The following is a 288358-nucleotide window of genomic DNA, read 5'->3' as shown; positions in this document are numbered from 1 at the left end:
AGACAGGCAACGGAAGTATTATATCTACTTTACTGTTGAGGAACTGAGGCACAAAGAGATAAAGTGGCTTCCCAAGGTCAAACAGAAAATCTCTGGCAGAGCTAGGAACTGAAATGAAATCTGCTGTGTCCCCCCAGTCCAGTATCTTAACAACCATACTGGAAAAATACAACATTATCTGGCTGTTTTAGTGTCGCAGTTGTTAACGGTTAACATGGCAGCCAACAAATGACACTGGCAGCTGCTGCATTTGCACAATCATAGAATCATAGAATATCAGAGCTGGAAGGGACCTCAGGATGTCATCTAGTCCAACCCCCTGCTCAAAGCAGGACCAATTCCCAACTAAATCATCCCAGCCAGAGCTTTGTCAAGCCTGACCTTAAAAACCTCTAAGGAAGGAGATGCCACCACCTCCCTAGGTAACCCATTCCAGTGCTTCACCACCCTCCTAGTGAAAAAGTTTTTTCCTAAAATCCAACCTAAACCTCCCCCACTGCAACTTGAGACCATTATTCCTTGTTCTCGCATCTGGTACCACTGAGAACAGTCTAGATCCATCCTCTTTGGAACCCCCTTTCAGGTAGTTGAAAGCAGCTATCAAATCCCCCCTCATTCTTCTCTTCTGCAGACTAAACAAGCCCAGTTCCCTCAGCCTCTCCTCGTAAGTCATGTGCTCCAGCCCCCTAATAATTTTTGTTTTCCTTCGCTGGACTCTTTCCAATTTTTCCACATCTTTCTTGTAGTGGACACAGTACTCCAGATGAGGCCTCACCAATGTCGAATAAAGGGGAACGATCACGTTCCTCGATCTGCTGGAAATGCCCCTACTTATACAGCCCAAAATGCCGTTAGTCTTCTTGGCAACAAGAGCACACTGTTGACTCATATCCAGCTTCTCATCCACTGTGACCCCTAGGTCCTTTTCTACAGAACTGCTACCTAGCCATTCGGTCCCTAGTCTGTAGCAGTGCATAGGATTCTTCTGTCCTAAGTGCAGGACTCTGCACTTGTCCTTGTTGAACCTCATCAGGTTTTTTTTGGCCCAATATTCTAATTTGTCTAGGTCCCTCTGTATCCTATCCCTACCCTCCAGCATATCTACCACTCCTCCCAGTTTAGTGTCATCTGCAAACTTGCTGAGAGTGCAGTCCACGCCATCCTCCAGATCATTAATGAAGATATTGAACAAAACCGGCCAAGGACCGACCCTTGGGGCATTCCGCTTGAAACCGGCTGCCAACTAGATATGGAGCCGTTGATCACTACCCGTTGAGCCCGACGATCTAGCCAGCTTTCTATCCACTTTATAGTCCATTCATCCAGCCCATATTTCTTTAACTTGCTGGCAAGAATACTGTGGGAGACCGTATCAAAAGCTTTGCTAAAGTGAAGGGATAACACGTCCACTGCTTTCCCCTCATCCACAGACCCAGTTATCTCCTCATAGAAGGCAATTAGGTTAGTCGGGCATGACTTGCCCTTGGTGAATCCATGCTGACTATTCCTGATCACTTTCCTCTCCTCTAAGTGCTTCAGAATTGATTCCTTGTGGACCTGCTCCATGATTTTTCCAGGGACTGAGGTGAGGCTGACTGGCCTGTAGTTCCCCGGATCCTCCTTCTTCCCTTTTTTAAAGATGGGCACTACATTAGCCTTTTTCCAGTTATCCGGGACCTCCCCAGATCGTCATGAATTTTCAAAGATAATGGCCAATGGCTCTGCAATCACATCCTCCAACTCCTTTAGCACCCTCGGATGCAGTGCATCCGGCCCCATGGACTTGTGCTCGTCCAGCTTTTCTAAATAGTCCTGAACCACTTCTTTCTCCACAGAGGGCTGGTCACCTCCTCCCCATACTGTGCTGCCCAGTGCAGCAGTCTGGGAGCTGACCTTGTTCGTGAAGACAGAGGCAAAAAAAGCATTGAGTACATTAGCTTTTTCCACATCCTCTGTCACTAGGTTGCCTCCCTCATTCAGTAAGGGGCCCACACTTTCCTTGACTTTCTTTTTGTTGCTAACATACCTGAATAAACCCTTCTTGTTACTCTTAACATCTCGTGCTAGCTGCAACTCCAAGTGTGATTTGGCCTTCCTGATTTCACTCCTGCATGCCTGAGCAATATTTGTATACTCCTCCCTGGTCATTTGTCCAATCTTCCACTTCTTGTAAGCTTCTTTTTTGCGTTTAAGATCAGCAAGGATTTCACTGTTAAGCCAAGCTGGTCGCCTGCCATATTTACTATTCTTTCTACACATTGGGATGGTTTGTTCCTGCAACCTCAATAAGGATTCTTTAAAATACAGCCAGTAGGAGAAAACAAATGTGTACTTTAGAGGGTTTAGCTTTGGTGACTATGCTACACCCCTTTGAGTGGCAGGATGGCAGAGTTTGAGGGGAAGCATATATACAAGATCTGCTGTAAACATCAGTTTGCTACACCCTTAACTTGTTGGCAGAACATGTTCATTCAGTTGGATCCCAGAAATCTGCTCCCATAAATGATTTCTCTTTAGATTACAAATACTTTGTTTTGTTGTGCTGTTTATTCAAGACCTTTAGTACCATCCTCCAGATTTATCAGTAGTATAACCCATGAGGGGACTCTAGAGATACTAACAGTTTACATTGTCTGCCCCTAAAAATAAAAGCTAGGTGGGCTATACATGAAAATAAAAAAAAAAATCATATCAATCCTCAGTTAAGAATGAAAAAAATAGGCCCCAATTTAAGAACTGTCATCTCCCCACAGCATGAAGCAAGCAAAACAGGCCTTGCAGGCAGGCCAAATAATCAATGCTTTCCACTACCTGACTCAAAGCCTTCCCTATGCTGAGAAAAGCTGAAAAACAGCTAGCAGCAAGCTTTCCTTCCAGCTGAGTTCTTAACCTCAGCTCCTTAACTCTCCTTCAACCCCTGTCCAGGCTCCTCCCTCCAGCTGCCAAATTCCACCCAGCACCCATGTTCCAGACAAACAGTTCAGTTCACTCCTGTCAAACCCTTCAACAGTCTTCCTGCTCGTACAACTGCCCTGCCTCAACACTGTTTTCCTTGTTACCCTCCAAAACAAGGGTGGGCAAACTTTTTGGTCCGAGGGCCACATCTGGGTATAGAAATTGTATGGCGGGCCATGAATGCTCACGAAATTGGGGTTGGGTTGCGGGAGGGGGTGAGGGCTCTGGCTGGGGGTGCGGGCTCCAGGGTGGGGCCAGAAATGAGGAGTTCAGGGTGAGGGAGGGGCCTCTAGGCTGGGGCAGGAGAATGCGGGGGGGTGAGGTCTCCGGCTGGGGGGTGCGGGCTATGGGGGCTGGGGATGAGTGGTTTAGGATGCAGAAGGGTGCTCCGGGCTAGGACCGAGGGGTTCGGAGGGCGGGAGGGGGATCAGGGCTGTGGTAGGGGGTTGGGGCATGGGGGTGAGGGCTCTGGGGTGCAGACTCCGGGTGGCGCTTACCTCAAGCAGCTCTCGAAAGCAGTGGCATGTCCCCAGGCGGCTCTGCTGCGTGCTGCCCTGTCTGCAGGCGTTGCCCCTGCAGCTCCCATTGGCCGTGGTTCCTGGCCAATGGGAGCTGCAGGGGTGGCACTTGCAGTGGGGGCAGCATGCAGAGCCCCCTGGCTGCCCCTATGCATAGGAGCTGGAGAGGGGACATGCCGCTGCTTCCGAGAGCCGCACGGAGCAGCCCCCAACACTGCTCCCCAGCTGTAGCACCAGAGCGGGGCAAGCCCCAGACCCTGCTCTCCAGCGGGAGCTCGAGGGCCGGATTAAAATGGCTGGTAGGCTGAATCCACATCCTGTGGGCCATAGTTTGCCCACCCCGCTCCAAAAGGATGCTTGTTACATGGGCTGGGAAACCCAGATCCAAAGTCGAAGGGCTCACGAACTTGTTCTTTCAAGAGGTAAATTGCTTTACTGGATTTTACTTTTTGGGGCACTACAAGTTTACTCTTTCACTAGGTTTAGTTCCTTATTATGTACACTGGTCTGTCTTTGGCATCCAGCCAAGGGACCAACAACAGTCAGTTGCTTAGTACAGATGCCAGTCAAGGGACCAATAACAGTCATTTGCTTAGTACAGATGGCTTAACTAAAGGTCAAACAAAAGAGCACCAGAAAACATGAGACTATTTTAAAGTGGTTGTTTAAGACTGGGTTTGCCTGCTGGAGTTGCTCTTTCGTGCAGGCTTCAATGCCCTTGAAATGTCTTTGCAATATTTCTGTATGTAATTTGATTTGTTACAAGAGGTGGATTTTTGTGTGTGTGTGTTTTTTTTTCTAAGTGAGCTTCCTGGTATCTCTCATTATTTAACAGGATTATTTGCATTACTGTGGAAGAGTTGTGAAACAATGAATGCTGAATTCCCTAACATTAAGGGAACCTCACATCTCTGTTTATATTACAGATGTTTAACTACTACATTCAAAAGCAAAAGAAAGTATACTGCAGACTATGGGGAGCTTTTCTTACTGTATATATGACCTGAACCATATTGACAGTTGGGCAGATGAAAAATCTATACTAGACGTTATCATTTCCAGTAAAAAAAAACGTCAAGTAAATATTTTCAGGTGTAAAGTTTCTTTATGGCTTCCCAACTGATTCCTAAGCAAAATATAGTGTGCAAGGAATTTGCCATTTCTTGGACATTATTGCTTGCATTTTAATCTCTAACTGTGGCTTAATAGTTACTGCACTCTGTACAGTTTACCTTCCTAGAGATTCATGAATACCAAGACTATCAGAATCTTAATCGAGGTCCCTGGTATTATTGATGATACCAACCGTTGAATGTTTACCAGGTTCGTAAACTTGTTGATGCCACACAAGTGAGGGAATTGTTGGATGAGAAATGGAGAGAGACCTTTTGGGCATAGCATTTCCTGATCTGGATGTTCAGCTACATCCTCTACCCTGCAATATTTACTGTGAGTTGTCAGCACTGACCACTAAAATTAATTCCATCAAGAGATTCAGACAACATTACCCTCAGGAGGCAAAAATCCCTGGAGGTAGGTATTTGAAACTGGCTAGATATGCAGGTAAAGGGGACTTCTCTGATCACCTATGGGAGGTAGACACAAATATCCAAGGAAGAAATGGGATGTTCTATTGAGGTCAGTCACTAATGAAAGTTGCACAGACAGCGGCTCTCCCCAGGGACTCCATCCACCTGCCTCTGGACAAAGGAACTGTCTTTCATGCAGCAGTCCCAAGGGCTTTAAGTAACGAGACATAGGTTTGCTGGAATCTTGTGAGGGCTCTCCACGAAGATAAATCCAGTACTAGAGGTTAGCATAGGTAGTGTCTCATGCTACATGTAGGCTTTAATCCCCATGGAAAATTGACATACAGACCAGGACTCAGTCTGAAGGAACCCACACGCACAAAGTAAGGAGTGAATACACAGAAGGTGGACAGTCCACTCTCTATGGCTTTATCTAAGCTGACAAGAGTGCCGGAAAGCTGAAAGCCAAAAATTGTAGGGAAAGGCTGGTGAAACAAATGCAATAGAATAGACAAAATGCCTGATTTCCAGTGGCACCGAGTACCCACAGCCACCATTGACTTTACTGGAATTTTTTAGATCTACAAAGAGCTGAGCACCCTCAATTCCCACCAATTTCAGTGAGAGCTGCAGCTGGATTTGGTCGGCAAGTCCTAGGGAAAAAAAGCTTTACAGTTAAAAGTTAAGGTAATTTTGAAAACCCACACTAATGTGGTCATTTTATTTTTTAAGGAATCATATGCTGTAAAGGAGGATTTCTTAAGACTTGCAGGAGAGTTAATTACAAATCTCAGAGCCACCATAATACTTTTCAGTGAGGTACACTTTGTGCAATAGAAAAAAATCACTGTAAAGAAGAGAAAGATCTCCTTAAACCAGTTGACTGTTACCGAAAGTTCTAGGTAGAACTCTGAGGCATGCTCCATGCTGCAGATTACAGCAGGTATGGACTGACTTTCCACATATTTCACTGCAAAATCAATAGAATGCACAGGCACAGTAAGTGGAGTAGAGGGGCATTAGCCAAGGGACTAACGAGTGGTTGTCATTTAATGTTTCATTTATATTCTAGATTCCTTTTCTCATGAAAATAGGACCAAAACGCAACACTGGAAATGCATCTACGGGAGGATTTTCCCCTTTACTAACATGCAGGGATGCTGGAACAATTTTTGTAGTTGGGATGCTGATGATGGAAACCAGGTATTTGGTGCTTGTTATTACTACTCCAAGCCAGGGGGTGCGGCAGCATCCCCAGCACCCCTAGGTCCAGCAACACTGCTAATGTGAGTTCTTTCCAATAGTAATTATGGGGGTAGGAATAGCTCAGTGGTTTGAGCATTAGCTTGCTAAACCCAGGGTTGTGAGTTCAATCCTTGAGGGGGCCACTTAGGGATCTGGGGCAAAATCAGAACTTGGTCCTGCTAGTGAAGGCAGGGGGCTGGACTTGATGACCCTTAAGGGTCCCTTCCAGTTCTAGGAGATAGGTATATCTCAATTTTTTTTTGTATGATCTACTGAGAGATAGCAGGTCCTAATGGACCAAACACAAAACTAGGAACACCTGAGTTCTAGTTTTTGTTCTGCTAGTAACTCAAAGCTATGTGGTCTTGGACAAGTCATTTGGGCTAAAATTTTCAAAAGTCACTTATCTGCTTTTAAAAGTTTAGCCTTGATCTCTTTGTAAAAAACAAAAGGGATTTAGTTAATATTTGTACTGTGCATTTGTGCTTAAAAAACAAATTAAAGCATAACTGTTTAAAAGATTAAAATATAGAATAGGCTGGTCAAGTCAGAAGAAAATTGAGTGGAGAATTTTCCTGCTTTGACCTCCTGGGGAAGGACTAGATGATACTGATGTGACTAAATGCTATTCTTTGGCATCTCTAATATCGGTATTTTTTTGAGAAATGCATTTCTATAGCTAAGATAACTAGGCAAATTCATTCCTGGTGAAACTGGATGGGATGAAAGGAAGCTAACAGAGGTGAATGTAGCCAATTAAGCCCCCAACAAGTCCATCTGAAATGTTTCCAAATGACTGTGGCTTTTATTATGAGATGACATTTTAAAAAGTTAAACAATAAAAAGCCAGACAAGGACAATATTTTCAAGATAAGAGATTTGTACGGTCTTGGCATTTGAAATAAAGGCATTTATGTTATGGAAAAAAACCCTTCAAGTAAGTAAAAACCAGCAAACAGTCAAAGGTAAAACAAAAAAACAAAAACAAGTTGCAGATCACAGCCAGGTTTTTTTTATGTAGTTTAGTTCAGTGTTTTTCTGTGAAGTCTGTATTATTATTGCAAAGCCCCACATACATGACATTCAACAGTATATTTATTTTTCTAGGATGATCTATTCCATTTTAATTTTTGTGGTAGTTAAACTGCAGATCATTGGCCATGATTTGGAAGCTGGTCCTCTCTCTGATTATTGGGTGGTGCAATTCAATCTATTTTGCCAGAAGATTTAAAATGCTGTGGCAGTTTTCAATTATGATACAGAAGGTAAAGATCATACACTGGACATGCCATTAACATTGTCTAAAAGGGATGTTCTTAATAGCCTTTAATCCTTCTGTTATAGACACTGACAAACAAGAAGATATTCTGCAATGATTGTAGCTAGCATAAAAAATTAAAGGATTTATTAATACTCATACTTCAGGAATAAATTGTAATCAAGCTGGGGGGTCAGACAGACTTTCCTTTCCCCTGCCCTTAGGGTAGAGTATTGCACAGCCTGTGCACACATAAATTATGGATTTTAGTATTTTTTTTTTCAAAAGAAGATCTAGTTCTGCTGTAAAGAATATGATACTGGGCTAGGTAGATGTTGTGTTTGAAGTTAAAATATTTATCACAAGGTAAATGAGAAAAACTTTCTTTCAGCATGAGATTAATTTATAACATTTAAAACTGCACAAGAAGTTGGACAAAGAAGAATTAGTTTAGACCAGTTAGAACTTCATTCCCCCCAGAGCTTTGAAGCAGGACATCAGTCTACATCATCCGACCAAATACTCATTGGCTGGGCATTCCCAGAAGACATTGGGAACAGCTGGCTCTACAAATTAACCTCTTCGTGGCTATCATCTGCTGTGGTTCCCAAACACAAAGAGCAACCATGTAATTTCAGTCCACAATGACTTGTTTTTTAGATTAAGGAAAACAGGAACAACACACACAGAACCACTAGAAGTAAAGGCTGCATGAGAGAGCACAGGGTGTATGCATTTCTACAGGCTGCAGCAACTCTGAGATTACAGTGGCTGCTTGCTTCTGTAAAGGTCAGAATCCTTAGAGATTTAAAAGGTACAATATGCAGAAGACAAAAGACATACTAGTTACATAGTTGAAAATGCACCCCAATGGCCAAATGATGTGTTCCAGCATGGCAATCTATATTCCTAAGTACTTCAGCTGACCAGTATTTTAGATACTACAAGCAGGCAAAATGTTATGAAATATTTTTACCAAAAGCCTATTTAAAGTGATATTTCATTTGACTTTACTATTTTGCTAATTACTAGTAAACAGTTATTTTAAGAAAAAGGACTTATTTTTCTGTGAGTTTTCTTCAGGAAGGTCACATTTAGTGACTATTTACTCCACAAATTCAGTAACAGATTAAACAGTTTGTAGATTTACCTTGTCTGGCATCTGGTCATCTGTGCATTAATTTCCCCTTGCAGGTCACCGGTCTCCCTCTGACTTGTAGGGTGAGTTGAAGCTTCAACAATTGTGATTTACCACTCCAGGCTAACAATAAGCCTTTGTCTTCTGGGTAATCAAAGGAGTCCAAACCCAAACTTGGCCCTCCCCAGTTTCAATTGTCCTTCATCCACTATCCCCACAGGCACAATATTCCTTTCTACTTAGTGTGGGGTTTTCACACCACCTCTCTAAGTAGTGTCATAGAGGGGGCCAGGCCCACCCCATTCCTACAGGTGTCTCTGGAGCCCTGTGTAGTTAGTAGTGGTCAGCTCTCAACAAACACTGCCTTGGTTCATTCTTTCCCATGGCCAGTTCCCCTACTACCTGTTGCTGGTCAGGCCTGCCTTTTTTCTCTTTTCTGACTTCATCCATAGTCCTTCCTGGGCTCCGTGGTCAACCCCCTCTCATAAGGGAGCCACTACTAATCCTTCCATTGACCCCAGTTCTTAGAATGTCTGTTAACAGCTCTTCCTACAATGGATAGACTGCCTCATATTTCCCAGCAGGCCTAGTTCTAATTCACCTCTCATGAAATACTGGGGGAAGGAAAAGCCAAACATAAGTCAGAACTGGAAACTAAGCCCCTTAAAAACCCACCTCACCCAATGACAGACAGGGGTATTAGCACAAATATTGAAACATACCATTCCAAAAGAACCAGGCACAAGGGGAAGATGTCATCATAAAGGCTCAAACGCCTGTTTACACACTAATATGTTGGTAATTAGAAGTAAGATTTTTATGGTCAACTTTTTTATATTATAATTTTGATTGCAGTTATTTTTGTTAAAGCACCCACCATTCTTAGTGCATGGCTGTCTGTACATTTACTAGTTACTTTATTAAAAATTAAAGTTATTTGATGTGTTTTTCCATTGTTTTGCTTTATTAGTTGCACTAAGCTTTGTGTTTGTAGAAACTGCACCAAAAATAATTATAACATTATGTTTTTTGTGCTACATATTATACTTTTTTGAAAATGTAGATAATTTTTTGAGATCTTGTGCAGTGGTACTCTTTACTGTTCATCTGCATCATTGGCTTTACCTCTGGCAAATACAATGGAGAAATGCCTTTTATATAGTATTTACAATCTGAATCGTCAACATCACTAGCATTTTTGTACAACATCTCCACATGCTCAGACTGAATATAACAACATGTGGGTGGATTTTTTGTTTAAAATAGCCATTGATTTTGAATGCTCAAATTGAGACACCTTTCCCTGCCTTCCTCCAGCATTCCTCCTCCAACCCCTTGCCAGGCACCATCTCCCTCCTCTCAAGGACCCATTGCTAGTCTCATCAAGGCACTGATCTCTTGAAATCCCCCACCAGCAAGCTGTCAATACCACAACTTCCAGGGCTTCCTCTGCAGACAGTCCCCACACCCCATCCTATCCCCATCATTGGCCTGTTCCCTATTAAAAGGCTGTTTGCTTCTTTATAGTCCTGCTCCCTTGTCCCAGCAGTCCCTGCTCTCTTCCTGCAGTCACATGACATCTCTGGGGACTACAACTCCCAGAATGCCTGGTCTTCAAGCTGCTGAGACACCATAACAGGGATGCAGGGTTGGGCTGAGCCCTTAAAGGGCAAGTATGGTCTGTTATGATAGATTTAAGGTGGACTTAATTGTGGCCTTTTCAATAGGTGATGGACCATATTCATTTGTGTTGTAATTCCACTGGACTCAATAGAGTTACACCAGGCAATCAGTTTGACCCAGTGACTTGCTAAACACTTCTAGGTTGACTTATCATAGCTTGAGTGCATCACTGGCATAGCAAAAGACATAGAGAACTTTTCTCTACTGCTAAGTGACCTAGGAGCCAGTCTCTTGTCTGACTTACAATCACTGCTGGAGAGATGATTCTTAGGTAGCATCTGTTATAACATCCGAAAGAAGATCGTAAAGACAACAGGACAAAAAGCAGAAAGAAAAGAGCACCAATAATTTTGGTGAGAACTATAGGCAAAATCTAAACTGTGGGAACAAATGCATTAACACACCCAGCTGGTTCCCAGTCCTTTGGCTTGAAGGCTCCTTATATTTTGTCTTTTATTCAGTATATGTTTTAAATATCCACCAATTTGGAAGAATACACTTTTTTCATTTCTGGATAGCATTTTATATACTGTTTCAGGTACTAGACCTGAAAAAGTACTTGCCTTTTATAAGCTAAATGTACACCATAGTGGAATTCATGATGGGTTTGATTGATTTACATATACCCGCAAACTCATCTGCTCCACCAATGATTTATGTTGTCTACATGATATTCAGTGTTGAATATGCTGATTGCTTAAGAAAAAAGCTTTATGCATACATGCTGTCCCTAAATACCTGTGCTACCCACAGCTCCTCTGTTTCCTCTGCTACTCCAGTATGTATCATCCATCACTGCAATATAGATGCATATTTTTGGACTATTCAAAACATTAAAAGGAATGGGCCCTATCTCTATGGCCCCTATCTCCTTCAATGGGAAAAAGCCACAAAGGGGGAGAGTAAACACTAGGAGTTCCAGCTTGTAGAGATTCCTAGTAATAATTTGGGGGGCAGGGAGGGGCTGTCTGACAGAAGTTTTGAGTTCAGTTCCCAGAATCTGTGGATTGCTCTTAGATCCCAGGGGAGCCACAGAAAGCAAGGTCTGTTGACGCAGATGCTCCTTGCCTCTGCTGTCTGCCTAGCCCAATTTATTTCCACTGGCTCCCATGATTCATTGGTCCTGAAAAAACATGTTTCATGGGGCTCCCCTGACAACAATGTTCCCTAAACCTCCACTAAAAGTGTTCATGCTGTGGAGGAGGGGAGGGAAGGGTTCTGCACCACAGTAGGATAAGTAGTGCATATTAATGCAGCTTGAGATTGTAATAGCATGCATTTACTGCCCCTGTGGGTTGGTAGAATTTTAGAGGAGCCCAGCTGGTTCCTTTATCCCATCCCCTAACTATACACTTTTCCCTGGCCACACCCCAAGGAACCAGGAGGGGATGCTGTAGGAGTCACTCTGTTAATTCTGCAGGAGAAATCCTTAAGGGGGTAGTTCTATCAGGATTCAATATATCTTAGGCTAAGTAACTTACCCAAGGTTCACACAAGAAGTCTTTGGTGGAACTGCAACTCGAACCTTGGCTTGCCAAGTTTTAGGTTAGTGCCCTAACCACAGGACCATCCTTCCTCTTATTGGGACAGTTTGTGTTGGTGGAGCAGCACACAGAGGTTGTGCTATGGCCAAATATTTGGCCTTATATGTTTACATCATATGGCAATTATTTCTGCATACAAATTCTGTTATTTTCCGCAAAATGTGACACACAAAATTGTAATCCATCATGTGAAAAACAGTGCAAAAACTCACTTCTCCACTCTACTGTGCACTTAGAACACGTGCAAGCCTAAAGCTAACATAGAAAATGTCATATCTGTGTAACATGCTATATTTAAAATAATGAATGGGAAATATTTTATTACATAATATAAACACAATACACTGTGTGGAATTAAAAACATCCCTTTTATTCCACTCCCTTGGACTGACAGCATCCTTCCTGTGGTGTGACTAATCATGAACTATATGGTCATTGCTAATTTATCACTGTCTCAACCTGCAGCATTCTCGCTACAGTAATTACATTTATTTATATAGCTCTTTTGATCCCAAGCACCTGTTGTCTCTGGCTTCTATTCCTTATCTTCAGTGCTTTCAATTATGTAACGTAGCAAAGGGCACCGCTTCAAAAACAAATATACCCTGGATGATAAATCGCAAATGAAAAATGATTGTTCTGAAACAATTTAATAGCTTATTTCCACCTATGCTTCCTGCAACTGTGCCTCTGTGTTCTTTATACATATATCCAAACGGATCCAAACATCAATCAATATATGTACTAAATTCATTTTTTTCTTTAGTGCTGATAGCAAGGAAATCACCACAAATGTGGCAGGTACTTTATTTTGTTGACTGGCACATCTAAATGGCAGAGTGCTGGAAAGCTGCATTATATGGAATAAAAGGGATTTGATTTCATTCAGTTGAGAAGGACATGGTAAAACAAGTGGCTATATCCTGCCTTCTAGTGCCATGGGTGGGGTAGAATGTTTGGATTTTAAAGGGTTAACCGTGCTATTAATACCTTCTTGTAGCTTGATCCCTGGCTTAAATTCAGGCTTCCTCCCTACCACAATTAGGCTGTGATTGCAGCATTGAAGCCACTGGGTGTTTGGCTGCTGACTTCAGTATTGCCAACTTCAAGAGATCAAAAATCATGAGTCGGACCCCCAAAATCATGAGATTTTTAGAAAAGCTTATTTTGTTTTTTTAGGTCAGTCTCTTGATTTCTGAACTCCCCCTGCCCATCCCCAGAGTGTGTGCATGTGACAATTAGCATTGCCCACTCTCCCACATGTACTGGATACCGTGATTTTGGCCCCTGCTGCTAGAGCTTCCCCCCCAGGGGTGCCAGAACAGGGAGGGCCAGGGAGCCATGGCCCCATCACTTTTAAAGCCTTCCCACTTTTTACCGTCCGCAAAGGGAGTGACGGGGTGGAGAAGGCAGAGAGGAGTGAGCAGGGGGTGGAGTCTTGTGAGGAAGAGGCAGTGTGGGGGTGGGGCTTCAGGGAAAGAGGTGGTGCAAGAACAGGGGTTTGGGGAGAAGGGGCAACGTGAGGGCAGAGTCTCGGGAGGGAGAATGGGTAGCATGTGAGTGGGGGCCTTGGGGAGAAGGGGCAGTGTGGGGGGTGGGGGCATGTTTCAGGCACTGGTGCCCCCCTACTTTTAGAGAGCTTCTGCCACTCCTGTTCCCCCCCCCCCCCCACACACACACACATCTTCCCGTCCCCTGCCCATCACTTAATCCTGTCTTCCAGTCCCCACTCAATTCTGGACCCACCCAACCCCCCTCAATTCAGCTTCCCCTCAGTTCAGGCCTCCAGCTCCATTATCACCACTTCATCAGTTCAGCCCTCTCGCCCCATTGACCCCCACTGGCGTAAGTTCACCCTGCCAGCACTCACCCCTGACTCATGATCTGGGCCTGGGCTTGAACTCTGAAATGTCAGGATCAGCTGCAGCTGAAAAAAAAAAAATCCTGACCTTTGAGAGGCCTATTGCAAGATCATGAGTCAGGATTAATTTTACTTAGAAATCATGTCTCTCGCGATTAATTCATGAGAGTTGGTGTGTCTGTGACTTTAACGTGAGCAGGATCAGGGCACTAGCCTGGATTATGAGAGTAGACGCTGATAGCAAGTATTTTTGTATGTCTTTGTTCAGTCAGTCCTACGAATGAACTATGAACACTACCAATGGGGGCCAGAGAGAAAGTCTGAGCCCTCTGCTTGGCTACAGGGGCATGTGTGCAGTAACCAGAGAACAGTCGCCAGATTCTCTCTCCCCACAAGAGCTAGATCTAGCTCGTGAGGCCAGCAACCAGCTGGAATATCCCTCCAGTTGATGTCAGGGAGCAGGCAGATTCTCCCACCCAATCCCAGCGCAGGATGGGCAGCAGCAAACACCAGGGTCTAGCTATTCAACCAGAGCCCTGCACTCAGTATACCCAAAGTGAAACAGGGGAAGGGCCTCCAGGAGCCCCCAGAGTTAGCTGGTACCAGACGAGGGAGATGTCAGAGCCAAGCAGGACCAGAGCACTTTTGCAGCCCCTAAACTTATTCCATGATCTAGCCTTGTCAGGCTGAAATTCTGATAATCTGAACATTTGTTGTATGCAGTATTGTTGTCATTGAAGTATGCGATTAAACGTATTCATACACTATGCAAATTGGGGTGTTGAGTCATCAACCTCCAGATTTCTGCACCTTCTGCCTTAAGCGATATGCCTTGCTCATGGCTGTAGCACCCTCCCTCAATCTTGGGAAGCCCAAAGCCGTGGACTTCGGGTAGAAGGTTTTCACAAAGTCAGAGTGTAGAGTTGCTGCTTCCTCCCACACACTTCTGCCCACTTCCGATAGCTTCAGCTCACATTACTGGAGAGGAGCATCAGGCCCAAAGTCATTTGTTCCTGAAACCTTTAAGTAGGTTTGACTGTTATGAACACAACACCTATGCTTAGTGCTCTGCAATCTGATGCACGTAGAGAATATGAGCATGGAGCTGTCGTTGCAATGTTCGTTAGCCTCTGAAATTTCTGAGTAGTATCATTGCTTTAGGTTACTTCCACAATTCTTTTGCTGAAGTGCCAAGCTCCCAGCTGCTTTAAAACTCGCTCTGGAGTTCCAGAAAGCTCCCTGGGGTTGGATCATGACAAGAAAAATAAAAGTCCTACTTCTCTTTTCCTCTTCACAACCTCTCTTTAATTTTATGTTGTTAGATTCATAAATGTGCCTTAGTAATGGTTATGGAACTTTTACCTGGACTTTCCGCCTGTTTATTATAAGGAGAAGATTGGAGCCCCGTTGGGCTAGGTGCTGTACAGACATGTAGTAAGTGAGAGCCACTGCCCTAAAGAGCTTGCCATCTAAGTACACAAGTCAGACAAAGGTGGAAGAGATGAGAATATTTCCTCTTGTAGATGGGGAAATGACGGCTGAGAGAGATGTGAGTGACTTGCCTGCCCATGGAAGTCACACGCAGCTGGCTGTTGAACCCAGATCTCCTCAGCCCTACTCCAGTGCCTTTATCACAAGGGGCTTTGTATTCTTCTCGGCTCTCTAAGCCAGTAAATGACTGACACATATAGGATCCCTCTTATAGGTGTTTATTGCGACATTTTGTGATATTTACAAAAATTCTATCCCAAGTCATGTTTCAATAATATGTATGTGGTCAGTGATGGACTGTGTTCACTACAGCCATTTTTCCATTTTGGTGTGTCTCCCTTTCCTGTTTCCATATTATCTAATTGCTAGAAACATAAACATAGAGCAGATCTGAGCTTCTAAATGTAATGTAGTCCTCTTAGCTAAGAACACCCCTTCTTAGGGTACAAGTGGGCCACATAACCCACTTTCCCATTAAAAAATTGTTGGGAGGAAAATTACCCCCCAATTTATCAAACAAGGCAACATAATATGCAACTTCACAAATATATATATATATTTATAGCCATAAATATGCCCCTATGTCAGAGTGGAGCAGAGCCTTATAGTAGAGAAGCAGGTCCCCCTCCCTGTGATAATAACAGTTGCATGTTGTGTTTTGATTTGTTTGTTTAGCTTTTAGTGCATTTGTCTATGCATCTTCATATTTAGCTTCATGTTCAGTTACTCCCACCAATATGTTTCATTTCTAATATGACCAAGACAGGTGGAAACATTCAGAGTCTTTTCAGAATATTATCAATCAAGAAAGCTCAGGACTTTATTTTTGAGAAGATGGTTTTGTAAAGAAGCCACAATGTTCTGAGTCTCACAACACTGCTTCTACATGATTCAGTGAGCCATAAAGGAAAGTCCAGGTGCATTCTAGTAAGATTATAGTCAAAGGGGTATTACAAAGATAGGGACCACATTATAGGCGGAATTTATCTGACAATCTCCTTTTACTGATAATGGAGATCTTCAGCACTCCTCCTTCACCTTCATACACAACATAAAGCCTTACATGACTTCTGATCTTTCTTTTAATAAACCAGGCAACTAGTCATCTTCCCAGATGAAGTTTGCATCTTACAGAACCATCCTGATAATTCCTCAGACATAGGCAAGAAGAGTGGATAAACCTCATGGAGTTCATCAGTTTGCAGATACCTCATCTTATAAACTCATGCCACATTTAGATAATAGTTATTTCTATTAGAAAGATTTTTTTTTAAATGGAAACCAATGACATACACTCACCACCAGAGCACCCCCAGTGTCAGCGTGCAATGTTGCAGGGGTTTTCATCTCTGGTGCCCCCTGCAGGCCATCTGTCTTTGTGACAGTCAGTCCTATGACTGAGAAACTGCTAGTACAACCTCCTTCAGAGGTTGGAAAATGTCGAGGTGTAGTCCAACCCCCCCCCCCCGCACCCCCAATCAACCTAACCTCTGAGCCAACTGCTCAACCTATTCCTGGGGTTCCACTGCCTTTCCTGGCTTTGGTATCAAGCACTGCCCTGCCCCATCTAAGTCCTCCTGAAATCTCTAGCCTCCAACTGTCTCCAGTGCATCAGCCCTTCACAGTCTAACTCCACACAAAACAGCCAGGGGGTATGGAGGAGTGCACTAAATACTGGGCTATGGGATATTCTGATGAGGGGCATGATCTCGCTTATGGACATTCAGGGCCGGCTCCAGGCACCAGCGAAGGAAGCAGGTGCTTGGGGCGGCCAATGGAAAGGGGCGGCAGGTACGGGTCTTCGGCAGCAATTCAGCGGCGGGTCACTCAGTCCCTCTCTTCCTCTTTGAGCTGCCGCTGAAGTGCTGCCGAAAAGGAAGGGAGGGAGCGAAGGACCCGCCGCCACATTGCCGCAGAAGACTGAAGTGGCACGGTAGAGCTTCCGCCAAACTGTTGCCAATCGGCTTGATTTTATTTTTTTTTCGCTACGCCGCTTGGGGCGGCAAAAAAACTGGAGCCGGCTCTGTTGACATTGTTCCGCTTTAATTAAATAATTAAATATTAATTGAGCCAGAAAAAGAGAGAACAATTCTATAGCCCAGTGCTTAATGGACTCACTTGACAGGTGGCAGATCTCTGTTCAAATCCCTTCTCCTCATCATACAGAGATGAGAATTGAAACAGTGGTCTCCCACATCCTTGCTGATTACCCTAATGACTGGGCTATAGGTTATAAAGGAGGGCCTCCTCATTCCCCCGCCCCAGGCTGTTTATTGGGGATTAGGTGCTGAAGTACTTTTGTGGATCTGGGCCTACACATCTAAGCCCTTTTGAAAATCCCACTAAACACCTACCTGCATCTTTAGGCACTTAAACGCCTTTAAAGATATGGCCCCAAACATCTTTCTTTAAGTGCAAAAAGCACTTCTTGTATTTTTCTCCCTTAGTAACTCACAAGCAGCAGACAGGATTTCACTCTGACTTGCAAAATTAGTTGGTCTCCTTATGGTTGAAAAGAGGCATTTAAGGTTTCAGGCCAAAAGGAGGAAGTTATGTTCCTGTGAAAACTGGGAGTGCCTAATGAAAATCCTGATGCAAATTAACGGGACAGCTTTTGGCACTAGTTTAATGTGAAGACACATCTTCCTCTGACTATTAGGCGATTTATAGGGTTTCATAAGGTGTATGAAGGAACAGAACTTGGTTTCCTGACTTCTGTGTGTTTATATTTGGATTCTTAATGTTGTATTCATGTAGCTTTTGCATTAATAAAATGTATACCCTTAATTTAAATTTTAGATTCACATTTTCTACAAAGCACGCACAGCATCAAATCAAAGGTGATACCATTTAAGAAGCGTACAAAGATTAACATTACTTTCCCCCCTACATCAGTTATGGTGCATTCAAGCTCTGCCTGAGTGTAACGGGGTTGGCACCCGCCTCTCACAAGTGCTCGCTCTGGCTGAGTGTGTGCTTGCAATCTCTCAGTTTGGAATAGGGTGGCACCCACCTCTCACGAGCGCCCCCTTCTGGTGAGGTGTGAGCCTACTGTTTCTTAGTTTGGGGAACAGGGTGGCACCCACCTCTCGCAAGCACCCCCTTCCTCCTGCTGCCAGCTGATGGTTTTTTCAGTGGGTCTTCAGTGTCTCAGCCCTGCGGCCGAGTCACACACACTGTCTGTAGATGGAACAGAACAAACAAACCCCTTCCGGGGTATACAGTCTTTACCTTCCGCCAAGGCTTGATCCCTGGAGACACTGCTCTCTACAACAGTACAACTAGGCCCATCATGGTACCCTCACTTGGTCTGGCTGGGTTCTGGGCTTAGCCCTTGCTCAATCCCCACAGCCAGCCATGAGCTCCTTCTTAGCAAACAATTATAAATGTATCTTTTAATGTAATTTTTGTAATGTAATCAGCCACCTTCTCCAACAACAGAAAAAAATATACTGGAAAAATAATAACAAAATAGATATAAATTGAAAGAGCCAAAACAATCTTCATCAGTCTGTTCAAAAGTTTGCTACCAAACCAAGGCCATGATGATTGCATGTTATTATTTAAATAGATATGTCTACAGTTCTGTTATTAACTATATCAATGTTAAAGTCCTGTTCTACACTGAAAAGTGATTAGATTCAACTGGTAGCTTCTCATTCATCAGATCTGCTCCCTGTGTGTATGCAGAGTCAGGTCTGTTGGTGTTAGTGAGCAAAAGAAGTTCTGGCTGCTTTTTCACTCCTGCTAACCACGCAGCACCACACAGAAGGAGAGTCCCAAATTCCATTCTCTTCTTGTATGTTTTTAACAGAATTCCTGAAAAGTCTCACTGACCATAAGGAACTTTAAGTTAGTATGAGGAGTCTATATTATATCTGAATTTGACCCATCTGTTCCATCTAGTCTGGCAACTATCAGTGCATTCAAAAGTGCTGAGTTCCCAGCAGCTCCCAAATATGAATTTAGGAGCCTAACTTTAAGCTCCTATGTTTGAAAATCTTGGCCCAGGACTCTACTGAAGTCAATGGCGTTATGCTGGTGTCAGTAAGAAAGAGAAGACAAGGCTCAATAAGCCCAATTTCTCTCTAATTTAAATGTAAATCAGTGAAATGAGAACTAGGAACATGATATATTTCTAGCATTCAGGACCAGATTTTCAAACTTAGAAGTTTACAATATCGTACGTATATTTGCATGCACTAGCTTAATTACATGTACGCAGATGTATGTATACTTATGTGTGCCTAACTTTTAAAATCTGTTCCTCAGTTTTCTCTCTCTTGCACATTCAACTGGATCAAATTTCCAGAAGGACTCTACAGCTGTTTGATCAGAAAAAAAGTGTATGTACTGGATTTATTAGTTCTGTTAAGTATGGCAATTCCATTAGCTCCATTATGATACAAAATACAGTGCTACAGTATGGTGCACATTTTTGAAAGAAAACTGATCTCTGGAGGTGGACAATCCTCTGGCAGCTTTGGGACCCCATCCAGCATTCTCAAGTTTGGCAAATTGGAGAACACTCTACAGGAGAAATCAGAGAAAAAATAGTATTTTGAGGTATTTACTTGGATAATTTTTAAGATTAAAAGTAGAGATGGGCCAGAAGCAAACATTGTATCTGAACAAACTAGAAATCTGGATTCAGACCCCAAACTGGGTTTGCCACTTGAGACCAGCTCTGACAAAGGATCTGAATGTTTACTGAGTTATACTGGTTTTAAGCCATCGAAGTCAGTGGAGTTATACAAGCGCAAAACACCTGTAGCAGAATAGAGAATCAGGCCCATTGTATAACATATCACAAAGGGGAGGGCTTTGTAGCTTAGTGTAAGCATTAGGTTTGAAATTCCCAGGCACCTAGAAACTAAGAGTTCAAATTGCAAAGTGTTTGACTCAACTTTCATCCTGCTGTGATAGATAAACTCAGTTTTATGCATTTTATGATTGTGAGCTTCTTTTATTATAAGACAGTAAACACTTGTGTCCTGTCTGCTCTATGGACCTGATCTCAAACCTTCTGATATCAATGCATCAGGCCTTCTGTGGACATTAAAGCTCCCGGTATACTATTTCATACAAATAGTGTTTCTTCCAAGTATCTTTAATTTCTGCCATTAATGTCTGCTGCCCTCTGTGCCAGAGGTGACTGTATTCCAGTGGGAGGAGAAGGAATCCTGGCATGTATCTATTTTGGAATGTGCTTTTAAACCCTTTGGCATGAGAAGCTCTAGTCTATATCAATGTAATAAGGCAGCATTAGTAATTAAAGTTAAGTATTGACTTTCCCCCTCTTTTGGCCCTTTTGGATAAATCTTGTGAAAATGAAATAAAGTTTCATGAGATTCCCACTGTCTCACTGTTAGATCTCAGATTTCAGGGTACAATAGAATATAATTTTTTTTAATATATTTTTGAAAAAATTAGCTTTAAAAAACACAATCAACATCATCTCCCAAAGAAGAACTCAAAGGGAAAAAGCCTACTTGAAATTCATCCAGGTTCATATCAAGGAGTCTCCTTTCCTTTCTCCCCTCGAGGGAGAGGGATTTTTGTACTCATGCTGGAGGGATTGGGTGCAGGCGGACAGGAAACCTCATGGAGGCTTAGGTTCCAGAGAACAAGCTAATAGATCCTGTGTCTGTAATGGGGATAACTGTCCCGCATTAGTTGTTCCCTAGGAACCTTCTGGCAGCACAGGTCTCTGAGAAGCTCAGTAAGGAGCATATTGCAGAGACTGACTCAAAACCCCCTCCCAACCCACCTGCCATTTATTCCTGTGGAAGGGCTATCAGAATCCTTGGGGAGTGGGGAGAATGGATCACAGAGATGAATCTCCAGGGAGTGTAACTTACACCTTCTGACTCTCCCCATCAGCATTTTACACCAACTCAGATTCCCCCAGATTTACTCCTTTAGACTCACTCCCACTTTCTATCGTGTAACTTTAATCACCTGCTGAATTTGGCCCACTGAGTGTAGGGAGCCTAAGTCAGTGTAACTCACATAGTGTTGGGATGCAGAAGACAGGAGAGCATCAAGAAAAGCCACTAACAGGGAGGTGCAAGAACTTGTGCCACCTTTCAATTTAGCTTACATCTTCCAACATCTTCATCCAGCTTCTTGCCATGTAATTCAATTTAGACTTCTAGTACAGTAGCAACATAGTGAGAATTGGCTAAGGCGGCTTGAGTGAAAGGGTGTCTAGCTTACACCTACAGATTGCCTCTGAACTTGGCCCATGGACTTCAGTTTAGCTCATGAGCTTGCATTCAAGAATTCATTCTCACTTAGCTGCTGGATTACAATGTTGTCCAAGCACTTTCTGAAAATTCCACATAGAGTACAAATCCATAGGAAACTATTCCTCAGGTGGACAATAGTGACACATGTCATCTTGCCAACTGGCTCAAGTTTGCAAAACTTGTTGAACTATCCTGTGATGACAGGAGAATACAGCAAGAACAAAGCCAGTTTCCTTTACAATCCATGAAAGCTATCGCATGTCAATAGTGTATTACATTTATGCTTTCATAGGAACAGATATTTTCCCACTGTACATGTTTTTACTGACAATAATGTAGGACTTACAGCTGCCGGTAGTTTTCTTTAAACTCACAGGGGTTCCTCTTGAGTATAAGAGATTCTAGTGGAGTAGATCTCAAGTCTGATATCCTACTTAGTGTCTCAATGTTGTTATCAGCCAGTGACAAGTGACGAATCTGAGGTATCTTTGGCAGCTGTTTGAAGGATGTAAAATGATTTTTACTGACATTTAATTCTTTGCATCTGTAAAGTACAAAAATGTATGCCATCATTTATCACATAGACAGAAGAATATACATCCTTAATTATTGTGAAAAAATATACAGTGTACACACATAGGGCCAGATCCTCAGCTGGTGTAAATCAGCCTAGCTTTATCGATTTAAAGAGAAATAGGCCATTTTACGCATGCTGAAGATCTAGTATATTCTTGTTAACTCATTACAATTAATTTTAGGGGGATCTGAACAGATTGTAGTAGGGTGGTGATAATGCCCCTTTCAATGTTACGTCTGACGAAGTGGGTATTCACCCACGAAAGCTTATGCTCCAATACTTCTGTTAGTCTATAAGGTGCCACAGGACACTTCGTCGCTTTTTACAGATCCAGACTAACACGGCTACCCCTCTGAGTTTAAATCCAGTCTAGGTCAGCGACCAAAAGGTATTACCATCCGATGGAGGGTCAGTGGCCAATATGAACTCACTTTGGTGATCTCAAATCAGTTTCCAGAGGACAACTGTTGACGTTATAAAAACCACAGCAGCTACAGCTGGCACTTGCTGGCTCATATTCAGTAGAGGTGTGTAAGGGGGTGTGATTTGGACCTCAGTATGCTAATTTAGACTCCCTTACAGTCAGAAAGGAAAAGCAGAATGTGGGCTACTTTAACATATACCTTTTGATACCTTCTTCTGACAATTCAGTGTGTAAATCACACCAGCTTAGACTACCTTACAAGTAGGTAGAGTGGTTGTAAGTAGGACTAACTAAGGGAATATGACAGAGTTAGCATAAGGTCTAATTTACACCACTGTACACATCCTCTCTGAATGCAGCTTCAGATCCTACTTCGTTAGTAAAGAGATAGATATGCAGATTGAGCTAACTTCTCACCCCTTGACTGTGCCCTTCTCAGTTAGGGCTGAGGAACATCAAGCAAAGTGTGGGAAAGTTTACAGCCTCTGCTTTTACCTGTTCTGTGGATAAAGGAGTTCATCTTTCAGAGGCCTGATTCTGATCTCACGCAATTTTACACTGATATAACTCTATTGGGCAATGCTATTTTTTGCCTCAACAAAGGCTGCAAATCGGGGCTGAAAATTTAGCTTTACAGCTTTCTTTTACATTTTAGGATGGCTGGACCATTATTTCCCACTCCAACTATTAACACAACCACAGCTTTCCCTATATCTGACCATTAGGAAATAACTGCAATGGAAACTCCTGGCTTCCCTCCTTGAGTCAGGTACCATCATCTCTATGTACATTTCCTCCTACTGACCCGATACAACAACTTTTCCTCCTAGCAGAAGATATCATTGACTTCGGTGAAACTTCTCATGGAACTATGGTCTTCTCAGTATGAACAAGGTGGCAGAATCTGACCCAAAATAGCTTTTACTTCTCTTGGATATCATGAACTTAGATTAACTGGATTTTTCAATAGAATTACATGCACATATTATGCTCTGTTAATCACTAAAGGCCTGATTCTGCTCCCATTGAAGTCAATGGCAAAACTCCCTTTGACTTCTATGATACTGGATAGGACCTGGCAACAGGATTTTTCTTCTACCTTGGCAACCTTATGGCACTTAGGTCTGTCAAAGAGTTGTCCACCAACCAAAGCCTTTCCACTCGAATTAATCTCCGGAGAATCCTGTTAAAGTTTTCTAGCTGGTAAAGGTCTCCCAAGTCCTGAAATGAAAGGTTCAAATTCTGGGGATGGGAAAAATGCAAAGAAAATTCTTTAGCTTATTTTTTTCTTTTTAAGTTTAGTTATAAAAATCCTTTGCAACAATAGGGTCTGTTACAATGTGAGTCTATTTTAGTATGCTAGAGTTATACCTAATTTAAAACAAACTATGATGCCAAATTTGTAGAAATATGTTGCTAAATTTGTTCGGTTCACCTACCATGCAAGAGGTGGACAGAACTGATGTTTTGTTATATGAATAACAAATTACTGGAGGGTAGCTGTAGCCAGAAGAGTTACTCTGCATACATCTGTACCCTCTTCTCTTCTGACAACCCCCTCCTTTCCCTATGCTCTCCACCAAAGAGTTTCTCCTGAGTCCTTTTGTTCTCTTCAGGGCCGGCTCCAGGCACCAGCTGAGCAAGCTGGTGCTTGGGGCGGCAGATTGTTCAAGGCGGCATTCAGCCCAATCCTAGGGCGGCACGGCCGCTTTTTTTTTGTTGTTGTTCCGCTCCGGTCGCCCTGTAGGGGGCGGTGGCGCGGAGAACCAGAGCACCCTGCAGGGAAGTCCTCTTCCTTCCCTCCCCGCCGACCAGAGCGGAGCCCTCGCGGCAGGCGGCAGGAGGCGGCGCAGTGGGAGGGGCCGCGTGGCAGCGCCCCTGCTGTAGCCCTGGCCGCGCCCTTCTCTCTCTCTCCCACCCGCTCCCTCCCCCTTTCCCCCCGCCCCAGACGGTCCCCCTGCATCCACGCTCCGGCCGCGCCGCAGGTTTTTTTTTTTTTTTGCTTTGCCGTCCTGGCCGCCCCGGTTTTTTTTTTTTTTTTTTGCTTGGGGCGGCCAAAAAGCCAGAGCTGGCCCTGGTTCTCTTTCATCCGCTTTCACATTTGTATCTACTTCCTCACTCCCTGGTATGCCTGAAACAATTTCCCAATTATTATATGTAAAGTTCCCTCCCCAAATCCATCTATTCTCTGGACTTTCCGTTTATAAAGGCCTATCTTTTCAATGGGCTAGACTGTGCCTTTAGGCAGAAAGAGGTACCTAAGCTGTACCACCGCAAAAGCAGCCCTATGAGGCACTGTGAGTCAGTGTCACAATTCCTGCTCTGCTACCTCATCGCTATTAGAGAGGTAACAATTGACTGTTGATCCAGACCAGCAGTAAATTAGTACCCTGAGCCCCCCATCTGTGCCGGCTCAACTATTCTGCCCAGCATGCATGGAGGGGTGGGGGGGAATTTGGATCCACTTTTCACCCATCTGTTCCAAAAAGTGACTAAGCAGGCAAGAAGCGACAAAGAGTCCTGTGGCACCTTATAGACTAACAGACGTATTGGAGCAAAGCTTTCGTGGGTGAATACCCACTTCGTCAGACACATGCATCTGATGAAGTGGGTATTCACCCACGAAAGCTTATGCTCCAATACGTCTGTTAGTCTATAAGGTGCCACAGGACTCTTTGTCGCTTTTTACAGATCCAAACTAACACGGCTACCCCTCTGATACTAAGCAGGCAAATAGCTTCATTTATTTCAATGTGCCCAAATCCAAAGTACCTGGGTAGCCCATGTAGGCCCATAAGGTGGTGTGGGCATTTACTTCCTTTCCCTACTTACACAGGGGCCTAGTCCAAGCCCCAATCTATCTCAGTATAGTACAGTACGAACTATGCACTATAATGTAATGTACTATACTGTCCCAGTCAGAGCCCTTAAATTGTTGGCCCAGTTATTTGTTTGGCTCATTGATTATACAGTGCAACATACGCTTATGGAGCTATATCAATAACAATAATTAATAGTAAGATCTTACTGCACAGTTTTCCCAGTTTTCTTGCAGCCTCTGTTGCCATTTCTCTTTTTCTGTTACTTGTTTTCTTGCTTGCAAGGCATCTTCTTCTCCTCTGAAAAATAGCTCTTCTTCTGAAGGCCCTGTTCAGAAAAACATATATTTTCAATAGCTGATGTGATATGGTGTCTGCAGTTAGTTACTTTTTAAGAGAATATATGTAGTCGGGAAAATATTTGAGTTGAAATAATATACACGGTATTATACCACAGTAGGTTCCCAGACAGTAAATTAGTTTGGAGATTTTCACTATATTGTGGGTGCTAATTCAACTCTTTACATTCAATTTACAGTCACTGTGAGTTGGTGGCTTGTTATTAAATGAGATTTCCTGTTCATCTCAATGCTGAATAAAAGGTTTTATTTAGGTGCCTCACTTTAGACCCCCCAGATTTGAAAATGCTGGCATATGTGTAAGTGTGTGTGTGTATATTCATATAATATAAATATAAGTAAGATAATGCACTACTGAATTGTTTTTCCATTTAGGCCCCAATCCTGTAAACACTTACCTAATTTTAAACAAATGCCTAATTTCATACTCTGGAGTAGTCCCATTTATTTCAGCGAGGCCACTCATGCTTAAAATTAAGCATGTGTGTTACCATTTTCAGGATTGGGGTTTTACTCTGTCATCGGTTATCTCCAAGCATTAATTTAAAAATAAAGAATCTACAGTTTTGACATTCATTCCTGCTTTTTAACTCTAAATCTGACACAGCTATTGTCTGAATGATTTAAAAAAATGAAACTTCTGCAATGTAGAGGTGAAGTCAATGGCAAAATTCCCATTAACTTAAAAATGGCCAGGATTTCATCCTGGTATTTAATTCTGTACAGGACAAAATACTTAGGATTTAAAATGAATATGTCTTTTTTTTTCAAAGGAACAAATTTTCATCTTTACCTTCTCTCACCCGGGGGCAACGAATCTGATTTCCGCGAACATCATGTTCTTTTAACTCATGCCAAGTGAGATACTTGAAGCAATCTGAGGGAAGCTTAATGGAAGGATGTAAAATAAAAGAAACAAAGAATTAATTAATGGTCTTAAACATTGGGCAATATCTTCACATTTATACAAAAACCTGTGGCATTATTCCAGGAGAAAAAATATACACACAATCTTACGTAAGAACAGCCATTCTGGGTCAGACCAATGGTTCATCTAGTCCAGTAATCTGTCTTCTGACAGTGGCCACTGCCAGATGTTTCAGAGTGAATGAACAGAACAGGACACTTTCTAGTGATCCATCCCTTGTGGTCCAGTCCCAGCTCCTGCCACTTGGAGGTTTAGGGAAACCTGGAGCCTGGGGTTGCATCTCTGATGGTCTTGGCTAACAGTCATTGATGGACCTATTCTCGATGGACTTATCTAATTATTTTTTTATAGATTTAGCCTTCACAACATCCCATGGCAATGAGTACCACAGGTTGATTGTGCACGGTGTGAAAAAGCATGTCCTTTTGTTTGTTTTAAACCTGCTGCCTATTAATTTCTTCAGGGGGTCTCTAGTTCTTGTGTTATGTGAAGGGGTAAATAACACTTCCTTATTCATGTTCTTCATACCATTCCTGATTTTATAGACCTCTATCATACGCCTCCTTAGTTGTCTCTTTTCTAAACTGAACAGTCCCAGTCTTTTTAATCTCTCCTCCATACCCATAATCATTTTGGTTGCCCTCTCTGTACTTTTTGCAGTTCTAATATATCTTTCTAATATATTCTAGGTGAATGTTTACAGGTGAGTTGTGTTACCTTAACAATGACTTGTTAAATACTTCATGAAAGTCAGTTATGAAATAGCACATGAATGAGAAGAGAGTATACATATATATATATATATATATATATATATATATATTAAAAAAAAAACAAAATCCGGTTTAGGACACTAGATGGAAGCACAGAAAACCTGCAGCCAGAGTCAGAAATGGAGTCTGGAGCAGAAGCTGTCTGCCACATTTTCTCTTCCCACCAAAAACTGTTCTGTGGGCACTCCCGACCAGCAGTCGCAGAGAGGAATTTCAGGGCAAGCCTCAAAGTCAAAATCTGGTCTTCATAGCTATGCCAGTCCATTCCTGGCCCAGCAATTGCACCTATGCACAGCTCCACACATGGATGATGCCTGTATGCTGGCTAGACACAGAACTACCTGTAATAAGATCTTTTGTAGCATATGGAGTATGCTTTTTTAGTGTGTATGTGTACCCATTTGCAGGTTGCTTATAGTACTTTCCCTAGATTAGCCAAAATTTGGCCCATCAAATCCTATCTGGAGGCTAAATGTGGGCAGAACACATCCATAGCGTGTTGTAGAAAGAGAGTCCATTCATAAAGTTACTTTCCATCTGTGTTTTTTTTCTATAAACTCATAACCAGACTGATAAAACACTTACTGGTGAAGATATCCCTGAGTCAGCGCTCTGCTGGAGTATTCCTCTGTGTCTTGATAAAACTGGCAAAGTGGTATCTGTATCACTTAGAGCAGAACAGTGAGAGGAATAGGATTTACAGAATCTATGGCTGCTTGTATTCAGACCTGAGGAGCTAAAGAGATAACACTTTAAACCATTAATATGCTCCTGATCTGGTGAATGTGATGCAGGCTGTTTCATGGTCAAGGAAAACAAAGAAGCAAGATTCCTCTTTAATGCATGTTAACTAAGTCACAAAATGTAAATAAAACCTCATATGTGACAAGATTGTGCCAACATGATCCTCTGGGATATGCAGGGTGTGACTTCAATAGGACTGCTCACCTGAATACAGTTACTCATGCATAGATGTTTGCAGGATGGGGCCCTAACATTGTAAGGACAGGCCTTGTCATATCAGCACTTTGAAAGCCAAACTCACAATTGAAATCAACAGGATCTTGCCTTGTAATCAATGGTATGATATGGCCTGCAGAGATTAGCTGTATCTGGGGATACACTATACAGTTTGTATGAAAAACACCCTACTGTTGTGTTCTGAATCTTCTCCTTTTTTCTCCTAGCAGTAATTTTTAACAATCCCTTAAGGTTCCAGGGAAGAATTTAACTTTGTGTGTAACTTCAAGCACATGTATAGTCCAAATGAATTCCCATACTTATGTGCTTTGCTAGACCAGGGCCCAAGAGAATTTTGAAAGGTACATTTTATTTAACAAAAGTGGCATAATTACTCCAATTGTGCTTCAAAGAAAGTGAACATCTCTCAAGCCTGGGGCTGCAATTTAGAAATCTACCATGGAACTCTTTAGAAAAATCACTTTAACTTAGTAACTGGATACAGCATAATAATTTGCCTGTTACTCTACAAGCTCTTCGAACGGTCAAGAAATATCATTAAAACAATTACACAAGGGATCAGAAGTGGAAAATAAAAAGCAGCTTTAAAAGACTCTCGTTGGGATGGTAATGAAAGTTTCATGGTGAGCAAGAGTGTAAAAGACAAATTAAGTAAAACAGGGAATAAAATCAAGGTTACATACCTATTTGAAAATAATCATGAATAGATTTACTACTTGCCTAAGATTCTGTTTTGCCTTTTTGAAGTATCATCAAAAACACACACAACATCTTGTCTGATTTTTATCTGGAAGCTCATAATGTTAACTCGTAAATGACAAAGTAGAAATATCATTTGTAACAATCTTATCTTTCTCGTTTTGTCTTATTTTGGGGATTGAAAGAACAACAATAAAAAATATCCAGTTGCGGGTGACTTGATTGGGAGCTGTGTGGTGTGCTGCATTTCTGAAAACAAGCCTATTTTTTTTAGATGCTTTAATACGCTCTCTGTCTTTAGGCAAGCAGATATGAAAATGTTGGCCTATTTTTATACAGGTATAGTGTTAAAAATCAGCAGATGAACCATGTAGTAGCACTCTGGGGCTGGGGCTGCACCGCCGGCACTCTGGGTCTAGAGGCCAGGGCCGTAGCAACACAGAACGTGGCCCCCTCTGAACGGTGGCCCCCTCCGAACATATGTCCGGGCAGGGCCCCTTACAATGCAGAAACTGGAATGCGGTATTTATTTTGCCACTTTTAGGGGCCCCCTTCCTTGCGGGGCCCCCTCCGGTCAGAGGGTACGGAGGGCGCTCGCTACGCCTCTGCTAGAGGCACTAGCCTGGGGTGGGGGCTGCTGGCTGCGATGAGGTGGGGGGGAGGCTCTGGGCTCCAGTGGGGGTGGTGTGGAAGTGGCAGGGCCTTGGGCAGAAGTTGTGGGGCTGGGGGCTAACCTCCCCCAGCCTGCGGTTCACGCACTGCCCATGCTGAAGATCCACCTCTAACTTTGGACTTTCTGCAGTCAGCATGATTGCTGCAGCAGAATCCTCTCCAATTTACTATAAAAGTCTTCTCCTACTGCATAAATGGGTATTGAATTAGCACTCAGAATTCTAGAAACGATAGCTGAAAGGAGAAATTCAGAATGTCAGGTGGGCTGCAACAGGAGCGACAGACAGAGGGTTATTGTAACACAGATTTTGCTCAGGAAATAGAATCACAGAATCATAGGATTAGAAGGGACCACCAGGGTCACCTAGTCTAAACCCCTGTCAAGGTGCAGGATTTGTTGTGTCTAAACCATCCAAGACAGGTGGCTGTTCAGCCTCCTTTTGAAAACCTCCAGTGAAGGAGCTTCCACAACCTCCCTAGGCGTCTGTTCCATTGTCTGCCTGTTCTTACAGTTAGGAAGTTTTTTCCTGAGATTTAATCTAAATCTGATGTGCTGTAGTTTGAACCCATTGCCTCTTGTCATGCCCAGTTTTTTCTCTCTCTCTCGTTTTTAACTACTGCCTTTTAAAGTTGATCTAAAGGAAATTACAATGACTGAGGCAGGATGCAATTCAAAACAATTACCGCTTACAATGTATGAAACTACCAAAACTCTCTGCCTTGATTGCGAGGCCCTTTGGCTGGCTATGAATCTCCAGTGACACCTCTGGGAGCAGCACTCTAGATTATGTCAACTATTAAGGGGGAAAAATGAGATTTATGCTGTCTGTCCAGGCTGAGTCATTTCCCCTCACTTTGCCAGCAGTGAAAAACTGGTTACCATAAATCACAGATCTAAATCCTTATGAGAGGGGAATTAATTTCACTAATGCTCTAATGGAAACCCACTGTGGCTATAACCCCACTGCATTCTCTCTCTTCTCAGTGATGATCTCTAATGTCTTTTTAGCAAGCAGTGTTGCCTGTATTTTAGAAATCATATGAAAGAAGGTCGAGGGAGAAACGCAAAATTGTCAAGTGAAAAACATATATTGCACATATCTTTTGCACGTGTAGGCTACGATTCTTTTAGCTGGGCATCAATTGAGTCTCTAATAGCATGAGTGTAGTTGTGCACCTGATATTAAATCCATGAACACAATTTCAGAATCTGATCCAATAAGCAAAAGTGGCTTAGATGTTGATTTAAAAGGGTTAAATATGGTTTGAATCAGTTAGAGCTTTGGTGCTATGGGTGGTTTCCCTATGTTTTGTTTTTCTTATGCTATACATATAAAATAGCTGCTTAATTTAAATAAAAAACATGCTGACAAATCCTGCTCTTTGTTATACCATTGTAAATCCAGAGTGACTCCATGGTTTGACTGGTGTTGTCTACCTGATATAAGTGAGAGCAGTATGATCCTAAGATTTAGCTTGTGTAGCCTTGAAGATTGAAGAATTGTGGATTTTATTTTTTAGTGGTGGTCGTAGGGAATAAAACTGAAATATTTGACGTTGCAAACTGGAAGCTGTGCACATACCACAGCTACTGCACCTTTCATAAGAACATAAGAACATAAGAACGGCCGTACCGGGTCAGACCAAAGGTCCATCCAGCCCAGTATCCTGTCTACTGACAGTGACCAATGCCAGGTGCCTCAGAGGGAGTGAACCTAACAGGCAATGATCAAGTGATCTCTCTCCTGCCATCTATCTCCACCTTCTGACAAACAGAGGCCAGGGACACCATTCGTTACCCATCCCGGCTAATAGCCATTAATGGACTTAACCACCATGAATTTATCCAGTTCTCTTTTAAACGCTGTTATAGTCCTAGCCTTCACAACCTCCTCAGGTAAGGAGTTCCACAAGTTGACTGTGCGCTGTATGAAGAAGAACTTCCTTTTATTTGTTTTAAACCTGCTGCCTATTAATTTCATTTGGTGACCCCTAGTTCTTGTATTATGGGAATAAGTAAATAACTTTTCCTTATCCGCTTTCTCCATAACACCCATGATTTTATATACCTCTATCATATCCCCCCTATGCTCCAAACAATGGGTATGATTTAATGAGGTACTGAGTCATGCCAGTGAACAGATGATGTAGTCCCATGGACTTCACTGATAGAACCTCACAGAATCAGAACCTTGCCCAATGTCAACGGCATATCGGTGAAATGGATCTGCTCCCGTTCTCATTGAAATCAATGGCAAAATTTCCATAGACAATGGGAACAGAATGGCGTACGTTTTCCAAGTGCAGTGCAGGGCTTTATATGTCTGACTCCAACTGACTTTAAAGATAGAAAACATTAAAACCTAATGCAATGCTTTGAAAAGCTATCCCTGTGTTATCTCTGAAGATGGCAGTGAAGATGTTTGGGATGGAAACTTTTCCTATGCAGTATTTGCAATGTTTGACAATGTCAAAAGCAGTGTTTCAAAACACTTCCCCTGACACTGCTGCAAGTCTTCTAATGAAAATGGAAACATTCCAGGCTTTGCACCGGATTCCGAGTTCTGCTTCATGAGAGACACAGCACAGAACATGCATCACAAAAGGAGTGGGAGCAAAAGTGCCTTTATGCCATTCCTTGCCTTGCCTTGATCCTGGGCTGCTTTGGGGGCTGGAATGTCTCTGACTATAAGTTACAGTAGCTGTGGGGTCTGGTCTAATTTATAGCAGCCTTACTCCAGCTACCTGTGGACTGCTCTGCAGATCAGAATAGTCATAGTGCTTTGAACTACAGTTATTCCCCCCGCCACTCCAAAATGCTCCCTCATGCCCCAAGTCCTGTCCCCAGCACACCCTTACATTGGGCGGTGGGTGAACCAAGGGCTCAGGGAGGCTAGCCCCGGGCCCGGCCCACTCCTTCTGCCTGAGTTCCCACCCCTCCTGCCCCCTTCCTCCCTGAAGCCCAGAGCACCTCCCCCACCCTGTGGCCACCAGCCCCACCCCTAGCCCCAGGTCATCCAAGTGCCTCCAGCCCCAGAGTGCCTGGCTGGTGGCACATGGCCCACCCTTTCCCCCAGCCCTGCAGCGCTGGGCAGGGCGGCCCCAGCGCCGGGGGCCCACCCAGCACTGGGCGGTCCCAGCCGCCCTAGCCCTAGTAGGCTTCCCGGAAGAGGAGCAGCTTGCCTGGGCTGGGGCCAACTAGCGGCAGGAGGGTGCCTCGGGGTGAAGCATGGGTAGGGCCATGTGGGGCTGTTCGGGGGGGCACAGCCTTCCCCAGCCTATTAGATGTGCTGCCCATGGTGGGAAGGGGGTGTTTATATTGCCCCTATGCAACTCCTATATTAAGAGAATTTCCCTGGGGCCACCGGGGCCCCTTTACAGCCCTTGCACACTGCTGGAACAGCATTAAGGAGCACCAAGAGCCCTCCGCATTTCCATCCTGCTCCTGTTGGCTTCACTGGGAACATGATCTGGCCCATATTTAACATCTCAGTGCTCCAGAGTTATTGTAATGGTGGTACAAGGCCACTCCGAAAATACTGATGAATTTCAACAGAAATACTCATTTTAACTGAGTTTTTAGCATCATCATTAAGAGAAAAATAAACAAAATATGGATGTTAAACCCCAAAAGAAAAACAGCATATGTCAAATTTTTAACCAGTTTCTAGTTGCCATTTTTTGCAAGTGAATATCAGATATCTGGTCATTTCCCTCCCCAAACTGCTCCCACAAATAGCAGTTCGTATGCACAAAATGGGGACCCAGTCACTTTGCTGGATCAGTCAGTTGCACATGGCAAAGCAGATATGCAAAAATGAATGTAACGTGAACCTACAAATCTAACGTAAACATGTCGTGTAAAAGCCAGGAAATTCAGAATTGAGACTAACCCTCCTTGCTCAGTTCACTGCACTGTGCCTAGGTATTGCAACAGGTGAGTGCAATACAGGTAAGATCAAGCATTATTCTGAGAGCTGTCTAAACCCTAGGTACAGTGGGTGACTGACTGATACTTCCTGTTTATTTTCTTGAAAGGGTTTCATGAGACCCTCAGCAATATTTTGATGTAATGCTTTTGAAAATAATTTGGTAACATACACACCTGTACTTCATTGTTACAATGCATCTCTACCCTTAACTGTGCCATAAATTATCTTGCTTTCTGTAAAATAAAACTACCCTGCAAAAGAAATGTAATTAACATAATTAGCCATAACAGACATAACGAGCCGTTACTGGTATATTTATTACTCAAATTCCATGCAGCTTTCCATGTATTTAACTGCAAACTTAGCATCTTAATCAATGTGACTTTTGTACTTATCATAAATAATCCATTTATATTAAGACACTGTGTGTCTTGCAGTAATTAAATAACAACAAGAAAGAGACATATTTCTTGATTGCTTCTATTGCATAACAGACGCTATCAGCAATTCAGGCACAGTAACTGTATGTTTTAAAAAGATATTCAATCTTGTAACACTATCTTGTTTATTCAAAGTGTGTCAAGACAACAGTACAAAGACTAAAGTTACTTTTCCTCTTTCATTCCTCCTACCTTTTGGACATGTCTTGCTGTTGCATAAACTTCTCACGACTTGCATAAAGCTATTCGTCTACAGTAAAATATTTTCTTCCCATCTTCTCCCCAATGGGGCTGTGTTCTGCATCCTTTGAAAAGTTGTAGCCCCGTTCAGAGTCTTGGATGGAACTCCATAATCACCGTTGCCAAGGAAACAAGCTGTCACCTCGCAACGCACAGTCATGTCAGGAGCTATTGTTACCAATCTCTTATGCGCATCAATCGAATTCCTGTGCTGCTCTAGCCGGTAACAATTAACGCTTTTTCCAAGAGTTGTCTGGAGAGTGAGCTGACTGAAGATAGGTTGGTGATACACATATCAAGATATGTGATCATCCTGATGGATCTCTGAAGTGCTCACTTGTCTTCACTTCTAGAATTTCTTGAATTGCATTCATATTTTGCCAATTTGAATTTTCGTTTAGCCTTGCTTAGTGTGTCACCTATGCAAAAATTCATTGTGTGTGGTGTCCAGTTATTGAAAAACTCTAACTATAATAATTAAAAATAATACTTTGAATAGAAAGTTATGTTGCTGTTCAAAGAATTTTTATTTTGTTTGGTGTCGGCACCTCTCTTCAATGCTATTTATCATCCTGACCTCACATAAAACTGTCAACCATCATATACTCAAATCTTCCAGGCCCCTCTTGTTTCTGAGTATGAATGCAAATGGACATTCTTTGATGGAAAATGACAGCAGCTAGTGTTGTGTCTGTTTATGTATGGTATTTCCCTTATAGAAAATTCAACAGCCAGTCCAATAAACCCATCCTTATACAGACCCAAAGAAGCACTCAAATTGATGGGATTGTAATGAGCTATCAAGGGCCATGTCCTATGGACTTGATCCAATGTCCATTGAAGTCAATGGAAGATTTTCCATTGATGACAGTTGGTGTGGGATCAGGCTCTGTCTCTAAATGGGGTGTTTGATTAAACAGACGATGACAGCTGTCACAGAGTGGCTGTCCCCCTATGGTTGAAATCGGTTCGGCTCCCCTGTGCTAGAGAAATGCTCCCAGTTGAGCCAGTTAAGGGGGCCAGACTGCACGTGGGTCAGAGGGAATTCAGTGAGGACAGAGCTAGAAGGGGAACTGCAGAGTGAAACTGCAGGGAGAGAGGGGCTCCTACAGTGGTCCCTGAAAAAGGGAATTGGGGCTGGAAAAGAATACCGAGCTGAAAGTTTTATTGTCCATTGGGAGAAGGCAAAGAAGGCAGGCCAGGCTTTGCACCTTCTCTAGCTGCCCAGACAGCAGGAAGGGACAGTACCTAAGGGAGGAGGAGTTGTGCCCAGCAAGGTTGGGTGGAAGATTTTGTTGTTGTTGTTGGTTACTTTTGGGGATTTTGTGTCAGTAAAGAAACCAGACCCCAAGCCCTGAAGAGGGGGGAAACAGGGGCAGGGCACTGCAGAGGCATCCCTGATGTGAGGGGGCACTATGGTGTTATAGTAACACACGGGCAGATCATGCCCTTTTGATCTATGTGTGGATTGCCTCCTCTGACACATGGAAAGGAGACATCAGCCACCTCTGCAGCAGCCGCATCCCTCTTCCCTTGGACTCTCCATGGGTCCTGGGATTCATGCTGAGGAGAAAGAAATGGGAGGTTCAAGCTCAGTATTGGGGGAAACACATTTATAATCCTCTGTATCCAGGGGAAAATCCACTGGAAATGCGATACAGCCACTGACTACTACATTTTAGCCTCCTCATGCAGCCTCCCTCACAGGAGAAATCCTTCCCTTGCACTTTGGATCCTATCTTTCCCTACTCATCCTAGTCATTCTAAAGACCTTGGAACCCTGGTGGTATGCCTCACAGTGTCTGATAAGAAGATAGTTTTTCCATACATAGATTTCTGCATCTGTGCAGAAACTCATTGAACTCCAAATAAGTGCTGGGGTCTGCACCAGTGCAGGATCGGAGCCTAAAGCCGGCCTTAAAATTTCAGCAGCTGTGGATGAATTTACAAATATTCATGAATTCTTCACTCAGTTCTAAAAGCGGAATGGGAAATAATAATAATTGTCAATTCTCTTTTTCTTATAAAATTGTGCAATTAATCACATATGTGAATTCATGAATATTATGTGATGAATTCTACTAATGAGCACTCAGGTCAGAAGAAAACTGAGTTTGCCGCAGGGCAGACAGTGCAGGGGTTATTATTATTATGCTGCAGTACACAGAATTTTTCTATACCTTGATCACATCCTGGGAAGTGACCTTTACTATACCTGCCCCCCCCCCCAAAACATGTTTCTAAATGAAAGAAGTCAGTAGGTGGTTGCTTTTTCTCTTTATGTTTTTCCTCCAAATAAAATGAAAGGCATTAGTCTACATCATGGGCTAATGGGCTGCAGACTTTTATGGAAAAAGTATTTCTCACAAAGGGTATGAAAAATTATCAAAGTGCCATTTCAATGCAATGACATATTTCAGGTGGTGTCAGCATTTCCATGATAAACACTAATATTCAGAGGGTTATAACCTGGCCATAAAAATTTGCTCCTGCTTGAAGTTCAGCAACATACAACATGTCTGCCAGATAGAAAGAGCTTCTGTCATTTTGTTAAATATTGAACACGACTTTTATTTCTGAGATATACAAGTGAAGCAAATATAAAGCATGTACCCTTCTCAGGTGCTTCTTAGATGTGCATTTGACTTATCATGTTACCTGGCATGTAATGCAAACTCAGCTGGTGCACCACTGAACATGCCTTAACTGTACAGAAAACCTCTGATTCTGAATTCTGATTAGGGATGGAAAAACTTCAAATTTCTGTTATTAGCATCATTACAGTAGTACGAGAGGCTGCAATCAAGATCAGGACCCATTGTGCTAGGCACTGGACAAACAGTTCCTGCCCTGAAGAGCTTTAAGTCTAAATATACAAGACAGACAAAGGACGGAAGGAAGGAAATATTACCCAAATGTTACAGGTGGATAACGTCCATTGACTTTAATAGGGCCAGGATTTCATGCAGAGAGTTTAAGTGACTTTCCCAAGGTCAGATCAGATGAGCATTCTAGGTTTAAAGTCTATGAATTTACACCAACTGCTGAGCTTTTCTGATATTTATATGATTGGTTAAGAATGTTCACCAAATACTTAAATGGCACCACTTAGCACTTCTCTACTGAAGCAAAATAAACGTCAAGTTTTCGGTTAATATTCTGATGTCAGCACAACACAGAAGCTAGTAAAAACCAGTTTGCTGCCGCTAGCTCACGCTTTTATCTGACTTTCCTCGTGGAAAGCCGTTAGTTTGATATCAACAGTAAAAGTCAGCTCTGAGCACTTACTGGCTATGAATAGCAGAGTCCATTCCTGGGGAGTGATGGTGAGGTTACCTGGTTTGAGTGCATTCTGGAACACTTGGCAAGCTCTGATGCTGGCACCACAAATTACACAGTTAGAGAGATTTTCTGTGAATTCGAATTTGGGTAATTTGCATAGATGCTGGCAGCTTGCAGGAAAGCACTTGGAAAAGGAACACAATGTCACTGCCTTGCTCCCCCTCCAGCCCCCAACTCACACTCATGCACTCTCTCTCTCACACACACATGCAAAATGAAGAGGCTACACTTTGAGCCCAGGCAGTGAATTTTTTCTTCAGCACATTTAGGATCTCATTACGCGATTCAAATCCCAATGGCAGAGCTTTGAGAACATCTGCAGTGAATGGCCAAATAAAGGATAATAAAAATGCAGGGTTAAGTGCATTTCATAATGATTAAGAAAAGTTAAGCAGTCACCAATCACATAAATAATTAAACTGAAAATTATTTACAGCCTAATGTGCAAAGGTGCTAAGCCCGCAAAACACCCAAGCACGTGCTTGAGGTTATATGCATGCTGCACCACTCAAGAATAGGGCCGTAGTAATTTTGCTGGAAAAACACTTTGCCTGCATCTTGTAATGCCAAAATCTACTATAGGGACCTGATCCAAAGCCTATCGAAGTCAGTCTTTCCGTTGACTTTAATGAGCTTTGGATTAGGCCCTGAAGAGGGATGTTTGTGCTTGTGGAAAGATGAATGGCATCTTCATAGCATTCAGAAGAGGTTTAGTTCACTTTCCGATTTAACTACGCTAATAAAATTTGTGTCAGCACTTGATGGGTGAAACAGACATTTGCTGACACTCTGAAGCGAGACTATGTGCAAATGCTGCTTAGGGAATTGTTCTAGGAAGTTTTTCTGTTTGATTAACATTGTGTATTTGCTGAAAGAAAGTGTAATGTATGTAAATTGCCTGAAGGTTAGTTTGACTGTCTGCGTGTGTATGAAAAATAGAATGTGAAATCCTGTTCCCAATGAATCAATGGCAAAACTCCCATTGACTTCAGTAGAGTCAGGATTACACCCAGAGTATTTCTTATTGATATGGGTGAAAGGAAGACATTTGGTATTTAAAGTTCAACACATTTTTTGTCTTTGATCAAAAATATTGGGCAGTATGGGCCTGATCCAGCAAAACACTTAAGCTTATACATAACTTTATGCATATAGGAGCAGTGCCATTGACTCAATAGGAGCAGGATCAAACCCTACATGTGTACAGTTAAAAACAAAAGACAGTTGGATTCTATGAGGGTTTTCTAGATTTTCACATCAGAGTGAACCAAATACACTTATGTGTAGGGCCTGATCTAAAGTCCATTGCAATCAATGGAGAGGCTTCCATTAACACCTCAGCTAAGCATTTATACATGTGCAGAGTAACGGAAAATTCTGATTGTGTAACATTTCCACAGATGTAAATAGCTACGTGAGGGACAAGGCAGTGGAGAATCAGGCCCATTGAGGCGTTCCTGATTTGCACCTGTGTAAAAGAGAGGAAGGCCTCCCGACACCACGGTTTGTGCAGTGCATCTTTCCCCTGCCCTAGCCCAACTCTGCCTCCAGGCTGATAGTTTTGGTATGCTAGATAATATCCTACTGTTATTCATTTGAATCCTTATCTCTCCCCAGAAGACCTCTCCTGTTAGTCCCGGAGCATGTGTTCATAATCACGGATGAGGTGATTGCACCATTAGCATACACTGTTTATAGGCCAGCTGATTCATTTTGAATAGGGTCCAATATAGGCCTGAATTGCAATAATTTTAATTCAGCATTTTTCATGGCTTTGGCTGCTTTCATCCAAACTCCGCTCCACAAATAAATCTGTTCTCTGACTAGAGCTTAACTTCCTTCTCATTGCATTCAACTGTAATAAAACTGAGGTAATACAAAAGGTGTTATGAAAGTGTTTCAAGAACGGGAAAGTGAATTAGAGCCAAGCAAGCTCTTAGCATTCAGACCCAGATCCTGGGCTGCATCTGAGCTGGCCTCAGCTCAGCCCTAAAGCAGCAGATAGGACAAGAAGAGATAAGATGCCCATAAGCCACTTTTTATATCATCACAGTTCCCAGTCATGGGGCCACCTATCCACTGAGGCGGTCTCAAACATAAATTAGAGCCACCTTACATTGCTCTACTTGGCACTGACTGCCAACATCTTCTAAGGGGTATTCCAGCAGCTAGGAATTGCCAAGACACAGAGATGTCCTGGCCATACTTCCTCTTCTCCATGTCCTCCATGGGGACCAACCACGTTGGTTTTATTAGGAAATACTTCCTCCCGCATACTGGGGCTGCATCCCAACAAAACAATGAACTGCTTAGAAGGAGATGGTTAGTGTAAGTCCATTGAATTGCACCTGTTTTGCTTCTGAGCTGATGCTTACACCTCTCTGACCTATTAGTTTTGCAGTGGAATTGTCAAAAACCAGAAGATAAGCTAAAGTAATGTTTCCTCTTCATTTTACATGCTGCCTCTACTGTTTTGTGCAGCTACAGGAAATGGAGTGAAGCAGATACTGTGAGTTTGCTGCGCAGCTAGTTTGAATCATGAGGTACCACTTTCTACAGTTGGAGAACACATTTAGAATATTCATAACTATATTATCTTGCAGAATGTCAGTCAAAACAGTTCATGTTGTTGTTTGATATCGCATGATTAATGCTCCAGGCAAAAGATAAGTATTCAAAATATGAACTATTTCCTGAATAGACAAAGATAAACATATGTCTGACTGTAAATGTCAATTCTTGACTCTCTGTGAGACCTCAGCTACTGCTCCCGAATGCTGCATAATATTTATCAATTTGTTCTTAAATGCTTTGATTGTTTGCAGGAAGGTCACATAACATCAGTTTTTTGCCCATCTTTTGCTCCCCAAAAGGTTCAGTGGTTAGGGCCCTAGTCTGGGACTCAGTAGACATTCGCTCAGTCTCTGCTCTGCCACATGCTTCCTGTGTGAGCTTAGTATTTGTGCCTCATTTTCCTATCTGTGAAATGGGGATAATACAACTTCCCTACCTCACAGGGCTGTTGTAAGTGTAAATACACTAAAGTTTGTGAGGGGCTAGATAGACTGGGGGGGGGATACATTTACTTTATACTCTTCTGCTGACAATGTTAGAAGAAATTAAACCTGAATCAGCCTTGGTTGAGCTGGAGGGGGGTAAGGTGGATTGCCTTGTATCCAGGGTGCTATTTTCTCATTTTTGACTGGTTCAGGCTTTGGCCTGTAGTTTGTAATGTGATTTCAGATTCTTCTACAGGAAAGTTGATGCTACAGAAGTGTAAGTTGGTGTCATTAAAGAAAAACAAAGTTTTATGGGATGATACCCAAAATCATGACACTGTCAGAGACAGAATGGAAATTAGGAAATTCTATCTTCCACAAGCTGGTGCTGCACATCCCATACAACCAATGGTCTGTAAAGTTTATGATTTCTTAATTTCCCTTATTCCAAAAGAGAAAGTTCCCTTTCTGGAAAATCTGAAGAATAAGCAGGGCTTCGCCCCATTGAAAATAGCTAGCTGCACACGAAGGAGACATAAAGTTAAAACATATTTCTGTGAGTTTTCCCATTTGACTTCCTTGTCTTGTGATACAGACTTTTATTTACAATCATCAGGATATATTTTCAGTGAAAACAATGGAGACATTGATCTGTCTTTTACTTGACTATTGTTCAGGCTCTTAAGCTTACAGAGAAGACGGATGGACTGCCATATGGCTAATGCCCCCCACCCCCATTTTCCTGAAAAATAACTCTCTCTGTTATTTTTGTGAGTGGATCTGATGGCTATTGCTTGTCCTGGCACTTTCATAATCTAGGCCTGTAGCAGAGTGAGACTCCCCACCACAGTGCCTCCTGCTGGCCATTCTGGAATTAGCTCAAGTCCTTCCAGCAGGTGTCTCACTCGCCGTTACTCCTGTTTTGCTGTCTCTACCACTTTGGGACTCACGTCGCTCCCCGGACCATGGTGTCCTCTTCTGGGTACAGCCCTCTGGCTGTGCCCTGCTCTGCTGTCTCCCCCGCCTTCAGGTGAACCGTCAGTCTATAGTACAGCCACTTGCCTCAAGGGCCTGCTGCAGTCCCTTGCTCCAGGGGCAAACTGCAGTCTGTGTTGGCCACTTCCCTCAGGACAAGTGGGGGCAGCCCTACCACCTTGTCTGCCCTTCCTTCAGGGCCTCAGTCTAGCAGCAGTCAGAAGCTCATTCTGGTCTGCTACCCTGACCAGCACTGCTTTAGCCATGGTGCTCCTAGGCAGCAAGTCCTTCTCCGTAGCAAGTCGGGGAAAGACTCCCCCTGCTTTGTTGAGCAGTCCTTTATATATGGCCGCTCCTGACCCTGATTGGCTGCTGCAACAAGCCACCTCCCGATTTGCTTGCTTAGTGAGCTCTTCTCTAATTGGAGGGTTCTGCACAGGCTCCCCCTGGCCAGCTTTAACCCTTTCTCCTCCTGGCGTGGGGTGACGGCCCCGCTACAAGGCCATATACTCATGTAATTCAGGTAAGTGATCATATTTTTAAATAGGCATTGTTGAGGTTGAGAGGCCCCCAAATATCTCACTCTAATGTTATTTTTCAATGTGTTCCAGATGTATCTACTAACAAGTTGCAATATAATGTGTTCTAGAAAATGCATTTTGTGTAATGCATGGTAACATACTAGATAATGAGTTCTGCCAGCTTCCCTAAACAAGGTTAGTGACTCCCATCTAGGCACTCCAACTTGACAAAAATTAGGCCACTAGTGAGCTCTGACCACTGCCTATCATGCTGACCATCACTGTCTCACTGCTTCCTTGTTCTCTCTATCTCTCTAGCTGTACCAGTTGTCTCTTTTCTTTTTTTACTTTGATTGTAACCTGTTTGGGGCAGGAATTTTCTTTTTGTTCTGTGTTTGTACAGCACCTAGCACAGTTGGGTCCTGATCCACGATTGGGACTCCCAAGCACCACCAATAAAAAATAATAATCAGAGTAATAACTTCACTGACAACCAGCCCCAGCTGCTGAGATAGGGCAGATGTGTTGCACGGTTTCATCTCTCCTGATGCTCAGGGACCAATCAAAGCAAAATCTTTGGGATTTGTGACCCAGAGTGAGAGATAGCCCAACTAAAGCAGCAAATCAGAAGCAGAAGAATTGCTGACAGCCAGATGCCTGCTGGGTTGGGCTAGGATGCCTTGCTTAGAAGGCTTAATCCACCCCTGTTCTTACAACAAGTAGGTAGGGGACTCATGTCTATATTTAAGATTAATTAAAATTAGGATAAAAAGCCACACCTGAGATCTAGAATTCTGCCTGGATTCTGATTTTTCTGGGTTTTTGTGACTTTTTGTGGCCCCTGTGCACAACAATTTCTTGATCTGCAGTAAACAGAGACTGTTCCATTGGGAATCCTGGAGAACACAAAATTAGGAACTTAGATTTACCCATTACAGATGTTTAAGTACTTAATGGAGAAAAATAAATGAGTTCACTGGGCACTTAAACCTGTGACATCCGCCTTATATGATCTAATAGGGGTCGACACCTGGGATGATAAACAATCTATTTTAGATGTCCTATGCACCCACAGGAATAAAGCAGCAAGTAATTTCTATGGTGTATTTTATGACTGACTGTGTAACACTGGTGAGCTTGTTGAGTGGCTAACAATAATTTTTTCGATGACAGGACCATTTATAACTGAAATCCTAATACTGGTGCTCCTTGAACAGCGGTATCAAAAAAGCAAAGCAGCCTCGCACTAACAATAGTGAAAACAAGTCCTCTGAAATAAGGATCAACTGCTTCATAAACAAAAAAGGAGAACTAAATTCTGCCACAAATGCAGTCCTGTTCTATGAATTAGACAATGGTCTGGCTCCTGAGATTCAGCCTCACAAGCAGGTTAGCAAACATATGTAGCTACAAGCAAAGCTTGTGGGCTAAATCCAGAGCCCAGTTTATGCCACATTTGCCCTCCCCGGATCCTGTGGCTGACTGAGCACTGGACTGTTTTCCAGAGTAATAAAGAGCAGCTTCAGACCTATTTTAAATTGTGTCAGCTACCAACATCCCCAAGGGGCTGTTCTGGCAGCCAGGGATCACCAGAACATCCCAGTCAAACCTGCTTTTCGTTGGCCACACTCCCTTGCTGGCCACAGCATAGAAGCATGTAATATAGGGGCTATATGGCAGCTCTTTGCCACTCAAGCTTGCCCCATGTAGAGGATCTTCCTGGGGTCAGTTGAGCTTGCTTTAGCGCAGCTTTTCACAGGCCAGGTGATACAAAGCTGCACAAATGCAGAGGAGAACCTGGCCTGCTGCCTTACAACAGAAATGGAATTACTTGTGATTTGTACCAGCACAAGTGAGCACAGAATCAGACTTGTATTCTGCCTGCTGCAGCCACCAGACACACCTGTACAACCCTTCAAGAAGGTAGGTATAATTACAAGACAATGGTGTTGCACAGAGATAGCTGAAAGCAGAACTTAGCTTGCAGAATCTTTATTACTTGTAATTATATATAGTTGGGAAAGAACCCAGCTTGATTCTCAGATCCCAGGGGAAGTTTGTAGGACTCATATGGAACCCCAGCATGCCATTTTTAAAGCCATTATTCATCCTTAAATCCTATTTTAAGAATGATTCTCTAGGAACAAAGGGTGGCAATTTAAACATGTAATTTTACTTTGGAAACATTAATGCATTTAACAAAAAGTATCTCCACCATTTATGTCTTCTCTATTGTTGAAGATGCGAGAACTTTTGGAATTGATGCCACTGAAGGAACAGTTGCGTTACAAGTGGGCAATGTTTGGTCCCAAATACTTTCTCTTCTGGACAGTGCTCAATACTGTATACACTCTTGTATTCACAGTATATTGTGTGCGTCATTCCCTAAAGCCAGATGTTCTTAGAGGTCAAAACTTAACCATCATGATGACAAAAATGCTGAGTATAAGACATTTTGATTTCTATTGTTTTTGAAGTGCGTGAATGTTTGAAATAATGTTGACATTAATTCTCTTGTCTAAATATTAACTAATGTAAGAGCTCAATCTGATCCACTATAGGTGAGGACATTTGCTGGGATTGCATAGCAGCCCACACCAAACTGACTGATACAGGGCCATCCGTGCTTTGGTTCTAGGCCAGAGAAAGGGCTTCTCACCAGCAAGGTCATGCTCTGTCTGACTAGGAGGATTAGGCCTGTGGGCTCTAAACAAAACAGTTTGCCTTGGGAGCAGGAGGCCAACCTCAAGATAAACCCTAAGAGAGCAGCTGCTGCTCACCTAGAGAAAGAGAGGGTAGGGCAGAGAGAAACAAGTTTGGAGTGTGTGGGGGAAGGGAAGAGATTGAAAGAAAAAGAGGAAGGGCAGAAAAACAAATCAAGCCTTGGGAATTTAAACACATCTTAATGGAAGATATGTATGTAAATCCCCTAGACTTCTATCAAGATCTCAGCCTAAAGTAGGAAAGAAAGCTTTAGTTAGAAAGAAAGAAAGAATAGATCCTAGCTTCTTTCTTTCTTTCTTTCTTTCCATAAAGGTTATAGCTTATATATAATTCATATCACTGTGAAAAATTATGCACAGTAACAAACATGCTGATATCGGGAATTTTCCTGATATTTAGGAAGCATATTTGACCCCTGAAGACCTAGTGAGAGTGGCTGGTGAAATAATACTTCTGGGAGCAGCCTTTCTCCATTTTATGGAGGTAAGTGTTCAGTTGTGTTTGTGATTTATACATTTTTTTCACTTTATGGAAGATGAATTTCTTTTAAAAAGACTGTTTAACAATGCCAGAAGCTATGTTGCTAAATGATATAATGAATGTACTAAAAGCTTTTCCATCTCTCACGATATTGGCTCATGGTTTCATGCTAGCATGGGACTTTCAGGCTTTGCTCACTTATTAATACATATTAACAATAATAATGGCACTTTTGATTTTGACAGCAACTCTACATTTAGTAATATATATGTGCCTTTTTTATTTTAATTTAGTTTTCTAGATTCCACAGCTTGGCTCATACATGTAGGGACTAAAAAGTTCTTTGGAAACACTGTAGCTGGAGATCCATTTTATATTAGCATGTAAGTGAGTTGTTTGAAGCCAATTTTGTACTAACTGAATGAAAGGAAAGATCTCATTAATAAACTGAAACTACAGCTGTGACATCCACTTGGTTTCCATCCTCATTTTTATAGTTCTCATGCTTCAAGGCACAAGCCAAGCTCTACCTGATGCAAGCTATAAAGAAATTTCCATATAGATTATACCATAATTGCTCACTCTGCCATTTCTTGTACTCTGTCTAAACCATGTGGTGCTGACCACTCTCAGAAACAGGATACTGAACTAGATAACCTAGTGGTCCGAGCTAGTATGGCATTTCCTATGATCCTATGTGATGGCAGTAACCAGGATGTAAAATCACAGTTATTCATAGTCATACAGAACTTGGAACTTCTGGCGGTATTTCAAATATTGTTAATCTAGAAGTTTAATGATACAGTCTCTTTTTAAAAATATATACATAATTTTGGGCAAAATTTTTAATTGGGCTTGAACCTTGCCTCTACATTTGTGCATGGAGCTTTGTGTGGACAACTATTTGCATGTGCAAATGAGGTTGTTACGCATTTTGGCCATAAAGACATCACACGCACACTATTCCTTTTGCCCACTTGAGCTAGTAATAATGCATGTTTATTTTTGGATACTTGACCGAATTTTAACCAGTGGAATTTGAGGGGTGGGAAATCCCAAAGGTTGTGTGTCTGTGTGTCTTGAGTTGTGGGGTGGGAAATCCCAAATGTTTTGTGTGTGTGTCTCTTGAGTATGTATTTCTATTTGATCTGTTTAATAGCGCTGCAGTCACTATGGGTGAAATTCTCACCCATCTAGAAGACCAAAACAGGTCCTATGTACCGCTTCAGTCCCACGTTATCCCCTCTGCACATGGATTAATTTCACCTAGTCAGAATCTACTAACCGAATTCTTTCTCTAGTGTTATCATTTGCAAAGGAAATGCATTGCTCCAGGATATAGCATTTCTTTCAGAAAGAGAGGCAGAGCAGAAGGAGCTTCCAAAGTTCATTGAAGTCAATGGGAATGATTGCATTGACTCCAATGAGCTTTGGACCAGGCCTTAAATGAAAAAACTCAGGCTGAACAGTGACATTGTTATTGTGATATTTATTTTTATTTGTACGTTGTGTGATCATTTGCTTAATCTAAACATTTAATATTTGGAAGGCGACATTCCTAAATTGTGTCCATCTGTAATTGCACTTTCTCCCTTAGGATGATTTATGCCTGCCTTGTTGTACTCATCATGGTACTGAGATGTCTAGCCAGGGAAGGAGGAGCAATGGTAATATCCTTGGCCCTTGTAAGTGCTTGGTGAATTGTAATCTATTTTGCTCATAGATTCAAGCCTCTGAGTCCTTTGTGTCTCATGACTACAAAGGTCAGTAATCAATAGATCATTTCCTCAGTACAGTTTGCTCAGTAGATAAATATACATTAGAATTGGAGGCGAACTGGAAAATAAATGGATAAAAAGGAGATTCAAGATTAGGCAGCCCCATTCCCACCCTATTAAATAGTGGCTACATGACTAATGTTGATATGCTGTAGATACTTGCAAAGGCTTTCTTTAAAAATAAGCTGAAATGATTAAGATGTACAATATCACACTGGCCCTGATTCTCTTCTCCTTTCGATGGCTAATTGGGGGTAGTGCTATTAGTCAGTGGAAGTACATTGCTGTAAAACTGGTCTAGCTTGGATTTGAATTGGATGCACTGGCCCATTTGCGGGCTCCATTGAGGACCTTTAATGGCTGTTCAAAGATGGCTTAACTGAATCCCAGGAGCGACCCCTGGGAGACTGGATTCCCTTGGTAGCACAGGGCGGATGGGATGATGAACCTGTATGGCTGTGCCATTGGAGAGGGAGGCAGAATGACCCAGAGCGAGCTGTTGATAGAACATGAGATAAATAATTTTAGGATCAAATTGTTATTCCAGACTGGTGTAAACCTGTAGTAACACCATTGGATGTTACTCCCGGTTTGCACCAGAGCAAAGGCAGAATTATTGAAACTAAAATGTAAGTTACTATTTGAAAGATAACACTTCCATTGGGTGTACAACAGTGGAAAATGCATCAAGTAAATAGGCTTTTCTTTTTGCAGATAATCCTTGTTGACCTGATATTATTTTTGCACTACCTTGATCATTTTCCTAATAGGATCCGGGAAAGGTAGGCTTTTCTGATCACTTCTGTTTATTGGCATGTTTGACAGATATTTAGTTGAATAGGCAACAGACATCACATCCTACCTGAAGTACTGTACACTTATCCATCTTTGTATTCATTATATCACTTTAAGTATCTTGATTTTAAAACATGTATCTTGAAGAGTGTTAGATATAAAAATGGAGCAGAGGCACACTATTCAGATCTGAGTTGGATCTGAATTTCCCCTGAATTTTGGATCCAAGACTTTGGATCGAGGTCCTCTCTAATTAGAAGTAAGTAGCATTACATCCAGTCTCAAATATGTAGGATTAAAAAAAGAAGGAATTTTGGGGTGGAGGGGGGGAGGGTGTAGCAAGCTTTATCCTTGGCCAGTTTGTACACCTCTACCCCGATATAACGCTGTCCTCGGGAGCCAAAAAAATCTTACCGCCTTATAGGTGAAACCGCGTTATATCGAACTTGCTTTGATCCGCCGGAGTGCGCAGCCCCGCCCTCCCCGAAGCACTGCTTTACCACGTTATATCTGAATTCGTGTTATATCAGGTCGCGTTATATCGGGGTAGAGGTGTATAATCATAATCTACTATTCCCTTGCAGGCACCATTAGAAAATGTGGTTTAGAAACAATCCTGTTACAGTCTATCACATTCTTTTTCCATATCTTTCCCCCTTTTTTTTAAATTCAAAAAGACATCTGTATGAACACAGACTGTTGGCCTGTAAGAGCTCTTCACCTACAATCTTTCTGACAGTACAGGAGACATCTTTCCCCTAGGCAAAAGCAGATGTCTGTTTATCCTTGGAGTTAGAAGGTGGAATATTTGTCACTTGAGAGCATAGGATATGTCTGAATTTCCTATTTGTGTTATGACTGCACCTAGGGTGACCAGATCACAACACTAAAATATCGGGACACATTGGGGTGCTGTCAGCCCCGCTCACAATCCACCCCCGCTCCTCCCAGGCTCTGCCCCCACTCTGCCCCATGTCCCACCCCCTCCCCATTCACCCTCCCCCCACTGCACCCTTCCTCATCCCCTGGCCCCCTGCTGGCTTGCTGCATCCCTCCTCAGTCTCCCACCCACTGCTCGCCTCCTCACCCCGCCCGGCCGCCGCTTGCTCGGCTCTTCACCCCCTGCCCGGCACTCACCCTACGGCACCAACTTCCCCTCTGCCGGGTGGGTGCTTACCCACCCCCCGCCTCTTCCTGCCCAAGCATCTGCCCTCACCCTACCCCCATTCCACCCCCTTCCCCCAAGTCCCCGCCCCTGGCCTGCCTCTTCTCCACCTCCTCCCCTGAGTGCGCCGCGTCCCCGCTCCTCCCCCTCCCTCCTGGAAAGCACTAAGCGCCGCCAAACAGCTGTTAGGCGGCCGGAAGAGCTGGAGGGGGGGAGGAGTGGAGATGCAGCACGCTGGGGGGAGGGGGAGGAGGAGGCGGCGAGGAGGGGGGAGCATGGCTGCCATTTTTCACCATAGGTGCTCCAGCTCCGGAGCACCCATGGGGTCAGCGCCTCCCTCCCGCTCGCCTCCTTCCCTGAATATCGGGACAAATGGCATCTCGGTCGTGCATTGATCAGGACACAAGACAAAGGGTTTAATATCGGGACATCTGGTCACCCTAAAGTCTGCACCTGGCAGTAAATGATGAAAAAGTGGATAACTTTAAGAAGGGAAGGTGTAGCTTTAGCTCTTGGGCTAAATTCCCCTGAGTTTCATGTAGGAATGAATTTGATCCCTTGTTTTTAAAATGGCTACTATTAGACAACCTGGAATTTTAATACCACTATTGGTGGTTTGATTTTCATAAGGGAGTGGAGCTTATTTTGATTCAGTTTCAGGTTGAGATCGTGAGTAAAAATTATGTCATTACAATAATATTGGATTAAAAATTCAGCTCAGCTCACCTCATTTTAAGTCAGACTATCTGGAGGAAACTCTTGTACATGGTATGCTTTTGCAGATTGCTAACAATAGTTTGAGCTGAGCTACCTATTAGCAGGCCTGGGCTCCTACCGACTTGAGCATGACTATCTATTTCACATCTTTTGAGTTCTTAGTGTAGTCATTTGAAGCCTTGAACAGATTTTGAGGACTTTATTTGTATGTCACTTTGACAAAATTCTCAATAGTTCTAAAATTGCATCTGAGGGCTGAGATTCATCTGTTATTTAGAGATGTATTTATCCACTCATAAAATGAGGGTATCTACCTTCACTACTATCACCCATTTGTCTGGTGTGCTCTCCAGGACTGCTCATGGATGGCCCTCAAACAACATATTAGTCCTAAGGTCTGGACAATACCATTATCTTTGGAGAGAGCAATCTCCATCCAGTGGGTAATGGATATTGTTACACTATCATCTGGAACTACACTTTTTGAATTCATGATGAAGTTATCTTTTTGTTCTACAGTTGTACAGTGTCTAGCACAATCTGGTCCACAACTGGGGCTCCACAGCACTAGTGCAATATAAATAATAATGTTACTAGGGATATTGTTACAGGAGCATGCCTGTAAAAAAGGTTTGTAAATAGTTAATAAATAAAATGCCAGTAGATGGTGCTCAAGAATATGTAGCATTGATCCTAGGTTTTGCAGGATCAATAATACTTTTTGTAGTAGTGAACCGCAAATGGATTCTTGGGTGTAGTTTTTTACTTTGCAGCTCTTAACAGATGCCAACTGGTGGCCAGAAACTAGAGAATAGTGAACCAATTAGCAGAGCTCCTCAGGTACTGGTTAGACGCTCTTTATTTGTGTCCTGGCCGTTATTGCTGCTGCAGGTTGGACAGGGATGCTGACGGACAGCACACAACAGTTTTACAAAGCAAATTACACAACAGCCTCCTTTTGGCTGAGCCTAGCTGATTATCAGTTACTGAGGTTGCAGTTTTGTTCTTTGTATGGCTTTATAATGGTAGACTGTCCGTTGCCTTGCTCTGGCTGGGACGTGCTGTGTTCTTTGGGAAAGCCGCACTGAGCACACCTTCATATACTCTTCAATTCTGGATGTGTCTGTTTTTCCCAATCCCTCACTCTCTTGCCATGTTAAGAGAAGAGACAAAGAAGCCCCTTCAAACCCGACAGAAAATGCAGATCCAGAACAAGCTAGGAAGGACTGCTTTGGGAATAATTGTTGACTCTCCTGCATTGCAAATCATTAAGGGATAAATTCTATTCTTCTCTCCAGGAACAGAGGGCACTACACTGGCTCCATAGAGGAGTATGACTCCCCCACCCCACATGAGGAAAGCAATGGGCTGCGACCCCACTCATGCAGGGATACTGCAAGCATGGATGTTGGTGGAGGAAGGGGAAGAAAGAGGTATTACCACATGGGTCAGTGACCTCATTCACCATGGATTCACCAGCCATTTCTCCCCTGTAACTAAGAGAGAGCATATATGTCCTGTACAGGCTACTGCAACCCTGGGCTCCAGCAATAGTTACAGAACAGCTCTGTTGTTGAGAAGAAAATTCCTTTCACCCCACCTCACCAAGCATATAACCTGGTTACTCAGGCTGTGATTGGAGAAAAGAAGTCCCCTCTGACCACAGAAGCCACGATGAGCTTAGCATAGCAATCTGTGGTTAGGAATCAAAGGAAGAGGGTCTATACCACACAGCAGCACTAACAGAGTGAGCTAGCCCAACTGCTAATTTCAGAAACATGAGCCCAGTTAGGCTCTCTACTACACCTCAGCAACTCCCACTGGGAGCTGTACTTGCTTATGAGCCAGAAACCCACCCCGGGTAATCAATTATCTGGATACACCTTAGACTTATTGCCCGTAAGAGAGTGACCTTTCTCAGCTTCTTAGGATAGAGTGACATCTTGTGATGTAGTCCTCTTTTTTTCTCTGAAAGTTATAAATTAGTTACAAGCTTTGTCTAACACTACTGTTTTCAAAACCTAATCTGATTTTAAGACCTCTGAAGTCTGGTTTTAATACCATAGGCTTGATTCATCCCTGCACTATTCCAGTTTTACACCCCTGTATCTTCTGTAAAACTAGAGTAAATCCAGCAGTGAATCAGGTCCAAGAAGCTCATAGGATTAAAATTCAAAATGATCTGGACAAACTGGAGAAATGGTCTGAAGTAAATATGATGAAATTCAGTAAGGACAAATGCAAAATACCCCACTTAGGAAGAAACAATCAGTTGCACACATACAAAATAGGAAATGACTGCCTAGGCAGGAGTACTGCGGAAAGGGATCTGGGGTTCATAGTGGACCACAAGCTAAATATGAGTCAACAGTGTAACGCTGTTGCAAAAAAAGCAAACATCATTCTGAACTGTATTAGCAAGAGTGTTGTAAGCAAGACACAAGAAGTAATTCTTCCATTCTACTCTGCGCTGATTAGGCCTCAACTGGAATATTGTGTCCAGTTTTGGGCGCCACATGACAGGAAAGATGTGGACAAACTGGAGAAAGTCCAGAGAAGAGCAACAAAAATGATTAAAGATCTAGAAACCATGACCCATGAGGGAAGATTGAAAAAATGGGTTTGTTAGTCTGAAGAGAAGGCTGAGAGAGGACATAATTTTCAAGTACATAAAAGATTGTTTTATGGAGGAGTAAGAAAAATTGTTCTCCTTAACCTCTGAGGGTAGGACAAGAAGCAATGAGCTTCAATTGCAGCAAAGATGGTTTAGGTTGGACATAAGGAAGAAACTTCCCAATTGTCAGGGTAGTTAAGCACTGGAATAAATTTCCTAGGGAGATTGTGGAATCTCCATCATTGGAGATTGTAAAGAGCAGGTTAGACATACCTATGAGGGATGGTCTAGATAATACTTAGTCCTGCCATGGGTGCAGGGGACTGGACTAGATGACCTCTCAAGCTCCCTTCCAGTCCTATGATTGTAGTCCTGTTTGGCCAACTGTCAGTGCATAAATTTAAGCACCAGCATAAGACTGTACAGGATTGGTGCCTCCATATCTACATCAATTTAAAGGTGCTTCATGACCAATAGAAACGTTAGGTCAGTTTTTAAAATGGTAGCTAGGTGCCTCAGGATGCAGATAGGCACCTAGTGAGATTTTCAAAAACACCTAGGGGCCTAATTTACATTGATTTCAATGCAAGTTAAGAGACTGGTTTCAGTGGGAGCTAGGCACCTAAATATATTTGAGGATCTGGACCCTAGGCACTTTTGAAAATCCCATTAGGTGCTTATCTCCATCTCTATCTCGATGATTAAATTCCTTTTAAAAACTGTCTCTTTAATAACAAAATGAAATATTTGAACAGGACACACAGTCTTCTTAAAGAAATACACATGTAATTGTCCCTAATGCTAGTTGTTAATATCACTAACGTTTTAGAATAAGTGTTGTTTGCTAGAATAAAACTTGTCTTCTACTGCTGGTGTATTGTAAGGGTAGGATATTCAAAAGCATTCAGTGTTAGCCCATCCCCATTGAAGTCACAAGGAAAAACTGATGGCTTTTAAACAGCCCATATTTCTAATTTCCGCATTTTCTTCTTAAATATTAATCAGGCATTTTTCTAATTCAGTCCTTCTGTAGGAGATTAACATTTAAGTAGTGCTCAGAATTTCAACGGTCTGTGTATGACATTACAGCTCATTGATTTGATACAAATGTGAAAAATATGTTTAGTTATAGTTGTTGGCTGTTATAGCTGATACAGTCCTGGGATGGAACAGATTATTTTATCTTGTAGTCCATCTTCCTGCAGATGCAGAATGTAAACTACAGCCTTCTACCAGAGGAAATCTATTGGCAGCAGTTTGATTTACCGCAGCTCTTCTATGACTCAATAAGCCTGTCTTGAAAAATATTTTCTGGAAAAAAAATCTGATAAAACTGTAGCAAAACGTATATGAACTAGATTTTCTCTAATTAATCTTGAATACTGTCAGTCTCTAGGCTAGCCACCTTCTGTAAGCATTAGCCTTACCAACATAAATAAAAGCCATATTCAGATTTACTAATATATTTCTGTTGCCTTTTGCAGTTTTTCATGTTCATTTTCAAGCCAGGGCTAGAGAAAATATTTCCTGGTTCAGAGGTTTTTCCAGTGACCATGCTGGGCCTCTCAGATCTCCCAGGACATCACTATGCCATCCACGATCATTGTCCTTTACATAGTTTTCAGCAGTAAAGAGAAGACAAAAAACATGTACTTTCTGCTTGCTCTGATGGAAGACAGTTGTTATTGAATGCCCCAAGGGTGCCACACCTTATGGAGAGCACAGATCACAACGTTACACATCATAGTAGTTGTAAAACTACTCCAGTTGATTTTAATGGCTTACCTACAGTAAAGCTTATGCTCTAATAAATTTGTTAGTCTCTAAGGTGCCACAAGTACTCCTGTTATTTTTGCGGATACAGACTAACACGGCTGCTACTCTGAAACCAGTAAAACCAGAGTGCCACTACACCAAGTGGAAATATTGGGATAGATCTCACTCCATTAAAATCAATGGCAGAGTTCCTATTGGCTGCCATAAGACCACGATTTGTCCTTTGTAAGTAAATTCATTAGGTGAAATCCTGGCTCCACTGAAGCCAACAGGAGTTTTGCGTGTTGACTTCAGTGGAATCAGGATTTCACCCATTCTATTGGGCTTTTATTATAACTCACAGAACTTCTTCAATACAAATACGTCTTCATTTAGGTGTTTCACAGAAATCCCAGACTCATTAAAGCAAATTAAATATACTATATTGCAGTAAAATCAAAAGAGACAGAGGATCCATTTCCTGGAAGTTAATGGTACCTAGCACTTGCATAGAATTTGTATCTTTAACTTACATTCCACTGAGTATTATTATCACTATTTTACATATAGGGTGACAAAATCAGCTCTCTTAAACATGAACTCAGTATCAAAGCCAGGATTAGGATTCAGATGTTAAAGGCTCCCCAGTGCTCTGCTCTGACTATGCCTCTCTCTACAGTTCATACAGAAAAATGGAATGAATGTGCTACCTCTAATCGTTCTATATACTCTCTGTATATTGGTGCATCTTTACTCTTTAATCAGAGTTACTTTGTTCACTCAAGGGGGAGACTTTTCCTGAATGAGGTAAATAGGCTGTTATTTTTCTATTATAGTTGATTATCTCCTACAGCCTGCTGAAAGCTGCTGAAGGAGCTGTAAACCTTTGAGAGAGAAGCACAGAAAAAAAAAAAAAAAAGCCAACCACATGTCCAGCCTAGAAAACGGAAGCAAAGAGATACATCTCTTGTTAAATTCCACTTCTTCCAGGAATTCTTCCTTCTCCTCAGTAATAGTGCACACACTGTTCCTTTCCTCAACCACTGTCACCTAGTGTTGAGTTTGATTGATCTGTCATAGGTGCTGATCCTGTGATGTTATTCTGCAGACACACCCTGGCCTCCCCTTGGAGTTGACCATAGGTATTAGACTGCAAACTTTCTGGTGCAGAGAATACATGTTACTCTGTGGACCAGATGCAATTCTATTACACCAGTATAAATCCAGAATAACTCCACCGAGCTTGTTAGAGTTGTTCTTCATTTACACGGTTGTAAATAAAGAGCAATAAAACGTTGCCCTCTTTTTATAAAGTGATTAGCACATTTAAGTGATGGAAGTAAGTGGAAATGGCTGATTGACATAATGCACAATGGCTTAGAATTCAGGTTGAGTGGCTGTTTTGGGTTTCTGATGCAAATATTAACAACCACGATCACTTCTAAGATTGCTGTAACAACTTTACTGTTGGAAAGGAACATTCATAGGTGGTTCGAGCCAAGGACTGGAATCCCAGGGGGAATTCTTGGCCTTGCTGAGGACAAGTGGTTCTTCAGTTAATGCAGTACCATTATAAAAATTCATAGTCTGTTACTTTTTGAAGACCATAGATTTGACTGAATGGGGGCAGAGGGTTAGCTTAAAGTTTACTCTCTTTCAAATTGTTTATTCCCATTTAAATTTAAAAAAATGCTGGAGTCCTCTAAAACTTGTCAGCTGTTTTTCCCCCCCAGAGGATGTTTTCCACACACAATAGATGCTTTCACGCACTGTGAGCTCTGGGAATGCGTAAATGAGCTGATCACCCAAAGAGTGAATGCAGTCAGGCAGAACCTGACCATTGGTTTTTTGAGTCATTATCGTATAGGCTACTTTCCTTATTTGCTAGGGTGAAAGTTATGAAATAAATGCTCCAGGCTGTGCTTTCAGCCACATTTGGGGGGTGGGGAGGGGGAGGAGGCCTGGGAAACTGAAGCCTCTTCCTGAACTTGCAGCAGTTTCATGTGCTAAACACACTGTAAGGTGCAACAGCAGTTGTGGCTATGGGCTAGTGTGTCCTCACATATGCATGTATGAGGGTCAGCAAGTCTCCCCCAGGTGAGTCTCACTGTAGACTCCATCCATTTGTTAGCATGCCCCCACAGCGGAATCATAGTAACTACACTACACCATATAATGGCCCAGTACTGTCCCCAACACTTCAGCATAAACTAGAAAGTGTGCTTCCACAGGATGATAGATCTACTATATTCACAGGCAATATTCAATCCCCGAGTTACTAGCTATTTCCTCAACTCACTGGGGTTGAAGAAAAATGATACTTTCTTGAAAGGAAAGGAATAAGAAGAAAATGCTGAAAGTGTGCCAAAAGCAGATAGCATTGGATTCAGTCTCATATATATATCCCAACATCTTGGCAATAATACCAAGCATGTTTTCACTATCTAAAAAATATATGTTATGCAAGAGATGCTCTTGCTGAGCTATAGCTTGTGTTCTATAGCCTAACACTTGTGGATAACAACTTTATTGATTTGGTTTTCAGCAACACAATTAGGAATAAACTCTTGTATTTTCGAGAAACATGGAACAACGGTTTCATTTCTGCCACAGCAGCCTGTGTCCTGAAGCACCCACCTCCTATTCTTGGTGTCCATAAGCCTCTGACTGCCAGAAGTTGGGACTGGACAACAGGGGATTGATCACTCGATAATTTCCGTTGTGGCCATTCCCTCTGAAGCATCTGGCACTAGCCACTGTCAGAAGATGGGATACTGGGCTAGATGGACCATTGGTCTGACTCAGTATAGCCGTTCTTATGTTCTTATGACTAGGATGTTTGCTCTTCTTTGCTGTGTACTGCTGTTCATATCAGGAATAAGCTTCCACATTCTGCTATTCAGGCTATTCTCATATAATGGCTAGGAAAATTAATTTTTGCCTCATTCCCTCACTAGGGGCAAGAATCAGGTCCCTCAGACCTGCAGATAACCTAAGGTTGACCTAGATTTCAGAGCTTTACCATAAGTGCAAGACACCTTGAGTGCTGTACCCAGCAGCCTTGTCTCCATGGCTGTGATAAAGGGCTACTTCTGGTGCCCTTCCTTCATGGGAGTGATTCATATTACAGAGGAGGACCCTAGGCAAGTTAAGGCTGAAACAGTCAGCATTAACATGCACTGGCTTGTTTCCCAAAATGAAGTGGGGATAATATCATGGAGAGCAGGCATTCTCCCAGCCCTACTCCTTGCTGCATCATCTTTTAGATCTGGAACCTAAGCCCTGGAGAGCAGCTTTGGTGGGGCTTTTGCTAGGACATTTGGTCCATTATTAACACTATAACAACATAAGTAGCATATTAACATAATGCAAACAAGTTCAGAATATTAAGCTCTCATCAATATCCCTGAACCAGGCTGCAGACTTTATGGTGATGTCAACAAGATTGAATATAACATACAAAAATGCAGTGTGAAAGAGCCAGCAATATTACAATCTAAAAGCAATATTACTAAGACCATCTAATAAATTATTAGTATTTGTAAAGTGCTTTGAGAATGTAAAATGCTAAGTTTTTTTTCTTATTAGCTCATAATCCAAACATTTAGATTGATATTTGATCGTTAGTTTTTCCTAGATCTTTGCACTGGATGTATGTACTGAATAAATAAATAAAAAAAAAAAAGTATTTCAGACTTTTTGATAGCATGTTTGGCACTTGAAGATATTTTTAACCACTGCCTTGGATATATAAACTATTAGCCATTTTCTTGTCTCCCACAGGTTTAATGACAAAAAGATCATAATTACTTAGCACATCTGTACCGTATTTAAACATGCATTACAATAATTTTAAAAACAATGAAAAGTACTTTCCTGCAAATGGTAGAGGCTGTACATCTCCGGTAAACTCAGACATTGGCCAACTCCACTGATGTCACTGGAGTTGCTTCTACTTACACCAGAACTGGATTTGGCCATTAACCTGGAAAGTTTTGTTTTTAAAGAAGTCTCCTCATATTCACCAACAAAAGTACAATTATCTTATTTTTTGATATATGAAAAAAGCATAACAAGCATAAAATGAAGAAAATTATCTTGAATGCTAATGAATCAATGTCCTAACAGATAAAGCACAAGATGGGATATTAGCAGATGTTGCTACAGACCACCAAATCACACTAGGGAAAAAGGAGGATTGGCTCCTTATGCACTTATCTATCGTGTGTAGGAAAAAAAGCTGCATGATCACGGGGGACTTCAATTTGAGTGACATATCCTGGAGGTCTCATGGAGCCAATACTAAAATATCCTTGGAATTTCTAAATATTATAGATGAAAAATTCCTAACAAAAAAAGTATTGCATCCAACATGGGGAAATTCTATATTGGAACTCATCTTGACAGATAAAGAAGAACTGATCATAGAACTAAAAATTAATGGTAACTTAGGTACAAGTGACTTGATCACATTTATAATGTGCGAACAGAATGACGTCCAGACCAATAATATATATACTTGGTTCTTTAAAAGGGCCAATTTCACAAAGCTGAAAACAATTATGAGCCAAATTATCTGGAAGGAAGAAATTAATCAGAAAAATGTGAATGATTGTAAGTTGTTTAAGAACACTTTATTAGATAGTGAAAAAGCCACAATAGCACAGCTCATGGAAGAAAGCCATAGTGGTTAAAAAACAACCTGGTTTAGAAGGAAAATGAAGGCAGTGAAGGCAATAATATATAACAAATGGAAGAAACAGAACCTGATAGTAATGAATATAAATCAGAAGCTATGAATAGTAGAAAATTGATAAGGGACGCAAAGGGATATGAGAAGAAATCTATGACCAGCAGAATGAAGGACAATAAGGACAATTTTAACTATATTAGAAACAGAAAGAATCCTAGTAATGGTATTGGTCTAGTACAGTGGTTCTCAAACTTTTGTACTGGTGACCCCTTTCACACAGCAGGCCTCGGAATGTGCCCCCCCCTCTTATAAATTAACACTTTTTAATATATTTAACACCATTATAAATGCTGGAGGCAAAGCGGAGTTTGGGGATGGAGGCTGACAGCTTGCGACCCCCCATGTAATAACCTAGCGACCCCCTGAAGGGTCCTAACCTGCAGTTTGAGAACACCTGGTCTAGTACTAGATGGAAATGGTAGAATTATCAATAGTAATGCATAAAATGCACAAGTGTTCAATAAATATTTCCGTTATGTATTAGGGAAAAAATGATGACGTCATGTTATATGAGCATACATTCCATTTCACTAGTATGTCAGGAGGATGTTAACAGTAGCTAGTAAATTTAAACATTTTAAAATCAGCAGGTCCAGATAACTTGCATGGAGGGAAATATAATCAGAGCCCATCAACATAGGTTCATGGAAAATAGATCCTGCCAAAACTAACGACATCTTTTTTTGATGCGATTACAAGTTTGGTTGATAAAGGTAACAGCACTGATGTAATATACCTGCACTTCTGTAAAGCATTTGACTTGGTACCGTATGATATTTTGATTAAAAAACTAGAATGGTATAAAGTTAACAGGGTGCACATTAAATGAATTAAAAGCTCACTAACTGATAGGTCTCAAAATGTAACTGTGAATGGGGAATCATGATCAAGCAGGTATGTTTCCCATGGGGTTCTGCAGGGACCAGTTCTTGGCTCCATCTTATTTATATCATTTTTATCAATGACCTGGAAGAAAACAAAATCACTGATAAAGTTTGCCCATGACAAGAATTGGGGGAGTGGTAAATAATAGGGAGGACAGGTCTCTGATACAAAGGGTTCTGGATCATTTGTTAAGATAGGTGCAAGCAAACAATATACAGTTTAGTATGGCTAAATTTAAATGTATACAGTGAGGAACAAAGAATGTAGGCCATGCTTACAGGATAGGGGACTCTATCCTGGGAAGCAGTTACTCTGAAAAGGATTTGGGGGTTATGGTGGATCATCAGCTGAACATAAGTTTCCAGTGCAATGCTGTGGCCAAAGAGGCTAATGCAATCCTTGGATGCATAAATGGGAATATTGAGTAGGAGGTCATTTTCACCTCTGTATTTGACACTGGTGTGATCACTGCTTGAACAATGTGTCCAGTTCTGATGTCCCCAATTCAAGAAGGATGTTGATAAATTGGAGAGTTCAGAGAACAGGCACAAGAATGATTACAAGATTAGAAAAGCATGCCTTATAGTGATTGAGCTCTTTGAGTATCTATTTAGCTTAACAAAGAGAAGGTTAAGGGGTGACTGCAGCACAGTTTACGAGTACCTACATGGGGAAACATATATGTGACAATGGGCTCATCAATCTAGTGAAGAAAGGTTTAACACAATACAACGGCTGGAAGTCAGGTTGGAAACAAGGCAGACATTTTTAACCGTGAGGTTAATTAACCATTGGAACAATTTACCAATGGTCAGGATGGATTCTCCATCACTGGCAATTTTAAAATCAAGCTTTGATGTTTTTCCAAAGGGAAAATTCTAAAAATTATTTCGGGAAGTTCTATGGCCTGTGTTATCATAGACTCACGGAAATATTAGGTGGAGGGGACCATGAGAAGTCAACAAGTCCAGCCCCCTGTGCTAAGGCAGGACCAAGTAAACAAAGTATACAGGAAGTCAGACTCAATGATCACCATGGTCTCTTCTGGCCTTGGAATCTATGAAAATATAAATTCCAATTTCTGAATTAATTTGGGGGCTCATTAGGAAATAGGATTCTCTGTGGAGGTGATATTGGGGTTGTAAATTCTTACTAAGAGTCCAGAACACAAAACAAAGAAATTTTGTGAGGCCAATTTGTAGCAGTACTGGGGCAGTTCCACTGCAGAAGGTGTTGCTAGATAGTTGCTCAAATGGCTCGGCCAGCCTGAGGCGGGGAGTGTATCAGCCACTCCATGGATCCTCCTGCCCAGTTTCCATGAGGCATTTGTAACTAGCCTCCATGGAGAGCATCATTCTGCAGTCTGGCCTGGGAGGCGCGTGCTCAGTTAAGTTTCCTTTCGTTGCTCTCAACCCTTCTTCCCAGCACTCAGCAAGTTCTTTGGCCTGAGCACTAGACTCAAGCTTTGAGCCTGGGAGCATATAAGAGAGTCCCACGAACAACAGTGTCAAGTTTTGGACGTTCTTTCCCTTGTACAGCATGTAAGCAGTGCCTGCGAGGGCTTGGTTTAAACTGAAAACGTACCAGGAAATCCTATGAATGATTCCACCTAAAGCTCAGCCAATAACTTTTTCAGAAATTAGGCCTCATCTTGCTCCCACTGAATTCAATGGCAAAATTCCTATTGACTGGAAGAAGGAACCATATTGCCTCTTATCCACAGACTGTATTTTTTGCCATAGATTGGATTCCAGCCCTAGGGCCGTAGCAACAAAGAACGTGGCCCCCTCCGAACGGTGGCCCCCTCCGAACATATGTCCGGGCGGGGCCCCTTACAATGCAGAAACTGGAATGCGGTATTTATTTTGCCACTTTTAGGGGCCCCCTTCCTTGCGGGGCCCCCTCCGGTTGGAGGGTACGGAGGGCGCTCGCTACGCCTCTGTCCAGCCCTACCACCTTCTTTCCTTTTCCCTTTCACCTTTGGTAGTAATTACAGTTCATTTTATATTTTACACAAAGTGGGAAGTGATAATTATATGTCAGTGTCTGGCACTGACGGGTACTTTCTCTTCCTTCCTGTGAGTGAGGGTGGCATTTATTATCCCACCTAATATTTAGATTGTTGCATGTATCTTTCTGTTCCATCTGGCACTTTGTTCTCAATAAGAAGTTTAGGAAGAAAGAGGATTAGATTTCATTAGACATTTATTTCACAAACTGAACATCATTTTCACACATTTTCGGATTATCTGAAAGAGCCTTTTTTTGTAGAAATGCCCTTGTTGCTCACTACTGTGAGAGAGCTGTGGATAGAATTACTTAGTAGAGCCAGGCAAACATTGGGGTGGGGGAGGAGCGAGGCGGAAAAATAGCCACAAATATTTATGTGACTATGTAAATGATTTCAATTCAGTCATGCTCACACCTGTTCTGTGCTCACTATTCACAAACATTCATGCGATTGAGTTTTACTGGCATCAGCATTCACGGAAAGTGAATTTCAAAGTCACATGCAGGAGTATTCACAAAAACAGCATTTTAGATTGACATGTGGGAGTCTTCACAGAAGAAGGGCTACCACAGTTATCCAGCAGATTAAATGTCACCATGCATGAACTCCTGGCCCCATTAAAGTCAGTGGGTGTCTTACACTGACATCGAGGAGGTCAGGATTTCACCCCACAAGTCTTATCTGAACAATCACAACGAACCAGCACAGTGAATACCAAATACTTACTTTCAGAACAGATCACAATCAATCCAGAGAGTTAAAAAGATTTGCATAAGAGCATTCAAATAATGAATGAATTACAAGATATTACAATCTGCTTGCAAATATTTCAAGAGAGACTACATTTTTCAAATAATTAATAGAACTGGGTGAATAATTTATCAAGTTTTGCCACTGGTAATATTTAAAACTGTAGACATTCTAGTCCGGTCTTACTGATCAGGTTAGCTTTGAGGTGTAACAAATACAGTACTTACGAATTAACAAACTTTTGCATTACAATTCACTAAAATAAGAAACACAGCTGTTGACATGTATACAATTTTATTTTAAGGACTGACACAGCAATCACAATGACAGCAACAGAACCATTATTTTAATACTGAAAGCTTTCCTCCATAAACTTGGCTTGTAACTTAAACCGCGTTAAATATGGAAGTATTTAAACAGTGTCTTAAGGTACATTGTAAAACACGGCAAACCTTAAATATATCAATTATAAACTCAGTGTGCTTATTTCCTTCCTTTTTAGTGTGTGGCGTTATCAGTTAAAGTTCTTCAAAGTCATGGCCACTTGCATTCATTGCTTCTGGGTGCATGACTCTTCCCATGAACAAGATAGTACCTGAACCAAATGAGAGAACACATAAATCAGAACCACACAGAAGGACACACTTCTAAACCACTCTCCATTGTTTGAAGTTATTGGTGATTTATTCATCATCCGATAAAGATACAGATTTTATAGGGCACAACATTTATAAATGTTGTGTATGTGCACGCGCATGTACATACACGCGCATCTGAGTTTAGTATCCGTGAGAGGTGATGGATTGATAGCCTTGGAGAATGAGTTCCTCTGTTTGTACTCAGAACAGGTACAGCACAGACAGAAGCAATGAAAACTTCTCCACTGCCCTGACAATGCACCTCAACACACTCCAGAGGCTTGCTCCAAAGCCCCTGAAATCAATAGAAAGATACATATGGACTTCATTGGGCTTTAGAGGGAACATCACTGATGTCAATGGGTAGTTCAGTCTCCACATCCATTCAGTCCTTGGCTTCTAGGTGGAGGATCTCAAGAAGGGTGCCAGCTAGTATCAACTGAAATGTGGACATCTACCCACAGGCAACTTTCATGATAATTTCATGTTCCTGCTACCATTGAATTCCCTGGCAAGGCTCCCAATGACTTCAAAAAGAATGAAAATTTGGTCTTTTACTGGACTTGTTTCTCATTTGAATGGCTACCAAGAGGCAAGTTCTATATACCAGTATTACTGTCCTCAGTCATTCAGTTCCCATACATAGCACATCTTCAGTGTATAAATTGCTCACTAGACACTATCAGATTGGGGGTTTTGTAGTCTTCTGTGATGCCCATCAGATTCCCCTTCCCCATCTCTCTGGAAGGGTCCCTAAGGGGACACTCAGTAAATGGACATAAGTTATCGTGTATTAAACCCTGTGTGGATGCCCTCATTCAGAAGTAATGAGTCTAGTTCACTATAGCTTAATCCTCTTGGACAGTACATTGGTAGGGTGTCTCTGACACACCTAGCTCACCAGGTGCAAGGTTTGAGACAAAGGCTGTTAATGTTTGTACAGCACCTAGCACAACGGGGCCCCAACGCAAGGCAGTACTGCAATATGAATATTTAATAATAAGAAAGCATATCTTGCACATACTAGGCCAGACTGATCTCAGATGCACTAAAACCCTTGTGAACTGAAGCTACTGAATTTTGCTCCAGACTAGGCGAGATGTCATAACAGACAGCTCCAGCTCCTGTGTGGTCACATAGTAACATGCTATTTGTTATCCAGTCACCTCCACGACATTACCAAGAACAAATTACAAATATCAAACCAATACATTGCTTCATCAGAGGCCATATTGCCAGTGAGTACTGTTCTCATCCTTGCCTGCCACAGAATACACATCAGTGGCACCAGAGAATTATTCATAACTGCAATATCTGTCTGTGACGTTGTGCAGTCTATATGGTTTTATAAAAACATGATAATAAGTGAATATAATGTAACTGGGATAGTTTTATAAAGATTTGATAGACTCATAGACTCACAGACTTTAAGGTCAGAAGGGACCAATATGGTCATCTAGTCTGACCTCCCGCATGATGCAGGCCACAAAAGCTGACCCACCCACTTTCCCTTGAAGTCTTTAAATTAAGTCGCAGAGAATCCTCCAGCCTGCGACCCCTGCCCTATGCTGCGGAGGAAGGCGAAAAACCTCCAGGGCCTCTGCCAATCTACCCTGGAGGAAAATTCCTTCCCGACCCCAAATATGGCGATCAGTAGAACCCCGAGCATACAGGCAAGATTATACAGCCGGACCCTCATTTTACCAGCGCTGGCACGTTGATGCTTAATTGACTAAAATCACGTTATCCCATCAAACCATTCCCTCCATAAACTTATCTAGCCTAATCTTGAAGCCAGAGAGGTCTTTCGCCCCCACCGTTTCCCTCGGAAGGCTGTTCCAAAATTTCACCCCTCTGACGGTTAGAAACCTTCGTCTAATTTCAAGCCTAAACTTCCCCACGGCCAGTTTATATCCATTTGATAATAAGTGAATATAATGCAACTGGGATATGCTTCGTGCAAAAGGTCTCTTGTAAGGTATCATTACAAAGCTCATAATCTACTGAGTGTGATCATCCTATTTGTAGAAATGTACCACTCTTGTATCTAAAACTAGAAATATAAAACATAACTCTGAGGGCCTATTGTAATTATGTAAAGTGTGGGCCAATAATGATGGTTTGGAATCTTGATGACTCCCATTAACCAGGACCATTGTCTGCAGATGGCTGTGTTTACCTGTTAGTCTTCCTGTATATGTGTGTGCTGGCAGGTGGGCAATGAAGTCTTGCAGTGACATGTGATCATGTCACCTGAACTGGAATCCATCTTTAACCTGGTGCTTTTCCAGTGTGGGGGGGTGGAAACCCAGAGGGACAAAGGGTTCCCGCCTTATGCAAAAGATATATAAAGGGGTGGAAGAGTACAAAGGGGGAGAGGAGCCATCATGAAGAATCCCCTAGCTATCACCTGAGCTGGAACAAGAGCTGTACCAGGGGAAAGAATTGTGCCCAGGCCTGGAAGGTGTCCAGTCTGAGAAAAAAACTTACTGAAGCATCTCTGAGGATGAGATTATCTGTATTCAGTTTGATTAGACATAGATTTGCGCATTTTATTTTATTTTGCTTGGTGACTTACTTTGTTCTGTCTGTTACTACTTGGAACCACTTAAATCCTATTTTCTGTATTTAATAAAATCACTTTTTATTTAGTAATTTACTCAGAGTATGTATTAATACCTGGGGGAGCAAACAACTGTGCATATCTCTATCAGTGTTATAGAGGGCGAACAATTTAAGAGTTTGCCCTGCATAAGCTTTATGCAGGGTAAAACGGATTTATCTGGGTTTAGACCCCATTGGGAGTTGAGCATCTGAGTGCTAGAGACAAGCACACTTCTGTGAGCTGTTTTCAGGTAAACTTGCAGCTTTGGGGCAAGTGATTCAGACCCTGGGTCTGTGTTGGAGCAGACGGGAGTGTCTGGCTCAGCAAGACAGGGTGCTGGAGTCCTGAGCTGGCAGGGAAAACAGGAGCAGAGGTAGTCTTTGCACATCAGGTGGCAGCTCCCACGGGGGTTTCTGTGATCCAACCCATCACACTGTCCTTTCTGGAAATCACTTGGTATTGGGGCAAATTCTGCTGGACTTTCTAAAGCAAAGCTCTTACTGAAGTCAGAGGGTGTGTTCCAAGAATGCTGACTGCACAAGGGGAGTCACGACGGTGTCCCCTGATGAAGTCAAACGTAGAGCTATGGTTTAAGATTACAATGACAATTGTGCCTCAGCCCTCAGGAAGTTCATTGGTGAATTTTTCCTACAATCACTTACCAAAAAAGGAGCAATAATATTTTCCCCAGGCTATTCCTGTGTGAGGTTGGGGTTGGGAGGAGTGTTAAAGGAATGTGTGTTATGAGAGATTAGTTAAAATCCCTCAACACAAAGCATTGCAGAGCAGAAAGTAGAGAAAAAATTACATTATGAGACCAGTTTATTGATCCAAAACAGCCTCTGCTGCATGGGTCTGATGGGGATTCACTGTAAACAATGAGAAAGCAGCTCAGAAACCGCATACACTTACCTGTTCTCCTGTTTCTGACCAGAAAGAAAAATGGATGATCGACTATAACCTGGGGGTACAGCACAGCCATTCTACTAATGGCAATCATTCCTAAAGGGGAGAAAACACACACAAGCAGCATGTCAGGTATTACTTTATCTTCCCCATACTCTCCCTCTATACAGCATGTTAACCTCTTCACACGTGATACTTGTAAAGCCCATGAATAGGAATTAAAGCCTACATGATTGCACTGTCACCAACAAATAGCATGAACAATCTAATCTAAAAGGAAGCAGACTTCCAAAGTAATTACATGTCTATGTATGCTCCGAGAATGATTAACAATGGGCAATGGCACAATTTATTTCCAGTGATGATGGAACAGCTTATAACTTACAAAAAGGCAGAACCTCTGGGTAATGAAGGCCATTCCCTTTCAAAGGAAAATGTATTACAGTAGACAGTATCACTAACCACTCTTATTGTGCTAGACAGATCTAAGCCTGACCCTAGTACTCACATTAACTCCTTATTAGATAGAAGAAGTGATAAGGGTGTGGGGTGACCTTGAAATTTTTAATTTAGCTCTTTGTTGTTTACTGTATTTTAAAGAATAAAATTAAAGGCAAAATATATGAGGAGACAGGCAGATTTTGGCCCTTTGGTATTTTCTTATATTTGGAAATCTTCTAAGGTTTTCACTAGGGCTTTATTATTTACAAGCATTTTATTAACTTTTTCATTTTGACTGCATTGGCAATAAAAAAAGCTATGCATGCCAATAATCTCTGCCCACATGACTGTTAAATGCCAAGCTCAAAAGAATCACCAGGATTGACTACAAAGGGTGCTGCTTTTCTCTTGCTCGAAGAATGGTACAAGTACTTACGGAGAGAAATCACATCATAATGCAAGCAAGTTAGCAAATGAAGTAACTCATTTGGAAGAGGGAGAGTCAAGATTTGCCTGTGACAACCAAGCATTTTCACCATCTGGCCCCTGAAGCATCACTGCTGGCAAGCTAGCCTTTTCTAGCTATTGCATTCCTGCTCACATCCCTGTTTAAGTGCTTATTAAAAACACAACAATCTCTCTGAGGTACTTCTAACCGTTTTGGAGAAAACACACAGACCGTCTCAATTAGCAAATCACACATGATGAGGAAAAATAAAATAACCACAACCATTGCAAATTGCCAAGATTCAAGTTCCAGAAAGAAAATCTATCTTCAAAAATGCAGCATGTACCTTCCCACCTCTCATTAGAAAGGAAATGGGAGAAAGGAGCAATATTTTCCACTGAGCACTTGAGACACTTTATGACACACTCATATTAAGAAAATGTTGGCATTTTCAATTCCCAGCATCCTCTCTAGGAAGGAGGGACACTTGCCAGACTGTGTCCTCATGCTGTTTGTGCTCCGCTTTTTGGCTCTGCACTAAGGCATTTTTAAAATACTAATTAATACAGGGCAGCCAGACCTATAATTTAGTTCAGGTTTTCAGAGTCAGATACCTGAGGCAGCAGCAGCTTCGGCACCTTCCTCATTGACTTCTAGGAACGACTTGTGAATTGCTTTAGCAAGGTAAAGCTCTTCGTTATCTGGGGGGAGGGAAAGAAAAAAAAAAGGAGACATTTTAAAGTGGGTTAGTAAAAAGTGAAGCTTTTAAGAGGCTTTATTATTAAAAAAAATACCTCCAATACCTGAAGGGGAAGAACAATCACAGATTCAACTGTGATGGCTTCCTCCCCCATCTTGGTTTTAAACAGCCTTTTCCTTGTTTATATTTTTATTTAACTATTATTTGTATCACAGTAGCACCTAGAAAAAACAACTGAGACGGAGCCCTCATTGCTAGGTGCCATATAAGCACAGAATAAAAGACAATGCATACCCTGAAGAGCTTAAACTCTAAATGACAAGGCAGACCAAGAGCTGGAAAGGAAAGGATGTAACATTACAAGCAGAGAGTAGTTATTTGTTTCTCCATTTGGGACTAGTGCTGAAAGATGCTTTATAACTTCTGGGAGGAGCTTGCACAATCAGGCCCAAATGTTTCATGCATATTTTCTTTCCATCCTGACTTTAAAAATTAAATGTCACATGGTATTGCAATAGAATCACCACCAGTGGTCACCAAGCATTCATCTTCATACTTAGTGAGGTCAATGGAAATTTTGTCATTGACTCTGAATTCACTGGGAGAGGGACTAGGCCTTTGCTTTCTCCCTCGTGTGCTCTCTCTCCCATCCCAGCAATTCAATATGGATCTGATCCTGCTTCTACTGAAGTCAATGGGAGGTTTGCTATCGACTTCAATGGCAGTAGGATCAGACCCTATAAGGGCCTAGCAATAGGCCCTTACACTGTTAGTTAGTACTATCATTAATTTTCCACCCCATCCCAGCAACACAATATATTACAGAAGTAATAGATACACACTGGATTAAAGCTACACTGTATATATACTCACACACGTGCATGCACTATGAAATATCTCATATCCACATAGACAAGAAAGAATAAAATTGACAGCTGGGAAAGAAATAGAACGTTCATAACAGGGAAATAAATCAACATGCAAAATCTAAACAAAGAAGCCAATCGATTCAATAACCTTCTCTATTTCTGAAGCCTTCCATGACATAACCCTTAGTACACAATACCTGCTATCAAATCATTAACTGAACACACTGAATCATCACCATAAGAAAAGCCTGTGGGAATATTCTTGTAGTTGATCTACATTTATGTCAACTCTCTCTCATAACAAAAGATAATGGTTCCGGTGCTAATGTAAACAACTGAGAGGAAAGACAGCCCTGCCTATCACATGACTCCAGTAGGTCTCATTAACTCAAGATAAGCTACGTTGTCTCTGAACTGAACTAGCTCTCACAGTTCAGCTGCTCAGCATCTCTTCAACAAAAGCCCCAACTGATTTCCTATGGGACCATATGTGGTAAAACGTACAGGAGACTGCTAAGTACTGTACAAGCTTTAGGCTTCAGTTCTAAGCTTTCAGAAATGCTGCTGTTGTCTTGAAAGCAGGGAGAAAGAGCCTCCACTGTATTATTTTTAGCACATCTGTCACAAAGCATCTGTTTATGGACTAAGCACAAATCTCACTCATTTAGGTATTGACATAACAGCCATTAATAGAAAGATCTCAAAAATATAATATGTGAAGTGTTCACGTGTGATCATTACTTTTTACACTTTACTGTTTGTCTAAATGGTTTATTTGCACCGCTAATCCAGAGGCCAAGTGGTTAAATCTAGTCTTCCTGTAAAGCTACCACTCATAGGAAAGTATTCAGATTTAAATAAAATGAACTTTCTGAAGAATGAACTGCAGCGTTTTGGCACGTCACAGGATGTGCTCCCTCACTCTGAATTTCTCTTTGTAAGCAGTCTCCACACACCCTTAAATAAAGTTCACCACAGTGCATTTTATTTACAATATCTCAGCAGCTTCATGTCCTATCACCATATGGCTTTTCCAAAGTTTCAGCATATCCCTTAAATGGGAGGTGAGGGGGTAGGGAGAGAAAAGTTTCATCTCTCTGAGATTCTTTACCTTTCCATCCAGCTCTTTTCCCCCCTACTTTCCCGTTGCCCATTTAACGGTCCATAGCAGACTAACTGAATCACCTTATTGACCTTATCTCCCTATTCAGCAGATGTGGAGACCCTTAGGAAGTTCAGAGTGCTGAGCCAGCTCTAGGCTACACCCACTTTGTCACATGGCACAAGTAAATTCTCAGCAGTAAGTGCTATATGCAAAAACAGTCAATTATAATGGAAATATTCTGATGAACACTTCTAATTATCTACATAGCTAGAAGTTTCTCTTTTACATATCACTCCTATAATAGTCCCCCTTCTATCCATTGGCTGGCCTAACCTGTAATTTTCCATTCCATCTAGTGTAATTTCAGTTATCCTAGTTGAGAATCTTTCCACAATTTGATTAAATATTTGAGCTGACCAATGTATTTATCAAGAGGAAACCCTTTGGAGTAAGAAAAATGCCATCTACAAGCTCATGGTAGTCTTAAACCCTAAGGAATGCTTATGCTTGATGGCTGTATGTAGTGCTGTTGTAGCCATGTTGGTCCCAGGATATTACAGAGACAAGGTGAGTGAGGTACTACCTTTTATTGGACCAACTTCTGTTGGTGAGAGAGACAAGCTTCTGAGCTTACAGAAAGCTCTCAAAAGTTTGTCTCTCTCACCAACAGAAGTTGGTCCAGTAAAAAGTAGTACCTCACTCACCTTGTCATGCTTAATGGCTGACAAACCACTCAATCTTGCCTTAGTGAAGATGCTAATTGAAATATCAGGTGTTTGAGCCTTCTCCACTGAAACCCAGTGGCAAAGCTCTTGATTGTGCTTGGTTTTGAGCACATTTAGTTTCCAATGAAGTGTGTGGCTACTGAGTGTGCTCAGCACCTGGCAGGACTGTTCCCCTATCATGGTTATCCTTAGTGGGTGTTGTGCAGGTAGGGCCTGATCTTGCGAACACTTAATAGTAGTAATAATAACAACACTTATTCAGGGTGTAGTCCAATAATAATGTGGTTGGTTGCAAATGATGGCAGGATCTGGACCTTAAAAGCACTATACAGTGAATAGAGACTATAGGGCACAGGAACTCACACAGGGAGTTCATCTCATCTAGCGCATGCTGTTTCTAACATAGCCAGGATTGGTTCAGATGCTTCAGAGGAAGGTGCACGAAATCTCATAGCTATGGCCTAACTTGCTCACAGGAGAAGTTCCTGTCAGTTAGCGCTAGGTTTATGCCTATCTAGTGTAACTGTGGATACTTTTCATTGTCCACATAAACCTTTAATCCATTTTTGAATCCTAGGCTCTTGACCTCAAATGATATCCAGTGGCAATGAGCACTGGGGGTGAATTTTACATTAAAACAAAAGTATTCTTTTTATCAGTTTTAAATCGGTTGCCTTTCAGCTCCACTGGCTGTCCCTTTGTTCTTATACTGAGAGAAGAGTAATACCTCATTCCAGTTTTCCAGCCCTATACCATTCATCATTTTATATGCCTCTATCACATCCTGTCCTATTCATCCCCTCTCTAAATAAAACAATCCCTGTCTTTTCAGTCTCTCCATATCGAAGCATAATCATTTTTGTCACCCTGTCTCTGGACCCGTTCTCTTTCTGCTATAGCTCCGAGATTGCGAGAATTGACCATAATATTACAGCTTAAGATGCATAATTTGTATAATGGCATGAATATATCATCAGTATTTTCTCTCCCCTTTGTACACCCTACTTGGTTTGTTTTTTTTAACTCTGCATAATGAATGGGGTTTTTAATTGAACTGTCCACTAAAATGCTCTGGCCATTTTCCCCAGTGGCTACTGTCAATTTAGGTTGGGATTTTCAAAAGGAGCCTAAGGCGGTTAGAAGCCCAAATCCCACAGAAACTCAGTGGAATTTGGGTATCAAGCTTCTATAGGCTCCTTTGAAAATCCCAGCCTAGGAGCCCAAGAATGTGTAAGAGTTATTCAAATTATTCCTTCTAGCAAGCATGACCTTGATAGCAAATTTAATCTGCCTTTGCACTTCACATCCTTGTGAACACAGTGGTAGTCAGTCAAGCCATTCTGAAGTGCCTCAAAATCTCCTCAGGTTTTCAGTAACTGGAAAAGTGTGTAGTAGGGACTTCCCTGGCCTATTCTCCTCCAGAGAAAGGATAGCTACCTCAACCACAATGCCTCCAAGAACCCCTACTGGGGTGATGTACCTCCACCCACTCCATCCTGTAAGATTCTGCCTTAAAATCACTTCACTCCTCATTGAAATGCAGGTCCCTTCTGGGGATAAAGGCAGCTGCCATTTTAGCAGTGCACACAAAGCACAATACAGCACCTCAGGACAGAATGCAAGAATTACCATATTCAGCTGAAAATACAGGGAGCATTCTAGTAAGGCAGAATTTAACTGCTCCAAGACAGTTCTCAAACCATGCTGAACAGTTCAGACCTCAAATTTAGGGTCTGTGTAAACAAAACAAAAAAAAATGTATAAAACCCAATATCAACAGAAGCAATTTCATGTTTTTTTTTCATTTCATGGCAAATACAGAATGTTCAGTCTTGGGCACCTGTGGAGTTCCTTAGTTATATGCACATTACTCCTGCCAGGAAGTTCAGAGAACCTCAGTTTTCCCCTTTTACACAGAGGGGATCCAAAGAGCAGAGTATGTGAATTAGACCAGCAGCAGATAATGACACTTCCTCAGTTTTCCACTTCAGCTTTAGAGGGTGCCAAAGAGCTTTTGTCCCCACAAGCATGCTACCTCTAGGGCTAACATTCGGATTCAAATATTCCCCTTTATTGTTCATGATCCAGACAGCGCAGTAAAGCTGACTAGTCTGTTTCCATTTTCTGAGATGAATGAAGTACAAAAGTGAACAACCAGATAGTAAGCTCTTTGGGGCAGGGAACGTCTTTTGTTCTGGATTTGTACAGAAATGGGGCTCTGAGGTGTTACTGCCATACAAATAACAATAAGAATAAATGGTGAAAATTAAGGCTGTGATCCTGGGCTTCCAGCATCCCTGCTACAGAAACCTGGGAAGTCTGGCTCAAGCGGGGGCTCTCAGGGTATGTCAACACTAATATGTAAGCCCAGGGCTTGAACTCATGCTCAAGCCTAAACCCTTCCGTATACACAAAATTGCACTAACCCAGGGCTTGGACCCTGGGTCCCAGGCAGTGATGCTGCCACACCGCCTGGCTTGAAGTAGTATTAACAAACACCAAATACATGGTTTCCATCATCAGCACCCCCACTATAAAAAATGTTCCAGCACCTCTGGTCCCAGGATCTCACAGGAATGGAGGTTCCAAGCCTAAATCAAACCAGGAGCCAGAGTTCAAGCTCTACTGCTCTGCAGTTTACGTGCAGCCCCACAGTACTCATGCTCTAGGAGTCCATCAAAGGTATCCCACAATCCTACAGGCCAACTTTCTTCATCCTCCAGACTGTCAAGTTTGGTGGACAGTCAAGTTTTCCTATGTTGCATCATGAACAAAGGACTAGACCCCCCAGGAGCAGCCCAGGCAGTCCTTAAGAGTCAACTGGTGGCTCCATTTTTTTGAGAGTTTAGATTATTCTGAAACTTTTTTCAGAATTTCCTTTCTGCAAGAGCTTTTAAAGTTTCTAGTTTATGTTCATATTTGGAATGAAAACTTTTTTCAAATTTCAGAAATTTCCATGAAACGGAAATCCTGAAGTTTCAACCAGATTTCCTTGGGCCTTAGAAATTCAAGAGGCTTTACATGGCAATAATTCAAAAAGGGAGTAGCAGAAAAAAGTGATTAAAAAAAGTAACAGTGTTCATTTAAAGCCTTTCTGTATTTTCTTTGATTTAATCTACCTACATTTTAACAACGTCCAAATAGGTGTACTTCACTGAATAAAAAAAGCTTCCAATTGTTTGTATTTAACTTTCATGAAGTGCTACATTTTCCAAAAAGTGTATGCACTGATCTGTGTGTGAATTTTTGGACATTCAAACCACTGTTAACCAAGCATGTTGTGGAACCAAGCATGTTGTAGATCAATTTAAAATGCAAGCTTTTAAATTTTTTGCCCAGAAGTTCTTTTCCTTGTCTGACATTGGAGTAAACAAAAAACAGAACAAAAACAACCAAAAAGAAACCTGTTGTAAGAAAGGAAAGTAACCACAGCACTGGTGTTGGAACTTTGTCTTGACAAAGTTCCAAAGTAATTTAAAAATATTACTTTATTAAATTAAGAAATAGGCAAACTATGAATGTCCTTAGACATCTCCTCAGACATTCAGTGGGAAAAATTAGAGTGCAGCAACATTAATCATAGCTGTACTTAGTGCTTTACATTCCACTATAAAAAACTTAATCTTTAAATAGATGAGGTGGGTAAGGTAATAGCTTTTATTGGACCAACTTCTATAATGAAAGAGACAAGGCTATGTCTACACTTAAAATGCTACACTGGCAGAGTTGCATCACTGCAACTTAGCTGCTGTAGCGCTTCAGTGTAGACACTACCTATGCTTACAGGAGGGTTTCTCCCATAGGCATAGGTGATCCAGCTCTCTGAGAGGCAATAGCTAGGCCAATAGAAGAATTCTTGTGTCAACCAAGTGCTGTCTACACTGGCAGGTAGGTCGGTTTAGTTGCATCTCAGAGGTGCTGATTTTTTACACTCAGAGAGATGTATCTATGCCAATATAAGTTCCCAGTGCAGACCAACCCTTACTTTCGAGCTACACAGAGCTCTTAAGGTCTGGGAAGGATTCTCACACCTGGTCTACACTAGAAAATAGGTCGTTTTAACTACGTTGGTGAGGGTTGTGAAAAATCCCACTATGAGCAGCATAGTTAAGCCAACCAGTCCTAAGAACATAAGAATGACCATACTGGGTCAGGCCAATGGTCCATCTAGCCCAGTATCTTGTCTTTCGACAGTGGCCAATGCCAGGTTCTTCAGAGGGAATGAACAGAGCAGGCAATCAAGTGAGTCATCCATTCCCAGCTTCTGGCAAACAGTGGCTAAGGACCCTCAGAAGGACCCTTGTGCATCCCTGACAATCCTGGCTAATAGCCATTGATGGTGCTAGGTGGATGGAAGAATTCTTCTGTCTTCTGTCAACCTACCTTTTGCCTCTCCGGGAGGTGGATTATCTAGCCATTGGGAGAACCCCTCCCATTGGTGTAGCTAGTGTCTAAGCCATAGCATTTTAAGCATGGGCAAGCCCTCAGAGCCTCAGAACTAAATACAAGGTGGAACAGATTGTTTATCATAAGCAGTTAACAATATGCTAAGAGACCAGTTAAGGTGAAGTTGCCCATTAACACTTCTCTAGTCACAGGATACAAAAGGGGGGTTATTGTGGATTACAGATTGTTGTAATAAACCATAAATCCAGTGCCTCTGTGTCTTTAAATAGCAAAGTTAAATTGTCCAAGCAAGATATATATGTGGTCTTAAACTCTCTCTTGCTTTTGTAAAACATAATTGTACAAAATATACATCTTTGAACAAATCATTAATCTTATGGATTAAACACTAACAAATTCAATCCATCTGTTGCACTCCTGTGCGCATGGCTGCTCACTGATGTTTATGCCTCTCTTTGGGTTGTATATGGAGTGAAATAAAGGGACATACTCCATTGCGCTATTGGATACTACATCACAGACAGATTGGGAGGGAGAGACTGTCCCACCACCACCCAACGTGTTAAATGAACTTCCAAAATTATCTTCGATACATTCATTTAAAGATTTTTCTTGGGTTAGAGCTACAGATTACTGTAGGATCAGCATTTCCACTACAGGTCGTCAAAACAATGGAAGACATTCTTCATGAAAAATGTGGAAAATTCATTCCACAGGTTTTAAAAGGGCACAATTTTTTGTATATTAATTGTTTTCATTTTTATTTTCCCTGCCCTCTCCCTTTTCCATTTTATGTAATGGAAAAAGAGAGAGAGAGAGAGAGAGAGAGAGAGATGGGGTGGATGGGGGGGGGGGGGAGAAAGAATGGTGGTGAAGGAAAAATGAACCACATTTAAAAAAAAATAAAAATAAAAAAAACTCTAACTTTGCAAAAAGGGAACATTTGGAAAACAAAACCTTAACATTTCTGGTGAAAGTTTCAGATTTAAACTTTTTGCTGTTTGAAAACCTTCACTCGGCTCCGATTTTCAGTAGGAGGTGATAGACAAAGGAGACTTCTCATGACTCAGGTATCCATTTGGGTGATTAAGCAGCAACCCAAAAGGGCTACAGAAGTGGTACTCAAACTTTTGTATTGGTGACCCCCTTTCACACAGCAAGCCTCTGAGTGTGACCCCCTTTATAAATTAATGAAAAATAAAAATATTTAACACTATTATAAATGCTAGAGGCGAAGTGGGCTTTGGGGGTAGAGGCTGACAGCTCGTAACCCCCACGTAATAACTGTGCAACCCCCAGTTTGAGAACCCCTGGTCTACAGCTTCCTGGGTGGAAGGACAGTGGCTACAATGTAGGAGTTTGAGAATGAAAGAAAGACTGTGGGATCCCCTGAGGACAACCCAGGTATAAAATAAAATAAAAATCCCACAACTGCAGAGCTAATGCAGAATAAGCATTGCAAGCAGAAGGCCATGGCATGAACAACTCAACCAGTATTTCTGCGGGCACTGGGTGACTCTGGAGTTTGGGTGCTGGATATGGCTTAACAGCTCAAATCCAGCCCAGCATGGCAGTGACAAAGTAATTATGGCTGTTTTCTTGCCACACTCCAACTTCTAATGTCCACAGCACACTGAAGTTTGATATAGATTGTGTATCAGTTTGTTAAGACTAGTGAAGTGTTCTGGGACAAGGGAGACAGAGCTATATAAATGTAAATTACAACAACGAGCTCGCTGGATCATTAATGTTGATTTTCAATAAGTCTTGGAGCACTGGGGAAGTTCAAAAAAACTGGAAGAAAGCTAATGTCGTGCCAATTTTTAAAAAAAGGGTAAACAAGATGACCTGGGTAATTATAGGCCTGTCAGTCGGACATCAATCCCGGGGAAAATAATGAAGCAGCTGCTATAGGACTTAACGAATAAAGAACTAAAGGAAGGTGATGTAATTAGTGCAAGTCAACATGGATTTCTGGAAAACAGATTCTGTCAAACCAACTTGATATCTTTTTCTGATGAGATTACAAGTTTGCTTGATAAAGATAATAGGTTGATGTAATATACTTAGACTTCTGAAAGGTGTTTGATTTGGTACTGCATGACATTTTGATTAAAAACTAGAATGATATAAAACTAACATGGCACACATTAAATGGATTAAAAACTGGCTAACTGATAGGTCTCAAAATATAACTGTAAATGGAGAATCATCAAGTGGGTCTATTTCCAGTGAGGTCCTGCAGATATTGGGTCTTGGCCCTATGCTATTTAACATTTTTTTTAAAAATCAATGACCTGGAAGAAACCAAAGTTTCAGTGATTTGTATGCAGATGGCACAAAAAGTGGGGCAGTTGTAAATAACAAAGAAGAAAAGTTGCTGATTCAGAGAGATCTGGATTGCTTAGTAAACTGGGCACAATTAAACAATATGCATTTTAATAAGGCTAAACATAAATGTATATACATCTAGGAACAAAGAACGTAGTGAGTGTCTCACTATAAGGCATCTTTTCTAATCCTTTGTTCATTCCTGGGGCTCTTCTCTGAACCCTCTCCAACTTTTCCACATCCTTCTTGAATTGTGGGCACCAGAATTGGACACAGTATTCCAGCAGCAGTCGCAGCAGTGCTAAATACGGAGGTAAAAATAACCTCTGTACTCCTACTCGAGGATCCCCTGATTATGCATCCAAGGATTAGCCCTTTTGGCCACAGCATCACACTAGGAGCTCATGTTTAGCAGATTACCCACTGTGATCCCCAAATCTTTTTCAGAGTCACTAGTTCCCAGGATATAGCCCCCCACATCCTGCAGCTATAGCCTCAATTAAGCTTAACAAAGAGAAGGGGTGACTTGATTAGTCTTTAAATACCTACATGGAACAAATATTTAATAATGAGTGTTCCAATCTAGCAGAGAATGGTATGACATGAACGAGTGGCTGAAGTTGAAGCTAGACAAATTTAGACTGGAAAGAAGGCATACATATTTAATGGGGAGAATAACTGGTGAATTGTTCCAATGGTTTCTCCATCAATGCAATTTTAAAAATCAAGATTGGACATTGTGCCAAGAAATCTGCTCTAGAAGTTATTTTGGGGGAAGTTCTATGGCTTGTGTTATACAGGAGGTCAGACTAGATCAGGGGTTGGCAACCTTTCAGAAGTGGTGTGCCGAGTCTTCATTTATTCACTCTAATTTAAGGTTTCGCGTGCCAGTAATACATTTGAATGTTTTTAGAAGGTCTCTTTCTATAAGTCTATAATATATAACTAAACTATTGTTTTATGTAAAGTAAATAAGGTTTTTAAAATGTTTAAGAAGCTTCATTTAAACTTAAATTAAAATGCAGAGCCCCCCGGACCGGTGGCCAGGACCCGGGCAGTTTGAGTGCCACTGAAAATCAGCTTGCGTGCCACCTTCGGCACGTGCGCCATAAGTTGCCTACCCCTGGACTAGATGATCATAATGGTCCCTTCTGGCCTTAGAATCTATTAAATTACCATAGTGAGCTAATTGGTAATAGAATCATAGAATATCACGGTTGGAAGGGACCTCAGGAGGTCATCTAGTCCAACCCCCTTCTCAAAGCAGGACCAATTCCCAGACAGATTTTTACCCCAGTTCCCTAAATGGCCCCCTCAAGGATTGAACTCACAACCCTGGGTTTAGTAGGCCAATGCTCAAACCACAATAGCTGACAGCTAGAAAGTAAGGACCAAATGAGCCTGGAGACAAAACCAGTTTCTCATTCTTCAGGTCAGGACTGAGTACGGGGGAGCTTGTGCTACAGAAGTGCCTGCTGTTATTGCGGATAAGGGAGTAATTTCTTCAGAGAAGGACGGCACTCTGTCACTTCCTGTGACTGTCTGCTCAACACCTTTCCTGGACTTAACATTCATTTAAAAAAAAAAAAAACAAAAAAAAAAACAACCCAGCTCTTTTTGCTGATTCTATTTTAAATGAATTTTTAAATATAAAGGATTTTGGTAGGTATGAAAGTGAATTGTTGACAACTGGCTTGAACAGCCATGCAGCGGATGTAGTTATTTGTGCTCATGTGCCTTAATCTTACAAACTTTTCCTTTCCAGTGCTTCTTCTACACAGAAGCTGATTAACCGCACGATAGCTTAATGCTGTGGACAAATTGCCCCTCAGGTAAGAGATGACAAGTCACTTGCTGTTTGAATTCAGGCTACAAGATAAAAAACAAATCCATTGAACCACTAAGGCCATGTGTATTGTTTTATAAGAGGCCTCAATATTGTTCATCATGCCAGAGGGATCCACCTTTTGCATAATGTTCCTTTTTCTCTTTACTCATGCAACAGAAGCATTGCTAGTTATAAAACACTAAGAGGAAGGGGTTCTTAAGCAAAGGTAAAACCCACAGATTGGTAAAGCCTGTAAAATAATCTTTCTTAAAAACTGTTCTTGGAAAGTTCACAATCCTGTGATAAATGCGCGCTGTCAGATATTGAAAGAATTCTGCAGGGTCACAAAAACCTACTATATTATTGGCAAAAACTAATTTTGCAGTCCTTTTTGGTTCTCTCTCAATAATGTTGAAAGACTGGAAACAAGAGCCTCTTACCAGACATTGCAGTGAGATCAGCATTTCTGCTGAATACTTCTGTGATTCCAAGACCCTTCAAAACATCTTTCAGATCAACTTCCTGTTCTGCTGTGAACCTGGGGAGCATAACAGAGAATTGCAAAATCCAAGGATATATTAGTAGTATTTATTTTTATTAGCATGTTTGTAAATTGTAGTTAATGGAGGTTGAAACACCAAGTTAATTAAAAAAGTAGCAGATTTAGTACTCAGATACTATAGTATGGTGATGCATGCTATAGAAATGCCTATAAATACATTATAAATACATATATTTATTGATAACGGACATTTGTGGCTAGAATATTCTATAACTACTATTTGTATTGCAGTAGCTCCCCAAATACGCTAACAATATTACGTACATGAGGTATATACAAAATCCCTGCCCGTAAAAACTTAGTAATGTAGTTAGATTAAATAGATAGGAGAAAAAAAGCTAGCGAATATCAAACCAAATCTAATGGAGTTTAATCTAGATAATAGGAACAATGAGTGATACAAAAGAGTGCAGAAACTTTACAGACAGCTGTTGGCAAAAAAGAAAGATTAGGAAAATAAGGATGCTCAGCTTTTATTTAAAAAAAAATAAAATAAAAAACACAGAATACCAAGAAGGCTATAGTAATTCATTCTGGTCCTGCTTCCAATGAAGTCAGTGGCAAAACTCTCATTGGTTTCAATGGTGCAGCATTGGGTCCTAGACTAGGAAGTCCTGTAGTGAAGGAGTTTATCAAAGTAATAACGAGAAAGGGCTACCCTTAGCTAGATTAGAAATGTCACAGAGGTCTATTGATAGATGAGAAGGCATAATAGGAAATGTGTCAGAGGGGTAGCCGTGTTAGTCTGAATCTGTAAAAAGCAACAGAGGGTCCTGTGGCACCTTTAAGACTAACAGAAGTATTGGGAGCATAAGCTTTCGTGGGTAAGAACCTCACTTCTTCAGATGCAAGTGCACTTCTTCACTTGCATCTGAAGAAGTGAGGTTCTTACCCACGAAAGCTTATGCTCCCAATACTTCTGTTAGTCTTAAAGGTGCCACAGGACCCTCTGTTGCTTTTTATAATAGGAAATGTTCATGTAATAAAGGCTCTCTGTAAAATGACCAGAACATTAATTAAAAAGAATTTCAATTATGCGGCCAACAACTGTAGGGTCACAAAGAGAAAGCACAGAGTATAGATGGGTTTCATTACACAATTTCTTCAGCAAGCCATATGGCTAGAGACTATGTTGCATTCACAGGGCCGGATTAATTTTTTGTGGGCCCAGCGCCAAACATTTGTGGGCCCCCCTGGGGAATGATTGTAAAAGGGGCCAGGGGCAAAAGCACAGTGGGGCAGGAGCTAGGGTTGGTCCGTGTAGCAAGGGAGGGGCCAGGGGTAAACTGCAAGCGCAGCAGGGCTGGGGAGGGGGTAAACAGAATCCCCCCCCCCACACCCCCATAGAGTGGGTACCTACCTGGTTCTAGCCCAGGGGCGGGCAAACTTTTTGGCCTGAGGGCCGCATCGGGTTTCGTAAATTGTATGGAGGGCCGGTTAGGGAAAGGGGGTCGTGGGCCGGCCCCCACCTCCTATCTGCCCCCCCCCGACTCCTGTCCCATGCAACCCCCCCTGTTCCCTGACCCCCCCCCCCCCCCGGGACCCCTGCCCCATCCACACACCCCCGCCCTCTGTCCCCTGACTGCCCCCGGACCCCTGTCGCCCCATCCAACCCCTCCTCTCATTCCTGACGGCCCACCCCGGGACCCCTGCCCCATCCAACCACCCCTTCTCCCTGTCCCCTGACTGCCCCCGGAACCCCTGCCCCTGATTTCCCTCTGCCGCTCCATCCAACCCCCACTCCTTCCTGACTGCCCCCCCGGAACCCCTGCCCCCATTCAACCCCATTCCCCCCGACCCCTATCTACCACCCCAAACTCCCCTGCCCTCTATCCAACCCCCCCCCCCCACTTCCCCCTTACTGTGCTGCCTGGAGCACCGGTGGCTGGTGGCGCTACAGCCGTGCCGCTCAGCTGGAGCCGGGCCACGCAGCACAGAGCCCCGGGTCAGGTCGGGCTCTGCAGCTGCGCTGCCCCAGGAGCTCACGGCCCCGCTGCCCAGAGCATTGCACCGGCAGCAAAGCGAGCAAGCTGAGGCTGCAGGGCAGGGGGGATAGCAGGGGAGGGGCCGGGGACTAGCCCCCCGGGCCAGGAGCTTGGGGGCCCGGCAGGACGGTCCTGCAGGCTGCCGTAGTTTGCCCACCTCTGTTCTAGCCCATTCTCTTCATCTCTCTCTGCACTGAGCTGCCCCTCCTCCTGCAGCAGCAGGACAGGTTCTCTTCCAGCCCTCTGGGGTGGGTGTTGGGAGTGGGAGGAGCGGAGGCTAATGTGGTTACTCCTATAACCGGACATTTAGTTTCCAGTCAGCACTGCTAACCGGACACTCAGGTCCCGTTTTCTACTGGAGTTTCCAGTCTAAAACTGGATAGCTGGCAACAGGGCTGCCAGAAAACCCTGGGGGGATGGGGGCAAGCGATCATTTTTAAGCGGGGCGGGGGGGGAGGGCTAGGGAGTGGAGAGGAGCTAGTGGGCAGGGCCATGTCTGCTGTACTGCCCAGGTAGGTTGGAGACTGGGGATCAGTCGACACAGTATCCCCAGCCTAGGTGACGGGACAGCCAGTGGTGGATTTAGAGTTAGTGGGGGCCCCCCCGGCCCTGTGCTCAGTTTCATTTTTCGGGCCCCTCCTTGGGACCCAGCCAAGAAAAAGAACATTCTCTCTTATCTCCCCTCGCCCCTGTTTTATTTTCATTCTTTTTTTCTTCATCCTTCTCCTATAAGTAATAGCGAGTAAATGAAAATAAAGTGAGGTACCTTGATTGTTCTTGAATCTAACTAATTTTTCCGCAGACCACTTGAAAATTGCAGAGGGTCTTGACGGACCACTTAATGATCTTTCCAAATATTGTTTGTACCGTTAAACTATTGTAAAGCGCTTTGGATAAGAGCGCTTTATTAAAAAAAATGTAAAAAAAAAAATGTTGGGATGCGGGGTCTGGCCAGGAGCTAGAGTGAGGAACGCTTACCTGGGGCAGCTCCTGTTTGGTGCGAAGGGTGCAGGTGGGGATGTGTGTGTGTGGGGGTGCAAGAGTCAGGGCACGGGTTGTGTGTGGGGGGCTGGGTATGTGTGGGAGTGCAGGGGTAAGGGCAGGGGCTGAGTGTGTGTGTAGGGGGTGCAGGGGTCAGGGCAGGGGACTGGGAAAATGTGAGGGGGTGCTCACGGCAGGGAGCTGGGGAGGTGTGAGGGGGTGCAGGGGGCTGGGGAGGTGGGCTGGGGTCGTGGGGGTGCTCATGGCAGGGAGCTGGAGAGGGTATGCCCCGATTCCAGCCCCTTCCCCTTCTCCTCCTCCTCCCCAGAGCGACGAGTGTGCTGAGGCTTCGCTCTTCCCCCTCCCTCCTGCCGGCAAACAGTTGATCAGCGGCAGGGAGAGGGAGAGGGGGAGGGAACGTAGCACCCTCCAGGGAAGAGGCAGGGAAGGAGCTTGGCTGCCGGTAGAGCCTGCCCTGCTGCAGCAGGAGCCGGTGGCATCAAGCTTTTGCCCCCACAGGAGAGAGCGGGGGGGGGGGGGGGGAGCAGAGAATAGTGGGCCGGGGCCCTTTTGGACTGTGGTCCCGGCGCCATGGCTGTGTATTCAGACTGCAGTTCTTAGTAAAATCTTTCTCGTATACTCTTGACCCAGTGGAAAAACTATTGTGCCAGTGTGCCATTTCTTGTAATAAAAATAATTAACAGTCAGTCTTATTTCATATTAACAAACCATGTATAATACAACATATGTCAACCATCCAACAGCATTGTGAGAAATGAGAGGGGCTGCACAGAATCCTGACCCAGCATAAAGCAATTGATGAAGTGTGGAGATGATCTCATGGAATGTCAGGGCATATGCAAAAACTGGAAGCTTAACCAAAAAAAAAATAAAAAAATCCAGAGATAATGAAGAATGAAATGAAAAAGGTCAGCTGGATTTTCCCATTGTCAAGAAAAATCTAACAGAAGAAAATGGAAAACATGATTCATATTCATGCAACAATAACGTAGGAGGTAAAAAGTGACAACATAAGCCAAAGAGAATCAACAAAACTTCAGCTAAACAGACATTAATGTTCTTTACTAAGGCAGAATTTGTCTAAATGAAAAGATGATTTATGGGGGAAAAGTACAGGAGCAGCTACAATTTATTGGTGACAGCAAAAGAATTAAAGCACCATGCCCAAACAACCTACAGGAGGTTCATGGTGCTTGGGAGGAAAACAGGAGAAGCATTCCCCCTTAAGAGTTCATTGCTTTGGCAGAATACCAGAGGACCAGCAAGTGACTAATACAATGTCATTAGTTGGGAAAGTCCCCTCTAGTGCTCTAGCAAATTTCACCGCAGTAAGCTTGACATCTTTTGTCAGAACTCTGCACACTCTTAATGAATAAAATGTAAAGGCATAATGTACAGATGAACCAAAGGCAGCCAACATGACTTCAGGAAGAGGAAAGTGTCCTTAACTAGTTTTGTTCTTTGAAAGGATGCAGCACCCACTTTGCCCACGGCAATGAACTGGGAGTTCACACAGAGTGGAATAAAGCCCCATGCAGTCAGCCAATGCAACGCCCTTCGAACAACTTTAGCCCTGCATTATGGGCCAAATCCTCAAGTCTTTATTCATTCAAAGCCCCCACTGACTTCAAGGCTCTGAAATGGTGGGCCAGATTCTGCTCTCAGTTATGCCAGTGTAAATCTAGAGTTATTCCACTGACTTCAATGCAAACTTTTAGAAAGAACTCAATAGTGCTTGGCCCTCGATGCAGGGATTCACTGGGGTTTAGATGGAGTTGCATGGGCACCTTATATAGAGGTGAATGTGCTGAGGAATATTTATTGCCACATTACAATTCAGATAAATTTCAAAATTTAGAGCCCAAGCATGCCCCCTAATCTACATGCACAGGGGATGACATTATTTGGTATTAGGTTAGTTGGTTATATATGCATTATATAAAGCAACTGGCAATTTTTAAAAAAATGAGTAAGCATTACAATAAAGGTGACAACTAATATATCTCATACTGCCAGTGTCAAATCAGCTAGTTGGTTCCCACCAGCAATAGGCTCCGACAGAGAATAAACATAATTATACACATCTGATGAACATCAATACTGTTGGTTAACCTTTAAGTGAGGCGGTAAGATGGTAGTGAATGGGTTTGAAAAACAACCTAGAGGTTGCAAACAAAAAACAAAACCCCCAACAACTGCAAAGGGAAACTTCCAACTGTAGAAAGATTACTAGGAGATATAAATGGGATTTAAGTGGATTTAAGTCTCTGGACTACTAGACCACAAATAACATGCTTAGCAGATAAATGACAAATAATAAACTAGAAAAAAAAATAGAGAATGCAAACAGATACATGAAAAAAATACTTTTGCATACTAAGCTTGGAAGAGATTTGGGAGTTATTTTTGAAAAATCCCTAAACCCGAAAACTGAATATGCTGCAGAAGCGGGGGCTGGGAGGATGGGAAGGAGGGGGGGGAAAAGCAAGGTTTATCTGTCATATTACTAAAGAACTATATAAAATATGATATTGACAGTATATACGACATAGGCTGTATTCTCATTCAGATCTTGGACAGGCCAAATGTTGGGTGGGTGAAGTTCACCAGAAGGCCTGCAACAGGGATCTCATCAGATGATCAGATTTGATCAGAGAAATGTACACTCCTAGATATGGACTGAGAAACATTACAAGTATTTCTTGAACTTCTGAAAACCAAGCTGGCCTTTTAAGAAAAGTGACACTAATCACACCCCGTTCAACTTTGCCATGTGTTGTTAAAAACTTATTCAGAATCAGCTGACTCAATCTAGATTCTGTAGATCTTTCTAAAATGATATCTTCTTTCCCTTTTTACATGCTTTGTTAAGTGGTGAATTTACAATTAAAATATCACAATTGGCATCTGAATGAGCTCCCCTTGAAATTAATGGGTCTGTTCACACCTCAAGGTCTTGGCAAACTCAGGGAGACATCACAGTATCAGTTACAATCAGGTCACATCTTCAAGGATTTCTTTGCAGCTGTAACAGCTAGAAATTTAAATCAATTATGACAGTGATTATGACTGTATTATTATTATTATTATTATTAAAATTAAAGCGGACAGTCCAGAGAACGACTGAGCTGTCTGTTCAGCCCCAGCCCCCAAGCTAGTCCTTTGGGGCACCCCAGACTTTGGGAATGCTGCATTACATGATATTCAACCATAAAGAAGTAGTTTCCTCCATAATGTGCAGGCAGTATGTGGGTGCATCATGCAGAGCAGAAGAACTGCATATTTCCATGAGATCTAAAAGTATCTATCTTCCAATCTTATACTGGCAACTGGACAAAAGGAGATTTACTTTGGAGCTTCAAATGCTATAAATAGGGCAAATCAAATTTTCATACCCATCAGACAGAAGTCATAGTCACTGAAGAACTGCAGTTATTTGACAGCACTTGAAACTTAAGTGGAATCTGACAAAAAGAAAACCTACATGTTAAACCTAAATCTATTCTATTAACATCCTGAGACACCATAGGGAGAGTAATGCAAACAGCAAGTGAAAAACTGGACTCTTCTGCATTGACCAAAAACAAACAAACCCAAATACAAAAAAAAACAAAAAAACCAGACAAGAGATAGAAGAGAGACAGGAATAGCTGAGCTTGAATAAAAGCTTGTTTGTATATAATACATTGGAAAAACTGTTACATGACCTCATGCTTCCATGAGGGTGAAAAATGTCAATTATCTGTTCCTTGAGAGAGCACTAATGTGTGAACCTGATCCACTTTCAAAGAATCCAATAAATGTTTATTGCCATAACACCATAGGTTAAGAGGCAAGATGACTGGTCTGACTGTATAGTACATTCATCCAAAGGGGAACGTTTACATCTGCTACACACTTGGGGATTATTTCCTCCATTATAGTAGCTTTGATATATATGTATTCCCATGTTAATATCTCTTTGGAGACTTTTATAAAGACAGCAGATGTTGGCAAGAGGCAAAGAAGCAGCACAACAAGGCTGAGAAAAGTCGGGGTGAACATTAGGGCATGGCTACACTTGCAGATGTAGAGCGCTGAGAGTTAAACCTGCCTTCGTAGAACGCCGTAGGGAAAGCGCTGCAGTCTGTCCACACTGACAGCTTCAAGCGCACTGGCGTGGCCACATTTGCGGCACTTGCAGCAGCATTGGGAGTGGTGGTTTTTGGGTGCTGAGAGTGTGTCAGCATGCTGTCTTGTAAGTTCAGACCGCCCTCTCTCCCCCCCCCCCGCCTCTCTCTCACTCACTCAAAGCAAACAGTAAATGTTTGCTTTTCTCGGCGCTGATAAGCAGCCGGCTTCTCCGAAACGGAGCTTTGAAAGGGCATTTCCGCATTCCGGCAGCCAATTTCACAACAATGACAAGAGTGGCCACTTGACTTAAGGGGATTATGGGACATTTCCGGAGGCTCATCACAGCACAGTAACGCAACACCTCGTTCACACTGGCTCCGCGGTGCTCCAGCGGGGGCGCAGCAAACGTTATTCCACTCGCCGAGGTGAAGTACCAGCAGCACTGTAGCTACGGAGTCAGAGCGCTCTACATGCCTTGCCAGTGTGGACGGGGAGTGAGCTAGGGCGCCCGGGGCTGCTTTATTGTGCTGTAACTCGCAAGTGTAGCAGTCATATTTTTACTAGGTTTACCTGGTCTGTCTCTTCACTTCCTACCTAGAACTGTGGGCCTGATCCAGAGATCACTAAAGCAGATGACCACGTTTCTCTTTAGAGCAGGCACCATATCATCTAGCAATAGCAAAACACAATATCTAAACTTCTCTGATATGATCCAGCTTTCCAGTAAATGCCAGTTTTCAAAGAGTTATGGAAGATGAGCCCTGCGTCAAGGATTAAAGTTATACAACAGTGAGATTTAGAGGAGGCATTTATGCCCTTGGCAGAACAGAGTCCTTAGTTTAGAATTTATGTAGAGAATTAATTAATACAATTCAACCAAAACCTTCTATGGTTCAGAAAGGACAGAAGAGAAAGGAGAGAGGGCCCAGTCCCACAAGATGCTGAGAGCCTCCTATGAGGTGCTGAATTCCCACTGAACCAAATGGGATTTGAGAGTACTTAGAATCAAACAGGACTGGGTCTACTTTTTGCTCATACAGCAAAAGGAGTTGGAGCAAAAATTTAATTCAGCCAGAGGTTATCATTTCAAAGTTACTTAGTTTGTGAGAGGAAGTTGAAAATCTAGGTTCTCAAACTGGTCCATAGCACATTGCTTTTTGCTCTGCATAAAAGTAAAGCAAATGCAAAAAAAGAGGAACAAGTGCATTAGTTCAGATCACAGGTAAAATTCACACCTGCCTAGATGGCCGGTATAAGCCCTCAGCATCTGAAGCAGTGTTTTAGTCTCCTGGGGAGCCTAGCCTTTTATATGGTCAGTTAATATGGCTTCAGACATATTAGCCTGCATCTTAACAGGGCTTTTCAACGGTGTCAAAGCTAACTCATCTGAGCAAACATGACTAAAACAGCCTCCTTCCTCCCCATCTTTGTCCATCAAGACCAGGCCATAAGCATCCTCTACCACAGCCCCCATTCACAGCGGTAAGAGCTGCTATACCCAGAGTTCTGGACATCTCTATGATCATGTCACAAGAAGAACCAGAGCTGACAAATGCCAGAAATAGCAGAAGGGCCAAGGAAAGAATGAGCAGGTAAGAAAAGCTCCCCCTCCCCTCCACTCCCGTTTTTAAGGCAAACAAACTGTGGCATGTGAAACTCTTTGACCAGTTTGAGGCATATTTTAAAAAGGATGGCAAGTAAATAAAAATAAATGAAGGACAGTAATTTTAAAGTCCGGACATAGGCAGACACTCCATAAGAAGAGCTGCTCAGACTGCGCTCCTGACTGGCTATTAGCCAGTAGTTCTCCCTTTGGTTCTCTTCAAATAAATTATGTTTGGGAGACATTTTTGTAAATTAGTTTCATGGTCTGTTTCATTTCTACGCAGAAGTGGATTAAAATGTTGATCACTTTAGCTCTGGTTAAGCTGGAAACAATGATTTGAAAATGAAAAATGAGAAAGTATAATTTAACAATCCTGTACAATTCTCCCCTTTGCTATTAAGAGAAGTAATACAGAGTTTCATTTGCACACAGATAGCACAGACAGAAATTGGAAAAGTTGTGATTAACTCTGCTGTGGCTAGTCATTCAGACCTGATTACAAATGTATAAGTTTAAAAAATGTTCACTTTATAATTGGATACCATCTTTCGGGGGTATGAAAATTTAATTTTATTCCACTGCTGCTTTCAATTTCTCAGTGGACAGAGTCTGCAGGCCACATTTCATAACATGCCTTTTCAGTCAGAGGATAAAATATTTATGAAGTGTTTATTTAGTGCACTGATAAAATCCTGCAGATCACCTCTGAATCCTAACGGAAATATAGCATGCTGGGAGTGCACAGTTAATCTCTGCAATTTAATAAGGGAATTACTATATCTCTATGTTGAATTTCAAGCCCACATTAGTTTTTTTAATAATCTGAAAATACAGAAGGAGATTAATGGCACCCAATTTTATCCAGTTTGATTATCGTTAATTCATTAACATGTACAAAATGCTTTAAGGTGCTGGATGAAAGGTGCAAACTGAGGTTACATTGGAAGTAGTAGATCTGTATTTCCCAGCTGGTTGGGACGGGCTCTTCCATGCGAAGGGGCATGAATACTAGCAGAGGAGGAGCTGTTGGTTAGAGGAGGAGGAACAATAGAAGTGGGAAATACACATAACCCAGCAGGACTGGATTAAAGCCTATGCACTATAGGCGCATGCCTAGGATCCTGACTCCTGGAATCATGTGACATTATAGAGTCCCGTGTTCCCTGTAAGCTGCACGCTTGAGCGGCCGCGGCGGAGAGATTTAAGTGCCGCGCATCTGTTCAGGTGCCCTTCCCCCCACGTTGCTCTGTCCTGCAGCTGCCCCTGGGATCCTCCTGCTGGCTGTGCAGGACTTTCTTAAAGAGACAGTGCATTATTTCTGAGATTTCCCCGTCAGTCTCACACACACTTTCTCCCCCTGCCCATGCACCCCATCTCCGCAGAGCGGGGGAGGGGAGACAACAGGGCTCAGAGCAGGAGAGCTTTCAGTGAGTGCCTTAAAGAGACAGCACAGGGTGTGTCTCAGAAACTTCCCCAGCAGCCAGCACACACACACACACACACACACACACACTTGTATTATTGTTGTTGTTACTTCTTGGTACTTCCTGCAATGCACACATATATTCTCTGTAATTTTATTCTTTCAAAGTGTGTTATTTTAGTGTTTTGACTGGTCTATGGATTTCATAATTTTTATTTCTCTTACACTTAAAATTTAATTCTTTGAGTAGTGAGTTCTAAAATGCCTAACCTGTCCTGGCTGGAGTAATTATCCCTATTTAGCTTTTTAAAAATATATAATTATATCTAAGTTTTGTGTTTCTACTGGTGGCACACATACCTCAGTGTACATAACAAAATTTATTCCGCACATGGATGGAAAAAGTTAGAGGGAACATTGATAGTCTATGCTTAATTATTATTTTAAGTTTCTAGCACTTATGGTTTCTAGCACTTATGGTTGCAAAGAAAAGCTTGAAAAAAATGTGATGGGACTAACAGATGTAATGATACCTGCCTGAGTCTGCAGACAGCCTGGAACAGTAGTTCTGAAAGAGATGAACTGCCCCACGCATCTCAATGGGGGCATTGCTCTGGAGGGCCCTGCCAACACCACCCCAGCTGAAGAACAGTGTAATGGGCCCAGCCCAAGTAGATACACCCTGGCTGCTGTGCAAGCCCCCCGGTGCCTCTCCAGAGTGCAGGGGACAAGGGTGGTGGTGGAAGAAGTGGTTACTTGTGCTGCTCTCGGGTGGAGGGAGGAGGTACCCTCCTGTCTGGGGGCTGGGGGAGATGGAGACCCCAAGATAATGCCCTTGCCTTTCTGAGAGGTATTTCCCAGCCTCTGCCACTCCAAGTGATGGTGGGATGGGGCATGGCTTGAGACAGGACCAGAATGGGGTGGTGTGATGTGCCCAGGGCCCTGGCTTGCCTTCATCTAGCCCTATAACTCTGGATTTGCTCCACAATCCATAGCATGCTCCCATGGCTGCAGGTATCTTCTTGAAAAGGACCTTCACATGGGTACAAGGGTTAGGTTAAGAGAGTTTTATTTGTTTAAAATAAAACAGTTATAAATTATCCCTTCTCAGCACAAAGTGGCCCTCGGGTCATATGTACACCATTTCAATTAAATGTTACTGAAATAAAGAGCAGTAACTACCATTTTATGTCTTTATTCAGCAACAACAGAATGGTGGCAAAGATAACAGTTCCTTAAAACCACTGGACCATAATGCATTTCAGATGTCCTCTGCCACCATCTGTTCCCTGTTTTCAAACCATTCCTTTGCCACTTTTTTTTTCCCCTTTCAGTTGTTCAGTTTGTAGAGTGGCCTAAAGAAGCCTTACATAAAACAATAAATGAGAAGCACAATTATATTCTTAGATATACAGATATAATGAACGTTCAGCTAGTCTAAATTGAGAAATTAAGATGATTAAAGAGCATCTTTTCAAAAACTGCATACATCACTGAGGGAAGTTCTTGCTGTACACTGAAAAGCTGTCCATGTCACCTAAGGATAATAGAAGCAATGGCTTGATATAAAGTCCTCTGAAGTCAATAGAAGTCTTGCCATTGACATCAGTGGACTTTGCATCAGGCCCAAAGGGAATACAAATGTGGAGGGATTCCTGTATGTTCCTGTGCTTATTACAGAATAACCTTGCATATGACACACACTAAGGATATGTAACTGCAAATACTTCCTTATCCAAAAGATAACTGGCAAGTTTGTAAGGGTCACCACTGCAACAGATGGCTACAGAAAAGCCTGACAAGAGGTTTGTATCTGATGGAATGGATCTATCATTGCTCCAAGTAACCAGTGATTTTAAGGTTGAAAGATTGATTTACAGTGCTGACAGTAAGAAAGTTTTCAATTTGGATCAACTTACATCAAAATAAAATGGCCTCTTGGAGGTAATTTTAAATGGGAAATCTCCAAGGATTCCCTCCCTGTTCTCTCACTGCCTAGAAATTTCACATCTGTATTCTAAAACCCACCCCCCTGCAAAGCACATGACAAATCTCAAGCTATCCTGAAAACAGAAAACACGGTTGTGATGAGTAAAAGCATTTGCTACTGCGCCAATCCTTCTCTACTACCCTGTACAGTCATATAATGACATAGCACATACAAATGCACCCCCGTTAAAATGTGTACTTGGATATATATCCTCACCTTGGTAGATATACTTCCACTTTTTGTTTTTTCACAGAGTTAGCCCATTCCTCAATCAACTGGGCTTTGACCAATGGCTCCAGTGTGACTAGTGGAACTTCCTGTCTGGAAAGAACTATCATCATACTTATCTCATCGCCTTCGTATGGTATTTCCAGAACTTGATAGATACCTCCTGCTTCATTGGAGCCATCGCTGAACTCCCCTACAAAAAAGGAATATAATTCCATAATAAGCATTTCCTTTAAACTTTGTCTTTAATAAATGAACTGGGGGAAGATGCACGCTATACAACACTAGTAATCTATCAGATGTAAATTAAACATAACAGATATGTACACTGTATTCAGAAGAAGGCAAAACAAGAAACCTTAAATTACTAACCTCATCTTAAGCTTGGGTAAAAATTTCCAAAGAGCCTAAGTAAACTGGCTCACTGACTCTCAATGAAACTTAGGCTCCCAAATGCCTAAATTATATTTTAAAATAAGGCTTAAGCCAGGCCTACACTACAGATTTGTGCTGGCAGTTATCTGGGTCAGGGCGTGAAGTGGTGGGATCCCTAACTAACATAATTATACTGGCAGACATCTGTAGTGTAGATGAAACTTAAAGGTGCTTTTGAAAATTTTAATCTTTGTCTCAATTACTAAGTCTTTTTTAATACTTGATTCCTTGTGATGTTCAATTAAAGTTTGTAAAGTGTTTCTAAGATAATATATAGTATTTAAAAAAGTAGATCCCTCAAGTATGTTAGAATACGATTCAGAAAAAAAACATGCCAGTTAGACTGAACATAGATCTCAGCTTTTGATACCACTTATCACTTGACCAATCCTCCTCTTATTACCTTAGTGTCATCATCAAAACAATTCAGCTATACACTGCTTACATTTACTTGTCTAGCATTTTCTCTCTCCAAGTGTAGTTACATCCTCATGTGGAGAAAAAAGACTTAACTTACTCCCTGCTTGGTCTGCCAGAACCCAGATTTGTTATCCTTCTGGGCACCCCTTTTTTCCTCACAGTCTGAGGTAGATATGTTTCTAAGCAATCCTTTACTCATTATAATTTATGAAATAGGTATACAGAGCACAAGACAGGCACTTACAGTTATATTTTAGAAATCTGAAGCAATAAATAAGTAGAACAAAGAATTCAATTTCCCTAAAGCCTAGTAACTTTCAGAGCTGCTTTTGAATAGGATAAGAGATGACACCTTACACATCAGAACATGATGAAATCAAACTTCAAAATCAAACATTTAATAATTTTTAAAGTTTGATTTAAGGATCTTTACTTTGTATATTTGACACGTGACATTGACAATTTGTGTTTTAACCATTATAAAGCTTAAACTTATTGACACTCAATGTCTACCGTCATTAATTATTATTTACTCCCCCATCATAATTTCCTGCAACTGAAAATTTAAATCGATAAAAAAGAAAAAATGCTTAAAAATAAGCTTCAATATTACCTGTTGAAATTATAAAACAAAATAAACGATGAATTCTGTCAAGGCAACATGTAACTGACCATGTGTGTGAAGAAATACCCAACAAGGGAATGCCAATCAGGTAACTGCATATAGTTGGGCAACCATATACAAACGTGTGCAGAATTGTGCATGGCTGAATACGTAGTGTCATATTATTGCTACAATGAGTTAGAATTATCTGCACTAATTAAGTCAGCTGTCCAGGTCCCAGCTTACCATAATAAAATTCTCCCTGTTGGTACATCATTGGAATCTGCACTTCACTTTCATCATCTTTAGTGAAAGAGAAAGTCCTTGTGTTTTCAGGTCTGAATTGCGACTTCCAGTTTCCCTTGAAGTAGACTGCATTGACGAGGGCCAAATGAGTTAGAGCACTGAAATCCCTTGATGAGGCAAAATCTTTGATCATGTCTGTCAGATAGAAAGGAAAAGAAGGAGTGCTTCAAACTGCACGTAAAATTGAATATTCAATCAAAACTCATCCAGCTCGCAAAAGGCAAGAAAATAAAAAATAGCACTAACATAAAATTTACATTTCAGATTTTCTCAGTAAATCCCAAATTAAATTTCCAGCATTTTCAAAACCTAAATCACAGTGTTGGTATGTAAATCCTTCCTTCAAGTGGCTATCAATCACTTGTTTCTAAGCATCACTTTTAAAATATAACCCACACTGAAACCTTGAGAAAATGTGGGTCAAATAAAGAAAGTTTCTCCTGGTGTTATGGTACCGTTCACTATTTCCCTCCCAGGGGATCAACTTTTATGGACTTGGGCTGTAATCTGAAGAAACACCTAAAGATGTGCTTAACTTTAAGAACATAAAGAGTCCCATTGATTGGGGCCTTTAATGTTCCTGCCCCTTTTGCCCCCCTTCAGCTGCCGATGGGCAGGAAGGGGGCAAAGGGAGCAGCTGCCCCAGGGCTGGCCCTTTAAATCGTCACTGGAGCCCCAGGCAGCACGGGCCAGGCGGCCTGGAAGGGCTGGCTGGGGGATGCTGACCTCCCAGCCCTGCCCCTTCCGCCCCAGGCCCCGCCCCTTCTGGGGGCCAGCCCTGGTCCCATACCGATAAGTGTCTATAGTTACTTTCACCCTTGCCCCCATCATTTTTCTGCCCCCACCACTTTGCATCCTGGGCGGTTGCCCTGCCTTGCTTACGGCCCTGAGAGTGGGTCAGGTACTCGGTTTTCACACAGGCAAAATCCCACTGTTTCCAACATAAGGACTGTTAAAGAGAGGAAGCCCTCAACATTTGATCTACAGACATTTGCTCATGGAAAGGAAAGGAGAAAAGACATCTTACATCTACTGTAGTCATGAGAGGCTTGTTAGCTGAGCATAGCAGCTACTATGCTTACACTCCTAAATAAATTATTCCAATCAGAGTGCATTGTCCGTTACCTGATATAGCTGACTGGATACAGCTTGTTTTCAGTAAAATAATTTGAGTTTATAACTCTGTAAGAATAGTGACAAATCTAGTCACTGAATTTAATAATTGATCCCAGATGGATTCCTTACTCCCATTTATGACCAACATACTATATAATGGGTTAAAAAAAAAAAAAGGCACTATCTGGTTATTACTTCTCAATTTATAATTTGTGCGTGAGTGTGTTTAGAGTCAAATTCTGCCTCTGGATGCATTTGCAGAGCTCCACAGAGCAGCCAGTTGGTATCACATTTGTGCATCTGAGGGCAGAATCTGGGTTCACGCTGTCCTGGGAGTGACTGTTTTTGTTTATACTTCAGTTTATTCAGAGCAATGTCCCTTGAGGCAGAAAGTTTACCAGAGTCAAGAGAACACACACACTCACTCAGTTCCAACATAAAAGCTTGTTTGAATACCGGGGGGAGGGGGGGGGAAGGAAGGAAGATATCTGAAAATCTGAAGTCTTTCCTTTCCTTGTTCGAAATTTCATTTTCAGTGACATTTTCCAAATAGTTCTTGGTAACACGCATTACTGTATATTAGGTTTCTATATGATTTGGAATATTTTCTTAAGACAGTTATGTCTCATTTATTTTGCACCTTGTTGAGCACATATTACTCAAAGCTTTGAGAGGAGTGTGTTTAACAAGCCATGGATGAAATCCCGACCACCCCCCGTGGCATGTTGTGCTAATGAGGGACAGGGTCTCCTCTACCCTTGATAGCAGCCAGGCAAGAATGAGCTCTGGTGCTACAGAGACATTAAGCTGAGGGACCACGACTGCCTGTCAGTGCATCATGGCCCCAGTGGATTGTGGACTGCCAGCTTGGTCAGCACGAAGGATGCTTGTGCAGCAGGCATTAGACAGGTGCTTATACTGTGCCTTCTAAAAACACAAAGGTGCACCCAACTGTACATTCACCTATGCCAGCATGATGTGACCTATTGTATGGCTAGTGCTACTTTGTCCCCTCCATTTCTGTGTCTCCAAACAGCAAGGCAGGATTTCCCTCCGAGATGCAACACATTCCCGGATACCTTGGCAAAACAAGATGAATTCAAACTGGAGCAAGAGCCTTCACATTGAGTACATTTCCCATTTATGCCACAAATTGACGTATTAAATAAAGCATTTCTTCCCATTACAGCTCTACAGTTAGATTCTCAGGTGCTCAGCTATCATGGGGATGCGTGTGTGGTAGAAATTCCTAGAAAGATTCTGACCTTACCTTTAGGCTTACAGTGTTGCAACTAAGGACAGAATCTGGCCACTATTGTTAAAATATTAACATCACAAACTAATTTAAGAGACGTGGTGGAAAAAGAATTAGAACAAAATTATTCTTTCTGATCCACAAGTTGGAACACGCTCTGCTTCTATTTGTTCTCCAAGTATGTATAGAACCAAACAATCAATGGGAGCACCACACAGGCAGTGATCAGAATTCAACAGCAAATCTGAGCAAATATATTTGCTTTTTTAGTTTTGCATTTATTGTTTTCTCCTACTAGCAGAGGTGAAAGTAAGCCGGGCTCGGGCGGGGATTTAAAGGGCCCGGAGCTCCACGGTGGCCGGAGCCCCGGGCCCTTTAATTCACCCCTGAACCCCAGGGCTCCCAGCCGCCTTTGCAGCTGGTAGCTCCAGGGTGATTTAAAGGCCCTGGAGCTCCCAGCCACAGCCAGAGCCGCAGGGCCTTTAAATCTTGAAAGGCTCCGCCTCTTCCAGTTGAGGCCACACCCCTGATCAGGACTCCGGCGTAGGTAAGTCCTTTAAGTTACTTTCACCCCTGCCTACTAGAGATCTCTGTTCACCTTAGCAGTGATAGTCTTATCAATGGTCAAATTCTGTCTTTGGCAACAGTGATATGGCTTCCACTGAAGTCAACAGGGGCTGCATGTGTCCAGATTTGGTCAGTGGATCTGCACATGTCTACCAAAACTGACTTTATATTCCTTAATATATTTGGGCCCGACCCTGAGAGGTAACGAACACCCACAATTCTCATTTTAGGTCATTACTAAGCTCAGGCCAGTAACGCCTTTAAACACATTTTTTATTTAGTAACCAACAGTTTTAGAAAGAAAGCATGAAAAAAAAATATTTTTCCATTAATAAATACATTTATATTAAATAGAAAATAGAGACTCAAATCACAGAGTGATTGCTAGTAAAGTGTCATTATTTAGCAATACATACTGCAGTTATTTTCTTATATGTAGAAGAGGAAATGAGAGTCTCTTAGATACCACGGTGTGGTTAGTGATGGCAAAAGCTGATTTTTGAAAGGACTATCGTAGTACAGAAAAAAAATATAATAATTGTATTAAGAACTGATGCTAGAATTCTCTGAGAGACAAGATGACAGACAAGACAAAGGTCAACCAGTACTGACCTACTTCAGCACGACACAACCAAATATTTACAGTAAGAGAGAAATAAAAGAACCACAGGGACTTACTATTTGTATGATTCTCAACCCACTTATTGATGTGGTTAGCTACAGCTGCACTTTGACTAAAGTCTACATTTTCTACTTCAGCTTTAAAGTATTTTTTCACCAATTGCAAAAATTTGTCACTGATGTGAAATCCATTCTGAACATAGAGGGAGTTGGCAATTGTCATCACGTACTGGCTTTCCTCAGTAGTTGCCATATCAGAAAGGTCCTTCAAGAATGACAATTCTTCACCTGAAAAGAAAAGAAAAAGAAAAACATTAAAAGTAGTTTGTTTTCCTTAGTGAGGCAAACATACTATGGAAATATTACATATTCTCCCCACTACCAATTCATAATGATATTTTAGCCTCAAGTACAGAAAATCCATTAACATTCTAGAGTTATTTATTTTTTAAAAAGACTCAGACATAGAAAATGTAAACAAATCAGAGGTCCAAAAAAAACAAAAAACAAAAAAACAACCCCCCCCCCCAAAACCACACAGTGACCAAGATAATATACTACATTACACTGACTTGAATGTTCACATTGTAGACTGTTCCATTTCAGATACTGAAGATGTGAATTAATCTGCATGGCAGGCCACTGTGCAATGACTAGTTTGGGTTTCTACTGTCCACATTAAGCAGCATTAGCAATCCATTCCCTCAACCCCACACACAACCCTGCCAATTGTAGTGCTTTCATTTGTCCCAACATCAAAATGAATCATTCTGATCTATCTCGAGAAAAAAAATATTTATTCTCACACGTTTCCCTCCCAAATGCTCAATGGGTCTTGTACTGTGTCTAAATGTTAACAGTTTTGGGCCCTGGAAAAAAAAACCAATGAGTTTCAATGCTAAAGCCCTCCACTGAGAACTCTTCATCAGCAGAACTCAGGTCTAGGGACTCTGAAATTACTTCAGTTAATTTCAGTTGTCAGGACACTGCCCAGGGAAGGAGAAAAGCAGTCTCTTAGGTAACCAGGAACTCTGACAGTAACAGGTTTCACAGATTAAAAATCCCAGCAACCAGAATTGCTCCTGGAGTCAAATCAGAAGCCAATAAAGCATATGGAGAACAAGCGTAGTGAGTTTAATGTGTACTGAACAAAGATTCAAGCAACCTGCTGCTTTCTACAATAGCTGAAGCTTCTGGTTGGTCTTTGGAGATAGCTTCATGTAGAGTGCACTGCAATAGCTGAAATAGGAGTTGATAGCTGTGTACACAAAGTAGGTGTCTGAGATCCGAGCATGGCCTGGTTTGCATTAACTGGACTATACTTTCAAATATCAGAGTGTAATTGTCTGTTTTTTAATCCCTTAGAGGCAAAATTGTAGAACTAGGCAGCAAATATAATCTGCAGGCATCATCTATGTAGGAGACTATGCAAAAGGGCTATTTCAGGGCCAGTGGAATTACATGCACACATCTCCAGAGCACCACCTTATTTCCTAGGCTGCCCTCAAAATGCTGCTCCTCATAGGCCCCCAGGTCCAATGGGTTTTAATAAAGGGCAGAAATTTCACTCACGGGTTTCCAAGCAAACACCTACGTACAGTACCTCTCAGAATCATTATGATCCTTTGACGTGGTGGTCTCTAGCTATAGTCACGTTATGGGGTGAGTTACATTTACTCAGAGACATGCGGTAAAGTGGAAATGCCCAGCAGATTCACTACAAACAACCACCACTACTACCTGTGAACAAAATTTGCCCCCAAGTATGTCCACACAACAATATTGAAGGTACGTAGATGTAACAGGGGGTAGAATTTGATCCTATATTATTAAAAACAACAGGTATTTACACACAAAAGGATAACGTATAATATAGGAAATTTTTCTAAGTTTATATTTTCTTCTCTCTATATTTCAACTCACAACAACTAGTTCATACAATAGGCATTATCTGCCCATCTGTTACCGATTTTAAATGGGAGTTTCTTATCTAATGATGCTAAATATTTACCCCAGTACACCAGCTGTTAAGATTTCTTCTATTATTCTAAATTTGATCACCTAGTCCCATCAAGGAATCACAAAATAGTTATACTAAAAATATTTACATTAGACATAACACAAATTGCATAAAATTACAGTTTCAAGAAATTCTACTACTTTTCAAGAGCAACTAACAGGTGTTCATACTTTCTCCTTAAGAAATCCATGAGCAAAACCTTGACCTTTCCATGGTTGTTCAATAGGCTCCATCTCTTCCTTTACAACAAAAATACATAGAGAAACACAATTAGAAGACCTTACCATTTTTCAAGCTGTCATATCCCAGGGAATGTCGAATTTCTTTCAAAGTGGATCCATGAGCTCCAAGCTCCACCATCCCTAGGGCAATTGCAATGCTCAGAGGAGAGAATAGAATATTCTCATCTTCCCCGGTGGCCCGCAGCTGATTATAAATGTTCACTGAAAACTCTGCAATAGCTTCATTAGGAAAATTTGTGCTGAAGGCCTTACTTTGCAAAACCAGCAAAGACAACAGTCCAAGGAAGTACATGTCTTGCGAGTTTCAGGTCTGCAAGATAAAATTTTAGAGAGGATGAGTAAACTGTATTTAAGAAATAACAAGCTCCATTCAAGAGGTTGGACAGAGCCAGGACACACCACCGTAAAGCTAATTACATTGTTTTGTACCATGGTTGAAAAAAATATAAATTAGAGAATTTTAACATGCAACTTATTTATTGGGAAAGGGGTAAAGCTAGTACATGTGTGTTCCAAAGAGATTTCTGTAGCAGATTATTAAGATAGAGAATTACAACATTTATCTATTCTATTTTGTGCCCTTTTACTTTCAAAAGTCACCTGCAGTTCAAAAACTATTTTGATTGTCCATCTCTGTTCCTTTTTGGAAAAAAAAAGGTCTAGCAACAGCTTTCCTTCCAAACGGATTTTGCCAATAGTATGTGTATTAAAAATGAAGTTACATGCAGGGCTTTGCCTAGTCAAGGTCCCATTTACTTAGCTAAAATTGTGGCACGTCAGGCAGTGGCTGTTGTGTTAATGAGCTTCTGCAGTTCTGCAACAAAGAAACTTGTTCTTTAGTTGGGAGATCAAAAAAGGCAGAGCATCCATGTGCATTGCTGAGCTTTCTCTCTGCCCTCCAGTTACACTGAAATCAATGTCCAAATCAGATGAAGATATGTCGTCTCCTACTGAACCTGCTTTGAGTAAGCCCACTGATACCCAGACCAATGGAAACGTACTAGGGAGCAGGGCCGGCTCCAGCTTTTTTGCCGCCCCAAACAGTGGGGGGGAAAAAAAAAAAAAAAAAAAAAAAGCCGCGATCGGCGGCACTTTGGCGGCTGCTCTACCGCGCCGCTTCATTCTTTGGCGGCAATTCGGCGGCTGGTCCTCCCCTCGGAGAGGGACTGGGGGACCCGCCGCCGAATTGCCGCCGAAGACCCGGACATGCCGCCCCCTTCCATGGGCTGCCCCAAGCACCAGCTTGCTGCGCTGGTGCCTGGAGCCGGCTCTGCTAGGGAGGCTGTTTGGTCACAAAGCATGTGCCAACGTCCTAGAGCGAGACTTTGAAAGGAAAATAATTCAAAAGGTTAGTGGGGGAAAAAAGGGTATCAACGGAGTGAAATAAGACCCTTGTTGGTAGCAAACCAACTAAGAAGGGGTTACTTTTTCCAGCCAGAGTAAACATCCACCTGGGGATCTTTAGGAGTGGGGTCAGTTAATACAGTGTTTGGCTGGAGTATCCTTTGTTGAGAGTGTCACAAAAGGAGGGAAGAAGAACTCAATAGAACAAGCTCTGGTACTCAGCTCTCTCCGTCAATGCACTGCAGGCCCAGCTGAAAATGCTTCAGCAAAGAACAGTGCTGCCAGCTTTCACAATTTTATCATGAGTCTCATGATGTTTTTCTTAAATCCTCAGCTCTTAATCACATAACTCTATGTGAGAATTTATTTTTTAAATAAAAAACTGACAAAGTTTAAGTTTCTAATCCTCATGATTGCAGAGAAAAGCTTGGAAACATGACTCAAAAAGGCTCCAAAGCCAGAAGGCAAATAAAAACACTTTTTCGGGGGGGTTAAATCTCATGATTCTTGTGGGGCCTGACTCATGATTTCTGAATGCGTGGGGCTGGCAATGCTGATTAGTTGTTTGCTTAACTATTTCAGGACACTAGGGCTCTTGAAGTCAGTGACCTTAACATAATATTACTTAATATTTATATAGTGCATTTTATCTTCAAAGCACTAAACAAGTGTTATCCAATTAAAACTCACAACACCCCAGAGTGGTAAGCAATTAAGCATTACCACCCCCTTTTCATAGATGAGGAAACACAAGAATTAATCAGACGTGCATGTGTTTTGGCTACAACTCTGATGTAGCCATTATTTAGTAATCTCCCTCACCCTTAGCCACATGTGTCACAGATAAGATTTTTGCTTTGCTTTTTCAGTGAGAAACCAAAACACTTTAACTTGTTAACTGCTGTGGCGTCCACACAACATTCACAAAAATGAGGCCTTACTGATGCACTAAAGGAGCTCATGCATATTAGCCAGGCATTGTTTTATGGATCCATATTCTTTTTTGCTTACGTATTTGTATGGACCTTGTCCCATCCCATAGCTTCCAATAAAGTCTCCCAAAACGGAATTTAACTGTATGTCTCTTATCCCTTCTTGTAGATCAATCATCTTCCCACTTCTTAGCAAGATATCAAGAAAGCCTGCAGTGGAGATTTTTATTTCATTAGTTTTTGCTATATGTAAAACAAATCATCTGGGTCTGGAGCCCTGTTAGCTTTGACTGTTGCTTATGGCTTGACTACCTACTTTAGCATAATCATAAGACCATCTAACATTTCTTGGTCTCCCTTAGGAAAACGTCTCCCAGTCTTTGAGGCATGACCTTCACTATTTCTTTCAAGAACATTGACGCAATGAATTCATTCTGTTCCAAACTAACAACAACTTTATCTGTCACTAGCTTCCCACTTACCTTCCTTAATGACACTAAGGATTTCTTACCTGCCTGCTGGCTACCCAGCAATTTTAGGAATTTAATCTTTTTCATACTTAACGTATAAATCATAATAGGTTGAACATGACTGTCTTTGCTAGTTGGGACATTTAAGGCTTCCTTCTCAACGAACGGGTGTGTAGGCTATTTTATATTATTACAAGACCACCTAGAAACTCCAAACAACAGCAGGGCCCCATTTTGCAAGGCGTTGTACAAACATTTAGTAAGAGAAACACATCCAGCCTTTATCAAAAAAAAATTTACACCAACAGTTCCACAGCTAAGTACTGAAATACAATCCCAGTTCAAAACTTCAGCATAATATACATACTGGGTTGAAAAGAAAAAAGGATATTGCCCATCTAGGAGTACCATAAATATATAACTGAAAGCAATTTTATAGTCTTACCTACTTTAGGAAAAAAAATCATTTTGTACTGCATAGTACTACCTTTTTGTGAAAGAATATCTATAAGAGACACTCCTCTACCGTGAAGAATTTATAAGCTAAACAGCCAGGACAGACAAAGAATGGGAGGAAGGCAGTATGATCTTCATTTTACAGATGGGGAACTGATGCACAAGGAGATTAAGTGACTTGTCCAAAGTCACACAGGAAGTCTGCAGAGACAGGAATTTAACCCAGATCTCCTGAATCCCAGTCCAAAGCCTTAAAACAGACGTCCATCGCTCTTCTCTAAAGATGGGTCCAAAGCAACACCCTGCCTTTCTGAGCTTGCCCCCAAATTTTTGAAAAGATCATATAATGATTTAAATAAAAACTTCATATGCTCTGCTGTATAGGGGTGGACTTAAGCACATATTTAAGTGCTTTGCCACATCAAGGCTGTAGTTTTAACTCATGCCAGCTTACTTTGAAAACTGAAAGGGGTAATTAGTTTGATGCACATTGCATCATCTTATCTGTCATTTCAAAAGAGCTTTCCAATTACTTCTGGTTGTGAAGATAGCTATTCAGCACTCGGATCAACAGTCTGCCATATGTGCTACAGCCAGATAGGCTATAACAATAGCAGAAAGGGAGATGCACACATCTTATAGAGAGAAAACTTCAATGGCTAAATATTTTTAATCAGGTTTATGCAACACACATTCCCAACACCACCTCTTTTCCTTGCACAAAAATCCCACACACCTCAGATCTTAAACTTTTAAAATATATATTAGTTGTTTTGCTAATCAGAGCGTAACTTTTTTTTTTTTTTTTTTGGTAAATGAAGAACAGCAGATTCACGGCCATTAAGTTACCTGAAAAGAGAATAGTGCAGCTTCATTTAGTTCTCTGGTAGGTAAAATGCTTCCTTATTTGTATATTTAGAGTCAAGCGGTATCAATATATAAAAGCAAAAACTGGATGACTATATTTAATGTAATAAGTGAAAAGGATATCATAAGAACAGCCATACTGGATCAGACCAAAAGTCCATCTAGCCCAGTATCCGGTCTTCTGACAGTGGCCAATGCCAGATGCTTCAGAGGGAATGAACAGAACAGGTAATCGTCAAGTGATCCATCCTGTCGGCCATTCCCAGGTTCTGGCAAACAGAGGCTAGGGACACCATCCTTGTATATGGCTAATAACCATTGATGGACCTATCCTCTATGAACTTCTCTAGTTCTAGTCAGTTTTATGCGTGTTCAATGCTACCTTTCCTTTTAGTGGTCAGACAGGGATCTTTTAACTGATAGTTAGTTTTTTTCCCCTTCACAATTTGGATATGGAGATTTGCTTTTTTAACCACATCCTGGTACATGAAGTTTAAAATTGAAGATAGATAACAGATTGCAAACTGATTCAGGCCTCAAATCAGGTACGCATCCCTATTCAGCGAAACACTTATGTACATGCTTAACTTTAAGCTTGTGCTTATGGCCCATTGACATCAATGCTTAAAATTAAGCATGTGCTTAACTGCTTTGCTGAATTGAGGTTTCACATGTGAGCGGGCCAGAACTATATCACAAAGTAATATTTCGCACAGATATGCCTTTAAAAACAATGGTGAACAACAAGAGCACTGTCTAAACTACTGAACGTTAATTTCATGTTTCACAGATCAGTCGATAAAGCTTTGCAGAACCAGCCAGACTGGTCTGAAAATTTCTGCTGGCATCGCTTGTCAGGAACTATGACATAAATTTACCATTTTTGAAGTTCTCTTATCTGTTCAACCTGAAATTTGTGGCCATATCATCAGGCAGTGTAAATCTGCATAATTACATTGATTTACACACCACCTGAGGATCTGACTCTTATTATTCCAACCTTTTGCGAACAGGGGCTGCTAACAGGGAGTTTCGCAAGGGAGTTCTCCAGGTGAAGGAGGAGCAATACAGCACCCTTTTGGGGTAAGTGACTGTCTGTAGTGTGTGTTTGTTTGTGTTTGGGGGTTACTTGCTGTGTGCTGAGCTTGTGTTTGTCAGTCTGTTTGTTTGTTTGAAGGACCGTGTGCTGTGGCTGGCAGTTGGAAGCTGTGAGCTTCAAAGGAAGGTTTGAAACCTAGAAGCCTCTGGTAATTGGCTGAGCCTTAATCAGTGGGCGGGGCATTCATACAGGCCAGGGCTTTATAAAGCAGCACACAAGCGACCAGGGAGCTTTTGCGAACAGGGGCTGCTAACAGGGAGTTTCGCAAGGGAGTTCTCCAGGTGAAGGAGGAGCAATACAGCACCCTTTTGGGCGGACAGGGGGCTGCAGACGGGAGTTTGACAGAGGGAGGCTTACGATGGTTAGGAAGACCCGCAACACCTGTGCCAGCACTGCTTCTGTCTCCTCCACCTGCGCCTGTAGCCAGACAGAGCGCCTGAGCATGGATGCTTCTACCCAGATCCTGGTGTGGTTTTGCAGAGACTGTAACTTGCAATTTCCACTTACTGATATCCAGGCTGGGGGGACCATCCAATGTGAAAGGTGCCTGCTGGTGGAAACTCTCAGGCAGCAGGTGGGAGAGCTACAGGAGGAGGTGGCTAGGTTGAGAAGCATCCGAATCCACGAGCAATTCCTGGACAGTGTCCATGTGGAGACAGCTGAGGTAGCTGTCCCAGTACACAGGACTGCTGATACACCACTGGTGGAGGAGGAGATGGCTCAGGGTGGACACTGGCAGCTGGTTACTTCTGGCAGCAGGCAGTGCTCCACCCCTGCTCCGAACCCTCCCGCTGTGGTAATAGGTAACCGTTATGCTCTTCTTGATACAGGAAAGAAGGCATCACCCCCTACAGTAAAGGAGGAGAAGCCTCGTACCCCTAAGGCTGGGAGGTCTGCTGCCACCACTGCGAATAGGAAACGTAGGGTAGTGGTGGTCGGAGACTCTCTGCTGAGGGGGACGGAGGCGCCCATCTGTCGCCTTGACATTTCATCTCGGGAGGTATGCTGCCTGCCGGGAGCCCGTATCCGAGACGTTACGGAGGCATTGTCGAGGATTATCCAGCCCTCTGACTACTACCCCATGCTACTCATCCATGTGGGCACAAATGACACTGCGCGGTGTGACACTGAGCGGATCAAGAGTGACTACAGGGCTCTGGGAGTACGGGTGAAGGAGTTTGGAGCGCAGGTGGTATTCTCTTCGATTCTTCCTGTCAAAGGTAGGGGCCCGGGCAGAGACAGATGCATCATGGAGGTGAATGCCTGGCTGCGAAGATGGTGTCGCCAGGAGGGCTTTGGCTTCCTAGACCACGGGATGCTATTTGAGGAAGGACTGCTAGGCAGAGATGGCGTTCACCTTTCGAGGAGGGGAAAGACCCTATTTGGACACAGACTGGCTAACCTAGTGAGGAGGGCTTTAAACTAGGTTCGACGGGGACAGGTGAGCAAAGCCCGCAGGTAAGTGGGGAACATGGAGACCTGGGAGATGGGTCGGAAACGAGAGGGAGTGTGGGCTATATTGGCAGAGAGAAAGGAGGGCAGGACAAAACTGGGAGGAAAGATCAAACCAGTATCTTAGATGCCTATATACAAATGCGAGAAGTATGGGTAATAAGCAGGAAGAACTGGAAGTGCTAATAAATAAATACAACTATGACATTGTTGGCATCACTGAAACTTGGTGGGATAATACACATGATTGGAATGTTGGTGTGGATGGATACAGCTTGCTCAGGAAGGATAGACAGGGGAAAAAGGGAGGAGGTGTTGCCTTATATATTAAAAATGTACACACTTGGACTGAGGTAGAGATGGACATAGGAGATGGAAGTGTTGAGAGTTTCTGGGTTAGGCTAAAAGGGGTAAAAAACAAGGGTGATGTCATGCTAGGAGTCTACTACAGGCCACCTAACCAGGTGGAAGAGGTGGATGAGGCTTTTTTTAAACAACTAACAAAATCATCCAAAGCCCAAGATTTGGTGGTGATGGGGGACTTCAACTATCCAGATATATGTTGGGAAAATAACACAGCGGGGCACAGACTATCCAACAAATTCTTGGACTGCATTGCAGACAACTTTTTATTTCAGAAGGTTGAAAAAGCTACTAGGGGGGAAGCTGTTCTAGACTTGATTTTAACAAATAGGGCGGAACTCTTTGAGAATTTGAAAGTAGAAGGCAGCTTGGGTGAAAGTGATCATGAAATCATACAGTTTGCAATTCTAAGGAAAGGTAGAAGGGAGAACAGCAAAATAGTGACAATGGATTTCAGGAAGGCGGATTTTGGTAAGCTCAGAGAGCTGATAGGTAAGGTCCCATGGGAATCAAGACTGAGGGGAAAAACAACTGAGGAGAGTTGGCAGTTTTTCAAAGGGACACTATTAAGGGCCCAAAAGCAAGCTATTCCGCTGGTTAGGAAAGATAGAAAATGTGGCAAAAGACCACCTTGGCTTAACCACGAGATCTTGCATGATCTAAAAAATAAAAAGGAGTCATATAAAAAATGGAAACTAGGACAGATTACAAAGGATGAATATAGGCAAACAACACAGGAATGCAGGGGCAAGATTAGAAAGGCAAAGGCACAAAATGAGCTCAAACTACCTATGGGAATAAAGGGAAACAAGAAGACTTTTTATCAATACATTAGAAGCAAGAGGAAGACCAAAGACAGGGTAGGCCCACTGCTTAGTGAAGAGGGAAAAACAGTAACAGGAAACTTGGAAATGGCAGAGATGCTTAATGACTTCTTTGTTTCGGTCTTCACCGAGAAGTCTGAAGGAATGCCTAACATAGTGAATGCTAATGGGAAGGGGGTAGGTTTAGCAGATAAAATAAAAAAAGAACAAGTTAAAAATCACTTAGAAAAGTTAGATGCCTGCAAGTCACCAGGGCCTGATGAAATGCATCCTAGAATACTCAAGGAGCTAATAGAGGAGGTATCTGAGCCTCTAGCTATTATCTTTGGAAAATCATGGGAGACGGGAGAGATTCCAGAAGACTGGAAAAGGGCAAATATAGTGCCCATCTATAAAAAGGGAAATAAAAACAACCCAGGAAACTACAGACCAGTTAGTTTAACTTCTGTGCCAGGGAAGATAATGGAGCAAGTAATTAAGGAAATCATCTGCAAACACTTGGAAGGTGGTAAGGTGATAGGGAACAGCCAGCATGGATTTGTAAAGAACAAATCATGTCAAACCAATCTGATAGCTTTCTTCGATCGGATAACGAGTCTTGTGGATAAGGGAGAAGCTGTGGATGTGGTATACCTAGACTTTAGTAAGGCATTTGACACGGTCTCGCATGATATTCTTATTGATAAACTAGGCAAATACAATTTAGATGGGGCTACTATAAGGTGGGTGCATAACTGGCTGGATAACCGTACTCAGAGAGTTGTTATTAATGGTTCCCAATCCTGCTGGAAAGGCATAACGAGTGGGGTTCCGCAGGGGTCTGTCCCTACGGAGGAGGGAGAAAACTTGTTCACCTTAGCCTCTAAGGATAGAGCAAGAAGCAATGGGCTTAAACTGCAGCAAGGGAGGTCTAGGTTGGACATTAGGAGAAAGTTCCTAACTGTCAGGGTGGTTAAACACTGGAATAAATTGCCTAGGGAGGTTGTGGAATCTCCATCTCTGGAGATATTTAAGAGTAGGTTAGATAAATGTCTATCAGGGATGGTCTAGACAGTATTTGGTCCTGCCATGCGGGCAGGGGACTGGACTCGATGACCTCTCGAGGTCCCTTCCAGTCCTAGAATCTATGAATCTATATAGCTGGGATTGCTTTTATACCATCAGCTCTCTTATTCTTTGCTTCAGGCTATATTCCTCTCTGTTATTATGCTATCCCAGTCCTTTTTTGCAAAGGGTCTGATCCACTGGACTGATGAGTACTTCCTACATGGAGTAATACATTCTCAGCACTCACTGATTTCAACAGGAGCGGAGGACACTCAACACCTTGCTGGATTGGAATTACATTGAATTACAAGGCAGTCCGGAATTAACTGTACTGTATACATAAATATAATTTTAGCTTCATTTCCTTCACTTAAAATCTAATCTATGCCTGGAAAATTAGACAATTCCCATGAACATCACTGGCCTTTTTAGATACACCTTTTCCTTTGAGCCATCAGCATTAGGGGACACTAGAACCTATCAGCCTCAAATCCCCAGTTAAGTGGTACTGTATTAGCTGCAAAGAAGATTAAAAGGAAAAGAAAAGGTTAAATAGAATAGACTAAAGAATGTTTAAAAACCAAGAATAATTCAGTTTCTGAAGTTACTGTGTATACTTATGTGAAATTAAAGTTCTTTTTCCACCAAGTTGATTGCAGAGCTAAAACTTTCAAACAAAAGAAAGAACCCCTACCCCAGAAAAGCCAATAGCCTAGTGATTAGGGCACTAACCTGTGATGTGTCTGATTTGAAGCTGGATCTCCCACATCCTTGGTGAGTGTCCTAACCAAGAGGACATTGACTGTTTTGGGGAAGAGGTCTTTGTCTTGTGTTTTTTGCATGAAGATCATTGAATGGCCTTGCTTTTGTTCCATGCTGGCATGAAAACAAATTCTGAAACCTCAATTTTTTCCCATGAAATGGAAACACTTCTAGCTATGATTACTATGTTTAAGAGTGTCACCAGGTGACTCCTAGCATAAACTACAACTCTAGTTTTATAAGCCCACACATTTCTAAGCAACTGATGTACAGATAAAGTGATCATTAATTAGGGCCTGATCCTGTGAAGTTCTGAACAGCTCTTCAGTTCCCACTACGATCAAGCACAGATTCCAAACCCATTGGGGCAGGAGACATGTCTAATCTATGGTTTGCAAGATATCATGTTAAAATGTACGGCTCTACACAAATATTTTAAAGTAAAAATAAGCTTCCAATCTCAACACACACACACACACACACACACACACACACACAATGGGTACACACAGAATGAGAAAAGTTAAGTTGCATATGGCAACACAGCAAACCCATGGCAGAGCTGGAAATAAAACCCAGAAGAGTCCAGATGTTTATAATCCCGTCCTTTCAACATCAGGCCTCATTGGCTCACTGTCAAAACATAGTGATGCAGAAATTTGTGCTGCTGAACTAACTGTTAAAGCAAAACCTCTTGTAATTCTACAGCAAAAAGATCTGTCAGACAATAACATCCATCATTTATTGGCTCTGACATGGTAAAGCAATTTACACAGGTCAGCTCTGAACATTCTCCTTCTCACTTTTCTGTTGTCCTCCCACATTACCAAGGAAAATACTGCAGTCCATTTTCAAAAATTATAAATCAGTATTTTCTGGAGCTAGTGAACCTTTTGGTTACAGATTTAGGGCCCGGTATTGTACTGTGAACTTATCATACTGCCCATATTGTTTCATTTTTTACTTGTACTCCCCCATCTGTCTGTATCCATCTGTTGTGGTTCATCTTGGGCTGTCAAACGATTAAAAAAAAGTTGCAATTAATCGCGAGATTAAAAAAAGTCGCAATTAATTGCAGTTTTAATTGCACTGATAAACAATAATAGAATACTAATTTAAATTATAAATATTTGTGGATGTTTTTCTACACTTTCAAATATATTGATTTCAATTACAACACAGAATACAAAGTGTACTGTGCTCACATTATTATTTTTGATTTAAATATTTGCACTGTAAAAAAGATAAACAGTATTTTTTCCATTCACCTCATTCATACAAGTCCACTCAGTCCTACTTCTTTTTCAGCCACTCGCTAAGACAAAGAAGTTTATTTACATTTATGGGAGATAATGCTGCACGCTTTTTATTTACAATGTCACCTGAAAGTGAGAAAAGGAGTTTGAATGGCACCATTGTAACCAGTGTTGCAAGATATTTATGTGCCAGATATGCTAAACATTGTATGGCCATTCATGCTTTGACTTGTAGGCTCTAAAGTTTTACATTGTTTTGTTTTTGAGTACAGTTATGTAAAAATAAGTGACATTTGTAAGTTAAACTTTCACGATAAAGAAATTGCACTACAGTACTTGAGGTTAATTCATAGATTCATAGATTCAAGGACTGGAAGGGACCTCGAGAGGTCATCGAGTCCAGTCCCCTGCCCGCATGGCAGGACCAAATACTGTCTAGACCATCCTTGATAGACATTTATCTAACCTACTCTTAAATATCTCCAGAGATGGAGATTCCACAACCTCCCTAGGCAATTTATTCCAGCATTTAACCACCCTGACAGTTAGGAACTTTTTCCTAATGTCCAACCTAGACCTCCCTTGCTGCAGTTTAAGCCCATTGCTTCTTGTTCTATCCTTAGAGGCTAAGGTGAACAAGTTTTCTCCCTCCTCCGTATGACACTCTTTTAGATACCTGAAAACTGCTATCATGTCCCCTCTCAGTCTTCTCTTTTCCAAACTAAACAAACCCAATTCTTTCAGCCTTCCTTCATAGGTCATGTTCTCAAGACCTTTAATCATTCTTGTTGCTCTTCTCTGGACCCTTTCCAATTTCTCCACATCTTTCTTGAAATGCGGTGCCCAAAACTGGACACAATACTCCAGCTGAGGCCTAACCAGAGCAGAGTAGAGCGGAAGAATGACTTCTCGTGTCTTGCTCACAACACACCTGTTAATACATCCCAGAATCATGTTTGCTTTTTTTGCAACAGCATCACACTGTTGACTCATATTTAGCTTGTGGTCCACTATAACCCCTAGATCCCTTTCTGCCGTACTCCTTCCTAGACAGTCTCTTCCCATTCTGTATGTGTGAAACTGATTTTTTCTTCCTAAGTGGAGCACTTTGCATTTGTCTTTGTTAAACATCATCCTGTTTAACTCAGACCATTTCTCCAATTTGTCCAGATCATTTTGAATTATGACCCTGTCCTCCAAAGCAGTTGCAATCCCTCCCAGTTTGGTATCATCCACAAACTTAATAAGCGTACTTTCTATGCCAATATCTAAGTCGTTAATGAAGATATTGAACAGAGCCGGTCCCAAAACAGACCCCTGCGGAACCCCACTCGTTATGCCTTTCCAGCAGGATTGGGAACCATTAATAACAACTCTCTGAGTACGGTTATCCAGCCAGTTATGCACCCACCTTATAGTAGCCCTATCTAAATTGTATTTGCCTAGTTTATCAATAAGAATATCATGCGAGACCGTGTCAAATGCCTTACTAAAGTCTAGGTATACCACATCCACAGCTTCTCCCTTATCCACAAGACTCGTTATCCGATCGAAGAAAGCTATCAGATTGGTTTGATATGATTTGTTCTTTACAAATCCATGCTGGCTGTTCCCTATCACCTTACCACCTTCCAAGTGTTTGCAGATGATTTCCTTAATTACTTGCTCCATTATCTTCCCTGGCACAGAAGTTAAACTAACTGGTCTGTAGTTTCCTGGGTTGTTTTTATTTCCCTTTTTATAGATGGGCACTATATTTGCCCTTTTCCAGTCTTCTGGAATCTCTCCCGTCTCCCATGATTTTCCAAAGATAATAGCTAGAGGCTCAGATACCTCCTCTATTAGCTCCTTGAGTATTCTAGGATGCATTTCATCAGGCCCTGGTGACTTGCAGGCATCTAACTTTTCTAAGTGATTTTTAACTTGTTCTTTTTTTATTTTATCTGCTAAACCTACCCCCTTCCCATTAGCATTCACTATGTTAGGCATTCCTTCAGACTTCTCGGTGAAGACCGAAACAAAGAAGTCATTAAGCATCTCTGCCATTTCCAAGTTTCCTGTTACTGTTTTTCCCTCTTCACTAAGCAGTGGGCCTACCCTGTCTTTGGTCTTCCTCTTGCTTCTAATGTATTGATAAAAAGTCTTCTTGTTTCCCTTTATTCCCGTAGCTAGTTTGAGCTCATTTTGTGCCTTTGCCTTTCTAATCTTGCCCCTGCATTCCTGTGTTGTTTGCCTATATTCATCCTTTGTAATCTGTCCTAGTTTCCATTTTTTATACGACTCCTTTTTATTTTTTAGATCATGCAAGATCTCGTGGTTAAGCCAAGGTGGTCTTTTGCCACATTTTCTATCTTTCCTAACCAGCGGAATAGCTTGCTTTTGGGCCCTTAATAGTGTCCCTTTGAAAAACTGCCAACTCTCCTCAGTTGTTTTTCCCCTCAGTCTTGATTCCCATGGGACCTTACCTATCAGCTCTCTGAGCTTACCAAAATCTGCCTTCCTGAAATCCATTGTCTCTATTTTGCTGTTCTCCCTTCTACCCTTCCTTAGAATTGCAAACTCTATGATTTCATGATCACTTTCACCCAAGCTGCCTTCTACTTTCAAATTCTCAACGAGTTCCTCCCTATTTGTTAAAATCAGGTCTAGAACAGCTTCCCCCCTAGTAGCTTTTTCAACCTTCTGAAATAAAAAGTTGTCTGCAATGCAGTCCAAGAATTTGTTGGATAGTCTGTGCCCCGCTGTGTTATTTTCCCAACATATATCTGGATAGTTGAAGTCCCCCATCACCACCAAATCTTGGGCTTTGGATGATTTTGTTAGTTGTTTAAAAAAAGCCTCATCCACCTCTTCCACCTGGTTAGGTGGCCTGTAGTAGACTCCTAGCATGACATCACCCTTGTTTTTTACCCCTTTTAGCCTAACCCAGAGACTCTCAACACTTCCATCTCCTATGTCCATCTCTACCTCAGTCCAAGTGTGTACATTTTTAATATATAAGGCAACACCTCCTCCCTTTTCCCCCTGTCTATCCTTCCTGAGCAAGCTGTATCCATCCACACCAACATTCCAATCATGTGTATTATCCCACCAAGTTTCAGTGATGCCAACAATGTCATAGTTGTATTTATTTATTAGCACTTCCAGTTCTTCCTGCTTATTACCCATACTTCTCGCATTTGTATATAGGCATCTAAGATACTGGTTTGATCTTTCCTCCCAGTTTTGTCCTGACCCTCCTTTCTCTCTGCCAATATAGCCCACACTCCCTCTCGTTTCCGACCCATCTCCCAATAATAATTGAAAAATATTATTTTTTATTTTTTACAGTGCAAATATTTGCAATAAAAAATATAAAGTGAGCACTGTACACTTTGTGTTCAGTGTTGTAACTGAAATCAATATATTTGAAAATGTAGAAAAACATCCAAAATATTTATAGTAAATTTAAATTGGTATTCTACTATTGTTTAACAGTGTGATTAAACTGTGATCAATTGTGACTACTTTTTAAAATCTAGTTAATTTGTTGTGTGGGAAGTGCATGCATTAACAGTGATTAATTGACAGCCCTTGTCTCATCTTATACTTAGACTCTAAACTCCCTGAGGCAGGGAGTGTCTTTTTATACTGTGTTTGTACAGGTGCTAGCACAATGGGGCCCTGGTCCAGGACTAGGGATTCCATGTTCTATGATAATACAGATAACTATAACAACAAAACCCAGACCCCTCCATCACCAAGGTCAATAGAGCGCCAGGCAGTTGCAAAGATCTGAGAGGTTCTCAATACAAGACTGCCTTTTAGTCTCTTTGCAACTTGGCAAATACTTTATAATCAAGTTCTTCTTTCCTTTAATACATTTCTATCCCGAAATATTTGGGGCAATTGTTTTTATACTATGATTTGCTGGTTATCTATTTGCGTTCACTGCTTCCTGTTTGTAACTTACATTGTATATGCCTAATTCATACAGCATAATTCTCATCTCCCTCCTAAAAAATATTTCAGTAATCCACACTGGAGAATAGTTACTTTACGGAGGAATAATTACGTGTGAAATTTAGGGGGCAGCAAATATTCTCAAATACCCATCAGTTACATGAACATTCAAAAAATGAAGAGTATCCTATAAACCATGGTGAAACAAACTCGCTCCTTTTAAACATGCGTATATTTGCAAATCAAATTTTTTAAACATGCTCAACCAACCCTAGTATTTTCTTAGTTTATTAATATAGTCAGTGTTATAGCCAGGGAAATAGGATCTTGTTCTTATTCACGCCAAATACACTTCCCCCCCCCCCCTTAAAAAGTTCTTCTGCAAAATACCTATAGTATTTAATAGAAAATTATCACCTTTCTGTAAGTATTTTGGGCCATCCAATAAAATTTAACAAAGAATTTTATCCCTGCTATAGAATTATATAGGATGTTTCAAGATTCTAGAAAGTGTATCACTCTAAAAGCCTACTGAATGTAAGGGTAGTTTCTGTAGAACCTTAGTGGCCTTCATCACTGTTAAAAACTTTAAGCCTTTTCCATCATAATGAATATGTTATTTGAGACAGCTGTCTCTTCTCCTTATGAACATTACAGAAAGAGGTGTTTATTTTTTCCCCAACTAATTATTTTTAATCAATTAACACACAAGAATCCAGCACACTCTTTATTATTTCAGTTCCAAAGCAGGCTCCATCACCTACTTTTCTAAAGGATTGGAGTTGGAACCTGCCTTCAGTGGAAGAAGCCAGAGAGATTTCTTTACCAGATGAGCCAGGAAGCACAGAAGGTGGGTAGCTCATGGGGTGGCCTCAGTGTTCCAAGTGATGTGGCCTATGAAGTTTGCAGTGATTTTGTAGCCTTGTTGGGCCCAGGATATGAGACACACAAAATGGGTAAGGCAATATCTATCATTGGATCAACTTCTGTTGATGAAGGAGAAATTTCTGAGCTACACAGAACTCTTCTTGAGGCTGGAAAGAGGACTTCAGATTCTGAAATCCTTTTACTTCCAATAATTCAGATGTTGCCAGGTGGAATGGCCACCCTCAGCTTCCTCACAAAACATGTTACATCAGATCCTGATGATGCAACCTTATGTCTCTTGTTGTACCAGAAATTAAGTCACTACACTAGAAAAATCACCACAGCGTAAGTGTCACCTACTGTGAAAATAAATGTCTCTTTCTCCTTCATGTTTATTTTTGATAAATGACTTGACTACAGCCTGACATTTACCTAACATTAAGAAACAATTACCTGTGGCAACATTCTGCGCTAGTGACATTTTTCTGTTAATTACCATAGGGTAGCTCAACTTTGAGTATTCACAGTGACCAAAAAATGTTAGCACATACTTGGATTAACAGATTATTATTTTAAAAAGGGCGCAAAGTTGCAGAGAACGTATTCAATTAAACATTTTTTATACCATCTCTTTCAGTTCAGGGTTTCATTTAATATTTTTTCCTATAAGCCGTTACAATACCATTTTTGCATCTATATTAGGTGTCTCTAATGTACCCACTGCTGTTCCTGCTAGGCACCATGGACATTCATCTTGTGCAATAGGTTTTCAATAGACTAGAAGATTCAGTACTAAGAATGAAGCACTTCATCTTTCATCTCTAGGTTTTCACATTCCAAGTCTTCCTCCTCTCTCTCCCAAGACCTGTGAAATGGGAATGATAAGTATTTATATGCCTCACTAGGATGTTTTAAGCCATAACTATCACTTAGATTTTGTCTGAAGATGAAAAATGCTATGCAAGTGCAATCCACTGGTGAGTGTGTGTTACAGTACCCCTCTGTGCATAATCTAGAGCAGTGGTTCTCAAACTTTTTTTTTCCACGGACCACTTGAAAATTGCTGAGGGTCTCGGCGGACCACTTAATGATCTTTCCAAATGCTGTTTGTACCGTTAGCTAACTATTGTAAAGTGCTTTGGATAAAAGCGCTATATAAAAAAAAACCTTAATAATAAACTTTTTTTGTTCTACAAATAAAAGCACACAACTCATATTTTAATATCAGTAGCCTTACCTTTCTAATGCGATGGATGTGCCCTCTGTCCCCCACCACAGCAGCCCCCGAGCTGGGGCTTGGAAGCGGGGGGGGGGGGGTGTCTCTCCCCGGCCACAGCAGCCACAGAGCTGAGGCTGGGAAGGAGGGCCATTTCTCCCCAGCAGCCACAGCCCTGGGGCTGGGGAAAGTTGCCTCTTTCTCTGGCCACCACAGCCCTGCACATCCCAAATTCCCCCACCCCCTCTTCTCACCCCACTGCCCCCTCCCACCTACACCGTATTCCCCCCAAGGCCACCACCTCACCTTACATGTGCATCTTCTCCAGGGTCCAGGCACCTAATTAGTGGAGCCAAGCCTGTGCAGCTCCACTAATTAGGTGGGTGGCCCTTCATTCTTTCACGTGCGACTGCCCAAGGCACGCACCTTAGAGGGAACTATCCGCAGACCACCTGAATGGAGCTCACGGACCACTGGTGGTCCACGGACCACAGTTTGAGAACCTCTGTTATACGGGGTTTTAGAATGATTCCAGTAGAACCCTATAAGACTTTTCCATAAGGAAATCAATAGCAGTATTATTAACAGTGACTTCAATGAGAGAAGGATCAGTCCCCAAGTAGTAACAACTTTAGGGTACTATCAGCCTAGCGCGCATTCACATGACCCATCTAGAGGTGATCCCTATTCTATTCCGTCTTCTTGAGCCTTCAGTTAGTTGAGCTCTAGTCTTCCAATTCTTGATACTCAAAATCAGCTATCAGCTCGTTTAACACATAATAGCGGACATGTGCCCAGGAATTGCCCACTATGCTACTAGCATGTAGTTCATCACTGTGAAACATTTTGGGACACTCAATATATAAGAGTACGAATGGAGTTTTAAGTCTCCTGTTGTTCCGTTTGTGTATGTGCTTTGATCTTTGTTTTCAAAGTTTGTCAGCTGTAAATGCCTTCACAAAATAAGAGAGAACAGGCGGATGAAGTAATATCTTTTATTGGACAGCTTCTGTTGTTGAGAGAGACAAGCTTTCAAGCTTACACAGAGCTCTTCTTCAGGTCTTGCTTGATACTTTTATATTCTGCAGCTACTGTAATATCAGAAGGCATTACAGCAATTTCTGTAGCATAAGTGACAGCTTTCATTACTTATAAAAGCATGCTTCAGTACATGCGATAACGTCGCCTTTAGACTTAAACTGCAGTGATTCCATCTGGCAGCTGCGTATGGTGAAACTTAGCTACTGCCCTTTTAATTAAATTACAATTGGGAGTTAGCTTCTGGGATCACACTGATCTACCAAATTTCACAGTAGAATACAAAATGTGTGACTCGTTTAAATGATGGAATCTGTGATATGTCTGAGAGTAGAGGGGAAGATATTCTTAACTTGTGGAGTTTCTTTAACAATAAAAATTGAGAACTCATTGCTGCCTCTGATGGAAAATTATTTGACCCAGTGTCATTCAGCCCCTCACATCTCCATGTCTCCTTTGAGGAGTCTTCCCCAGGTCAGCCCATTGTGGGGAGGGTACTGCACCCACCTACCCATAGAAAAAAGCAAGGGGTTGTCTCTTGCAGATCTGTCATATTTGTGGGACCCACTGGGGCTGCCATCTCTGAGGTACAAGAAAACATCTGGGATGATCCTGAGCCATAAAACTAGACAGCTGGCAGTATGTACTGAGCACCTTTATAGATTTCCCAGGACAGCTACATCAAAGAAGGGACTATCCTGGGGAAATCTGGACAGGTGGCAATCTTAGGATCCTCTGGAGGCTAAGGCCCCACCTCCAGACTCTGTGCAGCTTTCTCCTTCTCCAACTTAGCACAGTTGTAATGGACCCTCCTAGGGCTTCCCCTCCTTTAAGGATGCTCAGTACTAGAACTGGTCAGGAACCAGAATTTCCATTCTGTGGGAAATCCAACATATCAAACTTTTTTTTTTTTAAATGCCAAATTGGAACAAACAACACATTTCTGAAACTTCCCACAATATGAAAATTGTTTTTTTTAATGAAGACAATCAAAACATTTCATTTCAACAGCATTGACATACTTCATTTCATTTTGAATTTTATATAATATATACATACTAAATATATTTTAATATAAAAGGGCAAAATGAAACATTTAGCTGTTTTCCCTTGTCAAAAAAATTCATTGAAATTGACACTGCACCCAAAACGTTTAGGTTTTGATTAAACTGCTCATTTTTTCGAAAACCTCCCCCCCCACCCAACACATACACTCAGTACTTGCTAAAAACTGGGTCCCTTGAAGGTGATTCAAGTTGGGCACCCAAAATCACTCGTCACTTCTGAAAATCTTGGCCTTGGTGAATTTAGATCAACACTTTCAAACTTGGGCTCAGCTAACGTTAGGAACTCAAACAAAAGTAGTCTCATTGGGAGAGGTTCTGAGCACCCACAGCGTGTACTGAAGTGCTCACATGTTGTGTGTCAGCCCTGCTGAAGCTCTCCCTGTTTAACACTCTCACTAGGCTGCTGGGTTTGGACCCACATGCTGGTCCAATGTGCTATAGAGATTCCCTTTGGTTTGGGTAGACCCAAAGCATGGACTCCTTTCCTCCAGGCTCATTCCATAGGCATAGATTCTGTCTGGTAGCCCTTCTCAGAGGTGTGGCTCCGCAGTCCTGCCACCTTATTCCTGTGCTGAACACCCTTTCCCTACCTCCAAAAGAAGTTCATCGGTAGCATAAGGATACAAGGGTGCTCTAGGAAAAAGGTATTTGCTCTGGTTTACAATTTATCCTTTGGGGGACAAATGATAGTTGAAACAAGTAGACCTAGACTTTGCAGAAGGATTTCTAAAACGATCAGTCTTTCTTCAGGTGGGAGGTAGGAGCTGAGTCTTTTAGGGAGTTAAGGATCTTGTCCCCCTTCTCCTCCTGCATACAGCTGCTGCCTTCTTCTGGTCATTTTTCTAAAAACGGCCGGTGACAGAACCTACCTTCTAGAGACTTCCAGTACCCCTTCAGATGATCGTTCTGATTAGCCTCAAGCCCCATCTGGTGATCCAAGTCAGTTGTCAGGTGGTCTGTAGCTTGGGCATCATTGACCTGGAGTCTAAACTTGAAAAATTGGTTTACACTGGGCAGTAGCCACCTCTTTGTCCAACGGGGGTCTTCATTTTAATGGACAATCATCAGGGTTTAACAGCCTCCATTGTTAGCCCTCTGCTAGGTGCAAGAATTGCTCCTGACGCCTCCTGTGTATTTCAGCTCAATATGGAAGGTACAGAGCCCAGGTGAAGGATCTGAAAATGGTGTTCAGGAGGCAAAATGGAGGTTGTAGTTTCAAATAGATACAGCATTCATAGGCTGTATATAAACAGGTTCACTTAACCGACAACCCACAGAAGCTGGCAGCTGTGAAAATGAGGCCACTTCTCTTTAAGTGCCTGAATATCAATTTAGGGGTCTACTGTAACTATAGGCTATCCAAGCTTGTGTCTTTTGGCCACAGCCTCACAACACTCTTGTGGAGGAGGAAGTATTATTGTTGGATTAATTGTTAGAATTGAGGGAATATGAAGTTCGAATAAGCTGTCTGATTTGGTTAGCTGCTTTTGGGGGATCACGTGCAAACTACTCTGCAGGATTGAGCCCCATTTTAGAAGAGGATTTAAAAAAAATAAAAATAAAAGCTTTGCATTTTTTCCCTTTAAATGGCACTTTCCATTCATCCCTAGCAGGTGTATGGCTGAGGCAATCACACATCCTGAAATAGCATGCCTGATACCAAAAAAAACCCCCCCAAACCTTGTGATATCTCTAAAATGTTATCTTTAGGAGGACTTTTTTTTTCCTTTTTGATTTAGTTCCATGTGAATTGGCTCTAATGGCTAATGTCCCATCATCTTTGAAATAACTTTGCTGTCACTTTTTTACTACTTCTATGAGGTGTACAGAACAGCAGACAAAATGAAATTGACCTCAGGGTTTCCTGCTTCAGAAGGCAGTGACTCTGTGAATCAACAGCTGGTGTTAAAATGTCATAACTTTCTTATTAATGTTCATGGAGATTAAAATATAAATGTAATTGCACATTGCTACGGCAAACATACTCACTCAAACAAGTCTGATGCTTGACATCTGTCCATAGCAACTCTGTGACAAGATAATAAGCTCATATAACTATATTAAAGTCTCCTGAATACTCAGTTCTTGCAATGCAGCAAGTCAAAGAAATGTGTATATCATGAACCAGCTGACTCACTGGCTATGTGCAAGCAGAGTATAACAGGCACTAAAATGCTACTGATGGAACACAGTAATAGGGTCTACATGGGTGAGCAATTTTGCAGGGTTGTCATGGTAAATTTTGGGGAAAGCCATGGTAACAATATCACAAGTTATGGAAACCTTTGAGCAGGAGGGGGTTGGAATCACAGCGTCCATCACTTTTGTAGCAACCAAGCTATCTTACAGACCTCTTAATACAACTCTTGCAGTATTCAGAATAGGGGTATCTGGCAACTTTATTGACAACTGGTTACTGTCCCTCTCCCTCAACTGGTTACTGTCCCTGGATGCCCCACGCTTCCAATTTTTGTTTAAAAATCTGGCCTTTAAAGCAATGGCTCTCAACCTTTCCAGGCTACTATATCCTTTTCAAGAGTCTGATTTGTCTTGTGTACCCTCAAATTTCACCTCATTTAAAATCTACTTGCTTACAAAATCAGACAAACATACAAAGTGTCACAACACACTATTACTGAAAAATTGCTTATTTTCTCATTTTTACCATATAATTATAAAATAAAATCAATTGAAGTATAAATATTATACTTACATTTCAGTATGTGTGTGTGTGTGTATATATATATATATATATATATATATATATATATATATATATACACACACACACACACACACACACACACACACACACATATACACACACACACACACACAGAGTATATAGAGTAGTATAAACATGTCCTAGTCTGTATGAAATTTTAGTTTGTACTGACTTCGCTTCTGCTTTTTATGTAGCCTGTTGTAAAACTAGGCAAATACCTAGATGATTTGATGTACCCCCGACAGACCTCTGCATAGCCCCAGGGGTGCGCGTACCCTCTGGTTGAAAAGCACTACTTTTAAAGGTTTGCTTTAGCACTACCTCCTTTTCCCACCCCATCCCACTTTTTGCCTGGTTGCTTTGACCTGCCATAGTATATGATTATTAATTTATTACAGCAAGCCTATAGACCAACTGAAATGAAGGCCCTATTCTAGGTGCTGTAGAAACACAGACGTAGACAGTCCTTACTCTGAAGATCTTACATCTGAGTAGACCGGACAGGCAAAGAGCAGGGGAAAGGAGTATCCCAGAGTGAACAAAATGACCAGGGCTAATGTCATGTTAAATCCATGATATGTTGTTGGGTTTGGGGGGCGGGGTGGGGGGGGTGTTGGTTTTTTGGGTGTGTATGTGGAGTTTAGTTGAGAGGGGATTACTTAAACAAAAAGACAAGAGAAAGGGAAGGGGGCTGTGCAGGAAGGAGGGAGGGTATGTTCATGGTGCAGTATAGGGAAACTTGACTGTCCAGAGGACAAAGAAAATTGGCCTGTGGGATTGTGGGATATTTTTGGCAAACTCAGTGGGGCTGTGTCTACACTGCAAAGCAAGAGGGCTTGAACCCTGGGTCCTGGCTTGATCCAAGCTTTAACCCTCCACCCCTCTGGGGTTCTGGGACACTGGATCCGAGCCGTAGGTTAGCATGATTTGTGTGTAGACAGAAGAGAGGTTAGGCTTGAGCCGGAGTTGGAACCCTGGATTGACACTGCTCTACATAGCAAACAAAAAACCCCACCACCGCAAGTGCAGCTCCACCAGAATCCCCCTCTAACAATCTTTTTGAAAGTCAGTCTCCCTGTGTTTGGGCAGCAAGTTAATTGAGAACATCTTGTAGCAGAAAAGCAATTCTGTCAAACTTCTACATCTATCCCTTATTTATTCCTCTCTGAGCAAGCGAACACAGTCAGTTCTGTCGCCTGCACCCACACACCTCCCCTAGCTGTTGTCTGAAGTTCTGTTCTGCAGATCAGAAATGAAAAGCTGCTGATGCTTCCTGCTCCCCACTCCCCGAATGTTGTTTTGCTTGCAAGTAGCTAAGTGTGATCTATAAAATGACAATTCTAAATCTAATCCCTGTGTGCCAGGGAGCTGAGGAAAAGGATCATGAGTTTATTCTGGGAAGTTACTTTCTTTGAAAAGTCATAAGGATAATTTGTTTATAAAATTAATAAGTGTATTGAATGTGTGACCAGGCAAACAAAGGACTGCATTTTTTTGAACCTGTCTGGGCATGCAGAAGACTAGAGTTTGACACTTTTTATACACTTTTGTTCTGCTCATTCCTCCTTTGTTTTGGAGTCTGATTTTTCTTGCTGCTTCAGAAAGCAATTTATATTTCACCACCCTGGTGGGAGCTGCAGGAGGCATAATTCCTTTCAGAAAAATCTTGGCTTGCAGGCGGTGCTAGGCCACTTGAGTGTCTCTTTAATGGTGTGTACAATGAGCTATGTAGTGTAGCCAAGCAATGTAGAGTGGGAGCTTTGATTCTGCCTCTCAGGCCTTTTGGGGGTGATTACTAGTGCCATCCTTGTGTTCAGGGAGTGCAATCTTCTGTCCCATCCCCTGACCCACTCACAGTTTTGTTTACACCATTTAGACTAGAAGTTACTCCCCCCCGTTGCCATACAGGAACAAAACTGAAGCTGCTCCAGCCAAGGAGCAGGGTAAGGGAAAGCCACTCCTGAATACCCCCTGTCCTGGTCTGCTGTGAAGGTTTGGGGGGATACTTCGAAGCAGTAGGATCTTTCTATTCACAGAAGTTTTCTAAAAATTGTCCATAAGAAACATTGGGGGAAACTGAGTTTCCCATTGGCTGCACTAAGGCAGAGTTCAGTGTGATCCTCTTTTGACATGATCCACTGTGGGGATGAGCTTTCTCGATTAACTCAAGACATATGGGAGGAAATTAGATGAACAAGAATATATGGAGGTAAATTTCAGAGGGGAAAATAATATGCCGTTGGGGGGAGACCAGGATTGCATTTTATGGTGAACTAGTCCAACTTCCCAAACTGATTTAACAAGCCAGTTAGCGATTCCGTAACATCTCTACTGGAGTGGTCCCTTGGGAATAAAATACAATAAAATTATGTGGCTCACAGTTTGTGTTGCAAGTCAACCCTACTAAAGATGTGGTCTTGTATCGCGTTCAGTTCTGGGCACCACATTCAGGAAAGATGTGGATAAATTGGAGAAAATCCAGAGACGAGCAACACAAATGATTAAACTTTAGAAAACATGACCTATGAGGGAAGATTGAAAAAATTGAATTTGTTTTGTCTAGAGAAGAGAAGATTGGGGGGGGGGGGGGGAGAGATATAACAACAGTTTTCAAGTACATAAAAGGTTGTTACAAGAAGGAGAGTGAAAAATTGTTCTCATTAGCCTCAAAAGATAGGACAAGAAGCAACAAGCTTAAGTTACAGCAAGGGAGGTTTAAGTTGGACATTAGGAAAAACTTCTGGTCAGGATGGTTAAGCACTGGAACAAATTGGCTAGGGAGGGATGGTCTAGTTATTGTCCTCCTTTGTCCTTAGTCCTGCTTTGACTAAGATGCAGATGGCCTATTGAGGTCCCTTCCAGTCTTACACTTCTATGATTTAGTGTGTTTTGGGAAGGGATGGGGACCTTAATATGCTAGTCTGTGCAGAGAGAATTTTGTGCTAGGATACAGAGCAGATGGGATATGTTTCCCTCTAAGGCAGTGGTTCTCGAACTGGGGGTCGCAAGGTTATTACATGGGGGGTCGCGAGCTGTCAGCCTCCACCCCGCTTTGCCTCCAGCATTTATAATGGTGTTAAATATATTAAAAAGTGTTTTTAATTTATAAGGGGGGGTCGCACTCAGAGGCTTGCTATGTGAAAGGGGTCACCAGTACAGAAGTTTGAGAACCACTGCTGTATAATATAATGGAGAATGATATCCTTAAACCATGCCAGAGAACAGAGAATTGGATCTGCAACAGATTACTACAAATCCTGCACCTTCCTCCGTGACTGAAGAAGTCCCCCACGGCTGTTGCACATGTTCTCCACTGTGGGCAAAGGATCTGCATAGCAGTGGATCATTTCCCTCTTTGCCCATCCCCATTGCACACTGGAATGCAAAGGGGCAGTGTGGTACGCTGTGCAGGGTATATGTGCTGAGCTAGGGGGCCAAAAGGCAGAACAGCACTAGCTCTGCTGCCATGGGAGCCTCTCCGGCCGGGAAGAAGTGTTTCTCAGGAGGGATCTGAATGAGGAGAGTGTGGTGGCTTGGCAAACAGGGATAGCAAGGGAAATGGTGCCTAGAGATGGAAGTAGCAGATGGAAATAAAGAAGGCTGATATTATTGGCAGGGCAGGAAGGATGTGATGCCAAGTAAAGTCTGAGGTGGAGCGGATTTAAAATGAAACCTCTTTGGGGACAAAGGACTCTTCTTCCGTACGTGATATTTTCGGATTTCTTCCTATTCAGTTTCAGCTATGTCAATGTTGAGTAATCAGCATCCTCTGCATCAAAAATGGTACAAAGTCTTAAATTTTTTTGTTGTCTTTGGACTCTTTCACTATATGAAGTTACAGTATATGACACTTCAGCCTTGCTACATGTTTCACACCAAGTCTGTTGTTCAGCAGTCCTAAGAAGGAACGCTTCATTAACTTATTTTATGTCACACAGATGTTACAATGGGATATCCCATCGGAGAGAGAGAAATATGATTAATTGCTCATGATAGTTCCTTTATCTCCATACAGTTCAGATTTGTAATGAATATACCTATGTAGACTGAATGACTCTCTCCCTTTTCTGCGATCTCCTTTTAGAAATAAGTATCTATCCAGTTACTTTTTTCCTTCCATTTTTCTGATAGATGGTTTTTGGAAGTTTTTGCACAAGTCCAGTTTTATGGGAAAGCTTGTTTCAAACTTGCAGCCATTGCAGCTCTGCTGGTCAGTTGGTTGGGCTTAGCGTCTCTGCCAAAACAGCTCTTTCAGCAGGCTTTGGTAGCAGTCATTTGTAGCTCTTGGCCAGGTTCAGAACCATTGCCAGTACAGCTCTATTAACCGGATGGTGATAGATTCAGCACTCTGCCAGTACAAGTCCCATAGCTGTCTGGCTTCACAACATCTGCCAGTACAGAAGCTGCCAGGACTAGCGTGGTCCCTTCGGAAGCTTTGTTGGCCTACTGATGTGCCTTGTAGTCCCATTTTTAAAACACGTCTGTTGGTCGGCTGTCAGCATTGTGGCTATCTTGACTATTTGTTGATTCATGTAATCATTTCCAAGGATAATTGCAATCTGTCTGGGAGCTCACCAATGACTGCGGCTGCTGCAGTCTTTCATCTTGTATACAGTAATTGCCTATAAAGCTGAAAAACGTTGGAGAAGCAAGGTCTGCTACTTATTCTATAACAAATACTTTGTAATAATAAATTGGCATTCCTCACACATTGTGTGACATTCCTTTTAATGCTAATGCTCTCTTTGATGCCATCCTTAAATAAACAGAATCTACCGATTTCTTATTTTATTTTTGTGGAATTTAAAGGTCTGATTCTGGTCTGAGTTACACCAGCTTAAACCAAGAGTAACTCCATTGACTTCAGTGGAGTTATACTGGTATAAATGCAATCAGAATTTGGTTCTAAGTCTTTGATTCAAATAGGGCTTCACAGGAATAGGCAAATTGTTTCAGACACAGATTTTCATCCAGTACCCAAAGTAATACTTTTTTTCCTCTTGAAGTTTGAAATTTTTCAGTTAATTTTTCCCTCCCGTTTTGCACTTCCTGGCTGTGGACTTACTCATCTGACCTAGGTCTCCAAATAGCTATGAGGGGCCTGATCCTGTTTCCATTGAAGCCCTTAGGGAGAAAACACTCCATAGAATTTAATAATTATAATCCCATATTATGGGAACAATTCTGTCTTTGTTCTGAAGGGTTTGTTTATCTTGGCTTGGGAGCGCTGCTGGGGCAGATTCCTCCCACTTGGCTCCACGGTGGAGTCAGCAGTCTAGTGCAGAGTCCAGTACCCAAGCTGTGCACTGGGAGGGTGGCCTTGGCTTTGACATACATCTCTATTCAAATCTCCCTGATAAAAGGCTCAGCATAATTGCTGCTGTTCCAGGAGTTCTCTCTATTCTCTAAGTGAAATTTCCCACCACATTTTATTTATGTGGGACAACTAGCACAATTAAAACAGAGAAGTCTGTACTGGGTCAGATCTGACAACTTGTAACTGCTAGAATAGTTCTCACAATGAGCCAATTTCCACCCTCACTTACTGCCATGCAATCTCATTTGTGACTGGATGGATATAGTTGAGGGTAGATTTTGGTCCCAGGTTTGTTGTTTAAACAGACACTAGTTAAAATGTTTTGTTAAAAAGGGCATCCACGGTTCTTTTAAAATCTGAATGTTACAATAATTTATAGCAAATAACCAAATCATCTCATTAAAGAGATTCTGTGCACTGCATAATTTTTACAATTTTGGCTACAAGCTTTCCTGACGGGCAGAAATTGAACCCAGTTTATGTCCATGGAGTTGTGTAATTGTGGCCTTGTTTAAAGAAAAATATTATTAATTTACTTCTCAAAAAGGAACTTTTTTGGGGAGGGAGGTTGTTTGGATGAAAACTTCAGAAAAGCAAAAGATGTCTTCTAATCAAACCAGGTATTTTTTGGCTTTTTCAGTTCAGTCCTTCAAACCAAATAATTCCATTATTCACTCAGCCCTATCCTCACAGCCCCTACCATACAGGGCTCATTGGGAGAGAGTGTAGCCAGAGTGCAGTGTGCTCCAGCTATTTTGTGCCAGCACAGAGACACAGAGAGGGTCATTACGAGCCAACTTAACTTACAGGAGCCCTAAGGAAAAGGGTTAAAGGCTGATCTGATTTGCAAGTGTCCAGTCCTGTTTAAGTACACAGTTACATGCCACCAAACATTTGATGTTTCACTTCCATTTTTGTTTAATATGGTAATAAATTAGTTGATTAGGTACAAGATCCAAGCCTCAAGTGGAATATATGTTATTGAGGGCTTCCTAGAAAGGACATATCCATACAGGTAATGGGGATAAAAATGCAGGCACTGCTTGGTTAATATCATATGCAGTTGTACTTTGTGAGAGTGACGTAGTTTATTTTACATGGCCCCAGACATGCTTATACGGAGTTAACAAAAACAAATACTACTACTGTTATAGCAACCATTAATATATTTCATTCTTTTGCTAGACTAGGCAAGATTAAACTTATGCTGCAGCAACCCGAGGTGGTCTTTTTCCAGTAATCAGCTGAATTTCAGGAAAGATTTCTATGTATCAGGAGTGACACTGGAATGACTATAGAGAAAAAAGGATTATAAAGCTTAACTACAAAAGAGGAATTACTAATACAATGAGGCTTGAAAACTCACTTTTTATCACAGCTGCAATTACATGCACGAAGGGTCACAGCGGATCTCTAAACTCACATTCTTCTAATACTAAGTACTTCTTTTAATTTGTTTGTGTTAGACAATCTTTATTCTGCACTTACGCAGCAGATGTTTTCCTTGTATCTATTTGAAAGAAACTAAAAATCTGACCTTTTTCCACAACAAATTAGCCCATGACATTACAAATGCTAGAATGTAACCACACCTTATGCACCGTGGGTTATTTGTCTCTCCCTGTATCCACAATGCCCCTCATCATTGCCATTCACTGAACACTACGGGGAGAGGGATTGCACCTCACTTTGCCCATGACTCCATGCTTAAACCATTCATTACTCCCTCCCTCTGTTAATCTCTAAACTCAGTTTCCCTCTGGGGTGCTCATCAGCAATTCCTGCCACTTAATATCCCATATCCAATTGTAGTAGTCTCAAATAATAGATTTTATTGGTAAATTGTCAAGAGAGAAAAAGTATGACAAAAGATAACAGGAAAGAGAGATTTAGTTAATACAAGATTTGTGCCCCCAAAATGATGCCTTCCAGAATACAGTACAGGAATATTACCTATATCAAAGTAGATCATCTGACGCCTGGCCACTTTAGCTATCCCTTTTACACAGATAGTCCACGCCACTGAACAGCACACTAACCCACAGAAACCCTCCTACCAACGCTACAAGAAGGATTCTGCATGGACTCCTCCTGACGGTTGAAACAACAGACTGGACTTCTATATAGAGTGCTTCTGCCAATGTGCACGGGCTGAAATTGTGGAAATTGCCCCATAACCTCAGCCGAGCAGAGCACACCATCCACAACCTCAGAAACAACTCTGACATTATAATCAAAAAGGCTGACAAAGGAGGTGCTATAGTCATCATGAATAGGTCGGAGTATGAACAAGAGGCTGCTAGGCAACTCTCTGACACCACATTCTACAGGCCTCTGATCCCACTGAGGGGTACCAAAAGAAACTGCACCATCTGCTCAAGAAACTCCCTGAAGAAGCACAGGAACACATCCCTAGAGCCCCGACCAGGGGTATTCTGTGTGCTACCCAAGATCCATAAACCTAGGAATCCTGGACGTCCCATCATCTCAGGCATTGGCACCCTGACAGCAGGATTGTGTGGCTATGTGGACTCTCTCCTCAGGCCCTACGCTACCAGTACTCCCAACTATCTTCAAGAGACCACTGACTTCCTGAGGAAACTACAATCCATTGGTGATCTTCCCTTCTACAACACCACACTACACACGTTTTTTTTTTTTTTTTTAAATGAATAACTTCTCCACTTGAAAATGCAGGGTAAATTTAGATATAGGAGTAAATACTGACAGAGCATAACATCCAAGACATGGGGATTAAAATAACCCCACATCTACTTGAGTACCATGGGGTCTTTAATGACAACAAACAGTTAGGGATTACAGTTCAGCCAAAACAAAGAACGCTGCCACCACGCCACAAAAGCAGCACTGTGCCTTCATTCTGGGATACTGATTCAGTACCAATTCAGAGGCAAGACTCCCACCATAATTCCCTGAGGGTTGTGTTGAGAGCTCCCATCCAAATACTAGCCCAGTCTTACTTTGCTTATTTTAGGACAGCTGAGGAGGTAACAACCCATGGTGGAATGGCTGCAGACTAAGTAGACCCTAGTAGTTTAAAACCCATTGACAATGGTGAAAATCCTTCACGAAGAGGCCAATGTTACTAAGTGTCATTTTTCCAGCCAGGTGAGGTAGCCATAACTACCATGGAGATTATAACCTGATTTATGAAGCCCTTTCAAATGTTATGTGGTAAACTATACTGCCTCACAGTTTATGCCCTTCAGAAAAATATAACTGTCTGATATGCAAGTTCAGCAGATTCTCAAAAATGCTTAGGCTACATCATTAAGTAATCACTTACTATATTAGAACAAAACATAAAAAAGGCTAAATACCATATCAGATTAATTTTTACACAGTGAGTATTAGTGTTTTGTACCCGACTGATCATATCACTGCTTATTACTGTACTATGTTAATGCTCTCCGTTTTCCAAATACAATATTTAATATTAATTATATGCAAATTAACCTTTGCCTTTTAATAAACTTATTCATGATTGCTAATTTTATTTCTAACCAAAGCTAACAAAGTGCATCATCCTCCATTATATGTACCAAAAGAGGAAGAGCTTAAATTAACTTGAAATACATAGTGTCAGAGAATGATATGTATTTATTCCCTCCAACACCTATTTCTTTTATTCAAAGGAAGAGTCAGGGGAAGTTTACTTAAATAAAATTGCTCCCTTTCAGGTGTTTAACCTCAAGCAAATCTGGTTCACAGGTTACAGCCCAATGCTACCCAATGCATAAAGCCTTCTAAAATAAATAAATGAATTATAAAATACACCAGCAAGAGAAATAAATGATTTCCCTGAACATTTTCATAGCTTGCAAGAAGACATCAATTACTGTAGCTGGTCTTGTAAGTTAATGATTCATAGTGATGGATTATTCATACAAGCCAGCCAGCTGAACATTATACTTTGACTCTAGAGGGGAAAAGTGCAACAGGTCTTAATTATGCTTTGTGCAAGCTCAGAGACAGTCAAACTTCAATAATAAAGTGTTTCAACCTGGACAAATTTAAAAAAATAGAATTAATAGCAATTTAAGAGTAAAAAGTCTTCATTGATCTCCATAATCCCACATAAGTGAAACAGCCTTTTACAACAAGAGCACATTGTCTCAAGTTATCTCCCTAAAACAGTCCTAAATTGCTGTTTTAGAAATATACATTTTGTTGGCAGGTTTCAGAGTGGTAGCCGTGTTAGTTTGTATCAGCAAAAACAATGAGGAGTACTTGTGGCACCTTAGAGACTAACACATTTATTTGGGCATAAGCTTTCGTGGGCTAAAACCCACTTCATCACACCTACTCTACTCAAGCATGAAAAACTGATTTAAATTTCATGTGAGCGTGCCTGTCTTATGTTGTTTCTATAACTTCACAAAAAACTTAAATGATGGAACAATTTCTTGCTTCCAGAGCACATCAAGCTAATTGGCATAGACTTATTTCAATTCCACTCAACACCATGAATTGCTGTATGAGCGAAACAACCAACCAACGTTTCAGTCTCTTGTGCTTATTTTCTAAATACAAATAAAAAGAACAGTTTCTTTCCTTCTGGAGTTCTGATGTTCTCCTATAGCATCTCCATTCCCTGCTACATTTACAGGTGTCCTGAAAAGATATTTACTTTGTGTATCATTTTGATCAGAACTGTGGAAAGTGTTTGTACTGACACAAATCTAGGCTGTTCAGTAATAGCTACTTCATTTCGGGTACAACAATGTTATTTCAAGCCATTACACTCAAAGTTCCTAAAAGTTTTACAAAACATTTGTTTAAAAATGGTGGTAAGAAAAACTAGTTTATTACAGTTTATGAGAGAATCTAATATGATTCCCAGTGGGAGCCTACTAGAAACACTATTCATATTACCCTGCTCCAGGGGAGTGAAAAAAAAAGTCACCACCTTTGATGAGTATTGTGGCCATCTAATAAATTATGATTTATGAGTTTTATCCTCACAACACCCTTATGAGGTAGGTAAGTATTCCCCTCATTTTATAGGTGGGGAAACTCAGGCACAGAGTAGATTACATGACTTTCCCACAGTCAAAAAGAAAGTGTGTAGCTAAGCTAGGAACTGAACTCAAGTCTTCTGGGTCCCAGTTCAGGGCCCTAGCCTCTAGACTATTCCTTGTGCTCCTAGGATGCAATCCTGGAGCCTGAAATGATCCCAGAAACCAAGATGCCTAGTTGCTTGCTTGCTTTCCCCCTGCCACACATAAGTACCAAACACTGAGGCCACTCTTTGGGCCCTTACCCCCTTCTGAAATTATTATATTCATAACTACCCCCAAAGTCTCCTGCTGCCTTTGTTTTCTTGAATAAGGTACCAATTTATTTTCTTATTAATTTTCACATTACAGCACTGAGACCTGCTGCGCCTCACTCATTACCTTTCTCTTTAGGAGCCTTAAATTCTATATTCAGGTCAGTGACAGAGTTCCAATAACTGGGTGAAATCCTGGCCGCATTGAACGCAGTAGATTTTGTGCTACTGAAGTCAATAGCACCAAGATTTTATTGGGCTCTGGGGTGGGGCCAGAAATGAGGGGTTCAGGGTGCAGGAGGGGGCTCTGGGCTGGGGTAGGGGGTTGAGGTGCGGGGGGGGGGGAGGGCTCTGGGTCGGGGGTGCAGGCTGTGGGGTGGAGCCGGGGATGAGGGGTTCGGAGTGTGGGAGGAGGTTCCAGGCTGGGGTAGGGGGCTGGGGTGCGGGAGGGGGTGTGGGCTCCGGGCTTGGGGCCAGAAATTAGGGGTTCAGGGTGTCGGAGGGTGCTCCGGGCCGAAGGATTCTGCATGCGGGAGAGGGTGTGGACTCCAGGAGGGGGAACGGGGCTGGGGCATGGACGCCAGGCAGCGCTTACCTCAGGCAGCTCCTGGAAGTGGCTGGCATGTCCCTCTGACTCCTAGGTAGAGGGGCAGCCTGGGGGCTCTGCACGCTGCCCCCTCCACAGGTTCTACCCTCTCAGCTCCCATTGGCCATGGTTCCCAGCTACGGGAGCTGTGAAGTTGGCACTTGGGGCGGCGCCTGTGCCGTGGACAGGGGCAGCACGTGGAGCCCTCCTGCCTACCCTTGCGCTGAGGAGCTGGAGGGACGTGGCGGCTGCTTCTGGGAGCCGCGCTGACCTGGCCGCTGGGGCCAACTGGACTTTTAACGGTTCGGTCAGCTGTGTTGTGCTGACTGGAGCCATCAGGGGCCCCTTTTCGACCGGGCATTCTGGTCAAAAACTGGACGCCTGGCAACCCTACAGTAGCACAGGTTCTAATACCTTCTCTTTGCTAAGGCAGAACTTGTATTTAGGTGAGCTGTACTTTACTGAACAGGAGCTATCTGCACATGTTCTACATTTAAACCTCAGCCTCTTTCACGAGGGGGGAGAAAAAAAAATACTACATCTGATATGTTTTACAATTCTTTTACCCCGGTCACAACCCCTTTGCCACAGGATTCCATCTAACACACTAGACTTTCACATACCCATCACTAAAGCCAAAGACCGCTCTCATATCCCATCTCACTCCTCCAATCCCCATACCAAAAAAGACTCCCCCCTCCCCATGTCACATTACTGGAAACCTACAGAACTCAGCACTGAAATGAGGCATACTGGATCCCCGCATCTCTTTCCTTTGATCTCACACCTCCATGGAGCACAAGCCCTCCTTCTCCAAGGACCCTAGACGTGATATCACAATCTCAACTCTGCCAAGTAGCTCCAACTGATCTCTGCACCATTCAGTACAGCTACACCTAACATAGCTGAAGTGCATGAAGATAATTACCATTGGTTATTGCCAGCTCCAGAAGGGTAGCGTTAAGATTGCATTAGTATGTACTTTGACTCTGAATTTCCTTGTTTTCTGAAGTTTGAGTTTCACTGAACTCACTATCTGGAAGGGCACAGGACACCACCAGGCAACCTTAACTGTGTTAACGAAGTTTTCTGTCAGTGACTATTACACTGTTCATGGCTTTGAAAGCCAGTATAAGCTAGTTACACAATTAGAGCTGTGTGAACAACTGATTGTTTGTTGTTTTTTGGGGGGTGGGTCTTGGGGCAGGCAGCCAAGACCAGCAAACCAAAAAAAAAAAAAAAAAAAAAAAAAAAAATCACTTCGGGTCAAACAAAAATGTTTCATTCAACCTAAAATGAAATGATTAGTTCTGAACTTTATTAACCTTTTATTTTTATACATTTATATAAAAAATAAAGTAAATTTTGAAACAGACATTTTGAATCACAATAGTTAAATGTTTTGTTCTGACATTAAAAAAAAAAAAAGTAAAAACATTTGTTTCAAAAACGATTTGTTGAGTTCAACATGAATTTGCAAAATATTTCGGTCAACCCAAATCTCCTTTTATTTTGGGCAAAAAGAGGAAGTTTTGTGTACAAAATTTCATCCAGCTCTAGCTACAATCTGCTTTTAAAAAGCATATCTCCCTGTAGTTTATTTCCCTTTATTGTATTTCTGTTTATTGTTTTTAAGATCTCCTTAGTAGCCTCTTACTCCCATTGATTTTTTTCTCCTTGTCCACTTGGCAAACTTTGATGTTTTTCCCCTCTTACCTTTTGAATGAATCAGAAAGTAAGAAGACAATAAACTAGCATATGTACAGTAAAAGGATTTTTCTATATCATCTATCACAGGACTTCTCAGCGGACAGCAAAGAATATCTTGGTTTTATATGTAGCTGATCATTTTGGTAGACTACTACGAATCTTTCATTTAGAACAATGATCTCATCCTGAAGATCTGCTATTATAGTAAGTTGATCAGCCTGCCTTGGGTTTTGATTGATTAATATTTATAAATAGTAGAGGGAATTGGAGAGGGTGCTTTTATCTGGAAGACTGAATATGTCTGAGGAAAAGAAAAAATATGAACTGCTTCAGTGATCTTAAATTGCTACGTGAAGTACACAACAATTAAATGCTCCAATAACAGCTTTAATGTGGACAGAGGGGGAAAAAGCACTCTAGAAGAATAGATTTATTGAGCCAATTAAAAATATATAAGTTGTAGTTAGATATATAAAAATATGACCAAAGTCCTCACTGGATAAACTGGGGTAGGAAGCATCACCATAAAATCTTCAGACATGGAAAAGGATGTTGTTGGAAGATGCAATTTTTGCTGTTGTGTTGAGAAATGTGGTAGATGTGCAGACACCTTTGGTAATTGTGAGACAGCAAGCAATTAATACAAGGCATCTTTAGATAAATGCATCTAAATTACCCCTAGACTTAAAGGAGGCCATGTTCAGTGAAGAAATAGTAAACAAAGAACTGGTGCAAAGGCGAAAGGCCAAATTCTGCCTTTTTTACATGAAGTATTACCTCACTACTAGCTTCCAATGGTACTACTTATGGAACTGGGTTCTACACCACATGAGTAAAAGTGCCAGGATTTGACCCTCATGGGCAAATGTGGGGAGCAAGTTAATTACTGCTAAGGCAGCTTAAGTCATCTTGCATTGATGAATACAATACAATAAAGGGAAATAAACTACAGGAAGATACGCTCTTTAAAAGCAGATTGTAGCTAGAGCTCAATTTTGATAAATGCAAAGTAATGCACATTGGAAAACATAATCCCAACTATACATATAAAATGAGGGGATCTAAATTGGCTGTTACCACTCAAGAAAGATCTTGGGAGTCATTGTGGATAGTTCTCTGAAAACATCCATTCAATGTGAAGCGGCAGTCAAAAAAGCGAACAGAATGTTGGGAATCATTAAGAAAGGGATAGGTAATAAGACAGAAAATATCATATTGCCTCTATATAAACCCATGGTATACCCACATCTTGAATACTGTGTGCAGATGTGGTCGCCCCATCTCAAAAAAGATATATTGGAATTGGAAAAGGTTCAGAAAAGGGCAACAAAAATGATTAGGGGTATGGAACGGCTTCCATATGAGGAGAGATTAATAAGACTGGGACTTTTCAGCTTGGAAATGAGACAACTAAGGCCTGGTCTACACTAGGAGTTTATGTCGAATTTAGCGCCGTTACATCGAATTAACTCTGCACCCGTCCACACCACGAAGCTATTTAGTTCGACATAGAGGTCTCTTAAATTCGACTTCTGTACTCCTCCCCAACGAGGGGAGTAGCGCTAAATTCGACATGGCCATGTCGAATTAGGCTTGGTGTGGATGGAAATCGACGCTAATAGCTCCGGGAGCTATCCCACAGTGCACCACTCTGTTGACGCGCTGGACAGCAGTCCGAGCTCGGATGCTCTGACCAGCCACACAGGAAAAGCCCCGGGAAAATTTGAATTCCTTTTCCTGTCTGGGCAGTTTGAATCTCATTTCCTGTTTGGACATCGTGGCGAGCTCAGCAGCACTGGCACCGATGCAGAGCTCTCCAGCAGAGATGGCCATGCAATCTCAGAATAGAAAGAGGGCCCCAGCATGGACTGATCGGGAAGTCTTGGATCTGATCGCTGTGAGGGGCGATGAGTCCGTGCTTTCCAAGCTGCGATCGAAAAGACGGAATGCAAAGATCTACGAGAAGATCTCTAAAGCCATGGCAGAGAGAGGATACAGCCGGGATGCAACGCAGTGCCGCGTGAAAATCAAGGAGCTGAGACAAGGCTACCAGAAGACCAAAGAGGCAAACGGACGCTCCGGATCCCAGCCCCAGACATCCCGTTTCTACGAGGCACTGCATTCCATCCTAGGTGCGGCCGCCACCACTACCCCACCACTGACCGTGGACTCTGAGGATGGGATATTGTCAACGGCCGCTACCTCGGACATGTTAGCGGACGGGGAAGATGAGGAAGGAGATGAGGAGGACGCTTACAACGCTGATTTCCCTGACAGCCAGGATCTCTTCATCACCCTTACAGAGATCCCCTACCAACCATCCCCAGCCGTTAACCCGGACACAGAATCAGGGGAAGGATCACTCAGTAAGTGTTTAAAACATCTAAACATTTATTTTTAACAGAACAGGAATATTAACAATATTAACAATGGGTTTTGCATGATTACTTTGCCCTAGGCGCTTAACTTTTCAGTCCCTGGCAGTGCAACTACTGAAAAAAATCTAACAATGTCCGGTTTAGCATGATTGTTCTGCCCAAGCCGCTCTACTGTTTAGTCCCTGCCAGTGCAGCTATAGTAAAATCCGGTCTATATGTCCGGGGATAGAGCTGAAATCCTCCATGGACATCTCCACGAAGCTCTCCTGGAGGTAATTGGAAAGCCTTTGCATCAGGTTCCTGGGGAGAGCAGCCTCATTGGGTCCTCCGTAGTAGCAAACATTTCCGTGCCAGGAGACAAGCAAGTACTCCGGGATCATTGCCCTGCAGAGCATGGCGGCATACGGCCCTGGTCTTTGCAGGCTTTCCCGAAGCATCCTTTCTTTTTCCGTCTCTGAAATCCTCATCAGAGTGATGTCGCTCATGGTGACCTGCTTTGAATTAGGTAGGGGAATGTTAGTATTGGGACTGCTTGCCTGTTCCTTTACAGAACTGTAACCGGCGGTTTACAGCCACGCGGTGGAGGCGGGAGAGGGGCAGCATACAGGGATCTTTCCCTGCGACAGCCGCGAGGGGGTGGGACAGGGGCAGAGTTCATGCTTGCCGGATTGCTGGCAGCAGGGACTGGCATTGCTTTCAGTGTGAAAGGAGGCCAGTGCTACTATTAAAGTTTTAAGCAGCCACAAGTCTACGGCTTACCATGTCGGCCTGCTACACAAATTCCGGTGTCCTGCCCCGCTTCTCTGATCTGCACTGCAAGACCCCAGGCACTGAATGCGAAGGCCGAAATTTCGACCTTGTCCTGAGTGCGCATGTGATAGGTGCTGTGCATGGTCTTGTTCACAGAGAAAGACTATGTTCTTTGTTCACAACTAAATTTATCTTTCTGAGGAATTCACTCCCTTTTTCCCATTCCCGCAGCTGCGACTGTCTCCCGACCTAGCCTGGCATCACACTCCCAGAGGCTAGCGCAGATTAGGCATAGGAAGAAGAGGACACGGGAGGACATGTTCACGGAACTTATGGGCTGCTCCCGAGCCCAGGCAGCCCAGCAGACCCAGTGGAGGGATAACTTGTCCCAAATGCACCAATCACACATGGAACGGGAGGAGAGGTGGCGGCAGGAAGACCAGCAGGCGACTCAAATGCTGCTTGGACTAATGAGGGAGCAAACGGACACGCTCCGGCGCCTTGTGGATGTTCTGCAGGACCGGAGGCAGGAGGACAGAGCCCCGCTGCAGTCTATCTGTAACCTCCCTCCCCCGCCACCAAGTCCCATACCCCCCTCACCCAAAGTCCAAAGAAGGAGGGGCGGCAGAGTCCGTGAAAACTCTCACTCCACCCCTGCAGACTGCTCTAGTACTAGAAGGCTCTCATTCCCCAAAATTTGACAAGTCCTTTCCTTCCCGCCTCACCCAAGCCCCCGTCCAAGTTTCACCCCCCAGTTTCATGTGTAGTTGCTAATAAAAAATAGGTTTCTGTTAATTACTGTTTCCATCATGTTCTTTTAGAGGAGAGTCTGTCTGAAGGGGGGGAAGGGGGTTGGTAATTGGACAGGACAGTCACCTTTAGCAGGGTACAGAGGCGGGGGCAGGTTCAGCAGCAGGGCACTCACACAGTGCAGTCACTAGTTACCCTGGTCAGTCTGGGAGGTGGTTTTCATGTTCGGGGGGGGGGGGGGGGAGGGTTGCTCTGTGACTTTGTAGCGGGGGAGGGCAGTTACAGATCTTATGCAGCGGTCCTTATCCTGGATCACAGAGCCACGCAGCAGGGGATCTGTAACCGTCCTCCCCCTGCCACAAAGTCACATAGCCCCCCCACACACAGAGTCCCGAACAGGAGGGGTGGCAGGCTCCGTTGAAACAACCAGTCCACCACTGCGGAGCCTGTCATTCCTGGAGTTTAGAAGCGTCATTTGCATCACTACACTACACCCGCTCCCCACCACAGTCTGCGTCCCAGGTTTAAAACTTTCCCGCGAAAACAGTAATAAAGACAACGGTGTTCATTAACAAAATTCAAGTGATTTAATTTTAAACGTGTGTTGGAAGGGGGGGGAACGGGGTATGTAACTGGAGAGGATACTGAACATTTAGTGGGTAAAGAAACGGGGGCAGGTTCAGCTTCTCTGTACACAAACTTCAAAGTCACAGGTTACCCTGCTCACTCAGGAACCTAGCTTTCAAAGCCTCCCGGATGCACAGCGCGTCCCGCTGGGCTCTTCTAATCGCCCGGCTGTCTGGCTGGGCGTAATCAGCAGCCAGGCTATTTGCCTCAACCTCCCACCCCGCCATAAAGGTCTCCCCCTTGCTCTCACACAGATTGTGGAGCACACAGCAAGCTGCAATAACAATGGGGATATTGGTTTCGCTGAGATCACAGCGAGTCAGTAAGCTTCTCCATCTCCCCTTGAGATGGCCAAAAGCACACTCCACCACCATTCTGCACTTGCTCAGCCGGTAGTTGAAGAGTTCTTTTTCAGTGTCCAGGGCGCCAGTATAGGGCTTCATGAGCCAGGGCATTAGCGGGTAGGCTGGGTCCCCGAGGATGACTATAGGCATCTCCACATCCCCAAGAGTTACTTTGTGGTCCGGGAAGTAAATACCTTCCTGCAGCCGTCTAAACAGACCTGAGTTCCTGAAAACACGAGCGTCATGAACCTTGCCCGGCCATCCGACGTTGATGTTTGTAAAACGTCCCCTATGGTCCACTAGTGCTTGCAGCACCATTGAAAAGTAGCCCTTTCGGTTGATGTACTGGCTGGCCTGGTGGTCCGGTCCCAGGATAGGGATGTGAGTTCCATCTATAGCCCCACCGCAGTTTGGGAATCCCATCGCGGCGAAGCCATCTATGATGACCTGCGCGTTTCCCAGGGTCACTACCTTTGAGAGCAGTACCTCAACGATTGCGTGGGCTACTTGCATGACAACAACCCCCACGGTAGATTTGCCCACGCCAAAGTGGTTCGCGACTGACCGGTAGCTGTCTGGCGTGGCAAGCTTCCAGAGGGCTATGGCTACTCGCTTCTGGACAGTCAGGGCTGCTCGCATCCGGGTGTCATTGCGCTTCAGGGCAGGGGACAGCAACTCACAAAGTTCCATGAAAGTCCCCTTCCGCATGCGAAAGTTTCGCAGCCACTGTGATTCATCCCAGACCTGCAGCACTATGCGGTCCCACCAGTCCGTGCTTGTTTCCCAGGCCCAGAATCGCCGTTCCACAACATCAACATGACCCATTGCCACCGTGATGTCCTCGGCGCGGGATCCCGTGCTTTCTGACAGGTCTGTGCCACTCTCAGACTTCAGGCCCTCACCGCACTGCCGTAGCCTCCTCGTCCGATTTCTCTGCATCTGCCTCTGGGAAAGGTGGATGATAAGCTGCGAGGTGTTGACAACGGCCATAACTGCAGCGATGGTCGCAGCGGGCTCCATGCTCGCAGTGCTGTGGCGTCCGCGCTGTCACTGACCAGAAAAGTGCGCGAACTGATTTCCCGCCGGCGCTTTCAGGGAGGGAGGGCGGTAGTGACGGACGGATGACGACACATTTTTTTACCCAGAAGGCATTGGTGGCTCGACCCAGAATTCCAATGGGCAGCGGGGACTGCGGGAACTGTGGGATAGCTGCCCACAGTGCACCGCTTCCAATGTCGACGCTTTCCCCGTTAGTGTGGACTCACAAAGTCAAATTACTGTCCTTAGTGTGGACACACACGTTCGATTTTGTAATATCGATTCCACATATTCGATTTAAGTAAAATCGAAGTACTCTCGTAGTGTAGACATACCCTAAGGGAGGATATGTTTGAGGTCTATAAAATCATGCCTGGTGTGGAGAAAGTAAATAAGGAAGTGTTATTTACTCCGTCTCATAATACAAGAACTAGAGGTCACCAAATAAAGTTAATAGGCAGCAGGTGTAAAACAAACAAAAGGAAGTATTTCTTCACATAACACAGAGTCAGTCTGTGGAACTCTTTGCCAGAGGATGTTGTGAAGGCCAAGACTGTAACAGGGTTAAAAAAAGAACTAGGTAAGTTCTTTAAGGAGGTCAATCAATGGCTACTAGCCAGGATGGGCAGGAATGGTGTCCATAGCCTCTGTTGGCCAGAAGCTGGGAATGGGCGATAGGGGATGGATCACTTGATTACCTACTCTGTTCATTCCCTCTGGGGCACCTGGTATTGACCTGTCAGAAGACAGGCTACTGGGCTAGATGGACCTCTGGTCTGTCCCAGTATGGCTGCTCTTACGTTGTTATGAAGTGCTAGTGCACAAGCCAATGCACCATAATGAAGAATTCAGTCCCCTTTCTCGAGGTTACTGAAGCAAAACAACTCTAAGTCCATTTAATGGCAAGTCAATGGGAGTTTAAGTTTTCCCTCCGTCAGATATGGCAACACGAAAGTTGTGTACATGGATTAAATCCATGGAAGGAAAGGGGATAATGTGGAAGGGCTAAGGAAACTAAAGTCTCTCTCAAACATTCTTGTCAAGGTTAAACCCAGTAAGGGAGAATTCACACTTTTATACCTAAGGAACCCGACTTCACATATGGGACTGCATTGTGAGAGTATTTGAGGTCCAGTCTGGTTAAGTGCCAAGGTCTTCCTGGAAGGAACTGAGCGCTCTTTGCCTTTATCAAGTATGAAGGGTTGAGAGATGTCAGCAACTCACAGGGAATTCTTAGCACTTTACAGTATTAGGTTCTTGTTCAGTGAATGCCTAGCATAACTATTACATTAAAATGAACAACTGCATGAGTAAAGAACAGCACCACAACGGATCTGTATTTCTCTCTCCCTCCATGTTAGTTTTAGTTAGCATTTTAGTATTTGCATAAACTAACTAAAATATGGCTATATTGTTTAACTTTCTTCTAGCTTGAATTCTAATCAACAATATAGAAGACCATTCCTTTGGAGAGAATTTGTCTTAAAAATGGAAAATATTTCTTATAAAAAGCTAGCTTTTTAAAATAATGTGCTAGTAGGTCAATAACCTTTTGACAAAAAAAATATTTATTGTATTTAATGCATTAGCTTCCCAAGAGTCACTGATACAAAATGGAAACACCCCCCCACCACCCTTTGAAAGAGAATCTGACTGCTTTGCAATCTTGCAACAATTGATACAGATCAAGAGCATCAAAATGGAAATCTTAAATTCAGTTTTCATTATATTAATATAGCTATATTCTGCAGCTATCTTCATTTATTCATATAAATTTATGAAATAAAGATCTATGGACATGTGACATGACACTTGAAATTTTAATTACTTCACAAAGGTGGTCATCATACATACTTGCATAAGTCCGACAGGGAAGATATTAAGAATCATTCCAAGAGCGTTTTGAAAACAGAGAATACAGTTATTGTAGAGCCCTGTGATGACAGGCATGGCCACTCTGCCAAGTACCATGACTGGGTACTTTTCAACACTGAATGACCAGACAATTTTTGGCACAAGTGGCTCTGCTTTGATTTTGTCTGGGATGAAATGAGTGACAGGATGTGGAGTACAATATAAGTGTGTGAGTGAGTGAGAGAGACTATCACTCCAATCCACCAAAGGCAGAATCACACTTTTGCTTTTGAAGCACTGCAATGTAGCGTAGCTTTATTGATTAGAGCACTGCTGAATAAAGTCATTGGAGTACAAGTTGTATGGGCTGTATTATTATCTGGATTTATGGCTGATATAATATCTTCCCCCTACCTCCCCCCAAAAAAACCAAAAAAAACCCCATTATCTGACTCAGGAACCATAACATAAATTTCCTACAGGTATTGTAATTCAACCCACTTGCATTGCTGTATATGGTTAATGCTTTCTTTTTGGACACCTCCATTCCAAAACCTACATAACTCTTTCCACACCTTCTCTGTGATAACTGTAATGTGCATGTGCACGCACACACACACACACAGTAAAGAAAGAGCTAAATAAACTCCTTAATGCAACTTGCTGAGTTCTCTCTGCCATTTTGTATGTGTCTCATTTCCTTTTCAATAGGCATAGAACTTTGCAGTTTTTACTGCTGGTATTACTACAGGAGCAACAACAGTTGAACATGAATTTGTTTTGTTTGTTTGTTTAAATACCTAGGAAGTGACATAAACAAACCAAAAGCTATGTTGAAAGAACAATGTGTTAAGGTCGCAAAGTCAAGCACTCAAGAGTTAGGAAGTGCCAAAATTAAGTTCCCCTATGGTACCTTAATTCTGTCCTCTTGAGCACATGCAGTATGATACAATCTTTAATTACATGATCACATACTATTTTTTCCATAGGACTCCTCCCTCATTCAGTGCATAGGAGGCACTGTGCAGTGTTCAAGGAATGAGATGGCTGTTTAGTATTGCTTTCATGATGTAAAGTAATACAAGAATTCTCAAATATAATGTTTCATTTAAGTTTTTTACATTTACTGTTTTTCATATAAAGACAAATTAAAAAGAGAGTCACCACTGATGATAGTATCATATACATATGCAACCAAATATACAATAAACATAATTATGTTTTTTACACATATAAAATATGATAATTCATAGTGAATAAGTTCTGTTGAGTTTATCTGGATATGCAAAGTACCAGATACCAGTACAGGTGTGTGAATATTTAAGGCAAGATTTTAAAAAACAGGTGCCTAATGTTAGGCTCTAAGTCAGGGGTCGGCAACCTTTCAGAAGTGGTGTGCCGAGTCTTCATTTATTCACTCTAATTTAAGGTTTTGCGTGCCAGTAATATATTTGAACGTTTTTAGAAGGTCTCTGTCTATAATATACAACTAAACTATTGTTGTATGTAAAGTAAATAAGGTTTTCAAAATGTTTAAGAAGCTTCATTTAAAAATTAAATTAAAATGCAGAGCCCCCCCGGGACTGGTGGCCAGGACCCGGGCAGTGTGAGTGCCACTGAAAATCAGCTCACATGCCGCCTTCGGCACGCATGCCATAGGTTGCCTACCCCTGCTCTAAGTCCATATTTAGGCATCTGTTTTTGGTAAGCTCTTAAGCACAGAGCTCTGCACCTTGAGGGGAAACTGTACAAGGTCATGCACAAAGTGAATTTCACCCATAAGTGTTCTGTTACAAAGTTAATGGAACAAAGTATAACACCTATGAAATACATGGATTATCAAATGCTCTTTTCTACAGCAAGTTTTTCAAATATGCCAGAGACATTTATTTGCAGGTGAGGAGTAATTCCCTAGCAAATTTGAAATTTTGAAAAGATGACACTTTAGTCACATGTGAACAAAAGGTTTGAAAAGCTAAGGGTAACAGTTTCCACATCAGAATCAATCAGAAGTGGCTAAATAGAATATTGGCAAGCTACCTTCAGCCCCCAAAATAAAATTCAGCTTTGGCTAAAACTAAGCACAAGACATTTAGGTAATTTTCAATAAGCTATTAAGGGCGTGTAAATAAAGGCTTATAATAAGTGCCTTCACAATAACAACATCACTAGCACAATGCTATGAGTGGCCATAGGTTTAGTTGTACCTGAGAAATGCAGTAAGAGGGCCCAACCCTGAAGAGCGATGGTCTCCAACAGAAAGTGAAGAGGCTCAACACCTCAAAGGAGGTACTAGATGGCCACTTTCATGCAAGAGCTGACAGAGTCAGAGTTCCTGCAGCTAAGAGGTTGCTCCAGGAAAGTAATACTCTCACTATGTAGTATTTTGACTATAGTCATTGGACCAATAAGGGACATGGGATCTATGGAGAGTAAATGGGGCTGGAAGAATACCACTTGTGCATTACCAGGTATTCCCCATATATGGAAAGTGAATGATTTACTCACATATATTAAAATAGACCACAGGATGAAACAGGCTTAACGTCAAGAGATAAGGTGTACGTTAAGGATGGATGGTCTACCTCTGCCAGATTTTCTGTGTCACCTTAGACAAGTCACTTACCTGCCCTGTATAGTACTGTAGATAATATGTACCTACCTACCTGTGTGCGAGACACTCAAAAATTGCAAAGAACTTTGAAACACACCCCAGATTAGAATTCAGAACTAGCATAGCCATAAGAATATATAAACGGGAATGCATGACATAATTAGCCAAAATTTCTATGACTAAAACATCTGCTCTAAACACTGTTCCCATTGGGGAGGAAAACATTCCCTCCTTTATTATTGTTCAACAATTACACAAACAAGCCTTTCCCTTACGGATAATACAAGTTAAAAATCTAGATTAAATTGATCTGATTTCATCCTTGATAATGGTTTACATAAACATATTTAAAAAGCCTGGATATCCATCTTTGCTTTAAATTGATAATGCACACTCAAAGATATCCCTTGGATGATCAAAGACTCAGTTTTGAACATTAGGTTAGAATTAAGCTCAAAAGTACAAGGTGGGATACGAAACATACCATAAGCTCAATGCCTTATCCATTAAGCCATTGTTTATATATAAAAAAAAAAGGGGGTTTCCCGTCCTTCTCCCACAGTTACATAAAACATTCCAAGACTGTGCTCTTGATATACTTAGCTACTTACTAGTGATAAAGTGAAGATCTTAAATATCCAAATCTTAAATATCTAGATTAACCAGAAAGATACTGTCAACATTAATAACTCTATTTTCCTCTCCTTTGTCAGTGTACCTCCAGTGACTTCAAGGGAAATATTTCTGATTTAATTCAGAGTGATAGGAGAATCAGTTTTTAAGTAATCACCTCACCCCCACCACCCCTATTTTACATGGAGATTTGTGACTTTACCCAAATCTTCATGTATATGTTTTTGGTGGAATTTTTTTTAAAGCAATATTTTTACTGCATCTTGGGATTGTTTTGTAAGCCTGATTTTCTTCACATCATTTTTATTTTAGCCAATGTCGTTAAAACAGTAAAAAAAAAATACTGTTTTAACATTAATGATACTTGCTGAACTCTCACTTGCAGTTTACTGAGCTTTTTAACTTTTCATCAGAACTAAAATAACCTTTAGAGGTAGCTGGTAAGAATATTTTCTACACTCGCAAGGTGAGGTAAAGACACCATATTTTGTCGGTTCTCACTGTCTCCATATTTCCCCCATGGAGCGAGGTGAAGTGGAGGGAGGGAAATCATACGTAGAACCCTGCGTGGATACAAAATTCGTATCCGCATCTGATTCACAATCCATGGATGTAAAGCTGACTGATATCTGCCGATTTGCGGGGCTCTAGATATAAAATTTTGATCTGCATCCATGCACAATCCGCAAAAATGTTCCGCAGACATAAAGCGGATATTCGCAGATTTGCAGGGCTTTAATCATATGGCTGCCACTCACTCACTTGAGGCCAAGCTGAATGTAGCTTGTTCAACCATTTATCTATAATTTTATTTTTTTCACCCCCATGTTGGAAAGAACATAGTGGAAATAGCTGTGCCTTAAGCAAAACCACTTAGCGCGGTTACATGTCTGACTATGTATGACCTATACCAGGGGTTCTCAAACATCATTGCACCATGACCCCTTTCTGACAACAAATAGTACTACCCGACCCCAGGAAGGGGGACCGAAGACTGAGCCCACCTGAACCCCACCACCGTGGGTGGGGAGGCTTGCCCCATTGTTCCAGGCAGGGGGGCTAAAGCCGAAGCCCAAGGGCTTCAGCCACAGGCAGGGGGGCCTGTAACCTGAGCTCTGCTGCCCAGGGCTGAAGCTCTTTGGCTTCGGCCCTGGATGGCGGGGCTCGGGCTTCGGCATTGGCCCCAGGCAAGTCTAAGCCAGCCCTGGTGACCCAATTAAAACTGTCCTAACCCACAGTTTGAGAACTGCTGACCTATATTATAAGAGTGGCCTAAAGATATCATAAGACTTGCTTTATAACAGGGCAATCATCTATAGTTGCTTTTAAAAAGCCCCAAACTCCCTCTCCCCCTCTACAAAACCACAACAGACAGCAGTTTTGAAAAACCAGGAAGGGATAAGAGAATGGAAAACGTATTCATCTCTGACTATAGATTCTCATCTTGGAAAGTCAAATCTGTGGTTAAATAATTTGAGGGAAGAGAACCAGATATTTAACAGAATATTCTGTTCTATGAATTTTTTAAACAAAAGAGTGTGCATTACTACACAGCTTCATTTAAAAAACACAATTTTCTCATGCATGCACGCGCAAGAGAGTGTCTGTCTGTCTGTCTATCTCACACCACCACCCACCCCTGGATTTGTTTTATGGACTTTTCAAAGCACAAAAAAACCTTTCCCAACCAGTAATTTCATTTTCCATAGGACTTACAGAAATAACTCCTACAATTATTAAAACAAAAGTCTTTGGGATGCCAAACAAAGTTAAAAGCTATTCATGATATTAATATTTTTGTACGCTACACATATTCTAGATCTACCCCATCAATAGTGAGGGATGTGCATTAGTTGGTGTTCAATGGATTGCACAAAGACAGATTAAAAATAATACAAAGCAGGGTAGAATGAGGGGAATATTGTGGTTTTTTTAATGGAGCATAACATTCAGATGTCATTCTGGCTTTCTTTATACATTAAGCTATCAGGACCTAACAGGTGACGGATGGTTCCATGTTGTGTTACTGTCCCAAATATTTGAGATCTCTGTTCCCACACTGCAAAGCTAGGAGCCTCAAAGGTATGCACGGCTTTCCACAGACAGTCCCTTTTTCTTACCAAAAGTTATAACCAATGGTTGATAGGTTTAATCGTCATTTATCTATTCATTCAGGTGTTGGCACTCTTCCTACACATCCTCCTGTTATATGAAGTGTTTACATCTTTATCATGCTATACAGTATTCTTAAAAACTCTCTTTACATGAGCTAACAAATTTAAGAGACCTGAATTTAAATTTTTAAAGCCAATTTTTAAAAAACGTATTTCTTGATTGTCACATGCTATTTAAAGTTCTAAAGCTTTCCTGTAACAGTTGCTCTTAGCAACTAACATATGTTACCATTGTTTAAACAGGGAAATGGATGGACTTAAAACAGTGATATTACTATGAGCTTTACAGAACTGTTCATTTAAAGATCTCAAAGTGCTTTACATCATCATTATTATCATAGTATCTTCATTTTTATTCATAATAAAAGGGGTTAGAATAGAACTTAGTTTTTGCATCATTTTTAAAACCTTGGGATAATTATTGTATTAGTAGACTGGTAAATGTACACTGCGAGAGGTTGCTATTCATTTTACTGAGCTGTCAAGATGTGCGTGAGACTTTGCAAAAGGGAGATTTCAGATATGGTGTATTGCATATTTTAGTGAACCACACAATGCAAAAATCTTATGTTGTAAAGAGAAAGGCACTTTATATTTAAGTTTTTCTCCAAATAGGGGACACTTACAAATATACACGCACACAGACACATATATACAATATATACACATACAGATACACAGATATATACACACACATGCTCTAAAATAGCCACCCGTTTTAAATACACTACTTCTACACTCATTCTGAAGTGACTTGAAACTGAAAGACTTCTAATTACGTTTTTTGAATTATTTTTCAGTTTTAAGAACTTCTTAAATCTTCAGAGTTCTCAATATTACTTTCTACAGCAAAGCTAACGCACTCTGAATTGCATCAACAAACACCAGATGTTGGGTCCCAGTTTACAGTGAGCCACTGACAAAGTCGTAAGGCAAGTACAACAAAAGCCAGGACTCAGATTTACAAATCTATAACGGATGTGGAAATAGCCGCTGTCAAAACAACCATTGGGGCATGAAGAGAAACAACATTTTAATAAAATAGAAGATTTTAATAAAAACCCACCATGTAAAGGGGTGTGCTGGGGACAAACATACCACTGGACTAGGTTACACCCACATCCAGATTCAGGAATTTATTCCCTTGGTCTGCACGCTGTGCGAAACTGAGGGAGGTTGCTCAATAACTGACAAGTGAACTGGGTTTAAACGACTCACACACATTGCCATATATATATGTTCAGCAACAATCAGAGGGAGACTTTCGAACAGATCCCAAACAAGGAATGCGAAGTCAATTGACATGCAAACCTCTAACATGCATTCAACACGGGGGGCAGCTACCAAATGATTTCAGAGGGCGGGGAGCCCCCCACGCGCACCCGGGCTGCCCGCGCAGCGAAGTACCTGACGGCGCTTACCTCCCTTGGAGCGCTCCTGCAGCAGATGCGGACGCCCCCCGCCCCGGCTCCGCTAGACTGGGGTTACTCCCCGTGCTGGAGCAGCCGCTAGTACAGGGACCGCCTCAGGAATTGTTTCTGTGGCGTCCGCCGACGCCTGCATACTCTCACGCCTGCCCCGCCCCACTCGGGGCCACGCCCCCTCCTCCGGACCGGCACTCCGATTGGGCTAGCTCTCCACCCGCTCCTCCTCTAACTCTTCTCGCTCCCGCCCCCGTCCTCCCCCTCGCATTGCCTTGTGGGAGTTGTAGTTCTTCGGAACTGCACTACAGGTCCCAGGGGCCCATGCGGCTGCGGGCTGGTTCCGGACAACGCCTGGTGTGTGGTAACAGCGGCGGACGCTTCCTTCTCGGCAGGCACTTCCGGCGCGGTAGCGGAGCCCACTCAAGAGCGTTAAAGTCCCCGAGGGGAGGGGGGGAGGTAAGGTACCGGACTGTGTATGCCCCCTTTTCGGAGGGTGGGGAGGAGGCGCTCGGCTCCCACGGGCCGGGCAGGGTCACTACTGTGTTTTCCTAGGGCCTGGTGATTCCCTCGCGGCTACGCTGCGTTAGGGGCGTAGGACGCTTTGGAGAATGCGGGCCCCGGCTGAGGGCCTCACTCAGAGGGGCTGTGGGTCTCCGGCGGGGTGGGGGCGGTCTCTGGGGCCTGGCAGTTCGGGAGCCGCTGTGGGGGAGGGGCTGGTAATGCCCTAGGATGGGGGAGGGGTCTGGGATCCCAGGGGTGGGGGCGGGCATCTCCCCGCCCTGGCAAACAGCAGCAGGCGGAGGGGGTCAGCCAGCGGCTGGCAGGTGTACAGCCAGACCCGGGCCCTGAGAGGCTGCCCTTCGGCCCTATCGCAAGGCTTCACCTCTGCCCCCCCTCTGCGTGCCGGAGGCCAAGGCTTTCCAAAGGGGCTAGTGATGCTGTGTGGCTATTTCCCCTCCCCCCACATTTTGAGACCTCTTTAAGGGGGCCCGATTTTCGGATTTAGCAGTTTCTGAAAGGCAAGTTGGGCACCTTCCCTCACTTGCGAAAATCTTGGCCTGGGTGTGTATCTTGTGTGTCCTTGGCATGTAATATTTTAAAAGGGGGCTTTGGTTTGATTTACAAATGTAGATTTTATAAAATATTTATTAAATCTAATGATGGGAGTCATTCATAACTTCCTTTTCGTAGTCTTTGTAACTCCAGTCTTGCAGTAGTGTGCATGAGAAGCAGAAAGTGAAACTGACGTATTTGTTATCCAAGTTGAATAAAATGCAAAAAGTAAACAGCATAAATGCTGATGTGTTTTTCCAGTATAATAATTAAAGAGGAACTTAAGGAAATTTTAAAACAAATAGTTTATAACCTGGCTGTCCCTTTAAACAGCACATCTGACTGTCAAGGCTGGTTGACTTCCCTCCTCCAGCCAAACAGTATCAGGGCCAAGCCTCTGTGTTGCTTCTGTATCACAGGAAATAAGATCACCTGAAGAAGAGCTGTGTGCGCCTTAAAAGCTTGTTTCTCTCACCAGCCAAAGTTGGTCCAATAAAGGTATCAGAGGGGTAGCCATGTTAGTTTGTATCCACAAAAACGAGGAGTCCAGTGGCACCTTAAAGACTTACACATTTATTTGAGCATAAGCATGGTATCTGAAGAAGTGGGTTTTTTACCCACGAAAGCTTATGCCCAAATAAATGTGTAAGTCTTTAAGGTGCCACCGGACTCCTCATTGTTTCCATAAAAGATAACCACCTTGTCTAAGCCTCACAATATCAATTTACTTGGTGGGTTGTGGTATCATTGAGGTTAGTTTTAATTATGGTTTCTAAAATATATGCTGCATTTTAATTTCTAGAAGCATCTGATTAAATCACTGGGATAGAAACAATAGCTTTATGTTAAATTCCTGAAACTGCATAGGGAGGGAGAACTTGATAAAGGAACTGATGAGTACTGTCACCTTCACCACGTTCATTGCTGTGGTTGCATTGCATCCATGCCGATAATTTGTTGCTTGACTAAATAGTGGTGATGTGATCTTTGCTAATTCTTTTAGGTTTTGTAATCATTTTAATTTGGTTAGGTACAAAAATTGGAGCCCAGTTTAAGATGGCTTTCTTGTGTAAGTGATAGATAGAGATAAACACAGCCCATTTTTAATATATCTGCCTTTTGACTGTCTGAGGTGCTAATCTCACATTGAAGTTCACTATTTCAAAATAATGTATGGAGATGGGAGTGAATTGCAAAACGGATAAGATTCATAACAGTTTTAATGAAGCTGACTGGTAGATTTTCGTGTTTCCTGTAAATTGTTCGCACAACTTCTTAAATGGTGGCACTCAGCCACATTCACAACAGTGAAGTGTACCTAATTTCCAATATGCAGTTGCATTTTTATCACAAGTAAACCCAATTATAATTACTTGTATATATGTTTTCTATATAAATGTCTCTATACCTGATTGTTTTTTTGTCAGTTTTGCCATACACATACAACTTTTTTGGAATAGCTTATTGCCATACAGTTTCTCAAGTATAGCCTCTGCTTAGGTGGCTCTTTATTTTTGGAAAGTGTTTGGGCAAGCCAGTTTTGAAACTTTAACAGGGTATTATTTCACTTTCTGATAACATTCTTTTAGTCCCCTGATAAATGAAACTGCTTGGTGTGTGAGGCAGGGGAGGCCAGAATCTATACAAATGAGTGCATATTCCGTTTTCATTTTATTTTTGCCCAGTTAGACTGGCAAAGTTACAGTGGTTTAACTTTTATTGATCTCATCAGGTTTATAATGACAGGTTTCAGAGTAGCAGCCGTGTTAGTCTGTATCCGCAAAAAGAACAGGAGTACTTGTGGCACCTTAGAGACTAACAAATTTATTAGAGCATAAGCTTTCGTGGGCTACAGCTGAAAGCTTATGCTCTAATAAATTTGTTAGTCTCTAAGGTGCCACAAGTACTCCTGTTCTTTTTTCAGGTTTATAATGTCATTCAGTGGTCATTTGCTCTACCTAAACTAAATTTTCATTCAATAAAAGAAAAGATCCTTCAAAAGTGAACTGATCATTAGGTTTGTCACAATTTTTCCTAAAACAAATAAACAAAAAATTGTTTAGTATAGTGGTTTATATTTTGTTCAGAGCTGGTTAATTATTTAGAAACTTAAATAAAGTTACTTTACTCATTAAGTTGGAACATGATTAAAACAAACCACATTTTACTATTTTTCATCAAATCACAAACATTGCCACCTGTCTTCACTTGGTGACTGAATCAAGCTCTTCCTGTTAGGAAATTTCTGATTACTCTGCAGATAAAAATAGGTAAGGGCCAAACTGCCTGATTCCATGAATGCAGGATAGGATCTAGTCAGGACAAATGCTAATTTGTTTCGAGTTGAGTTTAGGCCAGTTACAGTTTGATGTACTAGGGATGTTGGGGGTTCATTGTTCCTCAACCTGACCTTTTTTGAACCCTTATCTTTTTTCTGTCTAGAGAAAGTGAGAAAGAACTTGCTGCAGATTAGCAGTGCTTCCAATCGTTAGGGTAGGATGGTGGCTTCTCTGAGGATATTGTTATGCAGCGTCTGCTCAAGAAACGAACACTTGACATTGGGAATCTACTATATTATTGTCTGATGTCTAATCTTCCATTTTTGGAAAATATTATAGGGAAGGTTATGGTGAGACAATTCTGAGTACCTAGATGCCTCAGATGATCTTGACCTGAGACTGCACTGGTGGTATTGGGAGAACTCCTGCTGGTAATAGATGAAGATTTGTCTGCATGTTGATTAATACGTGCTGCTTTTGATATAGTTAATCATGAGGAGTTGATGAGATATAGCCTCATTTTTTCTGGATTTTTCTAAAAAGCGATGTCAGGCAACTGCTTTTCCATACCCCAGGGTGCTGTCATGTAGAATTCCACAGGGTTCTAACCTATCTTCCCACTTGGGAAGATTATTGAGGCGGTGTATGGTATGTGGTGTTTTCAGTACGCTGATGACATACAGCTCTAAACTTCCGCTGCTTAGCTTAATGTTTGGAGCATGGATGAAAATAAGCTGCTGAAGTTCAATCAGGGTAAGACCAAGGCAGTGCTGGTAATTTGAGGGAAGCGGCCAGAAGACAATTCAAAAAGTATCATGTCTCTCTTATTGAGGATTGAGATATTCTGTTTGTTAGTAGATCTTGCAAACTGGAGTTGATGGTAACAATGTTTAGGAATCAGAGGGGTAGCCTGTTAGTCTGGATCTGTAAACAGCAACAAAGAGTCCTGTGACACCTCATAGACTAACAGATGTATTGGAGCATAAGCTTTTGTGGGTGAATACCCACTTCGTCACTAATACCCACTAATTTAATGTTTAGGAAGACATTCCCCCCCCCATCTTTGCTTAGCTATGAGTTGGACCATTTTGTTTGGCTATGGATCTTGCTACTGTAATCCATGCCTTTGTCACTTTAAGGTTACAGTTTTGCTATACATGGGGTTACCTTTTAAGATGCACTGAACACTGTCAACTAGCAGGATGCAGCAACCTGAGTCTCAAGTGGTGTATCTTGTATGGAACACATGACATCAGTGCTTTGTGATATGCACTGAATTCTTCTTGATTTTCAGGTGGAGTTTAAGGTGTTGGTTTGGTGCTTGTGTTGACACTCCTCTGTATAAAGGAGTGGGAGCTGGGACAGACATTTTTTTGTGAGGAGCTCTCAGTTTTGGAGCACGCCTTTTTTCTCCCCTTCCCTTTAACCCTGCCATCTGAATAACTTCATTTTGTTAATCTTCAAGGTATGCTGTAATGCCTCTCTAGTTATCCAGGATATTGGGGTGGGAGCAGCACAATAAAGGCAGCTGTTTGCGATGGTATTGTTAGGACTTGATTTTTGTTGTTGTAGTAGGCTATTTTCCTGGTTTTGGAGTAAGGATAACCTGCTGATTTTACTTCTGACTTGACTGTATGTTTAATTTTTGGCAAATTCACCTACGGATTAGAATAGGTGTGTTTGTATAGATATAGATGTATGTATGCTTATATGTATAATAAGAATATATAGTAAGGTCTACTGGGGAGGCAATGTTCTAAGTTTTTTGTAAATTCAAACAAAAAAGAATCTGAACTCTGTTGGAAATCTAGAATTTCCATGAGCTTCATGGTAGCTGTGCTTGTAACTGAAGTGGGTTCCCAGGGTGTGCCAGAGATTTCCCATCCTACCTCATTTCCATTATTATGAGCCGTAGACCACTACTACCACCACATATACTACATGCGTTGTCCTGTGAATCCTCTACCACAGGGGTTCTCAAACATCAAACCCCCTTCTGGGGTCATGTAGTAATTTTTGTTATTAGGAGGGGGGACCAAAGGCTGAGCCTGTCCAAGCCCCACCACCCTGGGTGGGGGAGCCAAAGCCCAAGGGCTTCAGCCCCAGGCAGGGGAGCCCGTAACCTCAGCCCCACTGCCCAGGGTGGAAGCCCTCAGGCTTCGTCTTTGGCCCTGGGCCCCAGCAAGTCTAAGCCAACCCTGGCAACCCCATTAAAACCCACTTTGGTTTGGTCTGACCCACAGTTTGAGACCTGCTACTCTACCATACTGGTTCAGAGATTCAGTGTTGAGTCAATACACTTCCTCCTCCACCACCATGTTATGAGCTGGAGAGCCAACTTCAGCTAAACTCCTTGGAGCAGAGACAATGTCCTGTGTTTTTGCAGTGCCAGATGTGTGCTTAGCTCTCTAATTATCTTGTTCAGACTTCCTATTCTGGCTATCTCTATCCTAGGTTTTGTACTGGCTCTCATTACCATTCTAAGTACTTGTCCTTTTAGATGGGCATAGGTAATCCCTAAGTGACTTCTTAGATTCTTTGGCTATTCTTTTTTGGGAATGGAAGCTCTACTTGGGGTAGGTTTTTATTTTATTTTAGGGAGGCTGGGATTACTGGTTTAAATGTAATTGTGGAAAAGCTTCTATCAAGAAAGTCTTGTAGCATATCCTGAATATGATCACTGTCTGGGTTATTCTAATATCCTCTGGAAGTTTGTTCCTCAGCTAAATCCCCTCAACTGGGAGTGCCTTATCTCCTATTCACCTGCTTGATTCTGTGCTTTGTGATCTTCATTGTACCAGAGGAATGCAGCTGTCTTGGTTGCTCATGAACACGGAGATAGTCTCTACTGTAGCTGAGATCTGATCCATTAACAACTTTAAAAGTTAGAATCAAGTCTTTGAACTGGCAGCAGAAGCAGATTGAGTCAGTAGAGGGACTGGAATACAGGCTTGAATGCACACTGGTTTAATGCTTGGAGGAGGCAGACATCTGGAGTCTTTGTACTGTTTTCACATTCAGCATCTGGAAATTGCACTGTATGTATCCTGTTCATCCTCTCCATATGTGTTGAGAGTCCCTTTCTTTAGATATAATTGAGATCCTCCTTTACCCCATACACGGTATATGCATTGGCTATGCAGCACAGCTTACACTTAAGCCTGAGCATGCATTCTCCATGCAAAAAGCCAGTGGTGAGCTGGTTTGAATGCAGACTGCTTGTCAACCTTCCTTGTGTCTCAGGCAGTCTACAACTGCCAGCTTCTGCTTGCCATTTCCCTCAGATCAGTCACTAAGGCCACCTCTACACTACAAAGTTTTGTTGCCCACAGTTGTGTTGGTCAGGGGGTGTGGAAAAAAAACTCATCTCCTAGTCGACACAGTTATGTTGGCAAAAACCCTGGTGTAGAGATAGCTATGCTGACAGAAGAGATTCAACACCTTTTCAGATGATGTCCCTCCTAAAAAATAATAGTTATTTAATATAAAATGTTGCATGATCCTGCATTAATAAGATTTTATAACACAAAAGTAAGGCATGCAAAGTTAGGTGATAAAGGAGGTATGCAACGATTCTGCAATGAATAGCATTGAGATTATTACTGTCATTCTGTATTCGAGCTTTCCTGTTGGAATATTAAGAGAGAGATATAGATATAGATAGATAGAAAACTTTATTGTTATATCAACACCCATATTCTAAAACAGTTAACATGCAGCCCTAATTAACTTTGAAATGAGGTTATCATGGTTGATAGAAACCAGGATATGAGACAAAGTGACAGATGAGTAAGAAAAATGGACTGATCTGTTGACCTGTAATAAGACCATTAAAGAATGAATTCCCTTACTAAATTCTATATTTAAAAATCCCTTAATATTTGTTACAGATTTGATGTTTGAATAAAACACCCTTTCACAGATAAATCCTGAAGTTGGATAATATGGTACAGGTATTTAGTTCTATCATGTGAGTTTCTCATGAACCAGATAAAGTAGAGATATGAGTATTTCCCTTTCAATACAGTGCTCAGATGCAGATCTCCAAGTTAGATGGGTTGGGTAGGGTGGAGAACTTCTAAGTACCAGATTCAGTTACTGGAACAACTATTTTCCATTGAGCTAACATAGTTGCTGACACACCCTGAGTAGGAACAAGACATAAGATTTCTGTTTATTTAAAGGCAAGATGTCATATTGAGAACTGAGCTAGTCAGAGGAAGCCTGTAATAAGTATCTTTTTATGAGTGATTATTAGGATTCTATTGAAAATGAAACTAGATACATAGGTGTATAGATTAAAATTTGATTATATGTTTGTATTTCTATTATTTATAGTAATTGTACATCTTTAAATATATATTGCCATTTCAGGTCTATAATACATATGTGAATTATATTGTTATTAGAAATCTTATGTTTCTGCTCACTAGTGGTGGTGAGAGCTTCCAATATGAATCCTATAAGGGAAGAATTAATTCTTTCTCCTTTTCAGTACTTTTTTCAATAAAAGTTGTGTATGAGAACTTGAGATAAAGCTGTAGCCTTTCCAGTACTGCCTTGCTTATCAAAACAAATTCTTGGATGGGTTACAGTGACTTAAAATTTTAGAACTTCATTAAGTAGAAATCCCATTCACTGAGGGATTCTTTTCTTGTGAACGTAATGTTTTTTTGTTTTTTTTTTCTCTAATTATCATGCTATTTGAAACCGTTTGTAGTAACTTTTCATCTGAAAATTGTGGCAGTAGTTCAGTGTTTATAATATGTATTTTCCCTTCCCTCCCAGGGCAATTTATTTTTCAAGTCCTTTAAGTATTCTTGCACAACGAGGAAAAAGAACCACTTCAGTGAATGAGGAGTCTTTGCTTTTATAGCATTTTTCTTGAGAAGTGGATCTTTGAATGAGGATGACAATGGAAGAGATGAAGAATGAAGCAGAGACCACTTCTATGGTTTCCATGCCACTCTATGCTGTTATGTATCCTGTTTTTAATGAGGTAAGCTATGTTGTCCTGTTCATAGTGTAATACTCTGTTCTGACTTGGAGGTACCTAAAACCAAAAGGCAAGTGGCACACTAATACATGCTGTTTGCCTTGATATGCAAGGATGTCCTACCAAGCACTCAAGTCCAACGTTTACCATACGTTCTTCTTTTGTATTTCTTCATCCTTCTTATCCTTGAAAGCCATCAGCAACCTTTAACATAATCTTCAACAATTTAAGTTTTTTCCTTTTTTCCCTGATCTTTTCCTTAACTCTGGTTTTTCAGAGAGAAGGAGGACCTTGAGCGAGAGATCAGGCTGCAAGTATAAAAAACGTAAATTTAAAGTAGCAGTTGATTTCTCCCCTCCCCCTCCAATTTTAGAAATGAGGAAAGAGTAGGATGCAGCCTGTCCGTGTAAAGTAATACCTATTTTAGAGAATACTGTTCCATTGGGACAATTATTTCAATGCCTCAGTTTGTGACTTGGGAAGTAAAGATGGGATTTAACAGCAAAATATAATTTTAAATTAAAAGAAAATGATCTCGTGGTGCTAGAAATCTGTGCATTTTGTTGTACTCGAAGCAAAGCTGAACACCTAAATGGTTTGATTACTGCTTATAAAATTAGATTTTTTGCTTGTTTAAGTGGTGGGAACCTGAAATAGATAGTGGTAATCAGTTTCATCACTGATCACTGTAGTGCAGGGGTGGCCAACCTGTGGCTCCAGAGCCACCTGCGACTCTTCAGAAGTTAATATGCGGCTCCTTGCATAGGCACCGGCTCCTTGCATAGGCACTGACTCCAGGGCTGGAACTACAGGTGCCAATTTTCTAATGTGCTGGGAAGTGCTCACTGCTCAATCTCTGCCACATGCCCTTCCCCCAAGGCCCTGTCCCTTCCCACCCCCTCCCCCAAGCCTGCCATGCCCTCGCTCCTCTCCTCGCCCCCCCCAGAGCCTACTGCAGGCCGCGTGAGGGGGTGGGAAGGGACAGGGCCTTGGGGGAGGGGGAGGTTGCGGGGAGGGAGGGGAGGCGCTGATCAGCAGGGCAGCTGGCAGGCAGGGGGAGGGGGGAGTGGATGGGGGCTGCTGACATTACTGTGGCTCTTTGGCAATGTACATTGGTAAATACAGGCTCCTTCTCAGGCACAGGTTGGACACCCCTGCTGTAGTACATCACTGATCTTTTAATCAGAGTAAAATTTTAAAACTGTGTGTGGAAAATGGTGGATGAACAGACACTTTCCTGTAACATCAGAGTAACATAAGAACATAAGAAAGGCCGTACTGGGTCAGACCAAAGGTCCATCTAGCCCAGTATCTGTCTACCGACAGTGGCCAATGCCAGGTGCCCCAGAGGGAGTGAACCTAACAGGCAATGATCAAGTGATCTCTCTCCTGCCATCCATCTCCATCCTCTGACGAACAGAGGCTAGGGACACCATTCTTACCCATCCTGGCTAATAGCCATTTATGGACTTAGCCACCATGAATTTATCCAGTCCCCTTTTAAACATTGTTATAGTCCTAGCCTTCACAACCTCCTCAGGTAAGGAGTTCCACAAGTTGACTGTGCGCTGCGTGAAGAAGAACTTCCTTTTATTTGTTTTAAACCTGCTGCCTATTAATTTCTTTTGGTGACCCCTAGTTCTTGTATTATGGGAATAAGTAAATAACTTTTCCTTATCCACTTTCTCAACATCACTCATGATTTTATATACCTCTATCATGTCCCCCCTTAGTCTTCTCTTTTCCAAACTGAAGAGTCCTAGCCTCTTTAATCTTTCCTCATATGGGACCCTCTCTAAACCCTTAATCATTTTAGTTGCTCTTTTCTGAACCTTTTCTAGTGCTAGAATATCTTTTTTGAGGTGAGGAGACCACATCTGTACACAGTATTCGAGATGTGGGCGAACCATGGATTTATATAAGGGCAATAATATATTCTCAGTCTTATTCTCTATCCCCTTTTTAATGATTCCTAACATCCTGTTTGCTTTTTTGACCGCCTCTGCACACTGCGTGGACATCTTTAGAGAACAATCCACGATGACGCCAAGATCTTTTTCCTGACTCGTTGTAGCTAAATTAGCCCCCATCATGTTGTATGTATAGTTGGGGTTATTTTTTCCAATGTGCATTACTTTACATTTATCCACATTAAATTTCATTTGCCATTTTGTTGCCCAATCACTTAGTTTTGTGAGATCTTTTTGAAGTTCTTCACAATCTGCTTTGGTCTTAACTATCTTGAGTAGTTTAGTATTACCTGCTGTAGAAACAGCAGGTAATTCATGGATCACTTCAATTGTTTCATATTCAAGTTGTGCCTTAAGATCGCTGTATTGACAGCAAAGGTTATCTGCAAATGTTGCATAGGTGGGAAATTTAACTCTGAATACAGGGCTAATCCAGAAATGTGGCAAAATAATTGCTGAATTATCAAAGTTAGACATATTTTCTAGTCCATCAGTAACTAGGCAGGGTATTAAACAGCAGCTATTAAAGTTAAAAACATTAACTTCTGTAGAATCAGAGAAATTCCATTCAAGAGTATTAAAAGAATTGGCCAAGGAACTCTTTGATTTTTAATGAATCTTGGATCATTAACTTTATTCCAGTTCTCTAGAACTTCCCTAAAGTCATAACGATATTTTAAAAGGTTATATGGCATTCCTGGGTAACGAGGCCAGTTAGGATGACATTGATCCCAGGCAGAATCATAGGCTGATATGGGACAATCAGTAAAGAAATAAAGGGTAGTAGCATAAATAATGCCAATCAACATGGTTTATGGAAAAGAGGTCTTGTTGGATAAACTTAGTATTTATTGATGTGATCACAAATGTGGTTGATAATGTACTTTCCCTTCTTTGACTTAGTTCCATGTGGTATTCTGATTTTTTTTTTTTTTTTTTTTTAAAGAAAAAGAAGCACCATTCAAAATTAATGAAGCCCATATTCAATAGATTGAAAATTGGTTAACTGATTGTAAAAAGAAACTAAATGGGGAGTTGTCATCTCAGGGATATGGTGTTTCTAGTGGAGTCCTGCAATGATCTGTTTTGAATCATTACTAATTAGTATCTTTATCGATGATCTAGAAAAAAGGATAAAATCATTACTGGTGAAATTTGTAGGTAACACAAAAATTGGAGTGATAAATGAGATAGAAACAGATCAGTTATATAGACTGACCTGGATCACTTGGAAAGGTGGGCCCATTTGAACATTTGTTTTAATACAGCCCAATACAAGGTTATACATCTAAGAACATAGGTCTTACAGGATGGGAGACTATTCTGGAATGTAGCTACACTGAAAAGAACTTAGTGGTCATGGTAGACGACAGTTGAATGAGTTCCCAATGTGATACTGTAGCTAAGAGGATGAACATGATCCTTGAAGGCTTAATGAGGGAAAGAGAGATGTGATATAACCTCTGTACATGGTATTAGTGAGACTTGGTGGAATAGTGTGACCAATTCTGGAGTCCACGCTTGAAAAGGATATTGAAAAATTGGGAGGGTTCAGAAGAAAGCTACAAGGAAGATTTGAGAGCTAAAAACATGCCTTAAATAATAATAATATATGGAGATATACCTATCTCATAGAACTGGAAGGGACCCTGAAAGGTCATCGAGTCCAGCCCCCTGCCTTCACTAGCAGGACCAAGTACTGATTTTGCCCCAGATCCCTAAGTGGCCCCCTCAAGGATTGAACTCACAACGCTGGGTTTAGCAGGCCAATTCTCAAACCACTGAGCTATCCCTCCCCCGTAATGCGGCTTAATAAGGTCAGTCTTTTTAATTTATCCAAGGTTATGAAGTGACATTAACACGGTCTATAAATACCTATAGGAGAAGAGATCCAGTAGTAGGGGAAGCCCTTTAATCTAGCAGAAACAGGAATGATGAGAGCCAATGGTTGGACTCTGAAGCTAGATAAATTCAAACTAAAAATAAGAAGCAAATTTTTAACTTCGAGGCTAATTATTTTTTGTAACAATTTACCTAGGGAATGCGATGGATAAATATCTTTTTAAGGTATGCTGTAGCTCAAACAGAAGATACAGGTGTGATGCAGAAGCTATTGGTAGAAGTTCTTTGGGCCTATCTTATGTAGGAGGTCAGACAAGATTATCATAATGCTCCCTGTTGGCCTCAAAATCTGTGAAAGCAGATGTTGTTGCAACAATTAAACTGGCTAAAATGTAAAACTGGTGAGTGTATGTATTTGTCCTGTGACTCTATGGTCTCAATTAATGGTAAGGCTTATCTTGTTGAGGGAATAATGATCCTAGGAGAATCTGGTAGAAATAAATATAGACAACACACATGCACAAATTGAAACTTAGAAAAAACAAACAACAAAAAACTTGTTACTGGCATGAGTAATTTGAGTTTAGTTCTTTTTGCTGCTGCTTAAAGTTCTAGTTTGAATAAGATGAAAAGGACTAACATTTTCCTTGGCATAGTTTACCCTAGAAGATTAAGTATTATGCATATTCCTGCTACTGCATGATACACTTTGTAGTCTTCATGCCTATGCTGAATTTTGTCAATCCTTTGTGATAATTGTTCACAATTCAAAATGAATTTTTACACTCTGCAAGTTCCTAAGACAGCAATATGTGCTAATACTTAATTTTGTTTTAAATAACAATATGCAACCCAGTTTTACTGATTTGACATATCCCATTATCTTCCCAGTATGGACCGGATTCAGCTGAGGTGATGTCCTTGAGGTTGGCAGTAAACTTGCTTTATACAAAGTGAATATTTTATTTTTATAAAGGCCCAATTAAAACATTTTGGATGATAATTTTAATCTAAAATGTAACTTTCTATATTGTAAGATTAATGTTAGTTCTGAACTGAGACATCTTTTCCCCAATCTGGGCCATGTCTCTTCCTGCAAATACTGGCAGTAATTTAGACTTGTTCATGGGGCTCTGGGTTTTGGTCAAACTCCTTCTGTCTTTGGGTCAAATTCTCTGAGTTCAGGAGCACACAGTGGAGAATCAACACTCCTGCCTTATCCATTAGCATTACAGTTTTTAAAGCTTATTTTGGGACAACAGTGAGCAAAATCTTCTCTTCTCACTGGTTGGATTTCCAAGCCTCTGTCCCTCAATTGAGACCACCCACTGAGTGCCTCTTGTTTGTTCTATCCTTCCCCATTATGGCAGAAAAGGCCAAACAGAAGCTCAGAGGTAACTACTGACTTTTCTTGTTCTGATGAAATTCATGTTACTAATGATTCTAAACTTTCATTGCAGCTAGAGCGAGTAAATCTATCTGCAGCTCAGACCCTGAGAGCAGCTTTTATTAAGGTGAGAAACTAATAAAGAATGATTAAAAGTTGTGTGTGTCACTCAAAAACACTATAAATAAATTTTTGAAACACAGTTTAAAATAAATGTGTTTTCAGCTTTATTGCTCTATTTTCCCTTTGTGCCATCTTGTTTTAGAAGCAGTATTTGGTAAGAATCAAGTGGCCTACAAGGAGAGTACCCAGCTTCCACTTCTTTGAAAAGGCTAATGGATTGGGCTGTCTCAAACTTGTATGATTGGTTTTAAAAGTTTGTGTTATTCTGTACTGGACTCATGGGGGAGATGGAGTTATTTTGTGTAATTGCTAAATGTACTGATATTAAGTACTTTTGATAGTAAAAACCTTAGAAGATACTTGTAAAAATCATCATTAGTATAGACTTACTATCAACTGCTACTTCACATTCAATGAACAGTAGGAGATGGTGGATTGTAGGTTCTGAACACTCTGCTCATTGCCTAAGACAGACAAACTCTATCTCCAGTAAAACATTTCAGTGGAAATTCTGCAAGGAGCCTCTTGAGTTTTCCTTCTTCTCTGTATGTGGTTCTCGTCTCTCTCCTCCCCCTCCCCCCCCCAACCCCCACGAATGACAGGAGGTAAACTAGCTCTAGGCTCGTTAATTTTACTGCTTTTATAGATTATACAGATGAAATCTTGCCTGGAATTAAGATGGAAAAACAATGTTGAAACTTAAAACAAATTCCTTGTGCGGTAGGCCTGAGATTCTGTGCTGTGCCTCTAAGGATATGTCTGCACTGCACACTAAGCCCCACTGCTGCCCACACCCAAATCAGTCTGACTTGGGTCAGCAAGCACTCAGGACCGGAGTCCTAGAAACCTGCTAGGGCAGGGGTGGGCAAACTTCTTGGCCTGAGGGCCACATCTGGGTATGGAAATTGCGTGGTGGGCCATGAATGCTCACAAAATTGGGGGTGAGGGCTCCGGCTGGGGGTGCGGGCTCTGGGGTGGGGCCAGACATGGGGAGTTCAGGGTGCTGGAGGGGGCTCCAGGCTAGGGCAGAGGGTTGGGGTGCAGGAGGAGTTGAGGGCTCCATCTGGAGGTGCAGGCTCTGGGGTGGGGCCAGGGATGAGGGGTTTGAGGTACAGGAGAGGACTGGGGATGGAGCAGAGAGGTTTGGAGTATGGGAGGGGGCTCTGGGCTGAGGCAGGAGTTTGTGGTGTGGGAGGGGGCACGGGTTCCAGGGTGGAGCCAGAAATGCAGGAAGTTCATTACCTTCTTGAAATTCCAACTCTGCGGTTGGGCTTGGTCTTAAATGCATTAATCAAACTATTAATACACGAGCATAATTTAAATTTGATAGAATCAGGGGCACATTTCCTTAGCTAGCTTCTGCAACCTAGGTGTTAGATCCTTCTGAACATAGATTAAGATTCAGTTTCTGGTGTCATCATATTGTGCTGAAATATAGGAGGAACTGTTGGTGAGTCACATCCCTTGCATCTCAAGCACCTGGTGCCTACATAGATTATAAATAGTACTTGATTTCTGCTCTAAAACACTGATATCTAGTGGCCTGAAGACCAATTTTCATCAATGAGACAACTTTTATTGCAGTACAGTTTTCATTGTTGCCTTGGTTTGACTTCATTGAAGTTCAGCTGCTCTCTCACTGGGGCTGTAGATGTATTTTGGAATGACATTCTGGAATTTCCTGATTAAACAAGTATGTATATGGAGAGGGGAAATTGCAGTGATTATAGTGGAGGCATTAAACTACAAACTCTTCTGGGCAGGGCCTTTCTGTCTTTTCTGTAAAGAACTATATATGTTTGTAGTGCTAAATAAAACCATAGCAATAAGCAGACAAATCGATTTGTGTGCGGACAGAAGAGGACCTTGAGACACAGCCTGGGCTTAGTGTGCAGTGTAGACATACCCTTAGAGGCACAGCACATTGTTACAATACCGTTGCTATTGCTTGTTAGCAGCAAATATATCATGAAAGTATTATCTCAAAAAATACAACTGAATAGTGAGATACTTCACTTGATATAGGGCTTAGAATGTGCTCTGCTGTACAGAATGCTGTTGGCCATCCCTTGTAATTGGCAATCATTTAAAAAATATACAGTGGAAGTAATAGCATTTGATAAGTCTCTATATATACCGACTATCCTGAGAAATCTAATTCATATTCTCTAAAGAGTCCATTCTGTGCAGGATTTTCACTTCAGAGTCTTAGCTTTTTCATGTGAGACTAGTAGTTCACTAGCTTTTAAAGTTCTCTGATCCTGAGGGTAGCAGTAACCAGGTAGAGCATGAACTAGGTACTCTGTGGAGTATAAAAGCTGCCCTCCAAATGTTCCAATCAGTTTCTTCTTGACCATGGTTGGAGAAGGAGCTCCTTACAGGACACTGGCCTTGAGTTGGTCATTTTTCCACCTTTTCATGGGATCCCAGCAATGTCTTATTGGCTGTCCACCTGCAGTAACCCTGACTTTCAGCCAGGTCTGATATGGTGGTTGTATTTTTGAAGCCTTTTCATCAGGTGATTTGATACCTTTTTAAAAAAAAAATTCTTGGTGCCAGGAGTCACTGGCATTTTTTTGGCGTTCTAACATGCATTTTTTCTTTTGGCCAGAGCCTCAGCACTACTTCAGCATTCTCTACTAAATGTACAATGCTCCAGTGTCAGCATTGTTCTCTGTCTATCAGCACTTGAGTCTAGATGCTCTGGTATCAGATTTGTTAGGCATCTCAACACCTTCCATCTCAACGCCTTGTTCTATACCTGTCTCAGCACTTGTTCTATATATGTTGGTTCAGTGCTTTCCTCAATGCCCTTAAAGGCACAACGTACTGGTGTTTCTTTTTTCTTTATTTTAAGTAAGGCCTCTGAGACAGGAAGATGGATCATGGGTTCCAACCTTGTCAGTGCATGACAGACCAATGTCAAAAAGCTAGTGACCCTGTTTGTTCGCTCCGACTTCCTCTAAGTCAGCCCTGATGTACAGAAGGCCCACATATGTCTGTAGATGAGACGTAAAACGCTAAAGAAATGGGGGGAGTACCTTCAGGCTCTCTTTGAGGCATTCCCTGGGAGACTATTTGAGTCCAGTACTGAGGTTGGTCCAGAATGCTTTGAAGAGTAAAATCCTCAAAGCTAAAGCCCATCAGCCAAGTCTATTGAGTACTGAGATTCAGTGCCAGCGTTGCCAATATTGATGCAGACTTGGCTTCATCTTGTAAACCTATTAGGGTAGCTTTAATACCAAAGTGCTCTGTCTCCTCACCAGCAAACCTGAGGATTACAACTGCACGCAAGGGTCCCAAAAAACAAAAACAAAACCCTTAAGATGTAACCGTGAAAATCTTGCAAGATGATGGATTCAGAGAAACAGCATTACAGCTAAATAATCTTTTTTCCCCTCTGTGTTCCAGTCTAAAAGCTTTCCAGTTATTTTTTCTTGAGTTCTAATTAAATCCCAGCTGGTATATGAGTACAAAGCTATGAACTCTGATACTGGAATGGAGTTTTGGATAAGAAGTTTTCACTTACTATCAGTGCAGTATAGTGCAACATGCTGTTGTGAGACTCAAACATGACATAACTGGAATAAAATCAGACAGTAGAGATGTACTATCCATGTAATTCAAAAACGAAGAGGAGGAAGTCATCAGTGAAGGTGGATGGAATAATTGGTAGATGGATGGAAAAAATTAAATCCAAATGTATGACAGGAAAACATTATGACAGTTGACTTGTATAATAAGAAAATAGTACATATCTAGGCTGCTGGTGAGAGAACTGAGTTCAAAATAAAACTGATAATTTAACAGTATATAGAGAACTTTTATTGATTACATGGATAAAAATAGAATTAACATCTTATGCTTATAACAACAACTTAGTGTAAAAACATCTCTAATTTTTTGTATATTTCACCTTTTTAGGGGGTTCTGCTTTGTGTGTACTTTGTTTCTTAGGACTGTGTTCTTGTAAGATGTTTGAATATTATGTGGTAATGATTTTGAAAATATTTTAAACAAAAATATAAATCCAAAATAAATCTTAAGACATGTGGGAGGGTGAAATATTGTATTCGACCCAAGGGGTAATAACGTTTTTGTGTTTAGTGCAACTAAATTAATATTTACATTTAAGGATTATTGAGTTTAAATAACAAAATCTCTTTATAAAGGGAATATATTGTAATAGTAGGTGGTAGGGACTAAAGTAAACATGAGTAGTGGAAAATAATTAAAATACAAGAAGGAGCAATAGCCATGTATGAAGCCAGTTATTGGATTATGCAGATCTGTTGTAACACCTGCAAAGAGTGTCATCTTCTGTTACTGACACTCCATTAGAAGAAACACTGAAGCATTTGAAAAGCTATGAAAAAGTAATACTAGTGATATGTGAGAGTTATGAGGACAAATTGAAAATCACAATATCTGTGTAATCTGAAAAAAATATAGTTGAGAGGAATTAAGTAGAAATATATAAAATGTCTTCTCGCCTGCTATGTCAATATAATTTTAATGTTTTCAATTTTTATTCAGAGGGTAAAACCAGGTAAAGGGAGAGTGTGAGATACTCATAAATACTTTTCATGGAAATGGGTGAAACGACTTATTGGGAAAAATTGCTGATGCAAAAACTCTTCAGTAGTTCAAGAAACATTGATGCGATCGTGGAAAAATACTTTACAAAGTGGTCTGCTGTTATGAGTCTATTCAACTTCTCTAGTCCCTAATAATTTGATCTTGTATGTACAATCTGTTGTCCCATTGAAATCTATCTTTATGCTTTAAAATGTCACTCAAGTCCTAAATATTTCTTAATCAAAATGTTCTTTATAATATAGGCTGAAAAAGAAAATCCAGGTCTCACACAAGACATTATTATGAAAATTCTGGAGAAAAAAAGCGTAGAAGTGAACTTTACAGAGTCTCTTCTGCGTATGGCCGCAGATGATGTAGAAGGTATTTATCGTCTCTGGGAATGGGCGGTGGGAATTGCATTTAAACCCATGTTCTCTGATATTGATGGGTATAAGCCTACCTTTTGATGCTGTTTTTCAGAGACAAATGTTACATTAAATCTGAAAATTAGCATAGAAAATCTGTCAGTTTTATTTTTCGGGACAGGTTTCATCTTAGTGAGCATTTTTTTACAAATCCTGTTTCAATATAGTAAAAACCGTATTATAATGAGCACTTATGGTGGCATGGGTATTTTATTGGACATAGTAATTTAACTTTCATATTTATTATACTCTGTAATTCTAAAAGCATAATTCACCTCTGCAGTGAAAATGATAAATTATTAGAATGTACAGTGCATGTTATTCACTCAGTATAGCATGAAATCTGTCTTTTCTACAAGTTAGGAGGCAAAATGTTCTTTCTAATATGGTGGTATTTTTTCCCCATAGAACCAGGAATTCACTGTAAGAGGGTTTCACTCCGTTTGGTAAACTTTTTTCATACTGTATTGGATTAGCACAATGCAGTCATTCTGTTCAGTGGATCTTCCCTGGATTATGTTTTTTGTAAATTACATTAAAATAATGAATGTTCTGGATTTTTTGGATTGAGTGGATAAATCAAGTAAAGGCATTTATAACAAACAGACTGTGCTTCTATCAATATAGAAATCCATTGCACATGCATAATGCTGGTCTGTGTACCTTTTTTAAAATAGAACTTTGAAGTACTGATGGAACTTTATGAATAGCAATATCCACAGTGTCACTAGAAATATACTTGAGGGTAATAGTTTCTTGTTTTTTTTTTTTTTTTTTGCCTATCAGAGTATATGATTGAAAGGCCAGAGCCAGAATTCCAAGACCTAAATGAAAAGGCACGAGCACTTAAACAGATTCTCAGTAAGATTCCCGATGAGATCAACGATAGAGTGAGATTTCTTCAGACAATCAAGTAAGTGCTGCATTCTGTATTTATCTGCAGATCAAGCTGGAAGCCTTGACTTGGATATTAAGATATTATTATATGTGTTTTAGTGATGTGATATAGTACTTTCAGTGCTCCTTGAGCTTTTGGCAGTACTATGCTCCTCTAGAGGAATGGACCAGCCTGTTCAGAGAGCATGACTGGTGCCTGGCTCTATCTATTGCCAACTGGAAGCAGGAGTTGGGGAGCATACATTGCATCTCTGTGTAGCATGTGGAAGAAGTACTGGTGCATTAAGATACTTTGTACTACTTTTGCTTGTGCTGCACTTCTTTTGTGGCTAAATAGGACTTCAGTTTCCATGATCATGAAAAGTCAAACTACAACCAATCTTGCTTATATATTAAACAATAGTTCTGTTGTAATGTGTGACAAATACCTTTACAATATTCCATTTAGGCATAGAGACTGTGTGTCATAGAAGTAAAATATAAATCACAGTACTAATAAATATAGGACAGGATTGATTATGTAGGTAGTAAATAATTGCATGAGACTAACAGTGTTACTACCATGACATTGATTTGTTCTGTGGTCTTAGGCAAGTTAACATAACATCTGTTGTGTGAATAAGTTAGTTAATGTCCATGAAATATTATAATAATAATAATAATAATAATAATGCTATATGTGCTAACAGTTGCTAACTTAGTACAAGATGCAGCTTATTTGAGAATGGTTGAATCTATAGTTACATGGTTCGCCTAATATGATGATATAATGCTATTTAATTTGTACACTTTATATTTCAATTACTTGCTTTTTGGGTTTTTTTTTTTTATGGGGATTTTGAATGCACAGATGGGGCAATACTGGCTGGTGAGAGATTTTAGAGGGGTTTGTGTAATACATAATGTATAAATCTTACAGCTGAATTTTATTGGTTTTGAGGCTTTCCATACATGTTGTAATATCATGTATCCAGGTAAATGTACTATTGTATCTAAATGTCAATAGTTTTATCTTCCCTGACACCAACACAACTTACTATAGTATATGTGTATGTAGTGGATACTGATGGATGAAGGGGTAAAATTTTCTTAATGCTGATTGGCTTATATATGTCCATGTTTGTACTGCTACTTTTAAGTCCTTTTGTACTGTACTGGCTGAAAACTCCTGGCTTTATAAACAGCATTGGCTTACTATATTGGTTAACCATTCTCAATTTCTATTTCCATTACATATGTGGGTTTCATTTGTTTTTCCCAAGTGCTTGTCTTACAGTGTGGCAGTCTTCACTTTTCGAGCTTGACATTTCAATAAAAGGGTTGAGGCAGTGCCTTTGCTTTTTATAAAAGGGGGTGGGGTGAAGGAAGACATGTTCGTGTCCCAACAATACAGCAAGCTTGGGTTTGCTTGAAATTCACAAGCTAAGGGGAACAGTTATATAACTGAAAACAGCTAATGTTAAACATGAAACAAAAAGGGTCAGACAAAGATGTCATATCTATGCAAAAACTTAATCTTGATTAGTTGGGCTACTTTCAATGAACTCTGGATTCACTGTTCTGGACTGATACAATGATACAAAGTGTCAGCGATTTCTCAAGCAGGAAATAGCCTGTAGCACTCTATCAGAAGAGTACCTAGATCTCTGCATTCTGCTCAGTGACTAGGAAATGGGGTTATAAACATCCTGAAATGCAATTTTTAATTTTGGTAAGATAGTAGTAACATTGCATATAGAGTGTAATTTTTGGCATTTTATATAATGGTGTTTATAAAACAGTGCACACTATTGTAGAGTTTTGATATAAAGAAAATGGCACAACACAGTAACTACTCTCTTCTGACCACTCTTAGTACAATAAGAGAGATGCTAGCTGTTCTTGTTTCAAATTGATTTTAAATCCTGCAAAACTAGATACTGTTGTACACATTAGTCCTATGTGTGGGTTAGTGGCATCAAATTGCTTTCAAAGGGACTGGATGTAAACATTTTCTGCCTGGTAGTTTAATTTTTTTTGGTGTGATTGGGCAAGCTACAAGGAATCCCAAACTGTTTTGAGCCCCTTGGTATCCTAAGTATAAGGTACATAATGGATGATGTTTTTCATATTTGGAACAAGCATTAAGGATCTAATTCTGCTATTAGATCCATACACGCAACTACCCCTTAAATTGCTAGGAGCTGTTTGTGCATACTGAAGACACAGTTTGATTCTTACTGTTAAAACAAGTGAGTATATAGTATTGTTTAACATAGGTTTCCATATTATTGGGCAGATGCTAGCTTTCAGAGTATAAGGAGCACATTAAACTTAATTTGGATTTAAGTACTATATAATCTGATTAGTTCTTTACATTTGATCTTGCTGCATCATATCTACATTATTTCTATAAAATACTTTAAAAATAAGTATCAAATATGATTTTTTCCTGGAAGTTATTAAAATTCAGCATTAAATTAGGCTAACTTAAAATGTTGTGTGGTTTTTTTGTTTGTTTTTTTATCAAATAGGGACATCGCCAGTGCAATAAAAGAACTTCTTGACACAGTAAATAATGTCTTCAAGAAATATCAATACCAGAACCGGAGGGTATGTGAATTAAGATTTGCATGTAGTATTGTATTATTACTGCTAAATATAAATATGAAAGATCTTTCGTTCTTATAGTGTAAGGGTCAGTGGTAGAATTTAGCTAGTCATTTAGTGAGTCAGAAGGAAGTGTACATGAAAAGAAAAGATAAAGCAGTGTAACCAATTCAAATCTGTCACTAAGGCCATATACTTTTTTTCTATTTATTTCTTCCAGTATGCATGGGTTTTTAATATGTATAGATGTGTCAGTGTTGTATCATTTTAAAAATATTATATTAAAGTATAATGTGTCATTTTCTGGAAATGTCTGACAAGAAACTTAAATTCCATTATCACTTACCTTTTCATTTCAAAATGTTTTGAATTCCTGGATCTGCATGTCTTTAATTCAATCTTTTTGTTTTTGCTCCCTAGTCCTTTGTAGCTTGTTACTGATTAGTTACTATAAGTATGTTGTTCTGTAAAGGTATTGAATGAGATTTTTTTTTTTTTATTTAATTGTGGATTTGTATATTTTTAGGCACTTGAGCACCAAAAGAAAGAGTTTGTAAAATACTCCAAAAGTTTCAGTGATACTCTGAAAACCTATTTTAAAGATGGAAAGTAAGTATGCTTTTGAATGCAGCTTCCCAACAACAAATGTGTGTGTTCCCTTTTATGTGGTGTTTAAATTACTTGGGCTCTCATGGCCGTGGCATTTGTCTATCTTCATTTCTCCGTGTGTCTGTAAAGGGAGAATAAACCCATGAATACTTAAACATCAAGACAAAGTAATCAGGTGTGTAATTTAGAATATTGTGATTCACTTTCTATAGTATATGTAGCTATGAGAACAGGACAATAGTAAGGTAAGCCAACTAAAAATCTGCACAGATGTTTAATGTTTATAACTGGTGGTTTGTGAATGGCAGTTTGAATATAGATGTCTACATTTTGTATGTGCCTTCTAATTTTTCATCTTTAAAAAAAGGGGGCATTTCATCAAGGTTCATGTCTTTTTGTGTTTTGGAATCCACTTGTGCCATGGTATTTCACTGTCACTTACTGTTATGGAAGAAGATCTGATTTCATAGTCTAATACATGTCTTGGAGGCAGGAGGAATCTGCAACCTACTGGTATTGCTTGTCTGTCTCCATGCAGGAGAGCCGGCTTTCATTTTCCATTCTGTTGTGTCAAAGTCAACAAAGGCTGAGAGCATTGTGGAGACATTGCACCATTATATGAGGGATATTGTCCTCAAACCACAAGTGATCACCTCCCCGCTCCCTTTGAAATCAATGGTAGAAATGCCAAAATGATGCAGGACCCTGATAGTTTACATTTAGAAAATTCCCTTCATACGGCAATATCTCAAAGTACTTTTCAGATAATATAAGCACCAGTTAGATGTAGTCAGCAGACCAATAGGAGAAGAGAAGAAATTTTGGTCAAGGACATAGCAGCAAATTTCTACAGTTGATTAGATCATATAGAGATATCGAGATGTGTTTGGCCAATATTTATCTCATAACACACATTCACACAAGTGCATGGAATCTGTAATATTCATGCAGAGTCCACAATATGTTTTATGCCAGAGCTGAAAGATAATATTTGTGGTGAACTATATGGTGTTTCAACTACCTTAGGAGGAAGGGGAGAATCACTCTTGGTATTCCATTGTGGTTGCAGGGAATCTTTGTATTTGAACCAGATGCTAAGAGTGGCACGGACAGGATTCCCCCAAAATGTCTGTCACCAGCCTGAAGATGGTGACTGCAGTGCAGGGCCTTGAAGCTTGGGGGTTAAAAGTGTAGTTCTGAATAGAATGGTTCTTAAGTCTGTACTAGGAATGTGAAGAACACCAACAAACTGGATAAATAGCAAGCTTCCTATAATAATCAGACATCAGTCAGGAGATATAAATAAGATGCAGCAATCTGCTAATGATCGTATTCAGCTTTGAAAGGGTCTTCTAGTATAGGAATACGCCATAATATGCATGGTAAAATACATTTGAAAGTAACAGGCTTACACAAGTGATAGAAGGGCAAAATTAGCGTGGGAAACTAGAAACCTGGAATGATGATGATTAACAAAAGCTATCAGACCAAACACAAACACACACTAATAATTTACATTTCTGTGGTGCCTTTCTTCTGATAATCTTAAAGCATGGAAGAGCTAGTGCTAGGATTTGGAGAGTCTGAAAAATACTGCATGAGATCCCATCTGAGACTTGAATTACTGACTATGTTGGAATGCAAGAAGTGATATAACCTGCATAAAACTGGCCATGGCCCAAAGCAAGACTTTTTAAAAGGCACCAGAAAAAGTGCAACAATAAAGCAAACAAAATGACAGCAGTCTGACAAGTATGGATTAGGGAGGTGAAAAATCCCATCTGTGTTGACCTCATTCTGGTCTTTTTTTAAGTTAAAGATAACTGAGCAATGCTGAAGCAACGCAGTATAGTTGCCCTGTTGTATGGGGATGAGGGAGAAAATGGCAAATTAGTCAACATCCACTCCTGTTAACTTCAGCTGGATTTGTAAGTGCTCGCCACTTCTGAAAATAAGGCCTTTAATGACCACTGTTCCACTCTTTTCTAGCTAGCTTTGGGTTTTTAAACTAAATTTTCAGGAGCCAAAAGTATTGAAGATCCTACCATCAGTTGCTAGTGTTCTTTGCATGGGTAAGGCATACCTAGTCACCAGCTGTAAATTGAATGGAGGCTGCTATACTGCAAAACATCTGAATGTGCTTCACTGTGAGGTTTTGCTGAGCCAGGATGCATGTAGTTATCCAGATTTGGTACTAAAATTTACTGCATAAGCATTTTAAAGCAGTCTATATTTGTCTGAAACTGTTCTTGGTGTTGAAATATGTTTCTTTTCTTATAACAGGGCAATAAATGTGTTCGTAAGTGCCAACCGACTAATTCATCAAACCAACTTGATACTCCAAACCTTCAAAACTGTGGCCTGAAAACTGTATATGTTGAGAGTTGTACTTTTCAATGGTGGATAGGATACCTTTATATGTAAATTTTAAAGTTTTGACTGTATAAATTATCAGTCCCTCTTGAAGGGACCTAATGCAGGATTTCGAATGGGATTATTGCCATCTTACACCATATTTTTGTAAAACGTAGCTTAATCATAATCTCACGATGAAGATTTTGCATCACTCTTTGCTATTATCATTCTTTTCAGAATTATAAGCCAAAAGAATTTACGCCTTAATGTGTCATTATGTAACATTCCTTATAAGAATTGTAAATATTTGGTGTTCTATTTCTGACATTTTAACTTGAAAGCGAAAAACTGCAAGACTATGTATTTAACAATATTGGTGGCAAATATTCAATAAATAGTTTACATCTGTTAGTTTGTCTGTTTGTATGTGAACAAAAAATGTGTAACCTGTTTCCCTATAATTAAAGAATATACACTAGATGTAAGAAGTAAAAGAAAATTATGTGGGTGCTTTAGGTGAATGGCATTTTAAATCATACCATAAAAAAAGGGAGCTTTCCTGTTTTCCATTTCAGTCTCAGAGCAAACTTTTTTGAAACGTGTGATCAATCATTAAACTTTGAGTAAGATACTAAGCCACACTTCTATTATTAAATCACAAAGACAAAACAAAGGACCCAAAAGTAGCCGTTTGTTTAAAAAAAATAAAAATAAATAAAGATGAAAGGCAAGGTGCTGCAGTGGGATTACACTCATGTTGCTGACAAATTACACGGGTAATCTGTCAAATCTGGTTTAAATCTCAAATAAAGCTAAAATATGTGACAGGCATCCCAGTGAGCATTTCTTTACATCCCAACTGTGACATCTAATTAACATATATTTTAAAATTGCTGAGGTTGTTGGGAAACAGGACTAGGTACACTGCTAATATTGGTTCAGGAAGGAAGTTTGCACAACACCAATCCATATCACTTCATTTTCTTTATTACTATCTTAAGCGTTTAAAGTATGAGCACTGAATTACAATACTTTATTTTTATTTATATATTTATATGTGTGTGTGTGTATATATATATGTGTATATATATATGTATGTATATATGTATATATGTATGTATATATAATGTGTCTCCATACACACACAGCTGACTTTGTTCAGCAAATGACATTCTGAAATGTATATACATTTTACATGACAATTAGCTTTATTTGTACCCTTTCCCATGAAGAAGAACTGTATTTAAAACTATCCTGTTTTAGGAAAGACGAGTTGTTTCTATCTTGCTGGCAGCCAATTTTTCAGTAACTGCAAGTCTGTTAATGGTGGTGAGGGACACATTGTAGCTGATTTGCCTAGGGATTCAGGAGCCCTAGAATTGGTGTCCAAATGTTACATCAGTTAGGCTTTGTGGTGAATTTTTCAGATGTTCCAATACACTGGACTGCTTGTGTCCAACGTGGTGATGCTTTAAAGGTCACAGTCTGCTTTGGCACAGTACAAAACATGAAAACAATTTTCATAAAAGGAGTTACCTAAAATTCTCAAGCTCAAAAAGTGGCCTACATCCTCCCTGTGTTGACTAGTTTTTGCCATGCTCTTGATGTAAAGCATCCTTAAAACTGGTTGCGGGCTGGAGGAGGGTCATCCCAAGGTAGGTAGATACTCTTGTGGCAAAAAGGCAGTGTGATGGCTGTGGGTTCACTACTTTCTGTTGATGGAAAAGAGGCATGAGTCGACCATCCCCTGCACATCATGATCCCTAGCTGCAGAATCCAGCATTTGGTGCAGGTAGCTTACATTAGAGCAACCACCGGGTTGCTCTAACTTGCTCTGGAGGGGACTATTTTAGCACGGACCCAATCTAGGACCCACATCATAAGTGGTTTTATAGGTACCTTTGCATCCTATCCAAAGGTGCTACATGGTTACAATGGAGTTATCAGGGCCTATATGTCTGAACTGGGATTGTAGAGTACATCTTCACATTTCCTTTTCCCAGCTTCTATGTAAATAAGAGTAACTGGTGAGAGGCTTACTTTTTGCAGTCTTCTAATATAGCAGTTCAAGCACTTCAGAAGAGGTCTTCCTCTAGCAATCCACTCTGAATGTGAGTTTTAACAAAGATGTTACAGAGTAAATGTGAAAACCAGTCCAGTAAACAATGTTAAACAAAATTTAGAAAATCTGGGATTGTAAAGGGGCAAAGAACTACGACTTCTTGTGAAAGGTACTTGTTTTTATGTTTTTCTTAGCATATGAATGAAGTAAAAATGTAGAAGGGCTTAAGTTCACTTATGTTTAGCTAATAGTTGAATGACTATTAAATCAAAGTTGAGTGTAAACAAGTGAGCAACTCATTTTAAAATGAGAGTAAATGTGGTGGCAATGAAGCTCAACAGAGATGGTTATCCTCCAGATGAGATGTTACAGCAGCAGGCATAAACTCTCCAAAGGAATTGTTGGGGTCTGGAGCTTCCAAACAAACGTTGATTTACCAAAACAATAGAATATTATGGGGGTCTGCCTGGAATGAAATAAATAGTATTTTCTATGGATATGAAAGCCTGTTTTACCTGTCCCTTTCTCTTTCTTCTCCCCCGCCCAATTTCCCCCTCCCCCCCCCCCCATTTCTCAGTTATCTTGACTGGCATTGAATTGCATTCTGCTTTCCAGTGATCTTTCTCACAAATCTTTTGTTACCTATCAGTTTTGTGTTCTTGGGGAACCAGGACGCAGTACTGAACCTGTCTGACTGATGAAAGACCTCTGCTTGAACCAAAACCAATCAGAAGAAAGACTTACAAAAACCATTGAAAAGGCAGTGGGAGACACACCTAAACCCCTGCGACAAGAGTGACAGGATTAAGGAAACTCCCCTAGCCTCATTTGCATCAAAGATGAGCCAGGGAGACATCTCCATTAGCATACAGAATGGAGAACAGAGATTCCAAGGCAAAAACCACATGGAACTCTGGGACCAGAAAAGCAGGGAAGCACTGAATGATGGGGGTTCCAGATGTTAATGAACCCACATCTGCACACGCACACACACACACCTGAGTAGTTATCAGACCAATTCTAGTAATAAATTCTTTATTGGTATCCGAAATAGTGAAGCTCCCTAATTGCATTGTGAGCTCCCTCCAAGGAACACTGCCCATAGCCAGGAATGATCAGTTCATATTGTCTAACCTGAACAAAACAACTGGTATACTCCCTTGAGCCATCAGTTTACCCATAAACAAATCTAGTGTTCTCCCTTGAACCATTGTTCTTTCCCTACAACAACTCCTACCCATGCTCAAGTAAGTGTTCTGATGCCTGGATCCAAAATCTGCATCCGTTCCAGTGGGACTTCATTTTCTGACTGGTCATGCTGGGGGCTCTGCCTGACTCTAGCACTCCGGACCCTCAGCTACCACCACCACCTGGGACCCCCGAACGATTCAAGCTTCACAATGGTGAGAACCCAGCCCGCTCACGCTCTCGCGCGCTCTCTCTCTCAGTATAGCCGCCTGACCCTGACTTGTGTGATCAGTGATAGTTTTCTAAACTTGACTTTTATAATCAAATGTAAGTTGGATTTAATATTATAACTGTTTTGTTTGTTTGGCTCCCTTATGGTTATTACAAGGTAATAAACTTCCATGGTTAAGCTGGTTGCTTCTCTCTCTCTCTCTCTCTCCCCGTTTTCCTCCCGTGGGTGTTTTTTGGTTTCCTCATTCGCTCTGCAGCAACACTCCTTGTACCTAAGGTAAAGATCCCTGCAGCGCCCAAAAATCCTGTGGCGTTCGCTCATCAAGTGGGTTAGTACCAGAATAATTGTAATGTAAAAGTGGGGACAGAGATGTGGTGAACCTGGAACATATGAGGGTGGCAGCTTGGAGGTGCTGTTTGACCCAGCCTGCTCAGGTGTGCTCTATTCCGGTGTGGTGCCTATGGCATATAAGGGGGAAATGAGCTTGGAAATGCTGCTTGACCCAGCCTACTGAGTCCAGGAACATATAAGGGGTCAGCTTGGGAGTGCTGATTAACCCAGTCCTCTGAGACGCGCTCTGTTAATGTGTGTGTTGTCTGATTCTGGGGCTGGAAGAACCCAGCCCTGGGGAACCTAGGTCCTGCAGGTTAGCTCCATTGGGAGAGAACTTGCAGCAGGGAAAAGTAGAGTTCCGTATGAGAACACAGGTGACACAAGCAGTACAGTGATAGAATTACAGAACCCCCCCTCCCCACCCCAGAAGAGAACCCTAATAAATGAGCATACCCCAAAGTAACGGGCAAATCTGGTAAGGCTTTTTCTACATATCAGGGGGAAATATTCCTTTAGTATTTAATTATCTGGAAGAAATTGTCTGTCATTCATTTTACAGGGATGACCGCACATGTGTGTTCCACATAGAACCACTGTCAAAATAAGGCTTTGATTTATGAGGCCATTGCTTTCCATTTTAGCTTCATGAACCTTTGACTCTTTTTTTAATCAGCTAGACAGAAACAGATCACAAATCTAAGCCTTAGGAAAAAGGATATAAATGACCAAATTTTAAAGGGACAAGGTGGGTAGGTAATATTTATTAAACTACCTTCTGTTGGTGAAAGAGACACATTTTCGAGCCACATAGACTTCTTCAGATCTGGGAAAGGTACTTTGTGTCAGCTGAATACAAGGTGGCATAAATTGTTTAGCATAAATAATTAACATGTATTTTAAGGTGAAGTGGCTTGTTAACAACACTGGAGTCATAGGACAAAAAAGGGGAGTTATTGGGTGCAGATTGTTGTAATGAGCCACAAATCTAGTGTCTTTATAAAGACCATAATTTTTAGTATCTGGCAAAATAATGAATTTAAGCTCCCGGGCTTGTCTTCCAAAGATGTTTTGTAGGTTTCCTTTGAGAACGAAGATTGAGAAGTCAGCTACAGAGTGATAGTTTTGTGAAAAGTGTTTGCCCATGCGTGACATGTTTTTGTCTTTTATCATTTTTCTGTGCAAGTTCATTTGAGAGCATAGTGGTGGTCAGGTTTCACCAACATAGTTGTTATTGGGGCACGTGGTGCACTGGATAAGGTACACCACTTGTGATAGGCATGTGTAGGATCTTGAAAGGTGTGTTGTGGGGGGGTGGAACTGATCATGTAGCAGTGAAGACATGTCTGCAGGTTTTGCATCTGTTCTGGCAGGGTCTGGTGCCAGTTTGAGTTTGTGAGTACTGATCAGTGGGGAGGATGCTTCTGATGATGAGGTTGGGTGTCGGGGGGGGGGGGGGGGGGAGGGTATTGAAGTCCAGAAAAGGGGTGTTGGGAAAGATTTCTTTCAGAATATATGGTTCCCATTAACTGTTTAATTATATCCCATGTGGGTCTCAATGTGTGAGGGTAGGTGACAACTAGGAGTGTGTGGTTGGAGGGAGGTTGTCTCTTTCACCAACAGAAGTTGGTCCAATAAAAGATATTACTTCCCCCACCTTGTCTCTCTAATCTCTCTTGTGACCAATATAGGAACTGCAAACAAATTTTGACGGGAATTTTAAGGGAGGTGGAATTACAGTGTCCATGATAGATTAGGTCTAGATTTAATCTCTGTGGATGCAAACTGATGATGTTTGCTGCAATAACCTTTTCTCCCCAACCCAGCTGTGATGGAGTGGGGTCCAGCCTGACATCATCCTTCCCTAGATGTTCTGCAGGATAGGGTAGATTTACTTTCCACTTGGATCTTTGTAGGAGCCCCTTCCGGGGAAGTGGCCCAAACTACCGTAACAATGTTTCCCATAAGTCTGGCCCCACCTTCCTGTGGGCAATGATTGCTGGTTCTGGTCTCTCCAGTAGAGGGGGTTACAGGTGATTTGCTCTTTTGACCAGCTTACCCTGTGATGGGATTCCAAACTGGCTTCTGCCAGTGAAACTCAAGGAGTTATCAAGCCCTGAATGTTTGTATCTATAGGTTCTGCCATGCTTTTATTTGGGTATATCGTTTTCCCTCTCATTCCCTTTTCCTTAACAGAAGCTGCTTTCAAATTGGCCATTAGAGGAGGTGTAGGAGGAGCAGACCTCCCTTCCACGTCCAACCACAGCAGCTGTGTGATGCCTCTGAGCACCTCCCACTGATGGTGAGTTTTCAGGACCCTACTTTTTTAACATCCCACCTTTTTACTAGGACAGAGCAGAGAGAATATAGTGGAATCCTCGGCCCAAATGTAGGGGCAAAACTGAAAAGGTAAAACAATAGGCGTTGCAAATAAATCCAGCTACCTTCTCACAAAATAGAAGAGAAGGTAAGATAGGGTTTACATGATTGCTGGAAGGAAAAGAAAAGTAATAGCTATATTTCCATGCACTCAATTAGGGACTTAAAGAAATCCCCATGCCTGGGAGGTACACTGAAATCTGGCAAAAGTGACTGTAATCTGGCTACCGTGCTCTCTACAGGAAAGAAAGAGGGCACTATGGAGGATTTAAAGGGACACTTCCAGGTTAAATTTGACCCTAACTTCAGTTAGGTGAGCATAATCTTCTCCAGAACTAATGGAAATAGTTCCATTGTTTTGTTTAGTTCCAACAAAGACAATTTTTAATAAACCCAAATGCTCCATCACTAGACCAGATTCTCAGGTAGCATAAATCAGCTACATCTAGTTCTGCAGGTTTAGACCAGCTGAATATCTGGTTCTAATGCATGTAAACTTGAGTGGAAGTGATAAGTGTAGTACAAACTAATTTAATATCATAAAATGAAGTGATATTATAAATATTAATATATCCTTATTTTCCATGTCCAAGATAAGAGAAATGCACAAAACAGAGTATCAGCAAAGCAAAAGAAATGAGACGTTTAAATTTCTTTCTGTTTTAAATGACTAGTTATGGGATTTAGGACCTAGGAAAGGAAATGTCCTTTTAATTATTCATAATTAGTATTTCAGAGGAATATAGTTCCACTATTCCATCAACCATGTTTGTGCTTTCTTCAACTCTGCCACTTACGGCTGGAACACCCTCCATGAACTAATCAGTAAGAGCCCTACCACTTTCTCCTTCACATCCCTTCTGAAGATCTGTTTTCTGCCTGATGCCTGCAAGAAAACACACAGTTAGACTAACGCCCACTTGGCAAAAGTCCGTGTAATTACAAACAAACAAACCCATAGCAAGTGTATACACATATGTAAAATGATGTATATTTGATTTGCTCCTTCTTCCCAATCCTGCATATGTTGCTTGTCTGCTCCATCACCAATCCTGCAAAACATATGCATGCAAGAAACTTTTCTTACCATTCATGGAAAACTGTTGGCAGGGCTGAGGCCTCATATAGTAGACCACCGGCAGCAAGTCTCAGACCTCAGGTCAACTGACTTCCAGGGCTCACACTATCGGACTAAAAATATCATTGTAAACATTTGGGCTCAGGCTGGAACCTGGGCTCTGAAGCCCAGTCAGACCCTAGGCTCCAGTCCAAGCCCAAATTATCTACACTGTTATTTTTAGCCCCATAGTGTGAGCCCTGGAAGTCAGTTGACCTGAGGTCTGAGAATTGCTGCCTCCTTTTTGCGGGGGGGGGGGGGGGGGGGCTTGCAGCCTAGACATACCCATAGATTGCACACTCTTTAGGGCAGGGGAACCTGGTCTACCTTTGTGCTTATACAACACCTTGCACATGGGGATCCAATCCTGATATGGGTCTCTGAGCACTACTGTAATATAATTATGATCTAAACCCAAACATAGGATAAAAGGTCAAATCTTGCCCACCCTTTTTGCCAAATTGCATCATTTATTACCTCGTGAAACTTCGTTGAAATCAATAAGATTGTGCCTGGCAGTGGGCACAATGAGGATTGGCAAAGTCGGACTCCAAATTTGCAGTTTACTGTGATGTAAAAGCTGGTTCACTTAAAACAAATCTTATTTTGTAGTATGCAAAAAAGGTCACTTTTACAGGAGGGCTTTGTAGTATATTTGATTAAATGGTGCCATTGCCATTCCTTTATAGCTATATTGTACTTCTAGTCATGCTTGCAAATAGCCCTCTTATGCAAACACCTCCATTTTGACCAATAACCAGAGGAGAGAAGGGAGGGAAGCTTAGCTAGCTTTGTATACGTTGCCAGGAAACATTTGTAAGCACCAAGAACAAGAAAAGCAAAGGACTCTGTACGTTCCTTTAGTTTAAACTCTTTATTCGAGAGTAAAAATAGTTGTAGAGCTTACCAAAGTGTTCTGCGAAAATAATGGAGTTATAATCACATACAATCACAACATTAAATATCACATTATTAATGACAAGGTAAGTAAAATGGATTTTAAATAGCTGACTTTCTAATGCATATTTAGATATCAAATAGAAATGTTTGTACACTTGCTTTCTGTATTAGTTAGTTACAATCAAAGGCAGCCAGGTACATCGTACCTTTAATAAATAGAATGTTGGAGAGTATCTTTAATGGTCTGGTATGTTATGAAATAAAATTCAAAGTCAAGAGTTAAAAATGTTTTTATTGTTTTATTTAAATTGATCTTTTCCCTCTTTATATACGTTGTCTCAGAATTTGAGCTATTGGATTTCTACAAAAAAAAAACCTAAAAAAAAATATTTTTCTTAAAGGACAAGAACTGAGTCAAATATGACCCTATGTGCCAGAAGATGTTAAAGTGAATCAAGCATGAGCTACCCACATCTTTCACTTAACGACTCCCAGCCCAGTGCTGGGTGTCTGACCCCAGACAGAACAGAAGACACTGCAGCAATGAAAAATGTTGCGGAACAACTTGAAAACAGACTAAGTATTTATGATTTTATGAAAATGCAAGAGATTTTTATGGTAAGTGAATTTCCTAATTAAAATATTAATTGAAAGGATTTTGAGTTGCTTATCAAGGAAATATAGAAAGCATTATCAATAATGTTTATATTGTCATATGGTATCAAGAAAAGTGGGTCTGTGTCTGCATAAGGAAATATAGGATGTAGAAACAGACAAAATTCTCTTAGTTGGGTGTGAATCCAAGATTAGGACAAGAAGCGATGGGCTTAAATTGCAGCAAGGGAGGTTTAGGTTGGACATTAGGAAAAGCTTCCTAACTGTCAGGGTGGTTAAACACTGGATAAAATTGCCTAGGGAGGTTGTGGAATCTCCATCATTGGAGATTTTTAAGACCAGGTTAGACAAACACCTGTCAGGAATGGTCTAGATCAGTGGTTCTCAAACTAAGGCCTCCGCTTGTTCAGGGAATGCCCCTGGCGGGCCGGGCCGCTTTGTTTACCTGCCACGTCCACAGGTTCGGCCGATCGCGGCTCCCACTGGCCGCGGTTCGCCGCTCCAGGCCAATGGGGGCTGCGGGAAGGGCGGCCAGCATGTCCCTTGGCCCGCGCTGCTTTCTGCAGCCCCTATTGGCCTGGAGCGGTGAACCGCGGCCAGTCGGAGCTGCGAACCGCGGCCAGTGGGAGCCACGATCGGCCGAACCTGCGGACGCAGCAGGTAAACAAACCGGCCCAACCCACCAGGGGCTTTCCCTACACAAGCGGCAGCCCTAGTTTGACAACCACTGGTCTAGATAATACTTAGTCCTGCCATGAGTGCAGGGGACTGGACTAGATGACCTCTCAAGGTCCCTTCCAGTCCTATGATTCTATGATTAGAAATACTAGTCAAATGGGGGGGGGGGGAAACAGTAATCAGGAATAATCTCACTGCCTAAAAGTGAGGCAACCAAAGAAAGGTTTATCTTTTTTCTTTCCCAGGTGTGGCTTTAAATAAAACTCCCGTACGTATTCAACATGACACAATACAACCCTAGCTTTAGGCAAACAAGGGGCCATTGACCTAGCACTACTCTTCAGGAAGCCATGCTACTTATCTCTGCAGCCATGACTCAGGCAAATACTGCCCACAATTAGAGATGAGCCAAAATCGGAAACTTAGATGATTTTGAACCTCTTCCAGTTTCAGGCAGACTCTGTGGCTCAGACTTAAATTCCTGGATTAGAACCCACCCCATCTGTTTTGGTGCTGTGTTGGATCTAGGGGAGAAAGGGGCCTGTTGTCTGGTTGAGATGCAGCCAAAATACCACGAGTAAATGGTGGAAATCATATGAAAATACCTGATCTCATGAGATTTCTGCCCATTTGGAGCTGAAATGTCACAAAAACATCTTGTGATTTTGGGAGTCATTTCATTGGAGTCTTGATTTGCTCCTAAATCTGAGACCTGTAGGGCGGGGGTAAATTCTGATGTCAGTTACACCAGTGTAAAATTGGAGTATCTCAACTGACTACAGTGGTCTCAGGATTTACAGTTTCTCCAGATTATGCCTGTGTAAATTAAATCAGAATCTGACCCACTTCCTATCTCTAATCATGACACCTGTTGTTGGAGTGCAGTGGGCAAAACATTTCCATGAAAAATAATGACATTTGCAGTGGCCCAGTTGCCTTGAGACAGCAAGACAGCACTCTTCACTGCTATACAAGGTGCCTGGGCTTGAGGCCCCTGTCCATGTCACACAGCAATAACCCTTTCCCCGAGCTGATTAAGAAGGGGGCTCTGACATGCGCCTAGGGGTGTCCCAGTAAATGGTCAGATGCAAAATTATGACAAAGACACAGGGATTTAGGAGGTTGAGTGAAGAGGGACCAAAAAGGGATTTTTTTAGGGGGAAAAAAGAGTTGTTCAGAGTTCCAACTTAGATTCAGTGTTTTCCTGTCCTCAGACGGAATAGCTTTTCTTGATGGTAAATATGTTCTCTTGGGTGAGCAGACCTATTAGCAGTTGCCATCAATAATCTCCACAGGAGCTGCATTCATAAAGCAGAGTCTTAGGGCTTGCCAACATGGTGCGGGAAAGTGCTCTACAGGGGTGTGATTTGTAGAGCTCTCTAACTGCCTCATGTAGACCCTGCTGGCATGCTCTTTTCAGAACCTTTTAATGTGCGCCAGCAGGGTCTACATGGACCAGTTAGAGCACTCTACAAATCACACTCCTGTAGAGTGCTTCACTGCATCATGTAGGCAAGTTCTTACGTAAAATGTGGGCTGCATCCATGAAGCATTGTAGCGGGGCAGTCACCCCGCTCCGGCTCTGAAAGGGTTAAAAGCCAGCTCTGGGAAAAGGCTGGGGCTGAGAGGCAGCCAATCAGGGCTTGCCAAGCCAGTATAAAAGAGGGCAGACCAGAAGGGGTAATCGGTCTCTCTCTTGCTTTGGAGAGAGATGGACCTAGCTGCCTGAAGGAGCAAAGAATACCTTGGACAGAGCAGTGCTGGGGAAGGGGCAGACTGAGCTGGGGAGCTCAGGCCTGGTGACCTCCCAGGCTGAGGCCTGACAAGAAGGCCTAAGGAGGTACTAGGGTTGCAGAGAGAGGCCGCAGGTCCAAACTCCCTTGCCGATGATGAGTGGCCAATTCAGATTGCAGTTTGCCCCTGAGGGAAGGGGCTAGATGAGGACTAGCAGTGGGTCACTGAGGCGAGGTGGGCTTAGGGGATTGGGGTTCCCAAGGGAGGGGAGACCCAGCGTGTGGGGGCACTGCTGTGGGGCAGCACCCCAAGGTAAGGGGCACCAGGGACCGGGAAGGACGCGGGGCCTGAAGTGCTTATAAGTGGTGAAGATCAGGAGGAAGCAGGCACTGGTAGGAAGACACAGGCCAGCAGGAGGCGCTCCGAGGCTGGAACTGAGCTAATTCCCAGACGACCAGCAGGAGGCGCTGTGGCGGGTGAGTGCTCGACCTGTTACAAGCAGACACAGAATTAGGAATGGGTGGGCTTGTGCCTTAAAGCACTGGATTGGGATTTGGAAAATCTGGGGTTTATTCTTGGTTCTGAGAGGTTTAATTCATGAAGGTATTCAGATACGATAATTATGAGGGGTGGAGTGGGGGATAACGTGCTCAGATAGCTAAAGTGACAAAGTAGCCCAAAGAAGAGAGCCCAATGACACTGCAAAAGGAAAAATACCCGTTTTTTGTTTGTTTGTTTGTTTGTTTTGATACAATATAATTCTCCTTTCACTTGCAGTGGTGTATATCTGGAGTAACTCTGGTGAAGTTGGCAGAGATATACCAGTGGTTTAAATGAAACTGGTTTAAATGAGAGGAGATTCAGGCCTGATAGCTCTGTAAGAATAGCCAAAATGTTCTAAACCTACTTGAATAGGCCTCTGTGAAACCTAAGCGCTGAAGAAAAAAAAATCTGAACTGAGTCTTACTTACTGTTTATATACTGCTGTGAGTAATGGATGTTTTCAGGTAAACTACTCCTGAGCCCAATTCATTTGCACAGAAATGTTTCCTGTCACTCAATATCTAACTAAGAATTCCACAGGTGATCTGAGTTAGACTTTTCAGAGAGGAAATATGTTTTGCCCACTTCATGAGATTGTAGATTTTGGCACAGCAGAACTTTATTTTATGAAATACAAGCAATAATACCGCCTGAAGATGAAACTGAGGATCAACCTGTTGACCCCTCTTCTGTGTGGAGGTGCTTCTCATGAACATGGAAGCAACACTGCTGTAATTTCCTGCCAAGATACAGTACGATAAATACGGAAGCAGCAGGCATTAGCAGAGTAACACCCAGGGAAGGTACAGCTGAGGCAGAGGAAGCTATTGTAATCACATACTTCATTAGACCCAAATTAAACCACCTGCCTGACACAATGGAATAATTAGATCTCAAAAGCTCTATCTGACCAATCATTGCTTATTGAGATGTCCAGTATTACGGGTGACCTCACATTAGTGCTTCATTTGAAAGGATGTTGAGCCCAGCAAGACATGCTCAGTGATCGCACTACATGCTTTACAGGGATTAAAAGAACTTGTCTGCTATTGCTCTTCATTTGCCAATTACCAGTATCAACACACACAAGAAGATACCACTTTAAATAAACTGTGCATAGCTACCATTTTCCCCAATGCAGAATATACACTGCACATACAAAATGCAAGACAGAGACAGAGAAGGATCAAGTACAAACATCTTGACAGCTCAGAGAGCCTTTATTTAGTGATTGCAACACAAAATCATTGGTTTTAGCTTCACATGAGATAAAGTTGCCTCTGAGTGTAGTTTTTGCTTTTAAGGCAAAAAAGCATTTGTGGCCTTTGGGTCTTAATGTTCAGGGCAGATGGACTGGATTGCATGTGGATCCCCTTCCTGTCTGTAGCCGTGCTGTGCTAGGCAATAGCTTTACCTCAGGTGTATAATTTTTAGTGCAGGCTTCTTATTTATTTCCAGTTGCTCTGCTTTTGTGGCCTTCAAGACTGCTTAAAATGGATGGAGTTCATTTTGTGCAACATACACCTGCAAACTACCATTTATTTTCATAGATGCAGTCACTGGGTTTCCTTTTGTATGTGTTCAGCCTAAGAACGGCAATTTCTATTTCTCTCCAGACTATCAGTCACTGTCCTTTGAGCCTAATTTTGGGAACAAATGGAATGGTGCATCACCTAACATGCTTAAGATACATGGACTTTACTATGGGTATGGTCCAGCTGCAACCAACCATCATTTCTGTTTACCTCCAAGCTATCTGTCACTTTAAATCACATTTCTGGAACACAATTTGTAGAGGGTTGCAATTTGCTGAGTTGCCTTTAGTAAGTCTAATTGTGTAATTTTATATCTATCTAAAAACATGCTTTAGAACTTTCTGAGAGTCTTGTGAGTGATATGGAAGCAAATTTCAACCAAATTAAATTTTGTTTGATAAATTATATTCTCAAATGCATTCACTCAATTATTAGTACTTCTGGCCACTCATATTCATCAAAATAATTTGTAGGAAACAATTACATAGAAATGAATATGAACCCATTAGCCTTTACATTTATATTCTCCTCCCATCTGAATCCCCCAAAATAGTCTCTTGTTTGACTCTCTAGGTCAGCGGTTCTCAAACTGTGGGGACCACAAAATGAGTCGCAACCCCATTTTAATGGGGTTGCCATAGCCAGCATTAGACTTGCTGGGACCCAGGGCTGAAGCTGAAGCCCAAGCTCCACCCCCACTCAGGGCAGCGGGGCTTGGGCTGAGGCCCCCTCTCCCCTCCACCCAAGGCGGCAGGGCTCGGGCTCCGGTCCTCCCCCTGGGGTCATGTAACTTTGTTGTTGGAAGGGGGTCACGGCGCAATGAAGTTTGAGAACCCCTGCTCTAGGTTATCTACAATCTTGCCTTATTGCCTGTTTCCAGTATTACATAGGTTTGTATTGTACATCAATTAATTTTTATACAAAAATTATAGGATTCAAACCTAGTTTCCACTAAAATCACTTGGAATATTGCTACTGTGGAAACAGGATGAGACTCCAGGTTTCTAATTCATATTAGAATTGCACAAATAGGTGGTGCTAGTAGATTCACCAATAGTTAAGATTGCAAGATACTTTCCATTATAAGACCCTGTTTTCAGTTGCTTATAACTTTGCCAAACTTTAACTGTTGAAGCTGAAATTTCCCATGTACAGACAACCTTAACTCTGACTTTTCATAATTTTTGAATGCTTGACTTTGCAACCATAATAATGTTCTTCTAACTCCTTTTTGTGTGTGTGTGTGTGTGTAATACATATATAAATCTAAAAACAGTGGACTTTGATGGTACTACCTGGAATGTGGATGGGAAGACCTCTACTTGCTAAGTGCCCTTTTGATGGGCTTGGCATTATAGTTTAATGCAGATGAAACTTAAAATGATTTTTGGTATCAATTGTAAAATATTACCACATTGTTGAAGTGACCCCTTTGCCCACAGCAAAAGTCTGTACAAGTCTCAGAATTTTTCAGTAGAGGAAACCCAACTTCTTTTATTGAATGCAACAGTAATAGTAGCAAAAGGATGATGACTTTGGTTCTATATGTATCTTGAGCTGTTAGAATGGAGTTTGGAAACCCAATGCTATTTACATCTCTTCATAGATGACATGCCTAGAAACCTTTGACTGACTTCCAATATTCCCATTCAGTTAGGGCTGCCAATTTAATCATATAAGTTAACCCATTTGATGATGTAAAGTAGGACCGCCTCCCCCCGCCCCCAAAAAACCTTTACCATTAATAGGCCCAGGAAATGAGAAAGTTGGAACGTTGTTTTAAATGCTATAATTAACCAAAATATTTTAAAAATTTACCTTACAAATACTGTAAAACTGAGTGTCAGTGCTTTTTCTTAGTAAAAGAGCACCCAGTTTGATTGGCTGTGTTAGTTTAAAAACACCGGTTTTCCAGACTCAGAGTTCCATACCTAGACCGCTCAGGCACATTGCTCCCATGTTCATGTCATGGGCCTGGTCCCCACTAAGCCCCCACTTCGGACTAAGGTACGCAAATTCAGCTACGTTAATAACGTAGCTGAATTCGAAGTACCTTAGTCCGAACTTACCGCGGGTCCAGACGCGGCAGGCAGGCTCCCCCGTCGATGCCGCGTACTCCTCTCGCCGAGCTGGAGTACCGGCGTCGACGGCGAGCACTTCCAGGATCGATCCGGGATCGATTTATCGCGTCTAAACCAGACGCGATAAATCGATCCCAGAACATCGATTGCCTGCCGTCGGACCCGGAGGTAAGTGTAGAGTAATATACCCTTGCTCACACTGAGTAATACCTCACTCAACTAGTAGAACTGCTAAACTTGCCCCCTCACCACCCCCATATGTTGGGAAAAAATACTCTAAATTTCAAAGTTGTTTATGCTTTGCAGGGATCAAACAGGACCCAGATTTTGTTTTTTTTTCTGGATGTTTTGTGAAACATTTTAATCATTGTTTAATTAAAACCATTATGGAAATTATTAACTAATGGTTTTGATAAATGAAAAATGTCAACCATTGCTGCAATGGTGTTGATAATGTTTTCAATAAAAATGTGCATTAAAAAGGTTGAGCAAAACAAAACATTTTGGAAGCGTTGCCAATTTTTTGCAAACTTTTTCATTTTTGAAAAATAAAAAGGTAATTTTGCAATATTGGAAAAAAATGTGGACCAGCTCCATTTTCCCCAGATCCTTTACTACTAAAGTCAATGGGAATTTTGCTATTGACTTTATTGGAAGTAGGATCAGTCCCTAAATGAATAGTGTCATTGCAGCCAATGAAAATCCCATCCTACATGTGTCAATATGCGATACTCAGATCAAGACGGGCATTGTCATGGCATTTTTTCAAAAATGCCAAACTGCAAATACTTTGATATAAAAACACTAAGATCACCTGCTGAATGCCTAGCTCAAGTGGTTCATTTCTCCCCCTACCCCGTGAGAAAAATTACAGCTCTGTTCTTGACAGTGTCAGCAAATCAGTGTAGTATCACAGGATTTATTTCCTATTTTAAAGGAGTTCAGTGAAGTCCAATCAGATACCATCATGTGTGAGACAATTGGAAATGACAGTTGTAGATTGCCAAGTATCTTTTTTTTTTTATGTAGTGGGCTGTTAGAATTTATAACTGATGTTAACATAAAAATGTAATTGCTGGGATGGATACCTAGGAGAAAGCATTCATTTAATAGAGATCTTTAAGAACACAAGTTATATACTTTTTTTTATTAAATATGCATGTATGCTCTGCACTGCCATACTTCTAGGTATGTGCGCCATAAAGTTTGTGCCAATGATCCCTCCCAGATTATTATTAAAAAAAAAAAAAAGACATTTCTGTACCAGAGAATGACTGTCCCCTGCAGTTCCTAAGGTTTCCCAGCACATTAGCCACATTCTGAACATTAACATCAATAGGTGCTGAAACTCTTGCAGAGAGGAAGAATAGATAGCCTTGTGGTTAAGGCACTGAACTGGGACTCATAAAATCTGGGTTCTTTGCCATAAAAGTCCTGCATAACCTTGGATAAATAACAATCTCTGTGTGCCTCAGTTCCCCCTCCATAAAATAGGAGCTAACAATGCTTCCTTCCTCCCTCTCTTTAGACTGTAAGGCAGCGATTCCCAAGCTTTTTGCTGCCATGACCCTATTTTAATGAATTATTTCCTCCTGGGACCCCAAACAGTGTGGAGGATGCCATTTTGAATAGCAAAATGGCATGCTCCGCAGTGTGACCTCGCATGCATCATACATGTGAGGTCACGCTATGAGGAGCAAAATGGTGTCCTCCACACAGTAGAGATTGCCGCCGCCCCATCTGCTGATGGCGTGAACCCATTTGGGGTTGCAACCCACAGTTTGGGAACCGCTGCTGTAAGTTCTTTTGTGCAAGGGCTGCCTCCTACTGTGTATTTTGTACAATGCTCAGCATGACATGGCCCTGATGTCAGGTAGGGTGTGTAGGCACTGCCACTATAAAATATATTAATAAAACGTCCTTTCCCAGGAATGCATGTAGGCAGGATTTTATAGGTGCCATAAAGACAAGACTTTGAGGGCCAATGAGCCTGCTACACTTTTAAATAGACAGCGCTGAATAAAAGTCTTTAACAGGATCAATATCATTGGTAACTTCCATAAAGGTAAATAATTTACAGCAGGGGAAACATTCAGAAACTATGTGGTGTCATCTAACTATACAGCAGTTAGCAATATGACAAAGAACTTGTTTCATCTGGAGAGCTGAAACAGGCTCCTGTATGGACTATACTGCCAGAAGAAGTCAATGAAGCAACTAATGAGAAGAGGATATCAGAAGAGGCCCAAATCTGCAGAAATTTTACATCTGAAGGGTGAGATTCTGTGTTGTGCCTCTAAGGGGGGCAGCACAGAACTTGTAGTCCAGGGGAAGGAGGAGGCTAAGGTGGCTTTAAATCTTCCTGATCTGGGTGTGCTCCCTCCCGTCCTGATCTGGGTGTGCTCTCTCCACCCGAGCCGCTTCCTGCAGCTCCCATTGGCCTGGAGCGGCGAACCGCGGTCACTGGGAGCTGCGATCAGCCGAACCTGTGGACGCGGCAGGTAAACAAACCGGCCCGGCCCGCCAGGGGCTTTCCCTGAACAAGCGGCGGCCCTAGTTTGAGAACCACTGCCCTAGAGGTCTAAGTGACGGCAGCCTGCTCGATGGACTGCAAGGCTACCTGTAATGTCCTCAGTGCTGTGTGCTGCAGCCACACCTGGACACAACCGTCCCATCCCGATCCCCACCCCTGGCACGCCTGTCTAGCTTTCAGCCTGGTTTCTGAAGGGGTCTTCGAGAGGCAGCCTTATAGCTGGTGTCCACAGTGCTTGCACCAGGGGAATCGCCACACAGCTGGCAGCAGCAAATTTATAGATCTATGATTTAGCCATGGTGGCCTGAAGAATGGACTTTAATCTCGAACAGTCCCTTGCAAGTCTTCTTCCTTTGGCAAGAGTCAGTATGGGAGAGTGACACAGACTGACACTTTCCTGAAATAGTCTGACTGAACTTTACTGAGTTAAGTTAAACCTTATTGAATTAGTTTTAATACCTTTAGGGTCCACTGTATTAAAAATGCAATTGGGTATGTGGCACACTTGCCAACTTTCACGCGGTAAATAAGCACCCCGACTTTCACAATAAGCCCCAAATCAAGCTAATCCCATTTCAAAACAAGGCCAAAACAAGCCAATCACCAAGAACCCCAACACTCTGTGACTAGATCCCCCGACGTGCAGTCTGGGACTGTGATGGGCCCGCTGTGCACCCCGACTCTTTCTCCCCCTTCCCCCTGCTTGCCGGGAGCCGATAAAAAAAGAAGCAGCAGCAACAAGCTACAAGCCCAAAAAGCTACAAGCTAAAAACTAGCCAACAAGCAACTCGCAAGCCAATTAAGCCCAACACAAGCCCAATTTCTGCATTTTTTTTGTGGGTTTGGCATGTCTGGTATGTAGTAGTGTGTGAATACGCCTTCTCTAGGAGACAGACTAATACAATCTAAGGAACTTCAATGGGCTTTCTGGAACAATACCCAGGAAGTGGATTTCCTAGGAGGTACCGGGGTAAGGGACATGCAAATGGCCCCCTTCGACTCACTCTTTTGAAGCTATTCCCTGGGGAGGAAAACCCATTGTCTACTAATTACCTCTTCCTGGCAACTCCAAATCAAAGATCCCTGAACTGTATCAAGGGTGGACTAAACATGTTATGAGTGTGCTTGTTCTGAACTGAAGCTGTGTTGGGCTTGTGATGGCAAAGGAAAGCCCTAGGGTGGGGTGTTGACAGACTGCTCCTGCCAGAGTGCATGTAACAATTGGGTGATGTCTAGTAAGCTTGTGTAGGTTCTTCTATTGTTTTTAATCTGTTTTCCATGTAGTGCTTTTACCTTAAGAATAAAGTAGGTTTGCATAGAAAGAGCTGTGTGGTAACTATAACTGTGGGCAGTCACACTGTTAACCATCTCTGAAGAGAAAGCAAGCAGGCATGTTTGGGCAGCCTGGGAATACATTGAAGGCAGGGCATTGAGCAGCCTGGGAATGCCCTGGTCAGAAAGGAGAGAGATGTGGATCTCCACCCAAGAAAGGTAATGGCTGGAATGCTGGAAGCCTGAGAGTGGGTACCCTTGCTGGATCACTGAGGTGAGATATAGATGCAGTTGCTCTGAACTGACAGAGGGTTTAGGCTTCTTAAATCCCTCAAAATTGCATCTCCCAATCTCATTTGTGGTCGGCCTCATTCTCTACTTTCTTCAACTTAAGCTCTCTAAACCTTTAAAAGCGTACTTCTGCATGCTGGAGATCACTCCACCATTGCAGTCATCTTATTCTCAACTGCTGCAAGACTGCAACTTGCTGGGATCATCTAAGTATCTCCTTATTTGTGACAAAATCAAACTAACGGTTGTTAAAAATACACTAACTTTTGACACTGAAACCTGTTTAGTTTCCTCTCCTCCGATGTTAATGGCCATGCTTCTGCTCCATATAACAGAGATATCATCACTACTGCATTGAACATTCCTATCTTAGTTGTCACACAGCATCCTGTCACCCAGACAGAGGTCTTGAAGATGCTGAAATGCCATTGATGCAAAACCGATCTGATGTGTGACTTCTTCAGCTATAGAACCTCCTGATGTCAACCAACTGCCCAGATAGATAAAACTATTCACCCATTCAATATCTCTAGCTTCAACCTGTAGGAGAAAAAGGACTCATGGCTGGAACTGGGGCTTTTAGGGCCCCTTCACAGTGGACTAGCCATTTTATGTGGCATAAAAGTGCCAGAGCAGGTGTTAAGATCTCACTTGAATTTCCTATTCAGTTAAATAAGAATTCTATGCAAGGACCAGCTACTGGACTTGGCCCATGCTTCTTAGCTTCTCACTCCTCCAACTGATGGAGGTTTCTTGAGAAAAATCATAGAATCATAGAAGATTAGGGTTGGAAGAGACCTCAGGAGGTCATCTAGTCCAACCCCCGGATCAAAGCAGGACCAACCCCAACTAAATCATCCCAGCCAGGGCTTTGTCAAGCCGGGCCTTAAAAACTTCTAAGGATGGAGATTCCACCATCTCCCTAGGTATCACATTCCAGTGCTTTACCACCCTCCTAGTGAAATAGTTTTTCCTAATATCCAACCTAGACCTTCCCCACTGCAACTTGAGACCATTGCTCCTTGTTCTGTCATCTGCCATCACTGAGAATAGCCAAGCTCCATCCTCTTTGGAAGCCCCTTCAGGTAGTTAAAGGCTGCTATCAAATTCCCCCCTCACACTTCTCTTCTGCAGACTAAATAAGCCCAGTTCCCTCAGCCTCTCCTCATAAGTCATGTGCCCTCTGCTGCACTCTCTCCAATTTGTCCACATCCTTTCTGTACTGGGGGCCCCAAAACTGGAGGCAATACTCACCAGTGCCGAATAGAAGGGAATAATCACTTCCCTCGATCTGCTGGTAATGCTCCTACTAATGCAGCTCAATATGCCGTTAGCCTTCTTGGCAACAAGGGCACACTGTTGACTCATATCCAGTTTCTCGTCCACTGTAATCCCCAGGTCCTTTTCTGCAGAACTGCTGCTTAGCCAGTCAGTCCCTAGCCTGTAGCAGTGCATGGGATTCTTCCGTCCTAAGTGCAGGACTCTGCACTTGTCCTTTTGAATCTCATCAGATTTCTTTTGGCCCAATCCCTCCAATTTGTCTAGGTCACTCTGGACCCTATCCCTATGTTCCAGCTTATCTACCTTTCCCCACATCTTAGTGTCATCCATGAACTTGCCGAGGGTGCAATCCATCCCATCATCCAGATCATTAATGAAGATGTTGAACAAAACCAGCCCCAAGATTGATCCCTGAGGCATTCCGCTTGATACCGGCTGCCAATTAGACATCGAGCCGTTGAGCCCGACGATCTAGCCAGCTTTCTATCCACCTTATAGTCCATTCATCTAATCCATGCTTCTTTAACTTGCTGGCAAGAATACTGTGGGAGACTGTATTAAAAGCTTTGCTAAAGTCAAGGAATATCACACCCACCACTTTCCCCATATCCACAGAGCCAGTTATCTCATCATAGAAGGCAATCAGGTTGGTCAGGCATGACTTACCCTTGGTGAATCCATGTTAACTGTTCCTGATTACCTTCCTCTCCTTCAAGTGCTTCAAAATGGATTCCTTGAGGACCTGCTCCATGATTTTTCTGGGGACTGAGGTGAGGCTGACTGGTCTGTAGTTCCCCAATCCTTCTTACCTTTTTAAAAGAGGGGAACTATATTTGCCTTTTACTAATCATCCAGGACCTCCCCCAATTGCCATGAGTTTTCAAAGATAATGGCCAATGGCTCTGCAATCACATCAGCCAACTCCTTCAGCACTCTCGGATGCATTAGATCTGGACCCATGGACTTGTGCATGTCCAGCTTTTCTAAATAGTCCTTAACCTGTTCTTTCACCACTGAGGGCTGCTCACCTCCTCCCCATACTGTGATGCCCAGTACAGCAGTCTGGGAGCTGACCTTGTCTGTGAAGAACGAGGCAAAAAAAGCATTGAGTACTTCAGCTTTTTCCACATCATCTGTCACAAGTTTGCCTCCCCCATTCAGCAAGTGTCTCACACTTTCCCTGACCACCTTCTTGTTGCTAACATACCTGTAGAAACTCTTCTTGTTACCCTTCACATTCCTTGCTAGCTGCAAATCCAATTGTGCTTTGGCCTTCCTGATTACATGCATGCTCAAGCAATATTTTTATACTCCTACCTAGTCATCTGTCCAAGTTTCCACTTCTTGTAAGCTTCCTTTTTGTGTTTAAGCTCCCTGAAGATTTCACTCTTAAGCCAAGCTGGTCGCCTGCCTTATTTGCTATTCTTTCTGCACATCAGGATGGTTTATTCCTGCGCCCTCAATAAGCCTTCTTTAAAATACAGCCAGCTCTCCTGGACTCCTTTCCCCCTCATATTAGCCTCCCAGGGGATCCTGCCCATCAGTTACCTGAGGGAGTCAGTCTGCTTTTCTGAAGTCCAGGGTCTGTATTCTGCTGCTCTCCTTTCTTCCTTTTGTCAGGATCCTGAACTCGACCATCTCATGGTCACTGCTGTCTAGGTTGCCACCCACTTCTACTTCCCCTACCAATTCTTCCCTGTTTGTGAGCAGCAGATCAAGTGCAGCATGGCCCTTAGCTGGTTCCTCCAGCACTTGCACCAGGAAGTTGTCCCCAACACTCTCCAAAAACTTCCTGGATTGTCTGTGAACTTCTGTACTGCTCTCCCAGCAGATGTCAGGGTGATTGAAGTTCCCCATGAGAACCAGGGCCTGTGATCTGGAAATGTCTGTTAAGTCAAGTTAAGGAAAATGGTGTTTTCCTGCAATTACATTCTTCTTCAAGTGCTTGCTTGTGTCCATTCCACTCCACAGACAGGGAGGAACATCAGGAGGCCATTTGCCTGTTGGACTTCTGTGTGAAACACTCCATCCACCTTGAAGCTTCCCACTTCCTGGGAGCCCAGAACACTCTGGTAGATTACCTCAGAAGGTCTTTCTCTTCTCACCACAAGTGGTCCCGTCATCCAGAAGTGACCAGATCATCTTCCAGAGGTGGGGGTTTCCCCATGTAGACCTGTTCACAACCAAGCAGAACAGGAAATGTCAGCAGTTTTGCTTTCTACGCGGTCACAGCCCAGGCTCTCTCTCAGATGCCTTCTTACTACCATGGACAGAGCTCCTGTTCTATGTGTTTCTGCCCATTCTTCTGGTGCACAAGGTCCTTCTGAAAGTCAAGCAGGACAAAGCCAGGGTTATCCTTATAGCCCTCGCATGGCTGCGACAATGATGGTTCAGCATTCTGCTGGATCTGTCAGTAGAAACCCCGCTGCTGCTTTCACCCGTCCTGGACCTGGCTTCGCAACATCATGGCTGTTTGTCCCACCCAAACCTCAGGGCCGTCCCCCTGACCATATTGAAGCTCTATGGTTGAACTCGGTGGAGCAGACATGTTCAGAACAAATCTGCCAGATCTTGCTAGGTAGTAGGAAACCGTCCACTAGAGCAACTTACGTAGCCAGATGGAAGCGTTTTTCTGTGTGGTCTTCGCAACGAGGCCTCTCACCAACTTGGTCACCCCTCCAGTTGGTGCTGGAATACCTGCTCCATCTGAAACAACAGGGCCTAGCCATTTCATCGATCAAGGTGCATCTGGCGGCAATCTCAGCCTTCCACCCTTCGGTGGAAGGTAGGTCGGTCTTCTCACATGAAATGTCCATTTGCTTTCTCAAGGGATTAGAGAGACTTTACCCTCAAATTTGCAAACCTATCCCACCTTGGGATCTAAACCTGGTCCTCTCAAGACTCATGGGCCCTCCCTTTGAGCCAGTGGCATCGTGCCCTCTGTTGTATCTCTCCTGGAAGGTCGGCTGCCTAGTAGCGATTACTTCAGCCAGGAGGGTCTCAGAAATCAGGGCCCTTATGTCAGATCCTCCCATATACAGTGTTCTTTAAGGACAAGGTTCAACTGTGTCTCCCTCCCCCCACCCCCCTCCCCACCCCACATTCCTCTCAAAGTTGGTCTTGCAGTTTCATGGTAATCAGGCTATTTTCTATCCATTTTCTTCCCAAAACTGCATGAGGAGCAGTGTTTCCACATGCTGCATATTAGACACGCCCTGGTCTTCCACACTGAGAGAACCAAGCTGGTCCGTAAATCAACATAGCTCTTTGTGGCAGTAGCAGACAGGATGAAAGGCCTACCGGTTTCAGCCCAGAGAATTTCATCCTGGATCACTTTCTGCATTTGTATGTGCTATGAGAAGGCGGTGTCCCACTTCTTTGCATCTTGAAAGCCCATTCGATGAGAGCTCAGGCTTCATCAGTGGTGTTTCTGGCCCAGGTCCCTATCCAAGACATCTGCAGAGCAGTGACCTGGTCATTGGTACATACCGTCTCATCCCACTACGCTATTACCCAGCAGGCTGGTGATGATGCCAAGTTTGGTAGAGCAGTGTTTCAATCCACATGTCCACAAACTCTGAGCCCACCTCCTCGGGTACCTCTTGGGAGTCATGGAATGGACATGAGCAAGCACTGGAAGAAGAAAAAATGGTTACTATCTTTTCTGTAACTGTTGTTCTTCGAGATGTGTTGCTCATGCCCATTCCACGACCTACCCTCCTGCCCCTCTGTCAGAGTTAGCCGGCAAGAAGGAACTGAGAGGGTGCAGGGCTGGCTGGGACCCTTATACCAGTGCATCCACGCGCAGCACCATGGCACTAGAGCCGGCCTGATGGATACCACTGAGGGAGAAATCTCTGGCCATGGTGCATGCGCACCTAACGTGGAATGGACATGAGAAACACATCTCGAAGAACAACAGTTACGGAAAAGATAGTAACCATTTTTTCCTCTCTCATCTCTCTTTTTCTAACCGTTCATATTCTTTAAGAATATGATGTGAGCTCCCAAAGTTTAAATGAAAAAAAAAAAAACCTGTATCTGTTTCTGTGCTCTGTTAATTGTAAAATATATAGAAAATTATTATTTTTATATTATAGTAGCACCTAGAGGTCCCAACGAAGATTGTGGTCCCATTGTGCTAAGTGGTGTACAAATACAGTGAGACAATTCTTGTTTCAGACAGTTTACAATATAAATAGACAAGATAGACAGAGGGTGGGAGGGGGAAGGGCAAAGGTACTTATCTAAGGTCACTGGCAGAGAGGGAAAGAGAACACTGGACTGAGCCTCAAGAAACCTAGGTTCAATCTACTAGACTATGCCACCTCTTACTAGGCCAACCTGCTTCTCTTTAAGAAAAAAAATACACCATTTAATTCCGTGAATACTTCAAAGCATGGGCAGCGGGTCGCACAGGCAGGGGGAGGAATTGCCTCCCCAAACAGCCAGGCGTGACCCTGCTCTCTGTGTGCGGCTGTGGCTCCAGTCCTCCTCCCGGCTCTGAGTCCAGTCCCCCAGTGCGCTGGGGTCACCTGCCTACCTGTACTCTGGAGCTGGGGAGGCTGGGGCCACGCGCTGCCTGCCTTTCTGGCACTCCTTTGGAGCTTGGGGGCTAGCTGCGGGAGTGGGCCGGTGGCCACGGTGGGGGTGGGGCAGCGGTGGCTCTGGGCTCTGGTGGGGAGGGGCTTGGCTCCAGCGGGTCTTTGGGCATAAGGGCTGGGGCTGGGGGTTAGCCTCCCTGAGCCGGCGGTTCACGCGCTGTCCATGCTTCAAAGACTGTGTTACTCTAGACTCTTAGACAGAAAACCATCCAGAAAATGATATAATTGAAACTTTAATAACTAGTAAAACCACTGATGTGGGAAGGAAAAAAACAAACCCCTCCAACCTTCCATCAACCTGCAGTCTAGTTACATGCTGTCTGCCTCCTTACAATCTTTCATTAGCATACCATGTTCAGTGGATGGTGGAAATAGTGGAGGAGTAAGATAAACTGGTGCATCTGTGCTGGAACAACATATCAATCCACTTGAGAGGCTGTTCACAGTAGCTGGCAGTGATTCTGCTGTACATATTCATTCAAAAATATATTTAGTAATTGAATCAAATTGACCAGAGAAGCACAGAATCAAAAGATGGGGAAAATAAAAGGAAGGTATAGCAATAGAGGGAGTACAGAAGAATCCTTCTCACTGGGGTACCTGAATAGACAATTTATCCTGATTAAGGCTCTGATTCTGGAAATACTTAAGCTCATGTAACTATTCATGTGCTTAAAATTGAGCATGTGCCTATGAGTTTGAAGGATCAGGGCCTAAGAGGTGTGCCTATTAAAAATGAAAATCTTGAAATAAAAGACTCCAGTGAATCTTTTTTTCAAAAAATCTTTATATTCAATACTCTTTAAATAAAGTGTGTGTAGCTCTCTCTCTGTACTGCATCTTTAAATTTCTAAGCTATGTGATTCTCTGCGGGGATGGCTGATACTCTGAGAGTCCCAAGCTAAAAAAGGAGCAAACTCTTTCTCATGTCACATTTTAACATCTCAGTGAATTGAGACCAAATTGGGTAAATGCAAAACATATCCCGGGAGATGGCTGTCTCATTTACATGGCAATGTCTTGATGCTAAACACATCACAGTGGGAAAATGTTAAATTAGCTCCTGTATTAATATTACATTAAGATGTAAATATATGATGCTGGGAAATGCAAGGTTGGGAATGGGTATAGAACTTTTGATTTCTAAGCTGCTACTATCAATTCTCCCCAGGTTGAAAGTGTAACCATCTGAGGGATGTTAGGTATCCCAATGAGATTCTCAAGGTGTGTGCACGCATGGGGGGAGGGGGCGGGCTCAGCCCTGTTTCTGATGCACAACTGTTCACCACATCACCATTGCAAACCTACATCTTCGTGGTCAGTGTCAGCAAAGGTTCTAGCCAAGTGGATGGGTATGGAGACAGACATATTTGCTTATCCTGAGAGCTTGTCCCCAAGGTCAGGTTTTAGGGAAGTTGGCAGGGCATTTGCAGGGTAAAGGTTGGTACCTCATTCCCTGTAGCTCACACCTTCTGGGGATACATGACTGCAGACTCCAACTCTTTCATTTTGCAATTTGGCAGTTGGCCCGAGTTTTAGGTGCTGGTCATCTGCAACTCCCACTGATCTCACTGTGGGAACCGCGCAGCACTTTTGAAAATCAGTCCACAAAAGTGGAGATCTCTGTTCTCCTACACAAAAGTGAAATAAAAGTTCCTGTGTAAATACAAGATAATTTGCATTCTAGTATAGTGTGTCATTACTGTGAGACATGGAAAAACAAGATAGATAACACTGCTCTACAGCCAAAATGCTTCTGAAATAAATGTAGTCAAACTTTACTAATTCTGGGTCACTGAGAACGAAAATGATGCTTAAAATTGTTGATTGGCTCTAGTTTTCAAGATATGCTATTGGGTCAGTATATACGACCCTTGACTTGGGAATGGCGGAGGATAAGTGAGTTATAAAGGGAAGGGATCTCAATTTAAACTAGAAATGACTAAAATACATCTTTGACTGGATCTATGAATAAATCTATGACTGGGTTTGGACAGTACTTGCTTTTTAGGCAAAACAATGAATGATGCAATCTGAAGCTGGTATTGCATCATACATGATATGAATTGCATCATGTTATTCCTAGAAGTCATGGATGATGCAATCATAACAAAGCTTACATCACTCTGCTGAACAAATTGGCCTATATCAGCTCTAGAAATCATACAGTGTCGTGCTCTCTTATTTGTCAGTGTTTGATTTTGCAAAGGGACACATTTCTGTTTAGCCAAAGTGAGCAGAGATGCCTCGTACTTGTGTGAACAGTGCAGATAACTTCTGCTATGTTTGTGGTGAAGTGACTTTTGCATCACAAAAGCGCAGTATAACCACTATGGTTAAGAAAGCCTATCACCTTTATTTTGGCTGCAAAATTGGCGATCAGGACAAGAGGTGGGCCCCACACATATGCTGCAACACTTGTGCAACAAATCTTCGCCAGTGGTTGAACAGGAAAAGGAAATCTATGCCTTTTGCAGTGCCAATGATTTGGAGAGAGCCAACAGATCATACCAGCAATTGTTACTTCTGCATGGTGCCTCCAGTTGGGAAAGGTGTGTCAAAGAAGAAAAAGTGGACTGTGCATTATCCAAACATTCCATCAGCTATACGCCCTGTACCCCACGGAGAAGGACTGCCGGTTCCTGATGCACCAGAATCATTCTCACTTGAGTCAGACGAGGAAGAGGAAGAGGATGAAACTTCTGGTCCTGAACCATCAATGTCACAGGACCCACATTTTCTCCCATCCTCCTCCTCTGAACCACACCTCATAACACAAGGTGAACTGAATGACCTTGTCAGGGATTTGGAACTACCCAAGAGTAAGGCAGAGCTGTTGGGCTCCAGACTACAGCAGTGGAATCTCCTGGCAGGTGATGTTAGGGTTTCCATGTTCCGTGACCGTCAAAAGGATCTTGTCCCATTCTTCTTCATGGAAGGTGATCTTGTAGCCTGCAACAACATCGATGGTGTGATGGCAGCCCTCAACATGGTTCACGATCCAGATGAGTGGAGACTGTTCATTGATTCATCGAAGACGAGTCTTAAAGCTGTTTTACTGCATAATGGCAATGTTTTGCCATCAATTCCAGTTGGTCATGCAGTCCATATGAAGGAAACCTAAGACAACATGAAACAACTTTTGAGGTGCATAAACTATGACCAACATCAGTGGCAGCTTTGTGGCGATTTGAAGGTTGTTGCTCTCTTGCTTGGTCTGCAGACTGGATACACAAAGTACTGCTGTTTTCTCTGCGAATGGGATAGTCGTGCAAGAGATTCCCACTACATCAAGAAAGATTGGCCACTCCGACAGTCATTGGAGCCTGGGAGGAAAAGTGTTCAGCATCCAGCACTTGTTGAATCAAGGAAGATTTTGTTACCACCCTTACACATCAAGCTGGGTCTGATGAAGAACTTTGTCAAGGCCATTGACAAAACACAAGCAGCTTTCAAGTACCTCCGTGGAAAATTTCCAAGGTTAAGTGAAGCTAAGATAAAGGAAGGTGTCTTTGTTGGTCCTCAGATTCGTGAACTTCTTCGAGATGATGCATTTGACCATGCACTGCGTGGCAAGGAAAAGACGGCATGGAAAGCCTTCCAGTTAGTGGCAATAAATTTTCTCGGAAACAACAAGGCAGACAACTACAGGTTGTTGGTGGAAAACCTCCTCAAGGCATACAAAAGCCTTGGTTGCAACATGTCACTAAAGATACATTTTTTGCACTCTCATCTAGATTTTTTTCCACCGAACTGCGGAGCAGTGAGCGACGAGCACGGCGAGCGATTTCACCAGGACATTGCAACAATGGAGAAACACTATCAGGGCAAATGGAGCCCATCAATGCTTGCAGACTATTGCTGGACAGTGACAAGAGATGCTCCATTTAATGAATACAAGAGACAAGCCAAGAAGCGCCGAGTAGACACTGAATAGGACTAAACTATGTACATAATAGTTTTTTGCCTTTTGTTTCATAATAAATTTTATTTATATAACCCTTTTGCTGATTTTTAAAGTGTTACATAAACAGGACAGGTGAAATATTATCATGTAAAGCAAGCATAAACACAAATAAAGACCTAGGTTTACAATTTATGATTAAAACTCTACTATCTACACAATATACATAGACATAAAATGTCAAAACTTAAATATCTTAGAAACAGTAGCCAATCAGTTGTTTTAATTGTCATATTTGAATTCAGCACATCAAAATACATAATAAATAGCACATTTTATCTCTGAAGCAGACGACGTCTCAAAAATTGTAGACCAGTGTATAACAAAGCAATGTTAATGGGATGCAAATAGGAGAAATAATTAAACCTGATTTTCCACAAAGTTATCGTGAATTTACTTTTTTTCCCCATTTTTTTACTTAATATAAAAACTGTTGTCAGCCTCTGCTAGATTTTTCAGTAACTAATTGCAATAGTGAGCTTGCATGAGGCATTGCGTTCATAGCCTTTTTTAAAAAAAAATGTAAGTACACTTAATTTGATGGCATGAGAAAATTAATGAAATCAGAAAAAATATGCAGAGTTGACTGAATGGCTCAGGAAATTAGAAATAAGATGCAGAGCTTTCCAGCCAAGTTCACCAGGTCAAATCCAGCCCAGTGACTAAAAATCACTACCATCTGACAGCTATTCAATAGTCCATATGAGAAGAGTTTTTGGTCACAGGTGTCCACAGTTTAAAATGCACCATTGCAACTTTGTTAGCAGTCTCAGCAGAATTTTTTATTTTGGGCGGGGTGGGGTGGGGTGAGGGCGATGGGTAATATTCACCCCTGTGCAGAGAGCCACAAGGGTTAAGTGGTGCATGGGGCCTTGTTTGGTCCTCTGCACAAAGGAAAATTTTAGCCTGGCTGTCTAGAGAACTTTGACTCCAGGGCTGTCAATCTGGTGTGTTATACAGATATTTCATTGTTAAAATATCTACATGGCCCTCTTGTGAAGGGACAGACTCCTTTGATCAGGTTTTGTAAAATAGTTCATTATTACAGACTGACTGTGCCTTTAGATACCACGAGTAAGATTACTACTTGCTGTGTGGCAAATCCATGTTTATGTTTACTAGCAGGGGCGCACCAGTGCAACTACTGTTGTCTCGCTCTGTCCTTTTTGAAGTCTCCAGGTTTAAACAGAAGAGTGGTCATGACTAGAGAAGAGTTCACAGAGCAGATTTGTGCAGTGATCAGACCAAGTACTAAAGAAGAATTTGGTGAGATGTTTGATAAGATAGATGTGACCCGAGATGGTATCATTGACTGGGACAAAGTGACCTCTTTCATGCTCTTAGACCTTAATGAGAAGGATGAACGAACGAGATCATCAGTCATCCCCCAGTGGAAGAATCTCCGACTTCTTTCGCCCATCCACAAAGATATTATTCAAAATGTAACTTTTTTGAAAGGCTCCAGCTGTTACCTGACTGTAAGTAGAAATGGATTGCTGGGAGTCTGGGGAGAAAACTTAAAGCTACAGAGAACTCTGCAGATTACTACAGAAGCTGTCAAACTGAAAGATCTGTGGGTAACAACGCTGGTCTCGCTAGCAAATGTAAACAAGGTATAAACCCCCTTTTTAAAAAAGTCTGTTAGAACTTGTAAAATATCAGATTGATAACCACTGAAGTTCTCTGGTTATTCGCCAGGCTGGTACAGCATGAGGAATGATGATGAGTATTGCACTTTTGCCAGGTGATGAATGTCAGCCAAAAGTGCTGGGTTCAAAGTCTGTAGAATCCCTCTTGGCAAATAAGTAAACCTGCTCAAGCCAGCACCCAGAAACCTGGGGAAACTAAATTCACCTCCCTGGGTGCCCTTAACAGGCAGAACTTCCACGCACTCAAAGACTGTGCAGAAACAAGGAAATCTTTGTTAAGGGAAAGGCAACAGTCATAAGCTTGGGAAAACATAGCAACAAAAAAGATATGTAGATAAGGAGTAAAATACCCACCCCTTCCAGTAGCTTGGCAGTAACTCTGGGTAACTCCCTTGCCACCCAGCTTACACAGTTAAATAAGGAAGTTCCAGTCCTGTCATTAGGGCCTGGGGTATCTTCTGTGACCTTCAGAGAGTCAGACATCCCCTCTTTTAAATCTTATTCCAGTCCCATTCACTCTTATGGCCCATCCCAAAACTGCCATCCTTTAGGTCAAGGAGAGTTTGAAAGGACTCCCTCTATAGGGCCTTAGATCAGCCAGAAGGGGCACTGTTCAAAAACACTAGTATTCTCTCCCCATGTCTACACCTTGCTGAGAGTTGAACGTGCTTCCTTATTGCTTTCAACCCATGTTATCGCAAAAACTGAGACACCATAACTGAGTCCTGGTCTACACTACAGACTTACGTTGGTGTAACTACGTCGTTCAGGGGTATGGAAAATCCACACTCCTGAGCAGTGACACTGACCAAACTCCTGGTGTAGACAGAGCTTTGTCGATGGGAGGGCTTCTCCCCTCAACACAGCAACTGCCTCTCGGGGAGGTGGAGTACCTATGCTAATGGGAGAAGTTCTCCCATCGGCATAGATAGCGTCTTGGCTAAGCGCTATGGTGGTGCAGCTGAACTGGTGCAGCTATGTTGCTGCAGCGCTGTAAGTATAAACAAGCCCTATATCCCATAACACTAACAATGGACTAGCCACATACTTTATATTAAATGAAGCCCCATATGGTTACTTTGTCTCAGAATGATATCCCCTAATAAAGCTAAGCAACATTTATGAAGTCAGGTGTTAAGGGGATAGCCGCTCCAATGCTCAGATACAGGTAGGATCTGTAAAAGATTGAAAGTCAGTCACTGGATTTGCATGCGGTACATTCAGATGTGTTTTAACTAGTTACCGTATCTTGACTAGGGCTGGATGAACAATTTACACGCTTCAGGGAAATTGTAACCTTTTGTTCAGTTCCTAAATTGTCAGAACACATTGCAACTTTCTCCCTTTTAATCTTTAGTCAAAATGATACATTAGATCATATTTGCAAATAAACCTTGGTTCATAGTTCATTTGCTCAGTTTGTTGCAAGTATTTGATATTAAAAAAATTGAAGCTGTTTTGATTGGGCACACAGGTCACTGGGCGGGGGCAGATCCCCTGCTACATTCGGCTCTCAGGGGTACAGCATAATGTGGAACTCTCTCAGGGAGCCAGTTACGGCTCCCTGATTCTCTGCCTGGGTCCAAGCACAAGTTAGCGCAGGGATATAGGGACCTTATGCTGGCTGGGAATAGTCTGAACACACAGTTTTACTGAGAGGAAGTTTCCAGCCTTTTGAATCTTCCCTAGTACATTTTTGCTGCCTGCCCTGGCTGGATGAGAGTAACTTTTAGCATCAGGTTTGCATAATCTTAATACTTGCCATTTTGAATTTAAAGTTCACTTTTGGAATGAACATTCCTGCCAGCCAATGTGATTGCTAGAATATAGAAAGGGAACCTAAAGGAGTTTTAAATGTAGGCTGTATTATTCCAGAAAATAATGGGAGATTTTTTGTTGCAAATTTGTCTTGCTATTAAAGATTATATATAATCTGTTCTATGTTAAAGGATATTTTAAATGCTTAATCTAGCAATGTTGTTCTCCCCTCCCCCCATCTCCTTTCTCCAGATAGCTATTGCTTTTACGAGTAAAGAGATCTGCTTTTATGATCTGAATTCCAAGCAAGGGTTGTCTTGTCAGTACAGGCTGCATGGTCTCCGGGGAACAGTGATATGTATGGACTATTGGTATAACCCTCATGATGGAAATGAAGCTATTCTAACATTGGGGGATGTCTCTGGACAGGCAAGTATGGTATAAACAAGACTAAAAGGTTGGCACAGAGAGTTCCCTATTTCTCAGCAGATAACATTCATTAGTGGCTGAATCATTATACTTTGTCGGATAGTTATGGAATTTTCACCCTGGATTTGTTTGAGTAGTAACAGCAATCTAACAATGTAGCGACTGATAAAGTCAGAAAGCCAGCCCATTCTTGAATAAAACACTAAAGTGAATGACAATATTAAAAAAAAAATCCAAGTAGCACACACTGATACTATGCATAGTATTACATATGAAAAGGCAGAATACAGATTATTGCTATGTTATAAAATCTTAGTGGTCACAGCTAGAAAGGACCTCTCAGGGAATTTAGGCCACCTCCTGCCAGTGTAGAATTATTCCCTACAGTGCCTTTTCTACTATTTTGTCCAGCAATGTGATTCCTACCTTCTAGCTTGAAAGATTGAAGCCACAGCTTCACTATTAAGGAGCTTCTCCTACTATTCAAAATAAATTGTCTCAGTTGCATCCCATTACTCAGTCATACACCTTGTACTGCACTAAACAGTCTGTTTCCAGACTATGTGCTTACTCCTGTCAATTACTTTTAGATTTGTCACCCCCTTATTTGTCACATAGCCAAACTATACACATTTAGCTCTTTTAATCTCTGCTCATAAGCAAATCCCTGCAGCCTCGTTAAAGAAGATAGCCATAGCAATAATACTGAAACTCAAATATCTGCAAGTTATGAATTTGTAATAAGGTAGAGAGTTTGTGCTGTATTCCATTTAGCTACCTTGCTGTCAGCAGTGATGGACACCACCTTGTACAAAACCCCAGTTTGAGCAGCCTTAGTTAGTCCTTGACTTAGTCAACAGTGGCTTAAATCAAATCAACTGGGGGGAAAAAAGGCACAGTCCATAAACATAATATAAACAAGTCAAAAAGCACTTTATCCTTAGGGCTTCTACTTCTATCTTTCTCCCTTGTACTTCCAAAGGTTTTTAAGTCTTTCAGAGGCAGGCTAATGCTACTGTTCTGGCAGAAAGTTGTTATCCTGTGACATCCCAAGTTCATCTACCACCCACCCTACCCCTCGCCTGGCCTTTATACTTGGGTTTGCCCTTATTAACTACAGCCAGTGGGGGCGTGTTTCTCCATAATTGACATTTCTCCCAGATGAGCTGGCCTGGGGCAGTATTTGCTGTCTGCAGGCAGAGAATGTTCTTAATCTCTTCCTGCCTGTGTTTGGTATGGAGTCTGTAGGTCACCCCCCCCCCCCCTTTTTTTGTTGTTGTTAAATAAAAGTTCTTTCTTTCTCAGGTTCAAGCCATTTCCTTTACCACTGCTCTGATCTCTTTGTTTGAACGACCTGCTAGCTCCCCTGAAGGTGAAGAAGCAACAGTGACCATTAGTTGGCAGGAGCTGGTCTCTGGGTATCACAAATGCTGTTATACGTTAAAGCACAAACTTCATTATAAAGACTGGGTCAAGCAAGGTACTGAATCTGAAAGCTTAAAAAAATCCCATGCTGTATGCCGTAATTATATTCATTACTAAAAGCTGATGGTCCACGTGTGTTTAGAAGCTATTGCTAATTGCATGTCTAGGGAAACTGGTACTGTATCTATAGTAATGAGTATCACTAATGCTGGGAGAATTATTTTTCCTTTGAAGGCTTGCTGCTGTACACAGTTAATCTTTGCACCTGAACTCTCATGCTGATCAGAGGGAAGCAGTTGTGGTTGCCAGTATCTGTGTGACTGCAGCCTGGTTCTCTTCATAATAACTATTCTTTTCAGGTCAAGAGGTTTGTGATGGTGTACACAGGCCTTTTGGTGCCCCTTGGAAAGGATCCTGAAGCCCGGCTCCAGTAGTGTCTCTGGCCAGGCCCTGCAAAACAATAAACAGCCTGGGGCACCGGGGGTTAATTTCTGGGCAGGTTCAGAGACAGCTCAGGGAGGTATTACCAGCTAATTAGGTACAGCTGAGGCCATTTTGGCTAAGCACCTTAAAAGACAGGAGATAATGACATACAGGGAACCAAAAGCCAGTATAGGGAGTTCTGTGGGAAACATAGGAGCTGCCTTGTATGGTTTATGCATTTTGCATATTTTGAGTTTATGTGGAAAACTACCTGTATTGTTTGGTTAAAGACTTTTGTCAACTTGGGGTGCAGTGTGATCCTGGTCCCACTGAAGTCTGTGTCAATGCTTTAATGGAGCTAGTATATCATGTTTGTTGTCAGTTGGGGATAAACTAGAACACCCCAACTCAGAGAACATGATGTGTGCTCAAACCTGTGAATTTCTTCTTTTAAAATTCTGCCTTAGTCCTATTACCTAGCTTGGTGCTAGGGGTAGGATATTGGACACCCTCTGGACAAGAGAGAGGTATCATCAAATAACTAGTACAATGGCAGCAGATAGTGCAACAGCATTAGTGGCTCTAGGAGCTGCGGCTTTAGAGGTTCATCACCCTGCCCCAATAGGGCTCTGGAAGATTCCTGACCAGTAGGGTCTGTAGGTGACAGTATTGGGGGGAATCGGGGTATCCTCTGCGACTCACTGGTACAATTCTGGTCAGACCTGTTCCTCCTGAGCAGGGCTGGCTCCAGGCACCAGCTTACCAAGCAGGTGCTTGGGGCGGCCACTTCGGAGAGGGGCAGCACGTCCAGCTGTTCGCGGCAATTCGGCGGACGGTCCCTCACTCCTGCTCGGAGCGAAGGACCTCCCGCTGAATTGCCGCCGCAGATCACGATCGCGGCTTTTTTTTAGTTTGTTTGTTTGGCTGCTTGGGGCGGCCAAAACCCTGGAACCGGCCCTGCTCCTGAGTCCCTACCACAGCTGGGAGCCTGAAGGATGGATTGGGCCTCTTAGTAGTTCCAGCTCAAGCCTCACTCAGTTGGAGACCTATTGGACTCCACTGCACTGGAACAACAAGATGGACGTTCTGACAATGAATGTGCAAATCTGGGTTCACCGGCATATCTCTGGTTCTATGGAAGAAGTAGCTTGTATAATAGAACACTATGTCCCAGTCAGTTGGCTTAACAGGCCCCTTCTCAGGTTTGACACCAATCCCACAAGAAGAGACCAAGCACCTGGTAATCTGAGGAATCACTGGAGTTGTCAGGGGCATGGACTCCAACAGAGGCCTCCAGGTGGGTGGCTGGAATCTTCACCTAGATACTCCCAAGGAATCACTGGCTATGTTTTCTCTAGGGGATCAGAGCTTGGGGTGAAAGGGCATCTGACTCAATAATTTATTTTTGGTGTGTGGAACCAGGGCGGATTAGCTGGGGTTTCAACTCCTAGAAATAATAAAAATCAGGCCAAAGATCCTTGCAAATATACCTGCTCACTTCTCCTTCTCCTTGTGAGATTTTGGTTACAAGGATTCCCTGCCCCTTTCTGTAGATCAAACAGCTGAATGTTTGTTTGTATTCATGCACACCAGGCCTCTGGACACTGGTGTTCATTCCTGAGCAGCTATATGGACCCGACTGTGCAAACCCAGGGAGGTGCATGGGGGCTGCAGCTGTCTGTGTGCCTGCGCAGGAGCTGAAAGGATGGAGGGAGTGGGCAGCTCCTTTGCACTTTTCTCCCAGGGATCAGTCAGAATCTGGCTGTGAGTAATAAAGCACGGTCATGGTGTCTGGCTCTGGTACCTACCCTAAGAAAAGCCAGCATTTTCATCAGGGCCGGCTCTAGGTTTTTTGCCGCCCCAAGCAAAAAATTTTTTGGCTGCCCCCCCGTCCCAGCCCTGGGCTCCTCGCCGCACCCCCCTGCTGCCCCAGCCCTGGGCTCTCCCCCCCCACCCACACCCCCTGCTGCCCCAGCTCTGGGCTCCCTCATTCCTCCCCACCATTGCCCCCCAACACACACCTCCTGCCGCCCCAGCCCTGGGCTCTCTCCCCCCCACCTGCACCCTCCTTCCGCTGCAGCCCTGGGTCACTGGTAACTCGCTCCCACGGCAGGTCATTCAGCAGGAATTTTAGATGTGCACAGAACACAGACAGGATTGGTTCCCATATGGTTACAGAACTGCAGTAAAGTGGAACAATTTTCAGCTTGTGTGATTGGAGGATATCTGGATGCATCTTATAAGACTGTCCTACAAAAATGAGGAAAAGTTGAGGTGCCTTTATTATTCTTTTGTTCCACTCTTTCTTTCTATGGGGAATTTGCCAATGCAATATCACTGTCTTCCTGTTAAACAAACAAACAAACAAAAAGGCAATGGCTGTTGAAAATAGCAAGTCCAGTCCTAATAACCACTGGGAAGCATTTCTTGCTCAATTTTATCCTACTTTTTCTACAGCAAGTTACAGTGGATCAGTATATTTGATTTGGGAGAAATGAAGTAACAGCTGCCCAAACTGAGCTTGAGCACTCCTGCATTTTGAGGTGTTCAAATCTGGAAGGCAGGTGCTGGGGCGGGGGGGGGGAAGGGAAGGGGGCTGTGGCTCTGCGGGGGAGCACGGCAGCATGTATGCAGCAGTGTGTCTGGTGCTGCGCAGAGCCAGACATACTGGTCTGAGTGGCACGGAAAGGGGGCTGGGGGATTGGATGGGGCGGAGGTTTGGGGGGGCAGTCAGGGGCAGGGAGAAGGGGGGGTTAGATGGGTCAGGGGTTTGGGGGGGGCAGTCAGGGGACAGGCAGCGGTTGGATAGGCATGGGAGTCCCGGGGGTTTGTCAGGGGGCAGGTAGGGTGTGGGGTCCTAGGGCGGAAGTTGGGGGGGAGTCTTAGGAGGGGTCAGTTGGGGACAAGGAGAAGGGAGGCTTAGATGGGGTCTCAAGGGGCAGTTAGGGGCAGGGGTCCCAGGAGGGGGCAATCAGGGAACAAGGAGCAGCGGTGCTTAAATAGGGGGTGGGATTCTGGGGGGCAGTTAGGGGCAGGGGTCCCAGGAGGGGGTGATCAGGAGACAGGGAGCAGGGGGGTTGGATGGGTTGGGGTTTCTGTGGGGGGCAGTCAGAAGGAGTGGATGGTGGCAGGGTGGGGCTACCCTCCCTCCCTCCCTGTGGAGTGTCCTATTTTTTGAATGTTAAAATATGGAATCCCTACTCACAGTGCAGCTCTCCATTCACAGCAGGCTGCAGCATGAGGTCTCAGCTACCTCACTCCCTCCCCCTCTTTCCTGTTGGTATTGGCCAAGGGAATGCTGGGAAATGTAGTTCTTTCCCTGCTCCAGGGCTGGCTCTATAGGCAGGGAGCTAACCAAGGAACTACAGCTCCCAGGGCCCCCTGTTGGTTCTCAGCTCCCATGCTGGATCCCTGCCGCCCCTGCAAATGGGCTGCCCCAAGCACTTGCTTGCTTTGCTGGTGCCTAGAGCCGCCCCTGATTTTCATAACTTCAAATCACCTCAGTCATTTCATGTTAACATGCAAGCATTTCAAAGTGTGTCTTTAAAAATCTAGTAGCCCACAACACTGTTTACCCCAGATGACCCTGTTAGCTGCTGGGACTAGTAGGGGCATGCTATGTTCTCTGTGTTTTACTACAGCTCAGTGCTGGTAGGAACACATGCTCTCTTGTAGAGCCTTCCCTTTGCTTCCCCTGAATTCAAGGGTGGGGAACAGTTGCAGTCTCTGCACTGAGCAGGTACACTGCTTACTCCAGGCACTCCAGGGTTGGACATCACTCTAATGGGGCAGGGATCAGGCAGACCCTATTGCCCCACCACTCCTACAACTAGCCATATGGAGTGGGCTGAGGTGTGTGGGGGGGGAGTGGGCTGAGTTGGGGGAGGGGAAGAAAGCAGGCTGTGCAATGTGCAATCTCCCTCTCTGTAGGGCAGACAGTTAGGAACTGTGCCTCCCCCAGGTGCAATGCCTTCCTGAGCATCCCCTGGGCAGGTGTGGCTCTGTCCTGCTTCCTACTCAGGCCTGTGCCTAACTGCCACAATTGGACCCACAGGGAGAGCGAGTGCTTTTCGTTTTTAACTACATAAATTCTGAGAGAAATGTGAAATGTTCTTGTACACCGATCTAAGTAACTGCAAATCAGGCATTTAGGTCTGCTTTTATTGACATGGGATGCAGGAAGCATGAAAGATAAATCAGTGGGGTATTATAATGAATACCCATCTAGAGTGCTGCACACATTCAGCATTTAGGACAAAGGCAGTAAAGTAATACAACATTCTGATCTAGTTCTAAATGGATTCCATTAAAGTGAGTTTATTGCATTCTGAGCTGTAATATCTCATTTTTTTACATTGGAAAAGTAAGCAGTTCTGCAGTTTGAGACTTAGAACACCGAGTGGTGTCTAGAAGGACTTTTCGCTCTATCCACACACAGAAATGCATCATGCTAGGGCACAGATCCTGGCGCTCCATTAAGGCAACCTATTTATCCAAATGGATGTATGGCATGGATTTCCTGATGTGCTCAGCTGCGCCCTACGTGGGGAGACTCTGCAGCTGGTAGTGCCAAAAAGTACCTTCCAAAAGAGTCTCTCAAACCAGCTCAGGCTTCTTATTACTAGCTTGTGTCATCTAATGCAACTCCCAGCACAAGTAAGGAGCTCCTCTACCCTGTCCTACTAAGTGTGAAATCCATATGACGCTTCAGTATGACCTGTGATGGCATTGGAATGACACCTCCAGGTAATTCTTGGGTTCCTCTTTCTCATCTCTTCTTCATTTTCTCGGCTGAACCATTATGTAGTGCTGCGCTGAACCCAATGTACACGCAGAACTAAATCCTGAGCTCCAACATCTCCCATTTTAAGGTGAATAGCCTGCAAAAGCATTTCACGATTCTTCTGGATCAGCTGTATGATATCAATGCAATAAATAACACTAGTGTTTACTGTTCCATCACCTGGCTGACCACTTCTTAGGTCTCTTTGTAATAAACTTGTATTTTCCTTTTTCTGTTTTCAGGCCAGTATGCTTGGTCTTCTCCTCACTGACAAACTCCAAATAATGTCTCCCCTTTCTCTTTGTTACAACCCCTGAAGGACATACAAACCACCATCAGAAAGACTATTTGCAACACCTCTTCAAAGCTTCTCATATCTGATGAGTTCAGCCTCTCTTTAAGTTTGCATCTTGGAATTCTTTTTGTAGCCCTTCCTGGAACTGCTTTCATTTTACTGAGACCCCTTCAGTATTTTGGCCTTCAAAATCACATAATTAGCTGGTTTTAGTCTTGCTTCTTAGGCCTATTGAAGTCAATGGAAAGGCTCCCGTTGACTTAGTGGTCTTTGGATCAAGCCCTTACTAAGGCTGATGGGTGAAATTCACTCTTGTGCAGAGGGCTAGCTCAAGGTCAATGCACAACTTAATCCCTATTTTGAGGATTTAAGTAGTGTCTAGGCCTTGCCCTGGGCCTTGCTTAGGGGTGAATTTCACTCTATTTGTTGGTTACCATACAATCCCCGGCTAAATAATTTCAGTTCAAAGTTTACCCACTTCTTAACTGCTCCCAATCTAAAGGTACTTTCCCCTGGATTCTGAATTGTCCATATAATTCTCTCCAAGTGTCAGAATTTTTCATTTCTACTTTTTCTTTAAAAAAAAAAAATCACCTAAACTCTTCTCACAGAACTACTCATGGAGCACTGTAATAGAAGTAAATCCATCTTTACAGAAAGGATTTTTCTCTCTTCTTGGATTGAAGATGTATAATTTTGCATTTTGAATGGAGAATATTTCAGATGTGGTATTAAATTATCTTGAAATACTAATCAAGGGGAGGTAGGTGGAGGAGGGAATTACATACTCAAGGGGCTTTAAATAAGTGAGGAGGCCATTGTTGCTAACAAGTGGTTCATATATAGAAGGGGAGATGATAGAACAGAAGAAGCCTCAAAGCAGTGCAATATGGATAGATTCCAGACATACCTGAGTTACCACAAGGACAAAAGAAGTTAAGGGGGAAAAAAAGAGAGAAGTATAAATAGAGGGAATAAATACAAGCTCAACATTCCCAAATTATGTTGGATCCTTGAGAACATGAATGTGTTAAAGTTGACGGGAAAGGAACAGAAGAAACAGCATAGCTTGTAAAGGCAGAGAGTACCTGAGACCTTGATAAAAACACTTTATAGATAGTCAATGTCATTTTGATGTCCTGTACTCTCTGTCCTTTATTTGTCTACTAAGGCTAAGGTTACAGATTTGGGGAGAGAATAGATTGGTAAACTCACAGTACAGGGAAATGGTTTATTCAACGTGTGGGAACTCCAGATAAAAGGCAAATATATATAGTTCTTTTTTTTAAAGATGGGATTTGATCAACTTACGTGAAGACTTGAAAGAAAAGTGATAAGTTTTCTTGTCTACTGTCATTCATAGAAAAGGGTTATAGTTCACTGAGAAGGATGCAAATAGTGCAGCAAAATTAAACTTTCCCAAAATAACTGGGAGTAATTTTGTGGTAATTCAAACAGTGTTACTACGGAACAGGAGGTGTTATAGACAGAGGAAAACAAAGTCTAGGGCAAACCCTCATTGAAGTCCATGGAATTTTTGACAGCAAATTGGACACAAGGAGGTAGATTTTCAAAAGCACAAGTAACAATTAGGCACCTAACTCCCAAGGACTTTCAGTGTGATGTAGGTGCCCAACTGCCATTTGTGCCCTGAAAAATCTCCTCTTTGGTCTCAAAAACATGTGTGAGGGAGGAAAGGTGAAAGATGTTACATGCTTTCTTGATGGGAAAGTATATGTGGGGCTTATTGAGGTTCCTGTTGAAGAAAATATAAAGAAAATTTACTCAAAGAAGATTCAAAATCTGTTGGTAAATACAATGGTGAGAAGGGACATGGCTGAACTGCAGAAATGTTAGGAAATATTTTAGTGAGAAAGGTGGTAGTGGTAGATCCAGGAAAGGGGTGGGTGTGCCTTTCCCTGCTTCCCAAATGGGGGAGCAAAATGGCAGGAATAAGCATAAACTGAGTCATGGGAGCTGGACAAAGGGGAAAGCTGCTCCAAGGAAGGCTCCATCTTGCCACAAAGACCCTTTGCGGCCATAACATGGAGCATAGCATTGTGTGGCCACAGAGTGTGGCCTGGGATAGGAGTTGGGAAATGCTTGCTCAGCATGGCACGTTCCCTTTTCAGAACAGTGATTCTTACCCTAAAAAAATCCATCTGAACAAGCACTAACTCCCTCTTCCTGGCTTTTGTAGAACACACATGAACTGTAGTTGCCTTGGGGAGCAGGACAGCCAATCACAGTGTGGCTTGTTGCCATTGCTGAAAGGACGAAACAGAGGGGCTCAGACCCACATAGGAATGTGCATATGATCTGAGATCCACAAGGTCTTAAGTGACAATTCCACAGGATCTTTGACTCCTCTTAAACTTGCTGGTCCCATGGGATCGTGCACCTTGGTGGCTGTTCTACAAAAGCTATTGAACCATGGAGAGCCATGTGATACCATTTGCAAAGATGAACACTTACTACAAGAAAAGGGATTTCTTAGTCAAAGGTGCATCAATGAGAATGGAAAGTAGAGGTAGCTGTGGGTCCACTTTCCATCAGTTTTAATTTGTGATACTGCCTCTATTGTGGGGCTGTATTCTGTATTTGCAAGGACTTGCTGATCTAATTAGGTCTTCTAATAGGTCACTAATTTTTCTGATAATATTAGAGGGTAATGTTAGGATTTTCCATGTTTTTGAATGGAATAAAATTGTTCATCATGCTTATTGGAAGAACACTTTGGGTCAGATCCTTACCTGGTGTAAAATAGTGTAACTGCAAATGAAACCAATAGAGCTATGCTAATTTACAGCAGCTGAGGATCTGGACATAGAGAATATTTTATAGAGCACTTTCCAAGGACAAAGCTACTCATTGCAAAACATTTGGAAATAAAATTACTTTTTTTCAATGCAGATTCAGATACTTTCATGGTCATATTTTGGTTGTTTCCCTAACTTCTGTTTGTCATTAAGAAGCCCTTTCTATCTCAATCTGCCCCCTTTTCTCCTTCTCCATGCATATGAGCATTTTAATTTGCCACATACTTTGATGTTATGGAAATTCCTTTAACCTCACCCTTTAGTCAGACATTCTTCAAGGAACTTGACTTACAATACAGTTTAGTCAGAAACGAGTTTATATCTTTGTAACAAACTGTGCAAATCACTGAGCTCCTGAAACATACATCTTGTTCCCACAAAAGTCACTTATAACCTCCAGATTCAAGTCCTGGAGCAACACTCTGAGTTTAAGATTTCCAATTTGTCTTTCCTGATGGACCGCAGAGCAAGAATTGTAACAGCATTTGAATTTTAAGTGGAAATATAACAAAGTAATTTCCCAGATACAGTATTTGCACTTTTTGATCACACAGTAATTATACTGTAGCATTACCATGTATTTGTGTAGGAATAATTATTGTATAACAGACTTTAGATTTCAGTATCGCTTTACTGAATTAAGAATAACTAGCCTAGTAACTTGGTCCATATTGTGTTACCAGTTTTATATCCAAGCTCCTCAGGGATTAGAAACCAGTGGCAAAGCTCTGTAGTTCAGAAGGGATTACTGCAAGGAGAGTTAGCTGTTACCAGTATATAGTGTTCTGTATGGTTCATTAAGTCTCTATACCAAAAATGTAAATGAGACTTCATTGTATCAGCAAAGCCGTGTGATGTATTTTTACCACGTTTCTGTTAGATTTCTTTCTTGTCCAATTACAAAGTATTGAACGCCCTCTAATACCACTGAACTTCATGAGAGCTGAAGCCATTGAGCACCTTATTAGACCCACACCGTATATTGTATGTCCTTGTCATCTATGGACTCATCCCTGAAATGTGCTGAGAACTCTGGCCACAATCCAGCAAAGCACTTAAGTGTGTGAGCAGTCCTGGATCAGGTCCAGAATGCTCAGCGCCTTGCAGGATTGAGTCCTGCAGGCCTGATCCAAACCCCTTTGAAGTCAAGGTTAGTTTTCTCCCTGACATTAATAGTTTTTTTAATTAGGCTTAGATTTAATATACCTTGTTCTTTATGAAACTAGCACTGATTGGATTATATTAAAAGAAATCAATTCAAAGGTTTTCTTTATCTTTTCTCACCAATTAGTTGCATACAGCTCTTCCTTTGATGCCTTTATTTCCAGTACAACCAGTAATGTTAACACATTGGTGCTGGCTTGGAGAGAAAAATTAAAGCCTCGTCTTAAAACTACATCCTTCGACATTGCCCGGGGAATTAATGCTTTTGACTTCCACTCTCGACTCAACTTAATTGGTACGTTTTAAAAAACTGACTAATTTATGTGCTATAGTAAAGCCTAAGGGGCCAAGAAAACTGTATTCTGTATGGTTTCAGAGTAGCAGCCGTGTTAGTCTGTATCCGCAAAAATAACAGGAGTACTTGTGGCACCTTAGAGACTAACAAAATTTGTTAGTCTCTAAGGTGCCACAAGTACTCCTGTTATTTTTGTATTCTGTATGTGTACATATATAGGCATTTTCTTCCTTCGTATGCATTCTGCCTGCAAAAGTGAATGACTGAGTCCTAGTGTTTTATATTTATGTGATGATGTTTTATATTTCCAGCTTATGAAGTGGAAGACAAATCAGCTGGGGGGAAGGGCATAGAGACATTTCTGCTCAAGAAGTTTAGGGAAGTTCTGAGTAACTGCAGGTGCGATTACAATGGAAACTGTTCTGCATTATTAATTATTGCAGTCACTACCACTCTCACATATTCACTTGTAACATAAACAAATACATTCTCATTTATCAAAGCAATTATCGTTGTGTGTTTCAGAGAGATGGCAGTTTCTTTATTAATAATTAAAATAAAATCCCCTTTCAAGAGTACTTTTGGTTTTAATCTATTTTGCTTTGTGATTGTGAACAGCTACTGCTGGCATCAATCACCGAGTTTGCCTCTGGAACCCCTACGTCACCTCGAAACCTGCTGGAGTTCTTCAAGGCCATTCAGCCAGTGTAATAGCTGTTCAGTTCATTACTGAACGAAAACAGCTTTTCAGCTTCTCAAAGGACAAGGTAAATATAGAAACTGCCTACAGGGCCCAATCCTGCCGTTCCTGCATTGGCAAACAGAATTGGATCTGCAAAATGCGCCAGCAGCTCCCATTGTGACATGATTACATTTTCGAAAAACCCAACATATGAGAATCTGGCCATTTATTTTGGTGCCTAATTGAGAGCTGAGCTCTTCTGAAAATATGACTCCAGTTGTGGACGCTAAACTTTCTTGAAAATATGGTCCATAGTGTGTCCTAGTGCTGGTCTCCACTAGAAAATTAGGTCGAACCAGCTATGTCATTTAGGGGTGCGAAAAACCCACACTCCTGAGTGAGGTAGTTAAGCTGATCTAAGCCCCCATATAGACAGTGCTAGGTCAAAGGATGAATTCTTATGTCAACCTAGCTACCACCTCTGAGGGAGGTGGATTACCTATGCTAATGGGAGGTAGCGTCTATGCTCTCAGGAAGGTGGATTGCCTAGCCCAGTGTTTCCCAAACTTGGGACGCTGCTTGTGTAGGGAAAGCTCCTGGTGGGCCGGGCTGGTTTGTTTACCTGCTGCGTCCACAGGTCCGGCCGATCGCGGCTCCCACTGGCCGCGGTTTGCCGAACCAGGCCAATGGGGGCTGCTGGAAGTGGCGTGGGCCAAGGGACGTACTGGCCACCGCTTCCAGCAGCTCCCATTGGCCTGGAGCAGCGAACCGCGGCAGGTAAACAAACTGGCCCGGCCCACCAGGGGCTTTCCCTAAACAAGCGGCGTCCCAAGTTTGGGAAAGCCCATCTGTGTAAGTAGTGTCTACGCTAAAGCACTACAGCAGCAGAGCTGCAGCTGTGTCACTGTAGTGTTTTAAATGTAGACAGGCCTTAGTTTATTTTCACACTCAACATTTCTCTAATGCTAATTTGAGATTGTGATCCAGGTTTGTCATTATAAAGGCAAGAAAGGATCAAAACCTGAGCAGAACAAGCTAGGCCAGCACCAATATTAAACACCACGGTATCTCTTTCAATTGCAGTGTTAAAATTGTATTTTCTTTTTAATTGCTAAACCATTATGCTATACACAGAGAAGTGCATGTTGTTCTTGGCATTAGTATGAATCTATTTCACTCTGACGAATGCATGGTAATCTGAGTCTCTGTCTATATAATAAACAACGAGCCCCCTCTGCTACCAAGAGCACTCTCTGATTTACTGCCAGCAGAAACCACAACAAACTTCTGCCATCCAATGTTATGTGGGATGAGAGGGATGCAAAGAGATAACATTCACCATTTTAAAGGCAGAATTTTGACAGAAATTCTGAGTCACTGATTGCACCATGTTTTGTAATGGATAATTCATGGAGATAGTGGGCTTGTTTTAAACCAGCGCAAAAGTCACATGTTTTAACACGTGAATCAATGTATTGCTGTGAACTGAGATGTGTTCACAGACCTGGAGACAGAAGCTCCATATCCATAGAACAGAATCAGTATGGGAATACTCAAAATTCCAGTTAGGATTTACCAGACTGGGTCAAGATGGCAGCCCTCCAGGCCCTATCGCTCCACGGCTACTCATTCTCTCCCCAGTGGACTTGTTTCTTGCTTGTCTCTGTATTATCTACTTGATGCTTTTGCCTACCCAGCCCACTCTCTGGTAGTGTTCCGGGATTTGCCACACTGCTGTGACCACATTTAAATAACTGCGTCACCCAATGCTTGGGTTTTTGAAATAGATGAGACCTGGTGTATGCGGAGACCTATAGGCTCAATGAGTTTGGATGTACTTCTAATGACCATAGCTCTGAAGAGGGGCTATAACTTAGCACATTTGTTAGTCTTTGCTTCTGGTGAGAAACCCAGTGCAAAAAAAGAGCCAGGTTAGTGAGGCACACCAAGGCAAGTGCATTGGCATTGCTGTTTGAAGAAGCTTGCATAGCAACTACTTCTCCGCATCCACTTGCTGATATATTGCTGCTTTATGCTTTCAAGAAAGCTAAAAAATAGCTCCCTTTTATTCTCCTCTAGAATGGGCCATTTCTTATTAGCTATAGCTATTGTATATTTATAATGAGCCTTTACAGTCTACCAAGTAAATAATGGCATAAAAATTACCTTTTTATTTATATACGCAACAGACCATAACATTTGCCACTAAGCTGTTAATCTCTTGTGTCAACACTCATACCGTTCTATGAGAGAGATTTTTATTTTAACTGTTCCTAACCTGCCTTAGTGGATGCAAAGCTCATATGTAACACTTCCAACTCCCTGGGGACACTAGCAAAATATAGGCACAACAAGGTTGATGTTTCAACCTTGTTCTGACTATTCTGACTCACGAATTGTTTTTCTAAGGGTAACTGCCAGAGGCTTTTAGATAACAATGGCTCTGATTCTCCTCTCAACTGCACCAGTATAAACCAGGAAACCAATGGAGTTACAGTGATGTAAAACCTTGGACAAGTCACTTCACCGCTGTTTTCACTCCACCCTTTCTCTGTCTTGTCTGCTAAACTGAAAACTCCTCAGCACAGAGGTTGTCTCGTGTGTTTGTACAATGGCTGGCACAACAGGGCCCTGACCTTGGTTATAATATGAATAACAATAAAACGAAATATTCACTGACAACCCTTTGTAAAATAAACTGAACAAAGATGGCTTCTTTCATCTTGTATTTGGTGGTAGATGTTAATAAGGCACATGAAGCAAGCCAGAGCTATCACTGCAATAACTAATGATTGCAATGCATTCTGAAGCAAAAAAAATGGAGATAATGTGTGATTTCTTCATCATTATGTGCACAGGTGTTAAGGCTCTGGGATATTCAGCATCAGCTGTGCATCCAGAGGATTGCGGGCTCATTTCCAAAGAGTCTGGACTTCCAATCCACCCTTTATTTTAATGAAGCTCACGGACGGCTTTTTATCTCATTTAATAACCAGCTGATGTTATTGGAAATGAAGCAGGAAACCAGCAGAAAGGTCACAAGTCATGGGAAAGCAGTTACTTGTGTTCTTTACAATTCAGTCTTTAAGCAGGTAAAGGGGTGGGGGAGAAATAAGGAACCTTTCTGCATTTTCCTGATAAGGAACTTGAAAATGTGTATTATTACAAGGTGATTTTATTAATTTGATTTCAGAAAGTTAAATTAGAGAGGGAGATACCATTTACTTTGGAAAGAAAATTATCTCATACTAAAGCATGCTAATTACAGTCTTTGTATGACTTTACTGCAAAGCACTGTGAGTATTCTAGTATCCCAACAGTTTAATTTAACTAGTAAACTACCTGCTTTCTTTAAACCTTCTATCGTATTTGAAAAGTGGTTTGGTTTCCAATGAAGGTTCAGTGTTAAAAAGTGATATAAGCTATCAGTGTACCCAACATTTCTAAGAAACACAGATGATAAAAATAAAACTACTATTGTGAAATGATCTAGGGTTATCTCTGATGTAGGTTAGTCCTGGTATGACTGCCAATTGAAAATGAACTTGATTATAAAATTCCTCTTTATAGCCACCTTACAGTATCCCTGAGGATAGTTCTGAAATATGCATGAAATGTAATTAGTGAAGATTCATTTTCGCTAGAACATTTTACACAAGTGGCATACAGTGGCAGACCTGGATGTATTCATAATAAAATGATTCAGTTAAATGTAATACCACTTGGTATGCAGTGAGAGTGTTGTTTGTCTTCACAGTACTTTAATGATGCACTGCAGTCTTTGGTATCAGAGCACTACCTGCATCTCAATGAAGAGCCACAGTTACTATACAGGGAAATGTCTCTGTGATAGATTTTCCTGAGCTCTGCCCAACCAGCCCCTTTTATCTACAGATTGAGATTCAGCTAAGAAAAACCTCAGAGCACAGAGTAGTACGATAAGGGGTATCAACAGATCATCATGGGTTTTGGTGGCGATTTGTTTGGTACAAATGAGTGTTTAAAGCGTGGTAGCAGTAGCACGGTAGCAGTATCCTGACTGATTAAAAGAAAAAGAAAAAAAGCAGCTTTCCTGCATGCTGTCAAAGAAACAACCCATGCTGTAAATTAAACAATAAAAAACATCCCACTTTGGTGGAACAGACATTGAATCAGAAGTGGGTGAGTGTATCAGAGAGAGAGAGAGAGAGAGAAAGGAGGCATTAGAAAAGGATAGATAGAAACTGGCAGAAGGATTCAAGAAGAGATAGGCAAGGCCAGAAAAGATGGGAAGTGTGAAATAATGAGAGGTGAGGTTCCATGAGAAAAGGCAGGTGGAGGGAGAGAGAAATCCCTGTTGTAACAAAGGGCTTGGTAAAGGACTTCAAGAGTCTTTGTATTTCCATGTTGAAGATCACAGTTCCTGGGCCCAGCTGCTAACCAAGTCACAGTGATCTGAATCCACCACCCATCCTTAGGCTGCATGTTTTTGAAAGAAGCAGTTTGGGGTGCTGGAGGCTGTGCTAATGAGCAGCACATGTTTTCAGTTAAGTTATTGATTTTAAAGGCTTCTGTGAGCCATGAGAAAGGGAGACAGAAGAAAAGGGAGGTGCATTCCTTTAAGATGCAGGCATTCTGGGAAGCTTATGTCTAAGGGATAAAAGTGTGGCTCATATGTACGATCACTTTGGCAGTGGTAATAATACTTGATACATCATAGTTTTGGAGCACAGAACCATCCTTAATCCTCATAACAACCCTCTGAGGCAGGTAATCTACTTTCCTTCTAAGTGTATCTAATTCCAAAATAATTATTACAAATTAAATACCAATAGCATAGACAGAGTGATGCAAAATGGTATATGCCAACCAGAAAGGAGTAGCTGTGTGGTTTAAGTGGCTGGGTCACCGGTCTGGAACTCAGGCAGACCTAGGTTCTACTCCTAGTTCTGCCAGGGACCTGCTGAGAGATCTTGGGCAACTTTGTGTTTCTGTTGTAAAGCTTGTCTACACAACAAGTTACTGTGCAGTAAGCCAGGGTGTGAATCTACAGTGCACCAGATTGTCCTGCAGTGACATCCTGTCTGGATGCTGCTATAATGCAGTGACTGTCCCAGAGGAGGGCTTGGATTACTATGTTTTCAAAAAGTGGTAGTAAAGAGTCATTTGGGACAGTGAGAGAGAGACAGCACAAGCATGAGAATATCTCCTGGGGGTTAGAGCTCTCACCCAGGATCCAGTCTCCCTGCTCCAATGACTCTCTTTAATTATTTAACCAGAGTCCAACAGCTTCAACAGGAGAGACTAAGGGAGCGCCACATCAAACTATACCATATCCCAGTGGCTAGAGTGCTGCCTGGAGAGATGGTAGATCGGGGTGGGCAAACGTTTTGGCGCAAGGGCCACATCTGGGTATGGAAATTGTATGATGGGCCATGAATACTCATGAAATTGTCGGTTGGGGTGCTGGAGGGGGTGAGGGCTCTGGCTGGGGGTGCAGACTCTGGCGTGAGGCCAGAAATGAGGCGTTCAAGGTGCAGGAGGGGGTTCTGGGCTGGGATCGAGGGGTTCGGAGGGTGGGAGGGGGATCAGGGCTGGGGAAGGGGGTTGGGACATGGGATGGGGTCAGGGTTGCAGGCTCCGGGTGGTGCTTACCTCAAGCAGCTCCCAGAAGCAGTGGCATGTCTCCCCTATGGCTCCTAAGCAGAGGTGCGGACAGGCAACTTTGCACGCTGCCCAGTCCACAGGTGCTGCCCCTCCAGCTCCCATTGGTTGCAGTTCCCAACCAATGGGAGCTGCAGGGGTGGCCCTCTGGCTGCCTCTATGCGTAAGAGTCAAAGGGAGAACATGCCACTGCTTCCGGGAGCAGCGCGGACTGGGGCAAGCCCTGGACCTGGCTCCCCAGCGGGAGCTCAAGGGCCAGATTAAAACATCTGGAGGGCTGGATGTGGCCCCCGGGCCGTAGGTTTGCCCACCCCTGTGTTAGATCCTAGTTCAAATCCCTTTGCTCCTTTGGTGGAAGCGGGACTTGAGCCAGGGTTCCCCTACATCCCAGGGGAGTACCTTAACCACTAGGCTAAAATTATGATGGAATTTTTCCTCCTGCTCCTCACATCTTGCTAAAATGGCTTAGGCACCTAACTCCAAAGAGGGTTGCCAGCTGTGAATCGCAAGCACAGCTAGGCACATCCCTGCAGCCTGGACTTAGGTACCTGTCTCCATGAGAGGGGTGACACTTAGCACGCACCACTCTGGTTGGCATCTTCCATTGAATAGCTTAGGCAGCTCTCTGCTTAGCAGGCCGGCTTTAGTTCATTGAAGACTATGGCGCCTATGTCTTCCCCTTCATTATATAGGAGCTTAGGCATCTAACACAGTCTTTGTGGATTGCAGTGATTTTCCAGGGACTCAGTGTCACAACAGCAAGTTCAAATGGCCGGCCCGTGCATCAGTATTTGGCTAGGTATTTATAGTCTGCTAATTACTTAAAATAAATAAAACTAATTGGAAATGAACTAAAACCAAAGGTTTTAGTCCAAAGTACCTTGTGCTTTTGGAAGAGCTAGGAAATGGGGGCGTCAAATTCAAATCACTAGATTTAAACCCATCTATACCATTCTGGTTCTTGATGAGATCTTAAACAGGCTGGCCCTGCTTGAAGGTTCTGATTGACCATTGCTGTGAGAAATTGGCGGTAGTCATTCTCCCAAGAATGAGATGAAACTCTTCTGAGATCAAGTGAGCCTGTTAGTTTTCTCTAATTTGGGGATGAAATCTCACAAGAACATCTCATGAGAGTTTGACCTCTGATCCCTGGCCTTGACTCTGTCTTGAACTATGACTGCTTAACACTCATCCAGAGCCTCACTTCCTCTGGCCATCTCTAATATTAATATAATATTTTCAGCGTGTACGGTGTCCTTCATCAAATAATCTCAGTGCACTAAGGACGCCTCATGAGGTAAGTAGGTATTATTAACTCCATCCTACAGATGGGGAAAACTGACACACAGAAGTTGTGGGACTCCCCCAAAATCATACAGTAAGGCCGAGGCAGTCAGCAACAGAATTTACATTTCTTGACTCCCACTCCTGTCTTAACGGCTAGACAATGCTGTCTTGTCTCACACTCCTTATTTAAATTATCTAGGACTCCTTAGATAATAGATTAAGAGTTTAGAATAACACAGGCAAATCGCAGAACTTATATTCAAAGCAGACGGTTATAATTAGAGTTCAATTTGGGTCTCCTTTTTGGGTGGTGCTTTTAAGGACATGAGCAACATAGCTAATTTAACACAATAAGTTTGCAGTATATTGCTTCTCAATGAGAGAGCCTCATTTAATTACTAAAATTTGAAGGGAAGCTACCTTATTTCAGTGGATTTATGGTCTTTTTTTTTTTTTTTAAACAATCAAGGGAGTCCATTATTTATTTATTTTGCCAGGAACTAATAAAAAAAAAACCTGTCATTGGAATAATTTCATAATGGTTTAAGGTCAGAGAACATGAGCTGTGCAGAAGCTGTACTTCATTGTGTTTGTGGTCAGAGGTATTATGAATGAAGATAAGTGGTCAGGATGATTTAGTTGTGCTGGTCCTGCTTTGAGCAGGGGATTGGACTAGATGACCTCCTGAGGTCTCTTCCAACCCTAATATTCTATTCTATATAAAATTTCCACAGGTGCTGGCAGGTACAGTATTGGGCACATGTCTTTGAACTTCTCGAAATGTGAATTGCATCATGAACGAAATTTGATTTTGTTAAGATTGCTGAGAACTCATTGATTAGCATTTTCTGGGGGAGGAATTGGATTCCTTCCTAGCAGAAATAGCCAACTATCTTTTTGAGCATCTGATTTTAATTAGGAGGAAAAGTATTTTGAAAAGAGTGAAGAACTACTAAATCTCAGCAATTATTGTGTATTAACTTACACATGGAAGGGATTAAATAAAAGCATGTGTATAATGAATGGGTGCCATTTAAAAATTCACCACTTGCCAACAGTTGCCATGCTTGACTGAGATATCACCGTTATTTCTTATGGTAAGAATAGGGATATAACAGTGATACCAGTGTGGTGACTGTTGATGAACCTTAACCTCTTTAATGATGACCATCAAAGGCAAAAAAAAAAGTAAATCCCAGAATGCTTTTTTTCCAGGCAAAACTCCCATTGATTTCAGTGGGAATCTTGCTTGAATTAGGACTGAGGTAAGGACTGAAGATTTCACCCAGCAGTAAGTATACAGCAAATGGAAGTAAGAGTGAGTGCATCTCTTTTGAGCAATTTAACACACCACACGCCAAAAAAGAAATAACCATAATCTGTTCAAATGGACTTTTTCCTAATTTATAATGGCTGGTCTCACTACTGAATTCTAAATTGAGGCTAATGTATGCTGAGAGCTTCCCTAAACTATTTCCCCTTCCAGAGATGCAATTTTAAAGATCCATTACTCGGTGGATCAGTTCTCTGAAATAAGCAGGGAAGATTTATCTGACCACTTAGCACAAAGCATTCGGTCGAGCATGCCTGCAAGATTCCAAGCTGAAGGGCTGTGGACATGTTTCATCCCTGCTGAGAACATTTCTAGTTCCCGCATGTAACTTGGGATATTGTCTCTTGAGGGAGCTGGTCACCTGTCTTCCGTGCTGAAGGATAATAGGGAGTAAATTATTGCTCTTTGGCTAATTGGAACTAGCTGTGGATACAGGTTTTACAAGGAACAGACCTGCTCATAAACTTTGATTGTGGGGAATGATAAAGCTTGTAACGAGATGAAAGGGAAAAGACAGGGAAAATCAATGCAAAAATTATCTAATTTGCATTTCAGATGTTGCTAATTATATAAGTGCAGTGCACATATGTACGAGATTATTGTTTTATATATATATATAAAGATTTTAAATTCCATCTCTATCTCTGCTTTTCCCCCCCAGGTAATCAGCTCAGATACAGGATCTACCGTTACCTTCTGGCTGATAGACACTGGGCAGAAAATCAAACAGTTTACTGGTTGCCATGGCAATGCTGAGATCAGCACTATGACACTGGATGCAACTGAGACAAGGCTCTTAACTGGGAGCACAGATGGAACAGTAAAGGTGTGAGGGGAAAACATTTCAAACTATTTGTTTCCATTGCAGTCTTTTCCACATAGATACAATGTGCCAGAACACTCAGCTACCAAACAATGGCTGGTTTTTCCATTGGCCTTGTTAAAGAGGAGATGGGGTGAACTCAGCAACTAGAGGTTGAAATCCTAACACTGTTGGGAAAACGCAGTTAAATTTAATTGCTTGTCTAACACTTTGGATACACACAGTGCTTTACAGAACACTTCCTTCTTTGTTACCTCCCTTCCTTCCTTCCAAGTAGTTTCATTACAATCTATGACTCTATACAGCACATGGCCCTTATTGCCTTAATCACCAGACAATCATTTCCATTGCTTTTCTTGGAGCACTCACTTGTCATTACACAAGGGCATATTATCGTGGTAGCCAATGCATGACTGTAAAACAACTATTTTGAAATGGTGGCTAGGTTAGTTAAAACACGAGCCTTTCACCCCTGGACACATCAATTCAAATTTTGGTTTATTGAAAGTTAAAATGAATTTTAAATCTTCTTAATCATCTCAGTGAGAATTTGACCTCATCACAAAACCACCATAAAATTTAATAACTTGTGCTTTAGTTTCTATTAAAGAGAGATTCTTGTGTTTAATACCAAGGGTGTATGCTGTTATGATCAGGATATAGATGTATTGACAGAACACTGGCCAACATTATGACAGGTTTTAAGCCAGTGCTGTTAGTCTTTCACTTTAATGCACACTAAATTCACACCATTTAAAAAACTTAATAGGTTTGCCAAACAGATTTCTGGCTCTTCCTATTTTATTGGCTGAAGTTGCTGAAAATCACCAACATGAGAGACCATTTCCCCAGACTTGGCTAATTTTGACATAACTAGTCAGATTTAGCTATTTATTATATTATGGTAGCACCTAGAGGTCTCAACTGAGATTAGGGCCTTGTTGTGCTAGGCACTGTACAAACATGTAATATGAAAGGACCCTGCTCTGGAGAGCTGACAGTCTAAACAGAGAAGACAAAGGGTGTGGGAGGGAAAACAGAAAAGTGACATAACAAAGATAGCACAGAAGTTCAGTGGGAGAGCCAGCAATAGAATTCAGGTCTCCTGAGTCCCAAGCCAGTGCCCTATCCTCTGTGCCGTGCTGTCTCTCAATTTTCTTGCTGCTTAATTTGTGTCTGTGGTAGAGATGGGCCTGAGTCATAAAGTTCAGATCCAAATCCAATGTTTGGATTTCTGTCCCATTATAGAGATAAGAGAAAGCCACAAATTCTGGAATCTGGACCAAACTCTGCCAAAATCTGGCAGTTGGGGAGAGTGGTGCAGAATTTGCATCTATTATTCCAGTTTTTGCCCATCTCGGGTATCATTCAAGGTATTTTTGGCAGTTGAGCATCTCCCAAAAAAACCTTTCTAGATAACAAGACAAAATGTACTGTATTGCTTCGTCTTGTTACTTCCTTGACTGCCCGGGTTCTAATGTGAGAAGATCAAGATTAATAAACACATTTTTAAACACCAGAGTCTGCGCTGAAATTTGGGTCTGTACTGAGTTATACTGTTGGCCTTGGCTGATTGGAAGTGGCCTGCCTTAAATGCTGCCCATGGAGCACTCTGCTCTTTCCAAGCAGTGGAAATCCTAAGGACAAAACATTCAGTATCTAGGAGGTGGGAGGGAAAAGTGATGGCTTCAATTCATGCCAAAATACCCATCCTAAGGGCTTGTCTGAATACAAAAGCTGTACCGTGTTAAGTATAGTAGCATAGTTAAAGCAACACAACCAGCCCAATGTGTGTGTGTGGGACTTATACCAGCATAAAGGTGGTTTATACCAGTATAGTTTATTCCTATATGGTAGGCAGAATAAGCTATACCAGTACAGGCACCTTTATACCAGTATAATTGTGTCCCCACTTGTTGTACCAGTATAACTATTTCAAATAAAAAAAAACCACACTCTAAACTGTGTGTAGCTCAGGCCTTAGTCACAGAACAAACTGAAGAAAATCCACAATTAGGATGTAGACAGAGTCTTGAGCTAGTGTCAGGAAGCACAGGGTAAGTCTGTCCAGCAGTAATATTACAGGATGGAAATGTCTTATTTCAGTATTACATACTGTCAGTACAATTTGAAGAGGAAGCTTCCCAAACCTCATTCTTATGAAAAATTACTTCAGTGCCTTTGCAATGGACTCCTACGAATATAAAACACACATCTATGAAAGAATATGGAATACCAACTTGTGAAATGAATGTATTGTGTTTAAAGGGCAAACACATTTTATTTCAAATCACTACATACATACATTATTGCTGTATCCAACAGATTTATACATAAAATGAGATGTTTGAGCAATATTTTCCCAAACCATCTGTCTTTTTAAATGTTATTTTAATTTACAGGAGCCCATGAACTGTAAATTAATAACAAGCTGAAGCACATACCTGGGTGAGTGGCATAAACAGAGCTTATTGCCTTGTGTATAGGATGACTATAAATTGGTGAAAACATGAGTGAATTATGGAGGTCAATTCAAATGAGTGCCAGAAAGCCCTTAACACCACTCCAGAGACTCTATTAGAAATGAGAACTATTTGTCTCCCTTCACCTGTAAAGATGTTTCCTAACTACTGGGAGTCCAACTGAGCAAATTTCAGTGTGACAGGAAAAGTAGGACTTATGGTCTAGTGCTTAAGATACTGGACTTGAGAAATCTCCATTTAATTCCTTGGGCAAGTTACTCAATGACTCTGTGTCTTGGTTTCCCATGTGGAAACTCTCTTGCCCTTTGTCTCTTCTATGCAGGTTGTAACCTCTTTGTCTCTGTTTGTACAGCACCTAGCACAATGGGGCCTTGATCTCAGGTAGGATCTCTAGGTCCTAATGTAATATAAATAAAATTAATTTTAGATGGCTTAAAATGTATCCAAAATAGCTTTTCTCTAAATGAGACTGTCATGATTATACGGCTCAGTCTTGCAACTGGCTACGTTTAAAAGGTCAGACCTTCAAAATGTCACTGGTCCAAGACACAAACATGTCAATTCAAGATCTTGGACCAGCATAACTTTTTTTTTTTTTTTTTTTAAACAAATTCTTCAGTGTAGGGTAGGGAAAAGTCTTTTATGGCAGTTAAATGATTCTTATTTTTAAGAAGAAGCTGTCAGAAAGATGTTCAAATTGCTGGCATATTAGTAGAGTCCCAGCAAAGATTGCTTAGCGGTGAACAGTTGAGGCAGTCAAAGGTGCAAAATAAATGCACTTTTGCATACGATTTCAAGGGGTTCCATGGATAAAGAAACTGTCACATGTAGGTCATCACAGTGTGTGTTTATGTGCATGTGAGAGAGACGGCGGGCGGGGGAGGCAGGCACTGAATGGACAATTAGACTTGGATTCCATTCCTGGCTCTGTCACGGCGTTCTATTCCTGCCCTGCTGTTTGTGCTTGGACAAGTCATATCATCTTTGTCTTTCCATTTCTTCATCTATAGAAGGGGGGTAATATTTGCCTCCTTTTTACAGTATCTTGATATCTATAGATGAAAAGTGCTATACAAAAGCTATGAAGAGGCATTATTATTATTTGTTTACTATTCAATCCTATGAGCCTGATTCTGATGAAGACTGAATTGTCTTCAATGCAGTTACCTCTGAGTTACATCAGGGTATGAGGCCAATCCGATCCAACAGATTTATTTCTTCATTGATCCTTAAATTACCAGATGATTTTCTGCTTTGCCTATACTGAGAGGTTATGGATAACTTATTTATTTTTTAATTGAAGATTTGGGATTTCAATGGACACTGTCACCATAAACTCAATGTTGGAAGAGACCGAGCAGTTGACATCTCCCAGATCATGGTACTAAAGAGGACTATCTTAGTTACAGGCTGGGACAGGTACTGTATACATTATTCAAAAATGCAGGAAGAAATACATTCTTAAAATGTACTCTTTGCCTCAGTTTCTAGAGATAAAAATCTATCAAAGTCTAATTTTTTCCAAGCACAGTAACTCACTGAGTAGTTGGCAACTCAGTTCAGGAAAAGATTTAGATCTGGCTGCACATCAGTGGAGAAAAAGTGTGTTGCTTAAAAGATACAGCACAGCTGGGGAAATTATTTGCTCTCTCTTGCAAACTAGGGCCCTCTAACAGTGCCGACTCACCCCTGTGGCACCTCCTGCTGGTTATCCTGGGAATTAGCTCAATCCAGTCCAGAGCGCCCTCTACAGGCCGGTGATCCACCTTACTGCCACTGGCCCCCATGTCCCTCCCAGGACCCCACTGCCCCTTTAACTGGGTCTCCCCCCTCCCAGGGGAGCCCCCACCACCTATCCCCACCTTGCCTCAGTATCAGGCTACTGCCAGTCTTCATCGAGCCCCACGCCCAGGGGCAGACTGCAGTATCAGCCTACTCAGCACTGGCAAGGGTGGGTTTGGACCTGCTGCCTTGGCCTACCCCTGGGTTGCCCTCTGCAACCCCCAGTACCCCTTGGCCTTCCACTAGGCCGCAGCCTGGGGCTTTCTAGGCTGGAGCTCCCCAGCCCTGCTCCACCCAGGTACTCTGTCTTAGCTCCCTGCAGCCAGGCCCTTCTCTCTCTGAGTGCAGTGAGAGACTCTGTCTGAGCTCCTGTCTCCCTGCCTTTATAGGGCCAGCTGAGTCTGTTTGGGGCATGGCCCCAGCTGCAGCCACTTCCCCCAATCAGCTCAGCCTTCAAGCTAGCTTCTCCCTGGGCTATCTCAGGCCCTTCCAGGCAGGAGCAGGTGTCCACCCTGCTACAGGCCCCAATACTGCAGTGGCATTGCAATGATGGATCCCTAGAAGCCAAGCTGAATCCCATTTGGAATCTAAGTCCACATTGAGACCATTGTATAATTAGTGCCTAAAGCACGTAATTACCACAGGTTTAGCCTTGCTTGGCCCTATAAAGTATTATTCCCTTTGCTTTTTGCTAATGGAAAAATATTCTTTAATGTTGCTTGAGCTTCTGCAGGAATAAAAAATAAATAAAAGATACTTCTCTTTTCTGCATCCAGACAATATACAGATGCTACATTATACATTCTGTCCATAAATTAGAAAAAACAGAGAATACAGATGCTACTGTACCTAAGGAGGTAATTTATAGAGCAGTTGTTCACTGTAGAATTATGCTAATGGGGTGGGAATAAGATGGGATAAATTGCTTTTGTGTCATCCCCTTTGAAACTCTGAGAACCAAATATTTTTTTCTGACTTTTAACAGCTATAGAACCAGAAAGACAATCCCCACTTATGACCATGAACATGTCATAGACAGAGGCAATGTTCTGAAAAAAAGGAGAAAAAGTGTCTTTTAATATCAAGACTGCCCATTGCATGTGTTCTGAGGCTCAGTCTGAAACATAAATTTACCTTATAAAGACGGCTGCTGCTTACATATGCTAGCAAAGCAATCATTGCTCATTAGTGACTCAAATTCACTTCATTACTCTGAATCGCAGTGATATTCATAGCGAACTACAGAGAAGTAAATGAGCTGAGTGCACTGGTGGTATTGCATCATTTTCATTTGATGACTAGCTGTCCCCACATTGTTTATGGCAAGCAGGCAAGTATTCAGCCTTGTTACCTGAGATCTCCAGAGCCTCATGCTTCTCCTGGTTATTAGGCTTTCCCCTTGCTCTAAATGAGCAGCATCCTTTCAGCGGCTCTTTCAGAATGGACTCTCCTGTGCCCATGCTTCTGAGGCAATGGGAGCATAAGCAGGTACTGCTAAGGACAGAGTGTTGGTTTCCTTCTCTCAGGAATGTCTAAGGCAGTGGTCTCTAACCTTTTTACAGACAAGATCACTTTTTGAATTTAAGTGCAACCCAGGATCTGCCCCACCCCTTCCCTGAGGCCCCGCTCCGCTCACTCCATCCCCACTCCCTCCGTCACTCACCCCCCCAACCCTCACTCACTTTCACCTGGCTGAGGCAGGGGATTGGGGTGCGGGAGGGGGTCCAGGCTCTGGGCTGGGGCCAGGTGTTTGGAGAGTGGGAGGAGGAGCAGGGGGTTGGGGTGCAGGATGGGTGATGGGGTGCAAGCTCTGGGAGGGAGTTTGGGAGCAGGAGGGGGCTCCAGGCTGGGGCAGAGTGTTGGGGTGCAGGGTGCAGGCTCTGAGAGGGAGTTTGGGTGCAGGAGGGGGCTCTGGACTGGGGAGGAGTGTTGGGGTGCAGGTATGGGGTGCTGGCTCCGGGAGGGGGATCAGGGCTAGGGCAGAGGATTGGCGTGCAGGAGGGAGTTCAGGATGCAGGAGGGGGTACAGGGTGCTGGCTCTTGGAGGGGGCTCAGTGCTGGGGGTTGGGGTGTGAGAGGGGTGTGGGCTCCCTGCCTGCCCTGGCCCCATGCTGCTCCCGGAAGTGGCCAGCATGCCCCTGCAGCCCCTGGGAGGGGGCACATGGCTCCGTGTGTTGACTCTCTGTGCAGGCACTGCCCCTGAAGCTTCTATTGGCCACAGTTCCCTGGTGCTTGCAGTCAGGAGCCATGCGTGGAGACCCCTGCCCCCACCCCAGGGCCTCAGGGGCATGATGGCCGCTTCTGGGAGCGGCGCGGAGCCAGGGCAGGCAGGGAGTCTTCCTTAGTCCCACTGCACTGCCGGACTTTTAGTGGCCGGAGATTGCGATCGACTGGCAGAGGCTTCAGGATCGACAAGTCAATCACGATCTACTGGTTGGAGACCACCTCTTGGAGACCAAGACCAGTCTCTTGGAGACTATCTAAGGGCTTGTCTTCAGTACCAGGGTAAGTCGACCTAAGTTACGCTACCCCAGCTATGTGACTAATGTAGCTGGAGTTGACGTAGCTTAGGTCGACTTACCCCGGTGTCTTCACGGTGCTGTGTTGACGGGAGACGCTTTCCTGTCGACTTCATAGAATCATAGGACCGGAAGGGACCTCGAGAGGTCATCTAGTCCTGTCCCTTGCACTCATGGCAAGACTAGGCTATTCCTGACAGGTGTTTGTCTAACCTGCTCTTAAAAATCTCCAATGATGGAGATTCCACAACCTACCTAGGCAATTTATTCCAGTGCTTAACCACCCTGACGGGAAGTTTTCCTAATGTCCAACCAAAACCTCCCTTGATGCAATTTAAGCACATTGCTTCTTGTCCTATTCTCAGAGGTTAAGAAAAACAATTCTTCTCCCTCCTCCTTGTAACAACCTCTTATGTACTTGAAAACTGTTATCATGTCCCCTCTGTCTTCTCTTTTCCAGACTAGACACACCCAGTTTTTTCAATCTTCCCTCATAGGTCATGTTTTCTAGAACTTTAATCATTTTGTTGCTCTTCTCTGGACTTTCTCCAATTTGTCCACCTCTTTCCTGAAATGTGGCACCAGAATTGGACACAATACTCCAGTTGAAGCCTAATCAGTGCAGAGTAGAGCGGAAGAATTACTTCTTGTATCTTACTTATAACACTCCTGCTAATACATCCCAGAATTATGTTCATTTTTTTTTGGAACAGTGTAACACTGTTGACTCATATTTAGCTTGTGGTCCACTATGACCCCCAGATAAACTCCTTCCTAGGCAGTCATTTCCCATTTTGTATGTGTGCAACTGATTGTTCCTTCCTAAATGGAGTAATTTGCTTTTGTCCTCATTGAATTTCAACCTATTTACTTCAGTCCATTTCTCCAGTTTGTCCAGATCATTCTGAATTTTAATCCTATCCTCCAAAGCACTTTCAACCCCTCCCAGCTTGGTATTGTCCACAACTTTTTAAGTATACTCTCTATGCCATTATCTAAATCATTGATGAAGATATTGAACAGAACCAGACCCAGAACTGATCCCTGCAGGACCCCACTTGTTATGCTCTTCCAGCATGACTGTGAACCACTGATAACTACTCTCTGGGAATGGTTTTCCAACCAGTTTTGCACCCACCTTATAGTAGCTCCATCTATGTTGCATTTCCCTAGTTTGTTTATGAGAAGGTCATGCAAGACAGTATCAAAAGCTTTACTAAAGTCAAGATATACCACGTCTACTGCTTCCCCCTACCCACAAGGCTTGTTACACTGTCAAAGAAAGCTATCAGGTCGGTTTGATATGATTTGTTCTTGACAAATCCATGTTGCTTATCACCTTATTATCTTCTAGATGTTTGCAAATTGGTTGCTTAATTATTAGCTCCATTATCTTTCCGGGTACAGAAATTAAGCTGATTGGTCTGTAATTCCCTGGGTTGTCCTTATTTCACTTTTTATAGATTAGCAGTATATTTGCTCTTTTACAGTCTTCTGGAATCTCTCCCATCTTCCATGACTTTTCAAAGGTAATCGCTAATGGCTCAGATATCATCTCAGTCAGTTCCTTGAGTATTCTAGAACGCATTTAATCAGGCCTTGGTGACTTACCTTACTCTTCTCAGAGAGGTGAAGTACTGGGCTTGACCGGCGAGTGCTCTGACATTGATTTAGCGGGTCTTCACTAGACCTGCTAAATTGACCCCTGCTGCATCAATTGCAGCAGTGTCGATTTCCCCATAGTGAAAACCAGCCCCTAGTGGCAAATTTTCTTCAACAGTAGCCAATGATACCAGCACTCTTAAATAGACCATATTTTATTTGGCATTGGAAATAGACAATCAGTGTAAATCAACTTATGTAGACTAAAACAAGTTGGAACTGGATGCTATGCAAAGTCTCATGCAGTGAGGATAAATCCTGTTGTTACAATCTATAAATTAGACATGACTGAAAGACTTGCACTTTAGCAAAGGTTGCATGGCTTTTTCCCAGCAGCCTATTGAAAGTCCATCACTTTAGACCAGGACAAAGACACTGACCTGAAACTAACAAGGTAAGTTGATCTAAATTACATTAGTTAAATTATGTAAGTTACGTAACTTAAATTGATGTGGCTTAGATTGACTTACAGCAGTGTCTACACTATGCTATGTCGACGGGAGACACTCTCCCATCAACATAGCTTCTGCCTGTCGGGAAAGTGGACTACTGAAGTTGACGGGAGAGTGCTCTCCCATCGACTTATCATGTCTTCACCAGACCCGTTAAATTGATGCCACTGCATTGATCACAGCGGCACCGATTTTGCCAATAGTGAAACAAGCCCTTTTTCTGATTGTCCTTCCAGAAGATGATCAAGTTTTTGTTACTACTCCTGCCCCCACACTCCACTTCTGGTTGGTAGAGATTACCTGAATTATATATATCACATTCCCTCGCTCAGATCTTTTTGGGAATGATTGGTTATCTTCAAAGATAATCCATACGCCATCACCCCTCTGATAGACAAGGCAGAGGTGCTAATTTTACACAATGGATTTCATCCGACTGTGATGCGAGGGAGGAAGAACTTTTGTTAGCTGGTTCAATTTGTTCCCTGCCAGACTGTGGGTAAATGGAAGCTGGAGATTTGGACCATCCTCATCTCCTCCTGTCTGCTTCAAAGAACTCTGCATGAGTGCAGCCTTGTCCCCAGGGAAACCTCATTGGTTTTCATTAAGCTCTGTGTGAGTGCAAGGGTCTACCTGTGTGGAACCTTTTGGAGTGGGGCTGCAGGTGGTGAAAATGATGTGGTAGTGTGAATCTTATGCCATTGTCCCATAGGTAGTATGATGTTATACTAAATTTATCTTAAGCTACAGCCAACCGGCCAAGAGAAACTGACACCATCAAAAACTTTTTTACTCTAGAAGTCATAAGCCCAGTACAATTCTCTGTCACAAACCATCATCTTTATATCAGTGGGTCAGATGCCTGATCTGTGACTCTAAGTGAAATGGATTTAGTGATGGCCTTCTTACACTCTATTAAATAACAGTCTCTAATTCAAAGCCAACAGATGCCATTAAGAAGAGTGTTTGCTCTGTCACTGGGAAGGAGAAGTGAATGATAATTTTGATATTAACTGATGTAGAACATGAAGTATGTTGGTCATTAAGACTAGTGACCACATACAAATCAAGAAATGCTTGATTTTGCATTATTGCAAATAGTGACACTTCGTGTGATGCTGACCACAATGGAATCAATGGGAACATTCTCACTGACTTCAGTGGGAGCAGGGCTGATTCCTTCATTTAGGATATGGACATCAGTTTTGCTTAGTTTTTGCTGCATCCCCAACTGGAAGATGTGGAAGTGAAATTCTTACTGTGGAAGATTTTAAGTGAGGTCTTGAGAGAGAAGATGACATCCCATATGTTTTGGAGTTTTTGACACATGAAATGTCAAAATCTGCAGGTTTATTTTACTGTATTTTCCACACTTTCTAGAATCAGTAAAATGTTTCATCATGTCTCAGCTCTGGTTAGAGAATATATCCCCTTAATACTAATGCTGCAGGGAACAGTATGTGCTAGGATGGGGACAGATTCAGCATTTTGTTTTGGCAGAGTGATAGAACAATAGCTGCTAAAAGTATCATGCTTGGATTGTAACACAGAAGAATTTCAGTGGCAAAGGAAAGCAAAAGGACAGAGCTTTTAAATTTTTCCACTCAAGATTATTAGAGTAAATGATTATATTAAAAAGATACCAATGACATTTTTTGAAGTGGCCAGATATGACTAGGCTCACTTATGCTTTTCTTTTGTTTGCATGTCTCTTTTATTAGAATAATTACTGTCTTCCGACTGAGCAACTTGACTCAGTTTTTTGTTCGGCCTGCAGAATGGAAAGGAGGAGTACAGCATCAAGATGACATCCTATGTGCTGCGTTTTTACCTCCACATACTCTAGTTACAGGTAGCCTAATATTTATTGTCTAATATATCATCCAGGAATTGGGATTTGGGGACATCATTATTATGCAAGGCTGATTCTGTTACTGCATGGGCTGGCGTAGCTAATATGCTGCTGGCTGAGGTACATAACTTACAATATGTGAACAAATTAGAACTTCTTAAGGAGACAGGAAAAGCACACTTTTGGTTCTCTTCTGTTTTATGCCAAATGAATTTCAATTTGCTTCAATGGGGTTACATCAGACTCTCATTGGAGAAAAGGTCAGGGAAGTCCGCCCCATTTTTTTCATATCTGAACAGAATGATTAAATCTGGATATTTTTCATGTACCAAAGCATGAAAACATTTATAATAGAAGGCCAATTATCCTGGACTCAATGGGAATTCTATGGAGGTGGTGATTGGATTATCAAGACTTAAATATTAGGAAAAGATTGAGAATAAATGGTTCAGTTTACCAAAAATTACATACACTAGAATGTTGTGGATCCTTTTTTTGAGGAGGGGGCACAGTTATAATAAATTAATTTAAATATGGTGGCATATAGGCTTATTCTTCACTTAAATTCAGTAGAAATTTAATCAATTGTACTTTGCTGGCTCAGTAACAGCCTGCTACTTACAAACAGCTAGAGGAGTTATTCCTCAACCCAGGTGGCTGGGGTTTGTGCTGAAGATCCCTGGTTTGATTGTTGCTGATAGTCATGGGAGGACTGAGTGAGGGATGCAGGGTTTGGCTCCTTTTGAATTTGGTGCTTGTGAAGGATACTGAATAGATATCCCTGGCGACCTCTGTCCCTAGCACGGGCACTATCTGAGATGGCTAAAAAGTGTAAGCTTTGTGATATGGATTTCTTACTAGAGTACAATTTGAGGCCATAAGCCACTAAATAATCCTCAAATAGTAAAAATGCTTATTGCTACTAGACATAAGCCAGAACCTCAAATCCAGGGGGAAGATGGTTTTAGGCAAAGAGCTGAGAAAAGGCTCTGAATCAATTTTCTGAGTCCAAACCAATGGTTTGATTATCAGTTAGCTAAAAAAACTGGGAGAGATTTATTTTTATTTATTTATTTTGTTGGTTTGCATGTGGCAGAAATCTTGTAAGAGGCAGCTAATCATGTGATAAGCCAAGGGTGCCTGCCATGTAATATCAGCTCTCAAGATTTTGGCATCTTCCAGTCTCAAACGGAATCCTAGCTCTAGTTTGGCTTTGAACCAGCCACTGCCCATGTTACTGTGGCTACATGACTATTTTTAGTGCACTAGCTCCATGAGAAGCCAGCTCAGCTCCAAATGTAGATGTAGCTGTACAATGATCTCATACAGATGTATCTCCGGTGACTACTTGTGAATTACCCCAGTGGAAATGAGAATAGCATCAGGTTCAATGTATGGTAAACAGCTTAGTTTGTCAAATCAGGGCATGTCTGACCTTATATATTTGTTAAACTGAAAGCAAGATTTAGAACTTCAGCCATCATCCTCATTCAGTCCCGCTGATGGCAGATAGATTCCAGCCATTAGTTGCTGAATCTACCCAAAATCACAGGGCTCCAGAGAGTCAGTTGTGCTGCTTATGTCTAAGGGTAGCTTTGGCTGAGGTCTGAGATCTGTTACTTTTTGATTTGTGAATTGGTAGATTTTCAAAGCATTGTAGGGGATTTGGACACATTACAACTAATGGAAGATATGCATCTGAATCCACTAGATGGCTTAGAAAATCTGTCAATTTCTCCATGGCCTGCTTTTCTGTAAAACCAGAGAAATGTCCTCGTTACAGCAACCTTTGTAGGAGAGGATTAAACATCGAAAGGTTACAGATGCATGGGAATACAAACCCTGCTAATCCTTGTAATGTGACCTGTCACGTAAAAAGTGAAAATATTGCTGTGTTGGCAACAGAATACTTCTAGCTGCCTGAAAGATCAAGATTGGCTAGTGAGTGTAACAATGTGTTGTCTTTTCTTTGTCCAATGCAGGGAGCTGTGGTGGTGAAATTGTTGTCTGGAATAATAGTACAGAAAATGCCTACCTTAAAATTTACCTGGATCCCCAAAAATCTCTGAAATCCAAATCGGGTGAGCAAGCATCTTATTGAAGCAGCACTGCTTTCAGGCTCTAGGCAAAACATACATACTGTTTGCCTTATGCATATAATATTAAGTGTGCCACTAAATTACTGATAATTGACTGGAGATTAGGGGGATTATTTATACCTTTGTCTTGTCAGAGTGACACAAAGCAGCCTTGAGATTGTACTTACTTTATACGCTTTAGTTTATTCTCTATACATCTCAAGGCTATTGCTTCTGTTTATTGTCACAGATCTACATCAGCATTTTTATATTATTACCTTCAGCAGGGAGCATTCCCTTAATTTTTGCCTTGTTCAGTGTTGGATAATAAATAATACCAACTGAACCTTGCAGAGGCTGCTACCCTTGAGGCTACTCAGAACCTGAAAACTTCACTGGGTTGATAGTCTGCACAGACTAGTGGCATAACATATATTAAGCACCATGCCAGTTGGAAATCTATAATTATTCCCCACTGTAATCTGTAGTACATTTTATGGCAGCGCGCATCTGAGCATAAGGAAAATGGCTTGGAAAAAACCTTCTATAGTTCTTATTTAGACTTCCTTAGGTTTCCTCCAAGTTTTGTGGAGGGAATAAATACTGATATATATATCACGTCTTGAAATTCATTTCTTATTTGCACATACACTACTCATCAGGAATAGCTGATGGAGTGTCCCTTTATAATGAGCAAGACACTTCAGAGTGAGAATGCTTAAAATATTGTGAATACAGTAGATATGGCAAAGGAACTACCAGTATATGAGCTTTCTGATCTTTAAAGGGTCTAAACCCCAAAGGAGCAGATCTTAAACTGATGTAAATTGGCATAGCTGCATTGAACCACGCTGACTTTAATCAGATGAAGATCTGGTCCAGGCAGTGCAGATATTACAGGTAAGTGACCCTTAATGGTCCTGCTGTTCAGTAAACATTCCGCAGAGATCTTGGGTCAGATGTTCAGACAGTGTAAATTGGCACATCTGCACTGACATGAATAGAGCTATGTCATTTTATACCCTCTGAGGATCTGGCCCCCCATAATTGGGGAAAGCTTCTCTTCAAATAGGTATTTGTTCATAATACAAATTATGTATGCAACTCATTGATCCAGCTGCTGGCAATAGAAAATGAGCTAGTTAATATATTTTGTGCTCATTAAAGAGGAGACTGGAAATCTCATAGAGCCAGAATCCACCATTTCTACTGCTGAGTAAAAACCTTATTCTGTGAATAGTGCTATTGAAATCCAAAGGGCAGCTTGCAGGATAAGATACTGCTCACCAAGAGTAAGGGTGGCAGAATTTGGCTCACATAAATAGTTTTAATAGCATGAACATCCGAAAGATTTAGCTTGAATTCATAAAGTAACAGATAAAAAAACTTGAAAAAAATCAGATGCCAAGTGTTTTTGACATGTCTACTTATACACATAAATCCCTTTTATTGACTATAATAGGGAACGTCTCTTACAGATACTCTGTTACTACAACAGCAACTTAGTTCTGCTCGAAGAACGTCCTCTAGAAGACATACGTCTGTAGCTGACTTCTATGACACTGACACTGAGTGCAACAATGCTATTACTAAGCTTCTATTCCTAGAAGCTAGAAAGAATATTTCAGTGACAGGTACCGTAAAGTAATTTCTACACAGTAGAATCATGGCTCTGCTTACTTTGCCCATACTGAACAACAGTACTTGGAAAAGCTCATTATTAATAGTGATAACTGATTATTGCTTTCACAGTTTCCTTTCCTTCTTGCCCCTCAAAAAAGACCTTACAATATTTCTCCTATAGCATGTTACAATATTCTTCAAACAATGTTCTTTTGTTTTGCATCCATTCTCATTGTCATCTGAATTAATTTGCCCAAAACTCATATTGAGAGTAAATTTAAATAATCCAGCAGAACTGGTCTGTATCTGAAGCCTGTCTACATACAGAAATCCAAACTGTGTATTGATTTACAAACTGGATGCAAGTCATGGCAGAATTTGGTTTCGCACTGGTATATGCAGCTCTGCCTTTAAGAATGTAAATTATAACTTCTGCTGCTTTAACCAGGCATTTTCTGAGTCAACATCATATATTTGCAAAGCAAATTCGAAAGCGTCTGCAGATTGATCTGAAACTATCTGGAAATCTGTTATTAAAAGCACTATTTAGGGTTTTTTTTCTGTATCTATAACATAAATTGATTGACCAGGGTTCCTTTTGAAAGAAAGGTAAAGAAAACCAGTTACATAAAGATTACAGTGTATCACAATATTCATGAAAAAGGTTAACAACAGGTTTCTAAAGAGTGTTTTTAGTACTAGACTTTGTTTTGTCGGTATTGTTCTGAACTGCATACCTCAAATATCTATTGAGTAAAACATATTTCATGTGACTGGAGTTTACTGTGTCAAGGTGCTCTGCACAATATTAAAACAGTGACAAAAATAAAAATACGGGTTCATGCATAACAGAGAATTGCTTGTAATAATGAAAGCTGATGATTCTTTCTGCTTATTCAGCCACATTTCTGTGTTTTAGGTGGAGCAAACTTAGTGTCATGTGGAGGTGCTGGCTATGTTAGGTTTTGGAATACCTTGAAAAGCCAGCTCATGGCAGAGTTTGAAGCCCACAGTAGAGCTGGATCCATTATCATGACCATTGATAAAATGAGTCAATACCTCATAACGGGGGATCTAGCTGGATGGGTGAAAATATGGAATATACAGGTACAAGGAAAATATTTGCCTCTCTTTTTGTATTTCTCATGTGCCCAGTTTGTTGGGATACATGCAAATAAGTTGGGTTTTACCTATTTTCTAACAAAGGAAAAAGATTGACCAACATTTTCAAACTTGGGGCCTAAAGTACCCATTGAAGTCAGTGGGAGTCTTTCCATTGATTTCAGTGGGTGCTGGACCAGACCCTGGGGTGCCTATAGCCATGCACTTAATACAAAGCCTGATGTCAGAAGTGTCACATTTTTCTTTAAAACCCAGGGGGAAGAAAATCTTAGAGAGATTTGCTCCCGTCTTTCCTTCAAGGGCAGGGTTTGCCCCTCCATCTATCACACACAGCATGCTGTGGACCCTGCTCAGAAGATCTCCAGATCCAAAATATCCCCCTTCCTCAGATAACTGCCATTTCCTTCTCACCAGGACTACTGCCTTGGTTCCAGTGAGAACAAAGTAACCCAGCCACCTCCCCTGATAAGATCGTTTCAGCCACACGATGACTGTGTTACTTATCTGGAGACCTGTGTGCGAAGCAGTTGCCTGCTCATCCTCTCCTCCTCTTCAGACTGCAGTGTTGTTCTTAGTGATGTGTATGGTACAACAATTGGAATATTTGGCCAGGTAGAAACACTTCTCTTAGCAACTCTTATGGGTAGTGCTGGCTGACGCAGAATGCTTCACTTCCAGAGAGATGACTTTTTAATTAACTGCTTCACTGCTGGTCCTTCACATCAGCTTCTGTACTGCCAAAGCAGTCCTGTGGGGGTCTGCCATTCAGTTTAACCATGTTTGCTATTTCTGTGCAGGACATAGCAGAAATATCTTGAACAGATTTTCTCTTTAGATTTTGGCATTTCTACTTGAATTCTTGTCTGGGAAAATCGAATGCAAATGAAAACATACAAGTTATCCACACTTTTTATTTAAGTTCAAAATGCTTGGTTTCAGTTCCACTCAAGTTTTGGGCAAAGATTGAGTCACTACTGGAGCTGGCCAGGAATTTCCTGACAAAATGGTTTTTAGTTGGAAAATGATAAAATATTTCATGGAAATGTAATTGTTTCTGACAAAACTTTTATTGGGGAAGGCTTCTTAAGTCCAGGGTGGAACTTCTGGTCAAAACAAGAGAGAAAGATACTCCCCTCCTCCCAATAGCTGATTTAGAGCAGGGATTTGAACCTGGGTATGCACAGCACAGGTGACTGACTTAAACCATAGGCTACTGGCTATTCTATGTTAGGCTTCTCTCAACCTCTTCTCTTGAAGCTGCACAACTTTGTACCAATGGGCCAGAGAGAAAGTGGTTAGGACGACCCAGATTCAAGTCCCTGCTCTGCCTGATTTGGAAAACTTTTGTAGGGCAGGAAAATTGTTTACTGTCCAGCTTTAGTCACCGCTGACTTTTTCTTACCTACTACTACTCCTGAAGCCATGTTTCAGCTCCAGTAGATACTATCTGAATCATGGAGACATGTTTTCTAAGAAGAACAGATGTAACATTGTGAAACCATCATAGCTCTAATAAGAATAAATAATAATTTAATGTATCATATTTAGTCACTATGAGTGGGGCGAGCCTCCCCGCCTAGTGGTAAGAGTCCACCTAGTGATATGGGGGTAGGGGAACATGGGTCCTCTCACTCCACCGGATTTCCCACCCAGGTCCTCTTGAGCACTATAAAGCAGGAATCTGCTACCTGTGGTCCAGTGAACACTGTCCTCTGCGTCCCTTCCTACTGCTCTGCTCCCACCATCCGGGTGCATCATGACTGGCACCTGTCCTTGGCAATCTGGGGATCTCAGCAGGCTAGGGATTCCCGGCTCTGTTCAGTAGCTATCCCCATGAGGAGGCCTCCCTGGTGTAGTCCCTCTGCAGCAGTGAGTGCAGCTCTGCCCCTTTCTGCCTGCCACCCTGCTGTGCTGAAGACACTCCCTTTTGAGTCCCTCCTCCAACTGGAGCAGGGCTATGGAGGTGGGGCTTTCTGGGGCCAGAGTTGTTCCTGTGTCCTTAACTCTCGACTATGGGGTTTATCCACCCCATCATAGTCACTCATTCCTTCACTGCCTAAAACATTAAAAATGTTACCAGCTTCTGTTAAGTTTGTTAGTAGAGGTGCTAGGAAAATGGATTTATCCCTTTTGGGGGAAATTGTGGCTTTTTGAAATTAGTTTTTGTTCCAAATAAGAACAGAGGGTCAAAATATCAGAATTTTTTGGGAAATGAAAAATTCTGAAAAAGTTTCAAATCAGAAATGCTGACACAGAAAACTGATATTTTTAATAGAAATTATCTGACGTTGCTATGAAAGTCTTCAATTTTTCTGATCAGCAATGTGAAACATTTAATCAAAGTATATATTATTTTCACAAGAAACTAAACTATATTTTTGGCGGGTGTGTGGGGGGGAATTTGTTGAACTAGCTCAAACTCTTAGTTTTTCAAGGCAGGGTCTTGTGTTTGTCTCAGGGTATGTCTACACTACGAGAGTAGTTCGATTTTACTTAAATCGAATATGTGGAATCGATATTACAAAGTCGAACGTGTGTGTCCACACTAAGGACAGTAATTCGACTTTGTGAGTCCACACTAATGGGGCAAGCGTCGACATTGGAAGCGGTGCACTGTGGGCAGCTATCCCACAGTTCCCGCAGTTCCCGCTGCCCATTGGAATTCTGGGTCGAGCCGCCAATGCCTTCTGGGTAAAAAAATGTGTCGAGGGTGCTTTTGGGTAACTGTCGTCATCCAACCGTCACTCCCGCCCTCCCTCCCTGAAAGCGCCGGCGGGAAATCAGTTCGCGCACTTTTCTGGTCCGTGACAGCGCGGACGCCACAGCACTGCGAGCATGGAGCCCGCTGCGACCATCGCTGCAGTTATGGCTGTTGTCAACACCTCGCACCTTATCATCCACCTTTCCCAGAGGCAGATGCTGAGAAATCGGGCGAGGAGGCTACGGCAGCGCAGTGAGGACCTGAAGTCTGAGAGTGGCACAGACCTGTCACAAAGCACGGGACTCCGCGCCGAGGACATCATGGTGGCAATGGGTCATGTGGATGTTGTGGAACGGCGATTCTGGGCCCGGGAAACAAGCACAGACTGGTGGGACCGCATAGTGCTGCAGGTCTGGGATGAATCCCAGTGGCTGCGAAACTTTCACATGCGGAAGGGGACTTACATGGAACTTTGTGAGTTGCTGTCCCCTGCCCTGAAGCGCAATGACACCCGGATGCAAGCAGCCCTGAGTGTCCAGAAGCGAGTGGCCATAGCCCTCTGGAAGCTTGCAACGCCGGACAGCTACCGGTCAGTCGCGAACCACTTTGGCGTGGGCAAATCTACCGTGGGGGTTGTTGTCATGCAAGTAGCCAACGCAATCGTTGAGCTACTGCTCTCAAAGGTAGTGACCCTGGGAAACGCGCAGGTCATCATAGATGGCTTCGCCGCGATGGGATTCCCAAACTGCGGTGGGGCTATAGATGGAACTCACATCCCTATCCTGGGACCGGACCACCAGGCCAGCCAGTATATTAACCGAAAGGGCTACTTTTCAATGGTGCTGCAAGCACTAGTGGACCATAGGGGACGTTTTACAAACATCAACATCGGATGGCCGGGCAAGGTTCATGACGCTTGTGTTTTCAGGAACTCTGGTCTGTTTAGACGGCTGCAGGAAGGTATTTACTTCCCGGACCACAAAATAACTCTTGGGGATGTGGAGATGCCTATAGTCATCCTCGGGGACCCAGCCTACCCGCTAATGCCCTGGCTCATGAAGCCCTATACTGGCGCCCTGGACACTGAAAAAGAACTCTTCAACTACCAGCTGAACAAGTGCAGAATGGTGGTGGAGTGTGCTTTTGGCCGTCTCAAGGGGAGATGGAGAACCTTACTGACTCGCTGTGATCTCAGCGAAACCAGTATCCCCATTGTTATTGCAGCTTGCTGTGTGCTCCACAATCTGTGTGAGAGCAAGGGGGAGACCTTTATGGCGGGGTGGGAGGTTGAGGCAAATAGCCTGGCTGCTGATTACGCCCAGCCAGACAGCCGGGCGATTAGAAGAGCCCAGCGGGACGCGCTGTGCATCCGGGAGGCTTTGAAAGCTAGGTTCCTGAGTGAGCAGGGTAACCTGTGACTATTAAGTTTGTTTACAGAGAAGCTGAACCTGCCCCCGTTTCTTTACCCAGTAAATGTTCACAATCCTCTCCAGTTACATACCCCGTTCACCCCGTTCCCCCCCTTCCAACACACGTTTAAAAAGAAAATCACTTGAATTTTGTTAATGAACACCGTTTTCTTTATTACTGTTTTCTCGGTAAAGTGTTGAACCTGGGACGCAGACTGTGGTGGGGAGCGGGTGTAGTGTAGTGATGCAAAGGACGCTTCTAAACTCCAGGAATGACAGGCTCCGCAGTGGTGGACTGGTTGTTTCAACGGAGCCTCCCACAAATTTTGGGGAATGAGAGCCTTCTGGTACTTGAGCAGTCTGCAGGGGTGGAGTGAGAGTTTTCACGGACTCTGCCGCCCCTCCTTCTTGGAACTTTGGGTGAGGGGGGTATGGGACTTGGTGGCGGGGGCGGGCGGTTACAGATAGACTGCAGCAGGGCTCTGTCCTCCTGCCTCTGGTCCTGCAGAACATCCACAAGGCGCCGGAGCGTGTCCGTTTGCTCCCTCATTAGTCCAAGCAGCATTTGAGTCGCCTGCTGGTCTTCCTGCCGCCACCTCTCCTCCTGTTCCATGTGTGATTGGTGCATTTGGGACAAGTTCTCTCTCCACTGGGTCTGCTGGGCTGCCTGGGCTCGGGAGCAGCCCATAAGTTCCGAGAACATGTCCTCCCGTGTCCTCTTCTTCCTACGCCTAATCTGCGCTAGCCTCTGGGAGTGTGATGCCAGGCTAGGTCGGGAGACAGTCGCAGCTGTGGGATGGGAAAAAGGGAGTGAATTCCTCAGAAAGATAAATTTAGTTGTGAACAAAGAACATAGTCTTTCTCTGTGAACAAGACCATGCACAGCACCTATCACATGCGCACTCAGGACTAGGTCGAATTTTCGGCCTTCGCATTCAGTGCCTGGGGTCTTGCAGTGCAGATCAGAGAAGCAGGGCAGGACACCGGAATTTGTGTATCAGGCCGACATGGTAAGCCGTAGACTTGTGGCTGCTTAAAACTTTAATAATAGCACTGGCCTCCTTTCACGTTGAAAGCAATGCCAGTCCCTGCTGCCAGCAATCCGGCAAGCATGAACTCTGCCCCAGTCCCACCCCCTCGCGGCTGTCCCAGGGAAAGATCCCTGTATGCTGCCCCTCTTCCGCCTCCACCGCGTGGCTGTAAACCGCCGGTTACAGTTCTGTAAATGAACGGGCAAGCAGTCCCAATACTAACATTCCCCTACCTAATTCAAAGCAGGTCACCATGAGCGACATCACTCTGATGAGGATTTCAGAGACGGAGAAAGAAAGGATGCTTCGGGAAAGATTGCAAAGACCAGGGCCGTATGCCGCCATGCTCTGCAAGGCAATGATCCCCGAGTACTTGCTTGTCTCCTTGCGCGGAAATGTCTCCTACTACGGAGGACCCAATAAGGCCGCTCTCCCCAGGAACCTGATGCAAAGGCTTTCCAATTACCTCCAGGAGAGCTTCGTGGAGATGTCCCTGGAGGATTTCAGCTCTATCCCCGGACATATAGACTGGATTTTACTGTAGCTGCACTGGCAGGGACTAAACAGTAGAGCGGCTAGGGCAGAACAATCATGCTAAACCGGACATTGTTCGATTTTTTTTCAGTAGTTGCACTGCCAAGGACTGAAACGTTAAGCGCCTAGGGCAAAGTAATCATGCACAACCCATTGTTAATATTGTTAATATTCCTGTTCTGTTAAAAATAAATGTTTACATGTTTAAAACACTTACTGGATGATCCTTCCCCTGATTCTGTGTCCGGGTTAACGGCTGGGGACGGTTGGTAGGGGATCTCTGTAAGGGTGATGAAGAGATCCTGGCTGTCGGGGAAATCAGCGTTGTAAGCGCTGTCGACTGCCTCGTCCTCCTCATCTCCTTCCTCATCTTCCCCGTCCGCTAACATGTCCGAGGAAGTGGCCGTCGACAATATCCAATCCTCAGAGTCCACGGTCAGTGGTGGGGTAGTGGTGGCGGCCGCACCTAGGATGGAATGCAGTGCCTCGTAGAAACGGGATGTCTGGGGCTGGGATCCGGAGCGTCCGTTTGCCTCTTTGGTCTTCTGGTAGCCTTGTCTCAGCTCCTTGATTTTCACGCGGCACTGCGTTGCATCCCGGCTGTATCCTCTCTCTGCCATGGCTTTAGAGATCTTCTCGTAGATCTTTGCATTCCGTCTTTTCGATCGCAGCTCGGAAAGCCCGGACTCATCGCCCCACACAGCGATCAGATCCAAGACTTCCCGATCAGTCCATGCTGGGGCCCTCTTTCTATTCTGAGATTGCATGGCCATCTCTGCTGGAGAGCTCTGCATCGTTGCCAGTGCTGCTGAGCTCACCACGATGTCCAAACAGGAAATGAGATTCAAACTGCCCAGACAGGAAAAGGAATTCAAATTTTCCCGGGGCTTTTCCTGTGTGGCTGGTCAGAGCATCCAAGCTCGGACTGCTGTCCAGAGCGTCAACAGAGTGGTGCACTGTGGGATAGCTCCCGGAGCTATTACCGTCGATTTCCATCCACACCTAGCCTAATTCGACATGGCCATGTCGAATTTAGCGCTACTCCCCTCGTTGGGGAGGAGTACAGAAGTCGAATTTAAGAGACCTCTATGTCGAACTAAATAGCTTCGTGGTGTGGACGGGTGCAGAGTTAATTCGATGTAACGGCGCTAAATTCGACATAAACTCCTAGTGTAGACCAGGCCTCAGTCTCTGTGTTTATACAGTGCCTAGCACAATGGGGACTCTAATCTTGGGTGTAGCCTCTGACAGTGGTGGGCAACCTGTGGCCCTTGGGCAACCTGTGGCCCATGAGCCACATGCGGCCTGTCAGGGTAATCTGCTGGCAGGACGCCAGACAGTTTGTTTACATTTGCATGGCTGCCCGCAGCTCCCAGTGGTCACGGTTGCCGTTCCCGGCCAATGGGAGCTGCGGGAAGCGGTGCGGGCCACAGGGACGTGCTGGCCACTGCTCCCATTGGCCTGGAATGATGAACCGCAGCCACTGGGAGCTGCGGGCGGCTCTGCAAATGTAATCTAACTGGCAGCCTGCTAGCGGATTACCCTGACGAGCCGCAGGTTGCTCATCACTTCTCTATGAGGTACTATAATGTAAATAATATGGATCTGGGTCCAGGGGACCAGTTGCTCCCATAAGTATGCAGGAAAATAATGAAAACCAATACCCATTTTAAAACTTTGCATCTGGGGGTACTTCTATATGAAAGGCTTTTTTTAAAAAAAAGTAATAAGAAATATTTCTAATTCTGAGCGGCTTTAAAATGCTTTCTGCTCTGCTTATTAGGAAGAGCACTGGCGAATTGAAAATGCTCCTTCCCACCCCAAAGGAGAGCAAAATCAAGATGAAAATGTGGGCCAAAGGGAAGAAAAGGATGATGTTCTAAAGAAAAAAGAAGCCCCTGTTCTTGGAGGAGAGCCATCTCCTAAACCCCCGGAACAAGCTATACTTGTTGGAAGCTATACTGGTATGGAAGACAAAGAGGAATCTGTAAACATGTAAGTTATTTATCAAAAGGGGGTTTGCAATGGCAGGCTTTGGCATATTTTTTTTAAAAGTTTGTTTTCATCCAAATCGAGACAAAAAATGTTGCTTTTTGTTTTGTATGATTTTACTTATTTATTTATTGTGGAACAGAAATTCCAAACCATTTTTATTTGGAATTTTTGAAATGTTTTATTTCTTCATTTTTGATCAAAATGAAATGTTTCTCCATTCCCAAAATTGAAATGTTTCATTGTGGTTTGTTGCCCGATGGAAAATCAAATTTTTGGGGGGGCAAAATCGAAATTTCCCCACAGAAAATGTCAATTTTGCAAAAGTGTTTTTTCTGTCAGAAAATCACGTACCCTTTGAAGGGACAGAGCCTCAGTGTCTCTGCACAGAATTCCTCCTGGAGTGCCCCTATGTTATAATACCACCTAGCTCTTTCTGTTCATCAGTAGATCTCAGAATGCTTTATGAAGGGGTTAAGTTTGATTATACTTTCTATTTCCCCCCCATTATATTACTGTTTTATATACTTTATAAGTGAGACAGAGAAGTGAACTGACACAGCAGGCCAGTGGAAGAGCTGGAAGCAGGACTCAGGTGTCCTGAGTCCAAGTCAATGCTTAATTCACTAGGCCAGTGTTTCTCAAACTTGGGACGCCGCTTGTGTCCCTGGCGGGCTGGGCCGGTTTGTTTACCTGCCACGTCCACAGGTCCGGCCGATCGCAGCTCCCACTGGCCGTGGTTCGCTGCTCCAGGCCAGTGGGAGCCGCGATTGGCCGAACCTGCGGACACGGCAAGTACACAAACCGACCCGGCCCGCCAGGGGCTTTCCCTACACAAGCGGCGTCCCAAGTTTGGGAAACACTGCACTAGGCCATGCTTCTTTCCTATAAATGAGCCCTAGCATGGTATGTGTTAGTTTGTTAAGCATTTTAAAACTCTCTGTAATTGAATTACTTCCTGACAAATTTTGTGCTGCTTTAGTGATATATTTTTAGACTACACTGTTCCTTCTATCATAACCATAATAAGCATGCAATTCATTACCTCCCATTCCGAGGGTTTATATTTGTTCTTAATGCTCAAGTAGTTAGGTCTATATCTCTGAGAAAATACAGTGTACTCCTAAATGTTTAAAACTTTAATAACTCTTTGTAACATGGACTGTGTCAAGGCATAAGAGCAGTAAAATTAAACTGTACACAAGTCCTTCTTTGGCTTAAATAATTTCCTGAATGTAATAGCATGAAACATTTACATTAATAAAAGGTTTTAAAAGGTTATATTCTTACATGAGATTATTAGAAATGTCAGATAACGTCAACAAAGTATGAGCAAAATGGATTAAAATTAACAGCATTTTTGTGATAGATAAGATTGTTTGTGCAGAGCATAGCGGTACGTTCTTAAAGATTAAAGAGCAAGTGATAAGTATTTATTGTGGTGAGCAGCAGCTTTAAATATGATGGATCTCGTTCTAATCTTAGAGCAATTCCAGTGATTTCAGTACAGTAGCTCCTGATTTACTCTGTGGTAAATGACATCTGAATCAGGCCCAATAGCCACAGGTTTTAATATTTTCATAGAAAATGAAAAAAACTGCTAAAAAATAATCCAAGTTGAGCCACTGCAGTATAACAATGAGAACATACCTTGCCTTAAGCATGCTCCAAATGCTTCCCAGCAAAATCTCTGGGTTCAGTAAGATTGCAGATTCTGCTATTTTCAGAAACATACTAAATGTGTGCTTGGAGAAATGCCAGATTTCCCTTCTACCCTGGAGCAGAACAGGTGGTTTAGTAGACTTCTCTTGGGAGAAAGCTGATTTTTTTCAGAAGCACCTGAAGACAAAGAGGTGGAATTGTTCCAATTCTAATACCTCTATACAAGCATATGAGAAAGGAGAATGGCGTTTGTGTACTCTAGTAAATATTTCACTAGTATGTAGTCTTGGGAGCCATTACATCCTCAGTCAGGGCCAGATGCATCAGAAGTGGGGCCTCTTAGTACTTATTACTAGAACATCTTGATGTGGTTCCAAAGCATTAAAGGTACAGTGACACTCCTTTACAGCACATTCTCTTTGTAAACCTATAATATCATGAGGCTGTAGCTCGGGTAGTAGGTTAATCATATTTATTATTTTTTAATAGAATGACAGTGAGTCTGGATGGAAAGTAGTGCTGGTCATAAAAATTCCAACAAAACATTATTTTCTCAAAATATTCTGATTTGAGAGAATCAAAACGTTTCACAGAGAGGGTTTGATTTTTGCCAAAGTTCCAATGAAAACCTGCCTGCCAAATTTCCTGCTAGCCCATTGGCCCAGTTCCTTGGCAGCCTGGGGCTCCAGGTCTACAGCTCTGGGTAGGCTACAAGGCCCCAGAGCTGGTACTACACTCCCTTTTTCAGAGAACTTCAAAATTTCGGGGTTTTGTTCCAAATTTTGAAATCCTCTGCGAAACAGAATTACCTTTCTCTGCCCAGTTATAGTCACAAGGAAAAGATCTTACTCTCAGTCTAGGAGGATGGATCGGAGTCTTGGTAAATGGCCTAAAAGTGCTTTCTCTCATGGGATCTTAGTGAAAGAAAACGTCTCTCATTCACTACAAAGAGATTTTTGCAATCATTAGATAGTCATTTTACACATGAATAATAAAAATGACTATGGGCCCAATCCAACACCCATTGAAGTCAATGGGAGTCTTTCTATTGATTTCAATAGACTTCTAATCAGGCCCTATAAGATTATATGTAGTCATGTAGCATATGGTTACTGAAACAAAAGCCATATGGAGCTATACACATGCGCTATATTCTGACAATCAGCATATATGGGCACAGAAAGATGTGACCCTTTGAATGCATGATAACATATGCCAGGCAAAGGATAAAAATAGAAACTGCAGGAGGAGACAAAATAGATGCCTATCATTTTGTTTTTGATTTTAAATTTTGGCCAAAAAGAGTCATTTGTATCTTCCTAGGATCAGTCCATGGGAAAACACAATATTGGGTAAAAAATACAAAGAAAGCAAAATTCAGAAAGGAAAGAAACATAAGTTCTTCAATGGGAAGACCATGCAAAACTCCACTGGTAAACAGCCATTTTGACTTCACAACCTCAGTAGTTATCTTGCATATCTGTAAGTACAGAATCTTACGGGGTCTTTCCTGGGGAGCAAGCCTGAGCCAGGTAATGGAGTTATTTTTACTGATAGGGAGTTAATAACGGTTCTAGTCTCTTCCTTGGGCCATCTTACAATAGATGTCTGCACTAAGACCTGCTCTCCTGCAGAAAGAATCCAGGTGGAGACATATAGGTCCAATTTGCAGTGAACTCAATGAGTTACATGATTTGTGGGTGGTGGCACATTCATTTCTTACAGGTGTACGTTAGACATCCCTACTTTCAAATATGGCCAATGCAGCGTAAAGGAGGTTGGGGCACCATTGATTTGGTTGAGATGTGCTACATAAATATTATATAATTTTATCAAGTGCAAATGTAGTTTGCTTCAAATTACATTGAATTACATATTTAAGAAATAATTGAAAATGTTTTAGCATTTGCAGTTTCACAGTATGGACTCATTAGGTGGCCCTTAACATTGTTAATTATCTTTAGAAACCTGATCCATTTTCTTTGGTTTTATTTAAATAGGTAAGCAAAACTATTTTTACTCTGTATTTTATGGAGGATGTTATGTATTACAGAGAAGAAATTGGAGAGTATCCAAATTTACTTGTGAAAAGTGTCACTTCCAAGTGAAAACTGGGTGGTTTTTTCCCCCCTTAAATTCTCAGCTAAGAAACAACAATCCTGAGCTTTCTCTGGTTGTTTCAAATAAAAATGATCGTGGATTTAATCTGTACAGCTGTGTTTACAGAGCTGAATGTTTCTTGTCTCTGAGTATTATAGCAGCACAAGTGCAGTAATATGAATGAAGATAGACAAGAAAAATTACCTTATCTTAGAAATACAATTGGGCTGTTATGTGGAATTAATTCTGGTTTTTCAATAATCCTGCTATTTTAAAGGAACTTTTAGGTCATTAAATATTGGAGCCCTCGAGGCAGTTGTTGAAATGAACAAGCCTGACTTTGTTCTAAACCCTGACAAATACTTCGGGGAAATGACTGAGGAGAAGTGCCCTGAAAATCTGAAGCTCCCTACTCTTTCAGAAAGTAAGTAGACCTTGATTATATTCGCATTACTCCAGCTTTCAGTACAGAAAGGCAAAAATAAAGGTCACTAGCTTTTGCCATCTGTGCGAAAATAAGATGAAGGTAATAGAGAACTCTAAGATTTATTGCTTAGTTGCTGATCTGGGGCTTCAACACAGCAGCAGGACACATAATCCTATTTGAACAGCTTCTTATTTTGTAAGGGCTTGATCCAAAGTCTACCGCAGTCTATGTCAATGGGAGGTCTTTCCTTCAGTAGGTTTTGAATCAGGCCCTAAATGTTCATAGACAGGATTACTCTGAAGCATTCACTTCTGATTCTGTTCTTGGCAGAAAAGAACAATCTTATTTTTAACAGGTTTTGACAAACCGATCCCAGTGAGAGAGAGATTTGGAGGGCAATACCAGTGAATTTCTGCTAAGCTGATTTGTGTCCCCATAAAGTGGGATGTTTCTGGTAGTATGCTGAGGAGTCCCCCTTTAAGGAAATTTTCATAGCACACACTGGTCTCCTTCCCACTGACAATCAAAAAAAGACAGGAGGTGACAGATGGGGCAGGAGGGTCTCCAGATAAGCATAAGGAACAATGCCATCTCTGATGTAGCCCCATTTGAGAAATGGCAGAAAGAGACAATTCTTCAGTCAGCTTTTCGCACCCAACTTCTGAATCTTCAGATGGCTGGCAATAGCAAAAGCACTCATGAAAACCAAAAATTCAATGAAACAAGGAGGGAAATGGTGAAAAGATAAGTGCAGAGCAATTCTATCCAGGCTGACTGGAGAAAACATTTACTGCTATACTCTATCATTACAGAGTGCCCTTGGGCCATTACACTGTGCTTTACATATTCCTACAAAACAATCACAAAATGGATTCTCAATAAAATAACTATTACATCGGAGTGTTCTTTAAAATACATATGGGTTGTCTGTACCTCTTGCCAACCTACACTTTTCCCTCCGAAACAAAACCAAGCTAACTTTTTTGACAAGGTTTATATAACTGCTTAAGTGTTGATCCATAAAGAAAATTGGCTTGTCTGATTGTTTATTGTGACTGCACTCTCTCTGGCACTTTCCCTGATGACTCCCTAATGCTTCTCCTTTCTGCTGCTCCTTCAGAAATCCTGATGTTGAAACATCACTGCTAACCATTCTACTGTACCATTTAGGGCTTGTTGTAAAACACATCATTGTACTATTTATTTGATAAGGCTTATCTACAAAATTTAGCTATTTTAATGTCAATAATTTATGGTTATAGGTGAGGTACTGTCAGGTTTGTGTGAGCCAGATAGCAGGGATCAATTGAGAAGTATGAGGAAAGCATTGAGAGTGTGTGTGTGTGTGTGTTGGGGGGATGAACCAATTAAATGAAAGCCTTTGCAGCTGAATCAGCAAGGCCAAATTTTGGCATTGCATGTCTACATTTTAATTTTAAAGATTGCTTCTGTAATCTATATCTTGCAGTTGGATTAATTGCCACATGAACTTCATTTACTAGTCAGGTGCCTGTTCCCAGCTGGCAAAAATATCTTTTTTTCTCAGTGTATGTTTACCAACCTACCGGTGTTCTCTCTCTCTTTCTCTCTCTCGCTTTGTCTCTCTGTCTTGCACCTGTGAAAGATTCAGGTGTGGAATAGTAGGGTTCTATTTATGTGTGACTGATTCCAACCTCTTCTCATTAATCCAACTGAAATTCTTGATGCGTAGACTAAAGAAGCAGATTTTACACTTCGATATGTACATTCTATTCTATTAACCAAAATAACATACAATCACAAAAAGTAAAGAGGGGGATCCAATGTGTAATAACAAGAATTGAATTAGGTGTAATTAGGTAGGTACAAAGATAATAAAACTAACAATCAAATGTCACAAAGATAACACTTAGTAAATCAAAGTTTATAATAAAGTGGTGATGGCTTCTCACTAATCTGGGAAAGCAACTATTAGCCAAACATGGATCTTTAATATAGATCCTTGTTGGGTCAGTCAGCTTGTGTCAATTAGTAGTTATGGGCTATCAGTTACCAAAATCAAGGTGAGAATTTTTTTTAAAATGTCAACAGTTAGGCCTTATCTTGCACGTACTTAAGCAAGTGACTTACTGTAAGCACATTAGTAGCCATATTGAAGTCCCATTAAGGTTAGGCATGTGCTTGATTATCTTGTTGAATTAAGGCCTGTGCACAAGCGCGCCATTGATCTTGTGCAGAGTCCCACTGATGTCATGGGAATTCTGCCTGTCCAAGGCACTTGTATAGCTCCCGCTACTGTTGTATCTGATCTCCTTACAACCTGAAAGTGTATTTATCCTCGCAAAACCCCTGTGAGGTGGGGAATTTGCACACATGCAGAGGTCTGCATGTGTGGATCCACTTGCAAAGTCTAACCCTTACTCTGTTTGATATCCTGCTCCAAAACCCATTGAAGCCAATGGAAACACTCCCATTGACTTCAGTGGCCTTTAGATCAGGATCTAAATGCCCAATTGTTTCCCCTAAGTATTAATAACAACAAATCATAGTCAAGATTATTCACGCTCAGACACATACCTAGATATAATAAATGTAAACTCCAAATATATTCTGAATGATTTTAGAACTGCTCTCTAATTTCTTCAGAAATTTGCCAATTAGTAAATTACAAGTTAATTATGTATTAAACACAGATAATGTATTAATTAGTCTTTTCTCCATTTCCCTTTGTTTCTGGTTCTGTTTAATATCAGGATATGGTAAATTATTTAAAATTCATTAAGGATCTTGTCCAAAGCCCACTGAAGTCAATAGAGAGATTCCCATTGACTTCAAGCCTCATGACTCTAGATGAAGTCAGTGTGAGCTGCTGATATTCAGCACCTGTGAAAATTATGCTCTTAATTCTTTGAGCCATGTACTTCCTTATTGCCTACTCTGCATGAAGGATGCAGCTTCTTGCTTAAGAAGTAATGAGCAGTGCACAGTTAGTTTTAGTGCACTTATGATTATTTTTATGGTCTCTGCACTGTTAACGGTCATTTGGGAATATTGCTCAATCCCTATGTAGAAAGCTTGTTAAAATGCAAGTAAACATACATCTATGTGTAATGATTAAGCCATATCCACAATCTTAATAGCTCAGGTACATATTCTGATTAGTTTAAAATGATCAAGGCATCACCTGGGTAACAACATAGGAATATATAAAGCCTTATCAAGTTAATGAATTCTTTGGGCCTCCCTTCTTCCATGGGAATGGTCCAGGTATGCCTCCTATCTCTGAGCTACTCATAGAGATGTTCTCAGGCATCAGGGTAGCAACTCAGTAAATATTGTTTAATGCTTCATTTGGGTTGATTTTAATGGAAGGGACATATACACACCAGAGGGCAGAATTTGGTCCTTGTTCTTGGACTAGAGATCCCTGAAGACCAGACAGCTGTGCACCCAAATACATGATTGTAGGATACACTTGCTCAGTCATGCAGACAGTCAACTAGCAGTTTAAATTCTTTTGTTTCAATACAGGATAATTTGATTTCAGCTTTTTATGACCCTTTAACAGCAGTAAAGAGATTAAAATAAATTAAAAGAACAGTGTTTTGTTTTTTTGTTTTTAAAAACCACAACAACCTCTGTTCTTTCTCCCTCTCAGCTAGAGGATTCATAGCTTCATATCTTCAGAGGCAGACTGGAATTTTAAGGTGCAGATTCTAGAATGAGCACTCCATATGAGTAGACTATGTAGGCACAGGATTCCACCCACAGGGCATCCTTTGCAGAATCTGGGACTAAATGCTTAATGTACAGATTAAGCCAAAAAGGAAGAGCAAAATGTAAAGTAATTTCCAAAGAGCCACAAACTTCTCTTAGCAGATCTGGAATCAAAAAGTCAGTATTGTTCTCTCAGATTTATTCTGGTTTTGTTTCTGTTTCCTCCCACCCCCTCCTCTAGTGGCTTTCTTTTTAACAGTGCATCTTACCAAACATGAGTAAAGTTGATTTTTGATGTGAATTTAATTCCTGTTTTATAGCATTGAAAGCTATATTTGATGAGAAGAGCCTGTTCCCAAAAGAAATTCTGGATCGTGAACAAAAAACAAGGCAACTGTGTGAGCAAATGTGCAACGAAGGCAAGATGAAAAGAAATAAGAAGCAAGCAAAGATGAAAGAAAAATAAACCTTCCTGTTGTTACAAAGAAGGTAAGTGCAAAGAATGCGATATATAGAATGAAGCTGGCTTTGCAACAAACGGTTTAACAGAGTAAGTCCTACTTTTAGGGTCAAACCTTCCAGTATTTGCTTGGGGCCTGCTCCTTACACAGTATTTACAGGGCCTTTTCCTGCAACCAGGTACTCAGTGTGAGTAACTTTACCCATGTAAATCTCATTGAAGTAACAGGGAGTCAATCAGAGCACTACATGCATGTTTGTCTGCAGGACCAGCCTTTCGGAAAAAATCTGCCTGAAGTTACTGGCCATTCCACATGCAGAGGGTTGCTAATTTGGGTAATTTTGCAGGCTTAATCCTGCAAACTGTTAAACATGTGATTTCCCCACTGAGTTCAATAGGACTATTCATGTGTGTAAATAAACTCATGTGCATAAATATTTAAAGGGGTAGAACGCTAGTTTTGACTGGTAGGAGGAACTCCAGGTTTTTTTCCTTATGAATTTCAAAACATGTTAGAACAGTGTTTCTCAAACTGGGGCCGCCGCTTGTGTAGGGAAAGCCCCTGGCGGGCCAGGCCGGTTTGTTTACCTGCCCCGTCCGCAGGTCCGGCCGATCGCGGCTCCCACTGGCCGCGGTTCGCTGCTCCAGGCCAATGGGAGCTGCTGGAAGCGGTGCAGGTCCAGGGACGTACTGGCCGCCGTTTCCAGCAGCTCCCATTGGCCTGCAGCGGCGAACCGCGGCCAGTGGGAGCCGCGATCGGCCGGACCTGCGGACGGGGCAGGTAAACAAACCAGCCCGGCCTACCAGGGGCTTTCCCTACACAAGCGGCGGCCCCTGTTTGAGAAACACTGTGTTAGATAAACTCATGGTAAGAGTCATTTAAAGCAAACAAAATATGCTGTATAAGAACACTGCAGTGACATTAATAAATAGTCATATTATAACATAAAAACTAAAAAGACTTAAAAATACAGCATATGTATAATTAACTCAACGTCTTCCTTTCAGAGCTGTTTTTGATCACCTTGGCAATATGGAAATAAATGTCAGTGAACAATTGCACCAATAAGTCAAGCACAGGCATACAAAACAATTAAACTACAGACCTTGAATGTGAAGAATAAATTTCAAGAACACTTTTATAGCTAGAAGAACTGTTACTCCTGTTTTTGAGTGTTTGTAAACTTTATTTTGTTCCTGAGTGTAAATTTATTTCTAAAGAGAAGCAGTGTATTAAAAAATCCCACTTTTCTGTCTGACAATTATTTACTTACTGTAGCAAGTAGTGCCTAAGATCAATTTAACTGTACTATAACATTGCCTACATGTTATTTATACAGCATCATAAATGTGTATGGCGTTTTATAAAATATGAAAAAATTACCCGCAGCCATTTCACATATTCCACATTATTATTATTATGACTTACTGTGCTTTTATGGTCGTGCTCACTATGTGCTTGGTGCTTTCCAAACACTGAAACATGATCTCTGCTCTGAGGAGCTTACAGTGTAAGGATAGACAAGTGCACGGAGGTTAGGGGAAAGGAAACGTGTGAAAGATATGCATTTTCCTGCAATATCCTTGGGAGACCTTATTGGATTAACTTTAAGTATCTTTGGGGTCCATTGTATTAATGAATGTATGAATGGTTTGTTTTATTGTGGGCTGAGATTGTATGTAACCCCTCGGGGGAGAGGGGATGCGATGTGAGACCTGGGTGTTCAAAGGACTATATTGAACAATGTACCACACAAGAATGCACTTTTGGGACAAAGTGTGTTAAGTGGTTTCCCTGGGGAATCTGTAGGGGGTGGTGAATGCAAATTCCCCACCTCCAATTATGCCGAAACTCAGTCCTTTGAAGCTGTGCCTTCAAGGGTGGGCCATTGTCTGCTGATTACTTGTTACAAGAGATCAAGATCAAAGACCCAAGCTGTATAAAGGAAAGACAGAGCTATTCATTGTAGCTTTGAATCTGAGACAGTTATGAACTGGTAACCATGGGGGAAACCCAGTTGTGGGTTTTGAAGCACTGATACCTATCAGAGAACTAGATTGGAGTTGGGGGGTAATCTCTGGTAAACTTTTTGTATGCGTGTAGGTTCTTTTATTGTTTTCATATGTTTTCTTTATAATGCTCACACCTTAAGAATAAATGTGCTTGCTTAGAAATATCTGGTAACTTATTACTGTGGCAATAAGTTTTTAGCCTCTGGGGAGAAAGCAAAGTGCAGACGCTAGCTTGTTTAGGCAGTCTGGCTTGCTGAGAATAGCACAGTTTAGGTAGGGAACTGTGCAGCCTGGGAAAACCACAATCAGGAGGGAGAGGGACATGGGCCTCTGAGGACCCTTGAGTGAGCGCCCTTAGTGGACCATGGAGGAGGAATATAGGCAACAGGCACAACATGCTCCTCACATACAGGTCATCTTAATTCACTATCAGCACCATGGCAGGAGTCTTCAAGGTGAATTTGGTTGTGGCAGGGCAACGGCACTGCAGATGAGCTTGAGCTGTACCATGCATGGGGGTCCATGTGGATGAAGGCATGGAGGTGGTTTCATGAAAAGCTGAAGGAAAAGTGAACAAGGCTGAGAGCATTGGTAGAGCAGAGGGTACTGTCCCTGTCAACTGTGTGGTGCTGAGTAACATGAATTAACTTTATTCTGATCTCATTTCCACTTAAATTTCAGAACTGACTAGCTTCAAGCAGAAGCCAATTTTTTTTAAAAAAAAGCAATCTGCCATAGAAATGCTCCTTCTTGCCTTCTAGAAATGAAAGGCAATGCCCTCCCACCCTTGTCTCAAAGTCATGCGGCTCTGAGGTGCAAGCTGGGCAATATGTTATGTATACAATTCTTCCTCTAAAGCTTGTGCAGTTGTGGTGCTGTACTAAGGAAGCCTCGCTTTATAGAAATCATAAATATTGGCACTAAATGGTTTCTCGAACTTCTTAAAATTCTATTTCTGTAATACATACAGGCTATGACAAATGTCTGACTGGGGTAGTATTTTATGAATTTTTATCAATTTTTTTTATTGGCATGCATTTGGGATGACTTGCGTAACTTGTGATGGGCCCATCCCATACTCAGGCTGACTAAGGGTACATCTACACTGCAATTAGACACCCGTGGCAAGCCCACACCAGCAGACTTGGGCTAAGGGGCTGTTTAATTGTGGTGTAGACATTCGGGCTCGGGCTGCAGCCCTAAGTCTGGGACCCTCCACACTTGCAAAGTCCTAGAGTCCGGGCTCCAGCCTGAGCCTGAATGTCTACACTGCAGTTAAACATCCCCTTAGCCTGGACCCCAGAAACTTAAGTCAGCTGGCATGGGCCAGCCGCAGGCTTTTAATTGCAGTGTAGACACACCCTAAAACCTCTACCCACACTGTCATGTATTCCTTATATCTATTATATAATGTCACAGTATTTTATCACTGCTTGTTGCACTAAACTGTTTAGGCTAAAATTGTGCCAGCCCTTATGAACTGTGTGTGTGAGGATGGAATAAGGAGCCTTCCCCCAATCATTGCTCCAGCACAATGGGGAACTCCAGGCAGAACCACGCCTTGTGGAGGCCAGAGCCTCCCAATGCTCTGAGGCTGGGGCTAAACACATGTAACCCTTTGTCCCCTTTCCCCTCCCAGCTATGCTTAAAATATATACACCCACAATGTCTGATGTATTTGCAATTTGCAGGTGAAACCATGTGGAAAAAAATAACCTTTATTTCTATGGGTCAATTCAGGAGCATAGTCCATAGTTCTGCTTCAAATGCAGTCTCTCTCAAGGTAAACTAAAAGGATCCGAAGGGCGCATTAGGACGGTGGTCACGTTTCTGAGTCATGCTGTCATCCCATTAAACTGAAAAACAGTTCTCTCCATTAATTTCTTACACCAGGCAAGACATCCCAATTAATATTGACACATTTTAAAAAGACAAATTTTCATAATAAACTTTGTGGCCACCTGTTATGGGTTTTGGTACATTAATCATGCTGCTTTTCATGATAAACATAGAATAGTGTCCTTGTCCTTGTTGCTCTTTATTTTTCATTTCAAGGCAAACCAGTTTTTAAGTATAGTGTTGCTGTGAAGGGTGGAGAGAGAGGTGAAACTGTTTTTCCAGGTAAGCATATGCATTAATTCTTTAAATTGCTTTTGGGAACAGGAAACGCATTACTGGTTGCTATTAGCATAAAACAACTAAATATTTTAAATTATGTAGGTGTGTATTTTTATTATTGCCTAATCCAAATTCCTTTTAGCTATAGCTGTCTTAAGGTAGGACAGAGCAGTAAATATGGGCCTGATTCTTATTTCCATTGAAATCAATGGAAGTGCTTTCGGTGACTTCAGCAGGAATGGGAGTGGGTAATTGTAACTGAATTCAAAATATAATTCTGCAACTTAACGTGTTAGGGCTTAAAGCCATTAAAGTCAATGGAAAACATCCAGTGATTTTCAGTGGACTTTGGATTATGAATTTAGTGTAGCGCAGTTGAAATGGATAGTTAGGGGTTTAGGCTGAGATTGCTCAAAGCAGCCTAAGGGAGATCCCTTAGACTCCTTTGAAAATTCCAACCTCTAGTTTCCTAACATGATTCAGGCTTATACTCAATGCTGACGTCTAGAGGTATCCTCCCTCTGTCTACCCTTGGTGCTTGCACAGCTGGAATTTAACAATTCCAACGTAACTCTTGAGTAGGAGGGATTCCATTGAATTTCGGGCTTCACGTGAGTTAATTTTAAGTTTTGTAATATCTGCTGTATTACGGTGCCAGAATTTAATTCATTGTTTAGTAAAATGTTTTTGTGATAAGACTTGAAGGGTGCTTTATAAAGCCAGATCTATTCAAATTTACATTTGTATTATGAGGCTACATTTCTAAAGCAATATTTGACCTGGAATTCAAGAGTGACCCATACCAAAATCCTGGATTCAAACACACTTTTGGGTCTGAAAGCTCATCCCTGTTCTGAATTGTACAAATAGCCCCCTGTTATCTTAATACACTGATTCAAAATCCCAGATCCAAACACCCTAAAATTAAAGGTGTTAGAAGTATAGATTCAGATTAATATTTTGCAGCTACAGACCATCTCCATTTGGAATAGTATATTCCACTCCAAATAAAATCAAGCACAGCATGGTATTTTTTACTATGTACAGTTGTGGTAATACAGCTGTGTGTATATAATTGTTGCTAGCATCAATTAAATGGATCAGTTACTTAACTGACTGCACAGAATAAAGGACATTCCTTTTCCCTTCCTATGACTTGTTAAAGGATAACTTCTAACTCTGGTAAACAGTGAACTTAATAGGGGAACACTTTATACATTATGCCAAAGTTGCACAGAATGATACTTGCAAACAATCTTTAAATATTCACGTTAACCTACTCTTATATAGGTTTTTGTTTAGCAAGATTAAACCTCTTTTCAGGTATAGCAGTTTACTTTAAGGGATGATTTACATAAGGTTCTATTAGAGATCAAAGGTAACATTTCCTAGTGTTAACAAGTTTCTTTTATACTAGGTGTGTAATTTATGGGTGAGATAAAGAACTTGACCAGTAGAACTATGGAAAGGAGCTAGATGCTGTTTATCATAACTTCTCAGACAAGTGTGGTAGTGTGAAGTTAAATCACTATTCTGGTTTTTATAATGTGATTTCAGTTCCAATCATTCAGAGGGGAAAACGCTGCAATAAACTGCTACAATGAGAAGTGCTTTATTTCAAAGCCTTCTCTTGATTACAGCTGGAATGTCCTTAACTTGCAGCCCCATCTCTAATCCGATGGCTGATAGCACTACACAACTTGCAGTGGATCTCTACCAAGTTCTTCATTGTTCTCCTAAAGAGGAGAACATCATACACTCGCCGCTTGGTGTCGCTTTACTTCTTGGAACGGTGCAGTTGGGGGCAAAGGGAAAAGCACTTAATGAGATAACACAAGCTTTGAAACTGCAAGGAAATAAAGATGGTGAGTATTGCTTGATCTACTGTCATTTATGCTGTGTAATGATGGTGAAACACACAGGAGTGCTGGTTAGTGACTGGCATTTAGTACCTAGCTTATGTCACATGACATGACGGTCAGGATTTTGAATGATTATATCACTGTCACATGGCACTAGTTCCTTTTGCTAGATCTCATTCTCTTATCTTAAAATACAAATCAAATATCAATCTCAAACTAATGAAGCTAACTAGTAAAACAGAAATGGACATATCTAAGATGCAGGACAGGGTAGAGGACATTGGCCAGCAGCTACAATCTCTGATCCTCAGTTGCTTTCTGATCACATGGACATTTCTTGTTCTCAGAACAGGTTCTTCCATAGCAGCCAGCTCAGTCACTGACATGGATACCATACCATGCCATCCTTGCTTCTGCAGGCGGCGGCGCTGCCGTCAGAGCTGGGCTCCCGGCCAGCAGCCACCGCTCTCTGGCTGCCCAGCTCTGAAGGCAGCGCCGCCGCCAGTTGTAGCACAGAAGTAAGAGTGGCAATACCATGACCCCCTACAATAACCTTGAAACCCCTCCCCCCGCCCACTACTGCCTTTTGGGTCAGGATGCCTACAGTTACAACACCGTGAAATTTCAGATTTAAATATCTGAAATCATGAAATTTGTGATTTTTTTAAATCCTGTGACCGTGAAATTGACCAAAATGGACCATGAATTTGATAGGGCCCAATACATTATATATACAATTTGTATAGCACCTTTATCCATAAATCATCCCATTGAAGTCTTGAGACTACTTACGGAGTGCAGTGCTCCCAAATATGAGTTAAGAGTATCAGAATCTGGTCTAAGGGGTATAAGAAGTCAACTCCAGCCACTCACCCCTGGCCGCCACTTCCTTATTTATATTTAATATCATCTTAATGAAGAGTAATAGGAAAGTCATTACAAGTTTCAAAAATAACCCTACAGTAGGTTATTCTACAGTGAAAAAGACATACAAAAATTTGTTGGCTAAATGATTTTAAAATTTGTACATTTTGTACAAAAAACACTGCATTCTTAACAGCTAGAAGTAGAATTAATTGAAACCTGTGTTCAATTACAGGTTCCAGGAAATGTAGTAAGTCAATTTTAATTGCTTTGAATAGTTTTAATGCAATCTGTCCTAATAGAGATCACTGATCTGCAGATCAAATTCAATGTACAAAGTACATTGTTAACATTGCGTTGCAGCACTTTGTTTGGTACAATGGTCTTTTTCCACGGACGCCTAAGAATAATGACTTATCAAGGCTCAGCATATTCATAGATCTTCAGTGCATGACATAAATCCATTCATTTAAGCAGATGAATATTAACCGTTTTTATTTTTTTAGAAAATATTTAAACAGACAAGTTACTTAGAAAATCAAGTCTCTGACCTCTGCCATGTGTCATGCTGCCAGTCACTGGTAGAAAGGGATGTTTCCAAAATGCCTATGCAATGCAATATGGCACGAACGGAAACTAATTAGAGTGGGTGGTTACAACACTGAATGGATTTCATATCTCCGTGTTGTTATAAAGATGTGACACAACAGGAGAGGAATAGAATGAGCTGAGCCTGGGTCATAAGAGGGAAGATACACTGCAAGCTGCATTTTTTACATGTATTAAATTATAGAGTTAAATGAATCCCGGAGGCCAAAATTCAGCCCTGATGTAATGAGTTACTTCAGTGGAGTTCCTTCAGGAATGCATTTGGCCTGGGAACTTTAAAAAATCAAGTATGTAATCAATACATTGTGGATTTTAAAGTGTAACTACACTCGGTAGGGGTGCCCTAGTTATCCGCCCCCCGCAGTGTCTTTTAAGAAAGATAAGGTTAGCCTGAGCATGTGAAAGTGACTTCAAAAATCTTCTCTATCAGACATGTTACCAATACTGAAAAGCATGCAGAGTCAGACACTTGGAATACTCAATTTATAGTATCTATTTAATTAGTGTACCAATGAGAGTCATTCGCCCTGTCTTTAAATAGATTTAGTTCATGCTTTGCTCATTCAATATTATCCTTTGAAGGAGCATGTAGGTTAAAAGAGCCAGACTTTGCCATCCTTACTCAAGCTGAGTAAAAAGAACAGGAGTACTTGTGGCACCTTGGAGACTAACAAATTTATCTGAGCATAAGCTTTTGTGGCTACAGCCCACTTCATCGGATGCATCCCACGAAAGCTTATGCTCAAATAAATTTGTTAGTCTCTAAGGTGCCACAAGTACTCCTGTTCTTTTTGCGGATACAGACTAACTTGGCTGCTACTCTGAAACCTGTCATGCTGAGTAGTACCTTATTCTAGGTATAATCCCACTGATTTCACTGGCTCTGCTTGTGGAGTAAGGTACACCCAGTGAGAGTAAGGAGGGGCATAATCTGTCTCTGTACTAAAGCTGGTGATGTGAATTAATCTTGTATGTGTAGGCTAATGCATGTTGTTCCTTATATAGAATATGTTTATACCTTTCACTCAAGAGGACCAGGAGAGAGAATGGTTTCAGTGGGGGGTGAAGGAGGTATGCATAGGAGAGTTTTGGGTGGGGAAGAGAGCAAAAAGAGTTCCTACTTCTCTCTCTCTCTATCCCCACCTCCCCAACAAGCAATGCTCGTCACTTTCAGAATCAAACTTTTTTTTGGGGGGGAGGTAGTATTTGCCTCCTTAGAGTTTTCCAGTCTTGAACCCTTTTGCTGTAGCTTACTTTCCTGCATCTGCAGGTGGCTTGTGCCACAAAAATAATTTTTTATGACATTGACAGGGATGTTGGAAGAAGCCTTAAAACCACTGACAGTTTTCAGGAATATCTAGTCACCTTACCAGTTACCTTTACAAGGTAGCTTGGGTAGAAAGGGCCTGTATTCTGGGGACAGGGTGGTGGTGGTGGTGGTGGTGGTGGTGGGTCTCTGAATCTTTTATTTTTTTCAAAATGTACATGTAGCATAAAGGAAACAATCAGAATATTGCAGCTCATTTACAAAAGCAGCCTTAGTTGTACTGCACCTCAGCCTTCAGGGGATTAGGGAATGCATTTTGTATATGGAGAACGACGCTATTACACAGCTGTTTTATGTTCTTCAAATGAAGATGCTACTATTAACATTTATTTTCCTTAGGTGAAGAATTCTCTCTGCTCCAGACACTTTTCTCTGTCACCTCAGAAAAGAAAGAATTTACATTTAATCTTGCCAATGCCCTCTACCTTCAAGAAGGATTCATTGTAAAAGAACAGTATCTCCATAGCAACAAGGAATTTTTTCAGACTGCTATAAAACTGGTGAATTTCCAAGACACAAAAGCTTGCACAGAGGCCATAAGTACCTGGGTAGAAAACAAAACAGATGGTAAACTCTCTCTCTAGCTTTCATAAAATCACTGTTTGCTAGTTAAGTTCCTACTCTTTAATGCCCTAAAATATATAGAACGGGTTGGTGTTTGTATCATTGATCTGTGACAGATATGAAGGAAGAAGGAATCTGGAAGTTAGTGCCTTCTTTCCAATATAGCCTGTTATTAAGACTAGTAACTAGCCCTTAAAAAGAGAAAAATACCAGGCTGTTTGCTAACTCCAATAATCTTCTTTTGATTCACAGCCATGTGAAGCATTTCTTAATACAATTATTTAGTATGGCATTTTTACACAGCTACAGGTTTGGGGACACTGGAAATTATTACTCCTTGCCAAGTAGATGATTATTTAATTTGTTAATAACAAGTGTTCCATTTCTCACATTTACTGTAAATCATTAATACATGTTAGTAAAATCTAGTAATTTTCAGAACACTATACAGCTGCTAAATAAACTCTGATACTCCATGTAAATATAGAAGCTAGCAGCCAAAGCCCCATGTCCAACGTGAAACATTCAGGTTTAATTTTACAACAGGGTCCACAGAATTATGTAACTCTGGCTCTAAGCCCTCTCTGACCTTCCTTTGCCAATTAATATGGGATTTTGTGTGTTATTCAGTTTGATAACGTTCCATTTATTTTATGCTGCTCCTATATTTTAACTCTGATATGCTGCACATTTTGTAGTGACATTGACTAACTGAACCAAAGAAGTTGCCAGGGGAAAGTTGGAGGTTTTGGAAGCTGGGTATGGGTCAAAAGGAGATTTTGGTATCCAGGAGTGGTAAGTGGTGGGGAGGCTGTCATTATTCTGGAGTCACTTAGGGGTTTGGTACCAGGGAGAGGAGATAGTTCTTCCCCTTTCCCTTTCGGACAGGTGGAGAGCGGACTTTAAATTTGGAGGCAAAAGGCATTTGAATTGCTCATTCCTTACCAAAGCAATTATTGACACCAACTATGTGCCCCACTGTACACATCCTAATATCTGCTGCTACATTCAACAACAATGGAGAAGCCCATTCGCTTGATGTTTCCGCTAAAATAACAAGCAATGAAATGGTTAATGTTGGCATTTAAATTATCCTCATGTCATTAACACCTCCTTTTAGATAATGTTGTCTGCAGACTCAGATAGACACCCTTACATCACTTAACCTTCATGTTATGAATCGAGTGTTTCTTTATAAGGGTTTCAGAGTAGCAGCCGTGTTAGTCTGTATCCGCAAAAAGAACAGGAGTACTTGTGGCACCTTAGAGACTAACAAATGTATTTGAGCATAAGCTTTCGTGGGCTACAGCCCACTTCATCGGATGCATGAAGTGGGCTGGAGCCCACGAAAGCTTATGCTCAAATAAATTTGTTAGTCTCTAAGGTGCCACAAGTACTCCTGTTCTTTATAAGGGGAAGATGAAAGTTCATTGAAAAATAAATCCTCCATTCGGGTGCAGAGCACTGTGACAATATCAATATAACCTGGAACTCTGCAGGAAAGTATTATATTCCGTATTATACACAGCGGCGGCTCCAGGCACCAGCGCTCCAAGTGCGTGCCTGGGGCGGCAAGCCGCGGGGGGCAGCCTGCCGGTCCCTGCGAGGGTGGCCATCAGGCAGCCTTCGGTGGCTTGCCTGCAGGAGGTCCGCTGGTCCGGTGGATTCGGCGGCAATTCGGTGGCGGGTACGCCGAAGCCACGGGACCGGCGGACCTCCCGCATGCATGCTGCCATGCTTGGGGCGGCAAAAAAGCTAGAGCCGCCCCTGATTATACACAAAACCCTCCTAACATAATGAACATGCTCTGGCTCCCATTTATGTCAATGGCAAAATCCCATCCACTTCACTGGTACAAAAGTATAATGACAAACTATTCTCTGATGTCAGAGTGCAATAGCCTTTTTTTCAGAGTGTTATTGTAACAGGGAATCTTTAAAATCACAGCCTGCATATTACATGCACGCTCATTTTAATTGCGTTTAAAATAGACTAGCTGGTATTTATAGTGTGTGAAAATTTTGCTCATGTCCTTTTTTCCCCCGATAGGCAAAATAAAAAATATCGTTTCAAGTGAAGAATTTGGTCCCCTCACTAGGCTTATTCTGGTGAACGCTATTTACTTCAAAGGAGACTGGAAGCAGAAGTTCAGACCAGAAGCTACCCATGAGATGGATTTTACTAAGAGAGATGGTTCTGTAACAAAGATATCAATGATGCATCTTCAGCTGAGAACAAAGTTTGGTAATGTAAAATATGCATGTCTGTGTGGTGACCATAAAATCATATATATTGTCTTAGTGGTTTCAGTTTGCTTATTGCAGTCCATGATTTTGTCTTTATTCTAGGTCATTTTTCTGACAATAATGTGAGCTACCAGGTGTTGGAATTACCTTACAAAGGGAAGGAGTTCAGCTTAGTTTTAACACTTCCTTCAGAAGATGTAACTATAGAAGAAGTAGAAAAATTAATTACAGCTCAGCTGATAAAAGACTGGTTTGCTGAAACACAAGAGGAAGACGTAGAAATAAGCCTCCCTAGGTATGTAATGTACTTCTCAGTATTCTGTTTAAAAATAACAGGAGTACTTGTGGCACCTTAGAGACTAACAAATTTATTAGAGCATAAGCTTTCGTGGGCTACAACCCACTTCTTCGGATGCATATAGAGTGAAACATATATTGAGGAGATATATATACACACATACAGAGAGCATGAACAGGTGGGAGTTGTCTTACCAAGTCTGAGAGGCCAATTAAGTAAGAGGAAAAAAAAAAAAAAAGAAGCAAGTGTGAGAATACTTACAAGGGGAGATAGATTCAATGTTTGTAATGGCTCAGCCATTCCCAATCCCTATTTAGCCCTGAGTTGATTGTGTCTAGTTTGCATATCAATTCCAGCTCAGCAGTCTCTCGTTGGAGTCTGTTTTTGAAGTTTTTCTGTTTTAAGATAGCCACCCGCAGGTCTGTCAAAGAATGGCCAGACAGGTTAAAGTGTTCTCCCACTGGTTTTTGAGTATTATGATTCCTGATGTCAGATTTGTGTCCATTAATTCTTTTGCGTAGAGACTGTCCGGTTTGGCCAATGTACATGGCAGAGGGGCATTGCTGGCACATGATGGCATATATCACATTGGTAGATGTGCAGGTGAACGAGCCCCTGATGGTATAGCTGATGTGATTAGGCCCTATGATGGTGTCACTTGAATAGATATGTGGACAGAGTTGGCATCGGGCTTTGTTACAAGGATAGGTTCCTGGGTCAGTGTTTTTGTTCAGTGATGTGTGGTTGCTGGTGAGTATTTGCTTTAGGTTGGGGGGTTGTCTGTAAGCAAGGACAGGTCTGTCTCCCAAGATCTGTGAGAGTAAAGGGTCATCTTTCAGGATAGGTTGTAGATCTCTGATGATGCGCTGGAGAGGTTTTAGTTGGGGGCTGAAGGTGACAGCTAGTGGTGTTCTGTTATTTTCTTTGTCGGCCCTGTCTTGTAGGAGGTGACTTCTGGGTACTCGTCTGGCTCTGTCAATCTGTTTTTTCACTTCAGTAGGTGGGTATTGTAGTTTTAAGAATGCTTGATAGAGATCTTGTAGGTGCTTGTCTCTATCTGACGGATTGGAGCAAATGCGGTTATATCTTAGAGCTTGGCTGTAGACAATGGATCGTGTGGTGTGTCCTGGATGGAAGCTGGAGGCATGTAGGTAAGTGTAGCGGTCAGTAGGTTTCCGGTACAGGGTGGTATTTATGTGACCTAACACGGCTGCTACTCTGAAAAGTATTCTGTTTGTTCATTATCCCTTCTCATCTTCCGTTTATGGAAGCATTAGGGATCAGATACAAAAATAGTCAAGAAAGCCTACTAACATCAGGCCCTGATTCTGCTCCCACTTAAATCAATGGGAATTTTGTCATTGGTGTCAGTGAACACAGGATCAAATTGGACTTGATTTTCCACTACCTTATACCTTGTGTAGACCTTTACACCTGTTCCAAGTAAGTGTGAAATGTTATCAGATCAAAACTCTTCATTCACTTACACAAGTGGTGGCATTTTATACTCACTTCACACTCTTTTTGTAAATGACCCTGGCAAAATGAGAACCCAGGTTTCCTGGATGGCAGAGCAGTGTGAACATTGGCTTGGAAGTGAGCCCTCATATGGTTATTTTAGCCACCACTGATCTAAAAAGGTGCTTTATTTAGTAACACTACATTGACAAATTAAAGTTAAATTAAAGATTTGCACTATTTAATATTCACTGGTAAGTTCAGCTGCTCTCAATGACACTTTACAACTTGAGTTTTCGACTATGTAATGCCTCTGTGTCTGGTTTCTTCATAATTTTAAGCATTGTCTCCCTTGTTCAAAATAGTAATAGTAGTACTATGAAAGCCTTAGATAGTGCTTTTCATCCATATAGCTCAGAGCACTTTACAATCAGTGGGCAAGTAGCCTTTAACTACTTACTCACTTTATAGATTGTGAAACTGAGGTACAGAGAGGTTAAATGATTTGCCCAAGAGCACACAGCAAATCAGTGGCAGAACAGGGGCTATAATCTAGATTTTCTATCTTCCTGCCTCCTGATCTAACCATTAGGCTTGCAGCTTCCATTGAAAATCATTTATTGACTGGGAAAATAGTGATAGTTATACAATGAGTCTCTTTTCTATACGCTCTACAGGTTTAAAATGGAACAGACAGTGAACTTACAAGAAACGCTGCGCTCCCTCAATGTAACAGAGATATTTAGTGGCGGCTGCGACCTTTCTGGAATAACAGGTGCAGTGATTAATAATTCCGATATTACAATTATGAAACTTTTATCTCTGTTTTAAGTTGTCATCACCATTTATAATAATGTACTTTAACCATGTACTTTTCGGTGTATATACTCAAGGCAAAACTGCACGTGCATGCGAACACACATCCGTGCGCGCACACAAACGCACAAGCAAATTTTTTCCCCACTCTACATCAGAGAACAAGGGTGGCTTATTCTTAGATTCATGTTAAAATATGGGGAGCAAGTGAATTGTAATTTTGAATGTATAGAAGACCTAAGGTTTGAAGTTCATGGACTCCTAGTTTATAGAAAATATTACACACACACACACACACACACACACACAGAATGGACCCAAGATTGTTTAAGATCTAGATTTCTCAGATCCCAGTGTTCCGACAAGACCATTTTCCTTATATTACATGAAAAATATATGTGTGTATCTACAGACAAGTGTATATGCTATATTTTCAATATACAGTACATCTCCCCTAGACTTTGCTTCTTTGTTTCTTCACCCTTTAACTCATCAAACATTAACGGGAGAGTGGGTAGTGGTGGAAATCTTGGATGTATTTTTTGAGGGTGGGAACTAGGAAATGAACATGGAAAGGGTCCTCTGATTTTAACACTTAAGCATTGTGCATGAGCCTTCATCTCTCAACATAAAATGTATTAATTTATATATTTCCCTTTCAGAATCATCTGACATACACATTTCCAAAGCCATCCAAAAAGTTTGTATTGAGGTCAATGAAGATGGCAGTGAAGCTGCAGCATCCTCAAGTAAGATTTGCTTTGCTTATGAGGATAAATACTTATCACTCTGATGTATTCTGAACTTGGTGCGAGTGGATCTTGAGTAAATGTTGGATGCAAATCATTGAGTGCACTTTTCACCCATGGTTCTTCCATTTCAAATTAAATTATTAAAATGCATGCAAGAGGCTTACATGTGTCTGGACTTCATTCCTCAATAATCGGACATAAAAAAAATCCAGCCTTTACCCACAAGTTTGGCTATAACTTGATATATTTTCTTCAGTATGCTTACAGTCAAAGGCACCTGTTCTCCCTTGGTGACTTCTACTTCAGCTGGGATCCAAAATAAATGATTTTTAAGGCAACGTTTACAAAATGAAAGGCTCAGCAGCTATTTTTATTCATGACTTTGTATCGATGCAGGTCATGCAAATCATTGCACTGATTTCTATTGTTGTTTTTGTTTGTTTTTAAACAGATTTTTGACACTGTACCTATTCTGGTGTCAAGTATCAGAGGGGTAGCCGTGTTAGTCTGGATCTGTAAAAAGCTACAAGGAGTCCTGTGGCACCTTATAGACTAAGAGACGTATTGTAGCATAAGCTTTCGTGGGTGAATACTCACTTTGTACCTATTCTGAATTTCAGGATGCTTTCCTTGTCCCTACCCCCCAAAGTAAGCACACTTTTAAAATATGCATTCCTATGCATGAGTGCAACGGGAATAGAGGAAGGACAAAAGGATCTAGTGCAGTGCAACTTGTGTAGTGAGAAGTCAGAATCTCACGTTTGCTCTTCTTTAATGCAAGGCATAGGGAATCATAGCACTGCCAGGGCCCCGATCCCATAAAACGGATGTGAGGTTGGAGCCTGGCTATGTTGCCATCTCCCCACCCTCCTTCCACACCAGCAGAGAATTTCCGAGGCCAGCTTTTGGGTAGTTATATACATTCCACTCTGTGTGTCATATGGTGCTCTGCTCTGCACCCCACCAAATGCCCCTGGCAGCGTTTTAATTGAGTCTCCTTCATAGGCACAATGCCTCTGGCCATTATCACTGCTGCACCCCTCTAGTCCCTAGTGTTGGGTGGAGCAGTGACTGCTAAAGCCACTGTCAAAGCCTGTATTTTCATATTTGGTTTCCTCTGCAGGAATTGTTTTCTAAGGGTAGGTCCACACTACCCGCCCAATTCGGCGGCTAGAGATTGATCTTTTGGGATCGATTTATCCCGTCTCATCTGGACGCGATAGATCGATCCCAGAAGCGCTCCCCCGTCGACTGCGGAACTCATAGACTCATAGACTCATAGACTTTAAGGTCAGAAGGGACCAATATGGTCATCTAGTCTGACCTCCCGCATGATGCAGGCCACAAAAGCTGACTCACCCACAACAGAATCTTCCAGCCTGCGACCCCTGCCCTATGCTGCGGAGGAAGGCGAAAAACCTCCAGGGCCTCTGCCAATCTACCCTGGAGGAAAATTCCTTCCCGACCCCAAATATGGCGATCAGCAGAACCCCGAGCATACAGGCAAGATTCTACAGCCGGACCCTCATTTTACCCGCGATGGCCCGTTAATGCCTGTTTGACTAAAATCACATTATCCCATCAAACCAACTCCTGCTTGCCGAGAGGAGGAAGCGCTGTCGACGGGGGAGCCTGCCTGCGCCGCGTGGACCCGCAGTAAGTAAATTTAGTTCGATCTAGGAAACGTCGACTTCAGCTACGCTATTCTCGTAGCTGAAGTTGCGTTTCCTAGATCGATCCCCCACCCCAGTGTGGACCTGCCTTTAGTGTCATTTAGGTCCTAGAAAAAACACACCTTGGACTATTTCTTTTTAGGGGTTTTAAATTTAATATATGTTTGATTTGAATTTTTAACACACACACACACTAAAAACATGGCTAACAAAGTTAGGTAATAATAGCAAATTCTGCATTGTGTACCTTCATGGACCGTAATGCAATTACTCTTGCTGTTTGTGAGTATATGTGAGAGGAGAATTAGGTGCATTGTGTCTCAACTCAGCACTTAGTGAAGAAGAATATTGGAAGCAATCCGCTTGCTAGCAGCTATTAAATGAATTCATAGCTCCCAGACACGCTACTTGAAAGTGTTCTCTATATTAAGTACTTAATAAATAATCCGTCCCTGGATCGAACAACACTAATTGAATTACATTGTGCATATGATATTTATAACACTATCTGCAGGAAGTCAGAGCTTGCTCCCACACCAAGTATACCATCTATTAGGTTTTTTTTGGTTCCTGTCTGCATTTTCTTTCCTCATAGTGTTCCTCCCAAGTGTTTCTTAGAGCCTAAATATCCCCTCTGAGTTTTTGCATTTACTACGTTCTGTATCAGAAGGATGATTGTTGTAATATTAGGTATTTTGGTGGCAAGTCATTGACTGGGATATGCTCAGATATTACAGTGATGGGGGCATCTTAGTATCAAAGCACCTCAAAACCATTAACTACCCCCACCAAAATGCCCAGTGTTGTGACAACCATCCCTCTTATTAAGGCCTGTTGAAGATGGTTCCTTCTGAGCTCATCAATGTCACTCTCAAACTGGCTAAGGAGTGATAAAAGGCCCTGTTCTGCAAAGGCTGAGTGCTCTGTCTTCTCAATTTTCCCAGCTGCTGCTGACCTAGGAGCAAGGGATTTGAATTCTGCTCCCTCACATAGTAACAAGTAAGCCCTAGACTGCTGGGCCCAGCCTGTTGGCACTGTATTTGTATTACATTGCGTGAAAAAGTTCAGCTTGTCTTTCTGATAATGTCTGCTCTAGCTTTTAGGACTGGCAAAATTCCATATTGTCCATGGGCTGCTCATGAAGCCCTTTGTAATGGAGATGATTTACTTTATCTAGCAAGGATGTTAATATGAAACAGAAGATAACCTGATTTTATTTTAATGACAGTCTTGCAGTATCATATCTTAATTCTTAACCAGCCCATTTTCAGTTGTAAACCATTGTTCTTGAGCACATATATCACTGCTTAAATGGGCCATTTTAAGCTTTCAGTTTGACAGATGCCTGCTAGGAAGGTAATAACTATAGTTAAAACAGAATATAGTTACAATATTCCATTCAGATGAGTTTTAAAATGAAATGCCACATCTTGAGCTGAAGAAGTTAAAGTCTCAAGATATCTTCAGCAGGTTATTATCTTAATAGTTTGTGCTAAGTCCTCAAAGAAAATGTCATATTACAAAGCAGCTGTATAATAGACGAGTGATTTGTTCTTGTAATTGTGCAGTTGTCTTTATGATTTGTAACTAAAGAAAAAAGCCAGTTAAAATACATTTGTCATCTGGTAATCAAGAACAGCAGTTCATCCAGTGTGTGTGACTCAGAGTGAAAGGCATTTTACATAGATGCATCACTTCTCCTTACTGCACCATATACTAGACACCTGACATAATGGGACGATAGTCTGATCTGTTATAGCAAATTCTCTTTTGTAAGAATGACTGACTGATATTTCTAATCTGTGATGTAGAAATCCAGCCCATCCTCCATGGCCACAGAAGGCCTCTGGTACCAGAATGGGTGTGGTTCCTTTATGCTAGGGGGAGGTGACTGGCTGTATGGTGCAGAGCCTAGCTTTGCTTATGCTCCCTACACATTGGATCATCCAATCCCCTGGACATTAGAAAATAACAAAGCTGTTTCAGTCACTGGCTTCAGGTAGCTCCATTCCCCCGCTCCCACTGCCGCACACAGGGTGGCTTCTTAGCAGCTTCCTTGGCTTGAGGAGGGAAGATGCCTTCTTTACCCCAAAGGCACTCCTCCAGCACCTGAACCTTCTGCTTAGGCTTTGTGCTGGGCTAAGGATTGATCCCTAACAGAAAATCTATTACTTTGTGTTTGTAGGCACGCATATGGCAGCAATCATGAGTATGTCACATAACCAGTTTGTGGCTAACCGCCCATTCCTATTTATCCTGAAACATAATCCAACAGGTAAGGTTATTGCGTTTACACTCCCTCTCCTTGGATTTTTCAGAGGGGTACGTGTCAGATAGCACTAACCAAAATGTGGCTATTGTGGGGAAAATATGGAAGATAATAATACAATTAAGAAAAAAATGTTCTTGTTTGTATTTAAACATTCCTGTGCAGTGTCTGCAACCCAAACAGGACAGCACATTGTACTAGTGCAGGGGAACAAGGAAGTGAAATGGACTATGAAACTTCTAATTACAAATAAAAGTGAAACTGATTAGTCTGACTATTAGAGAGACAAGGTGGGTGAGGTAATATCTTTTATTGGACCAACTTCTGCTGGTGAGAGGGACAAGCTTTTTGTGTAAGCTCGAAAGATTCTCTCTCTTACCAACAGAAGTTGGTTCAATAAAAGATATTACCTCACCTATATTGTATTTCTAATATCCTAGGACCAACACAGCTACAACAACACTGCATAGTCTGACCATTATCTAAGATAAGTGAAATGCAAAAAGAAAAACATAAACAGTAAAAAGAAAACTCTCTTTGTAAAGTTCTTTTGATTTTAACAATCTAAAGTACTATTAATAAGGAAATTAGGAAAGCTGTTGGTTTGAATTTGTGTCTCTTTAACAAGGTATGTAAATTTCACATATATTCACATTCAGACGATTCTCTGTCTTAATTTTATCTTCTCACATATGTGTTTCAAACTTCAGGCCTGTCAGCCAGATGTGGTTTGTTTAATCTATTAATCCAGACCCCACACCAGTTGAAAATTCTACAGAATTTCAGCTTTCTTTACCTGTTCTCTGCCCTGCTCCCCCTCCCACATGAGAATCAATAATTTGAACCTTTCTGGTGGTAAAGAGAACCTTCCTAATGTGAATGAAGGCAGTGTTGTCTTCCTGCATTGACAGACAAAAGAAACAGGTCAGATTCGCTCCTAAATTACATTACTGTATATCTGGAATAATTTCACTGACGTAGTATTGCCAACCTCAAGAAATCAAAAATAATGTTAGTACTCCCAAAATCGTGAGATTTAAAAAAAATAATCAAATCATGTTTTCTAGTTTGTCTTTTGACTTTTTAACTCACCTCTAATCTTCTGCCACCTTGTGTGGGATAATTTCAGGTTGAAAAGTCAACTTTTAATGCACACAAAACTGCATGACTCTCCCTGGCTGCTCGCTTATCGTCACCTCAACCTTAAGACAGGAAAACTGCCATCCCTTTTCTCTAATTATCTCGACTCTCTCCCCCCAGCTTGTTTCCTTTCAATAAAGGAAGAGGTGGATGGTATGTAGTTTGGGAACCACTGACCTAATTCATGCACCATGGTTCACACTCACACATAGAACACACATTACTTCCTAGGATTGATGAGTTACAGATATACAGAAAGAACTGTAAACTTTTAGCAATCATTGATATAAGTGGTAATGGCACAGTAAAAACAATATGGAATCGGTTTTAGCCTTTTCCCAGAAGCAACACTTCCCCAACTTCCCTCCCACTCTCTTCTCTGCCCAAAACTGGGCACTACTCTCCCTACTCAGGATTTCCCCTCGCCACTCCTCCCTTCTGCTCCCCTTATTCTGCCAATCCACCTTCCTAGCTTCAATCTCTCTGAAAACAGTGGGTGATGGAAGCCAATTTTATTCAGGGCAGCTTCCCTTCCACATGCAGATAGGCTGTAGGGAAATGGCAGCCATCTTGCTAGCTTCAGCTCCATTGACAGATAGAAAAACACCCAATGTCACAATAAGATGGAGAGATGTAGCACGGTTGTCCGTTCAGCCAGCAGGTCTACTTGTCAGGGCCTGTTGCTTTAGTCCCTTTCAGTTCAATGTGCCAGGGACAGGGTTCAGATGGCTCAGCTTTCTTATCAGTAACCTCCTAGTCCTGCCTGTCCCAGAGCTAGGCATAGGTGAATCTCTGGTGGGTAGGGAGTCCAAGGCTCTCTCACTCCTCCAGGTTCTAGCCAAGTGTGACAGCACAGGCTGACCTATGCTTTGCCCACCTCCTGTTCATCTTCCTGGGGGCCACTTCTTACCCCACCTGATGTCTCAGTTTGGGGCGTGGCTGCTGTTTGATTACAGTCCTTTGCTCCAAACCCCGAGTCTCAGGGCTGACGCATACAGGCAACCCTTTGGTGCCCTGCACATGGTTCTCCCTGCCTCTTGGGTGATGTCTCAAAGAAGTGGGAGTAAGACTCATTGCAAGACCTCCTCTGTAAGAGCTCCTCCTTCTCCTCCTGGAAATGATTTCTCTCCTCCCCTCTGCTGGGTTGCTGGAGCTCTTTTTATACTGCTCATTTCCCCAGACAAATCCTCTGCAGTGCCTGAGGGGCAGCGCTTTCCTGGTCCAGTACTACTCCAGCCTTTCCCCTGCCTCCACCTTAGTGAGGGATTTGTAAGTCCCATCACACGAGAGCTGACAATACTGCTGATGTGAATTAACAGCAGCATAACTGAGAGCAGAATTTGGCCTAGTATGGCCAAAAGGTATCCCATTCACCTCAGTAGGATATTACCTCTCAAGTCTGATGACTAATAAATATCAACATTAACTATTTAACTGCGGATCACTTCAGCAGAAATATTCACTTAGCATGTATAAATATTGTGGTTGGATGTAGGCGGGGATCAATATAGGAGGACTAGACAAAGGCAGGTGGCCTTCCACTTCATACACATCAATTTTAAAAGTACACTGCTATAAGCAGTGGAGTATGTAGTCCTTTCATTTCTTTTCCTGTCTTTTAAAGCTTGTCCTCTGAGCTCTGTACCAAGAATAGGGGCTCAGAGAACGGATACTGTTGGGTTCTGTGTCCAGAACAGAATAAAGAGCTGAATTTATGGTAGTCCTAAACATGGTTTTCATTCTCCACCTCCTCCCCCAATCAAGTGGTGCTGAATGCAACATTTAACTTTGCTAACGAAAATATTAGTTACTACCTAAGTACCATATTTTTCCCTCAGTCACTTTGCAAAACTTCTAGTGACATACCATTGGGACATCTACTGTGTGGCTTGAGAGCAGCATATTGCCCTAGCTTTGTAGCCCTGACCTAAGCGTATTAATTAAAAAAAAAAGGAATTCAGCCATTTCCACAGAATGAGTTTGGAACCCCTATTCTAATGATTTTGGAGGCAAGTTTGTTCATTGAGGCTAATACAGTTATTTAAAAGCTTTATGTCTAAAACTATTGTTTTGAAGTTATGTGAAATCAGTTTTCTTTTAAGAATGTTTTATTTTTAAATAGTAATAGACTCCATAATCCTATAGGCATTAGGTCCCAGCAGAAGTTTTAGGTCAGCTTCTTGCATTAATATTTTAGCTTTAGCTCTTCTCGAATGATTTTTTTTTTTTGAGTTTTTCCTTTCTACTGCTCATCATAAATGATTCTGCTAAAGTGAGATTCTTTAAACCCCTTCCAAATAAACAGAAATAGAACACTTATTTTCCAGAAATATTCAAAGCTAAGACCATATGTTCACACCCTCCCCCCCGCACACATAGGATTCAATTGAGTGATAGCAGTTTTTATTTTAACCTTTAGGTAGTGCAAATTCCTTAGCACAAATACATTTCATAAACTACATGAACCAAAGGAACTAAAGGAGCATGTGGCATTGATGCAATGGGAAATCATCCCATTCAAAATAAACATGTTTGATTCCTTTATTTCATTACCACATGGCAGCAGTTATTGGTTATTTTGTATTACAGAGCCATATGATGGCAATCCGCACACAAAAGTGTGTGTGTGGGGGGAATACCAGGGGAAAATTCTTCTTTTTTTAGCTATAACTTTTAACAATCAGTGTTTAATGAAAATCTCTACTGTTTTACGATCTGTTCCGAAATTAAAAAGTCAAAACTAAGATACTCCTTTAAATTAGGGATTAAGATGAATGACAACTCATTTATAGAAGATGGTAATGGCTGCCATAAAAGAGGAAAAATTACTGTTATTTTTAACAATTACACAATCAGTACTTTTTGTTATAGCAACTTTGGAAAGGAGTTTCAGGAAATCTGTCATAATGATAGGCATTTGAAGACCAATATAGGCCTGATACATCCTATTTAGGTCAGGCATGAATGGGCCAAATTCTATAAAACAGTGTGATTATTGTGGAATATTTGGATCAATTCCCTGTCTTCTGATGAAAACACCCCCTTTCCTGGAGGCTGCTATACTGCCCCTCCCACATACGACTTGTCTGAACACTCATCCTGGAGAGAGGATGAGCGAGAGAATAAATCACACATGACAGAGGTTAATTATGTCACTTAATGCTTTAAAGAAAGGTGTTCAGATATTACAGTGATGTGGAGTGATAGGAGTATAACAGTAGCCATCACAGTTAGTGGGCACCAGTATTAACCTTCTGTAATTCTGAACCATGTCAGATGGCAGCAAATTGGGTTCAATCTTTTCCCAGTACACATAGCACTGGTAAAAAAGCTCCAGGATTCCCAGAAATAGTGAAAACCAGGGACTGCTGGGAGAGGAATCTGAATATATAAATAACTATCTCAGATATTTCCATTTAAAAACAAAATTAGATAAGCTCAAATGTGCAAAATAAATAAATAAATAAAAGAAAAGACCCAACCTTTTATCAACTTGAGAGAGTAATTCTAGATGGATGGCCAACAGGAAGAGCCATGGATCTAGTGAAGATAAAAAACCTATTGGGACCAGGAGAATAAATTGCTGTGTGAGATAAGATTCTGGATAAAGAACATTGTACCACAATACTGCATAGCATGGGGACAAAAATGCTAAATACTCACACTGCCTAACTGGGCAATGTGAAGAGATGTCCTTTTCTGGCTTTATATGAATGCTGTCATCCAAGATAAGTTATCCAAGTTGGAAATCTTCAGTGAATTCACATGCAAAAGAACCAATGAAGCTACATGAGATTTTTGATAGCCTCCAGGATCACGGTGGGCAAAAATCTCTTCTAATTAAATGGGAAAGATGACCTCTTACTAATGGACTACTATCTAGGTTTTTAAAAAGTTTGAGCACACAGCACACTGCATAATAACTTAATAATGCTCTATAAATGTCAAGGAAGCAGGGTCTGCCATAGATGAGAACCAATGCCTTTTGAGTAGCCTCTGAGGAGGGGATGTAGAGGCAGCTCTGTGAAAGGATTCTAATGAAGACTTCCTCTCCCAGAGCGAGACTTCCATTTCGAATCTTACACTATTCCTTAGTAGTGAATTCACTGCAAAAAGAGACTTTCAATAGGGGAGAAAATGGGATTTTACTATGTATAATACTAGAGTCAAACGGAAATGGCCTTTGGCAACAGCAGGAAGTCACAAAGAGGTCATACCATAAAGGGATTAGTTCCTGAGGCAAAGTAAAGTCTTTAATAATGGTAAACTATTCCGGGCGGTGGAGAGGTGGGACTAAAATTCCCTAGGGTTGGTAGTCTGAGTTAATGGAGCTGTCAGCAAGTAACAGAGAGAGACTTGAGGCACAATAGGGCATACATTGTAAAACGTGACAAAGAGTCCTGTGGCACCTTATAGACTAACAGACGTATGGGAGCAGACTAACATGGCTACCCCTCCTATCACTGTAAAATGTTTAACCCATGGGTAAGGATAAGATTTTGTCACAGAGGTTATGAAAATCATGGCTTCCGTGACTTTCTGAGGCCTCCGTGACATTTTCTGCTTCAGCCTCATGCCCTGGGGCAACAGGGGCCCCGCAGCTCCCAGCTGCCGGCCCCAGAGCTCTGAGTTGTCACAGATGGCAGGAACCCTGGAGCTCTGAGTTGCCAACCCCGAGCTGCTGTGGGCAGCAGGAGCCTGGAGCTCCTGGCAATTAGCCCCCCCACACCCCCTTATTTTTAGTAAAAGTCACAGACAGGTCACGGGCTTCCGTGAATTTTTGTTTAATGCCCGCGACCTGTCCGTGACTTTTACTAAAAATAACCATGACAAAATCTTAACCTTGCCCATGGGTTAGCCCAGAAGAAACTCTTTACACCAAAGTTGTAATATTTCTTTCTAACTGCCTAAAGTAACTTACTGTGTTGATCTAATTAATCTTTCCAAAATGCAAAACTACAGTGACTTATTGATACCAAGAACTTGACATATACTGAAGTATTGTTAAGATTTGTGTTCGCAGTCCATAAACTTTCAGTTAGAAGAAGAACAATAGTTAAGATTACCCTAAACTGTATATCTACTCATGCAAAACCTACCTGCTGCACCAGATCTAGTCAGGATCCACCTTTCTATCGAGTTTTGCAATGATGATCTTTTTTAAAAGAGAGATTGTTCAACAATAAAAGCTAAGACTACTGTGGATAAACTTCTGTCAGAGCTCAGATACAAAGATTTCCTATTAAAAACTTCTGAAGAGAAACAAACCAAAAACTTTGCAGAGAACTCAAAAGGCACAAAAAATAAAACAGTGAAATTTCATACTGACTGGTCACCTACTTTTAGAGAAAAAATAGGAACTTCTGCTGTATTTTAGGCCCTTTTAGAATGTAACCTTAAATATGGAGCCTCTACTACAAGTGTCCATAATAAAAATCTCTGGTACACAGGAAAAAAAGCAATCACTGTTACATGCTTTCTTTGCATGTACAGTATGGTGTATGATACAAAATACTGTATTGTAAGTACTCCAAGCCATACAATTGTAGCTTAGATATAAATGAAATTTTATGTTTAGCATAGGATTTTTTTCTTCATACAAATAATAAGGGCTGGCAGGGTCAGTTTGGCCAGATAGGGGAATAGAATTTAATGTTGTTTGTGTCATTACATTTAACTCTGACATATTTTCTATTGACAAGGAAAAGTAGGAATAGATGAAAAAAGTTATGTTCTTATTCTTAATAATTGTTACTGAAATCCACAGAAATGCTTACCAGTAAACATATGTAATACTCTTTTAATTTCTAGGTTCAATTGTGTTTATGGGAAGGCTGGCAAATCCTGACATTCAAAACACAAGGAGAAGAGATATGGAGTCACTATAATCATAACAAAGACAGAAAAATGTAATGTTTTAAAATTAAAGTCTGATCATTATTACAGCCAAACTTGCTGTTTTTCCTTTTCATTCTTTCAATGCTAGAGCATGAAGGAGTTTGAAATTTCAGAATAAAAATGTTATTTGCTTAGTAGTTGATTTTCTGTCTTCACAAAGACAGAATGAATTTGTGTTCATTGCAGAGTCTATACTAAGATGACTGACCACAAGATTTCTTTGTAATGTGTGTATATCAAAACATACTTAATCTAGTCACTTCTCAACATGTAACTAATTCTCTCTGTTCTCAACTTCTTGGAATGCGAAGAGGTAGTCTGATCTTATCCTCTGATGGAAAGATCTTATATTAATTTTCAGATAGTACTCTGTCCACTTTTGTTGTACTTTGAGAACTAATGCTTTAGCGTGATTGTTACCCTAGCATGCCAGCAGAGAAAATAATTTTTATTGCATTATGGGACAAAAGAGGACTCCAGTGGTGTTAATGATACAATAGATTTTTTTTTTTTTTTTTTACAGGCAATCTTACAATTTCTCTCATTTTAATCTCTCGTCAGCAATTTGCTGCTGGGGACTCTATCTTGTCCCTTCCAGGTAATGATATTACACTAATGATCTAATAACACTTAGGGTACGTCTATACTTACCCTCCGGGTTTGGCGGTAAGCAATCGATCTTCTGGGATCGATTTATCGCGTCTTGTCTAGACGCGATAAATCGATCCCGGAAGTGGTCGCCGTCGACGCCGGTACTCCTGCTCCGCGAGAGGAGTACGCGGAGTCGACGGGGGAGCCTGCCTGCCACGTGTGGACCCGCGGTAAGTACCTTGTAGTTCGAACTAAGGTACTTCGACTTCAGCTACATTATTCACATAGCTGAAGTTGCGTATCTTAGTTCGAACTGGGGGGTTAGTGTGGACCAGCCCTTAGACTCTGTCCCCATATCTACTCTAGCGACATCATCAGAGGACCCAGCCACATCAGCCACACCATCAAGGGCTCATTCACCTGCACATCTACCAATGTGATATATGCCATCATGTGCCAGCAATGCCCCTCTGCCATGTACATTGGCCAAACCGGACAGTCCCTACGTGAAAGAATAAATCAGACATCAGGAATAGTAACATACAAAAGCCAGTAGGTGAACACTTCAACCTCCCTGGCAGGGCCAGCTCCAGCTTTTTTGCCGCCCCAAGCGGCGAAGAAAAAAAAAAAAAAAAAAAGCCGTGAACGGCGGCACTTCGGCAGCAACTCTACTGTGCCGCTTTATTCTTTGGCGGCAATTTGGTGGCCGGTCCTTCCCTCCGAGAGGGACTGAGGGACCCGCTGCCAAATTGCTGCCGAAGACCCGGACGTGCCGCCCGTTCCCATTGGCCGCCCCAAGCACCTGCTTCCTGTGCTGGTGCCTGGAGCCTGCCCTGTCCCTGGACATTCTATAACAGATTTAAAAGTAACTATTCTTGAACAAAAAAACTTCAGAAACAGACTTCAAAGAGAAACAGCAGAACTAAAATTCATTTGCAAATTTAACACCATTAATTTGGGCTTGAATAGGGACTGGGAGTGGCTAGCTCATTACAAAAGCAACTTTGCCTCTCCTGGAATTGATACCTCCTCATCTATTATTGGGAGTGGACTACATCCACCCTGATCGAATTGGCCCTGTCAACACTGGTTCTCCACTTGTGAGGTACTCCCTTCTCTTCATGTGTCATTATATAATGCCTCCATCTGTAACTTTCACTCCATGCATCTGAAGGAGTGAGGGTTTTTTTACCCATGAAAGCTTATGCCCAAATAAATCTGTTAGTCTTTAAGGTGCCACCAGACTCCTTGTTGTTTTTACTTAGACTACTATGTCTTCACTGCCAAAAAGGTGTGTTTTTTACTGTGAGATAATTAATGTGAGTTAGCTATCTTGCTATAAAATGCTAGTGGTGATGACTCTAGTTTTTACTTAGATATAAGAAGGTGAGGGATAGTAGAATGTTGACCTCATGTAGATACAGTGAGGTAATAATTACCTGTGCCTTGTCTCCACTAAGATTTTGCAGTGAGAATGCTAACTTGTTAGTTATCTTGCTGTAAAAATATCCACCATTTTTGGCAGTGAAGACACAGCCATAAATTCCCAAACTGTGAACAATTCATAATGTCCGGAGCACTTGTCGGTGGTCTGCAGATAGGTAAGCTGGTCACAAGTTGCTTGTTCACTTTGTTTCTGGTTGACAGACACAGAACACATGGGTGGGGTGGGTGGAATGAAGAACAAAAGTAGACAGTGTGAGAATTTCTTTTCAAAAAGGACAAAA

The 288358-nt window shown here is 42.0% G+C and overlaps 4 protein-coding genes across 6 annotated transcripts; 3 read left to right on the top strand and 1 right to left on the bottom strand.

Moving 5' to 3' along the window:
- Positions 1-62775: 62775 nt before the first annotated feature.
- Positions 62776-149376, bottom strand: SERPINI1 (serpin family I member 1). The gene is made up of 9 exons (XM_065410999.1): positions 149296-149376; positions 100122-100389; positions 97875-98105; positions 94199-94393; positions 92482-92686; positions 80025-80122; positions 68234-68320; positions 66737-66826; positions 62776-63176 (listed from the first exon to the last, which is right to left on the bottom strand). Exons 2-9 carry the CDS (start codon positions 100369-100371, stop codon positions 63100-63102), a joined length of 1233 nt encoding a protein of 410 aa, XP_065267071.1. The 5' UTR covers positions 100372-100389; positions 149296-149376; the 3' UTR covers positions 62776-63099.
- Positions 149377-149627: 251 nt separating this feature from the next.
- PDCD10 (programmed cell death 10) lies at positions 149628-174811 on the top strand. 3 transcript variants are annotated; one of them, XM_065410582.1, is made up of 9 exons: positions 149628-149759; positions 157419-157629; positions 162899-162952; positions 167790-167907; positions 168738-168864; positions 171362-171440; positions 171964-172046; positions 172176-172221; positions 174330-174415. In XM_065410582.1, exons 2-8 carry the CDS (start codon positions 157534-157536, stop codon positions 172198-172200), a joined length of 582 nt encoding a protein of 193 aa, XP_065266654.1. In that variant the 5' UTR covers positions 149628-149759; positions 157419-157533; the 3' UTR covers positions 172201-172221; positions 174330-174415. The 3 variants fall into 3 exon arrangements, with proteins under 3 accessions (XP_065266654.1, XP_065266653.1, XP_065266652.1); XM_065410581.1 differs by lacking the exon at positions 172176-172221 and having other exon boundaries at positions 149628-149754; positions 174330-174811; XM_065410580.1 differs by lacking the exon at positions 172176-172221 and having other exon boundaries at positions 174330-174811.
- An 8257-nt stretch (positions 174812-183068) lies between these two features.
- On the top strand, positions 183069-260139 carry WDR49 (WD repeat domain 49). Its single transcript, XM_065411205.1, is given in 19 exon segments — positions 183069-183227; positions 204913-205353; positions 207400-207576; positions 208882-209056; positions 218613-218780; positions 219399-219547; positions 222321-222554; positions 228387-228551; positions 232335-232450; positions 239168-239298; positions 241281-241379; positions 242839-242849; positions 242851-243010; positions 243919-244106; positions 244536-244733; positions 251580-251791; positions 254774-254883; positions 255828-255974; positions 259994-260139. Coding segments are annotated over 19 exon segments (3186 nt in total).
- Positions 260140-265864: 5725 nt separating this feature from the next.
- Positions 265865-286030, top strand: SERPINI2 (serpin family I member 2). Its single transcript, XM_065411229.1, has 8 exons — positions 265865-266129; positions 269266-269493; positions 271540-271734; positions 271839-272031; positions 274170-274267; positions 274971-275057; positions 278919-279008; positions 285954-286030. Exons 1-8 carry the CDS (start codon positions 265865-265867, stop codon positions 286028-286030), a joined length of 1233 nt encoding a protein of 410 aa, XP_065267301.1.
- Positions 286031-288358: the final 2328 nt, after the last annotated feature.

Source organism: Emys orbicularis, chromosome 9 (assembly GCF_028017835.1).
Source record: "Emys orbicularis isolate rEmyOrb1 chromosome 9, rEmyOrb1.hap1, whole genome shotgun sequence".
Taxonomy (NCBI): domain Eukaryota; kingdom Metazoa; phylum Chordata; order Testudines; family Emydidae; genus Emys; species Emys orbicularis.
This window is presented reverse-complemented; position numbering and strand designations above follow the sequence as displayed.

Excerpts from the sequence above, each read along its gene's own strand:
- SERPINI1 (XM_065410999.1), bottom strand. The coding sequence starts at position 100,371 with ATGTACTTCCTTGGACTGTTGTCTTTGCTGGTTTTGCAAAGTAAGGCC. Across the intron at positions 68,321-80,024 it reads TGATCTCACTGCAATGTCTG|ATAACGAAGAGCTTTACCTT; the intron begins GTAAGAGGCTCT and ends CCCTCCCCCCAG. Across the intron at positions 63,177-66,736 it reads GGTCAGAAACAGGAGAACAG|GTACTATCTTGTTCATGGGA; the intron begins GTAAGTGTATGC and ends CATTTGGTTCAG.
- PDCD10 (XM_065410581.1), top strand. The coding sequence starts at position 157,534 with ATGAGGATGACAATGGAAGAGATGAAGAATGAAGCAGAGACCACTTCT. Across the intron at positions 157,630-162,898 it reads TGTATCCTGTTTTTAATGAG|CTAGAGCGAGTAAATCTATC; the intron begins GTAAGCTATGTT and ends CTTTCATTGCAG. Across the intron at positions 168,865-171,361 it reads AGATTTCTTCAGACAATCAA|GGACATCGCCAGTGCAATAA; the intron begins GTAAGTGCTGCA and ends TTTATCAAATAG.
- SERPINI2 (XM_065411229.1), top strand. The coding sequence starts at position 265,865 with ATGAGAAGTGCTTTATTTCAAAGCCTTCTCTTGATTACAGCTGGAATG. Across the intron at positions 266,130-269,265 it reads ACTGCAAGGAAATAAAGATG|GTGAAGAATTCTCTCTGCTC; the intron begins GTGAGTATTGCT and ends TATTTTCCTTAG. Across the intron at positions 271,735-271,838 it reads TCAGCTGAGAACAAAGTTTG|GTCATTTTTCTGACAATAAT; the intron begins GTAATGTAAAAT and ends TCTTTATTCTAG.